The 287320-nt window shown below is 40.3% G+C and overlaps 4 protein-coding genes, 4 long non-coding RNA genes and 2 pseudogenes across 12 annotated transcripts in view; 6 read left to right on the forward strand and 4 right to left on the reverse strand.

Annotated features, from left to right (window-relative positions):
- LOC307176269 (UDP-N-acetylglucosamine--peptide N-acetylglucosaminyltransferase 110 kDa subunit-like) overlaps window positions 1–23749 on the reverse strand; it is a 30921-nt gene extending 7172 nt beyond the window's left edge. The window contains exons 1-2 of the mRNA XM_079902201.1: window positions 23728–23749; window positions 15383–15554 (exon numbers count right to left, since the gene is read on the reverse strand). Coding sequence (XP_079758327.1) covers window positions 15383–15490 — 108 coding nt within the window. The 5' untranslated portion in view covers window positions 15491–15554; window positions 23728–23749. The remainder of the gene's footprint in view (window positions 1–15382; window positions 15555–23727) is intronic.
- Window positions 23750–53760: 30011 nt separating this feature from the next.
- On the forward strand, window positions 53761–85611 carry LOC307175764 (UDP-N-acetylglucosamine--peptide N-acetylglucosaminyltransferase 110 kDa subunit-like). The gene is made up of 3 exons (XM_079901236.1): window positions 53761–53782; window positions 61957–62128; window positions 81130–85611. The coding sequence occupies exons 2-3, from the start codon at window positions 62021–62023 to the stop codon at window positions 84277–84279; spliced, it is 3258 nt and encodes a 1085-aa protein (XP_079757362.1). The 5' UTR covers window positions 53761–53782; window positions 61957–62020; the 3' UTR covers window positions 84280–85611.
- Window positions 85612–85986: 375 nt separating this feature from the next.
- On the forward strand, window positions 85987–93748 carry LOC307175913. Of its 2 annotated transcripts, none has more exons than XR_013824535.1 (3): window positions 85987–86185; window positions 90092–90698; window positions 91319–93748. It is a non-coding gene; the product is annotated as an uncharacterized lncRNA (long non-coding RNA). The 2 variants fall into 2 exon arrangements; XR_013824536.1 differs by having other exon boundaries at window positions 90092–90276; window positions 90375–93748.
- A 23-nt stretch (window positions 93749–93771) lies between these two features.
- On the forward strand, window positions 93772–101854 carry LOC307175914. 2 transcript variants are annotated; one of them, XR_013824537.1, is made up of 3 exons: window positions 93772–93978; window positions 97885–98069; window positions 98168–101854. It is a non-coding gene; the product is annotated as an uncharacterized lncRNA (long non-coding RNA). The 2 variants fall into 2 exon arrangements; XR_013824538.1 differs by having other exon boundaries at window positions 93773–93978; window positions 97885–98491; window positions 99112–101854.
- A 3487-nt stretch (window positions 101855–105341) lies between these two features.
- LOC307176364 (ferritin light chain-like) lies at window positions 105342–127368 on the reverse strand (annotated as a pseudogene). The gene is made up of 2 exons: window positions 127340–127368; window positions 105342–106036 (listed from the first exon to the last, which is right to left on the reverse strand). The product of its transcript is annotated as a ferritin light chain-like (transcript).
- Window positions 127059–218779, reverse strand: LOC307176365 (uncharacterized protein; the record flags this gene model as incomplete). The annotated part of the gene is made up of 7 exons (XM_079902404.1): window positions 127059–129604; window positions 130374–130518; window positions 150839–150950; window positions 206228–206318; window positions 208281–208362; window positions 217645–218563; window positions 218655–218779. 3 exons carry the CDS (start codon window positions 218777–218779, stop codon window positions 208327–208329), a joined length of 1080 nt encoding a protein of 359 aa, XP_079758530.1. The 3' UTR covers window positions 127059–129604; window positions 130374–130518; window positions 150839–150950; window positions 206228–206318; window positions 208281–208326.
- Window positions 218780–230740: 11961 nt separating this feature from the next.
- On the forward strand, window positions 230741–233294 carry LOC307175966. The gene is made up of 3 exons (XR_013824573.1): window positions 230741–230760; window positions 231425–231520; window positions 232694–233294. It is a non-coding gene; the product is annotated as an uncharacterized lncRNA (long non-coding RNA).
- Window positions 233295–245334: 12040 nt separating this feature from the next.
- Window positions 245335–263767, reverse strand: LOC307176366 (receptor-interacting serine/threonine-protein kinase 2-like; annotated as a pseudogene). The gene is made up of 6 exons: window positions 263248–263767; window positions 258376–258549; window positions 255581–255773; window positions 247574–247733; window positions 246452–246501; window positions 245335–245612 (listed from the first exon to the last, which is right to left on the reverse strand). The product of its transcript is annotated as a receptor-interacting serine/threonine-protein kinase 2-like (transcript).
- LOC307176367 (uncharacterized protein) lies at window positions 263419–272584 on the forward strand (the record flags this gene model as incomplete). Its single annotated transcript, XM_079902405.1, has 6 exons — window positions 263419–263807; window positions 263916–264086; window positions 264396–264442; window positions 270701–270988; window positions 271772–271942; window positions 272239–272584. The coding sequence occupies 5 exons, from the start codon at window positions 263419–263421 to the stop codon at window positions 271903–271905; spliced, it is 1029 nt and encodes a 342-aa protein (XP_079758531.1). The 3' UTR covers window positions 271906–271942; window positions 272239–272584.
- Window positions 272585–273083: 499 nt separating this feature from the next.
- Window positions 273084–277528, forward strand: LOC307175916. Its single transcript, XR_013824542.1, has 3 exons — window positions 273084–273541; window positions 274482–274577; window positions 275752–277528. It is a non-coding gene; the product is annotated as an uncharacterized lncRNA (long non-coding RNA).
- The last annotated feature ends 9792 nt before the right edge of the window (window positions 277529–287320 follow it).

The following is a 287320-nucleotide window of genomic DNA, read 5'->3' on the forward strand; positions in this document are numbered from 1 at the left end:
TGGGATTCTGTTTTTCATTTGCTTTTCTTCCTTGCTTAACTTTCCCTGGCCACTCTGACAAACAAACTTTCAGGCATTCCTGGGCCACTCACTAACTTTATTCCATTTAATCTCATCCAGATTCCCAAGAAAATTACTAACTATAAGGAGGGAAATGTGGAACATGGTGAGTTTTAGATGCCTGAAATATACAGGTCATTGAATCCAGTGAAGTAGCAAATTATCTGGATCTCAAATATGCCAGTAGAATAGCAGACTAAGCTCAATTTAATGTACTCTTACTGGAGACACACGTAAATTCTGGGTCAATTTTGAAAAAGTTAAAAGGACATAGCTGAGATTAAAAGAAAGAAAGGAACACCTGCATGTTTCAGAAAGTAACAGAGAAATTAAATCCAGAGAAAGAAGAGCGGACTGATGTCTGTGGGTTCCGTTCCTTAGTATAGGCCTTATGTAAATAGGGGCTGGAGCTAGAAATCTAACATTACCTTGAGGCCAGGAATTTATAGACTCAGGATGGAACAATATTGAGAAGTTGGTACAGATATCCTACAGAAATTTCATGAGGAACTGCTTAGTCCATTAAGAGGGCCAAGGGCGGTGGTGAGGAAGATTGATATCTCTTGAAAACCTTCAGGTACAGAAAACATCAACACCTCTGAAAAGTAGGCCTCTCCTTCCCAGCGTTGTGATGGCCAGGTTGTCACTAACCTGTAAGGCCCTGTATGAATCAGAAACTGCAAGGAGAGTAATTCAAAGAAAAACAGATGCAGGAAGGGTGTGGCAATAAATCCTAGGACCCTATCAGAAACAAAATTAAAACCACTCTAAAGGGAAATTTTAACAAACCAGAGCAGATAGTATCCTAACCAGAATAGAATAATAATTCTGAGGAAGTTACTTTAGTTATTTAAGTAATATTCAACATCCAGAGCAAAATTCACTTAAGTACTGTACTGGTGGAAACTAGGCAGCACTATGGAGACAATAAAAAGGTGTTTACCATCAAAAAACATCAAGGTAAGAAAGATAATGTCTAATTTTTAATTATCCTGTGGTTTATTGAAATCTTTTGGAAACCCAAAATAGAGAAAACCTAGCAGGCAATGAAGACTTAAATATTTAGAGATTTATCAACTCATCTATAAAAGCTTTATTAATCTCTTCTTTTAATACCACTCCTGAGAGGTATAAATGTGTCCAGTGATAGGGTTGAAGAAGCCTGAGAGAATTTCAATTGTTTACTATTCTTGGTCAGCTATTAAGACCTTTCAGGAGCATCTTGATTTTCATGGCATCATCCAACAAAAAGCAGGATATTTTACAGAAAGTCCTGGTCCACTTTTTGGCTTGCCTTTGTGTTTATGTTTTTGGTTTTCTCACATTGGGCGGTACATTAGGCTACCTATTGCACACTCCCTCATTCATGCATGCATTCATTCAAACAATATTTACTGAGTTGAGATATTTAATTAACACCCAATAAATGATGTTTAGATGAATGAATGCGCTTTTTATCAAAGTAAGTGTAAGTACTGAGAAAAATTACAGAATGTATGATCCCAGCCCCACAAAAGCGTATAATTGTGTTGAGGATATAACATATGCTGGTGAAATAACTAATATATCATATTGGACAGTTTCTAAGTTCAAAAATGAGTTTTTGTAAATAATCAGAGCCTAAGGAGGACAAAGAAGGGACAGTTCATTATGGGTTGAATCTATCAATAAATGTACATTTCAGATGAGATTTGAGATTGACCTTAAAGAAAGAAGAGGACTTAGATATATGAACAGAGAACAAAAAAGGCATGGTGATAGCATGTGCATAGATAGTGTGGCCAACATTTATGTTCTTCATTAAAGACAGTCAGAGATAACCCAAATGTAACTGTTTCCATGGGTCCATTCTCAGTATCCAAACAAAACAGCAAATCCTATCTTAGTAAAACTAATGAAAAACACAGTCTTTAACAAAGACATTGTGAAGGAAAGGGGGAGAGAAAGGCTTGCGTCCCACACCACACAACAAAACTTATTTAATTATTTGTTTCATTTTCTCCCTCTGAAAATTTCCTCTCCCTCTCTCTGTACGTCTCTCTTCTCCCACCACATCTGGCCACACTCTACCAGCCACCTTTCCAGATCTTTCCAGAACTCTCCATCCTAGTTTCATTATGCCACAAGTTAAACATCTCACAGGTCTCCAGGATGCATCCTCATCACTTATTCCACAAAGACAAACAAAGGACACTTCTCAGGATCAAGTTTCTTGGAAGGAAGAGTCACGAGGAGTGATTATAAATAATATAAGGTGGAGAGCAGTGACTTAAAATACCATTTTTCCTCTTAGAATGTGAATACAGGGAACTTTGGGAAACTAGAAAATCTAGAAAGGATTCATTGATAATTATTTATTTTCAATGAATAAAATAAAATGTAATAATACGGATAAACTCTGACAGATTAACTTTTTCAAAAGTTGCTTTCACGTACCTTCACTATTGGGATGTTTCATAAACACATCTTTCTTCTTTCTTTGCAGATACTGGCACCAAACTTTCAAACAATAAGAACCTTCCCATAAGTCCCTTGCCAGGCAAGATTAAGGTATAACAATCCAAACAGATTTTTGAAGAAGATAACTGGTTGAAAGCACAGGAAAAGAGCTAGGTTTCTCTTTTTCAACAGTCACATAATGAGTCATGTGGGAATTGGTTTACAAAGTCTCTCTCCATGAGGGGCTAAGGTTAAGATTAGAACTTCTGAGGCCAGAAGAGCAAAATAACTACAACAACACACATATTTTCAAGAGCCGCCCTTTGGTTGTGAGGGATTGATTTTTCCCACGCTTTTTTCAGCAACCCAACTGGTGTCTTTAGTAAATGACATAAGAGAATACAGTGTGGCCAAGAAGGCTTAGATTTCCTTAGCCCCAAGTCAGATATTCTCAAGTGACTGTCCACTCAAATTAAAAAGAGAGATTTACAAGAGGAAACTGGATACAACTGAGTGTACTTTTATTTCAACCCTTTACCTGAATGTTTTGTTTTGATTTCAGTTCTCCACTGAAGTTGCCTACATTAATATATTTTTAAGAACATTTCCTTAAGTTGAAGTATTCATTCAGTATATTCATTTACTATAATTGAGAAAAGCCAAATGACTTAGGCAAATTCATTTCTATATTGCCACAGCAGTGTATTGTGAACTAAATGACACCTGGCAGTTCTTTACTCAGATACTAACTCAATTAGAAGGCAGAACAAGGATACCTACCCATTCAGGGAAGGAAAGGTCACTTAGCCTCTGTAGCTGTCTTAGGTCTCTTATCATCACAGTAGCAAACTGAAGACTAAAAACCGTACAATCATCTCAATAGGTGCAGAAAAAGCTTTTGAAAAAATTCAATATCCATTCATGGTAAAAACTCTCCAGAAAGTGGGCATAGAGGGAACATACCTCAACATAATAAAGGCCATATATGACAAGCCCACAGCTAACATACTCAATGGTGAAAAGCTGAAAGCATTTCCCCTAAGATCAGGAACAAGACAAGGATGCCCACTCTCACCACTTTTATTGAACAGAGTTTTGGAAGTCCTAGCCACAGCAATCAGACAAGAAAAAATAAATAAATAAAAGGACTCCAAAATGAAAAGGAAAAAGTAAAACTGTCACTGTTTGCAGATGGCATGATACATAGAAAATCTGAAAGACACCATCAAAAAACTATTCGAGCTCAAACATGAACTTGGTAAATTTGCAGGATACAATAGATTTCTATATATAAATTTTGTATTTTTATACACTCACAGTGAACTATCAGAAAGAGAAATTAAGGAAACAATCCCATTTACAATCGCATAAAAAAGAATAAAATACATAAGAATAAACCTGCCTAAGGAGGTAAAAGACCTGTACCCAGGAAACTATATGACTCTCATAAAAGAAATGAAAGATGACACAAACAGCTGGAAAGATATACCATGGTCATGGATTGGAAGAATTAATATTGTTAAAATGACCATCATACCCAAGGAAATCTACGCATTCAATGCAGTCTGTATCAACATATCAAGGGCATTTTCCACAGACCTAGAACAAATAATTTTAAAATTTGTATGGAAACACAAAAGATCCTGAATAGCTAAAACAGTCTTGAGAAAGAAGAACACAACTGGAGGAATCATGCTCCCTGGCTTCAGACTGTGCTACAAACCTACAGTAATCAAAACAGTATGGTACCGGCACAAAAACATCCATCACTGGAACAGAATAGAGAGCCCAGAAAGAAACCCATGCACTTATGGTCAATGAATCTATGACAAAAGAGGCAAGAATATGCAATGGAGAAAAGTCTGGGCTTCCTTAGGGATGGTTTCATCAATTAATTTGTTTTCTTAAATGGACCATACTTTTCCATGTCTTTGTATACCTTGTGATTTTTTTGGTTGAACATTTGGCTTTCAAATATTGTAATGTGGTGTCTATGGAAATCAGATTCTCCCACTTTCCCAGGGTTTTCTGGGCTTTGGATTGTTGAAGGCTGTAGTAGTCTGTTTGTTTAGGGACCTTTCCAAACTAGTTTTGCAATGAGTGTACTCCTTATCGTATGTAGGCACTGAAGTCTCTGTTCCTTTAGTTCATGTTTAGCTACTGTTTTGACAGAGATGTCCTTGAATTCCTGCACCTAAGACAAACAAAAACAAATATACACAAGCACATCCACATGCACACTCAAAACCACACACCTCTCCCCATTGTGCAGATTGCTGGATCACTCCTTCAACATTTAGCTGACCTGCACTGAGTTCAGGGCTCAGCCCATGGTAAAAGCTTAGAGACTCCTCTGGTGTTTTCAGAGCATGCATCTTATCTTGAGTATGCATGTGGCTTTCTTAATTTCTCTGGACACATGTGTACTTTTTGTATGTTCTAAGTTCCCAAAGAATCTCCCCCAACTTTTGCTCCTGCATCTTATGTGGTCTATTGTATTTCAATGCACAGTCTTCTGCCCCAGCCATCTGTGCTTTGTCAGTTCACCTTGCACTTTTTTTGAGCAATGACCGCTGCTTTTCCAGACTGTGTTCCAGGTTAGCTAAGACAGAGATAAGCATCTTGTGTCAGTCCTTCAGGTAGCTCCCAGACAGGTTAGAACAGATACACATAATAATCCGAGAGTATGGGCTCTTCTGCTCCCTCCTGAAGCAGGATTGAGGGCCCCATACTACGAATGGTCTGCTGCTACTTTAAGACTATCACTGCATTAAGACCCCACCACTTTAAGACCATCACTACACTAAGTGTAGATGGGGCAAGGGCAAGTAAAAATGCCACAAAGCTTTCCTGCCATTTTCAAATTGCCTCTTCCCTGGTTCAGTATGTGTTTGCTTGCTGTAAATCTTTGCCTGATTTCAGGACTAAGAGAAACTCAAGGAACGCCACAACAAGAAACAGTATAATCAAACTCTCAGATGCCAAAAGACAGAGAAAGAATCTTTACTCCCAAAGGAGAAAGAAAAAACAAATTTGTTACAAAGCAGGGATCCTCAAAAAGATTCATAGCTAATTTCCTATCTGAAACCATGGAGGCAAGAGGCCAGACATATGTAAAGTGCTGAAAGAAAAAAACTGTCCACCAAGAATTCTATATTTGGCCAAACTGGTTTCAAAACTTAGGGAGAAATTAACACATTCCCAGATGAACAAAGGCTGAGGGCGTTTGTTTTACAACTTCCTAACACTGCCCTATGACAAATGCTAAATTGAACCTTCAGGTTGAAATGAAAGGACACTAGCCAGCAACTCGAAGCTGTATAAGGAAATAGAAATCTCCAGTAAAGATAAATACATGGGCAGATACTAAAGCCAGTATTGTGCTACTGGCTTGTAACTCTACTTTTTATTTCTTACATGATTGAAAAAACAAATGCATAAAATAATCATAAATCCATGTTATTGGGCTCACAAAGTATAAAGGTGTAATTTTGTGACAACAATAATGTAAGGAGGAGGAATGGAACTGTAGAGGAACAGAGTTTCTGTGTGCTATTGAAGTTGGTTTCAATTCAAATGATACTGGTTGAACTTTAGAAGGGTAAATGTAATCTTCTTGATAACCACAAAGAAAATATCAATAGACTATATGCAAAAAGAAATGAAAAAGGAATCAAGAGTTCACTACAAGAAAATCGGCTAAGCACAGAAGAAGTCAGTAATGGAGTAAATGAGGGGCAAAAAATGCATAAGACATACAGAAAACAACCAGGAAACAGACAGAATTAAGTTCTTCCTCATCAGTAATTTTTGAAAAAGTAAGTGGATTAAGCTCTCCAATAAAAAGATAAAAATTGGCGGGCTTCCCTGGTGGTGCAGTGGTTGAGAGTCCGCCTGCCGATGCAGGGGACACGGGTTCGTGGAGGATCCCACATGCCGCGGAGCGGCTGGGCCCGTGAGCCATGGCCGCTGAGCCTGCGATTCCGGAGCCTGTGCTCCGCAACGGGAGAGGCCACAACAGTGAGAGGCCCGCGTACCACAAAAAAAAAAAAAAAAAAAAAAAAAAAAAAGATAAATATTGGCAGAATGGACTTTAAAAACATCCATAATCCAAGTATATGCTGCCCGCAAAAAACTCACTTGATTTCAAGAGACACAAGTTAGTTGAAAGTTAAAGCACAGAATAAAATATCCCATGCAAATAGTAACAAAAAGAAAGAAAGAGAGAGAGAGAAAAAGGAAGGAAGGAAGGAAGGAAGATAGATCTGGGATGGCTACATTAATATCACACAAAATAAACTTTAAATCAAGAACTATCACAAGAGGAAAAGGAGGCCACTATATGTTGATAACAAGTTCAATCTATCAAGAAGATATAACAACTATAAACATATATGTACCAAACATCCCCCAAATATGTGAAGCAGACATTGACAGAATTGAAGGAAGAAATAGATAGTTCTAAAATAACAGTTGGAGATCAATACCTTGCTTTCAATAATGGATAACACATCTAGACAGAAGATCAGTAGAGAGGTAGGGGGACTGAATAACACATTTAACCAACTAAACCTAACAGCCATATATAGATCACTCCACTCAACAACAGCAGAATACACATTTTTCTCAAGTACACATGGAACATTCTCCAGGAAAGACCATATGTTACGCCACAATACAAGTACCAATACATTTTTAAGAAACTGAAATCATACAAAGTATCTTCTTTAGCCACAGTGAAAGGAAGGTAGAAATCAATAACAGAACCATTGGTAGCCATTTCCCATCATGCCTGCCACACATGATATAAAGCAATGAAGGGAAAAACGTAATTGACCATTTAGAAAAGTGGGAAAGAGGACATATCATTGACACAGAGTGTGTGCTGTTTCCCGTTGTCAGAGATAGAAATAAATTAGCATCATTTATTCATTAGTGTGTTAATTTCTTGGTCAATCATTGTGCAGCCAGTGTTTCTGCCTGATGGGAAGATTTCCTATACTCAGTGTTGAGTGGAGACAACCTTGAAAGGGACATTTAAAAGGATTATACTGTGATGGGCTTAGCAGTACCCTTCCTCCTATGCCAGTATTTAGGCTGGGGTATTTCCATGCAGTGTGTACAACCGTAGGCCCCAGGTCACCAGAATTTAGTTGGATTCGTTTTCTTAATACATTCCCTCAGTACTTTGTCTTTTATTTGACTGTTGCATTTACTTCATTCTTTATTATCACTGCGAAACAACTTTGTTCCCTGTTCAGATGCCAAAAAGTGGATATCAATACCTCCTGAGTTTTACACATCACAGATCTGTTTTACATATCAGAGACAGAGACAGCAACTATTTCCAATGACTTTGAGACATGCTTTGAACATGCGATTACATGTTGAGTGTTGAAATGTGTGTCGAGCTCATTATACTTGCTCTAAAAGGTTTCAAACTGCAAAGATTTAAAAATCTTTGTCTTTGAATAGTTTTCCTGTGCTGTCCCTTTGTGTCAGACTGTTAATGTGCAGTCTGGCACCTTCAAATAATGTGGCTTTGTAACCAATTATTTACATGTTGTTTTATCCACAGAGAATCTTTTCTTTTTTAAATAAATTTATTTATTTTTTGCTGTGTTGGGTCTTTGTTGCTGCACATGGGCTTTCTCTAGTTGGGGCGAGTGGGGGCTACTCTACATTGTGGTGTGCGGGCTCCTCATTGCTGTGGCTTCTCTCGTTGCAGAGCATGGGCTCTAGGAGCTGGGGTTTCAGTAGTTGTGGCACGTGGGCTTCAGTAGTTGTGGCTCATTGGCCCTAGAGCACAGGCTCAATAATTGTGGCGCACGGGCTTAGTTGCTCCGCGGCATGTGGGATCTTCCCAGACCAGGGCCCGAACCCATGTCCCCTGCACTGGCAGGAGGATTCCCAACCACTGTGCCACCAGGGAAGTCCCCACACAGAGAAGCTTAAGGTCAAAACATACAACTCGATTAACTACATGTCCTCCTGTTCACATTTCCCTCATCTTTTCTTCATCTTCTATGTTTCCTTGGCACTGTTTATATTAAGTGCTTTTGCCATTATATTTGATTGTCTGTATTCCAGTGAGTTACCACAATGCTTTATGAGACACGGTAGGATATAAATGCATTTAAGATATATATATTATATATATATATATATATATATATATTTTATATATATATATATAATTTGCTTTAGTGCAGTGTTTTTTGTTTTCTGTACTGAATTCATTAGCATGGGTCGGTATAAAATTTAGCATAGGTCAATATGTAATTTGTAAACTAATAAGGTCTTAAAAGTGAGGAATTAAGTCTTTTAAATTTAATTATTTATTGTAAAGAGCAGAATAGCATACATAAACAGGTGCCTAAGGAAAACTTGTATTCTAATATGGAACTCTCATGAACACCTTTTTTTTTTTTCTTCTAACGGTATGATAGTAGGCCATTTGCTTATTTTTATGGCTTTAACTTTACAACAATGAAATATTCGTAAATTTTAAAAAGTATTTTTCTTTATTTGATGCGGGTGGGATACTGGAGAAATGAAAGGTCAAACACCTATTGAGGAATCCATACTTGTCTATATATTGTGCACTTTTATTTCAAGAATTGATTTAAAATTCCTAAAAGGATGCTATAATAAGTTATTATGCCATTTTACAGACTGAATTAAGTGAATTTCAGGGAGGTATGAAACCTGCCTAAGGCTATCCAGCTACCAAGCGGTAGAAGTGAGAATTAAATCCAGGTAAATCTATCGCCCAAGTTTCTGCTCATCTCTTTACATCATCCACTTTTAATAGCCAATGCTTTCCTGCTTACAAATATGACTGAGGTTTCCAGACAGTCAACAGTCCTTTTTAATCAGATAGAAAACTTACTGTTGATTCTCTAAAGACATATTCCTTTTCCATTAAGTGACTTTAGTTGTTCAAATAATACTTCCAGACAGTAGTAATCATACAGCTGGAGACTAAGAACAGAACTCAGGGATGTGTCTAGCAGTCAGTAAAGACCAACTGGGCTCACTGATGATATTTACGGTCATTTCCTCTAGACTAACATAATCTTATTAATAAGACCCTAATAATTCACAGTACTGCCCTTGCCTGATTGTTTGTTCTTCTCCCTCTATCACTCTCTCTTTCCCCATATTATTATTATTTTTGGCAATTTTTGGTGAATTAAATTCAAGGATTAGTATTCAGGAGTACTCGTCACAAAAGCAGAGAATCTTAGCTCACACCAAAGGAAGAAAATAGAGAAAAAGTATAAATTATATGAATACACACACATACACACATGTGCCAACTATATGCTGCACTTCTCCAAAATCTATTCGGTATCTGCACATTTACTGTATATTAGCAGTAAGAGCAGAAATGAGCGTAACACTCTGTTTACAAGGCACAGAAAACAGACCCAAATATGGAAATTACTAGCAATGAGAATGGGGAAGAAAGACTACAACAAGGAATGTAGATGATATTTTTGTTTCCTAGCTATGATGCCAAATATTGAACTTTCAACTTGAGACAAGGAGGCCATAAAAAGTTGTATGAGTTTCCTAGAGCTGCCATGACAAAGTACCAGAGACTGAGGAGGTTAAACAACAGAAATTTACTCACTCACAGGTCTAGAGGCTAGAAAGCTGACATAAGGTGTCAGCAGGATTGATTTCTTCTCAAGTATCCCTTCTTGGTTTGTAGATGCCACGTTTTCCTTTTGTCTTCACGTGGTCTTCTCTCTGTGCATGTCTGTGTCCTAATATTTTCTTTTTATAAGGACACCAGTCATATTGGATTAGAGCCCACCCATTTGACCTCATTTGACTTCAGTTACCTACTTAAGGGCCTTATCTCCAAATACAGTCATATTACGAGGTATTGGGGGTTAAGACTTCCACATATTAACTTGAGCAGGACACAATTCAGCTGATAATAGAAGATAAGAGTAATTTAAGCAAGTAAGTAACTATTGTTTACAGTGAGTTGCTTAAGGATATGAATTTACTCAAGAAAAACAAGAAATTACATAACACTGTATGTTATACAAAGATATTAAATTAATCATCATAACATCCTGTGAGATGGGCATTAAATTAGACTAAGCAAGATGAAGCAACTTATCCAGAATTGTATAGTTGGTACTTTCCAGAATTTAAACCAGGTATTTTCCCAGTTCCATTCTACGTTATATATTCATTTCATTATTTGAAATGAATTTTGAGTCTTCATTTTGCTTCGTTTCTGAAGTTATATGGGGATAGAATGGAGTTGGATATTTTCAGTGACATTCACACATGGGGAAGGAAATTGAGTGCAGAAGCTTCAGCAATGTTTCCATGGAGAACACTAACAACAGAACCAGAAACACCGTTATCCTTTTGGTTCAGTGATCTTTCCTGAAGCACTACAAGAATCAATTTTAAGAAGCCCAGTGTTTTCCAAACTTTCACCAATGGGCTCTGTAGGGTCCTCTAACAGTATCTAAGAGACTAACTAGTTTCTCATCCCAAGCCACGTAAGACAAGGAGTTCTGATTGTTCTCTGTGAGGAAATCAAGTGACAATCATAGCTGGTGATTTAGGATAGTTTCTTCAGGGCCCAGGCAAAACCTAATACACAGTAATAATCATTGTGAACTGCATCTTTGACAAGGATTAATCAGGTATCAGAGAGGTCTATAAACTGGGAGAAATTATGATCAAAGAGAAACACAGACCACAGATATTTAATTAATGCTCAATTATTTATGAGTTTAACTTTGGCTAACCTAATTTTCCTTCTTCTAGACAATTTCCAATTCGTCTCCACAAAGAGACCAGAATAATCACCTTCCAATACACGATTTATTGTGTTGCTTTAATTTAAAGCATACAGTGACTTCTACATTCACTCCACCAAGTTTTGCCAGGAGAGAAAAGGAGACGTGATATTTTGTCTTGAATTAGATATGCCACCTTACTTGACTTAGCTCATCCTACTGGAAGCACTTTGAGGGCAGGTTCTACAGTCTTGTCTTACATCCTCTATGGAATCAAGCCAAGGGAATCACACACAGTTACAGCTGGAAAAACATTTGTTCTGGGTTAATACTTTTAGCCTTTACCACCAAGACTTTATCACCAAGACCTATCTTTACAGTCTCGAAACAGGAGACCTTCTTGCCTTCCCTTTTCATATTGACTAGGAAGGTAAAGGGAAGAACTGAGAAGTACCCAAAGTCAGCTAGCAGCCAGCACAGATAAATCATCTGTGGAGATAGTGTTTCTTTCAAAAGATATAAACATAAGAGGAAGTCCTAGTGTTTGAAACAACTGTGCATAATAAAATTGCATGAAAACCTAGAAATCCAGATGCAGATCAGTAACATATTGGTTAAATAAGCTGTTATGTTCATGCAATGGACAAGTGTACATACATTAAGAAGAACGAGATACTCTTTTCTATGAGATTCTCTTTTCACTGAACTCATCAGTGCTGCAAACACAATGTTACATAATACTTTTTCTTTAACATTATATCAGGCATCCTCATCTTGTCCTGCATTTATTGCCAGTGTTACTAAAGTCTATCACTTACCTCTTTCTCTTTTAGACATATAATTTCTTATTTTGGAAGCATTCATCAATCCCTATTTTACTCTTTCTTTTAAATTACAAATGAATATTGAATTTTATAAAATATCTTTTGGGGGATATTTCAAGTGATTGTATACTTTTGCTCTCCTTTGACCTTGTTATATGGTAAATTATATTTTGTTATTTTATATTATGCTATTTATTATATACTGTATTATGTTTACTAATGACATTTATTATATTATAATTACATTATTTTTAAGGTAGCATTTTGTTTTAGATAGACAAGACAACCAGTGGAATAGGAAGCATCTTAAAATTAGATGCAAGAGCATAAGGGAATTGAGATTAAAATAAAATTCACGTTTTGGATCAGCAGCAAAAATTATTCAACAAAAGTGGGAAAATATGGCTATCATAGAATTACTAAATTCTAGACACAGCAACTAGTTAAAAGTGAAAAAATAATGAAAGTGTAAAAGTATCAGAAACCTGGGAGACTTGAAATAAATTATTCATGAGGAATACCTTTCTAAGATACAAAGAAAAAAGGATACATTTAATTATATAAGAATTAAAATTTTCCTCATGGCAAAATGCACTACAAAGGTCAGAAAACAAGCAAAAGAAATTGGGAAATATATTTAGAAATGGATATGCCTCCTTTACAACTTTTGAGAGAAGCACATGTTTCTTTTTCCTTTAACCTGTTATGTGGGTATTAATCTATAATGTAAGTGCATGGTTCCTTTCCTTTCATCTGTAATGTGAGCGTCAACATGGGGCACTGTTTCCAAGCATAGACTTTGGATGTTCCTGTACTGGTCCCGTCACTGACCATCCACAAAAACTTACAAATGCTGCTTTACTTTCCTGGGGGTTAGAGTCTTAGCTAAGAAATGGAAGCAAAATAGAACTTTCCCCCAGGGATGATAGAAGGTTTAAAGGAGTAAATATGTAAGTGACTTAGCACAGTGCCTAGTACAAGAGAGATCAATATAAGTACATAGCAATTTTTTAAAGAGACACATGAAAGAAATAAAATGTGGTGATTTCAATCTATTGATATATATTCTTGACATTAAACTACATTGGATGACCTAACTTGCTCGTGCTTTTTCTTACTCTAGTGAACTTGGGTAGCTAATATCATAGTTTAAAATTTTTCCTTTTATATTTACAAGTAAATTTGACCTGTAAATTTCTTTTTCCTTACAGTCCTAATCTATTTTCAGTATTAGGATTATATAGACTTCGTAAGATGAATAAAGGAGCATTCTTCCTTTGCTACTCCCTAGAAGTTTTTCTTTGTTAATATTGATGTTATCTGTTTAACAGAAGTTGGATAGAATTCACCTCCCAAACGATCTGGCCGGGTCTGGTATTTTCTTGGTGAAAGCTTGTAAACTATTGACTTAATTCCTTTACTGGTGCAAGAACTCCAGCTACAAATTTCCTCTTGTGTCAGTTTTGGTAAACTTTAGGAGCTAGGAAATTGTCCACTTTACAGAAATGTTCAAATTTACTGGCATTTCATATATTCTCTGTTTGTACTCTCTGCTATAACACTGTCCTGATTCTTTCTGTATATTGTTTACTTACATTTTTGTTTTGCTTAATCAAAGTTTGTTTTTTTAAATCTTTTCAAAGAATATTCTTTTGACTTACTAAATCACCTCAATTTTATACTTCTTTCTGTTTTATTAAGTTCTGCTCATATCTTTATTGTCTATTTTTCTATGTTCTCAGGGTTTATTGTTTTACTCTTCTGATGTCAATTAAAACACTTGGTTATTAATTTTAATAAATCTTTTTACTTATAAATAGTTGAACTTTTTGAAGGTTCCAGCTTAGTTGTACGTATCTAAGGGTCAGCTCCTCCTCACAGTTGCTGGCCTAAGGCTTAGTTGACCCTATAGCAATGTATATACTGACATTTTTTCCCCTCGACTTTCTGTGTTTTGCTACTTCTCACTTCTCTTTGCAGAGAAGCCCTTTGAAATACCCTTAACTTATTTTACAGCCAATAAGTCTTTAAAATACTGTGTATTTTTTAAGATAAATCAACTTATATAATTAGGCAGGAAATCTGACCTGCCATATTTTTAAAAACAGCATAATTTCACTCTTCTCCACGATTAATCTGCTGTATTACACGACCTTCGAGTTTTTAGCTTTATCAATGACATGTACTTTAAAAATGTTTGAAAGATCCTACCCAGTCTTTTAAAACATCCTTGCTCCTTGTTTCAGTTCTAGTTTTATGTATATTTTCTGCCTGGCACCTGATAATTCCAACATCTGATGGATGGCCTTGGGAATTTAATTCTGGTATTGATTGTTTTTGCTGATTCTCTCCACTTGTAGCTGATTTCTTCATTATTGTGTAAATTTAGATCATGAGCTCACATTTAGCTAAACTTTATCTGTGGGAACGCTGTAGGCCTGTGTTGAAGGTCTACCTCTCCAGAAAGGGTTTAGTTTTGTGTTTGGAATACCACCGATTTGGGAGCATTTTAAGTTAATTTCTTAGCTTCTGTTTGCAAGACCGCAAATAAATTTGCAACCCAAACACTGTGAACACAGATCTTCGGTTCAGAATTCTCAAGATTTCCTACCTGTTTCCTACCCAGAGCAGAGGCCAAGAGAATTTGCTCTTAGTCTCCCTTTGCCAGCAGATATTTTTTTCTCCTGGCACACCCTTTCATTCAAGGTGAAGCCAGGGATAGGTAGGTTTAGTTCTAACTTCCCATCTAGTAGGGATGGAGTCTTACCTCCTGCCTCCCATGTGGTCATGGCCATTTAAAAACAAGTCTCTATACCAGGTGTGTCATTCAACTACGGCCTGTATTCCAAATCCAGACAGCTGCCTATTTTTTATGGCCTATGAGCTATGAATAATTTTCACGTTTTAACTGGTAACATTTTAAATTTTAAATGGTTACCTAAGTACCTAAATAATATCCTCAATTTTGCCTCTTTGGTCTACAAAGCCTAAAATATTTGCCATTTGGCTCCATAAAAACAGGATTTCCAGCTTCTGTTCTAAGCTGTCAAGATCTTCAATCCACTCTTAATAGAGCTATCACTCTCACACATGGACCACCCTTCCTTCATGGGTCCTGGAAATTTCGACTGCACACTTCCAAAATCAACCACGCACTTAAAAATAAGTTGTGTACATTTAACCTAGCATACCTAACCCATTTCTTTTAGGAGAGTTTTTCAAGTAATCTTGCCCACCGTATTCTTCAGAACTTCATTAATAATGGCAAAAAACTGGGCTTACCTGGTGGCACGGTGGTTGAGAGTCCGCCTGCCGATGCAGGGGACACGGGTTCGTGCCCCGGTCCGGGAAGGTCCCATATGCCGCAGAGCGGCTCGGCCTGTGAGCCATGGCCGCTGAGCCTGTGCGTCCGGAGCCTGTGCTCCGCAACGGGAGAGGCCGCAACAGCGAGAGGCTTACGTACCAAAAAAAAAACAAACAAAAAACAAAAAAAGGCAAAAAATTAAAACAACATTCAACAAAAATGCGAAATGTTCATAACAATTATAGAAGCACATACAGTAGAAAACTATAAACTGTTATTGAAACAGTGAGACATAACTTTTTATTCTTAAAGAACTATATTTAGGTCCCTTTTGTTTAAATAAGTATATTTCTGTGTATGTATGTATACAGTCATGTATTTATATACACATACATTATTTGTATATTTATAGAAACATATGAAATACATACCTATACACATACCTTTGATTTATATTTGTATACATACACAGGAATATAATTATATATTATATATTTATATACATTCAACTGAAAACTGGTAGTATACATATATATCGTGTATAAATGTGTGTCTACGTGCATGTGTAGAAAAGCGGGTTGAGAGATATGGAAGCATGAGTTAGACAGGGTTCAAGATTTTAAAAGTACTTATGTGTAGGTAGTGAGGTTAAGGCCCATTTGATTGAAAATATTGCATATTTTTACATCAATTGTTATGATGACCAGATTCCTATGTCAATAAAATTATAAATAGCTATACATGCTCGTATGTGTAATGTATAACTAGAAGATATATAGTTTTATATATGTATTATATTTATATTATATAATACAATTATACTAATACATTATATATTGTTATATAGAATATATTAACTATAGTGTATTATATCAGATAATAATATTATACATTTATATATTATGATATAATTGTTTTATAATCAATATTACAGGATATATCATATTAATATTATGAACATATTAACCACAGAAATACATTTCATTACTCATATATTTTGTATATAATATATGCTAGGCAAAAATATATATTAATATAATACATAATTGTTATACACTAATATAAATATTAGTATATTACACTTATACATCAATATAATATTTAATATTGGTATATTTATATTATTTTTAATATATACATAGCTAATACTCTTTAAAGCCATCTGCTACAAGTAGAATAAGACCAGGAGTATGGCCAAAGCAAATTGTAAAAATATTAGATTACTTATATTCATTTATATGTCATTTTCCTGGAATCTGCATCTGGCTACTAGAGAGGACACACAGCAAAATCAACAAAAAGTGCCCAGGACATAGGATCCTTTATTCATTGGAACCTCAAAGGAAACACAGTGCTATTCAGTCCCCCTTCAAAGAGCCAAGAGCAAACCTTGAAGCACCCAGTAAAAGCCAATTCAAACAAAAAAGCTTTTCCACTTAAACTGGAAAAAGTTAAGTTCCCAAGAGACCCCCTACATCAACCACTGAAGCTCATTTGGCAGTAAAAACAATAATGTTCACCGAACAACAAGAAACGCAAAACAATAGGTGTTTTACCAAAAACACAAAAAAGCAGCTAATTAGTGTCTTTCCTGTTTGAAAGAAGGGGGTGGGAAGTGGGCAGACGACCTGATAGGAAAGATAAAAAGAAAAGGAAAAGGAAAATAACAGTTTCCAGTTTGACACTCAAGCTGTCTTCTGCATCCATTTCGTCAAGACCACCAAGTCAATGTGGAGGCTTTTTCCTCCTTCCCTTTTCTTTTCATGAGACCCATCACAACCAGCACTGCAGATTCCATCCAATTAATGAATGCTGTTGCCTACATGTGTGAATGAGCTGTGAGTAAAGTACTGAAGTAGAGGACACCTAAAGTGAAACGTCTTCATGAATGTCCACGTGGCTGAGCAGCAAGTTAACCTTTCATAGATGTGCTAAAGAAGAACAGTTGGGTTTTATTTTATTTACTTTTCCCTGGACTGTGTTGAATGACTATCATCGACAAGTTCAGGCTACTTTTTGCTGAGGATTAATGCACTGGGAGAGCTGAGAGAACACTGAACAGTAGAGCTGTCTTTTTCTTGACCAGTTCACCTTAGTTTCCCAAACTCTAAGTCTTTCCCTAATTCTTTCTCCTTTTTATTGTAGTAAAATGAACATAACACAAAATTCACCATTTTGATCATTTTACAATTCACTGTACCATTCAGTGGAATTTACTACTGTCACAATGTTGTGCAACTATCACCACTGTCCAACTACAAAACATTTTCATCACCCCAAGAGGAAACATACACCCATTTTGAGGAGTCATTCCCTATTTCCCTCTCTTCCAAACCCCTGGAAACCACTAATGTATAGTATTTTCCGTGTGTATGGATTTGCCACTGCTGGACATTTCATATAAATGCAACCATACAATATAGAGCCTTTCGTGCCTGACTTCTTTCACTTAGTTGCATCCATGATGTAGCATGTATCAGTAATCCATTCACTTCTATGGCTAAATTCCCTGATCCTGTTTTCTTCATACTGTTTGAATACAAAATTTAAAATAAGTTGAGAGTGAAGCTCTGTTTTAAGGGCACATCTACGAGGCCAACTCTTTTAAAAAAGGTGAAAAGGGAGATATTGTTGTGAAATGATAATCGTTGAGAAGCCTCAGCCAATTTGATAATGAAAAGTTTGGGAAACGTTGCAAAAAATTATCTGCTTTATATTAAAAGCCTTTTAAGCAAGGATTCAGGAGATTGTCTTTTTCTTGCAGGTAACTTAAATGAGTCAGAAGGAAATAACTGCGCTTTAAAACAGATTTTGAAAGGATTCTATTTATTCTTAATAGACGAATGGGAGTACAAGTAGTTCACATCCAATATGGACTCCCTGTCCAAACACTGTTTATTGTTTTAGCCACCACTATCGAATTATATTTCTTGAGAGTAAGGCAGCTCAATTCCTGCATATTACTATTTTTTTCCTGCATATTACTTTTTAAAATTCATCTATCAAATCCATTAATACGGTATAAACAAGAGATGTTCATGTTTCAGTGCAGTTCAAATATCAGGTATAAAGAACCACCAGCAAGAAAAAGAATCCTATATCTCTTGCCAGAATGTGGTCAGCTCTGGGGTGCTTTGCTAGCTGAAACACACTTTCATTGTTAAGAGGATAGAGGCTGTTTAAGAGGGATGAGAGCCAAAAAATGTTAACTACGTGTATGTGTTAAGAACAGTGCTAGGTTATCTCATATTCTATATCAGCCAAGGCTCACCATTTTACATATGTGAAAAGTGAAGTTAAAAGTGTTTTAGTAGGGCTTCCCTGGTGGCGTAGTGGTTAAGAATCTGCCTGCCAGTGCAGGGGACGCGGGTTTGAGCCCTGGTCCGGGAAGCTCCCACATGCCATGGAGCAACTAAGAGCATGCGCCACAACTACTGAGCCTGCACTCTAGAGCCCGTGAACCACAACTGCTGAAGCCCACACACCTAGACCCCGCGCTCAGCAACAAAGAGAAGCCACCACAATGAGAAGCCCGCGCACCGTAACAGAGAGTAGCCCCCGCTCACCGCAACTAGAGAAAGCCCGCGCATAGCAAGGAAGAGCCAACGCAGCCAAAAATAAATAAATAAATCTTTTTTTAAAAAAATGTTTTAGTAACTTACTAAAAGGCATGCAATCAGTAAATCTGAGCAAGAATTCAATCCCAAATCTGTCACACTGAAGTTTAAGCTAATACATGAGATTAATAAAAACAGCACTAAATTAAAAGTTCAGAGATATTTTTAATTTCATACTCTTTCACTAACGCTCTTTGGAGATAAATCATTTCTTTTATATGGGCCTTAGTTTTCACAACTATAATAGTTGGAAGCTTGACTAGATGATCTGTATGTAGTCTTCCAATTCTAAAATGTTCCACTCATTTGGATTCCTACAATAATTGCCCTGGCAATACATGCATGCTGCCACCAAGCAGCCGCAGAGACTGTTAGTTCCTTTTATATCCCTAGTGGGGAGTGCATTTTGACATCAGACTTACCGGTCAATAGTACAAACTGTTAATATAACTATAAAATAACAAAATAATAAAAAGTATTATTTCCTGTAAAGCAGAAGCTTTACATTGTCTGTGAATCATATCAGAATCACCTGTAGGTTTGTTTGGTTGTGTTTTAACATATTTATTGGAGTATAATTGCTTTACAATGGTGTGTTAGTTTCTGCTTTATAACACCTGTAGGTTTTTAAACATAGAGGAAATCCATAACCCATCGAATGGGAATCTTCAGAGACAGGACATGGGCATCTGGATTTTTGGGCTCCCATCATCCGTATATTTTATTTTATTTTATTTTTTGCCTATGTACAATATTTGTCACATCCTCTTGAATCTTTAAATGTTTCTTTTTGTTTTAAAATTTTAGCATATTCCATAATCTTCACCTACTTTTCATAAGGTGTTATCTGTTATGTTTATTCGATCTTGTGCTTCTCCTGGTTGTCTTCTTTTTCTTCTTTTTTATTTGGGGGGGGGGGGGCGCTGCCTCATGGCTTGCAGGATCTTAGTTCCCTGACCAGAAATTAGACCCTAGGGCCCCAGCAGTGAAAGCGCCAAGTTCTAACCACTGGACCACCAGGGAAGTCCCAAGACTTCTGTTTTAAATGACTTTTTCCCCACTCTAATTCATTCCTGGGATCAGTTTCATGTTTGAACATTAAACCAACCTTGCACTACTAGAATAAAGCTACTTTGATTGTGATATATGATTGTTTTACATACCATGGATACAGTTTGTGCTTCTGTTTACACATTTTGCATGCATGTTCAAAAGGGAAACTGGCCTGTGATTCTATTCTTGTAATATTCTTTTTAGTTTTGATCTGAAGCTTATGTTGGCCTTATAAATATTTTGAGCAATATATACTTTTCTGTCTCCTGGAAGATTTTTATGTAAGATTACCAATATTTCTTCCCTAAATATTTGGAACAATTTACTTGAAAGCCATTTATCCCTGGAAATCATTTTCTGTAAAGGTACTTAATTATACAAACAACTTTTGCAGTAGATATAGGTTTTTGAGATATTTTTTCTTTCTTGGGTTAGTCTTGTTAGCTTGCATTTTTAAAGAACTTGTCATTTTCGATGAATTTTCAAATTTATAAATATAAAATTATCATAATTTTAACAGCTTTATTGGGATGGAATTTACATACCATAATTTCAACACTTTAATGTATACAATTCAGTGGTTCTCAGTGTAACCACTAAAAGACTTGTGTAAGCATCACAACAATCCAATTTTAGATTTCTGTCCCCCCACAAAAAACCCATTACACATGAACAAGCTTTTTTCAATCTCCTCAACCCTCTCAGCCCTAGGCAACCACTCATCTACTTCCTGTCTCTACAGATTTGCTATTCTGGGCATTTCATATAAATGGGACCGTACAATATGTGATGTTTTGTGAGTGGCTGCTTTTACTTTACATAATGCTTTCATGGTTCGTCCATGTTGTAACATGGATCAATAGATCATTCCTTTCTATAGCTGAATGCTATTCTATTGTATGGATATTCCACATTTTGTTTATTCATTTATCCAGTTGTCATTCGAATTATTTCCACCTTTTGTTTTTAGAAATACGCTTCTATGAACATGCACGTACAAGCTTTTGTGCAGACATAAGTTTTTATTTCTCTTAGGTATATATTTAGTAGTGGAACTGCTGGGTCATAGGGTAACTCTATGTTTAACACTTGCAGGAACTCTCAAGCTGTTTTGTAAAATGGCCGCACCATTTTACATTCCCACCAGCAATGTATGTGGGGTTCAATCTCTTCTCTTACAGCCTAGCATGTCATCTATGCTGGAAAACGTTTCACATGTAGTTGAGCAGGATGAGTATTTTACTGTTTGGTTGAGTGTTCTGTAAACATTTATTAGGTCTTGTTAATTCATAGTCTCGTCCAACTCTTCTATATCGTTGTTGATCTTCTGCCTAACTGTTCTATCCATTATTGACTGTGGAGTACTGAAGCCTCTACCTAATGTTGTGCAATTATCTATTTCTTCCTTCAATTCTTCATGGATTTTGGTATTTTCTTCTTCGTGTATTTTGGTTTTACCTTATTCAGGGCAAATATGTTAAAGATTTTTGTATCTTCCCTCTCTTTATCATAAAATGTCCCTTTTCATATCTAGTAACTTTTTTGTTTGTTTTAAAGTCTATTTTTTCTGGTATTAGTATAGCCACTTCAGCAATGCTTACGGTTGCTATTTGCATGATGTATATTTTTTCATCCTTTTACTTTGTACACATTAGACTTTTGAATCCAAGCAGTGTCTCCTATAGAAAACATTTTTTAATACCCAGTTCGACAATATCTGCCTTTTGATTGTACTGTTTAATTCATTTACATTTAGTTTTTATTATTGATATGGTAGGATTTATTTATGTCTATCATTTTACCTTTGGTTTTCTACATGTCTCATGTTTTTGCTTTTTTGTTATTGTTCCTCCGTTTTCCTTTTATAGTAAGTAGATATTTTCTACTGTAACATGTAATTCCTTTAATGATTTTTAACCACATTGTTTGAGTAATGGCTGCACTAGGGCTTATGGAATACATCTCAGAATCTCTTCAGATTTTTACTAGGTTCATTCCAGATAGAAACAGAAACTGTACTTTTATAGAGCTGTATGCCTTCCCCTCTTTTTTGTTTTTATTACATTTATATATTTTACATACTTAACAACATATTATTATAATAATTACTTCTCACAAGCTTATTTTTTCAAAGAGCTTAGAGAAGAAAGTTGAGCAAATAAATATTTTTGAGTTTGTCGGGTTAATCTATTTACCATTTCTGGTTCTCTTCCTTTCTTCCTGCGGATTCAGCTTATGATCTACTGTCATTTTTATTCTAACACAGCTTTGTTCTCACTGCCTTCGTTGTGCCATATCATCAAATATATGATATTTTTTTTATTTTACATAGAGAACAATCCAAATATAGTCATATTGTTTAGGCACTTACTTTTTAAATTAGTTAAGAGAAGAAAGGAGAAGAAATTTGAAATTACAGTATCTTTTATAATTCCCTACACAACTGCTCTAGTCAGCATTCTTTGTTTTGTTTGTATGGCTTGAGTTAACTGTCTGCTATCATTTGAAGAACTTCCACTAGTATTGCTTGTGAAGCCCGTCTGCTAACAATGAACTCACTCAGTTTCTGTTTCTGTTTCTGAGTTATGGTGAAGTATTGATGATAAGGTGTGGAGTGGTAGGAAAAACTAAAATGCGATGTGCTGTATGATGTATGTTTCACTGAAGTGTCTTGGTCAAATTCTAATGATTTATGATAGAAATCACATAAAGCAAGCATCACAATTCTCCAGGAATGTTCTGTAGAATGCTAATGTTAATGATGAAAATGTGATCCCAAATCTTTCACTTGTATTGACCTTATCTCAATAATTCTTCTCCCAACAATGCCATAACTAGAGTTGAGTTCTAAAGTGTACCTTCCTCTTTTCCAATAGAAATGGTCCCACAATTTCAGAAAGTTCTCAAAGGTGAAAAAGTGCACACGGCGTTTATCACGTTTGCAAATGCCAATGAAAATGCTAAGGTGACACTGTCCAAAAGGCAATATTCTTCTGTGAGGGCACCCAACTTTAAACAGATACACATATTCTAAATACAGCTTAGATCTGTGACATGTTTTGGCCAATGAAGTGTGAGCAGACATGATGGCCTTCAATGAGCAGCAGAGGCCTTAAATGGGCTTGTGCAGTTGGGCTCACCTCTTATGTATCAGTGAACTTTGTGAGAAGACAGGGCCTGGGAGCTGCGGCCTCACAGTTGGGCTCCAGAGGAAGATGTGTGTTACAGACCTCAAACTGACCCAAAACACGGAGCAAAACCAGCCATCTAGAGGTCTAAAAGAGAGCCACTGCAGCTAGCCAATAGGTCCAAGAAAAATAAATTCTTGTTTATGGAACTGAGTTTTGGGTCGATTTGTTCCAAAGCATTATCACAGCAAGAGCTGACTAACACAACATCCTCCAAATCATTGTTATGTAAATGGATGCCACCATGCCTACAAGTAAGGCAATTGTGTACTCAAATTGTGAGAGTCCTTGAACTCTTGGTGCCTCTCCAACACAATGTACATGGCTAAATTTCCACAAATAAGTTCACTAATATACCACAAAGATCTCCCTAAGCTTTTATTAAATGTAATGCAAAGTTCTTTCTTTTCATTTTCTGCTTCTACATAGTTAAAATGCTTTTTATCAATGTAAAATGGCTCTTACCTTTTGGCTTCTGTCGTGAGAGTCTTTTGAACTCTGAAACACTGTAGGATATCACCTATATATGGAATCTAAAACATACAACAATTGAATAAATATAACAAAAAAGAAGGAGAGTCACCGATATAGAGAACAAACTAATGGTTGCCAGTGCGGAGGGGGAGGAGGGGGCAATACAGGGGTGGGGAAGTGAGAGATGTAAACTACTGGGTGTACGACAGGCTCAAGGATGTATTGTACAACACAGGGAATATAGCCAATATTTTGTAATAACTGTAAATGTAAAGTAACCTTTAAAAAGGATATAAAATTTTTTTAAAAAGAAAGTCATACTTAAAATTCGAAACAATTTAAATGTCCATCAACAGGAAAATGCACATATAAATTATTGGATTTCCCTACATGGGAATCCTACGTAGCGAGGAAAGTACATGAACTAGACAGATCTTTACGTGTCAGCATGGATGAACCTAGCAAAGATAACACTAAATAAAGCAAGTAACAAGAGAAAACAAAATAGAATACGATATGCAGTTTAAGAATACTTAAACATGTAGCCTACATAGAAAGACATCCATGCCAGTGATGGAGACCAAGTTCAGAAGAGTGGTTACCCAGGGTCAGCTGGGGAGTGGCTGTGTTTGGGAAAGTGGTCACACCAGAGACTCTTCAACAGGAATGGTAATGTTTCACTTCACACGCTGGCTGGAGGACGGAGGAGTGTCTGCGATGTTATAATGTGAGCACGCTGCATGTAAAAGCCATTGCTGACCACATCTAGGGGAACTGATGCGTGGGAGCTGGTAGTGGGTGGAGCCATCCAGAAGGTGGTGGTAGAAGAGGAACGTTGTACACGTAACGCCTAAGGCCTGACCAGAGGACGACCACTGCTCTAGAAACTGGACACAAATCCAACTTCTACGGCCAATCTTACAAGACAAACTGAGGCATATTTAAAATTTTAACACTTTATGTGCGCAAAAACAGATTCAATTCAGGCAGCACAAAGCGGAAGAGGTGAGGAGCACTCCAGCCACAGGAGCTGCAGAGATGTTTATTTTAAAAGGGCAGAAGCAAAGCAAGGAAACGAGTGATTTGCTATGGCTTTAACGCCTAGTTGGTGGTTTGTGACTGGGTGTCCTCAGCGGTGTTCGTCACCCTGAGGCGCTGACAGGCTTAGATTTTGGTTGGTTTAAGTAGGCGGCCGCATCGCTAGAGCCACCGCAGGCTAACGGCCTCCTTGCAGGGTTAATTTACTAACACCAATTGAGTCCTTCCTCTTACTCAGTCACTTCACTTCCTACGCCTCAGTTTCTCTTCTCTAAAGTGGATATTCAGTAGTAAATTCTCTGTGGAGGTGTCAGTACAAAACAAAGTGATTATTAGGAACCACGATCATGTCCTGAATTCACGGAACACGTCACCGTTTGCCAACCACCGTGTCAAGTCAGCAGAAACGACAGAAATTAAGAGCTCTCCGCAGAAATTCACACACCCGTGCACCAGGTAAGGGACCACAGGCAGACGTTCACTCAGCCTTTCCTGCGTGCCTCAAGGAGTTCACGCTCTCTCCTGGGCGGGGCGAGCAGAGACACTTTGAGGGAGTTTAACTACTTTTAAAATGCGCTGATACAACCATGTCTCACTTTTGTTTGGATCAGTCAGCAAGCGCTTTTTGGAAACCCCAAATTCTCCACACCTCCTACGTTTTGCGCTGCCGTAGTCTCGAAGCTGCCGACACCGCTCCTCAGGCCGCGTCGTCAGGGGAGGCGGGTCTGCGTGCGGACGCACGGCTTAAGCCGCAACCCCGCGGCTCGGGAGGCAGTTGATGCCCGCGCCAACACCAGGCCGCGCGTGGGCTCCGGAGCGCGGCATGGAGGCCCCGGCCTAGCTGGGGCCCGTGGCCCTATGTCTTCTGGCTGCTATGCCGGTCCTGCCCACGATGCGGGGCCGCAGCCGCCGGGCGGTGGGCGCCCGAGGGGCCGGGAGGCGAGCCGGGACCCACAGGAGGGTGTGGGCATCCTGTCTGCAGCCAGCGTCCCCGAGGCCGCGCTCAGGCCATGAACACTCGGTGAAGCTGCGCCCGGACAGCACGGCCGACTCCTTCTCGCGCTCTGAGGACCTGTGCGCGCTGCAGGACTCGGTGCCTCTGCCCTCCGTGCGGGCTTCCCTGAGGGAGGGCCTGCTGGACTTAACGCCGACCGCCTCCGCGGGGTAGACTGGGCGCCGCTCCTGAGCACCCTCTGCCCGTGATCTGTATCCAGAGCTGCTTCCAGCCACGGCTTCTCAAGACAGTTTTGTACTTCCCGCTTCCAGGGGCCCTCGTGTGGGCGCTGAGAAGCGGGGTATTAAATGGTTAAAGGTGGAGGGTGGGCACTAGAACCGATGCCCAGTGCCCGGGTGTGCGTGCACTAGACGGGGCGTGCGGCCTAGGACTCCTGCCAGCTCGGTGACCCCGGCCGAGTGCCTTAAGGCTTCAAGGTCTCAGTGTTCTCATCTGTAGCATGGGCTTAACAGGACCCAGCCTCCGTGGCGGTTACAAGGATGCACTGTGTTAATGCTTCTAGACTCTACAAAGTAGAACACTTAGCACAGTTTGGAGTATCGTTAATTGTTGCACAGATGTTACCTGGTCTGTTGAATGACTTTGCCTGGTACACACCAAAGCGATTAGGAAATGGATATATCCCAGCTTCATTTCCTTTCCATTCAAACAGGGCTCGGGAAAAAAAAATTTTTTTCAATAGGTGTATCATATATAGTGGAAAGAGCACCGGTGTCAAGGCAGCTTAGGGTTTGAATTCCAGAGCTTATGCTCTCTGTGGCCTGGACAGGTTTCTTTTGCACTACAATCCACACACTTGTAAAATGACATTAAAAACCACTCTTTCTGTGGGTTCTTAGAATCAATTAAGCAGGTTATGTGTGTAAAGTATCCTGGCACTTGAATGAGTTGTCAGAACCAAGGGCTGCTGGAGACCATGCTTCTGCCCTAGGTAATCTTCCCTTCTACTGGGCAGCAAGTAAACACAAGCACAGGAGTCAGTGCTCTGGAAGAAGTGAGTTCTGCTGCTACAGAGCACAGAATCTCTTTTTTCTTTGATTTAATTTTTATTCTATATTGGAGGATAGTTGATTTACAATATTGTGTTAGTTTCAGGTGTACAGTAAAGTGATTCAGTTATACATATATCCATTCCTTTTCAGATTCTTTTCCCGTACACTTTGTTACAGGATATGGAGTAGAGGTCCCTGTGCTATGCAGTAGGTCCTTGTTGATTATTTTATATATAGTCGTGTGTATATGTTAATGCCAAACTCCTAATGTATCCCTCCCCGCCATCTTTCCCCTTTGCAGAGCACAGAAACTTGGAAGGGCAAGTTCAGGGTAGGATTCTTGGAGGAAGTGCCGTCCTTTCTAAGGGTATGTAGAAGCTCCTGGGGTGGCAGGAGAGAGCAGTGTGTGTTGAAGTTTGAGAAATGTAAGAAAATATGGCAAAACTAATGTACAGGACTGGAACTCAGGGTTTGGGAAAGAAATGAGAGTCGATACTGAAAACTTAGTGGGGCCCAACAGAAAGGCGCCTTGTTTGTCCTGTCAGAAGTTTGGATGTTTATCCTGAAGGCTGCGGGAAACACCAAAGAACAGTGAAATGGAATTCTGGTTTAGAGGCTCACTTGGACCTCCATGTGGAAGGCAGTTGATTGGGTGCAGGGTGAATTGTAATCTAAGGGTCCCACTTAAGTTATAAAAGGTGGGACCGGGTTTTGCAGATCTGAGAGAGAATGGGTGAGGCCTGGTGACCAGTTAGAAAAGGGAGGGCAGCAAGCGTGGGTGACAGTTTACAGCTGCATCTTTTTGAGAGATACAGAGCACAGTAGAAAGGGATTGGGGGTGGCGAGAGGATCTTACTTCATCTTCAGTGCTTTAGAGGGGCCTGGTAGATAGGTCTGGGCCCAAGGTACAGATGTGGGCTTTTGGGAGGACAGGTGTTTGAAGGCATGGTAGAGACTTAGGTTATCCACAAGAATATCCAAAGAATCATAGGTCTGAGAGTTTTTTTAAGTGTGTATATTTGAGGATGTTTATAAGCTGAGAGAAAGTAGCCAACAGAGGAAGGGTGTAAAGATCTAGGAGAGGAAGTGATTGTTCATTTGTTTTTGAAAAGCTGAACACTTATCGTGTGCCTGGCCCGTTTCTAGGATCTGGGGTTCACACCTTATGTTATCTCTTCTGCAAGGACAGTTCAATTCATCCCCTGGTGAAAAGAAGTCAGATGATTCTTTGCATCCCATTCAGGTGTAAGAACTGTTTTGTACCTCTGAAGGGAAGCAAGCTCTATCCTTTGGTCACCTGCTGATGATAATAGCATTGGCTGAGACCTGACCATTTACAGTGAAGGCACTTCTGTAGGTAATAAGTTCCAGGAGGGCCCGAACTGAGTATGTCTGTTTCAGCATTTAGCATGGTTTAGCATCTGAGAGGCCGGTACATTATTGGCATATAGTAGACTTAAAAATGAATATTTGTGGATTGTCTGAATGAGTGGATGTGTGTGATTCACATCCTATTTGCAGGTCGTATGCCCTGCAATGGATTTTCAGTGTCAGGTTGTGAAAGTATTTATGACGGGGATTGGCATTGTTCCCTATCTAATGGATAAAGATTACACATGAAAGGACTTTACACTGACATCCTAAAAGCCTCATAGGAATTACTTAACAAAAAAATAAAATTGGATTCTGTATAATTTCTAATTAAGCTGGCCAGAACACTGGTATTTCAGCCAGTCCTCTGGTAGTTCCGATGACGTCCCCATGATCACCCAGGCATAGTCAGAATGGCTTTAGGATTTGGGAGCCAAAATGTTCCTCAGTATTTACGGCTTTGCTCGTCCATTTAAGAAAATGGACTATTGAAAAAATAGCTTCAGACACAATATGGCATTATATGATTTAGCATGAAATCTGAGAAATATAGAGGTTATCGGAAGCCTGCAATGGTGACGTTCCCTCTGCTATTGAAGTTATTGTCTTTAAACAAAGATTCTACATCACTAATGCTATATAGATATATTTTATGATATTCAGGTTAATTTCCAATTCTAAGGAAGTAATTGGTTGGTGGGTATGAGAGATGGTGTGGCTTCCAAAGGTGAAAAGTATTATTTTGTTGTAATTTCCGGCTACCTAAGGATGGGAGAGGCCCAGGACACTGCAGTCAGTATATTATGTGGAGCAGGTTATATTGTGGTTTATTTATGAACTTTTACATGTTTATTTTCTTCTTTGCGGTATGCGGGCCTCTCACTGTTGCGGCCTCTCCCGTTGAGGAGCACAGGCTCCGGACGCGCAGGCTCAGCGGCCATGGCTCACGGGCCTAGCCGCTCCGCAGCATGTGGGATCTTCCCCGACTGGGGCACGAACCCGTGTCCCCTGCATCGGCAGGCAGACTCTCAACCACTGCGCCACAAGGGAAGCCCACATGTTTATTTTCTATGCAAGTTTGTGTGCTCCTTTTTGAGTTTTGGTAGATAAGTGTTTTGTAACTTTGGAATACTTGGAGTTATATATATATATATATTTTAATGTAGTAGTTAAAGCCGTGGAGAGTGTACTAGTCTACCTAGGTTCAAATTCTGGCTTTACCCTATGACTTCCCTGTGGCTTCCTCTGCTCACCTATTAAAAAGGAGGATAATAAGACTGCTGTGGCGAGTTACATACTAAGTGCTATTTAAGCATTTGCTATAATGATCATGTATACTCGAAGGCAAGGAACTTGCCCCTTGATCGTCTCTGTATTCCTAGTGCTTAAGAATTCCTAGTGCTTTCCTAGTGCATTGTCTTAGGATAGAGATAGCTCAGTATAGTTCTTCTCACTATAAAGTACTGTTACGTTGAAAGTCTTTGCTTGTGTACTAATAATCTATGACATATCTGCTGAGGACAAGGAAAGGAATAGTTTTAAAACTGCAATGGATAACAAAAGATTGTATGATGTAACGCCTTTATTATGTAATTATAAAACTAACAAATGATCATGGTAGAAAATTTGAAAAACTCCTAGACAAAAGAGAGATCAACAACATTTGGAGTAACTTTCAGAGTGTAGAGTTGTCCATGAATATTAGTGCTTTCATATTTTCCAGGACTTTCAGTAGACTCTGCTTCTTAAGAGTCTATTCATGATATTTTACTTTAATGATGTCTTCATCATGGGGACACACACACACACAGAAATCTGTTAAAAAAAAAAAAAAGAAAGGCATGTAAATCACTGATGTTGCAGATAGCCACATGAAATAAAGTGAGAAAGGTCAACAAGCTGAAAGGATGTGGAGTAGCATCTCCTTAATTGCTTACATAACTCTGATAATTACCTCTTTGTGGATAAAGTAATTAATGGGGAATCTAATTCAAGAAAAATGTATGAACTTCAAGCCTTCTCAAAGCCAAGTATTTCTTTCCACAAAAGGTTACTTTCTACAGCCATGCTTCCTTATTACCAGACAGGGAAAGAGTATTGTATGGCAAAGGATCTTCCTGAAGGAGGGTGCTTCCCACACTGATTGTCATAAGTGACTTCGGAATGACTGTTGCTGTATTACCAAAATCTTAAACTAGGATATTTTTGACAAATGCGGTCCTTAGTTAATTTTTAGAGCTACAAACTGTCAGATGGCTCTGAAATAACAATTGTCTGGCTATTCTTCAGGGTGATCACAATATGGTAATGACCTTGAGGTATGACTAAAAAGCAGGAAGGTGTGAGTCTTCCTTTGGTGCCAGAGTGAAATGCGAGTTGGAGTTGGAGTTGGAAAAGAGGCCCACAACCAAGTGATAGAGAAGGAAATGTGAGGTCATTGGTGAAAAACCAGGTTGAAGTTAAGGTGAAGAGGCATGAGGAAATGGGCAACTGTTCCAGTATTACAAAGATCATCAAGAAGCATATCCATGAATGTGGTTTGTATTGCAATCTGCTGAAAAAGAGACAAATATCCTGGCCTGGCCTTCATGGAGATTATATTTTATTGATTCTGATAATAGATTATTGTTGAAAAGGGCCTCCTCTAAATTATAACCATGCAAAGGCAGCAAGATAATTTATTTTTCTTTATGTATGTGTTTCTCATTCCTACTCACTTCTCTCTTAGGGGAACAGAAAATCACACACACAAAAAAATGTCAAGTCTCAGCTATTCCTTTTCAAAATAATTTTTTTCCAAATTCCAGTGGAGGCAATAGGTTAACTGTTAAGATTTGTAAGGCCCAAAAACTAGATTTTTACAAAGTGTAGCCAAATTCCATTCCATAAATAATAGCTTTGGAAAGAATATGTGGTGATACAAAGTTGGAAAAAGCTGGTTTTCCTTCCGTGAGTGGCTTCACTGTGTTGGGAGAAGAGGCACAGAAGAAATCAAAGTAATTAAACATGGGGTGAGTTTTCCTGATAGGGGACTCTAGTGCTTTAAAATAGACTAGATAATCCTAGGGATAATCTGAGGGTAGAACAGACCAATGCCTCATTTCCAGTCTGGTACCCTGGAAGAAAACAGTGTATTTCCTTTGAGGTCTTGAGAGGTTTTTCTTCTGCTTTGTTTTGGTTTTGGTTCATTTTGCAATCAACCTTATTAAGGTATCATTTACATACAATAAAATGCAGACATTTTTAGTCAACGTTCAGTGACTTTTAATTAATGTATACATTTGTTTAACTACCACCCCCATAAAGACAGATAACAATTCTAAAACCCTAGAAAGTTTCCTCCCAGGCTTTTGCAAAAGTATCCCCATCTCCCACCCCAAGGCAACCACGGATCTGTTTTTTATCTTTAGAGATGACTTTTGCCCAGTTTAGAATCTCATGTAAGTTGAATAATACAGTGGGTGCCCTTTTGATCTGGCTTCACTTGCTCAGCATATGGTTTTTGAGATGCATTCATGTTGGGATGTTTTAAACCAGGACTTTAGCCTGGGTGGCTGATGTTGTCTGAAGGCACCTATAGGTACATCTGAGTCTCTGGCATTGTCACTGTCTGTTCTTGGCTCAGTATTTTCAACTTTACTAAGAAGCACAAGGTTGAAGTAAGGAAGATCATTGTCAGTATAATGGAGGTGAAGTGGGTTCTGTTATATAATATTCTCAGCAAAAATAGACCTGCTTGGAATCATTGTGTTGATAATCGACAAGGATTCTCTTCCTCCAAAAGCCTTGATACTATATAAAACTTCTAAAGGACGCTGTCCTAGGACCCTTCTTTTAGTTTTCATATTTTGGGAAACATTTCTGGAAAATTCAAATGCTCGCAACCTGAAAGAAGCAATTATTCACCTGAGGCCTAACTCTGCTAAAGTTGAGTTGTCCGACCTTTACATACTGATAGAACCCAAATAGCCTTGCAAAACAATGCTCTCTTATTGGGTATAAGCATATAGATTGTTTAAGATGGACGTGTATATGCAGTAAAGTGAAAAAACAAAGAATCTTTGAGTTTCCCTTGCTTGGTTTTTTTTATTTTTTCATTTAAGTTTCTATAGCATATGCTAATAGTTCAGGGAAACCTCAGGTTAGTTTTAGGTCCACTCTTTACATAAATGTTGAAGTACTCCATACCCACCTTTTTTCTACCTTCCTTCTTTTCTTCCATCTTTCCTTTCTAACTTCTTATAATCCATTATACTTAATCCTGCATTTGCTGAGGTGGCAATTATTGTAGGAAAATACTGTGAAATTTTGCTGTTCAGAATGCATGTTGACCAAATTCTATATTGAGAAAAGGTCTGAATTTACCCAGAGTAACCCTTTCTCAGAGTCTTTGAATAAACGCCATAGAAAGTGGGCTATATATAATATCCTGACAGGTATGTAGAACTCATAGCAATTGCCCTAAAGAGCTTACCTAGCGTAGATGCATATGAATGCATTTAATGATTGTTTTATTGGCAGCAGTGCCAACATACGCAGTCTGTTTGGTTTTATATCATTCTCATTACCTGCTGTTTACCACTGTATACATTGCTAATGGCGTGGTTTCTATGGCTGGTGAATTTCACGGCCAAATAATATGTAATTTATTGCACAATTCAGTGTGGAAGATGGAGACTCCATAACTTTTCGTGTGCTCTTTGCCCCTTTGGAATGTATTACACTGAGATCAGGCAAAGTAATAAATTTATTTCAAATGTGCATGATAGCTTAACATCAATTAGGACTGATGGGCAATATTTCTTCTTCCAGCAACATAACAGTTTTTAAAGACTAAGCCATTGAACGTGGAGTCACTGAACATGGGACTCAGTTCACTGGGATCCTTCTTAGAAAAATAAAGGACAGCTTGGATTGGATTTGTGTGGCTTATTCAAGTAGTAACTAATCAGCTACATGTTGGTAAACTTAATTTGTCACAATCGTTTGGTATTTTATTAACTCTCTTCCCCTTCTTCCCCCGACTCTCACGAGAACGGATCATGAGTATCTTAAAACATATTAAGTCATCTTCCATCCCTGTTAATCTAACTACAAACGCACACTTTCCTTATCCAATGTAACTTACTGTCTTTTAGAGTGGCTGGGGTTTTAATTCTCTACAAAATTAAAACCAGCAAAGAGAAACATTTTCAAGGAGCCAGCACATTGTAGCGCTTTAGAAAGAAGACTTTAGAATTAAGGGCAACTATATCATTTTATAGCTAAAGCACCTGAGGCCTAAAGTAGGAAGGTAACCATCAAGGTCAGGGAAGGGGTGGAAGATCAGGTTTCAAGCTGAGGAAGAGTCTACAGGGACTCAATCTGAGCAGGTCGGAAACTGAAAGAGACCACAAATGTTCTAGGAAGGCTGGCATCTGGCCTCAAGTGTGGCATTCAGACAGGGAGTGGGCCCGGGGGAACTGCGCTTCTGCAGTAGGCAGAGAAGTCCACTTCCTCTCCGGAAAGTGCCACTGACATCAGGGAGTTGAGGGGAAAGAGCAATGAATTCCAGTCCACCTGAGAGAGAAGGCCAGTTTGATTAACTCTGAATTTAGGCTTATTTCAGATACTTCTTGAGAAAGAACTTGGACAAGAGCAAGTCCCATGCAGCCTCTTTTAAATCCATGCCCAGTATTTTCTGGTGGAGCTGCTTAAACCCTCCAAGTGACTCCAGTATTTTAATTTCACTCTATATTTAATTCCGACAGTTCTATGATTGACTATTTAATGGTCAAATGAGTAGGGTCACAAAAGAGCGTGAATGTATTTTACAGGATGAGGATGGGTGGAGTGGAGCAGTCTGGAATAGGACACCAATAAAAACAGATCTTGGTAAAGAAGAACGTCTATTAGAAATGGAGAGGAATTCGCAAGGAAATTAGTGCCTGACACCACGCCCTTCTCTCTGCATGTTTAGAAGCTAGTTTCTAATTTTATTTTCATAGGAGATGTGCCTGTGATGAATTGTCTTTTACCTCCACACAATGTATCACATGGACATATTGTGAAGTTTGTGTGAGAGAAAGCAAGTATTAGAATGTGTCTTGCAAGGAGCTATAAACACTTCCTGGAACAATCTAGGGTAGAAGGAAAAGGAAAGGAAGGTGGAAACAAAGGAGAAAGACAGCTAATGATGCTGGAGTCTCCCGCTGGGATTTGTGGTATCTCTTTTTGAAACTAAGTACAGAAAGTCAGACCTTGACTGATTGTTTCTTGATCACGGTTTGTTTTCATTTTTGTTTTTCTCTTGCTCTCTCATCAGTTATTCCAGCCAGTGCCAAGTCATTTTCAGTTTCAGTAAGCATGCCTGTCTTGTTTCCATTTGCATTATTCATGCAAACGTTGAACTGATGACCCCGAGTTATCACGGAAATAAGTGGATAAACCTAAATAAAATCTAACAGCACAAAAGAGTAATAATAAAATATATCAAAAATTAGAATGCATTAAAACAAATGGAAGAAGAAAAAGTAGTAAAAGAAATTTAAGATCTCAGCATTGCTTGAGAAGCAGTAAAAGAGCTAATAAGTCATGGTACATGTGTAACTGCTACTTGTGTAAAATTAACAAGCTAATATAAGGGAAAATGGAATTTGAAGAAATCTCAAAGGAAGAAATAAGAGCAAAAGGAACATAACAAGGTGGGACAAAGAGTAAACAAGGAGTAAACGGTCTGTAAGAAAATACATTAACTGTAAATACTCAAATTAAAGGACAAGGATTATTGAAACAAACAAAAAACATAATTCTATGCCACCTACAAAAGACAAGAGTCAGATTGAAAATGAAAGGATTCAAAAGTTATGTCATAACAACAATAAGTAAAATTGAAGAAGATTTTTTAATGTTAACATAGATTTGAAAGCAAAAAGTATCACTGGCGATAAGGCAGGGTAATAAAACCCACTGTTACTTTACAAGGAATATATTATAAATCTAAACTTCAATGCAATATATGAAGGGAAATTCCAAAAATCTAAGTAGAAATAGAAAAATCTAAATTACCTAGATCAGAAACATAGAACCACAACAACAAATCAGCAGATTATAGAAGATCTGAATACCATCATGAAAAACTTTGGCCTAAATTTACATAAAACACCGCACCAACAATGATGGAATATATATATTATGCAGAAATTTTTAGGTGCACATGGCACATTTATAAAATTGACTATATTCTGGTTATAACACAAGACTCTGAATAAGCAAGAAATTTAAACCTATATAACCAATATTTTACCAAATAGTTGGATATTAAAAACATACTTCTGATCATTATGTAGGTCAAAGATAAAGTTGCAATGGGAATTAGAATTTTATTAATTCAATGATAATGAAAATATGCCATAACAAAACCTGTGGGTTGCAAATAAAGCTGTGGTCATAGAGAAGTTTATGTATTCCAGTTATACTCTCTAAATATAAAAGGGAAAGGAATAAAGCAACTAGAAGATAACCTATCACCCTGAGGTAGGCAGCTAGCTCCTGAACTGTACCTGTTGGGGAAGGTAGGGCAGAACTTCAGGAGGCCAGCTGGGAGCACGGTGAACACCATGTCAGGAGCAGTCTCCAAGAAAGAGAATTTAATGTACAAAGGGATGCCTAAAATATATTTAAGAGCTAGCACCCTGACCCCTCTTAAGGATGACTTGTGTTGCTGGGGAAAAAATAAGAAGTGCTCGATGTAGAAGGTGAATAGCTTTATAATTCCCAGGAGAATCTTGGTACCAGGACCACACAAGAAAGAACTTGGAGTCCCCATGGCTAATCCAGCAGAGAGAAAAGGAGGAACAGAGATGCGAGAGAAAATAAAGGGAACTCTTGGTGCAATTCTGTGCTGCTGCAGGCCCAAGTCCAGGTATGTGCTCTCTATCTCCACATCTTAAATAAAAGCCACCATGTTCCTCAGTCTTTCAGGTACTTAGAATTTCTCTTTAGAACCTAAAAATGGGGTCACGTTTCCTGTCTGCATTGCTAGAGTACAAAATAGAGGCAGGATGTTTGAAATAGTTCTCCATCTGGCAGAGGAGGCCTTGAAGCTGTGAGCCACTCACTGCAAACCAGCAGGACATGAAGGATTCTTGAGCAGATCTGAAGCTACTGGGAGGCCTTTGAGGAGTTAAATCCCATAGTATATACTGTACCTTCAATGGCCCCTTCTCCCTCTCTGTCCAGTCTTCCTCCACTCCCGTGGGGGCCCAAAGGGGTTAAATGAGCACTCTTTGACTTGTACTTGGTGGTCCCAGAACTTGACGTGGGCTTGGAGACTTCCATGAAAAGTCTGCCTTCCATCTACTGGCTTGGGTTTCTTGGGCTCTCTGCTCCAGGCTAATCCCTTCAACCTGCTTTTTCCATTTCTGCCAATAATCCCCCTCTCCAGACCTTCCTAATGCTCTTCTGGGGCAGGGGGGAGACTTACTGAGGGCAATGTTTATTTCTAGAGGGAGAGGTGACCACATGACTTCACAGTGGTCGTCCCCTTGATTATTCAGTTTCTGTCTAGATTAGTCGTGGGTGTTTGTACACCCCAGCCTCACCCCCAGGAGGCTTTAGAACACTGTCCTTATCAGCACTGAGCCTCTCTCTAGCCTCCTTCCCTCTCTCTCCTTACCCATCTTTACCCACAGACTCGCAGGCTTTCTGGACCTCTGAGGAAGATAAGCACTTCACAGAACTTCTGCTACAGAACCAAACATACTGAAATGACTCTTTACGAAGATACTGAAACAACAGAAAAAGAATACATGACGATTGTTTCTCCTGAGGGTTCACTTACCTAGGGGGCCTTTAGCAAACTTTGACTGATAAATCTAACCTTTCCTTCCTTGGCAATAGTTGATCACACTGTGAGGAAAACAAGTTAGAGAATGGAAAAATAATATTTGGATTTCAACGAAATAATAAAGATGCAGGGGCTATCTTTGACTTTTGCAAGGTGAGAAGACAGTTTACATTTTGATTATTTGATGGCAGGAATCCCTTTTAAAACAGGGCCAGTCTACATGATGCCTTTAAAAATCAACCTTTTCAAATATAGCCATAACCCCCACAAGATTTCTTGATTTCTCTGGGGTCAGATAAACCGTCACATTTCACAGTGGTGCCCTGTACATGAAAGTGATAAACATAACCTGGAAGCACAGCAGTGGCTAAAAATATGGAGCTGGTAGCCATTCGTTGAAATTATTTTTTGCTTTTAATTCATTGCATAAAATGCTAATGTCCAAATTAAGGCAGGTACATCTTACCAACCGTCAAGAGCTTCAACCCTGCTAACAGCTAAGTATGTACTTTTAAACCCTGCTTTGACTGCTCCAGAAACTTACTGGGTTTCTTTAATGCCTCTTTTACTATTTCCTTTGTGTCATTTTGTTTTTCTTTAAAAACACAGCTGTGTGATCTTGGGGAAGTTATATTATTTCCTTGAGACTTGGTTGCCTTCTCTGTGCATATCTGGGTATAATTTTAGTATTGCTCAATAAAATTTTTGTTGATAATGAAAATATTCTATATCTGTACTATGTAAAGCAGTATTCAACAGCTACATGGAGCTAATAAACATCTTTGAAATATGGCAAATGCAAATGAGGAACTGAATTTTTAATCTTATTTTTAAATTTGTTTAAATATAAATAACGCCACGTGGCTAGCATCTGTTGACAGTACAGATCTACATAATATTTTAAGGACACTCTCCACTCAAAAACTCTACCATTCATTAACTCAACCTAAATATTTTTGCCCCCTGACAAACAGAAAATAAGTTATGCTTCCCTTGAAATTATCTGTCAAGTCCTTTATCAGTTTGGGGACATTATATTCTTAAAATTCACTTTGCTTTATGAAACTTTAATAATGTTGGAGTTCCCTGCCCTTGGTACCACCTTTGTGATGATGGGAAATACTGTGGATGATCAAGGACCATTTCAAGAGATCATGGAGAGAAATCTCCTTTTGGATTTAATTTCATTATGAGGATGTCAAAATGCTAAATTACTTAAAATAAAACACATACCGATTTTATGCTAAGTTATATTCTACATGTAGCTGGAAAAATGTTAAAAATATTTTTAAAGAACTGCACATCTATTTTTGAAGCTGATTTGGCTGTTCAAGGCTTGTTAGCACTTTATCCATCTCAGTGCTATTTCACTTAGTAAACAAATGCAGTTGCCATAATTGCTGCATATGTGTCTGTGTTCCCTTCTAGGCTATATGTTTTTGAAGTTAGAAACTATATTTATATCACAGCGCCTATGTATAGCACAATATCCATTGCTAATTCAGATTGTGTTTTAAGATAGGAGGCAAAATGTAAGACTTTTATTATAGTCATAAACATCTAGCAAACCAACCAGAAAATAAAAGCGAACTTTCAGTTGGTTGGCCGAGAACAAAAGAACGAAGAATACCTAGTGCAAAACCATATCTCTAATAACTACTGTTGAATTTAGAGCACACACATGCTAAAAAATATCTTATCAAAGATTTGAGGTTGGACCAGAAAAAATTATATCAGAAGTGAAAATAATCATGTGGTCTGACCAGCGTGTATCACACAAAGTAAGTGTAAACTATATATAAAGTAGATAGACTACGAGGTCCTACTGTATAGCACAGGCAACTATATTCAATACCTTGTAATAACCTATAATGGAAAAGGATCTGAAAAAGAAATACATATATCTGAATCACTTGGCTGTACACCTGAAACACAACATTGTCAATCAACTATACTTCAAGTAAAACAAAACAAAAGAAAAAACTAAGTGTAAAGGGAAGTATAGTTTTATAAATTCCCCTCTGATATCCAATGGACCAACTGAAAGACAACAGAAACTACAACTATCTAGGAGACAGGACATGGCCGGCAAACAAGGCCGTTACCCTCGGTAACGGTCATACCTGCCAAAAAATATACAGACTAGCCCGCATTCATGAATACATAGGAATTCTTCATTTATCTGGCATTGTTAGGCAATGAGGTATTGTATGTTAGGAGAAGTTTTTTTAAAATGACAAATTGAAGAGGAGTTATTTTAACCTTCACTCGGTAATTTTTTTCCAGCTACATGTAGCATATAACTTAGCATAAAATCGGTATGTGTTTTATTTTAAGTAATTTAGCATTTTGACATCCTCATAATGAAATTAAATCCAAAAGGAGATTTCTCTCCATGATCTCTTGAAATGGTCCTTGATCATCCACAGTATTTCCCATCATCACAAAGGTGGTACCAAGGGCAGGGAACTCCAACATTATTAAAGTTTCATAAAGCAAAGTGAATTTTAAGAATATAATGTCCCCAAACTGATAAAGGACTTGACAGATAATTTCAAGGGAAGCATAACTTATTTTCTGTTTGTCAGGGGGCAAAAATATTTAGGTTGAGTTAATGAATGGTAGAGTTTTTGAGTGGAGAGTGTCCTTAAAATATTATGTAGATCTGTACTGTCAACAGATGCTAGCCACGTGGCGTTATTTATATTTAAACAAATTTAAAAATAAGATTAAAAATTCAGTTCCTCATTTGCATTTGCCATATTTCAAAGATGTTTATTAGCTCCATGTAGCTGTTGAATACTGCTTTACATAGTACAGATATAGAATATTTTCATTATCAACAAAAATTTTATTGAGCAATACTAAAATTATACCCAGATATGCACAGAGAAGGCAACCAAGTCTCAAGGAAATAATATAACTTCCCCAAGATCACACAGCTGTGTTTTTAAAGAAAAACAAAATGACACAAAGGAAATAGTAAAAGAGGCATTAAAGAAACCCAGTAAGTTTCTGGAGCAGTCAAAGCAGGGTTTAAAAGTACATACTTAGCTGTTAGCAGGGTTGAAGCTCTTGACGGTTGGTAAGATGTACCTGCCTTAATTTGGACATTAGCATTTTATGCAATGAATTAAAAGCAAAAAATAATTTCAACGAATGGCTACCAGCTCCATATTTTTAGCCACTGCTGTGCTTCCAGGTTATGTTTATCACTTTCATGTACAGGGCACCACTGTGAAATGTGACGGTTTATCTGACCCCAGAGAAATCAAGAAATCTTGTGGGGGTTATGGCTATATTTGAAAAGGTTGATTTTTAAAGGCATCATGTAGACTGGCCCTGTTTTAAAAGGGATTCCTGCCATCAAATAATCAAAATGTAAACTGTCTTCTCACCTTGCAAAAGTCAAAGATAGCCCCTGCATCTTTATTATTTCGTTGAAATCCAAATATTATTTTTCCATTCTCTAACTTGTTTTCCTCACAGTGTGATCAACTATTGCCAAGGAAGGAAAGGTTAGATTTATCAGTCAAAGTTTGCTAAAGGCCCCCTAGGTAAGTGAACCCTCAGGAGAAACAATCGTCATGTATTCTTTTTCTGTTGTTTCAGTATCTTCGTAAAGAGTCATTTCAGTATGTTTGGTTCTGTAGCAGAGGTTCTGTGAAGTGCTTATCTTCCTCAGAGGTCCAGAAAGCCTGCGAGTCTGTGGGTAAAGATGGGTAAGGAGAGAGAGGGAAGGAGGCTAGAGAGAGGCTCAGTGCTGATAAGGACAGTGTTCTAAAGCCTCCTGGGGGTGAGGCTGGGGTGTACAAACACCCACGACTAATCTAGACAGAAACTGAATAATCAAGGGGACGACCACTGTGAAGTCATGTGGTCACCTCTCCCTCTAGAAATAAACATTGCCCTCAGTAAGTCTCCCCCCTGCCCCAGAAGAGCATTAGGAAGGTCTGGAGAGGGGGATTATTGGCAGAAATGGAAAAAGCAGGTTGAAGGGATTAGCCTGGAGCAGAGAGCCCAAGAAACCCAAGCCAGTAGATGGAAGGCAGACTTTTCATGGAAGTCTCCAAGCCCACGTCAAGTTCTGGGACCACCAAGTACAAGTCAAAGAGTGCTCATTTAACCCCTTTGGGCCCCCACGGGAGTGGAGGAAGACTGGACAGAGAGGGAGAAGGGGCCATTGAAGGTACAGTATATACTATGGGATTTAACTCCTCAAAGGCCTCCCAGTAGCTTCAGATCTGCTCAAGAATCCTTCATGTCCTGCTGGTTTGCAGTGAGTGGCTCACAGCTTCAAGGCCTCCTCTGCCAGATGGAGAACTATTTCAAACATCCTGCCTCTATTTTGTACTCTAGCAATGCAGACAGGAAACGTGACCCCATTTTTAGGTTCTAAAGAGAAATTCTAAGTACCTGAAAGACTGAGGAACATGGTGGCTTTTATTTAAGATGTGGAGATAGAGAGCACATACCTGGACTTGGGCCTGCAGCAGCACAGAATTGCACCAAGAGTTCCCTTTATTTTCTCTCGCATCTCTGTTCCTCCTTTTCTCTCTGCTGGATTAGCCATGGGGACTCCAAGTTCTTTCTTGTGTGGTCCTGGTACCAAGATTCTCCTGGGAATTATAAAGCTATTCACCTTCTACATCGAGCACTTCTTATTTTTTCCCCAGCAACACAAGTCATCCTTAAGAGGGGTCAGGGTGCTAGCTCTTAAATATATTTTAGGCATCCCTTTGTACATTAAATTCTCTTTCTTGGAGACTGCTCCTGACATGGTGTTCACCGTGCTCCCAGCTGGCCTCCTGAAGTTCTGCCCTACCTTCCCCAACAGGTACAGTTCAGGAGCTAGCTGCCTACCTCAGGGTGATAGGTTATCTTCTAGTTGCTTTATTCCTTTCCCTTTTATATTTAGAGAGTATAACTGGAATACATAAACTTCTCTATGACCACAGCTTTATTTGCAACCCACAGGTTTTGTTATGGCATATTTTCATTATCATTGAATTAATAAAATTCTAATTCCCATTGCAACTTTATCTTTGACCTACATAATGATCAGAAGTATGTTTTTAATATCCAACTATTTGGTAAAATATTGGTTATATAGGTTTAAATTTCTTGCTTATTCAGAGTCTTGTGTTATAACCAGAATATAGTCAATTTTATAAATGTGCCATGTGCACCTAAAAATTTCTGCATAATATATATATTCCATCATTGTTGGTGCGGTGTTTTATGTAAATTTAGGCCAAAGTTTTTCATGATGGTATTCAGATCTTCTATAATCTGCTGATTTGTTGTTGTGGTTCTATGTTTCTGATCTAGGTAATTTAGATTTTTCTATTTCTACTTAGATTTTTGGAATTTCCCTTCATATATTGCATTGAAGTTTAGATTTATAATATATTCCTTGTAAAGTAACAGTGGGTTTTATTACCCTGCCTTATCGCCAGTGATACTTTTTGCTTTCAAATCTATGTTAACATTAAAAAATCTTCTTCAATTTTACTTATTGTTGTTATGACATAACTTTTGAATCCTTTCATTTTCAATCTGACTCTTGTCTTTTGTAGGTGGCATAGAATTATGTTTTTTGTTTGTTTCAATAATCCTTGTCCTTTAATTTGAGTATTTACAGTTAATGTATTTTCTTACAGACCGTTTACTCCTTGTTTACTCTTTGTCCCACCTTGTTATGTTCCTTTTGCTCTTATTTCTTCCTTTGAGATTTCTTCAAATTCCATTTTCCCTTATATTAGCTTGTTAATTTTACACAAGTAGCAGTTACACATGTACCATGACTTATTAGCTCTTTTACTGCTTCTCAAGCAATGCTGAGATCTTAAATTTCTTTTACTACTTTTTCTTCTTCCATTTGTTTTAATGCATTCTAATTTTTGATATATTTTATTATTACTCTTTTGTGCTGTTAGATTTTATTTAGGTTTATCCACTTATTTCCGTGATAACTCGGGGTCATCAGTTCAACGTTTGCATGAATAATGCAAATGGAAACAAGACAGGCATGCTTACTGAAACTGAAAATGACTTGGCACTGGCTGGAATAACTGATGAGAGAGCAAGAGAAAAACAAAAATGAAAACAAACCGTGATCAAGAAACAATCAGTCAAGGTCTGACTTTCTGTACTTAGTTTCAAAAAGAGATACCACAAATCCCAGCGGGAGACTCCAGCATCATTAGCTGTCTTTCTCCTTTGTTTCCACCTTCCTTTCCTTTTCCTTCTACCCTAGATTGTTCCAGGAAGTGTTTATAGCTCCTTGCAAGACACATTCTAATACTTGCTTTCTCTCACACAAACTTCACAATATGTCCATGTGATACATTGTGTGGAGGTAAAAGACAATTCATCACAGGCACATCTCCTATGAAAATAAAATTAGAAACTAGCTTCTAAACATGCAGAGAGAAGGGCGTGGTGTCAGGCACTAATTTCCTTGCGAATTCCTCTCCATTTCTAATAGACGTTCTTCTTTACCAAGATCTGTTTTTATTGGTGTCCTATTCCAGACTGCTCCACTCCACCCATCCTCATCCTGTAAAATACATTCACGCTCTTTTGTGACCCTACTCATTTGACCATTAAATAGTCAATCATAGAACTGTCGGAATTAAATATAGAGTGAAATTAAAATACTGGAGTCACTTGGAGGGTTTAAGCAGCTCCACCAGAAAATACTGGGCATGGATTTAAAAGAGGCTGCATGGGACTTGCTCTTGTCCAAGTTCTTTCTCAAGAAGTATCTGAAATAAGCCTAAATTCAGAGTTAATCAAACTGGCCTTCTCTCTCAGGTGGACTGGAATTCATTGCTCTTTCCCCTCAACTCCCTGATGTCAGTGGCACTTTCCGGAGAGGAAGTGGACTTCTCTGCCTACTGCAGAAGCGCAGTTCCCCCGGGCCCACTCCCTGTCTGAATGCCACACTTGAGGCCAGATGCCAGCCTTCCTAGAACATTTGTGGTCTCTTTCAGTTTCCGACCTGCTCAGATTGAGTCCCTGTAGACTCTTCCTCAGCTTGAAACCTGATCTTCCACCCCTTCCCTGACCTTGATGGTTACCTTCCTACTTTAGGCCTCAGGTGCTTTAGCTATAAAATGATATAGTTGCCCTTAATTCTAAAGTCTTCTTTCTAAAGCGCTACAATGTGCTGGCTCCTTGAAAATGTTTCTCTTTGCTGGTTTTAATTTTGTAGAGAATTAAAACCCCAGCCACTCTAAAAGACAGTAAGTTACATTGGATAAGGAAAGTGTGCGTTTGTAGTTAGATTAACAGGGATGGAAGATGACTTAATATGTTTTAAGATACTCATGATCCGTTCTCGTGAGAGTCGGGGGAAGAAGGGGAAGAGAGTTAATAAAATACCAAACGATTGTGACAAATTAAGTTTACCAACATGTAGCTGATTAGTTACTACTTGAATAAGCCACACAAATCCAATCCAAGCTGTCCTTTATTTTTCTAAGAAGGATCCCAGTGAACTGAGTCCCATGTTCAGTGACTCCACGTTCAATGGCTTAGTCTTTAAAAACTGTTATGTTGCTGGAAGAAGAAATATTGCCCATCAGTCCTAATTGATGTTAAGCTATCATGCACATTTGAAATAAATTTATTACTTTGCCTGATCTCAGTGTAATACATTCCAAAGGGGCAAAGAGCACACGAAAAGTTATGGAGTCTCCATCTTCCACACTGAATTGTGCAATAAATTACATATTATTTGGCCGTGAAATTCACCAGCCATAGAAACCACGCCATTAGCAATGTATACAGTGGTAAACAGCAGGTAATGAGAATGATATAAAACCAAACAGACTGCGTATGTTGGCACTGCTGCCAATAAAACAATCATTAAATGCATTCATATGCATCTACGCTAGGTAAGCTCTTTAGGGCAATTGCTATGAGTTCTACATACCTGTCAGGATATTATATATAGCCCACTTTCTATGGCGTTTATTCAAAGACTCTGAGAAAGGGTTACTCTGGGTAAATTCAGACCTTTTCTCAATATAGAATTTGGTCAACATGCATTCTGAACAGCAAAATTTCACAGTATTTTCCTACAATAATTGCCACCTCAGCAAATGCAGGATTAAGTATAATGGATTATAAGAAGTTAGAAAGGAAAGATGGAAGAAAAGAAGGAAGGTAGAAAAAAGGTGGGTATGGAGTACTTCAACATTTATGTAAAGAGTGGACCTAAAACTAACCTGAGGTTTCCCTGAACTATTAGCATACGCTATAGAAACTTAAATGAAAAAATAAAAAAAACCAAGCAAGGGAAACTCAAAGATTCTTTGTTTTTTCACTTTACTGCATATACACGTCCATCTTAAACAATCTATATGCTTATACCCAATAAGAGAGCATTGTTTTGCAAGGCTATTTGGGTTCTATCAGTATGTAAAGGTCGGACAACTCAACTTTAGCAGAGTTAGGCCTCAGGTGAATAATTGCTTCTTTCAGGTTGCGAGCATTTGAATTTTCCAGAAATGTTTCCCAAAATATGAAAACTAAAAGAAGGGTCCTAGGACAGCGTCCTTTAGAAGTTTTATATAGTATCAAGGCTTTTGGAGGAAGAGAATCCTTGTCGATTATCAACACAATGATTCCAAGCAGGTCTATTTTTGCTGAGAATATTATATAACAGAACCCACTTCACCTCCATTATACTGACAATGATCTTCCTTACTTCAACCTTGTGCTTCTTAGTAAAGTTGAAAATACTGAGCCAAGAACAGACAGTGACAATGCCAGAGACTCAGATGTACCTATAGGTGCCTTCAGACAACATCAGCCACCCAGGCTAAAGTCCTGGTTTAAAACATCCCAACATGAATGCATCTCAAAAACCATATGCTGAGCAAGTGAAGCCAGATCAAAAGGGCACCCACTGTATTATTCAACTTACATGAGATTCTAAACTGGGCAAAAGTCATCTCTAAAGATAAAAAACAGATCCGTGGTTGCCTTGGGGTGGGAGATGGGGATACTTTTGCAAAAGCCTGGGAGGAAACTTTCTAGGGTTTTAGAATTGTTATCTGTCTTTATGGGGGTGGTAGTTAAACAAATGTATACATTAATTAAAAGTCACTGAACGTTGACTAAAAATGTCTGCATTTTATTGTATGTAAATGATACCTTAATAAGGTTGATTGCAAAATGAACCAAAACCAAAACAAAGCAGAAGAAAAACCTCTCAAGACCTCAAAGGAAATACACTGTTTTCTTCCAGGGTACCAGACTGGAAATGAGGCATTGGTCTGTTCTACCCTCAGATTATCCCTAGGATTATCTAGTCTATTTTAAAGCACTAGAGTCCCCTATCAGGAAAACTCACCCCATGTTTAATTACTTTGATTTCTTCTGTGCCTCTTCTCCCAACACAGTGAAGCCACTCACGGAAGGAAAACCAGCTTTTTCCAACTTTGTATCACCACATATTCTTTCCAAAGCTATTATTTATGGAATGGAATTTGGCTACACTTTGTAAAAATCTAGTTTTTGGGCCTTACAAATCTTAACAGTTAACCTATTGCCTCCACTGGAATTTGGAAAAAAATTATTTTGAAAAGGAATAGCTGAGACTTGACATTTTTTTGTGTGTGTGATTTTCTGTTCCCCTAAGAGAGAAGTGAGTAGGAATGAGAAACACATACATAAAGAAAAATAAATTATCTTGCTGCCTTTGCATGGTTATAATTTAGAGGAGGCCCTTTTCAACAATAATCTATTATCAGAATCAATAAAATATAATCTCCATGAAGGCCAGGCCAGGATATTTGTCTCTTTTTCAGCAGATTGCAATACAAACCACATTCATGGATATGCTTCTTGATGATCTTTGTAATACTGGAACAGTTGCCCATTTCCTCATGCCTCTTCACCTTAACTTCAACCTGGTTTTTCACCAATGACCTCACATTTCCTTCTCTATCACTTGGTTGTGGGCCTCTTTTCCAACTCCAACTCCAACTCGCATTTCACTCTGGCACCAAAGGAAGACTCACACCTTCCTGCTTTTTAGTCATACCTCAAGGTCATTACCATATTGTGATCACCCTGAAGAATAGCCAGACAATTGTTATTTCAGAGCCATCTGACAGTTTGTAGCTCTAAAAATTAACTAAGGACCGCATTTGTCAAAAATATCCTAGTTTAAGATTTTGGTAATACAGCAACAGTCATTCCGAAGTCACTTATGACAATCAGTGTGGGAAGCACCCTCCTTCAGGAAGATCCTTTGCCATACAATACTCTTTCCCTGTCTGGTAATAAGGAAGCATGGCTGTAGAAAGTAACCTTTTGTGGAAAGAAATACTTGGCTTTGAGAAGGCTTGAAGTTCATACATTTTTCTTGAATTAGATTCCCCATTAATTACTTTATCCACAAAGAGGTAATTATCAGAGTTATGTAAGCAATTAAGGAGATGCTACTCCACATCCTTTCAGCTTGTTGACCTTTCTCACTTTATTTCATGTGGCTATCTGCAACATCAGTGATTTACATGCCTTTCTTTTTTTTTTTTTTAACAGATTTCTGTGTGTGTGTGTGTCCCCATGATGAAGACATCATTAAAGTAAAATATCATGAATAGACTCTTAAGAAGCAGAGTCTACTGAAAGTCCTGGAAAATATGAAAGCACTAATATTCATGGACAACTCTACACTCTGAAAGTTACTCCAAATGTTGTTGATCTCTCTTTTGTCTAGGAGTTTTTCAAATTTTCTACCATGATCATTTGTTAGTTTTATAATTACATAATAAAGGCGTTACATCATACAATCTTTTGTTATCCATTGCAGTTTTAAAACTATTCCTTTCCTTGTCCTCAGCAGATATGTCATAGATTATTAGTACACAAGCAAAGACTTTCAACGTAACAGTACTTTATAGTGAGAAGAACTATACTGAGCTATCTCTATCCTAAGACAATGCACTAGGAAAGCACTAGGAATTCTTAAGCACTAGGAATACAGAGACGATCAAGGGGCAAGTTCCTTGCCTTCGAGTATACATGATCATTATAGCAAATGCTTAAATAGCACTTAGTATGTAACTCGCCACAGCAGTCTTATTATCCTCCTTTTTAATAGGTGAGCAGAGGAAGCCACAGGGAAGTCATAGGGTAAAGCCAGAATTTGAACCTAGGTAGACTAGTACACTCTCCACGGCTTTAACTACTACATTAAAATATATATATATATATAACTCCAAGTATTCCAAAGTTACAAAACACTTATCTACCAAAACTCAAAAAGGAGCACACAAACTTGCATAGAAAATAAACATGTGGGCTTCCCTTGTGGCGCAGTGGTTGAGAGTCTGCCTGCCGATGCAGGGGACACGGGTTCGTGCCCCAGTCGGGGAAGATCCCACATGCTGCGGAGCGGCTAGGCCCGTGAGCCATGGCCGCTGAGCCTGCGCGTCCGGAGCCTGTGCTCCTCAACGGGAGAGGCCGCAACAGTGAGAGGCCCGCATACCGCAAAGAAGAAAATAAACATGTAAAAGTTCATAAATAAACCACAATATAACCTGCTCCACATAATATACTGACTGCAGTGTCCTGGGCCTCTCCCATCCTTAGGTAGCCGGAAATTACAACAAAATAATACTTTTCACCTTTGGAAGCCACACCATCTCTCATACCCACCAACCAATTACTTCCTTAGAATTGGAAATTAACCTGAATATCATAAAATATATCTATATAGCATTAGTGATGTAGAATCTTTGTTTAAAGACAATAACTTCAATAGCAGAGGGAACGTCACCATTGCAGGCTTCCGATAACCTCTATATTTCTCAGATTTCATGCTAAATCATATAATGCCATATTGTGTCTGAAGCTATTTTTTCAATAGTCCATTTTCTTAAATGGACGAGCAAAGCCGTAAATACTGAGGAACATTTTGGCTCCCAAATCCTAAAGCCATTCTGACTATGCCTGGGTGATCATGGGGACGTCATCGGAACTACCAGAGGACTGGCTGAAATACCAGTGTTCTGGCCAGCTTAATTAGAAATTATACAGAATCCAATTTTATTTTTTTGTTAAGTAATTCCTATGAGGCTTTTAGGATGTCAGTGTAAAGTCCTTTCATGTGTAATCTTTATCCATTAGATAGGGAACAATGCCAATCCCCGTCATAAATACTTTCACAACCTGACACTGAAAATCCATTGCAGGGCATACGACCTGCAAATAGGATGTGAATCACACACATCCACTCATTCAGACAATCCACAAATATTCATTTTTAAGTCTACTATATGCCAATAATGTACCGGCCTCTCAGATGCTAAACCATGCTAAATGCTGAAACAGACATACTCAGTTCGGGCCCTCCTGGAACTTATTACCTACAGAAGTGCCTTCACTGTAAATGGTCAGGTCTCAGCCAATGCTATTATCATCAGCAGGTGACCAAAGGATAGAGCTTGCTTCCCTTCAGAGGTACAAAACAGTTCTTACACCTGAATGGGATGCAAAGAATCATCTGACTTCTTTTCACCAGGGGATGAATTGAACTGTCCTTGCAGAAGAGATAACATAAGGTGTGAACCCCAGATCCTAGAAACGGGCCAGGCACACGATAAGTGTTCAGCTTTTCAAAAACAAATGAACAATCACTTCCTCTCCTAGATCTTTACACCCTTCCTCTGTTGGCTACTTTCTCTCAGCTTATAAACATCCTCAAATATACACACTTAAAAAAACTCTCAGACCTATGATTCTTTGGATATTCTTGTGGATAACCTAAGTCTCTACCATGCCTTCAAACACCTGTCCTCCCAAAAGCCCACATCTGTACCTTGGGCCCAGACCTATCTACCAGGCCCCTCTAAAGCACTGAAGATGAAGTAAGATCCTCTCGCCACCCCCAATCCCTTTCTACTGTGCTCTGTATCTCTCAAAAAGATGCAGCTGTAAACTGTCACCCACGCTTGCTGCCCTCCCTTTTCTAACTGGTCACCAGGCCTCACCCATTCTCTCTCAGATCTGCAAAACCCGGTCCCACCTTTTATAACTTAAGTGGGACCCTTAGATTACAATTCACCCTGCACCCAATCAACTGCCTTCCACATGGAGGTCCAAGTGAGCCTCTAAACCAGAATTCCATTTCACTGTTCTTTGGTGTTTCCCGCAGCCTTCAGGATAAACATCCAAACTTCTGACAGGACAAACAAGGCGCCTTTCTGTTGGGCCCCACTAAGTTTTCAGTATCGACTCTCATTTCTTTCCCAAACCCTGAGTTCCAGTCCTGTACATTAGTTTTGCCATATTTTCTTACATTTCTCAAACTTCAACACACACTGCTCTCTCCTGCCACCCCAGGAGCTTCTACATACCCTTAGAAAGGACGGCACTTCCTCCAAGAATCCTACCCTGAACTTGCCCTTCCAAGTTTCTGTGCTCTGCAAAGGGGAAAGATGGCGGGGAGGGATACATTAGGAGTTTGGCATTAACATATACACACGACTATATATAAAATAATCAACAAGGACCTACTGCATAGCACAGGGACCTCTACTCCATATCCTGTAACAAAGTGTACGGGAAAAGAATCTGAAAAGGAATGGATATATGTATAACTGAATCACTTTACTGTACACCTGAAACTAACACAATATTGTAAATCAACTATCCTCCAATATAGAATAAAAATTAAATCAAAGAAAAAAGAGATTCTGTGCTCTGTAGCAGCAGAACTCACTTCTTCCAGAGCACTGACTCCTGTGCTTGTGTTTACTTGCTGCCCAGTAGAAGGGAAGATTACCTAGGGCAGAAGCATGGTCTCCAGCAGCCCTTGGTTCTGACAACTCATTCAAGTGCCAGGATACTTTACACACATAACCTGCTTAATTGATTCTAAGAACCCACAGAAAGAGTGGTTTTTAATGTCATTTTACAAGTGTGTGGATTGTAGTGCAAAAGAAACCTGTCCAGGCCACAGAGAGCATAAGCTCTGGAATTCAAACCCTAAGCTGCCTTGACACCGGTGCTCTTTCCACTATATATGATACACCTATTGAAAAAAATTTTTTTTTCCCGAGCCCTGTTTGAATGGAAAGGAAATGAAGCTGGGATATATCCATTTCCTAATCGCTTTGGTGTGTACCAGGCAAAGTCATTCAACAGACCAGGTAACATCTGTGCAACAATGAACGATACTCCAAACTGTGCTAAGTGTTCTACTTTGTAGAGTCTAGAAGCATTAACACAGTGCATCCTTGTAACCGCCACGGAGGCTGGGTCCTGTTAAGCCCATGCTACAGATGAGAACACTGAGACCTTGAAGCCTTAAGGCACTCGGCCGGGGTCACCGAGCTGGCAGGAGTCCTAGGCCGCACGCCCCGTCTAGTGCACGCACACCCGGGCACTGGGCATCGGTTCTAGTGCCCACCCTCCACCTTTAACCATTTAATACCCCGCTTCTCAGCGCCCACACGAGGGCCCCTGGAAGCGGGAAGTACAAAACTGTCTTGAGAAGCCGTGGCTGGAAGCAGCTCTGGATACAGATCACGGGCAGAGGGTGCTCAGGAGCGGCGCCCAGTCTACCCCGCGGAGGCGGTCGGCGTTAAGTCCAGCAGGCCCTCCCTCAGGGAAGCCCGCACGGAGGGCAGAGGCACCGAGTCCTGCAGCGCGCACAGGTCCTCAGAGCGCGAGAAGGAGTCGGCCGTGCTGTCCGGGCGCAGCTTCACCGAGTGTTCATGGCCTGAGCGCGGCCTCGGGGACGCTGGCTGCAGACAGGATGCCCACACCCTCCTGTGGGTCCCGGCTCGCCTCCCGGCCCCTCGGGCGCCCACCGCCCGGCGGCTGCGGCCCCGCATCGTGGGCAGGACCGGCATAGCAGCCAGAAGACATAGGGCCACGGGCCCCAGCTAGGCCGGGGCCTCCATGCCGCGCTCCGGAGCCCACGCGCGGCCTGGTGTTGGCGCGGGCATCAACTGCCTCCCGAGCCGCGGGGTTGCGGCTTAAGCCGTGCGTCCGCACGCAGACCCGCCTCCCCTGACGACGCGGCCTGAGGAGCGGTGTCGGCAGCTTCGAGACTACGGCAGCGCAAAACGTAGGAGGTGTGGAGAATTTGGGGTTTCCAAAAAGCGCTTGCTGACTGATCCAAACAAAAGTGAGACATGGTTGTATCAGCGCATTTTAAAAGTAGTTAAACTCCCTCAAAGTGTCTCTGCTCGCCCCGCCCAGGAGAGAGCGTGAACTCCTTGAGGCACGCAGGAAAGGCTGAGTGAACGTCTGCCTGTGGTCCCTTACCTGGTGCACGGGTGTGTGAATTTCTGCGGAGAGCTCTTAATTTCTGTCGTTTCTGCTGACTTGACACGGTGGTTGGCAAACGGTGACGTGTTCCGTGAATTCAGGACATGATCGTGGTTCCTAATAATCACTTTGTTTTGTACTGACACCTCCACAGAGAATTTACTACTGAATATCCACTTTAGAGAAGAGAAACTGAGGCGTAGGAAGTGAAGTGACTGAGTAAGAGGAAGGACTCAATTGGTGTTAGTAAATTAACCCTGCAAGGAGGCCGTTAGCCTGCGGTGGCTCTAGCGATGCGGCCGCCTACTTAAACCAACCAAAATCTAAGCCTGTCAGCGCCTCAGGGTGACGAACACCGCTGAGGACACCCAGTCACAAACCACCAACTAGGCGTTAAAGCCATAGCAAATCACTCGTTTCCTTGCTTTGCTTCTGCCCTTTTAAAATAAACATCTCTGCAGCTCCTGTGGCTGGAGTGCTCCTCACCTCTTCCGCTTTGTGCTGCCTGAATTGAATCTGTTTTTGCGCACATAAAGTGTTAAAATTTTAAATATGCCTCAGTTTGTCTTGTAAGATTGGCCGTAGAAGTTGGATTTGTGTCCAGTTTCTAGAGCAGTGGTCGTCCTCTGGTCAGGCCTTAGGCGTTACGTGTACAACGTTCCTCTTCTACCACCACCTTCTGGATGGCTCCACCCACTACCAGCTCCCACGCATCAGTTCCCCTAGATGTGGTCAGCAATGGCTTTTACATGCAGCGTGCTCACATTATAACATCGCAGACACTCCTCCGTCCTCCAGCCAGCGTGTGAAGTGAAACATTACCATTCCTGTTGAAGAGTCTCTGGTGTGACCACTTTCCCAAACACAGCCACTCCCCAGCTGACCCTGGGTAACCACTCTTCTGAACTTGGTCTCCATCACTGGCATGGATGTCTTTCTATGTAGGCTACATGTTTAAGTATTCTTAAACTGCATATCGTATTCTATTTTGTTTTCTCTTGTTACTTGCTTTATTTAGTGTTATCTTTGCTAGGTTCATCCATGCTGACACGTAAAGATCTGTCTAGTTCATGTACTTTCCTCGCTACATAGGATTCCCATGTAGGGAAATCCAATAATTTATATGTGCATTTTCCTGTTGATGGACATTTAAATTGTTTCGAATTTTAAGTATGACTTTCTTTTTAAAAAAATTTTATATCCTTTTTAAAGGTTACTTTACATTTACAGTTATTACAAAATATTGGCTATATTCCCTGTGTTGTACAATACATCCTTGAGCCTGTCGTACACCCAGTAGTTTACATCTCTCACTTCCCCACCCCTGTATTGCCCCCTCCTCCCCCTCCGCACTGGCAACCATTAGTTTGTTCTCTATATCGGTGACTCTCCTTCTTTTTTGTTATATTTATTCAATTGTTGTATGTTTTAGATTCCATATATAGGTGATATCCTACAGTGTTTCAGAGTTCAAAAGACTCTCACGACAGAAGCCAAAAGGTAAGAGCCATTTTACATTGATAAAAAGCATTTTAACTATGTAGAAGCAGAAAATGAAAAGAAAGAACTTTGCATTACATTTAATAAAAGCTTAGGGAGATCTTTGTGGTATATTAGTGAACTTATTTGTGGAAATTTAGCCATGTACATTGTGTTGGAGAGGCACCAAGAGTTCAAGGACTCTCACAATTTGAGTACACAATTGCCTTACTTGTAGGCATGGTGGCATCCATTTACATAACAATGATTTGGAGGATGTTGTGTTAGTCAGCTCTTGCTGTGATAATGCTTTGGAACAAATCGACCCAAAACTCAGTTCCATAAACAAGAATTTATTTTTCTTGGACCTATTGGCTAGCTGCAGTGGCTCTCTTTTAGACCTCTAGATGGCTGGTTTTGCTCCGTGTTTTGGGTCAGTTTGAGGTCTGTAACACACATCTTCCTCTGGAGCCCAACTGTGAGGCCGCAGCTCCCAGGCCCTGTCTTCTCACAAAGTTCACTGATACATAAGAGGTGAGCCCAACTGCACAAGCCCATTTAAGGCCTCTGCTGCTCATTGAAGGCCATCATGTCTGCTCACACTTCATTGGCCAAAACATGTCACAGATCTAAGCTGTATTTAGAATATGTGTATCTGTTTAAAGTTGGGTGCCCTCACAGAAGAATATTGCCTTTTGGACAGTGTCACCTTAGCATTTTCATTGGCATTTGCAAACGTGATAAACGCCGTGTGCACTTTTTCACCTTTGAGAACTTTCTGAAATTGTGGGACCATTTCTATTGGAAAAGAGGAAGGTACACTTTAGAACTCAACTCTAGTTATGGCATTGTTGGGAGAAGAATTATTGAGATAAGGTCAATACAAGTGAAAGATTTGGGATCACATTTTCATCATTAACATTAGCATTCTACAGAACATTCCTGGAGAATTGTGATGCTTGCTTTATGTGATTTCTATCATAAATCATTAGAATTTGACCAAGACACTTCAGTGAAACATACATCATACAGCACATCGCATTTTAGTTTTTCCTACCACTCCACACCTTATCATCAATACTTCACCATAACTCAGAAACAGAAACAGAAACTGAGTGAGTTCATTGTTAGCAGACGGGCTTCACAAGCATTACTAGTGGAAGTTCTTCAAATGATAGCAGACAGTTAACTCAAGCCATACAAACAAAACAAAGAATGCTGACTAGAGCAGTTGTGTAGGGAATTATAAAAGATACTGTAATTTCAAATTTCTTCTCCTTTCTTCTCTTAACTAATTTAAAAAGTAAGTGCCTAAACAATATGACTATATTTGGATTGTTCTCTATGTAAAATAAAAAATATATCATATATTTGATGATATGGCACAACGAAGGCAGTGAGAACAAAGCTGTGTTAGAATAAAAATGACAGTAGATCATAAGCTGAATCCGCAGGAAGAAAGGAAGAGAACCAGAAATGGTAAATAGATTAACCCGACAAACTCAAAAATATTTATTTGCTCAACTTTCTTCTCTAAGCTCTTTGAAAAAATAAGCTTGTGAGAAGTAATTATTATAATAATATGTTGTTAAGTATGTAAAATATATAAATGTAATAAAAACAAAAAAGAGGGGAAGGCATACAGCTCTATAAAAGTACAGTTTCTGTTTCTATCTGGAATGAACCTAGTAAAAATCTGAAGAGATTCTGAGATGTATTACATAAGCCCTAGTGCAGCCATTACTCAAACAATGTGGTTAAAAATCATTAAAGGAATTACATGTTACAGTAGAAAATATCTACTTACTATAAAAGGAAAACGGAGGAACAATAACAAAAAAGCAAAAACATGAGACATGTAGAAAACCAAAGGTAAAATGATAGACATAAATAAATCCTACCATATCAATAATAAAAACTAAATGTAAATGAATTAAACAGTACAATCAAAAGGCAGATATTGTCGAACTGGGTATTAAAAAATGTTTTCTATAGGAGACACTGCTTGGATTCAAAAGTCTAATGTGTACAAAGTAAAAGGATGAAAAAATATACATCATGCAAATAGCAACCGTAAGCATTGCTGAAGTGGCTATACTAATACCAGAAAAAATAGACTTTAAAACAAACAAAAAAGTTACTAGATATGAAAAGGGACATTTTATGATAAAGAGAGGGAAGATACAAAAATCTTTAACATATTTGCCCTGAATAAGGTAAAACCAAAATACACGAAGAAGAAAATACCAAAATCCATGAAGAATTGAAGGAAGAAATAGATAATTGCACAACATTAGGTAGAGGCTTCAGTACTCCACAGTCAATAATGGATAGAACAGTTAGGCAGAAGATCAACAACGATATAGAAGAGTTGGACGAGACTATGAATTAACAAGACCTAATAAATGTTTACAGAACACTCAACCAAACAGTAAAATACTCATCCTGCTCAACTACATGTGAAACGTTTTCCAGCATAGATGACATGCTAGGCTGTAAGAGAAGAGATTGAACCCCACATACATTGCTGGTGGGAATGTAAAATGGTGCGGCCATTTTACAAAACAGCTTGAGAGTTCCTGCAAGTGTTAAACATAGAGTTACCCTATGACCCAGCAGTTCCACTACTAAATATATACCTAAGAGAAATAAAAACTTATGTCTGCACAAAAGCTTGTACGTGCATGTTCATAGAAGCGTATTTCTAAAAACAAAAGGTGGAAATAATTCGAATGACAACTGGATAAATGAATAAACAAAATGTGGAATATCCATACAATAGAATAGCATTCAGCTATAGAAAGGAATGATCTATTGATCCATGTTACAACATGGACGAACCATGAAAGCATTATGTAAAGTAAAAGCAGCCACTCACAAAACATCACATATTGTACGGTCCCATTTATATGAAATGCCCAGAATAGCAAATCTGTAGAGACAGGAAGTAGATGAGTGGTTGCCTAGGGCTGAGAGGGTTGAGGAGATTGAAAAAAGCTTGTTCATGTGTAATGGGTTTTTTGTGGGGGGACAGAAATCTAAAATTGGATTGTTGTGATGCTTACACAAGTCTTTTAGTGGTTACACTGAGAACCACTGAATTGTATACATTAAAGTGTTGAAATTATGGTATGTAAATTCCATCCCAATAAAGCTGTTAAAATTATGATAATTTTATATTTATAAATTTGAAAATTCATCGAAAATGACAAGTTCTTTAAAAATGCAAGCTAACAAGACTAACCCAAGAAAGAAAAAATATCTCAAAAACCTATATCTACTGCAAAAGTTGTTTGTATAATTAAGTACCTTTACAGAAAATGATTTCCAGGGATAAATGGCTTTCAAGTAAATTGTTCCAAATATTTAGGGAAGAAATATTGGTAATCTTACATAAAAATCTTCCAGGAGACAGAAAAGTATATATTGCTCAAAATATTTATAAGGCCAACATAAGCTTCAGATCAAAACTAAAAAGAATATTACAAGAATAGAATCACAGGCCAGTTTCCCTTTTGAACATGCATGCAAAATGTGTAAACAGAAGCACAAACTGTATCCATGGTATGTAAAACAATCATATATCACAATCAAAGTAGCTTTATTCTAGTAGTGCAAGGTTGGTTTAATGTTCAAACATGAAACTGATCCCAGGAATGAATTAGAGTGGGGAAAAAGTCATTTAAAACAGAAGTCTTGGGACTTCCCTGGTGGTCCAGTGGTTAGAACTTGGCGCTTTCACTGCTGGGGCCCTAGGGTCTAATTTCTGGTCAGGGAACTAAGATCCTGCAAGCCATGAGGCAGCGCCCCCCCCCCCCAAATAAAAAAGAAGAAAAAGAAGACAACCAGGAGAAGCACAAGATCGAATAAACATAACAGATAACACCTTATGAAAAGTAGGTGAAGATTATGGAATATGCTAAAATTTTAAAACAAAAAGAAACATTTAAAGATTCAAGAGGATGTGACAAATATTGTACATAGGCAAAAAATAAAATAAAATAAAATATACGGATGATGGGAGCCCAAAAATCCAGATGCCCATGTCCTGTCTCTGAAGATTCCCATTCGATGGGTTATGGATTTCCTCTATGTTTAAAAACCTACAGGTGTTATAAAGCAGAAACTAACACACCATTGTAAAGCAATTATACTCCAATAAATATGTTAAAACACAACCAAACAAACCTACAGGTGATTCTGATATGATTCACAGACAATGTAAAGCTTCTGCTTTACAGGAAATAATACTTTTTATTATTTTGTTATTTTATAGTTATATTAACAGTTTGTACTATTGACCGGTAAGTCTGATGTCAAAATGCACTCCCCACTAGGGATATAAAAGGAACTAACAGTCTCTGCGGCTGCTTGGTGGCAGCATGCATGTATTGCCAGGGCAATTATTGTAGGAATCCAAATGAGTGGAACATTTTAGAATTGGAAGACTACATACAGATCATCTAGTCAAGCTTCCAACTATTATAGTTGTGAAAACTAAGGCCCATATAAAAGAAATGATTTATCTCCAAAGAGCGTTAGTGAAAGAGTATGAAATTAAAAATATCTCTGAACTTTTAATTTAGTGCTGTTTTTATTAATCTCATGTATTAGCTTAAACTTCAGTGTGACAGATTTGGGATTGAATTCTTGCTCAGATTTACTGATTGCATGCCTTTTAGTAAGTTACTAAAACATTTTTTTAAAAAAAGATTTATTTATTTATTTTTGGCTGCGTTGGCTCTTCCTTGCTATGCGCGGGCTTTCTCTAGTTGCGGTGAGCGGGGGCTACTCTCTGTTACGGTGCGCGGGCTTCTCATTGTGGTGGCTTCTCTTTGTTGCTGAGCGCGGGGTCTAGGTGTGTGGGCTTCAGCAGTTGTGGTTCACGGGCTCTAGAGTGCAGGCTCAGTAGTTGTGGCGCATGCTCTTAGTTGCTCCATGGCATGTGGGAGCTTCCCGGACCAGGGCTCAAACCCGCGTCCCCTGCACTGGCAGGCAGATTCTTAACCACTACGCCACCAGGGAAGCCCTACTAAAACACTTTTAACTTCACTTTTCACATATGTAAAATGGTGAGCCTTGGCTGATATAGAATATGAGATAACCTAGCACTGTTCTTAACACATACACGTAGTTAACATTTTTTGGCTCTCATCCCTCTTAAACAGCCTCTATCCTCTTAACAATGAAAGTGTGTTTCAGCTAGCAAAGCACCCCAGAGCTGACCACATTCTGGCAAGAGATATAGGATTCTTTTTCTTGCTGGTGGTTCTTTATACCTGATATTTGAACTGCACTGAAACATGAACATCTCTTGTTTATACCGTATTAATGGATTTGATAGATGAATTTTAAAAAGTAATATGCAGGAAAAAAAATAGTAATATGCAGGAATTGAGCTGCCTTACTCTCAAGAAATATAATTCGATAGTGGTGGCTAAAACAATAAACAGTGTTTGGACAGGGAGTCCATATTGGATGTGAACTACTTGTACTCCCATTCGTCTATTAAGAATAAATAGAATCCTTTCAAAATCTGTTTTAAAGCGCAGTTATTTCCTTCTGACTCATTTAAGTTACCTGCAAGAAAAAGACAATCTCCTGAATCCTTGCTTAAAAGGCTTTTAATATAAAGCAGATAATTTTTTGCAACGTTTCCCAAACTTTTCATTATCAAATTGGCTGAGGCTTCTCAACGATTATCATTTCACAACAATATCTCCCTTTTCACCTTTTTTAAAAGAGTTGGCCTCGTAGATGTGCCCTTAAAACAGAGCTTCACTCTCAACTTATTTTAAATTTTGTATTCAAACAGTATGAAGAAAACAGGATCAGGGAATTTAGCCATAGAAGTGAATGGATTACTGATACATGCTACATCATGGATGCAACTAAGTGAAAGAAGTCAGGCACGAAAGGCTCTATATTGTATGGTTGCATTTATATGAAATGTCCAGCAGTGGCAAATCCATACACACGGAAAATACTATACATTAGTGGTTTCCAGGGGTTTGGAAGAGAGGGAAATAGGGAATGACTCCTCAAAATGGGTGTATGTTTCCTCTTGGGGTGATGAAAATGTTTTGTAGTTGGACAGTGGTGATAGTTGCACAACATTGTGACAGTAGTAAATTCCACTGAATGGTACAGTGAATTGTAAAATGATCAAAATGGTGAATTTTGTGTTATGTTCATTTTACTACAATAAAAAGGAGAAAGAATTAGGGAAAGACTTAGAGTTTGGGAAACTAAGGTGAACTGGTCAAGAAAAAGACAGCTCTACTGTTCAGTGTTCTCTCAGCTCTCCCAGTGCATTAATCCTCAGCAAAAAGTAGCCTGAACTTGTCGATGATAGTCATTCAACACAGTCCAGGGAAAAGTAAATAAAATAAAACCCAACTGTTCTTCTTTAGCACATCTATGAAAGGTTAACTTGCTGCTCAGCCACGTGGACATTCATGAAGACGTTTCACTTTAGGTGTCCTCTACTTCAGTACTTTACTCACAGCTCATTCACACATGTAGGCAACAGCATTCATTAATTGGATGGAATCTGCAGTGCTGGTTGTGATGGGTCTCATGAAAAGAAAAGGGAAGGAGGAAAAAGCCTCCACATTGACTTGGTGGTCTTGACGAAATGGATGCAGAAGACAGCTTGAGTGTCAAACTGGAAACTGTTATTTTCCTTTTCCTTTTCTTTTTATCTTTCCTATCAGGTCGTCTGCCCACTTCCCACCCCCTTCTTTCAAACAGGAAAGACACTAATTAGCTGCTTTTTTGTGTTTTTGGTAAAACACCTATTGTTTTGCGTTTCTTGTTGTTCGGTGAACATTATTGTTTTTACTGCCAAATGAGCTTCAGTGGTTGATGTAGGGGGTCTCTTGGGAACTTAACTTTTTCCAGTTTAAGTGGAAAAGCTTTTTTGTTTGAATTGGCTTTTACTGGGTGCTTCAAGGTTTGCTCTTGGCTCTTTGAAGGGGGACTGAATAGCACTGTGTTTCCTTTGAGGTTCCAATGAATAAAGGATCCTATGTCCTGGGCACTTTTTGTTGATTTTGCTGTGTGTCCTCTCTAGTAGCCAGATGCAGATTCCAGGAAAATGACATATAAATGAATATAAGTAATCTAATATTTTTACAATTTGCTTTGGCCATACTCCTGGTCTTATTCTACTTGTAGCAGATGGCTTTAAAGAGTATTAGCTATGTATATATTAAAAATAATATAAATATACCAATATTAAATATTATATTGATGTATAAGTGTAATATACTAATATTTATATTAGTGTATAACAGTTATGTATTATATTAATATATATTTTTGCCTAGCATATATTATATACAAAATATATGAGTAATGAAATGTATTTCTGTGGTTAATATGTTCATAATATTAATATGATATATCCTGTAATATTGATTATAAAACAATTATATCATAATATATAAATGTATAATATTATTATCTGATATAATACACTATAGTTAATATATTCTATATAACAATATATAATGTATTAGTATAATTGTATTATATAATATAAATATAATACATATATAAAACTATATATCTTCTAGTTATACATTACACATACGAGCATGTATAGCTATTTATAATTTTATTGACATAGGAATCTGGTCATCATAACAATTGATGTAAAAATATGCAATATTTTCAATCAAATGGGCCTTAACCTCACTACCTACACATAAGTACTTTTAAAATCTTGAACCCTGTCTAACTCATGCTTCCATATCTCTCAACCCGCTTTTCTACACATGCACGTAGACACACATTTATACACGATATATATGTATACTACCAGTTTTCAGTTGAATGTATATAAATATATAATATATAATTATATTCCTGTGTATGTATACAAATATAAATCAAAGGTATGTGTATAGGTATGTATTTCATATGTTTCTATAAATATACAAATAATGTATGTGTATATAAATACATGACTGTATACATACATACACAGAAATATACTTATTTAAACAAAAGGGACCTAAATATAGTTCTTTAAGAATAAAAAGTTATGTCTCGCTGTTTCAATAACAGTTTATAGTTTTCTACTGTATGTGCTTCTATAATTGTTATGAACATTTCGCGTTTTTGTTGAATGTTGTTTTAATTTTTTGCCTTTTTTTGTTTTTTGTTTGTTTTTTTTTTTGGTACGTAAGCCTCTCGCTGTTGCGGCCTCTCCCGTTGCGGAGCACAGGCTCCGGACGCACAGGCTCAGCGGCCATGGCTCACAGGCCGAGCCGCTCTGCGGCATATGGGACCTTCCCGGACCGGGGCACGAACCCGTGTCCCCTGCATCGGCAGGCGGACTCTCAACCACCGTGCCACCAGGTAAGCCCAGTTTTTTGCCATTATTAATGAAGTTCTGAAGAATACGGTGGGCAAGATTACTTGAAAAACTCTCCTAAAAGAAATGGGTTAGGTATGCTAGGTTAAATGTACACAACTTATTTTTAAGTGCGTGGTTGATTTTGGAAGTGTGCAGTCGAAATTTCCAGGACCCATGAAGGAAGGGTGGTCCATGTGTGAGAGTGATAGCTCTATTAAGAGTGGATTGAAGATCTTGACAGCTTAGAACAGAAGCTGGAAATCCTGTTTTTATGGAGCCAAATGGCAAATATTTTAGGCTTTGTAGACCAAAGAGGCAAAATTGAGGATATTATTTAGGTACTTAGGTAACCATTTAAAATTTAAAATGTTACCAGTTAAAACGTGAAAATTATTCATAGCTCATAGGCCATAAAAAATAGGCAGCTGTCTGGATTTGGAATACAGGCCGTAGTTGAATGACACACCTGGTATAGAGACTTGTTTTTAAATGGCCATGACCACATGGGAGGCAGGAGGTAAGACTCCATCCCTACTAGATGGGAAGTTAGAACTAAACCTACCTATCCCTGGCTTCACCTTGAATGAAAGGGTGTGCCAGGAGAAAAAAATATCTGCTGGCAAAGGGAGACTAAGAGCAAATTCTCTTGGCCTCTGCTCTGGGTAGGAAACAGGTAGGAAATCTTGAGAATTCTGAACCGAAGATCTGTGTTCACAGTGTTTGGGTTGCAAATTTATTTGCGGTCTTGCAAACAGAAGCTAAGAAATTAACTTAAAATGCTCCCAAATCGGTGGTATTCCAAACACAAAACTAAACCCTTTCTGGAGAGGTAGACCTTCAACACAGGCCTACAGCGTTCCCACAGATAAAGTTTAGCTAAATGTGAGCTCATGATCTAAATTTACACAATAATGAAGAAATCAGCTACAAGTGGAGAGAATCAGCAAAAACAATCAATACCAGAATTAAATTCCCAAGGCCATCCATCAGATGTTGGAATTATCAGGTGCCAGGCAGAAAATATACATAAAACTAGAACTGAAACAAGGAGCAAGGATGTTTTAAAAGACTGGGTAGGATCTTTCAAACATTTTTAAAGTACATGTCATTGATAAAGCTAAAAACTCGAAGGTCGTGTAATACAGCAGATTAATCGTGGAGAAGAGTGAAATTATGCTGTTTTTAAAAATATGGCAGGTCAGATTTCCTGCCTAATTATATAAGTTGATTTATCTTAAAAAATACACAGTATTTTAAAGACTTATTGGCTGTAAAATAAGTTAAGGGTATTTCAAAGGGCTTCTCTGCAAAGAGAAGTGAGAAGTAGCAAAACACAGAAAGTCGAGGGGAAAAAATGTCAGTATATACATTGCTATAGGGTCAACTAAGCCTTAGGCCAGCAACTGTGAGGAGGAGCTGACCCTTAGATACGTACAACTAAGCTGGAACCTTCAAAAAGTTCAACTATTTATAAGTAAAAAGATTTATTAAAATTAATAACCAAGTGTTTTAATTGACATCAGAAGAGTAAAACAATAAACCCTGAGAACATAGAAAAATAGACAATAAAGATATGAGCAGAACTTAATAAAACAGAAAGAAGTATAAAATTGAGGTGATTTAGTAAGTCAAAAGAATATTCTTTGAAAAGATTTAAAAAAACAAACTTTGATTAAGCAAAACAAAAATGTAAGTAAACAATATACAGAAAGAATCAGGACAGTGTTATAGCAGAGAGTACAAACAGAGAATATATGAAATGCCAGTAAATTTGAACATTTCTGTAAAGTGGACAATTTCCTAGCTCCTAAAGTTTACCAAAACTGACACAAGAGGAAATTTGTAGCTGGAGTTCTTGCACCAGTAAAGGAATTAAGTCAATAGTTTACAAGCTTTCACCAAGAAAATACCAGACCCGGCCAGATCGTTTGGGAGGTGAATTCTATCCAACTTCTGTTAAACAGATAACATCAATATTAACAAAGAAAAACTTCTAGGGAGTAGCAAAGGAAGAATGCTCCTTTATTCATCTTACGAAGTCTATATAATCCTAATACTGAAAATAGATTAGGACTGTAAGGAAAAAGAAATTTACAGGTCAAATTTACTTGTAAATATAAAAGGAAAAATTTTAAACTATGATATTAGCTACCCAAGTTCACTAGAGTAAGAAAAAGCACGAGCAAGTTAGGTCATCCAATGTAGTTTAATGTCAAGAATATATATCAATAGATTGAAATCACCACATTTTATTTCTTTCATGTGTCTCTTTAAAAAATTGCTATGTACTTATATTGATCTCTCTTGTACTAGGCACTGTGCTAAGTCACTTACATATTTACTCCTTTAAACCTTCTATCATCCCTGGGGGAAAGTTCTATTTTGCTTCCATTTCTTAGCTAAGACTCTAACCCCCAGGAAAGTAAAGCAGCATTTGTAAGTTTTTGTGGATGGTCAGTGACGGGACCAGTACAGGAACATCCAAAGTCTATGCTTGGAAACAGTGCCCCATGTTGACGCTCACATTACAGATGAAAGGAAAGGAACCATGCACTTACCATATAGATTAAATCTCACATTACAGGTTAAAGGAAAGGAACCATGCACTTACATTATAGATTAATACCCACATAACAGGTTAAAGGAAAAAGAAACATGTGCTTCTCTCAAAAGTTGTAAAGGAGGCATATCCATTTCTAAATATATTTCCCAATTTCTTTTGCTTGTTTTCTGACCTTTGTAGTGCATTTTGCCATGAGGAAAATTTTAATTCTTATATAATTAAATGTATCCTTTTTTCTTTGTATCTTAGAAAGGTATTCCTCATGAATAATTTATTTCAAGTCTCCCAGGTTTCTGATACTTTTACACTTTCATTATTTTTTCACTTTTAACTAGTTGCTGTGTCTAGAATTTAGTAATTCTATGATAGCCATATTTTCCCACTTTTGTTGAATAATTTTTGCTGCTGATCCAAAACGTGAATTTTATTTTAATCTCAATTCCCTTATGCTCTTGCATCTAATTTTAAGATGCTTCCTATTCCACTGGTTGTCTTGTCTATCTAAAACAAAATGCTACCTTAAAAATAATGTAATTATAATATAATAAATGTCATTAGTAAACATAATACAGTATATAATAAATAGCATAATATAAAATAACAAAATATAATTTACCATATAACAAGGTCAAAGGAGAGCAAAAGTATACAATCACTTGAAATATCCCCCAAAAGATATTTTATAAAATTCAATATTCATTTGTAATTTAAAAGAAAGAGTAAAATAGGGATTGATGAATGCTTCCAAAATAAGAAATTATATGTCTAAAAGAGAAAGAGGTAAGTGATAGACTTTAGTAACACTGGCAATAAATGCAGGACAAGATGAGGATGCCTGATATAATGTTAAAGAAAAAGTATTATGTAACATTGTGTTTGCAGCACTGATGAGTTCAGTGAAAAGAGAATCTCATAGAAAAGAGTATCTCGTTCTTCTTAATGTATGTACACTTGTCCATTGCATGAACATAACAGCTTATTTAACCAATATGTTACTGATCTGCATCTGGATTTCTAGGTTTTCATGCAATTTTATTATGCACAGTTGTTTCAAACACTAGGACTTCCTCTTATGTTTATATCTTTTGAAAGAAACACTATCTCCACAGATGATTTATCTGTGCTGGCTGCTAGCTGACTTTGGGTACTTCTCAGTTCTTCCCTTTACCTTCCTAGTCAATATGAAAAGGGAAGGCAAGAAGGTCTCCTGTTTCGAGACTGTAAAGATAGGTCTTGGTGATAAAGTCTTGGTGGTAAAGGCTAAAAGTATTAACCCAGAACAAATGTTTTCCCAGCTGTAACTGTGTGTGATTCCCTTGGCTTGATTCCATAGAGGATGTAAGACAAGACTGTAGAACCTGCCCTCAAAGTGCTTCCAGTAGGATGAGCTAAGTCAAGTAAGGTGGCATATCTAATTCAAGACAAAATATCACGTCTCCTTTTCTCTCCTGGCAAAACTTGGTGGAGTGAATGTAGAAGTCACTGTATGCTTTAAATTAAAGCAACACAATAAATCGTGTATTGGAAGGTGATTATTCTGGTCTCTTTGTGGAGACGAATTGGAAATTGTCTAGAAGAAGGAAAATTAGGTTAGCCAAAGTTAAACTCATAAATAATTGAGCATTAATTAAATATCTGTGGTCTGTGTTTCTCTTTGATCATAATTTCTCCCAGTTTATAGACCTCTCTGATACCTGATTAATCCTTGTCAAAGATGCAGTTCACAATGATTATTACTGTGTATTAGGTTTTGCCTGGGCCCTGAAGAAACTATCCTAAATCACCAGCTATGATTGTCACTTGATTTCCTCACAGAGAACAATCAGAACTCCTTGTCTTACGTGGCTTGGGATGAGAAACTAGTTAGTCTCTTAGATACTGTTAGAGGACCCTACAGAGCCCATTGGTGAAAGTTTGGAAAACACTGGGCTTCTTAAAATTGATTCTTGTAGTGCTTCAGGAAAGATCACTGAACCAAAAGGATAACGGTGTTTCTGGTTCTGTTGTTAGTGTTCTCCATGGAAACATTGCTGAAGCTTCTGCACTCAATTTCCTTCCCCATGTGTGAATGTCACTGAAAATATCCAACTCCATTCTATCCCCATATAACTTCAGAAACGAAGCAAAATGAAGACTCAAAATTCATTTCAAATAATGAAATGAATATATAACGTAGAATGGAACTGGGAAAATACCTGGTTTAAATTCTGGAAAGTACCAACTATACAATTCTGGATAAGTTGCTTCATCTTGCTTAGTCTAATTTAATGCCCATCTCACAGGATGTTATGATGATTAATTTAATATCTTTGTATAACATACAGTGTTATGTAATTTCTTGTTTTTCTTGAGTAAATTCATATCCTTAAGCAACTCACTGTAAACAATAGTTACTTACTTGCTTAAATTACTCTTATCTTCTATTATCAGCTGAATTGTGTCCTGCTCAAGTTAATATGTGGAAGTCTTAACCCCCAATACCTCGTAATATGACTGTATTTGGAGATAAGGCCCTTAAGTAGGTAACTGAGGTCAAATGAGGTCAAATGGGTGGGCTCTAATCCAATATGACTGGTGTCCTTATAAAAAGAAAATATTAGGACACAGACATGCACAGAGAGAAGACCATGTGAAGACAAAAGGAAAACGTGGCATCTACAAACCAAGAAGGGATACTTGAGAAGAAATCAATCCTGCTGACACCTTATGTCAGCTTTCTAGCCTCTAGACCTGTGAGTGAGTAAATTTCTGTTGTTTAACCTCCTCAGTCTCTGGTACTTTGTCATGGCAGCTCTAGGAAACTCATACAACTTTTTATGGCCTCCTTGTCTCAAGTTGAAAGTTCAATATTTGGCATCATAGCTAGGAAACAAAAATATCATCTACATTCCTTGTTGTAGTCTTTCTTCCCCATTCTCATTGCTAGTAATTTCCATATTTGGGTCTGTTTTCTGTGCCTTGTAAACAGAGTGTTACGCTCATTTCTGCTCTTACTGCTAATATACAGTAAATGTGCAGATACCGAATAGATTTTGGAGAAGTGCAGCATATAGTTGGCACATGTGTGTATGTGTGTGTATTCATATAATTTATACTTTTTCTCTATTTTCTTCCTTTGGTGTGAGCTAAGATTCTCTGCTTTTGTGACGAGTACTCCTGAATACTAATCCCTGAATTTAATTCACCAAAAATTGCCAAAAATAATAATAATATGGGGAAAGAGAGAGTGATAGAGGGAGAAGAACAAACAATCAGGCAAGGGCAGTACTGTGAATTATTAGGGTCTTATTAATAAGATTATGTTAGTCTAGAGGAAATGACCGTAAATATCATCAGTGAGCCCAGTTGGTCTTTACTGACTGCTAGACACATCCCTGAGTTCTGTTCTTAGTCTCCAGCTGTATGATTACTACTGTCTGGAAGTATTATTTGAACAACTAAAGTCACTTAATGGAAAAGGAATATGTCTTTAGAGAATCAACAGTAAGTTTTCTATCTGATTAAAAAGGACTGTTGACTGTCTGGAAACCTCAGTCATATTTGTAAGCAGGAAAGCATTGGCTATTAAAAGTGGATGATGTAAAGAGATGAGCAGAAACTTGGGCGATAGGTTTACCTGGATTTAATTCTCACTTCTACCGCTTGGTAGCTGGATAGCCTTAGGCAGGTTTCATACCTCCCTGAAATTCACTTAATTCAGTCTGTAAAATGGCATAATAACTTATTATAGCATCCTTTTAGGAATTTTAAATCAATTCTTGAAATAAAAGTGCACAATATATAGACAAGTATGGATTCCTCAATAGGTGTTTGACCTTTCATTTCTCCAGTATCCCACCCGCATCAAATAAAGAAAAATACTTTTTAAAATTTACGAATATTTCATTGTTGTAAATTTAAAGCCATAAAAATAAGCAAATGGCCTACTATCATACCGTTAGAAGAAAAAAAAAAAAGGTGTTCATGAGAGTTCCATATTAGAATACAAGTTTTCCTTAGGCACCTGTTTATGTATGCTATTCTGCTCTTTACAATAAATAATTAAATTTAAAAGACTTAATTCCTCACTTTTAAGACCTTATTAGTTTACAAATTACATATTGACCTATGCTAAATTTTATACCGACCCATGCTAATGAATTCAGTACAGAAAACAAAAAACACTGCACTAAAGCAAATTATATATATATATATAAAATATATATATATATATATATATATATATAATATATATATCTTAAATGCATTTATATCCTACCGTGTCTCATAAAGCATTGTGGTAACTCACTGGAATACAGACAATCAAATATAATGGCAAAAGCACTTAATATAAACAGTGCCAAGGAAACATAGAAGATGAAGAAAAGATGAGGGAAATGTGAACAGGAGGACATGTAGTTAATCGAGTTGTATGTTTTGACCTTAAGCTTCTCTGTGTGGGGACTTCCCTGGTGGCACAGTGGTTGGGAATCCTCCTGCCAGTGCAGGGGACATGGGTTCGGGCCCTGGTCTGGGAAGATCCCACATGCCGCGGAGCAACTAAGCCCGTGCGCCACAATTATTGAGCCTGTGCTCTAGGGCCAATGAGCCACAACTACTGAAGCCCACGTGCCACAACTACTGAAACCCCAGCTCCTAGAGCCCATGCTCTGCAACGAGAGAAGCCACAGCAATGAGGAGCCCGCACACCACAATGTAGAGTAGCCCCCACTCGCCCCAACTAGAGAAAGCCCATGTGCAGCAACAAAGACCCAACACAGCCAAAAATAAATAAATTTATTTAAAAAAGAAAAGATTCTCTGTGGATAAAACAACATGTAAATAATTGGTTACAAAGCCACATTATTTGAAGGTGCCAGACTGCACATTAACAGTCTGACACAAAGGGACAGCACAGGAAAACTATTCAAAGACAAAGATTTTTAAATCTTTGCAGTTTGAAACCTTTTAGAGCAAGTATAATGAGCTCGACACACATTTCAACACTCAACATGTAATCGCATGTTCAAAGCATGTCTCAAAGTCATTGGAAATAGTTGCTGTCTCTGTCTCTGATATGTAAAACAGATCTGTGATGTGTAAAACTCAGGAGGTATTGATATCCACTTTTTGGCATCTGAACAGGGAACAAAGTTGTTTCGCAGTGATAATAAAGAATGAAGTAAATGCAACAGTCAAATAAAAGACAAAGTACTGAGGGAATGTATTAAGAAAACGAATCCAACTAAATTCTGGTGACCTGGGGCCTACGGTTGTACACACTGCATGGAAATACCCCAGCCTAAATACTGGCATAGGAGGAAGGGTACTGCTAAGCCCATCACAGTATAATCCTTTTAAATGTCCCTTTCAAGGTTGTCTCCACTCAACACTGAGTATAGGAAATCTTCCCATCAGGCAGAAACACTGGCTGCACAATGATTGACCAAGAAATTAACACACTAATGAATAAATGATGCTAATTTATTTCTATCTCTGACAACGGGAAACAGCACACACTCTGTGTCAATGATATGTCCTCTTTCCCACTTTTCTAAATGGTCAATTACGTTTTTCCCTTCATTGCTTTATATCATGTGTGGCAGGCATGATGGGAAATGGCTACCAATGGTTCTGTTATTGATTTCTACCTTCCTTTCACTGTGGCTAAAGAAGATACTTTGTATGATTTCAGTTTCTTAAAAATGTATTGGTACTTGTATTGTGGCGTAACATATGGTCTTTCCTGGAGAATGTTCCATGTGTACTTGAGAAAAATGTGTATTCTGCTGTTGTTGAGTGGAGTGATCTATATATGGCTGTTAGGTTTAGTTGGTTAAATGTGTTATTCAGTCCCCCTACCTCTCTACTGATCTTCTGTCTAGATGTGTTATCCATTATTGAAAGCAAGGTATTGATCTCCAACTGTTATTTTAGAACTATCTATTTCTTCCTTCAATTCTGTCAATGTCTGCTTCACATATTTGGGGGATGTTTGGTACATATATGTTTATAGTTGTTATATCTTCTTGATAGATTGAACTTGTTATCAACATATAGTGGCCTCCTTTTCCTCTTGTGATAGTTCTTGATTTAAAGTTTATTTTGTGTGATATTAATGTAGCCATCCCAGATCTATCTTCCTTCCTTCCTTCCTTCCTTTTTCTCTCTCTCTCTTTCTTTCTTTTTGTTACTATTTGCATGGGATATTTTATTCTGTGCTTTAACTTTCAACTAACTTGTGTCTCTTGAAATCAAGTGAGTTTTTTGCGGGCAGCATATACTTGGATTATGGATGTTTTTAAAGTCCATTCTGCCAATATTTATCTTTTTTTTTTTTTTTTTTTTTTTTTTTTTTTTGTGGTACGCGGGCCTCTCACTGTTGTGGCCTCTCCCGTTGCGGAGCACAGGCTCCGGAATCGCAGGCTCAGCGGCCATGGCTCACGGGCCCAGCCGCTCCGCGGCATGTGGGATCCTCCACGAACCCGTGTCCCCTGCATCGGCAGGCGGACTCTCAACCACTGCGCCACCAGGGAAGCCCGCCAATTTTTATCTTTTTATTGGAGAGCTTAATCCACTTACTTTTTCAAAAATTACTGATGAGGAAGAACTTAATTCTGTCTGTTTCCTGGTTGTTTTCTGTATGTCTTATGCATTTTTTGCCCCTCATTTACTCCATTACTGACTTCTTCTGTGCTTAGCCGATTTTCTTGTAGTGAACTCTTGATTCCTTTTTCATTTCTTTTTGCATATAGTCTATTGATATTTTCTTTGTGGTTATCAAGAAGATTACATTTACCCTTCTAAAGTTCAACCAGTATCATTTGAATTGAAACCAACTTCAATAGCACACAGAAACTCTGTTCCTCTACAGTTCCATTCCTCCTCCTTACATTATTGTTGTCACAAAATTACACCTTTATACTTTGTGAGCCCAATAACATGGATTTATGATTATTTTATGCATTTGTTTTTTCAATCATGTAAGAAATAAAAAGTAGAGTTACAAGCCAGTAGCACAATACTGGCTTTAGTATCTGCCCATGTATTTATCTTTACTGGAGATTTCTATTTCCTTATACAGCTTCGAGTTGCTGGCTAGTGTCCTTTCATTTCAACCTGAAGGTTCAATTTAGCATTTGTCATAGGGCAGTGTTAGGAAGTTGTAAAACAAACGCCCTCAGCCTTTGTTCATCTGGGAATGTGTTAATTTCTCCCTAAGTTTTGAAACCAGTTTGGCCAAATATAGAATTCTTGGTGGACAGTTTTTTTCTTTCAGCACTTTACATATGTCTGGCCTCTTGCCTCCATGGTTTCAGATAGGAAATTAGCTATGAATCTTTTTGAGGATCCCTGCTTTGTAACAAATTTGTTTTTTCTTTCTCCTTTGGGAGTAAAGATTCTTTCTCTGTCTTTTGGCATCTGAGAGTTTGATTATACTGTTTCTTGTTGTGGCGTTCCTTGAGTTTCTCTTAGTCCTGAAATCAGGCAAAGATTTACAGCAAGCAAACACATACTGAACCAGGGAAGAGGCAATTTGAAAATGGCAGGAAAGCTTTGTGGCATTTTTACTTGCCCTTGCCCCATCTACACTTAGTGTAGTGATGGTCTTAAAGTGGTGGGGTCTTAATGCAGTGATAGTCTTAAAGTAGCAGCAGACCATTCGTAGTATGGGGCCCTCAATCCTGCTTCAGGAGGGAGCAGAAGAGCCCATACTCTCGGATTATTATGTGTATCTGTTCTAACCTGTCTGGGAGCTACCTGAAGGACTGACACAAGATGCTTATCTCTGTCTTAGCTAACCTGGAACACAGTCTGGAAAAGCAGCGGTCATTGCTCAAAAAAAGTGCAAGGTGAACTGACAAAGCACAGATGGCTGGGGCAGAAGACTGTGCATTGAAATACAATAGACCACATAAGATGCAGGAGCAAAAGTTGGGGGAGATTCTTTGGGAACTTAGAACATACAAAAAGTACACATGTGTCCAGAGAAATTAAGAAAGCCACATGCATACTCAAGATAAGATGCATGCTCTGAAAACACCAGAGGAGTCTCTAAGCTTTTACCATGGGCTGAGCCCTGAACTCAGTGCAGGTCAGCTAAATGTTGAAGGAGTGATCCAGCAATCTGCACAATGGGGAGAGGTGTGTGGTTTTGAGTGTGCATGTGGATGTGCTTGTGTATATTTGTTTTTGTTTGTCTTAGGTGCAGGAATTCAAGGACATCTCTGTCAAAACAGTAGCTAAACATGAACTAAAGGAACAGAGACTTCAGTGCCTACATACGATAAGGAGTACACTCATTGCAAAACTAGTTTGGAAAGGTCCCTAAACAAACAGACTACTACAGCCTTCAACAATCCAAAGCCCAGAAAACCCTGGGAAAGTGGGAGAATCTGATTTCCATAGACACCACATTACAATATTTGAAAGCCAAATGTTCAACCAAAAAAATCACAAGGTATACAAAGACATGGAAAAGTATGGTCCATTTAAGAAAACAAATTAATTGATGAAACCATCCCTAAGGAAGCCCAGACTTTTCTCCATTGCATATTCTTGCCTCTTTTGTCATAGATTCATTGACCATAAGTGCATGGGTTTCTTTCTGGGCTCTCTATTCTGTTCCAGTGATGGATGTTTTTGTGCCGGTACCATACTGTTTTGATTACTGTAGGTTTGTAGCACAGTCTGAAGCCAGGGAGCATGATTCCTCCAGTTGTGTTCTTCTTTCTCAAGACTGTTTTAGCTATTCAGGATCTTTTGTGTTTCCATACAAATTTTAAAATTATTTGTTCTAGGTCTGTGGAAAATGCCCTTGATATGTTGATACAGACTGCATTGAATGCGTAGATTTCCTTGGGTATGATGGTCATTTTAACAATATTAATTCTTCCAATCCGTGACCATGGTATATCTTTCCAGCTGTTTGTGTCATCTTTCATTTCTTTTATGAGAGTCATATAGTTTCCTGGGTACAGGTCTTTTACCTCCTTAGGCAGGTTTATTCTTATGTATTTTATTCTTTTTTATGCGATTGTAAATGGGATTGTTTCCTTAATTTCTCTTTCTGATAGTTCACTGTGAGTGTATAAAAATACAAAATTTATATATAGAAATCTATTGTATCCTGCAAATTTACCAAGTTCATGTTTGAGCTCGAATAGTTTTTTGATGGTGTCTTTCAGATTTTCTATGTATCATGCCATCTGCAAACAGTGACAGTTTTACTTTTTCCTTTTCATTTTGGAGTCCTTTTATTTATTTATTTTTTCTTGTCTGATTGCTGTGGCTAGGACTTCCAAAACTCTGTTCAATAAAAGTGGTGAGAGTGGGCATCCTTGTCTTGTTCCTGATCTTAGGGGAAATGCTTTCAGCTTTTCACCATTGAGTATGTTAGCTGTGGGCTTGTCATATATGGCCTTTATTATGTTGAGGTATGTTCCCTCTATGCCCACTTTCTGGAGAGTTTTTACCATGAATGGATATTGAATTTTTTCAAAAGATTTTTCTGCACCTATTGAGATGATTGTATGGTTTTTAGTCTTCAGTTTGTTACTGTGATGATAAGAGACCTAAGACAGCTACAGAGGCTAAGTGACCTTTCCTTCCCTGAATGGGTAGGTATCCTTGTTCTGCCTTCTAATTGAGTTAGTATCTGAGTAAAGAACTGCCAGGTGTCATTTAGTTCACAATACACTGCTGTGGCAATATAGAAATGAATTTGCCTAAGTCATTTGGCTTTTCTCAATTATAGTAAATGAATATACTGAATGAATACTTCAACTTAAGGAAATGTTCTTAAAAATATATTAATGTAGGCAACTTCAGTGGAGAACTGAAATCAAAACAAAACATTCAGGTAAAGGGTTGAAATAAAAGTACACTCAGTTGTATCCAGTTTCCTCTTGTAAATCTCTCTTTTTAATTTGAGTGGACAGTCACTTGAGAATATCTGACTTGGGGCTAAGGAAATCTAAGCCTTCTTGGCCACACTGTATTCTCTTATGTCATTTACTAAAGACACCAGTTGGGTTGCTGAAAAAAGCGTGGGAAAAATCAATCCCTCACAACCAAAGGGCGGCTCTTGAAAATATGTGTGTTGTTGTAGTTATTTTGCTCTTCTGGCCTCAGAAGTTCTAATCTTAACCTTAGCCCCTCATGGAGAGAGACTTTGTAAACCAATTCCCACATGACTCATTATGTGACTGTTGAAAAAGAGAAACCTAGCTCTTTTCCTGTGCTTTCAACCAGTTATCTTCTTCAAAAATCTGTTTGGATTGTTATACCTTAATCTTGCCTGGCAAGGGACTTATGGGAAGGTTCTTATTGTTTGAAAGTTTGGTGCCAGTATCTGCAAAGAAAGAAGAAAGATGTGTTTATGAAACATCCCAATAGTGAAGGTACGTGAAAGCAACTTTTGAAAAAGTTAATCTGTCAGAGTTTATCCGTATTATTACATTTTATTTTATTCATTGAAAATAAATAATTATCAATGAATCCTTTCTAGATTTTCTAGTTTCCCAAAGTTCCCTGTATTCACATTCTAAGAGGAAAAATGGTATTTTAAGTCACTGCTCTCCACCTTATATTATTTATAATCACTCCTCGTGACTCTTCCTTCCAAGAAACTTGATCCTGAGAAGTGTCCTTTGTTTGTCTTTGTGGAATAAGTGATGAGGATGCATCCTGGAGACCTGTGAGATGTTTAACTTGTGGCATAATGAAACTAGGATGGAGAGTTCTGGAAAGATCTGGAAAGGTGGCTGGTAGAGTGTGGCCAGATGTGGTGGGAGAAGAGAGACGTACAGAGAGAGGGAGAGGAAATTTTCAGAGGGAGAAAATGAAACAAATAATTAAATAAGTTTTGTTGTGTGGTGTGGGACGCAAGCCTTTCTCTCCCCCTTTCCTTCACAATGTCTTTGTTAAAGACTGTGTTTTTCATTAGTTTTACTAAGATAGGATTTGCTGTTTTGTTTGGATACTGAGAATGGACCCATGGAAACAGTTACATTTGGGTTATCTCTGACTGTCTTTAATGAAGAACATAAATGTTGGCCACACTATCTATGCACATGCTATCACCATGCCTTTTTTGTTCTCTGTTCATATATCTAAGTCCTCTTCTTTCTTTAAGGTCAATCTCAAATCTCATCTGAAATGTACATTTATTGATAGATTCAACCCATAATGAACTGTCCCTTCTTTGTCCTCCTTAGGCTCTGATTATTTACAAAAACTCATTTTTGAACTTAGAAACTGTCCAATATGATATATTAGTTATTTCACCAGCATATGTTATATCCTCAACACAATTATACGCTTTTGTGGGGCTGGGATCATACATTCTGTAATTTTTCTCAGTACTTACACTTACTTTGATAAAAAGCGCATTCATTCATCTAAACATCATTTATTGGGTGTTAATTAAATATCTCAACTCAGTAAATATTGTTTGAATGAATGCATGCATGAATGAGGGAGTGTGCAATAGGTAGCCTAATGTACCGCCCAATGTGAGAAAACCAAAAACATAAACACAAAGGCAAGCCAAAAAGTGGACCAGGACTTTCTGTAAAATATCCTGCTTTTTGTTCGATGATGCCATGAAAATCAAGATGCTCCTGAAAGGTCTTAATAGCTGACCAAGAATAGTAAACAATTGAAATTCTCTCAGGCTTCTTCAACCCTATCACTGGACACATTTATACCTCTCAGGAGTGGTATTAAAAGAAGAGATTAATAAAGCTTTTATAGATGAGTTGATAAATCTCTAAATATTTAAGTCTTCATTGCCTGCTAGGTTTTCTCTATTTTGGGTTTCCAAAAGATTTCAATAAACCACAGGATAATTAAAAATTAGACATTATCTTTCTTACCTTGATGTTTTTTGATGGTAAACACCTTTTTATTGTCTCCATAGTGCTGCCTAGTTTCCACCAGTACAGTACTTAAGTGAATTTTGCTCTGGATGTTGAATATTACTTAAATAACTAAAGTAACTTCCTCAGAATTATTATTCTATTCTGGTTAGGATACTATCTGCTCTGGTTTGTTAAAATTTCCCTTTAGAGTGGTTTTAATTTTGTTTCTGATAGGGTCCTAGGATTTATTGCCACACCCATCCTGCATCTGTTTTTCTTTGAATTACTCTCCTTGCAGTTTCTGATTCATACAGGGCCTTACAGGTTAGTGACAACCTGGCCATCACAACGCTGGGAAGGAGAGGCCTACTTTTCAGAGGTGTTGATGTTTTCTGTACCTGAAGGTTTTCAAGAGATATCAATCTTCCTCACCACCGCCCTTGGCCCTCTTAATGGACTAAGCAGTTCCTCATGAAATTTCTGTAGGATATCTGTACCAACTTCTCAATATTGTTCCATCCTGAGTCTATAAATTCCTGGCCTCAAGGTAATGTTAGATTTCTAGCTCCAGCCCCTATTTACATAAGGCCTATACTAAGGAACGGAACCCACAGACATCAGTCCGCTCTTCTTTCTCTGGATTTAATTTCTCTGTTACTTTCTGAAACATGCAGGTGTTCCTTTCTTTCTTTTAATCTCAGCTATGTCCTTTTAACTTTTTCAAAATTGACCCAGAATTTACGTGTGTCTCCAGTAAGAGTACATTAAATTGAGCTTAGTCTGCTATTCTACTGGCATATTTGAGATCCAGATAATTTGCTACTTCACTGGATTCAATGACCTGTATATTTCAGGCATCTAAAACTCACCATGTTCCACATTTCCCTCCTTATAGTTAGTAATTTTCTTGGGAATCTGGATGAGATTAAATGGAATAAAGTTAGTGAGTGGCCCAGGAATGCCTGAAAGTTTGTTTGTCAGAGTGGCCAGGGAAAGTTAAGCAAGGAAGAAAAGCAAATGAAAAACAGAATCCCATTATTATGGCTGAGTTTACTCCCAGGATTCCATGCAGAGCTCTCTGTAGAGCTGGGTTGGGTTATAACTTATGCCAGAGCTCTACGTGGGGCTGACACCATCTCATGCCAAGCTCTCAGTTCTGGGCTCACGTCATCTCTGGTCCACTCTGTGGAGTGGAAACTTTGGAGGAATGGCCAATGTGTTCCGCGGCGTAGGAAGAGGGAAATTATGAATGTGACTTTCTAAATTGTGGAGGAACTAACCACTGTAAATGTGCCTTGAACTATGTTGTTTAATTTGACCAGTCAGATCAATGACTTTCCCCTTGAATGAAATGCTGCTACGTATATGAGCAGAAAAACAAAACTGGTATAAGGAATAGATAGCTAGTGGGAAGCTTCCGCATAGCACAGGGAGATGCGCTCGGTGCTTTGTGACCACCTAGAGGGGTGGGATAGGGAGGGTGGGAGGGAGGGAGATGCAAGAGGGAGGAGATATGGGGACATATGTATAACTGATTTACTTTGTTATAAAGCAGAAACTAACACACCATTGTAAAGCAATTATACTCCGATAAAGATGTTACAAAAAAAACTGGTATAAGGAGATGGAGAGACTGGGAGTCTTATTTTCCCACCAATTAACTTTGCCTCTGACCATGACCTTCCCTTTGAGTCTCCTAGACCTTGGGGATGATCGCAGCCCCTTGGGTTGGGTGACGGCAACCCCATCTTCACTAGAACCTCTATAGTTAACTTTGATTTTTCCCACTCCGTCTATCCATCCCGTGTATGCAGTCAGACATTTGATCATGGACTTTTCCTGACAAAATATGCTTAAATATAACCATTTCTTTTCACTCCCACTGCTACTGCTCTTGTCACTGCCTTAACTAGGGCTTTATCTTTAAGTTCTTTATATAAATATATAAATATCTCTATATAAATACAATATACAAATAAATAAAATATAATATTAATTCTGATGATTTTAAAGTCTTTTCTTGATAAAGACTTTTCCTGATAAAGACACACAATATCTTATATAAATATTTTTGTATTATCTGTTCTTTTCTTAGAATTTTAGCCATATGATTCTATCTCTTGGTTTGTCTAGAACTTTTTGATTGAATGCTGGCTATTTTATTTGGCTTTTTTTGTTTTTCTCAGTGCAAACGTTGTTTTGCTTCAAAATATTTTATTCTACCTGGAAGTAGCAAATCTTCAAATTACAATTTTTTAAATGCTTTCAAATATCAATACTATAGGTGTCACAAAATCTAGAAAAATGACATTTAAAAATGAACTACTGCCAGATGTGTCTCTATAAACCTTTTCCCCCACTCTTTTAGCTATATATTCTTTAACTGCCTCCTCATACGACAGTTTATGTATTTTCGAAATAAAATTTTAAGAAATAAACTTTGTAGTTTTTAGACATAGATTTCTTGTAGCATGGTTGATTAGAATTTCCTTCTAGTTATTAATAGTTTAGAAAAGTTTATTTCAGCTTCACAATTTATTATTGATAATGTCACATTAATTTTCATTGTTAACTTTGAGAAAACCTCTATGGATTACTTCCTCATAAGTATTTACTATTATAAATGCATTACTGATTTCAGTACTGCTATAGGTTTGTGCATTACAGGGATTCTGATAAAATACTCATTCATACCATTCCATTACACACATTGTTGATGGAGTATATTCATTCATTCATTCATTCATTTATTTATTTATTTTTGGCTGTGTTGGGTCTTCGTTGCTCTGCGCAGGCTTTCTCTACTTGCAGGGACTGGGGGCTACTCTTCGTTGCGGTGCACAGGCTTCTCATTGCGGTGGCTTCTCTTGTTGCAGAGCACGGGCGCTAGGCACGGAGGCTTTAGTAGTTGTGGCTCGCAGGCTCAATAGTCGTGGCTCACGGGCTCTAGAGTGCAGGTTCCGTAGTTGTGGCACACCGGCTTAGTTGCTCCGTGACATGTGGGATCTTCCCGGACCAGGATTCGAACCCTTGTCCCCTGCATTGGCAGGTGGCTTCTTAACCACTGCGCCATCAGGGAAGCCCCTGGAGTATATTCTTGACAGAAGAAAATTTCCGTTTTGACTAAGCATTGATGAGAACTGAATCTTTGACTTATCTTTCACATGCCTGATGATTGAAATAATTTTCCACAGATTAGCTTCTGGTTTTGTACTTTTCAGTTCTTTTTTTCTTCTTCAAACGCACATGCTTTGCGAGCTGTGAAGTGCAAGACATGGCTATATTGTAAGGTGGTGTTTGTCCTTATGCTTCTGTGTCTTGTGCTAGGTTAAGTCAGTAGAGTAGTCAGTATGAGTACTGGAAGTTATTCCTGTAATGCGATAGTATATAGTCAATTACATATGGCGGTGTCTGAAAATCACATAATAGCCTCACTTAAAACATCTCCTTAGGGCTTCCCTGGTGGCGCAGTGGTTGAGAGTCCACCTGCCGACACAGGGGACACAGGTTCGTGTCCCGGTCCGGGAAGATCCCACATGCCGCGGAGCGGCTAGGCCCGTGAGCCATGGCCGCTGAGCCTGTGCGTCCAGAGCCTGTGCTCCACAACGGGAGAGGCCACAACAGTGAGAGGCCCGCGTACCACAGAAAAAAGAAAATCTCCTTAGCCAGATTTCAAAAAAGCCTGTGGCCATTCCAATATGATCCAACATAGCGGAATATGATAGAAGGAAAATTGGCAAAGAAAGAGACGCTGGTCTTACCTGATGGAAGTTAAAATATCTCACTTTTGACAATTTTGCAAAAACTTATAATTCCATGAACTAATTTCTAGGGTTCTTCATAGGACCTAAAAAGGAACCCATAGAGTTGTGGAACAACAATAGAAGCTGCTGTGATGAGAAGCCCAGGCACCGCAACAAAGAGTAGCCCCCGCTCGCCACAACTAGAGAAAGTCTGCACGCAGCATTGAAGACCCAACGCAGCCAAAATAAAAATAAATAAATAAAGATAAATTTAATTTTAAAAAAGTAATACTCAGGTTTGAGGCATGAGAAGTATGATGAGGAGAAATTAGCTAATCCTTTCAGAACTTTTAAAATATCAAACTCAGTCTCTAAGATTTTAGCATTATATACAACATTGGTTACTTATTAGTGGTTTGGGAAGGCCAATTTAAAATTTTCTGATCTTACTGTATTGAAATTCACGGCCCTAATGTTTTCCACATTGACTATATGAATGATGAAGTAAAGTCAATCATGTATTTCCTTTCCAACTGGACAGAAAACAAAATTTTAAAAAGTGTTTGGACTACTGACTTTTGATTTCTTCTAAGGCAAGTGTATAGGTAATTTTTATTCCCTGGTTAGGAGAAAAATGGTGGAAGAGGGCAGGGTTAAGAATTAAGATTTCAAGAGCGTGAGAGGTAGATGGCCAACCAGAGTTCCTAAGGTTCGGTGCCTGGAACTGTTGCCGCCGCTTAAGCCTGCCAAAGCAGTGGTATGGGTGCTGCCCTCGTATTTGCTACCTCTAGAAACATTCTTGCCAGTAGTGGCAGCAGCGGGACTCAATTACCCCCTTTTCTCACTCTCTCCAGAAGCTCCAGATGGCGTCTTCTGTGGGCAACGTGGCCGACAGCACAGAACCAACGAAACGTATGCTTTCCTTCCAAGGGTTAGCTGAGTTGGTACATCGAGAGTATCAGGCAGGAGATTTTGAGGCAGCTGAGAGACACTGCATGCAGCTGTGGAGACAAGAGCCAGACAATACTGGAGTACTTTTATTACTTTCATCTCTACACTTCCAGTGTCGAAGGCTGGACAGATCTGCCCACTTTAGTACTCTGGCAATTAAACAGAACCCTCTTCTGGCAGAAGCCTATTCGAATTTGGGGAATGTGTACAAGGAAAGAGGGCAGTTGCAGGAGGCAATTGAGCATTACCGGCAGGCATTGCATCTCAAACCAGATTTCATCGATGGTTATATTAACCTGGCAGCCGCTTTGGTAGCAGCAGGCGACATGGAAGGGGCAGTACAAGCTTACGTCTCTGCTCTTCAGTGCAATCCTGATTTGTACTGTGTTCGCAGTGACCTGGGGAACCTGCTCAAAGCCCTGGGTCGCTTGGAAGGAGCCAAGGCATGTTATTTGAAAGCAATGGAGACGCAACCGAACTTTGCAGTAGCTTGGAGTAATCTTGGCTGTGTTTTCAATGCACAAGGGGAGATTTGGCTTGCAATTCATCACTTTGAAAAGGCTGTCACCCTTGACCCCAATTTTCTGGATGCTTATATCAATTTAGGAAATGTCTTGAAAGAGGCACGGATTTTTGACAGAGCTGTGGCAGCTTACCTTTGTGCCCTAAGCTTGAGCCCAAATCATGCAGTGGTACATGCCAACCTGGCTTGTGTATACTATGAGCAAGGCCTGATGGATCTGGCAGTAGACACCTACAGGCGAGCTATTGAATTGCAACCACATTTCCCTGATGCTTACTGCAACCTAGCCAACGCTCTGGAAGAGAAGGGCAGTGTTGCCGAAGCAGAAGAGTGTTATAATACAGCTCTGCGGCTGTGTCCCACCCATGCAGACTCTCTGAATAACCTAGCCAATATCAAAGGAGACCAGGGAAACTTTGAAGAGGCAGTTCGCTTGTATTGTAAAGCATTAGAAGTCTTCCCAGAGTTTGCTGTTGCCCATTCAAATTTAGCAAGTGTATTGCAGCAGCAGGGAAAACTGCAGGAAGCTCTGATGCATTATAAGGAGGCTGTTCGAATCAGTCCTACCTTTGCTGATGCCTACTGTAACATGGGAGACACTCTAAAGGAGATGCAGGATGTTCAGGGAGCCTTGCAGTGTTATACTCGTGCCATTCAGATTAACCCTGCACTTGCGGATGCCCACAGCAATCTGGCTTCCATTCACAAGTATTCAGGGAATATTCCAGAAGCAATTGCTTCTTATCGCACTGCTCTGAAGCTTGAACCTGATTTTCCTGACGCTTATTGTGATTTGGCTCATTGCCTGCAGATTGTCTGTGATTGGACAGACTATGATGAGCGAATGAAGAAGTTGGTCAGCATTGTGGCTGACCAGCTGGAGAAGAATAGGTTGCCTTCTGTGCAGCCTCATCATAGTATGCTCTATCCTCTTTCTCATGGCTTCAGGAAGGCTATTGCTGAGAGCCATGGGAACCTCTGCTTGGATGAGATCAGTGTCCTTCATAAACCACCGTACGAACATCCAAAAGACTTGAAGCTCAGTGATGGTCGACTGCGTGTAGGATACGTGAGTTCTGACTTTGGGAATCATCCTACTTCTCATCTTATGCAGTCTATTCCAGGCATGCACAATCCTGATAAATTTGAGGTATTCTGTTATGCCCTGAGCCCAGATGATGGCACAAACTTCCGAGCAAAGGTGATGGCAGAAGCCCATCATTTCATTGATCTTTCTCAGATTCCATGCAATGGGAAAGCAGCTGATCGCATCCATCAAGATGGTATACACATCCTTGTAAATATGAATGGTTATACCAGGGGTGCTCGAAATGAACTCTTTGCTCTCAGGCCAGCTCCTATTCAGGCAATGTGGCTGGGCTACCCTGGGACCAGTGGCATGCTTTTCATGGATTATATCATCACTGATCAGGAAACTTCACCTGCTGAAGTTGCTGAGCAGTACTCTGAGAAACTGGCTTATATGCCCCATACTTTCTTTATTGGTGATCATGCTAATATGTTCCCTCACCTGAAGAAGAAGGCAGTCATCGATTTTAAGTCCAATGGGCACATTTATGACAATCGGATTGTGCTGAATGGCATCGACCTCAAAGCATTTCTTGATAGTCTCCCAGATGTGCAGATTGTCAAGATGAAATGTCCTGATGGAGGAGACAACGCAGACAGCAGTAATACGGCTCTTAATATGCCTGTCATTCCTATGAATACTATTGCAGAGGCAGTTATTGAAATGATTAACAGAGGACAAATTCAGATAACAATTAATGGATTCAGTCTTAGCAATGGACTGGCAACTACCCAGATCAACATTAAGGCTGCCGCTGGAGAGGAGGTTCCCCGTACCATTATTGTAACCACACGTTCTCAGTACGGGTTACCGGAAGATGCCATTGTGTACTGTAACTTCAATCAGTTATATAAAATTGACCCATCTACTTTGCAGATGTGGGCAAATATTCTGAAGCGTGTTCCCAATAGCGTACTGTGGCTGTTGCGTTTTCCAGCAGTAGGAGAACCTAATATTCAACAGTATGCACAAAATATGGGCCTTCCCCAGAAGCGTATCATTTTTTCACCTGTTGCTCCTAAAGAGGAACATGTTCGGAGAGGCCAGCTGGCTGATGTCTGCTTGGACACTCCACTCTGTAATGGACACACCACAGGGATGGATGTCCTTTGGTCAGGGACACCCGTGGTGACTATGCCAGGAGAGACTCTTGCTTCCCGAGTTGCAGCTTCCCAGCTCACTTGTTTAGGCTGTCTTGAGCTTATTGCTCAAAATAGACAAGAATATGAAGACATAGCTGTGAAACTGGGAACTGATCTAGAATACCTGAAGAAAATTCGTGGCAAAGTCTGGAAGCAAAGAACATCTAGCCCTCTGTTCAACACCAAACAATACACAATGGACCTAGAGCGGCTCTATCTACAGATGTGGGAGCATTACGCAGCTGGCAACAAACCTGATCACATGATTAAGCCTGTTGAAGTCACTGAGTCGGCCTAAATAATGACAGTGTGCACAGGAGAATTACCCTGTACCTGAGCCTCAACCTTCTGGGGGAAAGGGAACTACTTTTTCCTTATCTGTACAATACCATGCTGCAGATGGGTGACAGACAATGACAAGAAATAGCACAGCCAGACTTGCTTCCTGCATGATCATGATCACGATAGGGAGAGACACAAGAGATGGGAAACTGCTGTTCCACAAGGAGTCTCCATAGAATTTTGCAGCAGCCAGGTGTCTGGAAGGTCTGGAAGGTAAGTCTGGAAGGTCTGATCTCCCTTGGTCTTCCATGGGATGGATGGTTAGTGTGGAAGGGAGATAGAGGTTGCCCAGCCGTTTTGTGATTATCATGGATTGATTGAGTCTTCTGAATTAATATTTTTCTTTATATTTTGGGTATTGGAGCTTTTAAAAATGTTTGGTTTCAGGTATTTTTATTCATGTGAAGTGTGTATGATTCTCTTGAGATAAGCTTTTAAGCTAAAATATTCCTTGTTTTAGTTTCTGAACTCTACAGATAAATGGGGACTTTGCTGGTGTAGTCTTTTTATAGGTTTTGTAAACCACTTGAGCCTATATCAGTCATTTTAGTGTCTGACATAATGTTCGGAACTATCAGTGCTTTGTTGGTTTATAGATGATGGCTTAAATTCTTTTCCTGGTCCGTTTCCTTCTTCCCTTCCCCCCACTTTAAAAATTCTCCTGTAACTTGGCTAACAAAAAACCAAGTCTGATTCAAAACCTCCCAGAGTGTTTCTCTTAACCGCATCATCTGGTGCCAAATGAAGATTCTTAGGAGTGATTATTAATTCTGAAGGGCACAGTTGTGGTACTGTCACTGATGATAATAATAATGGATTTTTGGCCTAGAGTTTTGACCTATTTCACCAGTGTTTTACCGTTGACTGCCCCTCTATGCTGCTTCCAAAAGTCATAGTGTGTGTTAAGATTTTTACTTTCATTTCTAATGTTTGTTTGTTTGTTTTAGTGAGTCCTGTTCTACCTTTTTCTTTCAGCAGAAATGAAATCCCAGGTAAGTATAAGTATTCAAATATTTGATCAGTAAGTCACAGTTATCTCCAGTACATTAAATAACTTTCATCAAAAAACATGTTATAGGTAAAAAGCTCTGAAGGACCAGCTATGTATATGATAATTATGTTTCAGACCTTCTAGGGTATTATATATAATAACTTGTCTTCTGGACGTGGTCTTGAAGTCTTTATGGATTCAGTCTCAGTAGTAGCGAACTGCACTGCTACTTGGTTTGGAGTACAAATTAGACTTTAGCCCTCCTGGAGGTTGAGTTTTTGGTATTGAAAACCATAGGAATGAAATTATTGTATTTCCACAAAGGATCGAGGGCTTGAGGCTTAAACAAGGCAACATACGTGTGGGAAGCAGTCAGCCTTGAGGGCAGGTAAGGACATGCCAGGCATGCGGCCGCTGCTCGAAGGGACTGTCCCTACTTGTTCCCCTCCTTGTTCCATTCCATGGGAGATAAATCACCAGAGCCCAGAGATCAGAAAGAATGTAAAATGAGACAAGCAAAGCTGTCTCCCCCCTGCACATGCAGGTTATTTTTGATGCTTCTGGGTTTATGGGTTTCCTCCCAGGGAAGTTAACCTTGAGCCGAGACAGTCTGTAGATAATGTAAACCACCATCTGGCAACCTTCCGATTTCTAGTCTAGATAATCTGCAACTGTAGCATAATAAAATTTGCCTTGCAACCATCAGTTGTCTTGGTCCTTCTGACCCCATCCGTCGGTGCTACTTCAGTTCCTTACCCCTTCCCTTCTGACCCTGGGCGGTGAGATCCTCTTTCTCCGGCTGGTCCGCGGCAAGTGGCACTCGAACAGGGACCTGAAGCGTGAAGGCAATTAAAAGAAAAAGAAAGTGCAGGTAAGAGAACCCTTATGCAAAATATGTGTGGCCACCAGTAAAAGTGAAACGAATAGAGGCATAAGGCAATAGTCAGAAGTAAAATAAGATGGGACAAAAGGGCTCAAAGATGTATGAATTATTTGCTCAGGTTTTACTTTTGATGCTTAGAGCTCGGGGTAATAAAGTTTCTGAACTTTATTGTTGACTGAATTTTTACAGCATATCCATGGTGTATCTCCCTGGTTTCCTGATGGCGGCTCTGTTGACATAGAAATCTGGCAGAAAGTTGGAGAAGATTTAAAAAATTATTACGAGTCTCGAGGGCCTACTCATACTCCTGTTGTTACATATAGTTTGTGGAATCTGATAAAAATATGTTTAGATTCTTCTCATGATAGTGTTGATTTGAATGTAAAGTCAGAAAAACATAAGCCTCTGACAGAAGGAAAGACTGTATTATCAACTACTGTGTCGCCACTTCCTAAACCGAAAGAGCTAATTAATTTAAATATTTTAGATGAAGAGGAACATTTTGACTTAACAGATGAGGCTTGTAAACATAAAAGAGAGAAATATCCTGAGGATGATTTTCTAATGGCTGTGATAGGTAAGTCAGTGAAAAAGCTGCAGGTTAATAAGGACTGTCTTCCTCAAAAATCTACGTCTGTAAAAATGCTCAGTCCCTTGCAGCGCGCTGTACAAGGAGCAATAAAACGAGGAGAAGATCCTATTTTCTGTTGTCCCGTCATAGAAAAACCTGATCCTAATAATCCCCAACAAGCTACTAGGGGGCATCAGGCTCTCCCTTTGAAAGTTTTGAAAGATTGAAAATCTGCCTGTGCTCAATACGGGCCCACTGCTCCTTTTACTACTGCTGTGGTTGACAGGAGAAGCTCTTCCCCCCGCTGATTGGAAGTCTATTGCACGAGCTTGTTTAAATGGTGGAGATTATTTAATATGGAAGTTTGATTTTTATGAACGGGCTGCTGAACAAGCAGAAAAGAATGCTGCCCATAATATTCCAGTTGATTATCATATGCTGATTGGGGAAGGACAATATCTTTCTTTACAAGATCAATTAACTTATCCCTTTGTTGCTTATCCTCAAATAAATCATTTGGCATTACAAGCCTGGAGGAAATGTCCTTCTACACACAAAACTGAAGATCTTTCAAAACTTAGACGGGGACCTGATGAACCATATGCTGATTTTGTAGATAGGTTGTCACAGGCGGTGGGGAGACTCATTGTGGACGGACTCACTGGTACAATTGTAGTTAAGCAACTTGCTTTTGAAAATGCTAATAATGAGTGTCAGGCTGCGATTCGACCTTGGAGAAAACGGGGAACATTGGAGGATTATATTCACCTTTGTGCAGACATTGGGCCTACTTATATACAGGGTGCTGCTGTGGCTGCAGCATTAACTAAAGTGGGGTTTAAAAACAATCAAAAGAAAACAAAGACTTGTTTTAAATGCGGAAAGGCAGGTCCTTTTGCTAGAGAATGTAGATCTTTTAATTCTAACCCTAGTCCTTCCTTCCCTACTCAGAAACCTCCAGATGGTCAGAAAATCCCTGGTTTATGCCCTAAATGCAATAGGGGAAAACATTGGGCACAAGATTGTTGCTCAGTGGCCCACAAGGATGGGCCACCACTGTCGGGAAACTCCTCCCGGGGCCTTCCCCGGCCCCAACAAATAATAAGGGCAATGTCTGTGTATCCTCCTCAAATTATCAATCAGACATTAACCAAAAACAAAAACATACAATATCCTCGCTCTCCAGAGCAACACCAGGAAGCGCAGGACTGGAGCTCAGTACCTCCGCCCGATATGTATTAACTCCTGAAATGGGTCCTCAGGCCCTCTCTACGGGCATCTGTGGACCTTTACCCAAGCGTTTGATGGGACTATTATTGGGAAGAAGTAGTGTCACCATGAAAGGTTTAACTGTTATGCCAGGAGTCACAGATTCTGACTACGAAGGAGAAATAAAAGTCATGGCACAAACTATTAAAAATATAATAACTATTTCTCCTGGTGATAAAATTGTGCAATTGCTACTTTTGCCCTTTGTACCTCATGGACAAATTTTACAACATCAAAAGAGAGAAACAAAGGCTTTTGGATCGTCTAATGCTGCCTACTGGATTCAGAAGATAGGGAAAGAACGTCCAGAAATGAAATGAACCATTAATGGAAAGGTTTTTTCAGGTTTGTTAGACACTGGAGCTGATGTCTCTGTTATGACGCAGATACACTGGCCTAAACGTTGGCCCATTAGTCCTACTATTACAGAACTTCACGGAATAGGACAAAGTTCTTCTCCTATGCAAAGTAGTCAGTTTTTTTTTATGGCAAGATAGTGAGGGCCATTCAGGATATTTCCAGCCTTATGTCTTGCCTGGGCTGCCTTTAAACCTCTGGGGCCGAGATATATTAAAAGAAATGGGAGTATTACTTTATAGTCCAAACTCTCAAGTCTCTAATATGATGTTGGATCAAGGATTTCTTCCCACAAAAGGGCTGGGAACAAATCAACAAGGAACTGTCTATCCTATTGATGTGAAAATAAAAAATGATAGACAAGGTTTGGGTTTTTCTTAGGGGCCTTGGATTCTCCACTCACTGCTGATCCAATTACTTGGCTGACTGATGACCCTGTATGGGTGGACCAATGGCCCCTCACAAAGGAGAAATGAGAAGCTGCAGAACAATTAGTGCTGGAACAATTAGGGCATTTAGAAATTTCCAGTAGTCCTTGGAATACTCCTATTTTTATTATCAAGAAAAAATCTGGAAAATACAGGTTATTACAGGATCTAAGAGCTGTTAATAAAACTATGCTAATAATGGGAGCTCTTCAACCAGGCCTACCCTCTCCAACAGCCATACCACACAATTATCATCTTTTAGTTGTAGATTTAAAAGATTGTTTTTTCACTATTCCTTTGTTTCCTGAAGATAGAAAACATTTTGCTTTTAGCTTGCCTGCCTTAATTTTTAAGGAACCCATGAGGAGATTTCAATGGAAAGTATTGCCTCAGGGCATGGCAAATAGTCCTACATTATGCCAAAAATATGTGGCTCAGGCCTTGACTCCTGTGAGAAAAAGGTTTCCATCGTTATATCGCATACATTATATGGATGATATACTTTTAGCCACTGATAATATTTCTTTATTAGAGACTGCTTTTCAATTTTTACAACAGTCCTTACAATCATTTGGCTTGGTCATTGCCTCAAAAAAACTTCAAAGACAATCTCCATTTTTGTATTTGGGAAAATATATCGATTACACTACTATTAGGCCTCAAAAACTGCAAATTCGAGTTGACAATTTAAAAACATTAAATGCTTTTCAAAAATTACTTGGAGATATTAATTGGCTAAGGCCTTCCTTAAAACTTACTACTGCTCAATTACAGCCTTTGTTTGATATTCTTAAAGGTGACTCAGATCCTTCTTCTTCACGCTCTATGACTCCAGAAGGATTTCAAGCTTTACAAATAGTCAATAGATCTATCAGTTCTACACAATTAACTAGAATTCATACTCACCTTCCAATTTTCTTAATAATTTGTCCAACTCCTCATGTGCCTACTGCCGTCTTATGGCAAACTGTTGGAATTATTGAATAGATTCATATGAAATCTACACCCTCTAAAGTTATTAACCCTTATTATGAACTTATTAGTAATTTAATAATGCAAGGTAGAACTAGATGCTTACAACCTATAAGTATAGAACCTTCTCAAATTATTATCCCTGATTCAGTTAGTCCACAAAATTGGCTTTTTCAACATAGTAATGAATGGGGTCTTGCTCTTGCAGGATTTTCAGGTACCTTGGAATGCCATTACCCTGCTGATAAATTGATCCAATTCGGCAAACTTAACTCATATCTTTCCTTCTATAATTAGGCAACAGCCTGTACCTTTGGTTTTTACGGACGGTTCTTCTTCAGGAGTGGCTACTGTAATCATTGACGACGGAACAAACCTCGTTAAAGAAAATTCCTTGACTTCAGCTCAACGTGTTGAACTGTGTGCTGTTATTATGTCTTCTAAACATTTGCCTTCTATATCTTTTAATTTGTTTTCTGATAGTAAGTATCTTATTAGCTTGTGATTTCTTCTGGAGACTGCGAGCATAGGACATACTAATGACCCTGAATTATCATCCTCTTTTCGTTTGCTTCAACAGCTTATTCGTTCCCATGATGGTCCTGTTGCAGGTCTGTATATCCGTGCTCATTCTAACTTGCCTGGTCCATTGACTAAACTTAATGCGACTGCAGATGTTTTAACTCGATCTAAACGTGATCTTTATCCTGTACATTTTCCTCCCAAGAATAGAGTTGAAGTTACTCCTCCTCCTCAATCTCTTTTCCCTAAAGCAGGACATGTCCCAATTTACCGTACTCCTCCTTTCCGTTCGTCATGCTGTCAAGAATGGCTAATGTACTGCATTCATTATCTCCATACTCTTGATACTCATGGTCCATGTCCTGGACACCCTCATATTATGGTAAGTTATGATCAAACTGCTTCACAAGCAGCACAGCAGTTGCACGCTTTACACCGTCAGTCAGCGGCTACATTACACACACAATTTTCCCTTACTGGTGAAGCCGCCCCACAAATTGTTAAGCAGTGCCCACAATGCTTACCTCACCTTCCTGTTCCACATTATGTTGTTAATCGTCGTGGATTATTACCTAGACATTTATGGCAAATGGATGTTACTCATATCCCGTCTTTTGGGAAATTACAGTTTGTTCATGTCACTATTGATACTTATTCTGGTTTCCTCTGTGCTACAGCACAGACCGGAGAAGCTACTAAACATGTTATCACTCATTTATTACACTGTTTTGCTTTCATGAACCTTCCCAAAATTATTAAAACAGATAATGGGCCCGCTGCTTTTGCAACATTTTGTAATTCATTACAAAATTACCCATATTACAGGCATTCCATATAACCCTCAAGGACAAGGTATTATAGAATGTGCAAATAGATCTTTAAAGCTAACTATTGAAAAAATAAAAAGGGGGGAATTGTATAGAACAACGCCACATAACCTTATAAATCATGCTCTGTTTATTTTAAATGTTCTCACTGTTGACAAATTTGGCTGCTCTGCAGGGGGAAGGTTGGTGGCTGAGCCAGGATTGGCCTCTCAATCTCCGGAGGTCCTCTGGAAAGATCCGTTAACCAGCACTTGGCGTGGTCCTGATCCTGTGTTGATTTGGGGACGTGGTCACGTGTGTATCTTTCCCAGATCAGCGCCTGGACCTTGCTGGCTTCCTGAGCGCTTAGTCAAGCAAATAGATGGCTCGCCACAGCTCACCTAGTTCAGAAGATGAAGAAGCTCTGCACCTCTCCGGAAAATTTGACAGTGTTGATTGAGAAAAAGAAGAAGAAGAGGAGACCACTTGCCAGGACGACTCAAAGGAGTGATGTTCCAACTTGGGGACAAATTAAACAACTGGTTTCATGAGCTCAAGAGTCAGTGAAACAACAGAATAATCCTGTTACACCTGTAACTTTATTTTTGGTTATGTTGGCAACCATTTCATGTGTTCCCTCTGTTAATGCAGCAACTTACTGGGCCTATGTACCTTATCCTCCACTATTACAACCCATATCTTGGTCTGAAGCAGAGTTTCCTGTATTTTACAATGATAAGTGTTTATGGGCCTCTTATTGGGAATATAAAACAAATCAATATGTCTGTAAATTATACTAACTGGTTTAGTACCCATCCTGTCTGTCTTAGCCCATTGAATCTGGAAACGGGGTGTGTAAAGGCTATTAGTTATGAGCATACAGATGTTTATGAGGGAACGGATCAATCAATTAGTTTGTCAGGCTCTCCAGGCATCCTTCGTTTTACAGGAACCAACATTACTCTTACATGCCCGGCTACCAGCCGACGAGAGGATCTTAAGGATACCATCATTTGGTATAAAATGGGCAAGCTATTAATATTAGAGGTCAAGTCTCATACGCCTCACCACTTAGGGATTCCGCTATTACTATAGCCAAGGTTACAGGTGAAGATTCAGGAAATTATTTCTGTATGAAGCATTTACCTGGAGGACAAGGGATATTTATAGCTGGACATAAGGTTACTATTCTTAACAGAAAATCAAAAAATCAATTTCCTCCCTTTATGACCGTTAACTTTCCTGGATCCACTTTTGAACGTTGCAATGCATCTTGGAATAATAACCAAATATGGTGTAGTATAGATTATACCAAGGTGTCAATTCTTATCTCTTCTTTTCCCATCATAGATAGGTTTATCACATTTCAAAAGAACTGGGATATATGGAAACTAGCTCTAACTTATTCCAATACACCTGTTATAACTTGTGTTGCTCCTCCATATACACGTTTGTGTGGTTCTATTAACATTGGTAATTCTTCCAAAGGAGGATAATATTAGCTGTGTTAATTGTATTTTTAGCAGTTGTATGTTCCCTTCTGCAGGAACGCAATCTGTGCTTATACTAAAGCAACCCATGTATGTTATGGTGCCTGTACATCTGAGAGAACCTTGGTATGAAGATACTGGAGTACAGGCATGGGTGGAAGTCTCTAAAGCCTTGCAGAGGAGACGCTTTCTTGGGTGGCTAATAGTAAGTTTACTTGCGTCGGCTGCTCTGTCTGCTACTGTGGCTACTGCCGGTCTTGCTCTTTCACAGAGTATTAATCATGCTCACTTTGCTAATCAGTTATCTCAACATACCAGTCTTGCTTTATCTTTACAAAGTCACATATATTTACGGATTAAAAACAAGTTAGATGAATTTAAAAACGCAATTTTGGGGATTGGAGATCAGATGGCAGCATTAAAATTGAGGATGCGTTTAGCTTGTCATGCAAAGTATACATGGATGTGTGTTACTCCTTAAAGGTACAGTGACTGTATTTGGGAATGGGAAAAAGTAAAAATGCATCTGCTGAATGTTTGGTCAGATAATAATATTAGTCTTGATCTTAAGAAATTAAATGCTGAAATTCAGGATATACAAAATACACATCTTGATGATGTTTCGCCAGAAGATGTAATTCAAACTTTACTGGATCATTTAAAGTGGTTAAACCCTCAGTCTTGGATTACTGGAAGGTTGTCAGGATTTATTACCCTGGCCATAATTTGCCTATTATTGATAATAATCTTCTCATGTCTGTTTCGTATCCTCATGCAGCAGTACACTACTCTCGGCACTAAACTTCATGGAATTATTTTGCAGCAAAAGTTAAAAAATAAAAAAGGGGGACCTGTGGGAAGCAGTCAGCCTTGAGAGCAGGTAAGGACATGCCAGGCATGCCACCGCTGCTCGAAGGGACTGTCCCTACTTGTTCCCCTCCTTGTTCCATTCCATGGGAGATAAATTATCACCAGGGCCCAGAGATCAGAAAGAATGTAAAATGAGACAAGCAAAGCTGTCTTCCCCCTGCACATGCAGGTTATTTTTGATGCTTCTGGGTTTATGGGTTTCCTCCCAGGGAAGTTAACCTTGAGCCGAGACAGTCTGTAGATAATGTAAACCACCATCTGGCAACCTTCCGATTTCTAGTCTAGATAATCTGCAACTGTAGCATAATAAAATTTGCCTTGCAACCATCAGTTGTCTTGGTCCTTCTGACCCCATCCGTCGGTGCTACTTCAGTTCCTTACCCCTTCCCTTCTGACCCTGGGCGGTGAGATCCTCTTTCTCCGGCTGGTCCGCGGCAAGTGGCACTCGAACAGGGACCTGAAGCGTGAAGGCAATTAAAAGAAAAAGAAAGTGCAGGTAAGAGAACCCTTATGCAAAATATGTGTGGCCACCAGTAAAAGTGAAACGAATAGAGGCATAAGGCAATAGTCAGAAGTAAAATAAGATGGGACAAAAGGGCTCAAAGATGTATGAATTATTTGCTCAGGTTTTACTTTTGATGCTTAGAGCTCGGGGTAATAAAGTTTCTGAACTTTATTGTTGACTGAATTTTTACAGCATATCCATGGTGTATCTCCCTGGTTTCCTGATGGCGGCTCTGTTGACATAGAAATCTGGCAGAAAGTTGGAGAAGATTTAAAAAATTATTACGAGTCTCGAGGGCCTACTCATACTCCTGTTGTTACATATAGTTTGTGGAATCTGATAAAAATATGTTTAGATTCTTCTCATGATAGTGTTGATTTGAATGTAAAGTCAGAAAAACATAAGCCTCTGACAGAAGGAAAGACTGTATTATCAACTACTGTGTCGCCACTTCCTAAACCGAAAGAGCTAATTAATTTAAATATTTTAGATGAAGAGGAACATTTTGACTTAACAGATGAGGCTTGTAAACATAAAAGAGAGAAATATCCTGAGGATGATTTTCTAATGGCTGTGATAGGTAAGTCAGTGAAAAAGCTGCAGGTTAATAAGGACTGTCTTCCTCAAAAATCTACGTCTGTAAAAATGCTCAGTCCCTTGCAGCGCGCTGTACAAGGAGCAATAAAACGAGGAGAAGATCCTATTTTCTGTTGTCCCGTCATAGAAAAACCTGATCCTAATAATCCCCAACAAGCTACTAGGGGGCATCAGGCTCTCCCTTTGAAAGTTTTGAAAGATTGAAAATCTGCCTGTGCTCAATACGGGCCCACTGCTCCTTTTACTACTGCTGTGGTTGACAGGAGAAGCTCTTCCCCCCGCTGATTGGAAGTCTATTGCACGAGCTTGTTTAAATGGTGGAGATTATTTAATATGGAAGTTTGATTTTTATGAACGGGCTGCTGAACAAGCAGAAAAGAATGCTGCCCATAATATTCCAGTTGATTATCATATGCTGATTGGGGAAGGACAATATCTTTCTTTACAAGATCAATTAACTTATCCCTTTGTTGCTTATCCTCAAATAAATCATTTGGCATTACAAGCCTGGAGGAAATGTCCTTCTACACACAAAACTGAAGATCTTTCAAAACTTAGACGGGGACCTGATGAACCATATGCTGATTTTGTAGATAGGTTGTCACAGGCGGTGGGGAGACTCATTGTGGACGGACTCACTGGTACAATTGTAGTTAAGCAACTTGCTTTTGAAAATGCTAATAATGAGTGTCAGGCTGCGATTCGACCTTGGAGAAAACGGGGAACATTGGAGGATTATATTCACCTTTGTGCAGACATTGGGCCTACTTATATACAGGGTGCTGCTGTGGCTGCAGCATTAACTAAAGTGGGGTTTAAAAACAATCAAAAGAAAACAAAGACTTGTTTTAAATGCGGAAAGGCAGGTCCTTTTGCTAGAGAATGTAGATCTTTTAATTCTAACCCTAGTCCTTCCTTCCCTACTCAGAAACCTCCAGATGGTCAGAAAATCCCTGGTTTATGCCCTAAATGCAATAGGGGAAAACATTGGGCACAAGATTGTTGCTCAGTGGCCCACAAGGATGGGCCACCACTGTCGGGAAACTCCTCCCGGGGCCTTCCCCGGCCCCAACAAATAATAAGGGCAATGTCTGTGTATCCTCCTCAAATTATCAATCAGACATTAACCAAAAACAAAAACATACAATATCCTCGCTCTCCAGAGCAACACCAGGAAGCGCAGGACTGGAGCTCAGTACCTCCGCCCGATATGTATTAACTCCTGAAATGGGTCCTCAGGCCCTCTCTACGGGCATCTGTGGACCTTTACCCAAGCGTTTGATGGGACTATTATTGGGAAGAAGTAGTGTCACCATGAAAGGTTTAACTGTTATGCCAGGAGTCACAGATTCTGACTACGAAGGAGAAATAAAAGTCATGGCACAAACTATTAAAAATATAATAACTATTTCTCCTGGTGATAAAATTGTGCAATTGCTACTTTTGCCCTTTGTACCTCATGGACAAATTTTACAACATCAAAAGAGAGAAACAAAGGCTTTTGGATCGTCTAATGCTGCCTACTGGATTCAGAAGATAGGGAAAGAACGTCCAGAAATGAAATGAACCATTAATGGAAAGGTTTTTTCAGGTTTGTTAGACACTGGAGCTGATGTCTCTGTTATGACGCAGATACACTGGCCTAAACGTTGGCCCATTAGTCCTACTATTACAGAACTTCACGGAATAGGACAAAGTTCTTCTCCTATGCAAAGTAGTCAGTTTTTTTTTATGGCAAGATAGTGAGGGCCATTCAGGATATTTCCAGCCTTATGTCTTGCCTGGGCTGCCTTTAAACCTCTGGGGCCGAGATATATTAAAAGAAATGGGAGTATTACTTTATAGTCCAAACTCTCAAGTCTCTAATATGATGTTGGATCAAGGATTTCTTCCCACAAAAGGGCTGGGAACAAATCAACAAGGAACTGTCTATCCTATTGATGTGAAAATAAAAAATGATAGACAAGGTTTGGGTTTTTCTTAGGGGCCTTGGATTCTCCACTCACTGCTGATCCAATTACTTGGCTGACTGATGACCCTGTATGGGTGGACCAATGGCCCCTCACAAAGGAGAAATGAGAAGCTGCAGAACAATTAGTGCTGGAACAATTAGGGCATTTAGAAATTTCCAGTAGTCCTTGGAATACTCCTATTTTTATTATCAAGAAAAAATCTGGAAAATACAGGTTATTACAGGATCTAAGAGCTGTTAATAAAACTATGCTAATAATGGGAGCTCTTCAACCAGGCCTACCCTCTCCAACAGCCATACCACACAATTATCATCTTTTAGTTGTAGATTTAAAAGATTGTTTTTTCACTATTCCTTTGTTTCCTGAAGATAGAAAACATTTTGCTTTTAGCTTGCCTGCCTTAATTTTTAAGGAACCCATGAGGAGATTTCAATGGAAAGTATTGCCTCAGGGCATGGCAAATAGTCCTACATTATGCCAAAAATATGTGGCTCAGGCCTTGACTCCTGTGAGAAAAAGGTTTCCATCGTTATATCGCATACATTATATGGATGATATACTTTTAGCCACTGATAATATTTCTTTATTAGAGACTGCTTTTCAATTTTTACAACAGTCCTTACAATCATTTGGCTTGGTCATTGCCTCAAAAAAACTTCAAAGACAATCTCCATTTTTGTATTTGGGAAAATATATCGATTACACTACTATTAGGCCTCAAAAACTGCAAATTCGAGTTGACAATTTAAAAACATTAAATGCTTTTCAAAAATTACTTGGAGATATTAATTGGCTAAGGCCTTCCTTAAAACTTACTACTGCTCAATTACAGCCTTTGTTTGATATTCTTAAAGGTGACTCAGATCCTTCTTCTTCACGCTCTATGACTCCAGAAGGATTTCAAGCTTTACAAATAGTCAATAGATCTATCAGTTCTACACAATTAACTAGAATTCATACTCACCTTCCAATTTTCTTAATAATTTGTCCAACTCCTCATGTGCCTACTGCCGTCTTATGGCAAACTGTTGGAATTATTGAATAGATTCATATGAAATCTACACCCTCTAAAGTTATTAACCCTTATTATGAACTTATTAGTAATTTAATAATGCAAGGTAGAACTAGATGCTTACAACCTATAAGTATAGAACCTTCTCAAATTATTATCCCTGATTCAGTTAGTCCACAAAATTGGCTTTTTCAACATAGTAATGAATGGGGTCTTGCTCTTGCAGGATTTTCAGGTACCTTGGAATGCCATTACCCTGCTGATAAATTGATCCAATTCGGCAAACTTAACTCATATCTTTCCTTCTATAATTAGGCAACAGCCTGTACCTTTGGTTTTTACGGACGGTTCTTCTTCAGGAGTGGCTACTGTAATCATTGACGACGGAACAAACCTCGTTAAAGAAAATTCCTTGACTTCAGCTCAACGTGTTGAACTGTGTGCTGTTATTATGTCTTCTAAACATTTGCCTTCTATATCTTTTAATTTGTTTTCTGATAGTAAGTATCTTATTAGCTTGTGATTTCTTCTGGAGACTGCGAGCATAGGACATACTAATGACCCTGAATTATCATCCTCTTTTCGTTTGCTTCAACAGCTTATTCGTTCCCATGATGGTCCTGTTGCAGGTCTGTATATCCGTGCTCATTCTAACTTGCCTGGTCCATTGACTAAACTTAATGCGACTGCAGATGTTTTAACTCGATCTAAACGTGATCTTTATCCTGTACATTTTCCTCCCAAGAATAGAGTTGAAGTTACTCCTCCTCCTCAATCTCTTTTCCCTAAAGCAGGACATGTCCCAATTTACCGTACTCCTCCTTTCCGTTCGTCATGCTGTCAAGAATGGCTAATGTACTGCATTCATTATCTCCATACTCTTGATACTCATGGTCCATGTCCTGGACACCCTCATATTATGGTAAGTTATGATCAAACTGCTTCACAAGCAGCACAGCAGTTGCACGCTTTACACCGTCAGTCAGCGGCTACATTACACACACAATTTTCCCTTACTGGTGAAGCCGCCCCACAAATTGTTAAGCAGTGCCCACAATGCTTACCTCACCTTCCTGTTCCACATTATGTTGTTAATCGTCGTGGATTATTACCTAGACATTTATGGCAAATGGATGTTACTCATATCCCGTCTTTTGGGAAATTACAGTTTGTTCATGTCACTATTGATACTTATTCTGGTTTCCTCTGTGCTACAGCACAGACCGGAGAAGCTACTAAACATGTTATCACTCATTTATTACACTGTTTTGCTTTCATGAACCTTCCCAAAATTATTAAAACAGATAATGGGCCCGCTGCTTTTGCAACATTTTGTAATTCATTACAAAATTACCCATATTACAGGCATTCCATATAACCCTCAAGGACAAGGTATTATAGAATGTGCAAATAGATCTTTAAAGCTAACTATTGAAAAAATAAAAAGGGGGGAATTGTATAGAACAACGCCACATAACCTTATAAATCATGCTCTGTTTATTTTAAATGTTCTCACTGTTGACAAATTTGGCTGCTCTGCAGGGGGAAGGTTGGTGGCTGAGCCAGGATTGGCCTCTCAATCTCCGGAGGTCCTCTGGAAAGATCCGTTAACCAGCACTTGGCGTGGTCCTGATCCTGTGTTGATTTGGGGACGTGGTCACGTGTGTATCTTTCCCAGATCAGCGCCTGGACCTTGCTGGCTTCCTGAGCGCTTAGTCAAGCAAATAGATGGCTCGCCACAGCTCACCTAGTTCAGAAGATGAAGAAGCTCTGCACCTCTCCGGAAAATTTGACAGTGTTGATTGAGAAAAAGAAGAAGAAGAGGAGACCACTTGCCAGGACGACTCAAAGGAGTGATGTTCCAACTTGGGGACAAATTAAACAACTGGTTTCATGAGCTCAAGAGTCAGTGAAACAACAGAATAATCCTGTTACACCTGTAACTTTATTTTTGGTTATGTTGGCAACCATTTCATGTGTTCCCTCTGTTAATGCAGCAACTTACTGGGCCTATGTACCTTATCCTCCACTATTACAACCCATATCTTGGTCTGAAGCAGAGTTTCCTGTATTTTACAATGATAAGTGTTTATGGGCCTCTTATTGGGAATATAAAACAAATCAATATGTCTGTAAATTATACTAACTGGTTTAGTACCCATCCTGTCTGTCTTAGCCCATTGAATCTGGAAACGGGGTGTGTAAAGGCTATTAGTTATGAGCATACAGATGTTTATGAGGGAACGGATCAATCAATTAGTTTGTCAGGCTCTCCAGGCATCCTTCGTTTTACAGGAACCAACATTACTCTTACATGCCCGGCTACCAGCCGACGAGAGGATCTTAAGGATACCATCATTTGGTATAAAATGGGCAAGCTATTAATATTAGAGGTCAAGTCTCATACGCCTCACCACTTAGGGATTCCGCTATTACTATAGCCAAGGTTACAGGTGAAGATTCAGGAAATTATTTCTGTATGAAGCATTTACCTGGAGGACAAGGGATATTTATAGCTGGACATAAGGTTACTATTCTTAACAGAAAATCAAAAAATCAATTTCCTCCCTTTATGACCGTTAACTTTCCTGGATCCACTTTTGAACGTTGCAATGCATCTTGGAATAATAACCAAATATGGTGTAGTATAGATTATACCAAGGTGTCAATTCTTATCTCTTCTTTTCCCATCATAGATAGGTTTATCACATTTCAAAAGAACTGGGATATATGGAAACTAGCTCTAACTTATTCCAATACACCTGTTATAACTTGTGTTGCTCCTCCATATACACGTTTGTGTGGTTCTATTAACATTGGTAATTCTTCCAAAGGAGGATAATATTAGCTGTGTTAATTGTATTTTTAGCAGTTGTATGTTCCCTTCTGCAGGAACGCAATCTGTGCTTATACTAAAGCAACCCATGTATGTTATGGTGCCTGTACATCTGAGAGAACCTTGGTATGAAGATACTGGAGTACAGGCATGGGTGGAAGTCTCTAAAGCCTTGCAGAGGAGACGCTTTCTTGGGTGGCTAATAGTAAGTTTACTTGCGTCGGCTGCTCTGTCTGCTACTGTGGCTACTGCCGGTCTTGCTCTTTCACAGAGTATTAATCATGCTCACTTTGCTAATCAGTTATCTCAACATACCAGTCTTGCTTTATCTTTACAAAGTCACATATATTTACGGATTAAAAACAAGTTAGATGAATTTAAAAACGCAATTTTGGGGATTGGAGATCAGATGGCAGCATTAAAATTGAGGATGCGTTTAGCTTGTCATGCAAAGTATACATGGATGTGTGTTACTCCTTAAAGGTACAGTGACTGTATTTGGGAATGGGAAAAAGTAAAAATGCATCTGCTGAGTGTTTGGTCAGATAATAATATTAGTCTTGATCTTAAGAAATTAAATGCTGAAATTCAGGGTATACAAAATACACATCTTGATGATGTTTCGCCAGAAGATGTAATTCAAACTTTACTGGATCATTTAAAGTGGTTAAACCCTCAGTCTTGGATTACTGGAAGGTTGTCAGGATTTATTACCCTGGCCATAATTTGCCTATTATTGATAATAATCTTCTCATGTCTGTTTCGTATCCTCATGCAACAGTACACTACTCTCGGCACTAAACTTCATGGAATTATTTTGCAGCAAAAGTTAAAAAATAAAAAAGGGGGACCTGTGGGAAGCAGTCAGCCTTGAGAGCAGGTAAGGACATGCTAGGCATGCCGCCACTGCTCGAAGGGACTGTCCCTACTTGTTCCCCTCCTTGTTCCATTCCATGGGAGATAAATCACCAGGGCCCAGAGATCAGAAAGAATGTAAAATGAGACAAGCAAAGCTGTCTTCCCCCTGCACATGCAGGTTATTTTTGATGCTTCTGGGTTTATGGGTTTTCTCCCAGGGAAGTTAACCTTGAGCCGAGACAGTCTGTAGATAATGTAAACCACCATCTGGCAACCTTCCTTTTTCTAGTCTAGATAATCTGCAACTGTAGAGCAATAAAATTTGCCTTGCAACCATCAGTTGTCTTGGTCCTTCTGACCCCATTCGTCGGTGCCACTTCAGTTCCTTACCCCTTCCCTTCTGACCCTGGGCGGTGAAATCCTCTTTCTCCGGCTGGTCCGCGGCACACGTGAATATATGTTTTTGTCTTGCTGTACTGCACCTGTGCTGTCTAGTAACAGATATTTTGTCTGCTAGTAGTGTTCTAGATTATGTCTTTCCAAAGCACTGAGGCAGTGCACCTATTCTGTAGTTGCAGCTGATGCCTGAATGTAGCCTAGCTGACAAATTATTGATTAATAAGAACTTGAATTTCTGAAAGATTTGTACTGCTAACCAAAATCTGAGCAAGGAGTCTCAAATGTAATTCTTAGCCAGAATTACATGTTAATGAACCATTTAACAGTGTGAATCAAGGAACATCAGTGTAAGGATTTCTTTTAATTTATTTTTTACCTGCTTGAGATATCAGTTAAAGTTTGCCAGCTTGGTTGCAGATGAATGGACGTTTGAAGTTCACCAAACTACTTAATGTGGGATAGGATAATAGACTTCCAGCGCCCTCAAGGCTGTGACCTTGCAGCCATTTTACATAGCACATCCTCCTCCTATAGGGATGAACCTTTCCCTGGCCCGAAAAGTAGCAGCTCTGTTGAAGCTTTGCTTATTGTAACAGGCTTTTGTTTCCAGGTTACATGTCTGTGGAAGACTTAATTCTGAATAGAGAGATAGATATTACTGGAAACTAATTGTTTTTTCTATTATACTCTGATTTATCAAAAAAGTAAAACATTTAAACTGTGCTACAGAAATTCAGAAGTTGTCTTGCAATCTTTAAACAATAAATGAATGAGTTGCCCTTAAAAAAAAAAAAAAAAGGATTAAGCAGTTAAGCTGTTGGTCCCACATCAGACAAATTATCCTTATACCTCCTGTCAATATTGTTAACAGAGACTGTTATTTTATTAATCCTTATGATCCCGTGATTCTTTCTTTCATGTTTCAGGGCACAGCAGGTGAGAGAGTGGATTTGTTAAGCTGGGTGGGTTTATCCTTCTTTTATGCGTTCATTCAATTTTATGTTCATTTACTTATTGTACACACATGGCAATAGAAGCTGCTAAAGCAATCATTGCTATTCTGCAAAACAACAAGGCACAGAAGCAGATGTCTTATTTCTGAGATTTCTCCCCCCAGGATTATTATGATTAAAGATCCTTTCCCCCCACTCCCTGGAGAGGACAAGGGGCTGCTCGCTGGAGGTTTTTTAATGACTTGGGGAAAGGCTCAAATATCCCCCCATTATGGTAATCCACCCCAGGGGCAAACCACACAAGAATATTATGAATTTATTTTAGTTTTCTATCCTTGCAAAGGTAATACTCGGCTCATTAGAATATGAAAACTATACTGTCAAATTTCAGAATTACATGGATGAAGAAAATCACCAAAGTGGCATCATATCACGTGTGTTATAGTTGTATTTACTATATTGACTATATTAACTATGCTGTGTTAACAATATATTGTATAACTATATATTGAAAAGGCAAAATGCTGTAACTTATTTCAGAAAAAATAATTACGTTGGCAAACCCCAAATTGTACACTGTAGACAGGTCCTAGGAAAAGAAGATTTAATTCATAGTGGACAAGAGGTTAGCTTCTGTTTTCAGCCATGTGCTATTTCAAGAATTAAACGTCATGAATAATACAGGATATAAGAGGAATAGTCTAAAGACCGAAAAGCACATTTTGATTAGGAAAGAGAATTTAAGGCTTAAGTCTTTTTTTTTTTAAGGAAAACTGCCTTATTACTATGAGATAAGAAAATTGTTTCCTTCTTTTCTTCCTTGCTTTCTTCTTTTTCTTTTTTTTAACCTTTTTAATTTTGGATATTTGACCTCTAAGCTGAGATGACTGAAAATGCCTCCTCTGGGCATCAACCTTTTTGAAAGACTTTTTCCCCGTCCCTAAGGGCTATTTGTCTCTTGGAGGCATTGCCTGCATTACTCACCAAGAGGCAAGCATTTGTCCTTGTACTAAATGCTGACATCTCCTGATAAGAGGGAAGCTGCAAAGTAGAAGAATTGAAGGTCAATATGTTGATAGTGGTCTCAAGAGCATTGATGTACATTTGTGTATTGGGGAAGGGGAGAGAAGCTTGAGAGTGGGCCAGTGGGGAGGGGTAAATATTTTGTGATGCTGTCTACCTATGGGCTTATAAAGTTTACAGCTGCATTAGGAGGACAAGCATTACCATTAGCATGAAAAGTAGGGCAGACCTCAGTTGCAAAAGCTTCTAGCCATACACATAGGGCAATACGTAAATGATACACCTTATTGCATTCACCCATTCACCCTCCCCTGTTCATGCTAATTGGAAATTTCAGTCCATTTCAGAGAAGTAACACAACTATCGATCATTTTCCCTGGCACGAATCTTCCTAGAGCTCACGCACTAGCCCATGTGTCTTAGATTTAATATCTGATCACTAGCTGGATTGAAGCCAAGAGGTGGTTCCCAAAGTTGCTGCACATGAGAATCACCTGGGGAACTCTGAGACCTCCCTGTGCCCAGGCTCCTCCCTAGACCTACTGAATCAAAATCTCTGGGGCTGGGACCCAGACACCAATGTTTTTCTTAAAAGCTCTTTAGGTAATTCAAATGAGCAGCAAAGCTTGAGAAGCAGCCCAATAACGGGAACAAACTTATTTCACACAGATAAAGTGGGGCAATTCATATGTTAAAAGAACATGAATATATGTCCATGCCTCTCTCACGCTTTGTCACAGTTTACCCTTCCCCCTCCCCATATCCTCAAGTCCGTTCTCTAGTAAGTCTGTGTCTTTATTCCTGTTTTACCCCTAGGTTCTTCATGACATTTTTTTTCTTAAATTCTATATATATGTGTTAGCATACGGTATTTGTCTCTCTCTTTCTGACTGACTTCTACACTGTTGGTGGGGATGTAAATTGGTGCAACCACTATGGAAAACACTATGGCAGTTCCTCAAAAAGCTAAAAATAGAGCTACCATATGATCCAGCAATCTTACTCCTGGGCATATATCTGGACAAAACTATAATTCGAAAACATACATGCACCCCTATGTTCACAGCAGCACTATTTATAATAGCCAAGACATGCAAACAACCTAAATGTCCACTCACAGATGAATGGATAAAGAAGATGTGATATATATAAAATGGAATACTACTCAGCTATGAAAAAGAATGAAATAATGCCATTTGCAGCAACATGGCTGGACCTAGAGACTATTATACTAAATGAAGTAAGTGAGAAGGAGAAAGACAAATACCATATGATATCACTTATATGTGGAATCTAGAATATGATACAAATGAACTTATCCATGAAACAGAAACAGACTCACAGACATAGCACACAAACTTGTGGTTCCCGAGGGGAAGGGGGAGGTGGGGGAGTGATGGATTGGGAGTTTGGGATTAGCAGAGGTAACCTATTATATATATGATGGATAAACAACAAGGTCCTACTGTATAGTACAGGGAACTATAGTCAATGTCCTGTAATTAACCATAATGGAAAAGAATATGAAAAATTGTATATATGTATAACTGAATCACTTAGTTGTACAGCATAAACTAACACAACATTGTATATCAACTATACTTCAGTAAAATAAATTTTTAAAAAAAGGAAAAGAAACATGAATATATATATATATACATATATATATATATATTTCTTTTTTTCCTCTTTATTCTGTTTGTGTTTCAAATAGGCTTTTTTTTTTCCTTCTGCAAAAAGCGTTATTGTTTCCATTTGGTCCAAGGCTTGGGAGAGGGCTCCAGGGCGGTTACAAAGCTGCCTAGTAGCTGCAGAGCAGGGCTTCAGGCAGAAGCTCTGATGCCAGAGGGGCTCCTCAGAGGCCGCTGGACTTCAGAGACTCCTGTTTGTGCTCGAGGGTGAGCCTTTCAAAGAGATACTCGCCCAGCACAGCCTGCGGACCAGCCAGCCTGCGGAGGTTGGTCAGGTGGTCGCCCATCTTCTTGATGAGTTTCACCTGCTCCTCCAGGAAGCGGCTCTCCAGGAAGTCACAGAGGTGGGAGCCTGCGCGGGCGGAACCCAGGGCGCGCAGATCTGACAGTGCCTGGTGCAGGCTCTTCTCCCTAAGAATGGCGGCTTCCACAGCGTCCTGGGTTTTACCCCACTCATCTTGAGAAGGCTTCCGCGCATCCTGGAAGAGGGCGCGGCCACAGCAGTGGTTTTGCATTTTCAAGAGATGCTGGGCGCCCTCACACTTCTCCTCAGCCAGTTGGCGAAAAATGTGGCCCACACTGTCCAGAGTCCCATTGTTGCTGTCGAAATAGAAGCTCAGAGAGAGGTAAGTGTCCCCAGATGCATGTTGAACAGGCGGTGGACGGCGGCCTCCACCTCGATGGAATAATTCTGACGAACCTGGGAACTCGTGGTTGATCAGTGAGAAGGAGCTAAGCTCAAAAAACGGTGTTGGCCTGTCCTGGAGGCTGAGGATAGCTGAGTGGCTGATTCCAAAGGTTGCGACAGGAAGAAAGGTTGGAGGGTGGTCGGGGGCTGGAGCAAGGAGCGTCCCTGGGTCTGTTCATTCCAAACACTGTTGAAGCAAAAGACAGAACTGCAGGACTGCCGAGCGCACTGCCTCAAATAGGCTTTGATATAAATGAACAAGAAGTCCAAGCAAGGACAAAACTTACCCTTCCCCCCACCAAAATAGCTGGCGATACTAGAATCTAGACCTGGGAAGGGATTCTTCCATTACCTTCTGAACATTCCAAGCCACTAGAGCAGTGGTTCTCAAAGTATGGTCACCTTGTAACCAAGCAGTACCCTATGGGGCCTTCCTAGGGCAGACCCATCCCCCATATCCTCTGCTGTAGTTCCTCTCTGAAGTACTCAGATAATAGTATCTCAGGCATATTTCTTGAGTTTTCAGATGCTAAAAACCACCACCCAATGGAAGAAATTAACTCCTTGATGATCATGAGCGCGTAGCCCCCAGACCTTCTGGCACCTAAGGATGGATAATGTTACCTGCCCTGTGGCCTCCACATCAACCAATCAGAGGATTGTGCACGAGCTGATCACATTCCCTGGGACGTCCCTCCCTCACCTGGCCTTTAAACATGCTTTGCTGAAATCCTTTGGAGATTTCAGGGTGTTTTGGAACTCGGGCCACCCCTCTCCTTGCTCGATCCTGCAATAAACCTTTCTCTGCTCCAGACTCCAACCTTTAGGTTTGTTTGGCCTCACTGTGCTTCAGACACACGAACCTGCATTCGGTAACAACCTGACCAGTTTTACCAGCGTCCCCTGATAATGTGTCAGATATTCAAGTTTTAGGGCCCTGTCCCAGCCCTATGGAATCAGCAGCTCTGGTGGGGCTCAGTGATCTCTGTTATAACAGGCCCTCCAGATGATTTTTATTCACCTTAAAGTTTGAAAATATCTGCATTGTCAGCTGGCCAAAGCGTCCACCAGCAGGTGAAGGGGAGTGGTGCCTGGAAAAGATAGGGACCAGCCAAGGCAAATACAGCAGCATTTGCCGTGGTAGTAATGGAGAATGCCTTTTCTCCACTGGTTGGCACAGACTAGGATCTGGGAGCAGTGGCAGGGTTATTTAGGATGCTTTACATTTCAATGTAGAGGGACCGCTGTCCTGGTTTGCCAGGGACTTCCCCTGTGTGAGCACTTAAAATCTCATCCTGGCAAACCCCTTAGCCCTGGGTTTGAAAAACGTAGGGAATAACATGAAATTTAGGGGAAACATGATCTAGGTTTTGGGCGAGTCACAAGTGCTAATTAAAGCTAAGCAAGTATGGACAACACTAGCGTTCTTTAGCCCTTTGCGGGGAGGTAAATCTGATTGGGTGAAAGGACTTATTGTTAAGAGATCTTTGTAGAAACATCCCCTTCTGCTTAGTCCGCTGGTTCTCAGTTCTGGCTAGACATTGGCATCGTCTGAGGAGATTTAAAATGATTTTATTGGTCTACGATGACCAACCGTCAGTGTGAGGGTTTTTAAAAAGTGCTTCAGATGATTCTAATGCACAACCAAATTTAGGTGCCACTGCTTAAGCTTTTGAACCGCTGCTGCATATTTTCACCTCATCTTCCTATGAGAATATCCAACTGTACCTGAGGTTTGTTTTTTTTTCTTTTTCTTTTAACTGTCTTATTATAAGATTTACTGTCTTAAATAAGGTTGAATGTACAGAAAATCTTGCTAGTCCATCTGGTATAGGTGGATACTTAGAATAATATAGTTAAGATATATACCATCTAAGTATTGTGACTGGCCTTTTTTTTTGAAATTAACATATGCATTGAATTAGTATGTTCTCTTTTGAAGTTGTTCTGTTGGGGAGCTATACCTCTAATCTGCCATTGCTAAATATCTGGACACCTCTTATTAGGAATTGCTTTTAGAAATCTTTAGGGATTAAAACCAAGATTGCTGTATTATTTGTACTGGAACCACAAAAACCTCACAGAGTTCCCCCGCTGTACCTTCTACCCCCATCTCTAACCCTTGGCAACTTCTAATCTGTTCTCCATCTCCACGGTTTTGTTATTTTAAGAATAATATGTAAACATAATCATGAATTACTTAATCTTCGGAGATCGGCTTTTCAAAATTTTTCCCTCGGCATCATTCCCTTGAAGTTCATTTCAATTTTTGCATATATTAATAATTTGTTCCTTTTTGTTGCTCGGTAGTATTCTATCATAAGATTTTATCACAATTTGTTTCAACATTCATCCACCGAAAGACATTTGGGTAGTTGCCAGTTTTTGGCTATTATAAATAAAACTGCTATGAACATTTATGTGTAAGTTTCTGTGGGAACTTAATTAAGTTTTTGTTTCTTTTGGATAAATGCTCAAGAGTACAATTACTGCGTTGTAGGGTGAATCTACTTTTAGGATTAAAAGAGACTGTCAAGCTGTTGATCAGAGTGGCTAAACCATTTTATTTTCCCACCAGTGATGTGATATAATTTTTCTATGTACTCGCCAGCATTTGATGTTGTCACTATACTTTAATTTTAGTTACTCTCTGACATCTCATTATGGTCTTAATTTGCATTTCCCTAATGGCTAATGATGCTGAGCATCTTTTCATGTGCTCCTTTGCCGTGTGTATATTCTCTTCCATGAAATGTCTGTTCCTGTCTTCTGCCTATTTTCTAGTTGGATTTTTTTAAGTTGTTTGGAGAGTTCTTTGTATATTATAGATACAAGTCATTTGTCTCATATGGGATTTTCAAATATGTTTTCCTACTGTGTAATTTGAGTTTTCATCCACTTAAAAGGATCTTCTATGAAGCATTTTTAACTCATTTTGATGAGATCCAATTTATCAGTTTTTGCCTTTATTGATCATACTTTTGGTGTCAAGTCTAAGAATTATTCCCCTAGTTCTAGATGCCAAACATTTTCTCCTATTTTTTTCCTAAAAATGCTCTGATTTTACATTTAAGATTATGATCCACTTTGATTTAATTTTTGTGTAAGGTGTGGAGGTTAAGGTTCATTTTTTGTTTGTTTTTGTCGAGGGATGTCCAACTGTTTCAGTACCATTTTTTGAAAAGTCTATTCTTCCTTGATAGCTTTTGCACTGCTGTCAAAAACAAGTTATATGTATTGATGTCAGTCTATTTCTGGGTTCTCTATTCCATTCCATTGATCTATGTATCTACCCTCCATCATTACTGCAAAATCTTGAAATTGGGTAGATTAATTCCTCCCATTTTCACCTTCCTTTACAAGTTGTTTTAGCTATTCTTCAGCCTCTTCTTACCATATAAATCTTAGAATAAGCTTGTCTATGTCCACAAAAACCTTGAGGGCATTTTAAGAGTAATTGTGTTAAGCCTCTTAACTTGGGGAGAATTGACATCTTTATCATGTTGTGTTTTCTAATCCATGAACAAGGTGTGTCTCCCTATTTGTTTGGGACTTAAAAATTTTTCTTCATCAGCATTTTGTAATTTTCAGTCTAGAGGTCCTATAAATGTCTTATTGGGCTTATATTTAAGTATTTATTTAGGTCAGTTGTAAATGGCATCACATAGTCTTATTTAAGCTTCTACACATTTGTTATTAATATATAATTTGATAAAATTGTGGTGATCTTGTACTCTAAATCATTTACAAACTAATATTATTTCTCAAGCTTTTTGTGGATTCCTTGGTATTTTCTCCATTTAGATTATCATCTCATCTTCAGATACAGACAGTTTTACTTTTCCTTATTCAGTATAATAGGATATATTACTATTCAACATTCAGTAGGATATGTTCCTTCCTATGCAACGTAGTAGGAATAGTCCTTTTATCTTTTAAATAAACTTTTAAAAAATTTAACTTTTAAATTTATGTATTTATTTATTTTTGCTTTATTTTCTTACTAGAACCTCCAGTGATATATTTAATAAAAGTGGTGAGAGCAGATATCGGTGCCTTGTTTCTGAGCTTACAGAGAAAGCATCCAGTCTTTCACAGTTAAATATAATGTCGGTATAGGTTGTTTGTAGATCATCTTTATGAGTTTCAGTATGCTCCTTTTCTATTCCTAGTTTGCTTGGAGTTTTTTTTCTTCTTTTTTTAAAATCATGAATGGGATTGGATTTTGTCAGATGCTTTCTCTGCATTAATGGATAGGATCACATGACTTTTCCCCCTTAATCTATTGGATATGGTGGATTACACTGTTTAATTTTCCAATATTTAACCAACTTTGCATAACTGGAATAAATCCCACTTGGTCATGGTATATTATTCTTTTCATATATTTCTGGATTTAATTTGCTAATATTTGGCTGAGGGTTTTTCAGCCAATTTCATAAAAAATATTGGTCTGTAGGTTTCTTCTTTCTATACTATCCCTGTCTGGTTTTGGTATCAAGGTAATACTGGCTTCATAAAATTAATTAGAAACTGTTCCCTCTACTTCTATTTCTTATCAAATCATGTAAAATTGGTGTTAATTCTTTAAGTCTTGGGTAAAAGTGAAACATCTAAGCCTGAACATTTCTTTTGGGAGTTTTTAAATGAAAAACCAGTATTTCTAATGGTTACAGGAAAGTTGAGATTATCTATTTCATCTTGGCTGAGTTTTGGTAGTTTTGGGTGTAGAAACATTGGCCCATTTCATCTACATTTTTGAATTTCTAGTGTAGACTTGTTCATAGTAACTTGTCCCTCATTAACCTGCAGGATATGTCATGGTATCCCTGGTTGCATTTCTGATATCTGTGATTTGTGCCATCTCTCTGTTTAATCTTTGTCAGTCTTTCTAGATCTTTATTGGTTAGATTGCTTATTTCAAAGAACCAGCCTTTTGTTTCATTGATTTCCCCCCCTATTTTCCTGTTTTCAGTTTCATGGATTTCTGTTTCATCTTTATTATTTCCTTCTTTCTGCTTGTTTAGTGTTTTTTCCTCTTCCTTTTTTACTATTTTAATATAGAAAATTAGATTATTGCTTTGAAATATTTTCTTTCCCAATTTAGTGCTATAAACTTCCCTTTCAGCGTTGCTTTCACTTCATTCCGCAAACTTTGATCTGTTATATCTCCATTTTCTTTTATTCTATACATTTAAAATTTTTTCCCTTGATGCTGTCTTTTTTACCCATGAGTTATTTGGAAGTGTGATGTTTAGTTTTCATGTGATTGAAGATTTTCCTGTTGTCTTTCTCTTATTGATTTCTAGTCTGATTCCATTATGGCTAGAGAACATACTCTCTATGATTTTAATTCTTTTAAATCTGCTAATGTTTTTTTATCGCCCAGTATATGGTATATGAGTGAATGTTCCATGGACACTTGAATATGTATTCTGCTCTTACTGAGTGTGTTCTTTAAATGTCAGTTATATCCTGTTGATTGATGATGTTTTCAGTTCTTCCATATCCTTGCTGATTTTTCTCTCTGGTAGTTGTATAAATTGCTGTGTTGAAGTCTCAAATAATAATTGTGGATTTAAAACTTTCTCCTTTTACCTTTTTCAGTGTTTGCTTCATGCATTTTGAAGTTCTGTTGTTTGGTGCACACACATTTAGTATCACTAGGTCATCTAGGTGGATTATTCCTGTTATCTTTATGTAATGACCCTCTTTGCCCCTAATAATTTCCTTTGCTCTGAAGTCTACTTTATCTGATATTAATATAGCCATTCCTGCTTTTTCTGATTAATGTTCACATGATATATCATTTTCATCCTTTTACTTTGAACTACCTATATCATGATGTTTAAAGTAAGCTTCTTATAGACAGTATATAGTTGGATCATGCTTGCGATTTTTTAATCTACTCTTCCAATCTCTGTCTTTGACTTGGTTATTTAGATCATTTACCGTTAATGTAATTATTGCCATGTCAAAGATTTGGTCTACCATGTTATTTTTTGTTTTGTCTTTTACCTTAGTTTCTCAATCCTGTGTTTCCCTTATTTTTCCTTCTTGTGGGTTACTTAAACATTTTTTAATAAGTCCATTTTAATTTAATTCATTTATAATCATTTGTGTATACTGTTTGTATAGTTTTCTTAGTGGTTGCTTTTGGCATTACAGTATACATATGTAACTTATCATAGCCTACTGGAATCAGTGTTTCATTACTTCAAGTGAAGTTTCAAAATTTTACTTCCATTTAGGTCTCTTAATATTCCCCAGTTTTAAAGTATGATTTTCTGTAGTATTTCCTTTCTCTACATTGAGAACCCCATCAGATGGTGTCATCATTTTTGCTTTGACCATCATATAGAATTTAAGAAACTCATGAGGCTAATGATAGTCTCTTATATTTACCCCATTTGTTTTCACCCATTCCATTGTTCCCCTTTTCTTTCTGAAGTTCCCAGTCTTCTGTTATTGTTTATGTTTTCATAACAGTAGGTGATATCTTGGATTTCCAGTGCAACTGGATATGAGTTTCAGGAAACACTGAGCCTGGCTCACTTAATGCTACTGAGTTGGGGGGTTTGTATATGTTGGGCCTGTTGGCACAGCAGATGCTAGCAGATTAGACTAATGTTGATGGGACTAGTGCCACAGGAGGATGGGTTCCCATTCAGGCTATGCTGCTGCTACAGTAGATCAAGTCCCCCTCTACCCCAAGTGTGGGGCAGTGACCTGCTGCTGTCACTGCTTTGTATTAGGCTCCTTTTGCCTCAGGTGTGTGGTGGGATCCCTTGGAAGCTGCTACTGCTGCTGCTGTCAATCACAAGGTTAAATTCATTTCAGAAATACTTAAGTATAAATATATAGCCTGGCTCTTGTAGGACCTCTGTATTTTTTTTTATTGCTTTCATACAAATTATCCCAAATTTAGTGACTCAAAGCAATGTAAATTTATTACCTTACAAGTCTGACATTGGTCTCAATTGAGTAAAGTAAAAGTGTTGGCAGGATCGATGGATGAATGGATAAAGATGTGGCACATATATACAATGGAATATTACTCAGCCATAAAAAGAAATGAAATTGAGTTATTTGTAGTGAGGTGGATTGACCTAGAGACTGTCATACAGAGTGAAGTAAGTCAGAAAGAGAAAAACAAATACCATATGCTAACACATATATATGGAATCTAAAAAAAAAAGAAAAAATGGTTATGAAGAACCTAGGGGCAGGGCAGGAATAAAGACGCAGCCATAGAGAGTGGACTTGAGGACACAGGGATGGGGAAGGGTAATCTGGGATGAAGTGAGAGAGTGGCATGGACATATATACACTACCAAATGTAAAAGAGCTAGCTAGTGGGAAGCAGCCACAAAGCACAGGGAGATCAGCTCTGTGCTTTGTGTCCACCTAGATGTGTGGGATAGGGAAGGGAGGGTGGGAGGGAGATGCAAGAGGGAGGAGATATGGGGATATATGTATATGTATAGCTGATTCACTTTGTTATGAAGCAGAAACTAACACGCCATTGTAAAGCAATTATACTCCAATAAAGATGGTTAAAAAAGAAAAAAAAGTGTTGGCAGAGCTACATTCTTTTCTGGAGGCTCTTAGGGGTGTTTCTGTTCCCTGGACTTTATCCGCTTCCAGCGATCACTTGTAGTCCTTGACTCAGAGTCCCCTTTCTCCACCTACAAAACCCCAAATGTTGCATCTCTCTGATTCTGCTTCTATTAGGACATCTCTCTCTTTCTCTTTCTACAGTTGGGAATGGTTTTCTGCTTTTAAGGACTCATGCAATTAGATTTGTTCCATGAGGTAATCCAGGATAATCTTTCTATCTCAAGGCCTATAACTTCAGTCATATCTGCAAAGTCCTCTTTACCATGTAAGGTAACATATTATTGGGTTCTAGGGATTAGGGTGAGGGCATTTTTAGGAGCCATTATGCTGCCTACCACACCCTTAACAAGTGACCTTGAGAAAATTACTGAGACTTTAAAGCCTTACTTTCCTCAAACATAAAATGGAAAGAAAGATAACTAGTTAATATCATGAAAGTGAAACAGTATATATGAAATCAACTAATTCAAAAAATAAGATTTCTTCTTTTTCTTTATGATTGGCATGATTCTCAGAGTTCAGTTACTTGAAGAGTTCCCTTTTTTTAAACAGAACTAAGGAATTTCAGGGTTCAGGTGCTGTAAGATTGTCTGAATTATCTGAGTAACAATTAGCTAAGCACAGGTGTAAAGCATTTGATTTACTCCCTGGTGTCCTTTATCTTCTCATCCCACTAAATCCATATCCCTTGTCTAGCTCCAGCCAGTAGAGTCAGAGCTTGTTTTACTGTTTAACTAAAGTTCAATTTAAGTTTGCTCTACATCTCCAGATTCTCAGCCCTGGTTGCATATTATAATCACCTAGGGAGACTTCAAGACCTACTTGATGCCAGAGATTTACCTATCATGGATATTTGAGGAGGGACCTGGAATGAAATGCTCTAGCTTATGGTTTGGGGAGCCAAATCATAGTCTACACTGAGCCAAATCATTTGCGAAATCACCTCTGAAAAGGAATTTATCTGTGGTGACTGATGCTCTTCCTTTGTCAGTATGCTTGTCCCTCTTTGGGGGAAAAGAAGAAGGGGAAAAAACCCCCAGCGGTTGGGCTGCCTGAATTATAACCTGATGCTGTGGAATTAGTGTTGGCTCAGAGCACACATCTTCGGATACCCATTCTCTCTCCTGCTTCCTTGCATGAGCTTATATCCTTGGGCAGTTTTTCATCCACCACCCTCTTTTGCTTCTAATCTTAGCAAGTAAAGTCTCTCCTTAATGAAACAGCATTTCATGAGACTTACTGGGAGCATAGGTCTGTTCCAGACCTATCCTATGTTAGCTAAAGCAGATATAAGTGATGTATTTTTGGCATTCATCCTTGTGGATTGGAGAGAGAAGACAGAATTTTATCCTTCAGGTGTCATATGACTGGGCAAATGGGCTCATTCCCTCTACTGCCTACCATGTAAAATACTGAGGGTGTTACCTCTAGAAGGTATCTTCTAGGTATCAAAATAGCTCAGAAAAGTCATATTTCTCAGTAAAAGGTGACAAAACTATGGCTTAGGTGGTGAATTTTCCATGTCAATTTGTCTGGGCCACCATGCCCAGTTATTTGGTCAAATATTATTCTGGATATTTCTGTGATGGTGTTTTTGTGTTTTTTAAAATTTTTATGTTTTATTTATTTATATTTTTGGCTGCATTGGGTCTTCGTTGCTGCACGTGGGCTTTCTCTATTTGCAGCAAGCGAGGGCTACTCTTTGTTGTGGTGTGCGGGCTTCTCATTGCGGTGGCTTCTCTTGTTGCAGAGCATGGGCGCTAGGTGCACGGGCTCAGTAGCTGTGGTGCATGGGCTTAGTTGCTCCACGGCATGTGAGATCTTCCCAGACCAGGGCTCAATCCCGTGTCCCCTGCATTGGCAGGCGGATTCTTAACCACTGTGCCACCAGGGTAGTCCCTATGATGGTGTTTTGGGATGAAATTCATAACTAAATTTGTGGTGGACTTTGAGTAAAGCAGATTATCCTCCATAATATGCATGGGCTTCATCCAATCAGGTGAAGCTCTTAATAAAGACTGACCTCCCTGTCGCAAAAAGGAATTCTGCCAGAAGACTTACAGAAATTGAACTGCAACTCTTCCTAGAGTTTCTAGACAGCCTAATCTGCAGCTTTTGAATTTACCAAGCCTCTATTATTGTGTGAACCAATTGTTTAAAATCTCTCTCTCTCTTTCTCTATCTTTATATAGATATGGATATAGATCTAGATATCAATATCGATATCTAGATCTATATCTGTCAGTATATATGGGCACATTGTATACACATGCTGTTGGTTCTGTTTTTCTGGAGAACCTTGACTAATACAGTGGCCCATATAAATAAAAGGATGAACCCAAGTTCACCCAGGTAGAAAGTAGTACAATGAGAACTGGAACTTAAGGCCTCATGACTCATTCAGCTGTGAACACTGACCCAGAACTGGCGTCCACACACTCTGGCCCACTGATCAGATCTTGCTTGACTCCTGGTTTTGTACATAACGTTTGGCTTGAACACACCGCATCCATTCATTAACGTATTGTGCATGGCTGTTTCTGTGCTACAGCAGCAGATGGGCAGTTGTAATGCAGACGTATGGTACAGAAAATCCAAAATATTTACTATCTGACCCTTTACAAAAAAGATCTGCTGACCCCTGCTCTAGGATGCCATCTGATTTCTGATAGCACCGAGGAGAATAATTCATGCACATTGGGATAGATTGTTAATCTCATGTCCTCCTTAGGTCAAAGATCTCTTAAATGCTCACCCTTGCAATAGCCAGCTTGGGGAGCATTGTCTGAGGATGCAGAAATTTTTCTTGCCAGGTCTTTCCAATCCACACTGCTCCCTGACTATGGTTCTTAAAACCTATTTTTTAAAAAAATTTTTATTGGAGTATAGTTGATGTACAGTGTTGTGTTAGTTTCAGGTGTACAGCAAAGTGAATCAGTTATACATGTATATATATCCACTTTTTTGTTTTCTTTTTTCAGTACGCGGGCCTCTCACTGTTGTGGCCTTTCCCGTTGTGGAGCACAGGCTCCAGACGCGCAGGCTCAGCGGCCATGGCTCACGGGCCCAGCCGCTCCACGGCATGTGGGATCTTCACGGACCGGGGCACGAACCCGTGTCCCCTGCATCAGCAGGCAGACTCTCAACCACTGTGCCACCAGGGAAGCCCCACTTTTATTTTTTTTTTGGAGTCTTTTCCAAATAGCCCATTACAGAGTACTGAATGGAGTTCCCTGGGCTAATAAGAAGAGCAGGTTCTTACTAGTTATCTATTTCATGTATAGTAGTGTGTATATTTCAGTCCCAATCTCCCAATTTAGCCTCCCTGCCACAATCCCCTGGTAACCCTAAGTTTGTTTTCTACATCCGTGCCTCTACTTCTAAAACCTGTCTATTTTAACCAACTACCACTCATTGCTTACTGTCTCTGGCTTCATGTACTTGATAATAAATCTACTTCTTGTTCTATCCTGCATGACATGTTCCAAGGACTGAGATAATATCTTATTCTACATAATTTGTCCTTGATATTGTCTATCTTGGGGTCTTCATCTATGTCCCAAAGAAGACAGTCACTCTGTCTTCTAGTACTACTACTAATACCACATTTTATGGCATGAATTTGACCCAATGCACTGAACTATCCCTTTAGAAGCTGTATGCAACCTGTCACTGGGTTTTAGCACAGGGGTAGAACTCAGATTAGTGATCATATATAAACAAATCTACTTGACCAGAAACTTTTTGTCTCACCATTTATTACACAAGTAACTTCTGTCTTTGCATCTATGATGTAAATATTTTTAATTTCCTAAATTATCTGAAAAATTATTTAGAGCTTCCATTTCAGTAGGCATTGGAATTGCTGTGTTATGACTATTTCATTATTTTATTTCCAAGTGTTAAATTAGGCTTCAAGCTTTGGCCAAGAGTAGACAGGAAAGGGTTTCAAAGAAATGAAGAGTGGGAAAAACTTCTGATGCAAGGGAGACTTAATAAAGATTTGATTTTGAATCAATAATTTATAATAAAGGTTTGAGTTTGAATCAATAATTTATGTCATTGCAAAATAGCTCCCTGGTAAAAGTCCATTCTTTGGTAATCATTAAGTACAGAAATTAACAATCAAAATATGCAGTGATCTTCTTCATTTTCTAAAAACAAACCTATATCTAGATGAGAGGAGAATTCATCTCATAACTCAGCCTCTGGACTTATGACTCCAAGTCCTGTCTTCTTTCAACCATACCTGCTAAGTTTCTGTCTAACTTCTTGAGCATGAGGTAATGGCGTCAGCTTTCATCCCCTTCCTCAGTATATAGCTTGGTGAGCATGAGTAAGGGATCTAAAACTTGAGAACCTGGGTTCAAATGTTGACTCTAAAATTTACTTGTTGAGTACTCTTGAGCATGTTATCTGTTTTTGCCTCAGTTTTCTCATCTATAAAATAGAGATACCATTACTTCTCTCAGGGAGTTGCTATGAGGGTGAAAGAGAAAATTCATACAATGCAAGAATTTATCAGTTCTTGGAACACAATAAATACCGAAAAATAATGTTAGCCATTATCAAGGCCCCCTCATTTTATGGATAATATAGATTAGTTTATATAGGTCTAATATTTACATATGCATAAACATTTTGTACCTATGTGTGTGTATACGTTCTTCTTAGAAATTGAGCAGTCAACATTCACATCTAAAAATCTGTGCTCTGTGAAATGTAGATATCCTGTGTACAGACACAGTGCTATAGTTATCTATTGCTACATAATAAAGAAGTCCAAACTTAGTGGTGAAATAAACAAAAATTTTAATATGTGCCCAGATTTTGTGGGTCAGCAGTTCAAACAGTACACAGAGGAGATGGCTTGTCTCTACTCCATGACTGATATCTGAAACCTCAGCTCATGAGGATTCGGATGGCTGGAGCTGGAATCATCTAGATAATTTTAATTCACATGTCTGGCCCTTGAAGACTGGGCCCAACAAGGACTGTTGACTGGAGTGCCTATAGATGGCTGCCCAGGTGGCTTGGACTTCTCATAACGTGGTAGTTAGGATTCAAGATAGAGTATTCCAAGAGAATGAGTGTCCAGGGTTGAAGCATTCCACGAGAATCATGCAAAAGCTGCATGACCTTTTATGACCTAGTCTTAGATGTTACATAGCATCAATTTCATTATATACTATTGCAGGCGTTGGAGACCTTTTTCCATAAAGTGTCAGACAGTCAATATTTTAGGCTTTACAAGCCATACAGTCTCTTTTGCAACTACTTAGCTCTGCTGCTGTGATGTGAAAACAGACACAAACAATACATATACTAAGGAACATGGCTGTGTTCCAATAAAGCTTCATTTATAAAAGCTGGTAGAGGCCTAGACTTGGCCCACCAGCCATAATTTACTGACCCCTGCTTTATTGTTTGAAGCCAATGGAAAGCCTGCCTAAATTCAAGGGAAAATGCCCACATCTGGATGCGAAGAATGGCAATGAATCTGAGACCCTGTATTAAAACCACTACATATGGGATATTTATAAGAGGATCTGTCTGCATACCTTGTTTCTCCCATGTATGGTGGATATGAGGTATTGGGACATCTTACATCTCTGTAAGCCTGGGTCAGGGTCAAAGTTGGAATCTGAACTCAATGACCTTGATTTCTGGAATAATCGGTAACTCTGATTATGATTTGCTTACACTCCTTACCCCAATAAATATACCACAAAAGATAGATTTCAAGTAAACAATTGCTTTATGGCAGATTTTTATTAAGTCTCCATTGACTGAATTATTCCATTTTGGTTGGAAAGCATGAGTTTTGCTTCTTTCCTAAAGAGATCTGCAACTTTTCAGATGTGGCATTTCATTCTACTGAGAGGATGATGTAGGTTTTTATAAACGGAAAAAGCAGGGCAGGCTGAGTTCACTCAGATCGTACTAATGCTTACAGGAATAACCGAAACTGGAACACAGGCTTCCAGGTTTTCCTGTCCTGTGCTCTTTCCGGTAGGTGCCATTGTCTGCTGGGTCTGGCAGTAATAATTTCTGACCTTTACCTCTCTACGCTAAGGTGAAGTGGTTTTGGGCTTTGTTAACTTTCTTATGAGTGTGTACTAAATTGTGTCCATAAAGTAAGCTGAATTCCTCAGGGAAGGATAGCTGTTACTGTGTTATTACTGCAAATGTTGTGTTGGTTACCTTTTTTTCTTTTGTCCAGTTGTATCCTGAACTTAAAAGTTATATTATCCGAAATGAAAGATGTGCATCTGGTAGAAAAGACTAATTTAAGGGATGAAAATTCCTGATGATTGCTTCAGTCAACCCTTAATACACACCGAGCTTCATTAGTAAATAGACAACTCTCAGACCATTCCCTTGGAAGAGGTCGCATAATCAGCCTTTGTGTTGATTTCGCATTCTGTTCGGTAGAGACAGAACAAATTAGAATAATTAGCTGGTACAGGAAAGCACAAAGAACTTTCTTCTGTTTTTGTGATGCATCCCGTAATAAGGGTTGAAAATGAGACTGGAGGTAAGAACGTGAAACTCAGAAGAGCAAAGGAGAGAGGATATTGTTTCTTTGAAAATATTCTTTCAGTGTTGGCCCAGAAGAAATATGAAGCTGAGGAAATTTTTTTTTTAATGATGATTTTTGTGTTAATGATGTGAGTGTAGAATTACTAAGAATCAGGAAGCAAACATCCTTTTCCACCACGGACTTGGGAGCAAATGAAACCATAAATACTCCCTGCTCTTGGAAACCCTTTTGGAGCAGTAATCAGAGAAGGGTAAAGGCAAAGCCTCAGGGCAGAGGTGTTCAGAGCAAAGGGATAGGAGGAGAACAAAAGGAGAGTGGATATGTTTAGAGCTGTCATTTTGAAATTTACCTGCTTCTGATTCAGTGCTGCTTTGCTGCTGTGTTGGTCCAGTGGAAATCCTCAAAGCAGGAGCAGCCGTATTTTAAAATAATAAGCTTAGAACAACTGACTTTAATCCAGGTCTCTTTAGCTCAAGAGCACAGAGGAGAGTATGAGGAAAGAGTGAGGCCACAAGGAATTGTTCACTGGGTACCTTTTCCCCAAACCTCACTAAGTGGGAGAAACTGACCACTGGATTATGTGCCTTGAAGGAAAGCAAAAATGTTGAAAGGAAGGAGTGTGGAGCTTGTTTAGAAAGCAAGCTGTATCATTTGGTCACCTGCTGATGATAATAGCATTGGCTGAGACCTGACCGTTTACAATGAAGTCACTTCTGTAGGTAGTAAGTTCCAGGAGGGCCCGAACTGAGTATGTCTGTTTCAGCATTTAGCATGGTCTAGCATCTGAGAGGCCGGTACATTATTGGCATATAGTAGACTTAAAAATGAATATTTGTGGATTATCTGAATGAGTGGATGTGTGTGATTCACATCCTATTTGCAGGTCGTATGCCCTGCAATGGATTTTCAGTGTCAGGTTGTGAAAGTATTTATGACGGGGATTGGCATTGTTCCCTATCTAATGGAAAAAGATTACACATGAAAGGACTTTACACTGACATCCCAAAAGCCTCATAGGAATTACTTAACAAAAAAATAAAATTGGATTCTGTATAATTTCTAATTTGTAAGCTGGCCAGAACACTGGTATTTCAGCCAGTCCTCTGGTAGTTCCGATGACGTCCCCATGATCACCCAGGCATAATCAGAATGGCTTTAGGTATTGGGAGCCAAAATGTTCACAGTATTTATGGCTTTGTTCGTCCATTTAAGAAAATGGACTATTGAAAAAATAGCTTCAGACACAATATGGCATTATATGATTTAGCATGAAATCTGAGAAATATAGAGGTTATCGGAAGCCTGCAGTGGTAACGTTCCCTCTGCTATTGAAGTTATTGTCTTTAAACAAAGATTCTACATCACTAATGCTATATATATATATATATATATTTATGATATTCAGGTTAATTTCCTATTCTCTCTAAGGAAGTAATTGGTTGGTGGGTATGAGAGATGGTGTGGCTTCCAAAGGTGAAAAGTATTATTTTGTTGTAATTTCCAGCTACCTAAGGATGGGAGAGGCCAAGGACACTGCAGTCAATATATTATGTGGAGCAGGTTATACTGTGGTTTCTTTATGAACTTTTACATGTTTATTTTCTATGCAAGTTTGTGTGCTCCTTTTTGAGTTTTGGTAGATAAGTGTTTTGTAACTTTGGAATACTTGGAGTTATATATATAACTTATACATATATATTTTTTTAATGTAGTAGTTAAAGCCGTGGAGTGTACTAGTCTACCTAGGTTCAAATTCTGGCTTTACCCTGTGACTTCCCTGTGGCTTCCTCTGCTCACCTATTAAAAAGGAGGATAATAAGACTGCTGTGGTGAGTTATATACTAAGCGCTATTTAAGCATTTGCTATAATGATCATGTATACTCGAAGGCAAGGAACTTGCCCCTTGATCATCTCTGTATTCCTAGTGCTTAAGAATTCCTAGTGCTTTCCTGGTGCATTGTCTTAGGATAGAGATAGCTCAGTATAGTTCTTCTCACTATAAAGTACTGTTACGTTGAAAGTCTTTGCTTGTGTACTAATAATCCATGACATATCTGCTGAGGACAAGGAAAGGAATGGTTTTAAAAGTGCAATGGATAACAAAAGATTGTATGATGTAATGCCTTTATTATGTAATTATAAAACTAACAAATGATCATGGTAGAAAATTTGAAAAACTCCTAGACAAAAGAGACATCAACAAAATTTGGAGTAACTTTCAGAGTGTAGAGTTGTCCATGAATATTAGTGCTTTCATATTTTCTAGGACTTTAAGTAGACTCTGCTTCTTAAGAGTCTATTCATGATATTTTACTTTAATGATGTTTTCATCATGGGGACACACACACACAGAAATCTGTTAAAAAAAAAAAGATATGTAAATCACTGATGTTTCAGATAGCCACATGAAATAAAGTGAGAAAGGTCAACAAGCTGAAAGAATGTGGAGTAGCATCTCCTTAATTGCTTACATAACTCTGATAATTACCTCTCTGTGGATAAAGTAATTAATGGGGAATCTAATTCAAGAAAAATGTATGAACTGCAAGCCTTCTCGAAGCCAAGTATTTCTTTCCACAAAAGGTTACTTTCCACGGCTGTGCTTCCTTATTACCAGACAGGGAAAGAGTATTGTATGGCAAAGGATCTTCCTGAAGGAGGGTGCTTCCCACACTGATTGTCATAAATGACTTCGGAATGACTGTTGCTGTATTACCAAAATCTTAAACTAGGATATTTTTGACAAATGCGGTCCTTAGTTAATTTTTAGAACTACAAACTGTCAGATGGCTCTGAAATAACAATTGTTTGGCTATTCTGCAGGGTGATCACAATATGGTAATGACCTGGAGGTATCACTAAAAAGCAGGAAGGTGTGAGTCTTCCTTTGGTGCCAGAGTGAAATGCGAGTTGGAGTCGGAAAAGAGGCCCACAACCAAGTGATAGAGAAGGAAATGTGAGGTCATTAGTGAGAAACCAGGTTGAAGTTAAGGTGAAGAGGCATGAGGAAATGGGCAACTGTTACAGTATTACAAAGATCATCAAGAAGCATATCCATGAATGTGGTTTGTATTGCAATCTGCTGAAAAAGAGACAAATATCCTGGCCTGGCCTTCATGGAGATTATATTTTATTGATTCTGATAATAGATTATTGTTGAAAAGGGCCTCCTATAAATTATAACCATGCAAAGGCAGCAAGATAATTTTTTTTCTTTATGTATGTGTTTCTCATTCCTACTCACTTCTCTCTTAGGGGAACAGAAAATCACAAAAAGCAAAAATGTGAATTCTCAGCTATTCGTTTTCAAAATAATTTTTTTTCCAAATTCCAGTGGAGGCAATAGGTTAACTGTTAAGATTTGTAAGGCTCAAAAAGCTAGATTTTTACAAAGTGTAGCCAAATTTTATTACATAAATAATAGCTTTAGAAAGAATATGTGGTGATGCAAAGTTGGAAAAAGGTGGTTTTTCTTCCGTGAATGGCTTCACTGTGTTGGGAGAAGAGGCACAGAAGAAATCAAAGTAATTAAACATGGGGTGAGTTTTCCTGATAGGGGACTCTAGTGCTTTAAAATAGACTAGATAATCCTAGGGATAATCTGAGGGTAGAACAGACCAATGCCTCATTTCCAATCTGGTACCCTGGAAGAAAACAGTGTATTTCCTTTGAGGTCTTGAGAGGTTTTTCTTCTGCTTTGTTTTGGTTTTGGTTTATTTTGTAATCAACCCTATTAAGGTATCATTTACATACAATAAAATGCAGACATTTTTAGTCAACGGTTCAGTGACTTTTAATTAATGTATACATTTGTATAACTACCACCCCCATAAAGACAGATAACAATTCTAAAACCCTAGAAAGTTTCCTCCCAGGCTTTTGCAAAAATATCCCCATCTCCCACCCCAAGGCAACCACGGATCTGTTTTTTATCTTTAGAGATGACTTTTGCCCAGTTTAGAATTTCATGTAAGTTGAATAATACAGTGGGTGCCCTTTTGATCTGGCTTCACTTGCTCAGCATATGGTTTTTGAGATTCATTCATGTTGGGATGTTTTAAACCAGGACTTTAGCCTGGGTGGCTGATGTTGTCTGAAGGCACCTATAGGTACATCTGAGTCTCTGGCATTGTCACTGTCTGTTCTTGGCTCAGTATTTTCAACTTTACTAAGAAGCACAAGGTTGAAGTAAGGAAGATCATTGTCAGTATAATGGAGGTGAAATGGGTTCTGTTATATAATATTCTCAGCAAAAATTGACCTGCTTGGAATCATTGTGTTGATAATCGAAAAGGATTCTCTTCCTCCAAAAGCCTTGATACTATATAAAACTTCTAAAGGACGCTGTCCTAGGACCCTTCTTTTAGTTTTCATATTTTGGGAAACATTTCTGGAAAATTCAAATGCTCGCAACCTGAAAGAAGCAATTATTCACCTGAGGCCTAACTCTGCTAAAGTTGAGTTGTCCGACCTTTACATGCTGATAGAACCCAAATAGCCTTGCAAAACAATGCTCTCTTGTTGGATATAAGCATATAGATTGTTTAAGATGGACGTGTATATGCAGTAAAGTGAAAAAACAGAGAATCTTTGAGTTTCCCTTGCTGGGTTTTTTTATTTTTTCATTTAAGTTTCTATAGCATATGCTAATAATTCACAGTAACCTCAGGGTAGTTTTAGGTCCACTCTTTACATAAATGTTGAAGTACTCCATACCCACCTTTTTTCTACCTTCCTTCTTTTCTTCCATCTTTCCTTTCTAACTTCTTATAATCCATTATACTTAATCCTGCATTTGCTGAGGTGACAATTAGTGTAGGAAAATACTGTGAAATTTTGCTGTTCAGAACGCATGTTGACCAAATTCTATATTGAGAAAAGGTCTGGATTTACCCAGAGTAACCCTTTCTCAGCGTCTTTGAATAAAGGGCATAGAAAGTGGGCTATATATAGTATCCTGACAGGTATGTAGAATTCATAGCAATTGCCCTCAAAGAGCTTACCTAGCGTAGATGCATATGAATGCATTTAATGATTGCTTTATTGGCAGCAGTGCCAACGTAAGCAGTCTGTTTGGTTTTATATCATTCTCATTACCTGCTCTTTACCACTGTATACACTGCTAATGGCGTGGTTTCTATGGCTTGTGAATTTCACGGCCAAATAATATGTAATTTATTGCACACTTTAGTGTAGAAGATGGAGACTCCATAACTTTTCGTGTGCTCTTTGCCCCTTTGGAATGTATTACACTGAGACCAGTCAAAGTAATAAATTTATTTCAAATGTGCGTGATAGCTAAACATCAATTAGGACTGATGGGCAATATTTCTGCTTCCAGCAACATAACAGTGTTTAAAGACTAAGTCATTGAACGTGGAGTTACTGAACATGGGACTCAGTTCATTGGGATCCTTCTTAGAAAAATAAAGGACAACTTGAATTGGATTTGTGTGGCTTATTCAAGTAGTAACTAATCAGCTACATCTTGGTGAACTTAATTTGTCACAATCGTTTGGTATTTTATTAACTCTCTTCCCCTTCTTCCCCCGACTCTCACGAGAACGTATCATGAGTACCTTAAAACATACTAAGTCGTCTTCCATCCCTGTTAATCTAACTACAAAAGCACATTTTCCTTATCCAATGCAACTTACTGTCTTTTAGAGTAGCTGTGCTTTTAATTCTCTACAAAATTAAAACCAGCAAAGAGAAACATTTTCAAGGAGCCACCACATTGTAGCGCTTTAGAAAGAAGACTTTAGAATTAAGGGCAACTGTATCATTTTATAGCTAAAGCACCTGAGGCCTAATGAGGGAAGGTAACCATCGAGGTTAGGGAAAGGGGTGGAAGATCAGGTTTCCAGCTGAGAAAGAGTCTAGAGGGACTCAATCTGAGCAGGTCAAAAACTGAAATGAGGCCACGAATGTTCTGGGAAGGCTGGCATCTGGCCTCAAGTGTGGGATTCAGACAGGGAGTGGACCCGGGGGGAACTGAGCTTCTGCAGTAGGCAGAGAAGTCCACCTCATCTCCGGAAAGTGCCACTGACATCGGAGTTGAGGGGAAAGAGCAATGAATTTCAGTCCACCAGAGAAAGCAGGCCAGTCTGATTAACTCTGAATTTAGGCTTATTTCAGATACTTCTTGAGAAAGAACTTGGACAAGAGCAAGTCCCACGCAGCCTCTTTTAAATCCATGCCCAGTATTTTCTGGTGGAGCTGCTAAACCCTCCAAGTGACTCCAGTATTTTAATTTCACTCTATATTTAATTCTGACAGTTCTATGATTGATTATTTAATGGGAAAATAAGTAGGGTTACAAAAGAGTGTGAATGTATTTTACAAGATGATGATGGGCGGAGTGGAGCAGTCTGGAATGGGACACAAATAAAAAGGGATGTTGGTAAAGAAAAACGTCTATTAGAAATGGAGAGGAATTCACAAGGAAATTAGTGCCTGACACCACGCCCTTCTCTCTTCATGTTTAGAAGCTAGTTTCTAATTTTATTTTCATAGGAGATGTGCCTGTGATGAATTCTCTTTTACCTCCACACCATTTATCACATGGACATATTGTGAAGTTTGTGTGAGAGAAAGCAAGTATTAGAATTTGTCTTGGAAGGAGCTATAAACACTTCCTGGAACAATCTAGGGTAGAAGGAAAAGGAAAGGAAGGTGGAAACAAAGGAGAAAGACAGCTGATGATGCTGGAGTCTCTCACTGGGATTTGTGGTATCTCTTTTTGAAACTAAGTACAGAAAGTCAGAACTTGACTGATTGTTTCTTGATCACGGTTTGTTTTCAGTTTTGCTTTTTTCTTGCTCTCTCATCAGTTATTCCAGCCATTGGTATGTCATTTTCAGTTTCAGTAAGCATGCCTGTCTTGTTTCCATTCGCATTATTCATGCAAACGTTGATTGAACTGATGACCCCGAGTTATCAAGGAAACATTAGATACACCAGTAGATACATTTCTTAATTTTAGAAAAAAATTACCGAGTGAAGGTTAAAATAACTCCTCTTAAATTTGTCATTTTAAAAAAACTTCTCCTAACATACAATACCTCATTGCCTAACAATGCCAGATAAATGAAGAATGCCTGTGTATTCATGAATGCAGGCTAGTCTGTATATTTTTTGGCAGGTATGACCGTTACCGAGGGTAACGGCCTTGTTTGCCGGCCATGTCCTGTCTCCTAGATAGTTGTAGTTTCTGTTGTCTTTCAGTTGGTCCATTGGATATCAGAGGGGAATTTATAAAACTATACTTCCCTTTACACTTAGTTTTTTCTTTTGTTTTGTTTTACTTGAAGTATAGTTGATTGACAATGTTGTGTTTCAGGTGTACAGCCAAGTGATTCAGATATATGTATTTCTTTTTCAGATCCTTTTCCATTATAGGTTATTACAAGGTATTGAATATAGTTGCCTGTGCTATACAGTAGGACCTCGTAGTCTATCTACTTTATATATAGTTTACACTTACTTTGTGTGATACACGCTGGTCAGACCACATGATTATTTTCACTTCTGATATAATTTTTTCTGGTCCAACCTCAAATCTTTGATAAGATATTTTTTAGCATGTGTGTGCTCTAAATTCAACAGTAGTTATTAGAGATATGGTTTTGCACTAGGTATTCTTCGTTCTTTTGTTCTCGGCCAACCAACTGAAAGTTCGCTTTTATTTTCTGGTTGGTTTGCTAGATGTTTATGACTATAATAAAAGTCTTACATTTTGCCTCCTATCTTAAAACACAATCTGAATTAGCAATGGATATTGTGCTATACATAGGCGCTGTGATATAAATATAGTTTCTAACTTCAAAAACATATAGCCTAGAAGGGAACACAGACACATATGCAGCAATTATGGCAACTGCATTTGTTTACTAAGTGAAATAGCACTGAGATGGATAAAGTGCTAACAAGCCTTGAACAGCCAAATCAGCTTCAAAAACAGATGTGCAGTTCTTTAAAAATCTTTTTAACATTTTTCCAGCTACATGTAGAATATAACTTAGCATAAAAACGGTATGGGTTTTATTTTAAGTAATTTAGCATTTTGACATCCTCATAATGAAATTAAATCCAGAAGGAGGTTTCTCTCCATGATCTCTTGAAATGGTCCTTGATCATCCACAATATTTCCCATCATCACAAAGGCGGTACCAAGGGCAGGAAACTCCAGCATTATTACAGTTTCATAAAGCAAAGTGAATTTTAAGAATATAATGTCCCCAAACTGATAAAGGTCTTGACAGATAATTTCAAGGGAAGCATACATTATTTTTTGTTTGTCAGAGGGCAAAAATATTTAGGTTGAGTTAATGAATGGTAGAGTTTTTGAGTGGAGAGTGTCCTTAAAATATTATGTAGATCTGTACTGTCAACAGATGCTAGCCACATGGCATTATTTATATTTAAACAAATTTAAAAATAAGGTTAAAAAATCAGTTCCTCAGTTGCATTTGCCATATTCCAAAGATGTTTATTAGCTCCATGTAGCTATTGAATACTGCACTGCACGGTACAGATATAGAATATTTTCATTATCACCAAAAATTCTATTGAGCAATACTAAAATTATACCCAGATATTCACAGAGAAGGCAACCAAGTCTCAAGGAAATAATATAACTTCCCCAGGATCACACAGCTATGTTTTTAAAGAAAAAGAAAACGACACAAAGGAAATAGTAACAGAGGCATTAATGAAACCCAGTAAGTTTCTGGAGCAGTCAAAGTAGGGTTTAAAAGTGCATACTTAGCTGTTAGCAGGGCTGAAGCTCTTGATGGTTGGTAAGATCTACCTGCCTGAATTTGGACATTAGCATTTTATGCAATGAATTAAAAGCAAAAGATCCTTTCAGCGAATGGCTACCAGCTCCATAGTTTTAGCCATTGCCTTGCTTCCAGGTTATGTTTATCACTTTCATATACAGGGCACCACTGTGAGAAGTGATGGTTTATTTGACCCCAGAGAAATCAAGAAATCTTATGGGGGTTATGGATATATTTGAAAAGGTTGGTTTTTAAATGCATCATGCAGACTGGCCCTGTTTTAAAAGGGATTCCTGCCATCAAATAATCAAAATGTAAACTGTCTTCTCACCTTGCAAAAGTCAAAGATAGTCCCTGCATCTTTATTATTTCGTTGAAATCCAAATATTATTTTTCCATTCTCTAACTTGTTTTCCTCACAGTGTGATCAACTATTGCCAAGGAAGGAAAGGTTAGATTTATCAGTCAAAGTTTGCTAAAGGCCCCCTAGGTAAGTGAACCCTCAGGAGAAACAATCGTCATGTATTCTTTTTCTGTTGTTTCAGTATCTTCGTAAAGAGTCATTTCAGTATGTTTGGTTCTGTAGCAGAGGTTCTGTGAAGTGCTTATCTTCCTCAGAGGTCCAGAAAGCCTGCGAGTCTGTGGGTAAAGATGGGTAAGGAGAGAGAGGGAAGGAGGCTAGAGAGAGGCTCAGTGCTGATAAGGACAGTGTTCTAAAGCCTCCTGGGGGTGAGGCTGGGGTGTACAAACACCCACGACTAATCTAGACAGAAACTGAATAATCAAGGGGACGACCACTGTGAAGTCATGTGGTCACCTCTCCCTCTAGAAATAAACATTGCCCTCAGTAAGTCTCCCCCCTGCCCCAGAAGAGCATTAGGAAGGTCTGGAGAGGGGGATTATTGGCAGAAATGGAAAAAGCAGGTTGAAGGGATTAGCCTGGAGCAGAGAGCCCAAGAAACCCAAGCCAGTAGATGGAAGGCAGACTTTTCATGGAAGTCTCCAAGCCCACGTCAAGTTCTGGGACCACCAAGTACAAGTCAAAGAGTGCTCATTTAACCCCTTTGGGCCCCCACGGGAGTGGAGGAAGGCTGGACAGAGAGGGAGAAGGGGCCATTGAAGGTACAGTATTTACTATGGGATTTAACTCCTCAAAGGCCTCCCAGTAGCTTCAGATCTGCTCAAGAATCCTTCATGTCCTGCTGGTTTGCAGTGAGTGGCTCACAGCTTCAAGGCCTCCTCTGCCAGATGGAGAACTATTTCAAACATCCTGCCTCTATTTTGTACTCTAGCAATGCAGACAGGAAACGTGACCCCATTTTCAGGTTCTAAAGAGAAATTCTAAGTACCTGAAAGACTGAGGAACATGGTGGCTTTTATTTAAGATGTGGAGATAGAGAGCACATACCTGGACTTGGGCCTGCAGCAGCACAGAATTGCACCAAGAGTTCCCTTTATTTTCTCTCGCATCTCTGTTCCTCCTTTTCTCTCTGCTGGATTAGCCATGGGGACTCCCAAGTTCTTCATTGTGTGGTCCTGGTACCAAGATTCTCCTGGGAATTATAAAGCTATTCACCTTCTACATCGAGCACTTCTTATTTTTTCCCCAGCAACATAAGTCATCCTTAAGAAGGGTCAGGTGCTAGCTCTTAAATATATATTAGTTATCCCTTTGTACATTAAATTCTCTTTCTTGGAGACTGCTCCTGAGATGGTGTTCACCGTGCTCCCAGCTGGCCTCCTGAAGTTCTGCCCTGCCTTCCCCAACAGGTACAGTTCAGGAGCTGCCTACCTCAGGGTGATAGGTTATCTTCTAGTTGCTTTATTCCTTTCCCTTTTATATTTAGAGAGTATAACTGGAATACATAAACTTCTCTGTGACCACAGCTTTATTTGCAACCCACAGGTTTTGTTATGGCATATTTTCATTATCATTGAATTAATAAAATTCTAATTCCCATTGCAACTTTATCTTTGACCTACATAATGATCAGAAGTATGTTTTTAATATCCAAGTATTCGGTAAAATATTGGTTATATAGTTTTAAATTTCTCGCTTATTCGGAAACTTGTTTTATAACCAGAATATAGTCAATTTTATAAATGTGCCACGTGCACCTAAAAATTTCTGCGTGATATATATATTCCATCATTGTTGGTGCGGTGTTTTATGTAAATTCAGGCCGAAGTTTTTAATGATGGTATTCAGATCTTCTATAATCTGCTGATTTATTGTTGTGGTTCTATGTTACTGATCTAGGTAATTTAGATTTTTCTATTTCTACTTAGATTTTTGGAATTTCCCTTCATATATTGCATTGAAGTTTAGATTTATAATATATTCCTTGTAAAGTAACAGTGGGTTTTATTATCCTGCCTTATCGCCAGTGATACTTTTTGCTTTCAAATCTATGTTAACATTAAAAAATCTTCTTCAATTTTGCTTATTGTTGTTATGCCATAATTGTTGAATCCTTTCATTTTCAATCTGACTCTTGTCTCTTGTAGGTGGCATAGAATTAGGTTTTTTGTTTGTTTCAATAATCCTTGTCCTTTAATTTATTTACAGTTAATGTATTTTCTTACAGACCGTATACTCCTTGTTTACTATTTGTCCCACCTTGTTATGTTCCTTTTGCTCTTATTTCTTCCTTTGAGATTTCTTCAAATTCCATTTTCCCTTGTATTAGCTTGTTACTTTTACATAAATAGCAGTTACACATGTACCATGACTTATTAGCTCTTTTACTGCTTCTCAAGCAATGCTGAGATCTTAAATTTCTTTTACTACTTTTTCCTCTTCCATTTGTTTTAATGCATTCTAATTTTTGATATATTTTATTATTACCCTTTTGTGTTGTTAGATTTTATTTAGGTTTATCCACTTATTTATCCTTTCTGTTATACATAATTCTTTATAAAGTCCTTATTTTCATCTGTGATAATCTTCCTTCTGCCTGCAGGTCTCCCTTTATAATTTAATTCAGTCAGTTCTGATGAGAAAATATTTTCTAAATTTTGTTTGTCTGCAAATTTCCTTATTGCATCTTTCCTTCCAAACAACATTTTCTCTGCCTCTACAATTCCCAATGGGCAGTTCTTTTCTTTAGCACTTAAAAATGTTATTCCATTATTTTCTAGTATCCATTCAGTTTCACTGAGAAGTAAGCTGTAATCTTAATCCTATTGTTCCTTTGAAAGTAATCTCTCTCTTTTTCATCGGGCTGCTTTTAAGATGTCATGCTTTTCTTTGCTGTTCTGAATTGTACTGTGGTGATCTTAGGTGTGGTTTTCTTTGTATTTGTTCTTGTTGCGCTTTTTTAGTGCTTATTGAATTTATGGCTCCATATATTCCTTTTAGTTTTAGAGAACTCTCAGCTGTTAATATTTCTGAAATATTGTTTTCATCCCAATCTCTGTCTCCTTTTTTCTTTGGACTCCAGTTTATACATATGATAAAAATGTTTACTGTGGCCCATATGTCTCAAATGAGCTTATGTGTACTTTTTATTCTTTTCGTTTCCCGTGCTTTAGTCTTAATATTGTTACTACTCTATCTTCCAGTTCACTTACCTCTCTTTACCTGTGTCCAATCCACTACCGAGTTTTAAATTTCATATAATTTTTAATTCTATCAGTTCAACTTCAATCAGTTTATAGTTTCTAGTTGTCAAGTTAAATTCTTCACCTTGTCATCTATTTTCTTGAACTTGATAATATTTACCAAAATATGTAAGATCTTTAATGTTTAGGTCATCTATGATTCTGATTCTGTTTTGTTTTTTATTCTAATTCTCCTTTTCTTGGTAGTCTTGGTGGTTCTTCAGTGAATACCAGACTTGGGATATGACAAGTTGTAGAGAATCTGAATGACATTACAGTTGCCCTTTGGACAACCTGGGTTTGAACTGCACAGATCCACTTATACATGGATTTTTTTTTCAATAAGTAATACAGTACTACATGAGCTGTGGTTGGTTGAATCCTCAGATTCAGAACCACAGATAAGAAGGGCCGACCATAAAGTTATATGTGGATTTTTGACTGCACAGGGAGTCAGCGTCTCTAACTCCAACATTGTTCCAGGGTCAACTGTATTTTCTTGAGGAGAGAATTTCCTATTCTTAGGTAAGGAGCAGAGGGGAAGATCACCTCAGTCACCTGGACCAACTTCATACTCATTTTCCTTCTTTATAAGGTTCAATGTAGATGTTGCATCAACCTTCCTAACACACACACACACACAGACACACAGACACACAGACACACAGACACACACATATGTAGAGACTTCCAATGTCCTAATTCATATCATTAGTTTTCCATTGGGCCACAAATCTTTCATAGGTTCTGATCCCCAATTTTGTCTCTTCAGCATTATGAGCCAACTAAGTCTTTGCTTTGACTTCAGTTAGCTTTTGTTTGACTTCTTAGCATCTTGTCTTGTCTACCTATTATACATGGAAAATACTGCAAGGGAACACTGCTGCTGAATGCAGCTCCGTTCTCTGAATCTTTACTCTCTCTGTGATTTTGGTCCTTAAAATTCTAGCTGCCTTGTTATTTCTCAATTCCAACTCTGGTTTCCTTAGTCCTATGACATTGTCCTAAGTCTACTGGCTTTTCTACCTCCTAGGAGCCACATTTGGTTTCTCAGACTTTTGCTCTTCATCAGTAGTTTCTAAATGACTGGGCTAGAAACGCATGTGCAGAATATTGTTCTCACTTCAGTGAGTTTCTTTCTCTATTTTACTTTTCTAGGTCATGGCTACCTCAGTAGCTTTCTAACGCTCACAGTCAAATGTTGCTTATGATTTATCTGGCCTTTCTAGTATGTTTTCCTAAGGTAAACTGATATAGTTGGAAACAGAAGTTCGTACCCACCATTTAAAAAATTCTGTTTTGTCTTTCTATGAATTCTCTTTTTGTCCCATCTTCTGTCACTTTTTCCTACCCAAAATTCCCATTCTCACAGATAGATTATTTTAAGATTAAAAATTATTATTAAGCTAATATGTTAATTTTGAAAGGAATTAATTTTGCTTTGAACAAGAACACAGATTGGTGAATGGAACATGGAAGAATCCTTAAGACCTTTTTCATCTCTAAGAGTAGTATCCAACCATCGGTACCATCATAAGTTTGTCAACTATGGAAGAAAGCAGTCTTTATAAAATCAGCATTTTTTTTCTTATTTTTTTGGGTGTCACCAGGACTTGCCTTAGACCACAACTCCTGGCAACACCAAATATAAATGAACCCTGTTACCCATGGGCGTTTACTTGGCTCTGCCACCCTAAGATTGGCCTCCTGGCTCCTTAACCCCAGGGGACTCTAAGCCCTGGGCCACATTCTTGAACCCAAGCCCTGCTCCTCTGTCAGTGGGCAGAATAGTCCTGATACCCCCTGGACCAGGGACTGGGCACATGGCCCACATCTGCCACCACACGGGTCAGGGCGAGAGGGAAGAGGGACCTTGACATTCTCTTCTGGTTTCCCTCTGGGGCTTGGAGTCAGATCCAGGCAAAGACCCCTCCCTTCCGTGTGGAGCTCCTGGCCCCTCATTTGCAGCACCCAAAACCTGCCTCTGGGGAACCCCTCATTTTGCTCCTTTCTTTGGCTGAGGGTGGCTCAGGAAGGAAGCACTGCTGAGACCCAGAATCCCAGGCCAGAAGATGCCCAACGAAGTAGGCTAGGCCAGCCCCAGGACATGATACTGGAACTCCCTCCTAAACAAGACTGAACTCATCACACAGATGGGGAAACTGAGGTCGAAGAGGGCAACGGCTTACTGGCGGAGCCTGGAGCAGAGTCTCTAATGGACACATTCCATGTTACCACCAAAACATGGGATTTCTAGAGTGCAGCTCACCCCGTGCTGACCCCCCCCCTTAGACTGACCACCAAGGTCTCGCCTCCATAATCCCATCCCACGACACCCCCTTCCTGTGTCCCACACAACAGCCAGATTAGACCCCTTGCCCTCAGGCTGTCGTTCACAGGGCTCCTTCTCCCACCTCTGCCTGCCCAAGTTCAACCAGCCTCTTTAGGGTCCGGCTCAATGCCAGCTCCTTCGTGAGCCACCCAGAGCCCTCCTGCTCCTCTAACCTTCCGAGGTGCTTTGCCTCCACCCTCACACCCCGCGCTCTGTTGTCCACGTGAGCTGTGGTTACGGAGTGTGAGCTTCCTGAAGCCGCAGACCACCTCCCCTCTGGGCCCCAGCACCTGGCGCAGTACCCAGCACTCAGTAGGTGCTCAGTAAAATCTCCTCCTCATCTGATGCCCTGCCATGTCCTACCGATAATTGACAATAATGCCTATTGTTTATCGAGCATATACCATAAGCCCGGCTCTGGTACTGTCTCCCATCCTCATGTGATGGACCCAGGTCACAGAGGTTGTGTGACTTTCCTGAGGTCACAGCTCTGGAACTGGAACCCCACGGGTTCTTGTGCCTATATGAGTCTCCTTTCCTTCCCACTCACCTCTTCTAGATCAGACCACCATCATTTCCTCACCCTGTCCTGTCACTAAAGACTTCCCATGACTCCTTGTGGCCCACTAGACAAAATCTAAACCCCTGAGCATGGCATCTAAACTCTGTGACATCTGGCTTCTTCCCTCTTTGCAGCTTCTCCTCTAGTCTCTGAGCATCATCTCAGTTTCCAGCCTACTGTACCTTGATTTACTTGTAGGCTCTGCACATGCTTTGCCCTCTGCCTAGAACACCCTTCCCCTACTTTTCCTCCTGTGAACTCCTACACATCTCTCAACATCCAAGATCAAGGGTTACCTTCCATTCTAGTCAGATGAGACAAGCAGCAAACGAATTGGACACAAAATTGAGAGTTCTACGAGGGAAGGACCTGTGTCATCGTAGTATCCCCAATGCTTAACCCATAATCAGTGCTCAGTCAACATTTGTTGAATGAATAAATGAATACTCTATATATTCTTGTTGACTAAACGGAGAAATGGCAAAAGAATACAAGGCCACAGTATGCAGGGCTGGAGGTGGAAGGGAAGAGACTGAGGCCAGGAAGGCCAAGGACGTGGTGGAGTACAGTAACAAGTACTTCAGGGGCTGCTCTGCAGCAGAGCCACGCTCTTGGCAGAGGGAGTGTTTGTGAGAGACAGAGGAAGGAAAGTGATGGTGTGAGGGAGGCTCTGAAAGTGTGTGTGTGCACGCACACGCGCATGTGAGAAGGCGGTGGGGATGTATGCGGGGGAGTGTGCGTGTGCTGCATTTGTGAATCAGTCTGTGAGAGCGGTGCTGAGGAAGTATGTGAAGGAGTGCGTGTACGTGGCTTGTGGGTCTGTGGCGGAGAGCCCGTGCGTTCTATTTGTGCATGGGGGTCTGTGTGAGAAGGCGAGGGTGTGGGCCACGAAGGCTGTGCCGGAGGTTGTGCATGTCTGCGGGGCGAGGGGGTGGGGACAGTGATTGAGAAAGACAACAAGGAGGGGACACCTAAGAGGGGTGTGAGGGAGAAACCGTAAGTGTGCGGGCGTGGAGGGTGTCGTGAGCACGTGCAGGAGGAGACGGTGTGACCGTGAGTGTGCACGACGCGGAGGGTAAGGTAGGATGTCAGGGCGCTGCTGAGGGTGTGGCTGCATGGCCTCGGCCACAGGCCGGGAGCCAGAGGTGGGGGCTGGCCCTGGGCCCAGGATGGGGGGCTCTGACCGAGCAGAAGGTTCCTCAGAGTTCTCCCTGGAGCCACGGGTGCCAGATCACCACATCCCCAGGTAGAGAGCAGGAGGCCCAGATGTGTGTGTGCGCCTCACATTTTGTCCACAGCAAAACCTCTGGGCATTTATTTGTCTTTGTCTGTGTCCGGGTGTGCACGCCTGTGCTTGTGTGCGTGCTGCCAGCTGTGTGTCTGTGCCTGTCTTTGTCTCTGTATGTATCTGGGCCTTTGTCTCAGTGTGTGTGGCGGTTGGTCTAGGCTTGCCCACAAGATTGTGTCTGGAGTTGTGTGTGTCTACGTGTATCTGTGCCTGTGGGGCACCGGGCGTCCTTGATCTGTGCATGTCTAAGTAGGGCTGCGAGCATCCCCCTGGACCGCCTGTTTGTATCTCTGTCTGTGTGGCTTTAGTGTGAGTGGGAGAACGTTGTGCTTTGGAGACTGTGGATCTAGATCTCGGTGTATCTTTAAGTGTGAGTGTGTGCTTGTGTATCTGCATGTGAGAGTCTGCCATGCGTTGTAGTATGGAAATGCTTATGTGTGTCTGTGGAAGGTGCGTTTGTGAGACCAACGATCTCCGTGTGTCTCTGTGCCTCTGTGTGTGTATGTGTGTGTTGGGTGTGAGGGGTTTGTCACAGACTGGTGAGCAAGTTAATCTCAGACTCCGTGACACGTGGAATAAAATCACGCTCCCATAATGGAAGAGAACCAACTCTTCACCCTCTGCCCTGGGGGGCCAGGCTTAGGCCCCTATGCAGGGCCCCCTGTGGCCTCAGCACCCTACCCCCGCCTCTCCTCTGCCACACCAGGCTCATTCTGCCTCCAGAGTGCCCCGGTGCCCACTGCTGGCTGGGCTAGGCTCCAGGACATGTGACGGAGCCTTAGAGGCCTGTCCTGGGCCCCCCAGCCCCACCCACTGCTGAGGAGGGCCCTGCCCCAGATGGGAGGGCGGGTGCAGGAAGGAATCTTTGGGCCCCTCCTCCTTCCGGAGGGGAGGGATGAGCTGCAGGCCCGACCTGGATCTTCCATCTCTCAGCAACAAGATTCCTGGTGAGCAGGCTGCGAGGCTTGGCAGGGCACCTGCCGGAGACCCGCCCTCACCCGCCAGGACGCCTGGGTCCCTAGGGCCGGGCAGCAGCGGGTTCCCTGGGGAGCTAGGAGGGCCCCAGAACTTCAGGCTACAGCTGCCCAGGACTATGGGAAAGCCAGACCCTTCCAGGCTCCCACCCCCAACCACACACGGCTCCTCAGCCCCCCAGGCAAACTGCCACCCTTCTTCTGGCCTCTCCCCAGACTCCGCCTTTGCTTCAGAAAGCAGACCAGCCACCCAGCACCACCCACTCCCTACCTGAGCCTCAGCGCACACCTAGCCTGAGTTCAAGACCTCACCTCTGGGTTTGAGGGCTCTCAAGGCCAGGACTGTGCTGCTTATCTCAGAATGGGGCTTCTGAGGACAGGGCCATGTGTCCCGCAGCTGTGAAATCCCTCTTGGTCTTAGCACTCCTTCCTGACTGAGCAGTCAGGCACCAGGAGAGGATTTCAAACCCAAGGCTGGGGAAACTGAGGCAGTGAAGCTCTCTGCCCTGCCTACTGTTATGAATCAGAGGCCAAATCCAGTAGTCTAGACACACAAGTTCTTAATTCTGTCCAGCGGCAGTGGCTGCAACTTGTTCTTCCCCATAGGGGGTGCAATTTCGGGGTGGGGGAGGCATCAGTTGGAGGGAGAGGGGAATGGGCAGGTGGACCCCCCTCAACCCTCAGACTTGGATGAGCAGCCGGAGAGGTTTGGTAAGAGATTAAGGTCGAGGAGAGGAGAACCCAGATGCTCCAAGATTTATGACCGTAATTCTTCTCCCTTAAATTCCCCTCCAAGCCCCCCAGCCCTAGCCTGGTCCCTCCAGGGTCATGCTGTGGCCCCAGGCCAATGTCAAGGCCTTAACGCATCCATCAGTTGTTGCCAGGGAGTTTCCACCCCAATGGGTCCCAAAGGGAGGAGATCAACTGACACTATGGGCCCAGACCGACGGGGAAGGGGCATGGCCCTAAAGAGGTGGCCAACAGCCCCCTGCCCCCTCCCAGGATGTAGGGGCTCACAACCTCCAGGGAAGAAGCTAGGCTGGTGGGTGGGGTCCAGGAGGAGGTGACCTCCCAGCTCTGGCACCACTCCCAGCCCCGCCCTTCCAACAGGCCAGGAGACCTGGGATCCCACGGGGCCCTACAGCTTACAGGGTGTGTGGCCTTAGGCCCTTGTTGCTCCTCTCCAAGCCTCAGCCTCCCCACCACACAATGCAGGAAGTGGTCTGGATACCCCAGGCATCCCCCTTCAGCTCCGCTCCCTCAGTGCTAAGCCCTGCCCTCTCTCCAGTCCAGGGGTGTCACCTAGAATCTGGGCCAGATGGGGTGAGGCTTTGACAGTTAACTGGAGGAGCCCCTGAAGCCACCCAAGTCAGAGCTGAAGAGCGTATGGTGCTCACTCCTCCACCGCACATCCATTTTCCAGAAGAGTGAACTGAGGCCCTGAGAGAAGGTCGGGGTCTGCGCCAAGACCTGAGTGTTACTGGTGGGATGGTTAAGAGCACGGGCTCTGGGGACAGAAAGACTTAAGATTAAAATGTCAGCTGCAACAGAAACTTGTTATGTGAAGTCCCTTGCCTTCTCAGCCTCAGATTCCTCATCCATAAAATGGGCAATAGTGCCTCCCTCCCACGACTGCTGAGTTGAAATAAGAAAACGCACGTAAAGGGCTCGGCCAGTGTAGCAAACGCTTGGACAGTGGTAACTATCATGACTGTGGGTAGTATTAACACAAAGCCAAGTGGCCGGGGGGAAGGGTAGGTGGGGTCCCGACCTGGCTCATCCTCCAGACCAGGAGGGCCAGCCAAATTCCTCAGAGCCCCCCAGCTGTCTCCCCTCTTCGTTAAAGGCCTCTCATTAGTGAGCCTGGGCACCTGCCCCCCCACACGTAATAAGCCTCATTAGTATCTTAGCCCCAAGCTCTGAGCCCAGAGTCTGTGCATGTGCACACGCGTGAGGGTGGGGGGCTGCGACAGGCCACCAGCCAGGAGACAGCATCCCCGCCAACCACAGCCCCTGCCTGTCATCAGTAGGGCCCGTCACCACCCAGCTTGTCACCTGCCTGCCTCACACCTGCACCACCTGTCACCCACCCAGCCCATCACCCACCCAGCCCATCACCTGCACCACCTGTCACCCACCCAGCTCGTCACCCACCCAGCCCATCACCTGCACCACCTGTCACCCACCCAGCCCATCACCTGCACCACCTGTCACCCACCCAGCCTGTCACCGGAGCTGCCTGACAGGCCTCTGGGTGGGGGACAGGAGATGGGGAGGAGAAGACCACAGGGGTGTGGAGCTGGGGGCCCCAGAGACCCTGTTAGACCCCCACTTCAGCTCGGCATCCTGCAGCATCGCCATGGCAACGTCTCAGCCGCAACCATTTTCCCAAACATCCCTCCCGCCCCCCAGGCCCTGCTCTTAGCTGAGCTGAGGCTGAGAAGAGCCTTGACTGACAGCAGAATGGGACAGGAAGGAGCTGCTCATCAGCTGGCTGGCCTTGGCCATCCCTGCCCTCTCTGGACTTGGTTACTCCATCTGCAAAATGGAGGGGCTGGAACTAGGGAGGCCCCTGAACAGTGGGTCATCCCTTCCCAGCCTGGATTTGCTGAGCCAGTGGCCAGTTAACCTGTGAAGGCTGGTGGGGGCGGGGTACAAAAGGACAGGGGGTTCTGGGTTCTTCCACACTCCTTTGCCCTGGCCCAGCTCACACAGGCTGGGCCTCTGGCCCAAACTCACATAGCAAAAGAGGAGGAGCAGGCTGGAAGGCAGAGGGGTTCTGCCACAGGACTGCCAGCTGGAGATGATGCCACAGTGGGTGACCCAAGGCTGAGTTGGCCCCCACCTCCAAGCTGCATTATTTATAAAACCCAGAGCTCCTAGCCGAGCAACAGCTGCGGTGCCGCCCCTCCAGGGGGCACAGGCAGCGGTGGAAGGGAGGTGTCTCCCCGGGGGAGCCCCCTGGGGTCCCGGGCTCCCTCTACAGCTGGCTGGGGCAGAGGCTGAGGTGGGAAAGGGGCGGCTGCGCCATCCTTCCCCTCCCAGCCCCCTCTCCTCTCCTCTCCTCCAGGCAGGCAGGCGGCGATAGGATTACTTCTGCATGACTGCCCGCTCCACAGGGTTCCAGAGACCCTCCTGCCTGCAACAATCTAAAATTCCTGTAGCCCGGCCTCTCTCCCTTTCTCCCCACAGTGAATGCTCCAGCTTCTAGCACAGTGTGCCCGCGGCCGCCACCACCACCAGCGAGCTGGCCGGGGCCCCAGGTCCCCGGAACCACGGGCAAAGGTAGACCCATCCTCGGGGTGTCCCTCGGAACCCTCTGAGGCCCAGGCCCTGGCCCATCCCCTCCGGCCCCTGGTGCCCGTCAGGCCCCACAGGGCAAGGCTCAAGCTGGGGTCGGGCCTGCCAGCTGCGCCAAGGAGGACCAGCACATACGTGCAAACACACCTGGTGGGTCCTGGCGTGCCTGGCCACATCCTCTGCTGCCAAAACCTGGATGTCCCCACCTCTGCTCTAACCGCCCCCTCCCTAACCTCACTAATCCTTGCTACCCTGGGGTGGGCAGACAGCTGGGCCAGGCCAGCGCCTGTGGCTCCCCAGGGCACAAGAAGCAGGCAAGAGATCGATCCACTGAATTTTTTAAGGCTCTAATGGAGCCTGCCTCCCCAGACTTGGGGCCTGGGACACAGGCGATCTCTCAGGGACCCCTCCCTCAGCATTGCAGTTGCTTCCTCTTTCAGGTCTAGGGGGTCGGGGCACCTTTCTAGGAGCCTTTCCCCCAACAAGAGAAGAGGCACGAGGGGCCCCTGGGAAAGAGATGGGATTGGGGGGCTGTGAGCAATACCCAGAGGCCCCCCCAGTCTCCCCAGCCCTAATGCAGGCAGAAGCAGCTCAGCCTCTAAATCACTCCCCTCATGCTGCCCTCTGAGGCGGATTCTGTGCATCTGTAATTAGGGGGTGGAACAGATGGTGGAGATTCTGTTTAAAATCATGCATCTAGTAAAGTAACCTTCACTGTTGGAACTGACTCCCAGGGAGACCAAGCCCCAAGCCTGGATCTGGGGGTGGGGTGGGAGGGGAAGCATGTCAAGCCAGCACCTTCTCCATCTTTTTTTCCTGAAGCTCCAGACCCAGTGTCCCCCTCAGGTGAGCCCAAGAAGAGGGGGATTTGGCAAGCACCTGAGAATGTGCAGGCTGGGGGTAAATCCCCCTGCCCAGACCCCCCCACCCCCACCCATACACGACAGAGTCAGGGCATGGCTGGGTACTCAGAGTTCTTGGCTGACACACCAGGATGACCAGGTGCCAAGAGCCCCCAAAGAGGCCCCAAACCCCCAAAGCCCAGGCCAGGGTGCCCAGAGCACAGGGTCTTGGGTGGGGCAGCTTTGAACCAGATGTACAGCCTCACTGTCCAGGAATGAAAGGCCTGGGGCAATGAGGGGGTTGGAGATGCCTCCCCAGGCAGAGGAGGCTCTGGGAAGTGGGGGAGGACCAGGCAGCCGAGAATGAGAGAGAGCACGGAAGAGTGGGCCAGTGTGTCTTCAAGGCTGAGGCTATCTGGGGGGAGGTTGGGGGAGGGAGGCTGGGGAGGACAAGGTGGGGTGGGGGAGCGGTGATGGAGAGCGCTGAGGAGGGAGGCTGTGCTGGAACGTGTGATGGTGGGAGTGCGGCTGCAGGGTGAGGTGTGGGCGCAGGGCGGAGCTGCTCTGAGGGGTGACTGGGCTGGGGCCCTGTGTGTTTGTGTATGAGTGCGGGACTGGTGTTTGGAGAGGGGTGGGGGCTGTCCCTGGGCCCTTGGATGGCTGAGGAAAGTACTGGAGCTGGAGCTTGCTGGGGAACACACAGAGGACTGCTTGTTTGCGGAGGTGCTGGGATCTGGGGGGGTGTGTGCGTGTGTGGGATGCGCATGCACGTGCACGGCCTGGAAGGTACGAGAAGCTGAGAGGACATTACTGTTCAAAGATGCACCGTGTCTGTGTGTTTGAGGTAAATGGTGTGGCTACAGGGGTGTCCTCCTCCGCGTGGGTGTTGAGGCGGTGTGTGTACGTGTATGTCGCGGGGAGAGTTTGGAAAGGTGTAGGGGGCTGTATCAATGTGTCTGGGGACGTGATGAGCTGCAGCGGAGGGAAACGCTGGGGCCATCGGGAGAGTCTGTGGGTGTCTGGTTAGGTGCTGGGACTCTGAGAACCTGAGTGTGTGGAAGGTATTAGGGCTACAGTAGGGTCCTGGGTGTATCTGGGGAGGTGCTGGGATTGGAGGAAGAGTTGATCTGTTTCAGGATGTGGTAGAAGCCTTGTGTGTGTGTTGGGGTGTCTGGGGGTATATTGGGGGTCATAAACATCTGGGTTTTGGATAAGTACTAGGGCTGTAATATGTGTTTGGGTGGGTAGGCATGTGGTGGTTGTGTGTTTGGGGGCGTGCTGGGGCTGTGTGTTTAGGGGTGCTGGAGCTGTGAGTGGTTGTGTATTTAGGAGGTACAAGGGGCTGGAGTTGGGCCCCTGTGCCCAGACAGGTGATGGGGCTGCGGGGTGAGGGCGGGTGCCCCTCTGAGGAGGTGAAGGGCAGAGTCCTGGCCTTTGCTCAGGGGCCCACCTGGGGGCTGCCCGCTAGAGCCCCTCTGCCGGTGGTGCCCGCCCACCCCCAGACCCCACGTCCGGGTGTCGAGACAGGCAGTCCATCTGTCTCTTCCTGTGCCCAGGCCGAAGGAGCAGTGCCGCCTCCTCGCTCCCTGGGGGGGCGGCAGCAGATCCCAGCCCACCCATCTGCCTTCAGATGGTCGAGGCAGGAGCCTCCACAAAGCTGCCTGGAGGGCATCCCTGTGTTTGAAGAGGCACGGGCTGGGGGGTGGGGGGAACTGCACAGCAAACAGTCCTCGTGGAGACTCCTTTGAAAACCACTGACGCCAGGAGAGACCAAGAGGGAGGACAGGGACGGGTATGTCTGTCCTTGTACGTCGTGCGGGTCAGCGCCCAACTGTGTGCCTTGGAGCCCCTTTGCATGTGTTCATGCCGGTGGCCTCTGTTCAAGCAGCATCCTTGCCTTGGAAAACAGCCCTCCAACCCAGGCTACGAGCTCACAGCCTCACACAGGCAGCTACCCCCTCATCCATGCACCCTGCCTACACTACACTCACACGCAAACATCCCCCACACCTTCACATCTGCAGAACACGGCACCCTGGTACACATGCCCCTCAGCCCCAGAGTCCCAGTCCTTCACATGTGTACGCCCATGACACACACCCGCACACTGCAAAGCCAGGTACAGCCACATGCACCTGTCACATATGCATGCCTCCACACAGACATACCCGACAAGTAGCTGTCACACCCACACCCACACACTCCACACAACTTGAGGAGTGGATCTCCCTGTCACACCCATATCCCACCTCATATGCACTCAGTCTCTCTCATACACATTGTAACAGATACTCACCATCCCTGATACCTGTACATACGCGCACATGTTTGTACACGTGCATACCCACTCTCACCAGCTCTCAGCTCTTTCGCACCAGCCAGTTTCTCTGTGTCCAGGCCAGGCCCTGCAGGAAGGCTGCCACCGGCTGAAAGTGTCTCCTGCCTCCCTGCCCTGCCAGCTAGGTCAGAGTGGGGGGCATACCCCCCACCATGGCTCCCTGGGAACCCTGATCTTCCCCTCCAGAGAGAAAGAGTCCTCTCTCTGCTCTGGGGTGTCTGCCACTGTTGTGTGAGAGTGTGACTGTGTATGTGTGTGTATCAACATGTTTTGAGAAGCCACGATGAGGCCTGTGTGTCACTGCCTGGATGGGTAAGAAAGCATAGGGACAGGTTCACCGGTTATGTTTGTGAGATTCAAGATGAGTGTGAGAGCAGAGACATGTATGCCACAAAATGTGTATTTGTGAGTGTGTGTGAGGCCAGGCCCCTGTGGACAGGTGTGAGTATGGGGGGGTGCACTTACACAAGGAGACACACGGTGAGTGTGAGTGGGGAGTGAGTGGGAAGTATTCTGGGATATTTTCTGAGAGAAGGGGTATGTACATTTGTGAGTAGGGGTCAGGGCTACGAGAGGCACCCTCCGCAACTCCCTCCCCCTACAAAGAGATCAGGGGAAAGGGGTCTCTGGGATCTGGGGGGAGAGTGTGTGTGTGTGTGTGTGTGTGTGTGTGTGTGTGTGTGTGTGTGTGTGTGTGTGTGTGTGTGTGTGTGTGTGTGTGTGTGTGTGTGTGTCTTCCTCTCTCTCTTTCTCCCTGACCTCTTTAGCACCTAGAAACTGAGACGGGGGTGGAAGGAATGGAGACTTGGCTGGCCTGGGGGTTTGGGGAGGGAAGCAGGAGAAAACACCTTCCAGATTCTCATCAAATCCTTGTTTGTGGTTTGTAGCCTTCAGTCTCTCCTCTCTCTTTCTCTCGGTCTGGGTTTCCCCCTTTCTTTATCTCTTTCTGCCCCTCCCTCTCTCCCCCATATCTCTCCTTCTCCCATCTCAGTCACCTTGTCTCCCCCCTTGGATCTCCCTGTCTCCAAGTCTCTGTCTCTGTCTGTCTGTTACTCTCTCCCCAGGCCCTTCCATTTTTCTGACTCCTGTCTCTGCCAGCACCTCTGTATGTCCGTCTCTCCCAGCCCTGGTCCATCTGTCTGTCTCTCTCCGTCTGCCTGTGCGTGGGTGTCTCTGTCCATCTGCTCCGCCACCCATCTGTCTGGTTGTCTGTGCTAGTCCTTCTAAGGGTGCCCACTCGCTCACCAAGACACCCTCCCCCAGGTCAGCAAAGGCCTCTCCTGGCTCAGGGGGCGGGGAGGGGGTGCAGAGCTGCAGCTTCTGGAAGCTTCAGTAGCAGCTGGCTGAGCTGGGAGTTCGGGGCCAGCCAGCTGCAGAAGTGGCCCCTCCCCTGGGCTCCCAAGCCAAGGACCCCAGAGCAGAGAGAGGAGAAAGCAGGGCCTCACTGCAGCTGAGTCTGTGTGTGCGCGCGTAGGGGGAGGCAGGGGGCCTCACTTTGCCTTCACTTCACCGTTCCCCCCAAAGCCAGGCCCTGTAGGAGAGGAAGCTTCAGTGCCCACCTCCCTCATCCCCTCACCAATGGAAGAGATGCTGGGGATCCAGGAGGGAAGGGCTGGGGGATGCCAGGCCTTGGACGAAGCCATAGCTTCCTGTCAGATGGGTGGGAGGGGGGCTCCTTCCCTCCTCCCTCCCAGGCAGTCCCTGGGGATCCCTCCAGTGCTGGTCCCAGCTCCGGACACGAGGGGCCCCATAGGCAGTTCTCACCAGCTCCCACAGGGACCATTCCTACCTCCCAGCTGCCCCAGAGCCTCTGAGCCACAGAGATAAGGCGGAGGGGGGTGGATCACAAGGGTGTCTCCTCCCTCCCCAAATGGAGGTTGGCTCTGGACATCTGGAGTTCGTGGCCCTGTCTACGCCCTGGCCATCCTGAGAGGCCCCAGGCAGTTCCACCTACCATTGCCAGCCCGGCACCACACACACACACACTGCACCCCAGCACTCGTGGCCCACCACCGCCACTCCCTGGCCCAGCAACTCTGAGGGCTCGAGAGGAGCCCTACCGCGGAGACCTGCACCCTACACTGACTGGTGGCAGCCTCCAGCAGGGCCCCCGGCACAAAGCCAGCAGCTGGAGGAAGTACCCCCCAACACTTCTCAGGAGGCTCTGTTCCTCCCTCTCTAAGAAGAGCTCACAGTCCAAATCCCACAATAGATGGGGAAACTGAGGAAGGGATGGGATGACACAGTCAGTCATTCTTCCTGAGACCCTGGGGTGGGATCATAAATGAGGAATAGGGAATGAAAAGGACGCCGCAGGGGCAGAATCTGGCTCCTTCCTGACCTGCCACGGGCAAAGTCCATGTTGGCTGCACAGCCCTGCACAGCCCTACCGCTGGGCCAGGGCCAGGGGCTGGCTCCCTCCCTCTAGAGCTCTCCTTGCCCCTGGCTGGGCCCCCTCCCTCTCCTCACTTCTGAGCAGCCCTCCCTGCCCTCTCCCTCCCAGCTCTGGCTCTCTCATCCTCAGCTCTTGGAAGCCTGACTCACTGTTTCCCCTCCTCTCTCCCCTCCCTCCCTCTCTCCTGGCAGCGGAGCCTCCCCCTCCCCTGGGGGGGCTCTGGCCACAAGGGTGCCCGCCTGCTCCTCTCCCCAGGCTCTGGCCCCCTCCGCACCCAGGAGGCCCCCTGCAGCTGTTCCAGCTCTCTAACTACAGAGGTGGACGGAAAGAGCCTAGGTCCCAGGCAAGCAAGGGGAGGGGACCCCTCTAGACTGGATTTCCTCCTGTCAAACAAGGTGGGGGGGATCCAACCGGATGACACCCCTGGTGTCTCTAACAGTCCTAATGTTCTCCGCTTTTAAAAGCCCGGTGCCTCCTGACAGAGCGCCCACAACCTGTGGGGTGCTGTACCTGCCTCAGGCTCCGCCCCCAGGTCCAAAGAAGAGGTCGGCTCTGTTCCCAGACATTTGGGGAGTGGGGAGACGCTGCCCTGGGGCAGGAGAATTAGTCAAGTGACCCCTGGAATCCTCCTGTCTCCCCGTTCTCCCTCCTCCTGTGGGAGAGCTTCCTTCTCTCTCTCTCCCACCTGTCCTCCCTTTTCCCAGAGACGTTTGCTTGTCTCTCCTTCAGATACTATCCTAGCAGCAATTGATCTTGGGTGAGAGGCTCTCAGTGCCCACTCATTTTGGGCTGTGGGGTGGGGAATGGCACATGCCTAGGCCTTCTTGGTCCCCTGGATGCCATCTCCAGGGGCTGTGATCCTGGCTCTTCTCCTTGACCGTTTTCTCTCTCACCCCCTCATCCCTGGCTTCTGTCACCATCTTTTCCTCTTTCTACCTCATGTCGGGCTCTCTGGGTCTCTTTCCTCCCCACCTCCCCCAGCTCTCTCCCTGGGGGGCCCATCTGCTGACATTAGCAACAATGTTACCGTTGCTCCCCCCCCTTCAGTTCCCAGCTCCACCCCATCCTGGCTTCCCCCTCCCCGGATCTGTCCCAAGAGACCCAGGGGACCCAGAGGCAGAGCTGGGCTCCATCCCATAAAGGTGAGTCTGCTTGACCTCACTAATCACACCAGAAGTGCCTGGGCATCTGGTATGAAGGCATGGCACCCTGTGGTCTTGGGTGGCTGGCCTGAGGCACAGAGCTCTGTATTCCACAAACCAAAAAAAAAGAAGTTGACTTGGGGTGGGGCAGAGCAGAGAAGAGGGGAAGTGAGGGGGATCAGGTTTGCCTGGAGGAAGCCCCTGTCCAATGGGGAACAGAGGCAAGAGGAGGTAGTGGCTCGAGCCAGCACTCCAGGCTGATTGAGAACAAGCAATGTCCCTCTGGGGCTCTGCCGGTCCAGATCAGCCCCCGCTAAAAAAAAAGGTCTTCTGCCAGGGACAGTTTGCCCTCCAAGCCTCCAGCACAGCCACACCAAGCAGGTAAAGATCCCGTCTCTGTCTCTTAATCTCCTGTAGAATCCAAATCCATCCTCCCTACAGTACACCTCCACTTAGCTCAGCAGGGGGTTCCATAAGCCTCCCTGCCCCAATCTAACCAGGTGGAATGGGAGGGGACAAAGCCCCCCAGCTCCCAAGCCCCCTCACCAAAGGCCCCATCAAGGGCTGGGGAGCAATGCAAAACAATCCTGGAACCCATACACCTTCAAACTGAGAAGCAACCCTGTCCATCCACAGCACCTGGGGGTGCTGGGGCTCCCTGCCCCCACGACCCTGTTCCAGACCCCCCCAGCCCAGCAACCATAATAAACAGCAAGCTCTTTTTCTTTATGACACCAAATTCCTCCAAGCCAAACAGCTCCTTCCATCACTACCTCAGCCATAGATCACATTAAAAACTCACAGAGGGCAACTTAAACACATCACATTTGTTTCTCTCTATATTATTTCAATAGTAACGGCATTAAAAATGGATTTTACTACAGAAAATAAATATCAACACGTGGGCCGGGAGCCCAGGCAGGGGGAGAGAGCCCACCAGGAGAAGGTCCCTGAGCGCTTGGGCACAGCTTAGGCACCGACCAAGGAGGTGGCTGAGAGGACAGACTACACCTGGGGTGGGGTGGGGTGTGGGGGGAATGCCTGGGGAGGGGGCAATGCCCGCCCACCTGGGCACCTGCCCCAATGCCAGACCAAGAGGGACAAAAGTCACTGGTTTGAACTGGTCCCCCAAAGCTCATGCCCTCACTGATCTTTGCAACCTCTGGAGGGTAGGAGCTCTGGGGCAAGAAGTTCACTAGTCTCTAGAGATAATTCCAACTATTGACACAGCAGAAGAAAAAAATGAATTCAACTTACTATCCAGTTTGATTTTCCATTACTATAAAAATATACATCTGCTCAAAGGAGGGAAATAGCAAGCTGCAGGCACATGCCACCTGGGGGGTCCCCCTGCAGCTCACCACCACAACCCAGCCTGCCCCTCCAGGCGGCAGGGGTGGGGGCTGTGTGTGGGTGGGGGACGACCAACTGGTAATCTGTCACCTACAGCCCCAGCTCACACAGCTACACACACCGGGCCACACGGAACAGGAACAAGCCAACAATAGAAACACCCCAAATGCTCCTGGCAGGACTCTGCCCAGGCCCGGGCGCATGCCCCCGCCCCGCCGGCAGCAGCAGTGGACGAAATATGGCCACCCTGACCCGAAGGCAAACTTGTCCTCACACCCTGAGCTCTGCCCAGGGAACTGGGGCCAAGTCCCGCCTGACACCAACTGGTCTGGCGGGAAACGCCTGCCCAGCCAGACAGGCACAGGCCCCCCAAGGGTCCCTCCTTGTGCTCAGGGGCCAGGCTGGTGCAGCCTGGCCCTACCTCCCAGGGTGACGCCTGGGCCCAAATTCAGCTGGCCCTGCCAGTCAGGCACTGGTGCAGAACGGAGGGCACCAGGCTCAGCCCCGCCCAGCCCCAGGGCCCCCAAGCTAGGAGGGAGGGGGGACTCCCCACCCCTCCACATCTGGCCCTGGCCCCCAGGGTCTGCGGTAGAGAATTCCCGCCCCCGCTTCTCTCTCTCTCTCTCCTCCCTCTCAGTGCCCGCTGCCCGTCTCAGGGACGGCCCCAGCTCCCGCCTCCAGCCAGCAAGGCCCACATCCTTCCTCCCTCAGCTGGCCCCTTCGCCTGGCAGGAGGCTGGGGGGGTCAGGCTGCTGGGGAACCCCTCCAGCTCCCATCAGTCTTCATCCCCAGCCCCCAAACTCTGGGTTGCTGTCCCTTTTCCTGTAGAACAGGAAACAAGGTTATTTCCTAGACTCAGAGCCAGCCCTCTGCCCCTCTGGCTCTGCCTGGGGACCAGGACCCAGCAGGGGAATGCGCCCTTAGCCAGAAAGCAGAGGGATTCTGCAATTCACCCCCAGCTACCGGCCCAGGGGGCTGACAGCTGTCACTCAGCACCCCACCCCCTGGGGAAGAGGGGGCCGATTCCATCAGAGCCTCAGAGGAAACGCATTGATAGGCGATTATTTATTTATTTATGCAAAAGTGAATCACCAAAACCGGGCACGCGGCCCAACCCTTACGGCCCTGGCCGCCCCCAAATCCCTCCTACGCCCCACACCCGCTCCGGGTCATTAGGTCCCCACCTCTCAACTCCCAGAGCACCAGCAGAACCTTGGGATTTGGGGGTTGAAGGGGAGGGGCTCCTCCCTCCGCAGTCTCCCCCTTTCCCAGGGCCGTTCCTAAAATCCAGCCTTGTTCTCCGGTCCCACGGTCCCCCCCTTCACCCACCCCCGCCACACACTAAGCAAGCTGGAGAGCAAATTGCAGTTTTAAATCCAAAGACGGAGGGAGGGGGAAGGAGGAGGGGGCGCGCGGCAGCGCTGGGCGCGCACCTCGCCCCCGAGCCGGGGTAGCCGCGGGGCGGCCAGGAAACCCGGGAACCCCCCCTCCCCGCGCCCCCTTCTCGTCCACCTCCCCCTCCCCCTTCCTGGCGCTGCCTGCCAGGCTTCGAGCCGAGCCCAGCCGAGCCGCGGGCCCCGGTGGAAACAAAGACCGATCGCACCGCGGACACCGCAGCCACGGGGTCCGGCGGACCGGACCCGGGCGCGCGGAGGGGGCGCAGAGCACCCCCGGTGCGCTGCACAAGAGCCCGGCCGGCCCGTCCCCAGCGGGGGTCTAGGGCTGGGGAGGAGGCGCCACTCACCGGAGTGCTGGGCTGCCGGCTCCGTTGGTCCGAGCCAGGCGAGGGGCTTTGGGGGGCGTCTGTCTTCCGGCCGCGGCAGCGACGCGGGCGCTCGGCAGCTTCGCCGCTCACCCTAAAATCGAGATCATATTTCCCTTTGAGTCCTAACACTATGATAATATAATCTCAGTTATGGTATAAAGCAGGTAACTGATTTGAGAAGGGTACTGAGTTTGAGGACATATTGACTGATTCATTCCACAAATACTTTACTAAGCGACTATGCTAAGGGCCTGGGATCCCATGAAACAAAATGCCAGCAGAAGTGAATCTCTTTAATGAAACAAAGTATGTGGAAGACAAATCATTAAATGCTTACTTACAGTAAAGCATGCAATGTATCCTGAAATAGGATATATAAATGACTATATGTCCAGGGCTTGCCCCAAGAGCAAGTCTTCTAAATGGATTATTTTCTTTTCTCTTTCTTTACCTTGTCTTCCCCACTTATACCTCTACTCTCTGCTTCAGTGAAAGATATTTCTCCTTTCCACTTCTAGCTGAAAAAAAAACAAGTCTCAGGTGTCAATTTACTATGTAACTGTGGGTCCCTCTCTGTATTACAAAACAAGACTCAGGAGACAGTGAGTCCTGATATCATGACCTCCAAAAGGGTCACAAGGGATCTCTGAAAATTTCAATAGTTTTAGTGTCTTTTCTACATCTTTTCCGATGATTCAGGTATGGAGGTTTCTATATCTTGGGCCTAGAATTCCTTCTACTGAGTGGTGAGTTGATGTGGTTTTAGTGCTTATATCCTATAAGTTCTTTTAATTAGTGTCTTATAGCCTCCCAAAGTGTTTATATATACATATATGACTGGCCACCATTTAAAATGAAAAAAATAATTTACATTGCTACTTATCCTCATTGAGTTGCCCATTTAAGAAGCAGAACTACACTGTCAGAGCATCCACTTTTGTAATACCTTAGCCATAGTATTTTAACATATATAGTAGTTCTCAATATTTACAGTGTATTGGAAGCACCATATTAGGGTACTCCAGAGAAACAGAACCAATAGGAGATATATAATAAATATAATGTAATATATGTAATTGCTTTAACATATGTAATTGCTATTAAACATATTAAATATTAAATATATTGTATATTAAATATAAGCTGGAAACTAGGAAATACAGGGGTGTAGTTTTCAGAACTGACGTAAGCCACAGTCAGAGGGCAGGGGATCAGATCAAACACTCAGGCAGAGAGAGCAAATTCTCCTTTCCTCTGACTTTTTATTCTTTTGGGGCCCTCAAGAGATTGGATGAGGCCCACCTACACTGGGGAGGGAAATCTGCTTTACTCCATCTACCAATTCAAATGCTAATCTCATCTGGGAACAGACCCACCCAGAAATAATGTTTAGCAAAATATCTGTGTATCTCAGGATATAGTTGAATTGACACTTAAAAATTAACCATTACATTCTGCAAACCTTAAAATATACCAATGCCTCAGTCCAACCCCCAGAAATTCATATTTAATTGGTATAAATTACAGGCTGGGCTTTAAGATTATCAAAAGCTCCCCAGGAGATTTTAATGAATCACCAAAAGTTAAGAACCATTAACATCATAGAACATTTCTTTCTTGATGAGAAATCAAAATGCTTCTCACTTTTAGCGTTGATGCCCTGGGAGAGATATTATCTACCTCTGTAAGGTGCCTTCAGAGTATCCCACTGTACCCCATGTAGTCAGTATTTTCAAACAGGCCACTGCAAACATGTGCCTCCAAGTCTGGTAAAAGTCAATCCAAATATTTTTCCCCAATATGGTAGTAGATGGGTGGAATTTCTTTTATGATCACCACATTGTATGGTAGGCATAATTATTCCCATGTAGAGGGTGAACTGAGATTCAGAGAAAAATAGGGGTGCATATTGCCACAAAGCTAGCAAATGTAAAAAATTAGGAAAAGGTCAAGTTTTCTGATCCGAGTTAAATAAGTAGTAGGTATCATTATTTTATTTATTCCACAGATACTACTGTCAGGGGTGAGTAGAAAAAAAGCAAATGAATAAAAATGTAGTCAGCCTATGAACGGGAAGATTAGCTAGCATCCTTCACACAAAAGACCTGATATGTATTCGGCCACTAGAGAGGTTTAGTCAGCTGTATTTACAGTCCCATAAATGGAAAGAAGCATCATGACAAAAGGAAATTCTATGAATCCAGGAAAAAACACATCAAATTAAATAAATAATTCACAGGCAGAGCGAAGATTACAGAGTTGGCTCTGATAACAAAGTATCTAAAATAAGTGGTGATGTGTTTCTCCAACCACACAGGCTGCCAGTCCAGGTGCAAAGGAAAATAAATAAAACTATTATAGATCTAGTAAGAGTTAAACAGACAATAAAAACCAACAATGGAGATGAATTTTAAGTTGGTGATTCTTTGAACAATCTTCAAAAGGTTTCATTTGCTCTGTTAACTCAATGTCAAGTCCATTTTAGAAATAAAAGAACATTTTTCTGCTTGCTAGAGTTTAGACATAAATCCTTAAACTGTATTAAATCAAGATGCTTCTAGAATCATAGCGCTAAAGATCATCAAGGATTATTAAAGAACTATAATCACTCCCTCATTTTACAGGTGAGAAAACCAAGGTGGTAAATGACTGTGTGATGGGATTAAAGTCCACATGATTCCCATCAGTGGCCAAAACAAGATTAGAATGCAGGTCTCCCATTTCCTCTTCACTTAATTTTTCATCATTCTTTAGTCATTTTGAGCACAACTAGTGCACTGCTGTTTGAAACCTGACCTTTCCAATGGCAGTCAAAATGCCATACTTTAATAGTGCTTCCATTGTCTTTGACCAGAATATTAAATAACTGGCAATCACATTCTGAGCTTCTTTCCAGATGAATTATACGTTAAGCTCTATTTCAATATTGATTTGTAATATACTTTAAAGCATGTTGATCTTCCTCTGGTCTCTTCTTACAGTTCTGAGCTACATGAATGCTAGAGTTCCTAAAATTTGTGATTTTCTGAATGGCCATCTCTACTATGTCCACCAACCCAACAACAGTCACTGCTTGTTGCTAGACAGAAAAAAAAAAGTTAATAAATTTACAAGTGAAATCCTGTGTTCGTTTTTTTTAATGAAAAACAGAAACCTATTTCATTTAGAATCTAAACCCTAGAAGCATACACAGGGCTTAAAGAAATGTATGATTCTTCTATGGAATATTGGAGAATTCTTGTTAATCAATGGAAGCACATCGTTAGTTTACTCAGGTCCCTAAAAAGGCGGAGGACCTCACTTAAAAGAAACAAGTGACTATCTTAGTTAATGTAAATAGAAATGCATTTCCAGCTTATTTATGGTTGTTCATTTCTATACCATACAGTGGTCTGTTTCTCAGGACATCAGTATAAAAGGCAAATTGATAGGTGAGAAGGGTAAGTGGTATAATAAAAAAGTTAAAAGCATGGGCTACATGACATGGACAAGTTACTCAGCCTTTCTAATCTTCCATATGCACATCTATAAAACAGGGAATAAAACATATTACAAAGAGATATGCTTCTCCTCCCACCATGCTTTGGCCTTCACATGTTTGGGAGGCATAGGAGATCCAGTGCCTTTCCCCTCCATCCTATTCTTGGAAGAGGAATTGTTAATGTTATTGGTCAGTAACCAGAACATCTATGGAGCAATGGGTAGAATTATTACATTTGAAAGTGACAAACGTGTCACATGGTTCTGTCTCAGTAGCTCAGCTTATGATTCACAGAATAAGGCATGTTAGCTTAAGCTTGTCCCATGACCTAGTCATCTGTGATTTGGGGGCAAGAGAGAGAGAGAAGGAAAGCCTCAATTAGAATTCCAAAATGAAGTAACAGCGGCTAGCTCACTAGTAATAAATAATACTTTGGTCTTTTCTGATTATCGTTTCTTGTGTATGGATCCGTGGCAGGAAACTTAACCACCCACTTCAGAGGTCTGTTATGAAGTCCGATATGGTATAAAAAGTGCACAGTGCAGTGTCTCATATGCAATAAGCTGTCAAAGAATATTATCTAGATGACCTTGGATTTGCACTTAAATGTTTGTTATTAAATCAGTTTGCATGGGACTAGTATCCAGAGCCTCAGGATAAAGTAGATTCATGTGAGTTAATAAATGAAAAGCTCTCTGAAATTCTAGACGGCAGGTCATGCTAACTCAGGTAAGTGGAAGCTGGTGGCTGGGCGTTCCCTCAGGACACGTGTTTTGATGGAATGAGGACTCAGGGTGTAGAAACCAGCTTGGCAGTGGATGGTAAACCATTGCCCAGCACATGCTGCCTCCTGTTAAGCAGAAGGCTCTCATGCAAATTGCTTTCTGAATCATTAGCTGTCGGCAAACCTCATCTCTCCTCCTGCAGCTGTTGTTTCTGATTTTGCCTGCAAACTTTTCATATTGGGCAGGCTCCCAAGCCAAACAAGTTGTCCCTCTGCAGGCTTTGTTCCTGGGGGCGAGAAGTGAACCTCACAGATAAGTCAAAGTAAGGATGCACCATGGACTAATACACACTGAAGGAACAGACTCCTGTAAGCTAAGGTGATGAATGCCTTTGAAAGTAATTTTCATGCGGCTTCCTATGGGAATGTCAGCCAGGCTCCAGAAGTTATATGCTGCAATTTTAAAATTATCTGCCTCTGTAGACTTCTAAAGCTTCTATCAGCTAAGAAGTATCTTTTTTAAAAAAGAAAATATTTTTATACAATTTTAAAGACTACTTTCCATTTATTACAAAATATTGGCTATATTCCCCCTGTTGTATAATACATCCTGGAGCCTACTTTACACCAAATAGTTTGTACTTCCCACTTCCCAATTCCAACTCTTAAATTGCCTTTCCCCCTCCCCCACTGGCAATTACTAGTTTGTTCTCTATATCTGTGAGTCTGCTTCTTTTATGTTATATTCACCAGTTTGTTTTATTTCTTAGATTCCACATATAAGCGCTATCATACAGTATTTATCTTTCTCTGTCTGACTTGTTTCTCTTAGAATAATGCCCTCCAAGTCCATCCATGTTGCTGCAAATGGCAAAATTAATTTCATTCTTTTTTATGCCTGAGTAGTATTTATATATATATGTATGCAAATATATAAATTTAAATTATATATATATATATAAAATCTTCTTTATCCATTGATCTGTTGATGGACACTCAGGTTGTTTCCACGTCTTGGCAATCGTAAATAACGCCGCTATGATGCTGCGAACATTGGGGTGCATGTATCTTTTTGAATTATAGTTTTGTCTGGATATATGCCCAGGAGTGGGATTGCTGGATCATATGGTAATTCTATTTTTAGCTTTTGAGGGACCTCCGTACTGTTTGCCACAGTGGCTGTACCAATTTATTACATTCCCACCAGAGGAATGTGTGGGAAATCTCTGTACCTTGTGCTCAATTTTACTGTAAACCTAAAACTTAATTAATTCCCAGCAGCATTAGCAAATAAGACCATGCATTTTTTTAAAAATTTTTTTTAAGGCATCGTAAATATTTGCTGAATAAAATGAGAAACTCTATCTCGATTGGGTGGATTAAATCAGCAGAAACTAAGCTTCACCTGTGATTTTAGCAGCTGAACTGGTTGAGAAATTCAAAGCAGAACAGGCACAAGTCCTCTCTGAACAAGGTAAGGTACAAGAAAAGGATGGATGTTGTAGGCAAATCATAACACTCTATCATGGCTAAATATAATATCAGGAATTAAATAACTTGAAATCATATAAAAATTTCCTTTACTCGTATGCCCCCTCCCACATAAAGTGGAAGGTGAGCACAAATGTAAATCAAGCAGGCAGCGGCTCCCACTATCTTATAAATGAAATCAAAATTTTAAAGTGTTTTCTTCAGAATCCCTTTTGCCTGGGTGCAGAAGAAAAAGTAGCTGATCAGTGCACCCAAAGGTAAAATGAAAAATAGTAAAAGAAAGTTTTTCTACATTTTTGAATTTAAAATCTGAAATACATTTCTTTAACACTCTTATTTATACCCATGTATGTACCTTAAAAACCAAAATTAAAATTAAATTGTAGTAGAGCAGAGGAGCAAAAATTTCCAGCCAATCCAAAGGTTAAGTGGTGCCTGATACACTGTTTGAATAAAGTTACGAATCCATATCCAGACTCAGCTAGAAAATTAAAGCGTGCTGTGATCACTTGGTACGAAGAGGGGTCATGGCAATTGATTTTATTTATACACACTTCCATACATAATAATTTATCAAATTTGTCCTATGCCACTTTCCATGCTTATTTAATCCTCATTTAATCTCTACCAAATGAATACTGTGAAACATGTTTAATCATTATTCCCATTTCCAAGATGTGGAAACTGAGGCAGGAAGTATGGTACATCAAAATTCAGAAAGTTTGTCACTCCAAATATCTCCAGGTCTAGCTCTTTAACCTGTATAATAGTCTTTTTCTCTTTTCCTTGCCGTGTGAACCTTTCATCTTCTCCCACTGTCAAATTCAAATGTTAACTCTAACCTCTCTTGACCTCCGCTATCCACTGAAGGATGCCTTCTGGCTTCCTAGAAAAGCTTCACCATTCTTAGCAGAGTACTTGAGATCTAGCAGGTGCTTTGTTAAGTGAATGAGTTAATAAACATATAAGACAGCATTCAAATTGCCATTTAAGGGATGGAGAAACAGGATCTGAAAGATTAAGTAACTTCCTTCATGTAAGGGGTCAAGCTGGAATTCAGATTCTGAAGCCCAAGTGATCATCCTCAGAAAAATCTAAGTTATCTTCATTGGGATAGAATATGCTCAGTCTATATCCCTCACTAGACGCTAAGGAACAAGAAGGCAGTACTAGGTACCTAATGCACTTCATTTTGGGTAAATTTTTCATTTATGCAAAAATACGTGTGTAAAGATAGACTAAAGCCTTAAGCTTTCCCTGCTGGATTCCCTGCTCAACTGTGAGTACTCCTGTGATGAAAACTCGCCTAACACACTGAATGACCTCGACCAAGCAGCTTTCCTTTACAGCCTCCATTTTCTTTTCTGTAAAATACTGTTGACAGGACATGTTCCACCTGCCTCATAGAAATGCGTTTATAAAGCACTTTGGAAAGCATGAAGCTTTCTTCAAAAGCAAGCAAGTATTTTAAATGTCATTATTATAGGACTCCTTAAAAGGAGCCTTTTTATGGTGGAAAGAAACCTTAGCTTATCAATTGTGCAACTCAACCACAGAAAATTTAAGGCAGAACATGCATGACACAATAATAATTCCAAATAAATCCTTCTAATAGTTAAGTAAAGAGAAGTCAAAATTCTTCTCTGGACTATTTTGATTTCATACAAAGGGCATCCCTTTAGAAGTTATGGAAGTTCAGATACAGAGCCTCAAACTCTAGATTGCAATGCGACATTTGTTTCTGAACTTCTGCTGCCAGTCTTGCTAACAGTTCACTTGCAATGTAATATATTACTGCATTTCATTTCTAGGCAAGAACATTATTTACTCACAGGAGAAATACTTTCCTGAGGAAAGACTGTCTTTGGAAACTTTCAAGGACATTTGAGAAATGCTTCAGCCCAAGCCACAAAATTATGAGCATGCTTTTGTGCCTCTCTGTTCCCAGGGCACCATTTTTAAAAACCTTTCATTTAAGTTTATTGCAAGCATCCATCTTCCCTTTCCAGAAAAACTAGCAATTAACACAACTTCATTGATTTCCAGTTTTCCTAGGTGTCATTTCATAATGCATATATTGTAAGCAGTTCACATCATCATTTTCATCGCTTTCAACATTTTCCATGTTGTCTCCCTACCTGAATTGTGACTTTTTGTATGGAAAGTTTTATTTATCACTTGCATCTTACTTTGAATAAATCTGAAATCAACATTCAGTACTATTTAAGTATTTTTATTTTCTTCAGTATGTTTCTAACTTAGCAAACTATGGGTAAAAATGCCATGTAACAACAATATGTAATATTTACATAGAGCCCATGTAGTGAACATAGTCCTAAACTCTTACCAAATCCTCACCAGACCCTATAAAGTAGGTACTATTAACCTTTTCATTTGATAGATGAGAAAACTGATGCATAAACTGGTTAAGTAACCTCTCTGAGGTCAGATAGCTAGTGATTACTTTCCCCATCACCGCCACTGTTTAGTTAATGCGTCCTTCCCATCTCAGTTCAAATGCCACTGACACAAAGAAGCCTTTCTTTGACCTCCTGAAAATACTGGGTCTCGTTGCTTTTACAGCATCATATGTTTATTATTCATTTCACATATTTGTGTGATTATCTAATTATATTTGAACGTATTTTTCCTAAGGGTAACTCTAGTCCAGCTGTGCTTTCCAAATTATGAAATCCGGGACTACGTGGGCTATGTCTGTTTTGCTTATTACTGTACTTTCAGTATTTGGTGCATGGTAAGTATTCAGGAAATGTGCTGGATGGATGAATACAGGACTTTGTAAGAACAAATAAATAAATGACTGGATCAATAAATTTGGTTGATCATAACATAAACAACAGTGCCATGTTAAAATTTTTCTCTGGGTCTATACACAAACTCTTCTCAGACAGGGTTCCTGTTTGCTGTCTACACCGCCAGTTGGAAGAGAAAAAAGCCAATCAAGGTCTGACTGTCATTATGTGTACAGGCTGAAGCTGATGCATTAGGTTGAGAGACAGGGTGATTTAGGAATAATTTTACTTCTGGCTGAACTATATACAGAACCAAGTCTTACGTAATAAAAAAAAATCTACTTTTAATATGTTTGTGTGAAGAATGAAATAGGAGCATCAAGCCCATTAATTGTGATATTTAATTATATCGTCCCATTTCCACATTCATTTCCATGAATTTGGATGCCTTTAGGTCAAGCTAACCCAAGCATTTACACCACCATGATAAATAGTGAAATATCAATGGACACACAGAAAGAAAATTTCCCAAATTTAGCAGAGAACACATTAGCATGAACTTGTAAATTTAACATTCAAGTTCATTGGTGCACAGAGAACCAAGTGACTTTTGTTAAAGTAGGAAACTTTATGACTATGTGAGGAGATGAACATTGACAAAATGCTCCCTATTTTAAAACCAGGACATTAGAAATATTTTAATGAATTTATTTTTTTGCATATCTGCCATCTAGGTGACAGTAAAACTCAATATTTATACATCAGATTTTTAAAACATTGTGCATATATACTGTATACTGCTACAGAATATAAGTTGCCCCAAAATCTCCAAGATACAATATGGAATCAAACAAACAGAATGACAAGAAAAACCAACTGTAATATTTTGACACCTCTTAATTATTAAATAATTATGTTTCGAGAAATAGAAGTTTAAAAATTGTGCTCTGAAGAGTATTTAAAATATGAATGAACCTTCAAGATGGCAGAGGAGTAAGACGTGGAGATCACCTTCCTCTCCACAAATACATCAGAAATACATCTACATGTGGAACAACTACAGAACACCTACTGAACACTGGCAGAAGACCTCAGACTTCCCAAAAGGCAAGAAACTCCCCACGTACTTGGGTAGGGCAAAAGAAAAAAGAAAAAACAGACAAAAGAATAGGGATGGGACCTGCACCTTTGGGAGGGAGCTGTGAAGGAGGAAAAGTTTACACACTATGAAGACCCTTCACTGGTAGAGACAGGGAGCAGTGGGTGGGGGGAAGCTTTGGAGACACGGAGGAGAGCACAGCAACAGGGGTGCGAAAGGCAAAGCGGAGAGCATCCCGCACAGATCGGTGCTGACCAGCACTCACCAGCCTCAGAGGCTTCTCTGCTCACCTGCCAGGGCAGGTGGGGGCTGGGAGCTAAGGCTCGGGCTTCAGAGGTGAGATCCCAGGTAGAGGACTGGGGTTGGCTGCGTGAACACAGCCTGAAGGGGGCTAGTGTGCCACAGCTATCTGGGAGGGAGTCCAGGAAAATGTCTGGATCTGCCTAAGAGGCAAGACACCACTGTTTCGGGGTGCACAAGAAGAGGGGATTAATAAAGCACTGCCGAAACGAGCTCCAGAGATGGGCGCGAGCCGCGGCTATCAGCGCGGACCCCAGAAACAGGCATAAGATGCTAAGGGTGCTGCTGCAGCCACCAAGAATCCTGTGTGAAAGCACAAGCCACTGTCCACACTTCCCCTCCCGGGAGCCTTTGCAGCCCGCCATTGCCAGGGTCCCGAATTCCAGGGACAACTTCCGCGGGAGAACGCACGGCGTGCCTCAGGCTGGTGCAACATCACGCTGGCCTCTGCTGCGGCAGGCTCGCCCCGCACTCCGTACCCCACCCTGCCCCCGGCCTGAGTGAGCCAGAGCCCCCGAAGCAGCTGCTCCTTTAACCCTGTACTGTCTGGGTGAAGAAAAGACGCCCTCAGGTGACCTACACGCAGAGGCGGGGCCAAATCCAAAGCTGAGCCCCAGGAGCTGTGCGAACAAAGAAGAAAAAGGGAAATCTATCCCAGCAGTGGAATACCTGAATAGACAATGAATCATCCCAAAATTGAGGCGGTGGACGTTCTGTGATTTTTGTCTGTATAGCTTTGCTTATACCATTTGTCCTATGGTTCTGTCTGTACGTCTTTTGTTTTTTTGCTTTTTAGTATAGTTTATAGGGCTTGTTATCATTGGTGGACTTCTTTTTTGGTTTGGTTGCTCTCTTCTTTCTTTTTTAAATTACTTTTTAATTTTTAAAAATTTTTAATATTTTTTATTTTTTATTTTAATAACTTTATTTTATTTATTTTTTACTTTCTTTCTTTTTTTCTCCCTTTTGTTCTGAGCCGTGTGGCTGACAGGGTCTGGGTGCTCTGAAGGGTGTCAGGCCTGTGCCTCTGAGGCAGGAGAGCCAAGTTCAGGACGTTGGTCCACGAGAGACCCCCCCGGCACCACGTAATATCAAAAGGCGAAAGCTCTCCCAGAGATCTCCATCTAAATGCTAACACCCAGCTCCACTCAACGACCAGCAAGCTACAGTGCTGGAAACCCTATGCCAAACAACTAGCAAGAGAGGAACATAACTCCATCCATTAGCACACAGGCTGCCTAAAATCATAATAAGGTCACAGACACCCCAAAACACACCACAGGATGCGGTCCTGCCCACCTGAAAGACAAGATGCAGCCTCATCCACCAGAACACAGGCACCACTCCCATCCACCAGGAAGCCTACACAACCCACTGAACCTATCTTAGCCATTGGGGGCAGACACCAAAAACAGCAGGAACTACGAACCTGCAGCCTGCAAAAAGGAGACCCCAAACACAGTAAGTTAAGTAAAATGAGAATACAGGGAAATACACAGCAGATGAAGGAACAAGGAAAAAACCCCCCAGACCAAACAAATGAGGAGGAAATAGGCAGTCCACCTGAAAAAGAACTCAGAGTAATCATAGTAAAGATGAGCCAAAAGCTTGGAAACAGAATGGAGAAAATACAATAAACGCTTAACAAGGACCTAGAAGAACTAAGGAGCAAACAAATAATGATGAAGAACACAATAAATGAAATTAAAAATTCTCTGTAAGGAATCAATAGCAGAATAACTGAGGCAGAAGAACAGAAAAGTGACCTGGAAGATAAAATAGTAGAAATAACTACTGCAGAGCAGAATAAAGAAAAAAGAATAAAAAGAATTGAGGACAGTCTCAGAGACCTCTGGGACAACACTAAACACACCAACAGTAGAATTATAGGGGTCGCAGAAGACGAAGAGAAAAAGAAAGGGACTGAGAAAATATTTGAGGAGAATACAGTTGGAAACTTCCCTTATATGGGAAAGGAAATAGGCAATCAAGTCCAGGAAGCACAGACAGTGCCATACAGGAAATATCCAAGGAGAAACATGCCAAGACACATATTAATCAAACTATCAAAAATTAAATACAAAGAACAAACATTAAAAGCAGCAAGGGAAAACAACAAATAACATACAAGGGAATCCCCATAAGGTTAACAACTGACCTTTCAGCAGAAACTCTGCAAGCCAGAAGGGAGTGGCAAGACATATTCAAAGTGATGAAAGGGAAAAACCTACAACCAAGATAATTCTACCCAGCAAGGATCTCATTCAGATTCGACGGAGAAATTAAAACCTTTACAGACAAGCCAAGGCTAAGAGAATTCAGCACCACAAAACCAGCTTTACTACAAATGCTAAAGGAAATTCTCTAGATAGGAAACACAAGAGAAGGAAAAAACCTCCAATAACAAACCCAAAAGAATTAAGAAAATGGGAATAGGAACATACATATCAATAACTACCTTAATGTAAATGAATTAAATGCTCCAACCAAAGGACATAGACTGGCTGAATGGACAGAAAAACAAGACCCCTATATATGCTGTCTACAAAGGAACCACTTCAGATACATACTAGGGACACATACAGACTGAAAGTGAGGGGATGGAAAAAGATATTCCATGCAAATGGATATCAAAAGAAAGCTGGAATAGCAATTCTCGTATCAGACAAAATAGACTTTAAAATAAAGACTATTACAAGAGACAAAGAAGGACACTACATAATGATCAAGGGATTGATCCAAGAAGAAGATATAACAATTGTAAATATTTACGCACCTAAAACAGGAGCACCTCAATACATAAGGCAAATGCTAACAGCCATAGAAGGGGAAATCAACAGTAACACAATCATAGGAGGGGATTTTAACACCCCACTTTCACCAAAGGACAGATCATCCAAAATGAAAATAAATAAGGAAACACAAGCTTTAAATGACACATTAAACAAGATGGACTTAATTGATATTTATAGAACATTCCATCCATAAAGAACAGAATACAGTTTCTTCTCAAGTGCTCATGGAACATTCTCCAGGATAGATCATATATTGACTTGTCACAAGTCAAGCCCTGGTAAATGTACGAAAATTAAAATCGTATCAAGTACCTATTCTGACCATAATGCTACAAGACTAGATATCAATTACAGGAAAAAAACTGTAAAAAATACAAAAACATGGAGGCTAAACAATATGTTACTAAATTACAAAGAGATCACTGAAGAAATCAAAAAATACCTAGAAACGAATGACAATGAAAACACGATGACGCAAAACCTACGTGATGCTGCAAAAGCAGTTGTAAGAGGGCAGTTTATAGCAATACAAGCCTACCTCAAGAAGGAAGAAACAACTCAAATAAACAATCTAACCTTACACTTAAAGCAAATAGGGAAAGAAGAACAAAAAAAACCCCAAAGTTAGCAGAAGGAAAGAAATCATAAAAATCATATCAGAAATAAATGAAAAACAAATGAAGGAAATGAGAGCAAAAAATCAATAAAACTAAAAGCTGGTTCTTTGAGAAGATAAACAAAATTGATAAACCATTAGCCAGACTCATTAAGAAAAAAAGGAAGACGACTCAAATCAATAGAATTAGAAATGAAAAAGGAGAAGTAACAACAGACACTGCAGAAATACAACGGATCATGAGAGATCACTACAAGCAACGCTATGCCAATAAAATGGACAACCTGGAAGAAACACACAAATTCTTAGAAATGCACAACCTTCTGAGACTGAACCAGGAAGAAATAGAAAATATAAAGACACCAATCAGAAGCACTGAAATAGAGACTGTGATTAAAAATCTTCCAACAAACAAAAGCCCAGGACCAGATGGTTTCACAGGCGAGTTCTAGCAAACATTTAGAGAAGAGCTAACACCTATCCTTCTCAAACTCTTCCAAAATATAGCAGAGGGAGAAACATTCCCAAACTCATTCTACAAGGCCACCATCACCCTGATACCAAAACCAGACAAAGATGTCACAAAGAAAGAAAACTACAGACCAATATCACTGATGAACATAGATGCAAAAATCCTCAACAAAATACCAGCAAACAGAATCCAACAGCACATTAAAAGGATCCTACACCATGATCAAGTGGGGTTTATCCCAGGAATGAAAGCATTCTTCAATATATGCAAATCAATCAATGTGATAAACCATATTAACAAATAGAAGGAGAAAAACCCTATGATCATCTGAATAGATGCAGGAAAAGCTTTCCACAAAATTCAACACCCATTTACGATAAAAACCCTCCAGAAAGTAGGCATAGAGGGAACTTGCCTCAACATAATAAAGGCCATATATGACAAACCCAGAGCCAACACCGTTTTCAATGGTGAAAAACTGAAACCATTTCCTCTAAGATGAGGAACAAGACAAGGTTGTTCACTCTCACCACTATTATTCAACATAGTTTTGGAAGTTCTAGCCACAGAAATCAGAGAAGAAAAAGAAATAAAAGGAATCCGAATTGGAAAAGAAGAAGTAAAGCTGTCACTGTTTGCAGATGACATGATACTATACATAGAGAATCCTAAAGATGCTACCAGAACACTACTAGAGCTAATCAATGAATTTGGTTATATAGCAGGATACAAAATAAATGAACAGAAATCTCTTGCATTCCTATACACTAATAATGAAAAATCTGAAACACAAATTAAGGAAACACTCCCACTTAACACTGCAACAAAAAGAATAAAATACCTAGGAATAAACCTACTAAGGAGACAAAAGACCTTTATGCAGAAAACGGTAAGACACTGAGGAAAGAAATTAAACATGATACAAACAGATGGAGAGATATACCATGTTCTTGGATTGGAAGAATCAACATTGTGAAAATGGCAATACTACCCACAGCAATCTACAGATTCAATGCAATACCTATCCAACTACCAACGGCATTTTTCACAGAATTAGAACAAAAAATTTCACAATTTGTATGGAAACACAAAAGACCCTGAATACCCAAAGCAATCTTGAGAAAGAAAAACAGAGCTAGAGGAATTACGCTCCCAGGCCTCAGACTATATTACAAAGGTACACTAACCAAGACAGTATGGTACTGGCACAAAGACAGAAATATACATCAATGGAACAGGATAGAAAGCCCAGAGAGAAACCCACGCACATATGGTCACCTTATTTTTCATAAAGGAGGCAAGAATATACAATGGAGAAAAGACAGCCTCTTCAATAATGGTGCTGGGAAAACTGGACAGCTACATTTAAAAGAATGAAATTAGAACACTCCCTAACACCATACACAAAAATAAACTCCAAATGGATTAAAGACCTAAATGTAAGACCAGATGCTATAAAACTCTTAGAGGAAAACATAGGCAGAATACTCTATGACATAAATCACAGCAAGATCCTTTTTGACCCACCTCCTAGAGAAATGGAAATAAAAACAAAAATAAACAAATGGGACCTAATGAAACTTCAAAGCTTTTGCACAGCAAAGGAAACCATAAACAAGATGAAAAGACAATCCTGAGAATGGGAGAAAATATTTGCAAATGAAGAAACTGACAAAGGATTAATCTCAAAATATACAAGCAGCTCATGCAGCTCAACATCAAAAAAACAAACAAGCCAATCCCAAAATGGGCAGAAGCCCTAAACAGACATTTCTCCAAAGAAAATATACAGATTGACAACAAACCCATGAAAGGATGTTCAACATCACTAATCATTAGAGAAATGCAAATCAAAAGTGCAATGAGGTATCACCTCACACCGGTCAGAATGGCCATCATCAAAAAAATCTACAAACAATAAATGCTGGAGAGGGTGTGGAGAAAAGGGAACACTCTTGTACTGTTGGTGGAAATGTAAATTGATACAGTCACTATGGAGAACCGTATGTCGGGTCCTTAAAAAACTAAAAATAGGACTACCATACGACCCAGCAATCCCACTGCTGGGCATATACCCTGAAAAATCATCATTCAAAAAGAGACATGTACCACAATGTTCTTTGAAGCTCTATTTACAATAGCCAGGACATGGAAGCATCCTAAGTGTCCAGCGACAGATGAATGGATAATGAAGATGTGGCACATATATACAATGGAATATTACTCAGCTGTAAAAAGAAACGAAATTGAGTTATTCATGGTGAGGTGGATGGACCTAGAGTCTGTCATACAAAGTGAAGTAAGTCAGAAAGAGAAAAACAAATCCCATATGCTAACACATATATATGGAATCTAAGAAAAAAAAAAAAGAAAGAAAAAATGGTTCTGAAGAACCTAGGGGCAGGACAGGAATAAATACGCAGACATAGAGAATGGACTTGAGGACACGCGGAGGGGGAAGGGTAAGCTGGGACAAAGAGAGAGTGGCATGGACATATATACACTACCAAATGTAAAATAGACAGCTAGTGGGAAGTAGCCACATAGCACAGGGAGATCAGCTCAGTGCTTTGTGACCACCTAGAGGGGTGGGATTGGGAGGGTGGGAGGGAGACGCAAGAGGGAGGAGATGTGGGGATATATGTATATGTATAGCTGATTCACTTTGTTATAAAGCAGAAACTAACACACCATTGTAAAGCAATTATACTCCAATAAAGATATTTAAAAATAATAAATAAATAAAATGTGAATGACTGTTTTACATGTGATTCATCCCAAAATCATAAAAGTGCAATTCTCCATTGTATATGTTTAAGAATATATTCATGATGCTAAGGTCCTCATATGACTGTGGCTTTGGTCTTGAAACATGTAGAAATTTTTTCTTGAATTTCTATCAAACACAACTACCCAGCTGCCATTAACAAGTGATGTGCAAAGTCAGAGAGGGTCAACGCTTGTAGGATTAGGTAGGATTAGGGAAAATTTTCTCCATTCTGTGAAGTGTCAACGTCATTTATTGAACACCCACTAAATGTAAAACAGGGCAGGATACTAAAATACTGAAAAAATGGACAACATATACTTTAAGTCTTCAAAGAGGTGATACTGACATTAAAACATGTGAAAATAACCAACAAAATGAAGAGTGCTATACTATCATTTTAGATAACAAATATGTGAGTTAAAATACATTTCTATGTGATCAAATATAAGCTGTTATTATTAAGGATTGACAACTATATTTGTATTGAGGAGAACTGTATTGAAGCAGCCTATGAACTTATTAATGGTTTACTGATTGATTGACTCATAGATCTTGGAAAGCAAAAATTTTCTTAAGGTCAAGTTGTAAAGGTAGGAAAGTAAAGACCATGTAGGATTTAGGATTGTGAAGAATTTGAAAGACTTCCTAGGCAGATGAAATAGGAATATACTGGAATATAAGGAAAAGAACTTGTACTCCAGATAAGTGAATGCAGTTGGGTGAATGGATATTTGCTGTATGAAAGAAGTGGGGAGAACTACTGGAACTGGATTTTGGTGGATTAGAGTATGAGTATCTTGAATGCCAAGCTAGGGGATTGAGATTCCATCTGGCAGGCTGTTTTTGAAGGATGGCATGCCCAGGAAGCCAGGGCTGAGTAGTTCATTGCTAGTCATAGTCAGGGACTCAATCATTCAGCCTGGTTGTCTGATTTTTCTACTGCAGGAAATTCATCTGAAGAAAGGTTGGGTGGAAGACTGTGACGGGCTGAAGACCACTTATCCTTACCCTTACTACTAAAATCACTAAAATGCTAAACCTTTAATGGAACAGCCTTCTGGCTTGACTAGGAACACTACTTCACAAAGAAAGGATGAAACCAAAAGGTTTATCCAACTCAGACCTAGAAGTGGGGAGAATGGTGGGAAGGCTGCAAATAGTCAATCATTTAATACTGAATGGAGAATTAAGTACTCTAGAACTAACCTTTGGAGAAAAGTAAGAACAGAAAAGATAAGATTTGAAACACTCATTATTATTCCTGTTTTCATATAACAGAGTTTCTTGTCATACAACTATTCGTTATCTACATCCTAATTTTAAGGTGTCTATAGATTCCAGCCCTTCTAAGTCAGCAAACTGCTCATCCTGTTTCAGAAAATTACTCACTGATGGATTCATAACATAAACATAATACCGTATAATAGAAATAAAATTCAAATCAACTTTAAAGTGAAATTCTGAATTTTAAAGATATAATATCATGAAGCCATTGTAAATAATACCAGAGATCTGCAGGGTTAAACATACAAAGCCACTGATAAATGAGGATGTGTAGTTAACAATTTAAAAAAGAGATACAACAGAAGTAAAAGAAAAAACAATTGAGTATCAAATAATTAAGAGAAGGCCTTGGAAAACTTAAATTTTTACCAGAGTTAGCCTGCTTGAGCTGCTAACATTGAACATGCAGGGAAGGACAGTTTACTGTCCCATAAACCAGTTTTGCTGAAATAATCACTCAAAACAAAATGTAATTCTTTTTTTTTAATTGTAGCACTTGTGCTTAATTAAAATTTAACCTAAATTTTACTGGCTATAAGAGAAAGTATACTGGATTCGTTTATATAATAACATATTTTGACATAAATTTCAAATGAAAATTATTTTCAAATGTATTTTCAATTACTCTTCAGTCACTATTTACAGATGATTTGAAGTATATGGATTTTTTTTTTTCATGTACAAATCATCCTTGAAAAATAAGGATTCTTTTACTTGAGTAGGACTTATCTTAATCCAGAGATCAGATCTAGGTCCAATAGACAATATTTTAAAACTTAAAATTTTCTGGGGCTTCCCTGGTGGCACAGTGGTTGAGAGTCCGCCTGCCGATGCTAGGCGACACGGGTTCGTGCCCCGGTCCGGGAAGATCCCACATGCCACAGAGCGGCTGGGGCCGTGAGCCATGGCCGCTGGGCTTGCGCGTCCGGAGCCTGTGCTCCGCAACGGGAGAGGCCACAACAGTGAGAGGCCCGCGTACCACAGAAAAAAAAAAAAAAACTTAAATTTTCTAAGAGTAAAAGGCACTTAAAAGGTTAAAACCTCCTAACAGACCAGCATTCCGACTATAGAATCAGCTGATTTATGGGTAGTGAGCATTTTGTTATCAAAATACTCATCCACAGCTGAGTGAGCCTATAGCATGGATACATGGTAGATTTCTGTACCAGAAATTGGATAAGCTTGTGTGTGGATCTCCTTCCAAATGCTAAGATTTCAAGGGCTTAACTGAGACCAGAACAGCATTTTCCAAAGTTGCTAGAAACAAAGAGTCCTTTAAAATGTTCCACTGACAAAGGGTTGTAGAGCCAAATAAAGTTTAAAAACACTTCAGACCAAACTCTACTTAACAGTGAAATTCACAGAGCACATTATAGCTCATTCCACATCTCAAAAGTCCTCCAGTCACGAAACATGTTTAAATTTCCTGAACCCAGGATTTCTCAAGTTTATTTTACTACAAAATCCTTTTTCTTACTTTTTTTTCTTTTTTGTTGACTTGACAGTCACTAATGTCCCAAGGGAGCATAGGTGCTATTCAAAAATATTTAACAAACTTCAAGTGAAGGCACTAAACAATCAGAAGGCTGTCTGACTAATTAGACTGACCATAAAACTAGTGTTCCTTGGATCACTATTTAGAGGAAAAATCTGGTTTAAAACTGAGATCTTAATTGATAATCTAATGCCATCAATCTGCAAAGTTGCCTTAATTAGTAGGGTTTTTTTTTTCTTTTTTTGGGTTACAGTTGCTGGACTTAAAATGTAGCTGATATAATGTAAATCATTTCAATAAGGTCAAATGTATGATGTCACATGTTCTCTAGCATCAAATCCATTTCACTAAGTCTAAAATAATCTCTTTCAAGTGACGCAATATTTTTTTAACCCTGGAAGGTTCGGTTCTAACCTTAAAATAACTTAAAGACACTTTTCAAAACTAAACTAAAAATTGAAAAAATAAATAATAAGTAGAAAAAGGTAAGAGCTAAAGTAAGAGACATTTTCACTGGCCATTCAAAAAATTCTCTTCTTAAATCTGATTTTTAAAAATTAATAGAAAAGACTGGCAATTAACTTATTTTCCCTGGTGACTACTGCCTGTTTGGGGTGATACAAACATTTACCTAGATAACTGTGCTTTAGGAGTAATAAGATTTATATTTTTGGTCTCTGTCCCAGTTTCTGCCACAGTTTCTAAAACCCTTGGGATTTCCTAAGTGATGAGATGATAATGGTGCCTTTTGTTATGTTAACAAGGTGATCTTTGGAAAGCACCTAAGGATGGGAGCAGGCAGCCTGTGGAGCCAAACTTGTGATTAGAGGTTGGAACTTTCAGTCCCACCCCCTTGCCCTCAGGGCAGGGAAGAGCCACTCAAGACTGAGCTCAATCGCCCAAGGCCAATGAGTTATTCAGACACGCCTGTGTACTGAAGCCTCCATAAACCCCCAACTACAAGGTTCAGGGAGCTTCCCAGTTGGTGAGCACATGGAGATTTGGGGAGAGTGGGCTCCATGCTTTCTCCCCAGACCTCGTCCTATACATGTTTTCTATCTGGCTGTTGCTGAGTTTTATCATTTTATAATACACCGGTTAATCTAGTTAATAGAATATTTCTGTGAGTTCTATGAGTCACTTGAGCAAATTAATTAAAGCTAAGAAGGGGGTCGTTGGAACCTCTGATCTGTGGTACAAGGGTCAGAAGCACAGGTGACAGCATATACTTGGTGACTGGCACCTGAAGTGTGTGTGTGCATTCCTGCTGGACTGAGCCCTTCACATGTGAGATCTGATGCTATCTACAGGTAGATAGTGCCAGAATTGAGTTGAATTATAGGACACCCAGCCGTTTGAGTACTGCTGCGCTCTCTCATTGGAAATGGGGTGCTCAGGACCACTTAATGCTTTCCAGGCTCTGGCTTCTGTGAATTCATGACAACAGTAACCTCTGAAACATACACGTGTACCTTTGCCACAAAAAACTTCTGATAGACACAAAAGAAATTAATAAAAGTTGCTAAGAAAGGGGGTAAGGGACCTAACGTTGGTTGGATGAGGGGGGAAAATATTCCAGAAGGAATTACTACTACTATTTATCTTTTGATAGTATGTGATTTTTAAATATGTGATCTCATTAGATTTTCCAAATACAAATAAACAAGATTATCATTTTTTTAAAAAAAGGCTGAAGAAAATGTAGTTTTACATACTTCAGAAAAAAGAAAATTGAGGGAGGATTTGATTATAGTGTTCAGTAGACCAGGAAATGTGAATAAAGAAAGAATTACTATAAAGGGGCCAGAAAAATGATTTAGGAGACAAGACTTTAGGAGACACTTTCTGATAAGCATAGCAGTAACTCTTCCCATTTCCTTTGTTTTTGGCCATGAATGGTTAAAGGCTCCTGTGAGAGGGCTACAAGGGGACTAGTGTCCACATCAAGTGGATAGCTTAGATCCCGATACCAACTACTGGAAATTATCCAGGGCCCAGGAAGGAAGTACTGGTAAGCTGCAGTTGCCAGCACGGTGCTTGGTAGATGTAAATATTTGTGGGTCTGCTAAATTAACGGTAAGACTATAATTCATAATATCTTGCACACAAACTAGATTGGTAAGTTTTCAGTGGATGACTTTATTACCATTCCGAACTCAGTTAGATGGAACAGTACTCCTCAATGATTGAGAAATCAATCTTCCTCAACATTCATGTATCACCATCTGCAAACACTGCTCTCTGTCACAGATTACCTGCCTTTAGCTATGGATGAGACAGTGAGATGCATTCCATTCTCCTCTTCCTGGACACACAGAACAATGACCTTTTCTAACCTCCCTTGGAGCCAGGCAGAGGTCAAGTTTTTGCATTCTTGTTGAAAGGGTATGGGTCTACCACTTTCAGGCCTGGCCAGGAGATATTATGCATGATTGCCCATGTTCCCTTCTGCTGTAGTTTAGGTAGTCATGTATTTAAAACAACACCTCAAGGTGGAGGGGGCATGGGTTCCTGATTCACTACTTGAAAGCAATCTGCTAAGAATGAACCACCTAATTCACACTGGTCTCTGACAAGAGAAATAAACATTTATTAAGTTAAGACACTTCGCTTTCAGGAGTGTTTGTTAGACTACCTAGCGTTCAATTACCTTGAGTAATTCATTGCTAAACTGGTACACTGGTAATAACCACGGACTAGTGATGAGTCTACTTAATTCCAATCCTCTCCATTTCTCATTGCTGATTTACTCTATACTCACCAGAAATTATTTTTCATAGGACTTCTTGATGACCATGTCAGTCTAGAATTACCCATAGTACCTCTATGTCTATCTCTTCCTCCAATTCAACTTCCCAGTAGGGGACCTGGCATTACCCCTCTGTGTAGATACAACCATGGAGGATCAGGTCCTAACGAGATCGTATCTAGAAGGGCCCTGTTCTGCAAGGTTTATGGTTTATTTTGCTATACCTTGGATTCATATGTTGGTTTAAAATAAAAAGTGACATGATTTTTGAAGGTTGAAGCTGAGTGGCTGAACCAAATTTCTATAATCAAGTTAACATATATTATCCCCCTGAGTCTGTACTAGGTCATTTCTTAAAAATTATTTTTTCTATCCTATGAATCTATATGTTTACATAAGCATTAGCTATTATTCCCAACGTCTATGTTATGGACGAAAACAGGATTCTTCTCGTGTCCCAACTCAAATCAAACAGTAAAGCATTGTTTACATTATACCAGGTTTACATTGCACAGGACTGTTTATATTCTACAAGCATCCTGAGGTCATGTCTAGACCCAATGGGAAAAAATGTCATAATAGATTAGTAAGGACTGTAATGAAGATGGAAGGGGAAAGTGGTGGCATATGTGCTAGGCATTTATTTCCCCAACTGAGGTCATTTCCCTGTCATGTACAGTAAAAAATCACAATGTTACTGTAGTTGCTCATGTGCTGCAATCCACTGCCCACCCATCCACCCATCTAACATTTCTGAGGACTTAATCTGTGCCAAGGACTCTACTCTCTGCCTGAAAGGCAAGTGAAAAATACAACCCAGGTCTTTCCTGAAGGAGCACATAAAGGAAGACTGATCTCTGAATAGTAAGTGACACAAGATAATGGCTGAATGGGTGGTTTCTTTTATCGTGCACTTGCAGGATAGAAAGCAGAGAGAAAAATAGCTCCAAAGAGTTGGACAGTTATATTATCATTGATTTTCGAGTGACCACCAATTAAAGGGCATGCTTAGCAGCTGGAAATGAGGACCTCATTAGATGACTACAAGAGCCAGACACTTTCAAAACGTTCCCCTAAACTCTCAGTTCCATTTTCATTTCATGAAGAGACAGCTTGGGAAGTCGGAGGTCACGCTCTTGTATGTCCACAACAGGGATGATTTAAGGCACCGGTAAGCTCCTGCTGAGCTGCCACCTAAGGTTATACGACTGTGAATCATGGCGGGATATAATGACTTGGGCAACATTCTTTCCTGCAAATACGTACAAGATGGATGATGAATAGTATTGAAGTATAATATATGGTGCCGATCATGAATTTAACTTCCCTCAGAAATGGAGGAGAAACAATTAGCAAAGGGCATTCTTGACTTCGTTGAGCAGCAATGCCTCTCTGACTCCTGAGACACTCATTTTCAGCAGTCAGGCCACAAGATGTGTCTTCAATTTCTGCAAAATCGAGTTCTAGCTAGATTTTGGGAACTAATGGGAACATGATCTTAATGGATGTCTCATGTTTCTCATGCAGTGTGGCTGTGGAAGTTTACGGGACGGAGTCAACAAAAAAGACAGGTCCTTTTTTACAGCATTCTTTATATCTGTTCAATCTTGTCACTACCATAGTGTCCTACTAAAAGGACGTTTCAGGGATTGTGTGAGGCCTGGTACAGTGTGTTTTTATAGTGAGAGTGGGTCAGCGGATGGAGAATCACATGAGAGAAAACAAGAGAATGAGGTGCTATTCCTGGCTCCGGCTTCACCTCAGAGAATGACCTTGGCAGAAGCACTTAACCTCACTTTTAATCTTTGAACCTCAGTTTTCTCATCTGTGAAATGAGGAAAGAACATCTGCCCCTTTGCTCCCTCTCAGGATTGTTGGGAGGATTAAACAGATCAGGGCTATAACCTGAACTACGGTGAACCCATGAGGAAAAAAGTTAGACATCACTTAACTATATAATATTCTTTTTAATCATTACTAATTTCCAAAGGTGAAGAAAACCTTGTTTAAAAAAAACATGTAAGCTGATTGTTTTTCTGGAAACAAAATAAAGGCTCACCTAGCAACCTTGCATTAAAAAAGAGAACCTGAAATTCACATTCCAAATCTACTTCGAGACAGAAAGACCCCCAAATTCCTTCCAGTTTCCTAAGATTTTTCCACTATAATTTTTTTTCGTTATTGTTTTCTTCATAAAATGTTAGTTATATTTTGGGGTTTTGCTATTGCATAGTTTAGCATATATAAGGAAATCGTCTTTCCAATTCACTAATAAAAAAGGGAGTACAGGAGAGAAGAAGGAAGAGAGGGAAGGAGGAAAGAATAAATAGAGAACAAACCCACGTGGCTAGAAGAAACTGACCAGAGAAGACAAAACAATTCATAATTTAAAATACTATATAATACAAATGAAGTTAAAGATGTGTTTGCCCAGAAGAGGACTGACTTGAAGTAAACTGATATGATTTTCTGGATAACACCCTGTATTTCCCTGCTTAGTGAAACAGCCAGTCATAAAAGAGCTCTATCTACAGGGAAATTATGAAAGAAATAATCTTCATTTCTCCATGATTCTTTAAAACCAAATTGGACTTTATTCCTTATTTCTCTCTCAAACTCCACTCCTCGACATAGAAAATAGCATTCTGGAATGACTTAGAATTAGAGATCAGTCAATATTTCATGATTTTAAGGTTCTTCATTAGGAACAATGTGAATTTGGGCCCAATAATCCTAATCCTAGCTTTTTCTTTAGTTCTATAGTTCTATTAGGCCATGTTGTTAGAGCACTGTTTACACTTATTGCCAAGAGTCTCTGGATTGGAGGTCAAACTGTTACCTTCTTCAGCATACCCTTCAATGATTAAATGCCCCCAGGGACTTTTAAGAATCATTTTCATCTTGTAAATATTTTTTAATTGACATCTTAACTTTATAGTTGCTTCCCCTGTGAGGGAAAGAGATTAGGGTGATGGAGGGTTTTTGCTTCTTACTTTGTAGTTTTCAAGGACTTATTACTTTTTAAATTAAAATCAAGGAACCAGCACAAGAATGCTAGTAAGGTATGAGTGAGATGTAATGCTTGGTGTGCATAAGGATTCAATAGTCCACTGTGAGAGTGCAGCCTGTTGAACAACCTCAGTGATAAGTGGGAACCACTTGTCCAAGACTATTTTATTTAAGATGCAATACTCATTTCTATCCCCTTCAATACATTTTAAGTACCCCAAGCTAGAATAATGGGGCTAGAGGTGCAAGAAGAATATTATACCAAACAGGGGCAATATAAAAAAAATTACAATCAAATTTTCCAATTAAAAATATAAGTCAAAAACCTAAATACAATATTATTCCACAGACTTTTAAGGTATATTAAAAAACATTGTGATAGGATGTTTCAAAAATTATGGTACAATCCCCTTCTGACACCCTCATTCCTAAGTCACCACTTCAGCAGGACTGGGCTTTGGCATACTCAACCCACATGATGAGACAATAGCAAAAGAGCTTGATGGCTCAGTTGCCGAGGACTAGCCCATTAGGTTCTGAAGACAAGTGGACCAGGTGCTCCCACTGTCCATGCCAACCACCAAACCTGTGAGTGAGGCTGTCTCAGACCAGCTCTCACTCAGCTGATCCATCAGTTGACTAAAACTGCATGAAGGAGCCCAGATAAAACCAAAAGTAAAACACTACCCAGATGAATCCAGTCCCAAATGGCCAAGTAATTGCTATTTTAAGCCACTAAGATTTTTGTTGGTTTTTTTTTTTTTTTTTTTTTTTTTTTTTTTTTTTTTTTTTGCGGTACGCGGGCCTCTCACTGTTATGGCCTCTCCCGTTGCGAAGCACAGGCTCCGGACGCGCAGGCCCAGCGGCCATGGCTCACGGGTCCAGCTGCTCCGCGGCATGTGGGATCTTCCCGGACCGGGGCATGAACCCGCGTCCCCTGCATTGGCAGGCAGATTCTTAACCACTGCGCCACCAGGGAAGCCCCTGTTGTTTTGTTTTTTATATCTTTATTGGAGTATAATTTCTTTACAATGGTGTGTTAGTTTCTGCTTTATAACAAAGTGAATCAGTTATACATATACATATGTTTCCATATCTCTTCCCTCTTGTGTCTCCCTCCCTCCCACCCTCCCTATCCCACCCCTCTAGGTGGTCACAAAGCACCAAGCTGATCTCCCTAAGCCACTCAGTTTTGAGGTGGTTTGTAATACAGTAAAAGCTAATCTATACTATAATACAATTTGGTCAAGTGGGTTTATCCTTGAGAATGCAAGGTTGGTTCAGTATCAGCCAGTCAAATCATGTGATTCACTGTATTAGTTAAATAAAAGGAGAAAATCATATCATCATTCTTTTTAGATAGAAGAGATAAAAAGCATCCCATGAGGTTCAAAATCTATTGGGTAGGGTAAATTTTATAAAACTAGATCCAAATAATAACTATCTTTCCTTGATAAAGGCTATATACCAAAAATACATGGCACATGTATACACTAACAAAAATTATTATACTACTAATTTTTTTAAAAAATTAGCATTTCCTTTAAGGAGAGAATTGAGATAAAGATTTCTAACATTACTGGTCTGTTGGAACTGACCTTTTTGGAGCTGTGTATTGAGAGAAATAGAAAGAGAGAGAAGGTTTAGAAGAATATAGATAAAAATGTCATATTTAGAGATTGTTTTGATTATGTATTTAATTGGAAACACAGGAAAATCAATAAGCTATTAAATCTAAGAAAAGAGCTCAACACAGGGACTGGAAAAAAATTAATGCACCAAAATCAATTGTGTTCCTCCATAGTATCAATATCTAGATACAATACAAGATGAATTTACCACAGTAACAAAACCTATAGAGAGTATGGGGTTTCACCTAATAAATTATGCAGAAAATCTTCATAATGAAAACTTTATTAGAGGACACATGAATAAAAGAAATTTATATCACAGGTATGGATGAGATGACTTACTATAATAATATAAATGTCCTTACATTAATCTATAAAATTAAATGCAACTGTAATAAAAGGCCAAGCTCTTTTTTTTTTTTTTTTTTTTGAGGGACAGCATAAAAAAGTGATTCTAAAATGGATCTGGGGGACTTCCCTGGTGGCGCAGTGGTTGAGAATCCGCCTGCCAATGGAGAGAACACGGGTTCAATCCCTGGTCCAGGAAGATCCCACATGCCACGGAGCAACTAAGCTGGTGCACCACAACTGCTGAGCCTGCACTCTAGAGCCCACGAGCCACAACTACTGAAGCCCACGAGCCTGGAGCCTGTGCTCCACAACAAGGGAAGCCACTGCAATGAGAAGCCTGTGCACCACACAAAGAGTAGCCTCCTGCCCCACCCCTCGCTGCAACTAGACAAAGCTCACACGCAGCAATGAAGACCCAATGCAGCCAAAAGAAAAAAAAAAAGAGCAGATTGCTCTATCTCCTATAAAAAAATTAAAATAAAATGTACCTGGAAGAATAAAGTTCTCCATACAGCTAAGGTAGTTTTGAAAAATAAGCTCAAAATGGAGAATGTGCCCTATACATTAAGATATATTGGGAAGTCATGATAGATAAGAACTGTGTGATGCCCTTGGAAGAAACGGCAAACAAGAAAACAAATCAAACAGGTGGCCTAGAAATAGAGCTATATACAGAGAGGAAGTTGGCACATGAAAGAGATGGAATCATAGTCCAATGGAGGAAGTTGAATTACAGCTTTTGGGGAAACAGTCTCATTTTCAAAAGAGAGATGAGACTGGATCTTAACCTAGTGATATCACTTATGTTGTACCCAGTCCTATATAGCTCACCTAATCTTCACAAAAAAATCCACAAGGCATAAACTATTATCCTCATTTTACAGGTGGAAAAACTGAGGTATGAGAGATAAAATGACTAGCCTAAGAAGTACATGGTGGAGCTGGAACTTAAACCCCACAGAAATCATTCTATTAACCATTATGTTATATAATTCCACCTAATGTACAAAACTAAAATACAATAGTTTTAATATCTAAATGTGAAAAATAAAATCTAGAGAGAATAAAAGAAATTACAAGGTAATATATTTGTGATTTCACGGTAAGAGATGAAATAGATCTTTGAAAAATAAAGCATACATTGTATGAAGCAAAAGTGATGAATTTAACTATATTAAAATTATAAATTTATTAATATAAAAAATCTGATTTAAAAAAATGGGCAGAAGAGCTGAATAGACATTTTTCCAAAGAAAACATACAGATGGCCAACAGGCACATGAAAAGATGCTCAACATCACTAGCCATCAGGGAAATGCAAATCAAAACCACAATGAGAGATCACCTCACACATGTCAGAATGGCTATCATAAAAAAGAACAAAACTAACAAGCCTTGGTGAGGATGTGGAGAAAAGGGAACCCTGGTACACTGTTGGTGGGAATGTTAACTGATGTAGCCACTAGAGGGGTGGGATAGGGAGGGTGGGAGGGAGACACAAGAGGAAGAAGATATGGGGACATATGTATATGTATAGCTGACTCACTTTGTTATAAAGCAGAAACTAACACACCATTGTAAAGCAACTATACTCCAATAAAGATGTTAATAAAAACAAAAACAAAACAGAACAACCATATAATCCAGTAATTCCACTCCTGGGTATATATCTGAAGAAAACAGAAACACTGATTTGAAAAGATGCATGCACCCACATCCAGTGTTTATAACAGCATTGTTTACAATAGCCAAGATATGGAAGCAACCTAAGTGTCCATCAACAGATGAATGAACAAAGAATACGTGCCATATATACACAATGGAACACTGCTCAGCCATAAAAAATGAGTAAACTGTGCCATTTGCAACAACATAGATGGACCTGGAGGGTATTATGCTTAGTGAAATAAGTCAGACAAAGACAAATACTGTAATGATATCACTTATAAGTAGAATCTAAAAAATAAGACGAATGAATACAACAAAACAGAAAGAGATTCACAGATATAGAAAACAATTTAGTGGTTACCACTGGGGAGAGGGAAGCGAGAGGGACAAGATACAGACTGGGAATTAGGAAGTGCAGACAACTTATGTATAAAATAAATGAGATACAAGGATATATTGTAGGGCATGGGGAATATAGCCAATATTTTATAGTAACTTTCAATGGAGCATAATCTATAAAAATATTGAATCACCATGTTGTACACCTGAAATTAACATAATATTGTAAATCAATTATACTTTAATAAAAAATTAGAATTTTATGTACAATAAAGGATACCAAAGTCAGACTGAAAAACAGTTGATGGGTAGAAGACATATACATATCTAAAACCCAATAAAGGACTCAACATCTGAATACATAAACTTCTACATCTCTAAAGACACAGAGTACTCAATAGAAAAATGAGCGAAGGTCATGATAGGCAATTCATAGAATGGAAAACATGAATAGCAAGAAAGTATATGAAGACCTAACTTTTCTAGAATCAGAGCAATGCAGAATTAAAACACCTTACTTCATATGAATCCACACATGCCAAATTTCCAGAAGTTAAAGTGCAAATTATGCTGTGGAGCAACTCCGCCTGCGCACCACAACTACTGAGCCTGCGCTCTAGAGCCTGGGAGCCACAACTACTGAGCCCGCGCGCCTAGAGCCTGTGCTCCGCAACAAGAGAAGCCACTGCAATGAGAAGCCTGCGCACCGCAACGAAGAGTAGACCCCGCTCGCTGCAACTAGAGAGAGCCTGAGTGTAGCAACGAAGACCCAATGCAGCCAAGAATAAATAAATTAATTTTTTATGCAGATTAACAGCATGTGGTGACAAAGGATATGGCAAGAGAGAAATTCCAAGTATTGCTGGTGAGGGGAAAATGGTACAGCTATTCCGGGGAGGAATCTGTGAAATAAGGCATATATATGACTTCTACCTCACCCATTCCACGGCTGCACTGTTACTCTGCACTGTTACTCAAGGGGACATGTAGAAAGAGTGTATTAATGCTTTATGGTGGACATAAAGTGTTGAAAATAGCCTAAGTATGTATCACCAGGGTAATGGATAAGCAAAACATGGTATTAACATATGGTGGAATATTAGACAGTGGCCAGAAGCAATAATTTCTATGGAGCAACACAGACAAATTTTAAAACAATAATTTTGTGTAGAAAAAAATAAAAGAATAGGATGTGATTTTTAGTCGATACTACTTTTGCAAAAATTAGAAAATACAAAACAATTCGGTATTTCAAATATATACACATGTTTAAAATAACTATGAAAGGTGAGTTGGGAAATTATTTATTAAATGGCCCAAATGGTGCTATATAGGGGAAAATAAAGGAAATAAATCTGGCAAAGGAATGTCGGGGCCAAAACCAATCTTAAAAGTATTAGAAAATAGAGTGACCGTACACACTGATGATAGAGAGACATGAACTGAGGCATATGGTCCCTTTTGAGTAAATGCCTTAAATACAAACTAAAAAAATAATGTCATAAGATTTACAAGCACTATAAAAATATTTAGCATTATTGTAGTAGATAGTAGAAATATATAACCTTTCAACTTAAATAAAAACAAGACTGATGAAATATCATCTTTGTTCCCATGTCATCCATGCTAAGGAAGAAATAATAAATCAGCTTTTAAGATAGAATTTTTTACAATGAGAGATAAAAAACAAACAAAAAGAAACCCTAACTGTTTATCCCATGAAGGGAGAAAAAAACAATTTGAAAAGTCAGAGTAGAACTCTCTGAGGACAATATTTAACATCAATTTTTGTAAAACAGAATTTTAAGAAGCTGGTTTTGAATTGTTTATAGAGTTTCTAATTAGCATGCTGAGGAAATACAGGGTCCATCTTAATCCAGAAGCAAATAAAAAGTTCTGACTCTTAAAATTCTAGGCTCTAGAGTAGGTGCGTGCTGGTGTGCTGGTGTGTATGTGTGTGTGTGTGCACATTTGCTGTGTGTTTTCAATAAACTCAAGAGTACATAAGGGTGTATGTTATTACATTGTAACAATTCTTGAGCAAGTCTAAATGAAGGTCAGTAGCAAACAAGTAGATGCCGCTTGGGTGGCCCCCCAAACTCTCAGGTAATACGCAGATCTGGCTTGGCAATCATGTTCTGCTTTTAGACATAATGCATTTTTATGTTCTTGTTAGCACTGAAAGACTAACTTGAATATTCTGCAACTGATGAAATGGACAACAGAGCAGTAACCTAGAGTTTACAAGTATTTGGGGCAGTAAAACTTTAGTTCTAGATTTAACTTGGATTTTAGTCCTAATTTAACTTGGATTTTCTACAACGCATTTTCTTCCTATAAACTGGAGGTATATACCACCATAATCCTAAAAAACCTGTGACTTTGGGCTTCAGGGGTCTAAGCCTTCTCTCTAAGTGACTGAAAGGTACAACTGGATATTAGACCTGTCTAAAAATTGTCCTTTTCTGTCCTCATATACAAGGGTTCAGCTTGATTTTTGGATAGCTGTCATTAAAAAAAAAAAATGTGCAAAGAGCTAATGCCTTTTGCTACAAGACAAAACCATTTCCCCTGGACATCCAGGAATAGGAGGCAATGCCATGTGTTGGAAGCATGCACATATTTTATGATAGATATTAATCTGGAGGTTAACAGCTAGATGCTCTGGTTGAAGTAGTTTATTTCAAACATACACATAATGCTAACACACTTTGTAACAAAGTCTTCAACATTTCATATGCAAATTCGTAGTTTAAGCCCAAGGAAATCCCTATAAATCTTGTCTCCAAAGAGAAAATATAAAGAATTCATAAGATTAAAGAGTTCTTATCAATTGTATAAAAAACTAGAAATGTACTAACTAGACAAAAATGTAGACGTCTAAGAGAATGTCCAACAAATAGAAAAGTAGAGGACTGTACTGAGATTGCAATCCTGAGAAAAATACATTATTTCTAAATGAAAAAGTAAAAGGAGATAGTATAAATTAAAGCCAGAAGAAAAATTTTAAACCTACAAAAATACGAGTCAATACAAAGTTAAAAACCATGAATTTTACTGTATACCCAAAAGATTCACAAAAGATCTCATGAATATCACAAATTAAAATAAAACAAAAGCCAGAAATATTGTTTTCCCCAAATTGTACTACTACCTGCTTATTGCTTCAGTGGTAAGAAGAAAAATTATCTTCAAATAGTTAAATTGTATACCTACTTATATTTTAACTCTTAGGTGGATCTTGTTATATAATATATATGATATTTAAAGAAAACTTGTTGATTGTTTATTTTGGCATCTCTTAGGAAATTCCTATTAGATAAATCTTAGATAACTCTTAAATAAAAATAGATGCAAATATACTATGTTTCATATCATTCATTTTAGACCTCTAAGAGTTGGAAAAGCTCAACCTGGAGAAGAAACTAGTTTTATTGAGGGAAGAAACTACTTTCCAGTTTAGAAGAGGAGGGATTATCCCATTTCTGTAGAGGAAGCAATCAGGAAGATACAAAAAGAATGATCCTTGCCTAGTGCTAAGGCCAGAACTACTGTGCATATTGTACCAGATCTTGTAAAAACAGCCACTGTGCTGGCACTCACAGGCCTGGGTCATGGTGTGTTCAATAAAACTTTGTTCCAAAGGATGGAACTCCTTCGGGCCAAAAAGCTTTCACCTGCGTTATTCCATTAACCTCACTGTTTTGTTATGGGAAATGCGTTTATTTTTTGAAATGACATTGAAATATATCCTTAAAAGAACACTTTAGGTCTCAACAAGATTCTCTTCTCTTTCAGCCAACACATTACCTTTTAGAAATCAACAGTCTACTTCTTTCTTTAAATCATCAAATTTCAAAGCTGTAGCAGCTAATAAATGTTAATATGATTTTTCCAAAACTGCAATCTCCCTAAATTTCTATGCTGTCTTCTTTATCCTGTCTTTTCAAGGTAAAGGTATCTTTCCAGTTTTCTTAGCATTATCAGGATTATGGATTTTGTTCATTGTTAAAGTTCGTTATTTATGGACATAAGTTAATGTAAATGCAAAAATATCTCGTATTCTTCACAAGCTGGCTGACTTAAATCACTCGCTCTTAAAACAACTTTACTGCTCTCCAATCTGTTCAAATGCACGGAAATATAAATTCAGGATGATGTGGCTTTTCTGCAATGCTTTCTTTTCAGGCTGCAGTCTACATGACAGCGTTATATTTTATCCTTGCTGCTGTTGTTGTTCAATCTATAAAATCTCTCTTGAAGACCCCCAAAACAGCTTGTAATTTAAACTTTTACTTTTGGTGACTCACTGTTTTCAAATTGCCATCCTGACCATATCCCCCTTCCAGGGGAATTTATGCAGACTCTTAACCCATAATTGCTTTACTCTTTACCTCTATTTCTGGGTTCTTAAATTAACTCTTACATCAGTGTTTTTCATTACTCAAATTATTTTTTCTTAGGAACTTTTCCTGGAAGTAAGTTCATGCTTACAAGCAAACATTTGACTTCTGAAAGAATTCTTACGGAAATGGGTTTATATCCCAAATGCACCACCAAAAATCTTTGTGACCTTGCATAAACGTCCCTTACCATTTCAGGTGCTATCTTTGCTTGACTCCAAAGGGAACTGATTAAAACTATGAGCATCTAGCTGTTTTGCACTTTTGTCTCAGTTTGGTCAATGAAACTCTCAAAAATCCATCAGATTTTCATTATTTTTATCATTAGCCTGTTTGTGTAAAATAAGTTACCATTTGTGGAGCCAGTGTTCTCCTTTATTCCGGCATCCAATCATTGTAAATATTTCTCATGGACACATTCTTAGAAGGCCTATGAATAACCTGGCCTCTTACTGATTCTCCCTTTTGGAGTCTTACTAGCCAGATTTCCCCAATAACTTTCAGAGAGTTTTCCCCCTTTCCGGGTCTTCTTTTTGACTTCTATACGCCATAGAACTTTCAAAAGTCATCACACCAATACTAATATTACCACATACCCTCCAAAAAGCTCCAAGCTGTTTATGCCTATTCATTAAGTTAATACTTTATCAAAACTTGTCCAATTGAGTAGTTTTAGCACAGATATTTTACACATTTTAGCACAGACATGCTCTGTTTAAGGCTGACAGATCCATTAGGAATTAACTTTCTGGTACATTTTCCCTCTGATATTTTCCTCACAACTGCGTTTCCTCATAACTGAGCCATCAGTTATCTCTTGCCTATAGAAAGGCAGATAAGAGAAAAGAAAGCTAAGTGAGAAAAGATATGTAAATAGACTAGCACAATATTGGACACATAATAAGTATTCAATAAATGATAGCAAGTATTCTTACCCTTATCCTCACATTAGTTTATATGTATTAAAAACTGATTACTGGACTCAACTCTTACTTCCATTGCTCATTAGATCCTCACAGAAACCTTGGAGGAAGCGAGGTTTTATCCCCATTTTACAGGTTGGGAGACTGCAGCCTAGAGGGCTTAAGTACCTTAACTGAAGTCATATAGTCAAGAAATAAGCCTATATTTGTCACAATCACTTGCCCATGCTTTGACGTGACACCACCACCCATCATTTACCCAGCTTCACCAAGGTACTACTAATTTTTTTACTCTTATTCTCCTCTCTTTGCCTCATACTGCCATTGCCACCAACCCAGTCAAATTCACTTTTAATTTTCCAATGTTAGTGAAGGGAGTAGAAGGTGGAAATTGAGGTTAAAGGAGGAAACTTTAATGTTATTCAAGGATGACTTCATCTTAACTTCCAGCCTTCGTCTACCCATTCTCTGCTCCAGTCACACGCAGAGTATTTGCTATCTCTTCCGTAAGTCTTGACTTTTCTTGTCTTTATGCCACTTTTCTTTTCTCCATTTGCAATGAATCTCCCTTTCCCTTGGTTCTTCACCATTTCTTACTCCATACTCTCCATTAAAATTCAAATCTACCTTTAAAGCCCAACTCATATACCAGTTCTGTCCTGCAGTCTCCTGGATCTGCCAAGTCAGAACTAACCACTTGCTCCTCCATGCTCCTGCAATGGCAATGTTGTTAGAAGGGCGAGTGATTTTACAGCTCGCTCACCACCTGCGGGAAATATGTCCTATTTGCCCTTCCACATCCTTTCTCCACCCAACTCTATATGGATGGCTTGCATGGCCTATCTTAGTAAGTGTCCTTGCTCTAGCTTCCGTTTGGCTCACCAATGAAGAGTACCAATAGAAGATTGTAGGGAATGAAGGAGGGGAGTGAAGTTAGGGTATTAATTCTTGCCAAATTGCTGGGAGTTGGCTGCATCCCCCAACTAACGTATAGTGCTTCTCTGTGGGGCATCACAGCATCTTTGAGGAGGACTCTCTCTCCAGCAAGGCTTCCTTTCTCTTTCATGTCCTATAAAGTAGCCACACTTTTACTGAACCCAGGGCACTACACTATCTCTTGATTCTCTACATTGGGCTCAATTTATCCTTATTGATGTACCCCTGATTTCCTGCTGAGACCCTGTCTGATGAACTTTGTAATATGCTCTTCTAAGCTGTTAATTTTACAAACCACATTATTACACTTATTAGAAGAATGTCTTCAGGATATGTCAGTAAGCTCTGATTGATGATAATGGTAAACAGCTAGAATTTATGGAACATAAAGTATGCTTTGGTTACTCTCTTGAGTACACCGTGTGCATTATTCTAGTTAATTTAAATCACTATTAGCTAAGCAAGGCACACAGATGCTAAGAGGTTCCCAGAAGTAACTTGCTCATGGTCACTCCAGTGTCTCAGTAGTGTTTAGGACTCAGATCTGTCCAAAGCCTAAACCTTAAGTTCTAGGTCTAAGCAGTGGCTCTCAAACTTTAGTATGCATCAGCATCACCAAGAGAGATTGCTGAAACAGGTAGTGGGCCCCACCCCCAGAGTGTCCGAGTCTGTAGGTCTGGAGCAGGGCCCAAGACTTTCACTTCTAAAAATTCCTACGTGCAGCTGATGTGCTGGTCTGGGTACCAGATTTTGAGAACCACTAGTCCAGGCATTTTAGGTCCAGAATTTCAGGTGTTAGAATAATTTTCTGGTGATAAATTGTCAAAAAAAAAACAGCACTGCATTTTCCTGTTTGTAAGGAGGTAATACATTCAATCTTAAAGAGTCAATAATGGGGCTAAGTATTTAAGAAAGAAGAGTTATTCTCCAGGAAGATGGGAGGAGATGGACATTCTAAGGACAGAAATGCCCTTTCAGGAAACTTGCAAAGGGAACAGAAAAATAACATAGTAAGATTCTGCTATCCAGTGTTCACAGAACATGAATGGGATACTCTTGACTGTAAAATGGGAAGCCAACTTTTGCTCACCATATACATACCTTATTCAGTACAAATGTTTATTAAGAATCTCCAAAAGCTACACACTAGGCATCAGGGCTACACTGATAGAGCAGATAAAGTGCCTGGCCTCAGGGAGCTTGTGCTTCAGAGGATGTACATCAGCTAGATAGACTGAATGATGGATACTATATTGGGTTCACACTTCGTCTCCAGAAAAAAAATTATCCATAGACGTGATCCAGGAGTCAAATGGCAAAAGACCTAGCCTCAAAGTGAGTGTTAATTTCATTAAATGGTAGGCAAAAATTATTTTATATGCCGAGATAGGCTCTGCTTAAAAGACACACTATTCCTCCAAACGTATTATACAAGCCAGCTTATGAACCTGTGACTTTTTCTAGGAGAAATGTTGCCTTCTTTCCCAAGAAGGGAGCGGTAGGGGTCGGGGTGGAAGTAGTTTCATCATCAGAGGCACAGTCTCACTACTACTGCTCAGCTCCAATTTGCAACCTTCTGAATGGTTTCCAGACTAAGTCATTTAGCAAAGTGATGAAGAAAAAATGGCCCATTAATCTTATTAATTATTAATATCTTAATAATCTTAATAATTAATCTTATGATGTGTGTTATAACTGAACTATGGGTTTAGCATAGGAAAAATATTATTTGCATTGATTAGAAATATGCTTTATGGCTGCATATATTATTCACTCTGAACATTCTAAAATTATTAGCTGGGTTGACATGATGAACTGCACAGGAGTACTTCTAGATGACATCTCAATGTCATCTGTTACTCACATCATATAGGTCTAGGAATCAATATGTATTTTACTCAATATGAGATCTTATTCCAAACACCAAAATATGCCTGTTTTTATTCGATGGTTATCATCTTGAAACTACCAGCTAAACATCATTTAGAAAATTCAAAGCAAGTAAATTACTGTATTAACTGTCCAACTATGATTATGACTTTCCTCCACTTACAGCTGAACCTAATATAATGATCTGGTCAGTCTGACTAGGAGGATTTATTCATTAATTTACTCAAATGTTCTGAGGTATATTTTGAAGGACTTAAATTATGGTCTGCTTTGTAGGATCCAACAGTAAGGCTGCAGGTTTATCTCCTACAAGCTCTGTGACCTTGCCCAAGTGACTTAGCATCTCTGAGCCTCACTTTCCTAATCTGTAAAATGGAAACAATAATAGAACCCAAGTTGTAAAGCTGAAGGGAAAAAAAGTAATATGGTAATGTATTTTGGCACAAAAGAGCAGTTACGCCGATGGTCATTATTTGTGAATACTGTTGCTAAGATTATTGAAAACCTGTTGTGTGTTAGGTGCTGTTCAAGGACTAGAATTTTAAGACTGTTCTTCACCTTTATCCCAGTTTTACCTGCAAAGTTCTGCCATGCACTGGAAAAACATACTGGTATTTCTAGGGAAGGGGACCACTCAGGTGACATTTTTGTTTCACCAGGTATATAAAGTATACAAAGGTTATAGTGTATCTTTTAAGTCCTTTGGACGTCTAGTTACCTTTCACTAGAATGATTCTAGTAGATCCTGATAGATACCTGAGACAAGGTCAGGTCAGTGATGTTGGTACCTTTTCTGGCTTAAGAGCATAGGGCAGAAACACAGGAAGAGAGGTCTTCCTTTTCCACTCCTGTTACTAAGAACCCTCTCGAATAATGACAATCTGAAACAGATCACTACATTGTTGCATGTTGTAGAATCAAAGCAGTGTACAAAGCAAAGAGCACTGGCCTCCATTATACTTGCATTTCACTCGAGATTCACTTTTCTAGACCGTGGAGAAAGCACGTGTTCCAACACTTTCCAGGTACTGGAATATTACAATCTGGCAATCTCCACCACTGCATGTTTGATCACACCATTCCCTGCAAATGGAATGCTGTTCCATCAAGGTCAGATTGACCAGTGCAAATACCTGATTTTATTGTACGGTCAGAACCAAATTAACTTACTGAAATTCTGCCCAGCTCAGGGTCTACCTTCTCTGTGAAACCTCCTGTGAGATCCCAAGTTACAAACAACTCTATCTTCTTCAGAAGACACTGTATACTATATAAATAGTAATTTACATATAAATATATATATATGTGTGTGTGTATTTCTTTGTTACATTAAGTTATAACTCCTGTGGTTTCTCTTCTTAACTAAACTGGACCCCCTTATCATCACAGTGGCCATGTACATCATTGTATCCTCCAAAAAATCCAGATAATAATATCATGGATTCAGTATATAGTTGTTTAATACAAAACAATTAACTAACCACTGCAGAATACTAGTGTCTCTCAAGGTGTGTTCAGTGGATCATAAATCCTATGAGACAGTCCATGAAGGAAAAGATTTCAAATAAATTTGGGATCTGTTGTCCACTACATCTCCTTATCAGAGACTCATAATTCACAAGACTCGTAAAAAGCTCTGTAGCAAAGAAACTGTTGACTTAGTTTGACCCAGTATTTCTCTTACAAGAGTATCAGTTCCGGAGGTCAAGGACATTTTCCACCTCTAATACAACATCTCTACTGCCTAGTAGAGTGCCTGGCACTTAGTAGACACCTAATAAATATTTGAATAAGTTTCAACATACATTCCCCTTTTAAGCTATAGAAGAAAAACACAGTATATAGTAGATTTTGATTTACTTGGGGAGAATAATAATATGAATAGATAAATTTACACAAATCATTTTGAAGTATATATATTTGATAATACTTTTTTCCACAAATACACAATTGCACATTTAGTGGTGATAGTAAACGAACTACATTTGCTTCGGAAAACTTGCTAAGAAGGATGGCTACTAAAAACTACAACTTGAACCCAAAACAATTGATTTAGTTCATTGGTCCCCACTCCTTAGCAGTTTTAATATAGAAGAAAATAGACGCATATATTTCTTTTCTGCCATAATATGACATCATATAAGCAATGCTATTTTATTAGCTAGAAATAAGATTTGCTTTTGTTATTTTAGTACATATGATCACATAAGAATAATTCTAGATTTTTTCCCCTCCTGTGACTCTCATAGCATCCCCATCTAAAATAGACTTTGGAGATTTAGATCAAATGTCATATCAATTGTCCTAGACTGCTTACTATGTGCTTTCACTATAGATTTTAATGTCAATAGAGAAAGGAGAAGGAAAAGTCAGAGGGAAATGAAACAGGTGTATGCAACACCCCTCTCTACTACCGACATTTCTCAGAATTCTGGGGGAAGTTGCATCTATAAGTGGAAAGTTTTTCACCATGGAACTCACGGTAGTTGAACTTCTCATGAAGAATTTTTTTTCACTACTGAATAAAAATATGTTTGATTTTACCATAACTGAAAAGTTCTCCTGTTTCTACTTCTGAAGTTTGCCCTCAAGACTACTGTTTACCTAATGGAAGGGACTCCTATGCATGGAGGAAAAAGTGCACCATTTGAAGGAAAAGGTAAAGGAGTGATATTCAGGTAGCTCTTCATTCCACCAATGAAAACATACACATAGATTTTCCACTTTACACCTCATTTTCCACCTTATTGTCATGATTTTGAAATGAATATGTAGGGTCTGATGAGTTTGTCAATAGTCTATAATTATTAGTGTTATTAAAATAGAATACAAATGATAAGCCATATGTAAAAATGCTGTGTAAGTAAACTGCTATACCCCAAATAATACAAATGAGTGAATGGCAGTAAATGCTAAGAGGGATTAACAACATAAAGGATATTAAAAAAATGATGACTGTATTTCATATTTATGTGTCTTTTTCTCTCTCACTCTGTTTTTTGTTTTTTTTTTTTGGCGGTACGCGGGCCTCTCACTGTTGTGGCCTCTCCCGTTGCGGAGCACAGGCTCCGGACAGGCAAGCTCAGTGGCCATGGCTCACGGGCCCAGCCGCTCCACGGCATGTGGGATCTTCCCGGACCGGGGCACGAACCCGTGTCCCCTGCATCGGCAGGCAGAACACTCAACCACTGCGCCACCAGGGAAGCCTTTCTCCCTCACTCTTACTCAACTCCTAAATAACTAAGAGAATATGCTCACAAATGGTAAGTATGTTTTGGATGTTCGATGTGTGTTTGTGGGAAAGAACAAAAAAAAACTGCCTCAGTTAGGTCAAATATCATACAAGAGATGAATGAGATTAGAGATGGGATTGGGATTTGTGTTAGTTACACAATAGCTAACCAATCACAGATATGACAGTGTAGTGCAATATGCAAATATACTTTTAAACAACTTCTCTTAAGTTATCTACTGTCTGTAAAGACAATCACACTCAACTCCTCTGCACTTAACCCCAGAGCTTCTGAGTTAGAATCTGTTAGAAATAGGTACACGTTTCATTGCTTTGGCAACATTTACATGGCTCTGCATCAGGCAATACAACTACTAAGATCACACTCTGGGAATTCAGGAAAGGCTAGTGTCCAGTTCTGGTCGTTCTACCACCCAACTGTGATCTAGGGTAAATTCCTGATGAAAAGAAAAAGAAAAACCCTGAAGATGCTGAAACAGTATTTCCTACTTCACAGGGTCGTCATGGGGTTAAAAGGTCATTAGGATAAAGTGCCTCTCACCCAGGAAACACTGATAAATGCTACTGATGCTACCATCATCATCATGACCGATCACGAACATATTGCCACATGGAAATTCAACATTCCCTGGGCCATTCACAACTTTCCTTTAAAGGACTCATATTCCATGTGGGGTCTTAACACCTTCAAATAACAGAAAATACAAGTCTTTACGCCTTCTTTTCTGTAGCTAATTTTGGCATCTTTCACCTCTGTCCACTTAAGTGTTGGTTTAGCATATTCTTGTCACACAAAGAAGCTACTTCCCAAAGAGAGGAACAATGTGTCAAGTGACAAAGACATTGAGTGAATTCTTTCACATCCTAGATTGTCCACGGTACAGCTCAGCTGGTCTCTGGGTTGGAAGGCCTGGGTCTACTTTGCTCCTCTGTTACAGGGGAAGGGACATGGTCCTTAGCATGTGCTCTGTGAAACAGAGGCAGCTGAGGGTAGAATTATAACACAAGCAGAACTGGCTTCAATTCTTCCTTCTTAGGTCTTTTTCTTCTTGTTCAGCTGTTCAAGGAACTTGCCTGCCCTCTGTCCCTGCCAGGACGATGTTACATCTGCCTGGATAAGTAGGTCACCATTGTATATCAGGAAAGGTCTTATTTGTAATTATCAGGAACCAGATACGGCTAATTTGAGCAGAAAAGGAAACTTTTGGAAGTTTACGGCTAGGTCTCAGTAACTAGAAGCAGACTAAACAACCGAAAGCCAAAGCTATGCTATTGCAATTATAGGATCAGGCCAAAGTGATGTTATAAGTCCTAGCTGGCCTTGCTACCAAGCAGGAACAGGAAACAGGAGGTTGACCCAGCACTGCTGGCCTTGCTTCTTTACATCATGTATTTGTAATTCAAAATCCAAGAGAGGGGTGCAGTTGGCCAACCCGAGGTCGCCCGACTGTTTTCCATCTGTAAGGGAGACTGAGCATGTGAGTAAACAGTGTATCTGACATGTTCAGCTTGTATAACGAGAGGAAGGCTCTGTTTCTCACCAAGACCCACAAAGTGGAAAATTCCCCAAAGAGAAAGGAATTTCAGATCAGATGCTTGGAAAGTTAAAAACAACAACAACAAACAAATGCAGATGTGGAATTAAAGACATGGAGTCATTCAGAACCTATATGTGGAGTGATTCAGACCTGAGTTCACATCTGGAGCAAGCTACTCAATCTTGCTGAGCTTCAATTTTCTTTAAAGGAAACAACGTGGAAGATGATGTCCACATGTAACTTGTGGTACACATGAAGGAGGGTAGTACAGTATATGATGCCTGGCACATCCTATGCATTTTCTAAAACTACTAGTAGTACTATTATTATTGTTACTTATTATACAATTTATTGTAGAAATTAACAGGGAGAGTATTAATAAATGTTAATACAGTGCTAAGTGTCACATTTATGATCTCAGCTAAATATTTGTTGATTCAACAAACATTCCACATATCAGAAAATAACCTGTTAGTATATATATATATATTTTTTTTTCAGAAGAAAAGAAACCCTGAGGCTTAGAAAGTGTAAACAATGTACCAAAAGTCACTCATTTAAGAGGTAATGGAATATAATTCAGCCTTAAAAAATGAAGGAGATCCTTTCATTTGTGACAATATAGATGAAACAGGAGTGCATTATGCTGATGAAATAAGCCAGACAGGATAAATACGAATGATATCATTTATATATGGAATCTAAAAAGAAAAAAAGCCACACTCATAGAAACAGAGTAGAAAACTGGTTGCCAGGGGCTGGGGTGTGGGTGGGGAAAAGAGGGGAAGACTGGTAAAAGGGTACAAACTTTCAGCTGCAGGATGAATAAGGTCTGAGGATCTACTGTATAACATAGTTACTACAGTCAATAATACTGTACTGTATAACTAACATTTTCTGAGAGAATAGAACTTAAGTGTTCTCACCAAAAAAAGAAAAAAAGGAAAAAGGTGTCATGAGCTGTTAGATGTATTAATTAACGTGATGGGAAGGATCCTTTTGCAACGCATATGTATATCAAATCATCATGATATACTCTTTGACTATCTTACAGTTTTGTCAATTATACCTCAATAAAACAGAAAAAAAAGAGGTAATAAAGATGAGACTCCAATCCAGGATTATCCAGCTCAAAAAACTACACTCTTAACCATTACAATATAGTATCCATCCATATGTTGTAACTGTAAAATGCTTAACACAAAGGAAACGGTATTTACTCTAACTCTAATGCTTACTAGATATTAGTTATGTGGTATGCTTTACTTCTAACTACAAGGGTATAAGGTGCAAAGTCTTGCTACAGAACATAAAAGCCCCTGTGGTACCCTGTACGATAAACACGGTACCTGTAAATCTCTCATCTCTCAACCCAGAGTCTCCTCAAGTTGGAGGTCTTTACCCCCTTTATAATGTGGGAATAATGCCTTTCTCACATTTGCACTGGGCATGAAAATCCATACTTCCAGGTGTACACTGAACCTCCACTTAGCTCCTCGTCACCTTGGAATCACCAGACCAAAGATCATTTATTCCATTAATATAAATGATGTAGGGATAGAAGTACAGAATATACAGAGAGTGTTGGAGGAATCCAAACAACAAGTCCTCCACTCTCAAAACAAATTTTAGAGTTCCAAAAGTAAACAGCAATGTTTGGAAATAAAACTAAAAATGAAACTAACATCTACAATTAGCCAAGTATTTATTATGGGCCAGGCTACTTACTAGGCACTTGATAAACATTACAGCTCATCTTCCTGCAGTCCTTCAAAGCATATAATATTGTTTCTATTTCATAGAGAAGAAAATTGTATCTAAGCAGGTTAGTGATTAGCCCAAGACCACAGGGCTAGGCTGTAAGAAAAGAAGGCCAAAATGGTGATGGATGTTATAACTAGAAGATTATGGCTAATCAAATAAAAATATTCAAAACGGTCGTAATGTATTATGAGGATTTCTTTAGAATAACTTGGGTGCCTTAGTGAATACAGTAGTGGTAGGCACTACAGTCTCTTTAATTTGCTAATCATACAAATCTACTTTAATATTCTTGGCGACAAGGAGCTAACTACTGATAAGACAGCTTCTTCAGTTTGGGGGCTACTCCAGGGTGAAATGCCGGAACGTCTTACTGCCTGCAACGTTACCTAGTTCTACCAGGGGGAATAAAGCAGAACAAGTAGCCACTGTTCTTGACAAATGGATACAGTTTCAGTTTTTCAAACTATGAGTGTCAGATTCATTCATTGTATCAGATAGATCTGTCAAATGGCTTTGCCCATTTACTAATGGATGGCACACTGCAGACACACGTTGGGTCAAAGGACTCAATGTCACCTCATTGATACTGTCATCAATATAATTTGTATTGGCATTTTGTCTCACCCTGACTTTACGGACTCTGTGAGGAGATCCAGGTCTCCAGACCATGGACTGATCACCTCTGCTTGACACAGTATTCTCTGCTCATTTCCAGAGGGGACCAAGGATGAGCTCTTGTACTTCTGAGTCTATTCACCCTACCTGGCAACACATACTAGCTGGGCTGATTGGATCAAGCAGGAGCCCCAGAGTTTAAATTTCCAGCTGCATTGGAGGAAACAGAGGCTATGCCCCAATCCCATAACCCCTCACTTCTTACTGCTAGCCTATCCTAGGCTGTTCTTGCTGATAGGAGTATTTCATGCTAAAAATTAATTTTGCTTACCTGATGGCAGTCACACAACCTCAAATGCCATTTTTATAAATAAGGCAACCACCAATGGAGTGTGATTTAGGGTTTTTTCTTCTGTAGACCCTGCCTACCCTATAAAATCTCCCATTACTGCATCATGGAGACTATAATCCCTTTCCGAGGGAATAGATTCTTTCCAACCATAAGATGAAATAAGAACTTACATTTCCACACTGCCCAAAAGGAAATAAATTGATTACAAAATGCAGGAGAATGACTGATTTTCCACATTTGTTGTGTTCATTAAAGGGTTTTTGAATAGACTTGACAGTATTAAAGAAGTTCAACACACACAAAATAAAAATTAATAAATGAAGAGAAAAAAATTGCATTTACAACAAATAACAAAATAAACACACTGATATATAAAAGGTTGTTATACATCGATGAAAAATGGATGCCATAAAGTCACAAAGTAAAAAGTATTAACAGCCAATAAAGATATGAAAATATGTTCAACTTGCTATTATTAATCAAAGAAATACAAATAAAATAATTCAGGTGTCATATTTTACTGACTAGAATGACAAAGTTTTAAAAAACTTGATAATACTGGTATTGATATTGATAATACTGGTACTGATGAGTGTGTGTAAGAAACCACATTGGATGTTAAATTCTTGGTAGAAATAAAAAGCACGGTAACCTTTCTGGAAGACAATATGTCAGTATGTACCAGAACTGACAACCAGCCATTCAAGTTCTAGAAGTCCATTCTAAGGAAATAAACAAATGCTCAAAGACATATGAACAAGGATGCTTGTCTCATTGTTTAGCAGAGCAAAACAGGAATAATCTAAATGTTGAACAGTAGGGACTGGTTAAATAAATAACAGAATGCTGTTCAACCATTAAAAATGATGCTGAAGATTTTTATTAGGTGATGAGTAATCATACTTATATTACTAAATAAAAATGTTATAGAACTGTTTTGTAGTTTGATATAATAATTAAAGGTATTTTATACTTGCATTGTATTTATATGCACCCCGTCACAAAAAAGTTTCAAAAGATACCCTCAAAAATGTTACAGAGATGATTTATCAGAAATGGGATTTTGAGTTATTTTTCCTTTTTTCTTTAAATCCTTTCAATTTTGGAGTTTCTGCAATGAGCCTGTATTATTTTTACAATTAAAAATATTTAAATTTACAACAAAAGGATCTAAATTCCTCCAGTTTTCCATGTATTTTCCACCGTGGCTCAGGGTATTTGTGTAAAAAAAAAATCAGCTTATTTTCTCTTTTGTATCAATCTAAATTTACTTTTCATAAGTTAACTATTTTAGTCTGGCAAAAGGTTCACACAGGAAAATTGTTAAGGTCTGAGTATTATATTACCTTTAAAAGCACTGGAAACTTCGAAATTATTTCTTTCAGAATTTTCATATAATACTGAAAGGCGGGGGGGGGGGGGAGGTAGCAAAATGAAGGGAAGTAGTAGTCAACTTCAATTAAGAAAAAGCAACAAGAGGCAGTTTGTACTCTTTTGATACGGCAGAAGGCCCATGTGTCAACTCATGCTAAAAAATGTATATCTACACACACATATATATGTTTGTGTGTATTATATGTATATGTGACACATACACATAATTAATCCACAGCCTTAGGCTAATCACTCATTGTGGCAGAAACAACGAGCTGTTGACTACACTTTAATTAGCTCCTCCAGCCTGTAGAGGCATCACTAGGACCAAGATAGGAACAACATTCTCCATCTCCGCTTGCATCTGGGTATGGTTCTATCCCAAAGAATGTGACCAGAGGTGACCTGAAGAGTTTATGTCTGAAGGATAACGAGTTGATAATTGTAGCTTGCAGCTTCCTCTCTCCTTTCCTTTTTAGGACAAACGTAGAGCCACTTGATGAAGGTGGTGGGTCCCTGAATAACTGAGCAGAAAACTGACCCTCAGACCACCAAAGTCCATACTACACTCCTGAGTGAGTGAGAAATGAACTGTCCATGTGTTGCTCCACTGAGGTTTAAGGTTTATTATTTAGTGTTTAACTAACGCATTTTTTCTTTAAACCTCAGTTGCCTTCTCTGTAAAATAAAGTCTTTGAAAAGGATCCACTGTAAGTTTTTTCCCTTGCTTATGTTTTTATCTTAGTTTTTAATTCTCAGAAACATTGCGCGCATTTTACCTTTTAAGTTAGTAAGTCTACTTTTTTTCCCACAAAGACGGGTTCTTCAAGTTATGGAGAAGTCATAGCAGACTGTTGCTTCAGTTTAAGATACGCATTCACATATGAGATGAGAAGGGTGAGGACCCAGAGAAACGCCTTTGACAGAGGGGAGTGAGAGCATACTGAAGAATGTTTAGTAATAAAGAATTCAGATGGGAGTAACGGATGGGTTACATCTAACAGATTTGCTCAAAGGAATTCTGGAAAGGCAAATATGTGAAAATGTATAGCACAGACATGAAATGCCTTTTGGTCCCTAAATGGATTTCATTTCAAAGACGTGCATATTGCAAATACATGTACCATAACACTTCTCTGTCCACTTCTAGAATTTTCTAAAGCCTGACAGAACAGCTGCAGAGAGAGGATGTCATTCCAAGATAATCGACTGCAAGTGACTAAATTAAGATAAAAATGTCCTTAACCTTGAACAGTTTTTAAAGAGATTTTAGAAGAAAGGAGCCCTCCAGGGGGTTGTATAACTATATAATTGTACCCTTTCTAAAAGGCTATTTACAGATACATAATGTTTCCCCTCCATTCTTTAAAGTAAAATATAGGATAAAAAAAAATAGTTTGGGGATAATATTTGTTTGGGACAGCAGGCACTGCTAATCAGTACCACTCTCTCCTTATTCCTTACTACCAGAGCCCTGGTTTAGGAGACCCCATTATCCTTAAGGCTAAGGTGGCCAGTTTAAAATCCGAGCTGATGAGATCTAAGTGCAAGTCTGCTGACCATCTGTGGTAAAAAATTTGCTCTCTGAGTTAGACACTGCCTTTTTTTTCTTACTTAATTTCTTTTTTTTTTTCCTTTTCTTTCTTCCTGCCCAAATTGTTGGAACACTATTGGAGATTCCGGGGTCACTTTGAAGCTATGTGGACGTGCTAGAGATGTGGAAGCTGGAAGAGCGAAGCAACCCAGTCCCCTGGTGATGCCCTTCAGCAGCTGGACTAACGCTAGAGGGACTATCTCCAAACTTCCTGCTACCCGTGGAAAGTAAGGTAAATCACTCAGTCACTTTCTGTTACCTACTAACTGATCCAGAACTCTAACCTCAGGGTTCTAGAACCCTTCTCAGTATCCCATAGTCATACTCATGTTCCAGACTCCTGATCATCAGACTTGCTTATAGCAGATGTATGGGGAGGGCAGGCTCTCCTGAAAGCCCTCATACTTCCTCCCCTACCCCCACCACACACAAATAATGATCTTTATGGCCCTCATCCCTCTATCTACACTCAGAGGCCAGGGCCCCCAGGAAGGCTTCACTGACAACCCTTTACTCCTCTCTACATGCAGAAAGGGTAGAGGTGTGGGCTCTGGAATCAGACTTCCTAGACTTGAATTCTTAATCTGTTACTTACCAGTTTAGGACGTGGGCAAAGTAGTTACCTTCTCTGGACACCCCTGTAAAAGAGGAACACTAAGTAGCACCTATGTACCTTACTGAAAGGATTAAATGAGCAAATGCAGGTAAAGTTCTTATAATTTTTTCTTGGGTCAATCAATTCTAGCCGCTATGGTTACCTTTGGCTAATTTAGGGCAGAGTCCCTTTGCCCTCCTTTGGTTCTCTGGGCCCGTCTCATTCACAACACACACAACCGCATACTGCATTCACAACACACAACCACATACTGCAGAGTTTTGAAAGGTGGTTCTCAAAATGTGGTCCCTGGGCCAGCAATATCAGCCACACCTGGGAACTGGTTAGAACTCTGGCACTGGAGCCCAGCAATCTGTGTTTTAACAATATTCTCAGGCAAATCTGATGCACACTAAAGGTTGACGACAACTGAGAACATCTGTCTCACACTCTCCTGGAGGCATTCACCAAAAATAGAGTTACAGGACCTTACACCTGACCAGCTGGAGAAGGGGTCTAGTAATTGCCCTGGTTATCATGCTTGTCATGATTTTTCAGCACCTAAATGTTTGAGAATCACTGCCATTTTGAATGTGTGTTTCACTTGTCTGTTTTTCCAGTGGACTTTACTTCCTTGCAAGGGAGGTTTGTGAAGATTTGTTGCTGTTGTTTGCATTATTAGTTTTATTATGCTAATTCTAGAATCTCTGGTGCATAGTGCAATCTCAGGCAGGAAGTAGTGGCTCATTAAAACAGGTATCCCAAAAGTCTTAGTAGAACTTCAAGATTAATTCCTTCAGGAAGAGGTAAAATTGTCATTAGATGCAGATGATATGATACTATATAGAGAAAACCCTAAAGACTCTACATGAAAACTACTACAACTGATAAACGAATTCAGCAAGGTAGCAGAATACAAGATTAACATACAGAAATTGGTTGCATTTCTTTATACCAACAATGAAATATCGGAAAGGGAATGTAAAAAACAATGCCTTTTAAAATTACAACCCCAAAAATGAAATACTTAGGAATAAACCTCACCAAGAAGGCAAAAGACTTATACGCGGAGAACTGTAAGACATTAATAAAGGAAAGTGAAGATGATTCAAAGAAATGGAAAGACATCTCATGTTCTTGGGTTGGAGGAATTAACATTGTTAAAATGCTCATACTACCCAAAGCAATCTACAGATTTAATGCGATCCCTATCAAATTACCCATGACATTTTTCACGCAATTAGAACAAATAATCCTAAAATTCATACAGAACCATAAAAGACCCAGAATCGCCAAAGCAATCCTGAAGAAAAAGAACAACGTTGGAGGCATAGCCACCCCAGACTCAGACAGTACTCCAAAGTCACAGTAATCAAAACAGCGTGGTATTGGCACAAAAACAGACATATGGATCAATGGAACAGAATACAGAGCCCAGAAATAAACACACACACCTCAGTTAATCTTTGACAATTAATCTTTGACAAAGGAGGCAAGAATATATAATGGGAAAGAGACAGGCTCTTCCGCAAGTGGTGTTGGTAAAGTTGGACAGCCTTATATAAACCAGTGAAGTTAGAACACATCCTTTCACCATACACGAAAATAAACTCAAAATGTCTTAAAGACTTAAACATAAGACATGACACCATAAAACTTCTAGAAGAGAACACAGGCAAAATAGTCTCTGACATATATCATACCAATGTTTTCTTAGGTCAGTCTCCCAAGACAATAGAAATAAAAATGAAAATAAACAAAGGGGACCGAATCAAACTTACAAGCTTTTGCACAGCAAAGGAAACCATAAACAAAATGAAAAGACAACCTACAGAATGGGAGAAAATATTTGCAAATGATGCGACCAGCAAGGGCTTAATTTCCAAAATATACAAACAGCTCATACAACTTGATGACAATAAAAGCAAACAACCCAATCAAAAAAATAGGCAGAAGACTTAAAGAGACATTTCTCCAAAGAAGAAATACAGATGGCCAATAGGCACATAAAAAGATGCTCAACACTGCCAATTATTAAAGAAATGCAAATCAAAACTACCATGAGGTACCACCTCACACCAGTCAGAATGGCCACCATTAAAAAGTCTACGAATAACATATGCTGGAGAAGGTGTGGAGAAAAGGGAACCCTCCTACAACACTGTTGGTGGGAATGTAAGTTGGTGCAGCCACTGTGGAAAACAGTATGGAGGTTCCTCAGAAAACTAAAAATAGACCTACCATATGATCCAGCAATCCCACTCCTGGGCGTATATCCAGACCAAACTATAATTCAAAAAGACACATTCACCCTGATCTTCACAGCAGCAATATTCACAATAGCCAAGACATGGAAACAACCTAAATGTCCATCAACAGATGAATGGATAAAGACGATGTGGTACATAGATACAATGAAATACTACTCAGCCATAAAAAAAAGAATGAAATAATGCCATTTGCAGCAGCAACACGGATGCAACAGGAGATTATCATACTAAGCAAAGTAAGTAAGAAAGAGAAAGACAAATACCATGATACCACTTATATGTGGAATCTAAAATATGACACAAATGAACCTATCTATGAAACAGAAACAGAATCAGAGACATAGAGAATAGACTGGTGGCTGCCAAGGGGGAAGCAGGTGGGAGAGGGATGAACTGGGAGTTTGGGATTAGCAGATGCAAACTGGTATATATAGATTGGCGAAACAACAAGGTCCTACTATATAGCACAGGGAACTATATTCAATATCCTGTGATAAACCATAATGGAAAAGAGTATGAAAAAGAATGTATATACATATGTATAACAGAGTCACTTTGCTGTACAGCAGTAATTAACACAACGCTGTAAACCAAGTATACTCCAATAAAAAATAAGTTAATTAAATTTTTAAAAAGATTAATTCCTTCAGAAGAACAAGTACTACACATTCACAAAAAAAGCACCCTTTGAAAGTTTAAATTTTTGAATTTCTTTGCCACTTCCTTAGTTTTGATCATCTTGGACAATATATTTTCAATACTGACTTTTAAAAAGAATTGTGTTTCAGTGTTTGCTATCCTTAGACAGAAACAGATAAGTACAACTAAATACTTGTTTTTCAAAAGTCTCAAAAGTATAAGGGAAATGAAAGTAATTATATCTTCAAATGATTTTGGGGTATGTTTCTAATTTCATACTTCTGATGCGATTCAAGATTAAAACTGTATTAAGACATTTGAGACATGCCGCATTGGTATTAAATGAATTTAATTTTGTGTAAAGTGGCTGAAATATTTTCTTCAGCAAACATACCTGCAGATATAAAATCACAACCATAAATCTACAAAAAAGCAAGCTATTGAATGAAATCTGATTGGTTATTTCCCTGCAGTATGGATCTGCTAATAATTTAATTTACTACTTGCTAACAGAAGCCAAAATTTAAATATACATATACACATGTCTGTGTGTATATATCTATCTCTTCAATTTTAAACCATTCATATATACGAACAAGTATACATACACATATATAACAATTGTTCATATATATGAACAATTTAAATTAAAGAAAGTACATCTGGTGGCCTATTTTTTCCCCCCGATTTCTAAAGAACACCATATTCTATTCTAGGCAGTGGAATGTCAATCCACCTTAAGGGTTGTTCAATGAGCATATCTGAGAAACCACTGGTTTAGCCAATGATGTACTTATTGAGGGAGGCCCTAGTGCCACTGTCAAGAGCTTATCCACAGGAGAGATAAGAAGGTACTTGTTTGGTTTGTGAAAAGAAGGAGTAGTGAGGAATGGCAGGTAGCTGCAGGCTGATGACACGTGATGTCCATATATATGTAGAACCAACACACCCATAATTGCACCCATTTTCCATACCCAAATCCAAAGCCTTTATATCATTAATCCCAGGCAAAAATGATAAGATTCATGTGTGTTACTATCCCACGGCTTCAAGATGCCTCTAAACTCATATGAGTATGTCTTAGTTTTATCAGTGGAGGACAAACCAGGCTTCTATCACCAAGCCCCATTCCATAACAGGCAAACCAGTCCAAGACTTCTCTGAGTGCTGCAGGAGAGTCTATGGAAGGGGCGCTCACTCCACTGTGATGCCTAAAATGCCTTTGCACAGAGCAAACATTCAATACATGCTGAGTGAATGAATGAGTGAACCGGCTCATTTCAGGGAAATTCCATTCAACAGGCTGGCATTCCTTCCTACCCATCTTAACCGTTAAGCTTGCCATCAGACAAAAATTTAATTATAAAACGTTAGAGCTGAGGAAATTTTAGAAACTATCTACTCTCCAGAGGTATACAACTTTAATTTCGTGGTAAAAAGCACTAGGAGTGATTTAGGAGTCTATCAGACCTGAGTCCAAATTCCACATCTACCATATTTTGGTGAGCAAATAACTACTTCTGAGGCTCTGTTCCATATATGCATTATGGGATATCATAATAATACATACATTAATTGTATGACTATCAGGGGATGAAATGACACAATCCATTTGCCATGGTCGGCTAAGTAATTTGCCCCAAGTAAGCACTCAAGACATTAGCCAATATTAATAGCGGAGAGATGAAAACAAAACTCTGGGACTGATGCCTACCCTAGTGGCCCCAGTGGTCATAATGACTTTCTTCCATTCAGCCTGCTCTCTTCTCACTAAGACTAAGGAAGAGAAGATGAACAAATTAGGAATAACAATTTGAAAATGGTTTTATACTCCCCGGATGAATGGAATTATAATAAAATGATTCATGAGTTCTGCAGAAATATGATGAGACTTTAGATCTTTATGTTAGTTCTCTACAAAACCAATTGATGGCGCTAAGATGTACCTTCCCACCCAGCCCCATCCTTACCAGGATCAAATATCATTGTAAATGGAAAAGTCAACCACACATAATCAACAAGCTAAGTTACAAGCCAGTGAAGTCTCAGAGCTTTGATAGAGAAAATTCAGATTTATCATTATATGTAAAAATAAGATGATATGAAGAACTCAATCTAAAAAATATTACCTGGAGATCTATAATCTCTACAATAGTGCTATAAAAAGTAAAGAGCTAGAAATCTATTTCGATGGTTTTCCTTGTAAGAAAGCACTTTCTGTATAACTTTTAATGTACTATTGATGAGAACAATTCAACAAAATTCAAATAAATATCTGCAGATGTCCTACGAGAAGAAAAGAACAGAGTTAGATGTGACAGGGGATAACTGGACTTCAGGATGAGTAAGACCCTATACTTGACCTCAATAAATTAACATGAAATACAGTGGATGAGTCATGTACAGAATGTCAGAATTCTAAAAGGCCAAGCTAAGTACCAAAAGGAACACGTGGGGACTCTTAAGAAGGAAATAAAATATTGGTTAGTTGATTACGAAAAGGCAGAAGGGAGTAGGTTCCCTTTGGCTGCTCTTTGAAGAGATTACTTCCTTTCCCCCCTAGTCCTGAGGCTAGGGTGGCATGGGCAATAGAGGAATGTGGGGACTGAGAATCATTTCTACTCTCACCAGAGTGGCTGGAAGCAGATTTTCTTACCCGGATGTAGTAGTATGCTAATATTTAAGGGTTCTTGTGGTCAGAGAGAAGGGTTTGAATACTCCGGCTCCATCTCTTGCTGTGGGTCAAGTTTCTTACGTTTCCAACACCTCGGCGTCTTTATCTGAAAATTGGGGATGATGATAATGTCTCCCACCTGAGTGTGAGAACTATATGATACAGTGCATACGCAGGGCTAAATTTGGTGCCTGGCACACAGAAAGTGCTCAGTACGGCAGGCGAGTGTAGTGACAATAAAGGCAAAGATGACAGGGGTAGTGCCGGTGTTGCTTCTGCCCCCAGAACAGGCTCTGACTGGGAGAGAGTTAAAGCACCTTTGGGTTCATGGGGGTTTATATATAAGCAACGGTTGATCAATGTGAGCTGGTTGTCCAAATGATTATGTGCAATCTAAGAAAAAAATGGGCCTCGGATCTGCTCAGCTACTTAATAATATTAGCAGCGGGAGTAGTCAAAGAAGCTAAATTTTATTACGTGTTTATATGCCAAACAACGTGCTGAACGTTTTAAAAGGATTTACTCACTTATTACAAGGAGGCTATACGCTAGGTCCTGATAATGTTATTCGTCTCTTTCAGATGTTGACTGAGCCTCAGACGGGTTACAAAAGCACCTAAGATCCCATTGTCAGTACATGACGGAAATGAGTTCAAATCCAGCCTGTCTGACTTGTTCTTAATCACTAAGGTATGAAATTAAGCATGTTGCCCTTTGCCTGATTCTCCTTCTGAGGCCTGAATATTTCACTTAGCTCTCTGAGTGCAGAAGAGAGAAAATTCTCTCTCCTTGACCCAACTTGGCATCAATATCCAACTCCCCTTCTCAAAATGGGTTGCTTCAACGAGCAGCAATGAATGTCGGGTCGTGGACCAGTCACCTTGATGACTAAGAGTCAGACACTAGGGAAAGAAAATGCTCTGTGACAAACCTACCCTTGTACAGAAACAAGACAGAAATGGGGGGACAGGGCAAAAGATAATGGAATAAGGCATAGGAAAAATAGCACATGGCATCGTGACAGTAATAATAATAATAGTAGTAGTAGTACTAGTAATAGTAATAATAGACTTCACTATGCTCTAGGCATTGTATTAAGTGCTTGGCGTAACTGACTTCATGTTAACATTGAAAACAAGTCTATGGGGATGAAATATTATTAACATCATTTTATAGGCAGGAGTATTGAGGTTCAGGTAATCAGGTAAATTGCCCAAGCTCATATGGTTAGCAAGTGGAAAGCAGAGATTTGAACCAGCATCTACACTCCTAACCATTATCCTATAACCATTATGCTGAAGACATAAGAATTCCAATGGTCTTTCCCCATAACCCACTCCTGCACTCCAGACTTAAATAGTCCACAAGAGAGAGCAAGCTTGGAGTTGCCACTCTTCAGTGAGTGTCAATCATTTCAAAACAGTGTATTTGCTAACAAGATGCACTTCCTGTGATAATCTTCTCAACCAGCTATCAAGAAACAGGAAGCAAAGATTCAAGTAACAGTATGTTCCTACTTACGAGGAAGGTGGGACAGCACAGTTGACACTGGGCTTAACTGTTCTGGAAAACGTGGTCCCAGTAGGCATACACGCTGGTACATTTTCCCCACCTACCAAATACAAAAGAAGTATTTCATTTCCATGTTGCTCTTCAAAGTTCCACCTCATTCGTGCCTGTCATTCATCCTCTGGCCTCTTCCTGTCTCCATTTCTGTACAGAAAGGTGCTGAGTCTCTGCTCTCGGATACAAAAAGGGTGTGTTAGGAGAGGGAGTCATGGTACCTCGATGTCTTTTTTTTTTCATCTTAATTCTATTATGCCAACTCCACTGAACTTAATTAGAGTGAATACAGAATTACACAATTACCCTCTGTTCTAGTCTTCAGATGTTATATTTTGATAAAATTTACGACATGCTGCTCTCCCCTTGAACACCAGATGAACACTAGAAATGGATGTGTGTTGACATAAAATCTGTTATAATTACAATTAAAGTACAGCTTACATAATGATAGTGTTAACATAAAATTATAGATGTGTAGAGACAACGTGGTCATGCATTTTTTAGTATAAGTACATGCTTAGACCAATATCTGTTAGCGGAATGAAGATGGAAGAGAATTTTGGTTAAGCCACAAAGGCTGTTTAAGGAGTTGCAGATAGCTAAGGGGAACTCAAAGACCAGTAAGATAATATTTCCCCTGCCATGTCTGCAATTGCAAAGTGAAGGGAAGATGTGAAAGTAAGTACCCCTATGGAAATTACAAGACAAGTACAATTTTTTCCTTGAGTACCTGGGTAAATGCTTAAATTCTAATGTATATCAGTGATGCAAATTTTCAACTGAGTTTGATAAATCATAAAATAATAATTATACATATATGTATATAAAACTGCATGGAACTAGGCAGTTCAGAATTACTTCTAATTAAAGAGGTACCCTATGACAACTAACTTAAACCTTACAAAATATGGTTCCAAGTACCCTATCAGAGTGAAAAGCAGGAGACTGAAAGGTTTAGTGTAAATGTTTGTAGTCATGGTGTCTTAACTAAAACTACTGTGTCACAAATACTATTAAAATAATTGTGACATTTCATTCACTTTTACTGCAAACAACAAAACAAACTATAGGTATTTTTTCATTTCAGGTAATTATTTTAGCTAACAGTTATTAAATGTTTTGAGAAGACAGAGTGCTAATTGCATTACTTCATTTTACCTTTAAAATAGCGCTTCCATGTAATTATTCTTAATATCTCCATTGTATTAAAGTGTATCTCTAGTTTAGACCTTTCTTCAGAACTGCAGACTTGTGTATCCAACTGTGTACTCAGCATCTCTACTTGGATGTCACGAAAACATCTCAAATCTTATACCTCCAAAACTGGTCTTTAATCCCCCAAACGTGCTCTACCCCAAACTTTTTCCATCTTAGGTGACAGTAACCACACCTTTCTAGTTCCCCAGGCCCTAAATCTCGAATTCACCCTTGACCCCCTCTTCCTTTCCATTCTTGCATTCAATCTACCACGAAATGCTGTCACAACCTTCCCAATGTGCCACTTCTGAGAATTACCAGCCGCTAGCAGCCTGGTGCAGGCCACCAACATAGACCTCGAGGATCCTGTAGTCGCCTCCCGAGATTCTCCCTGACTCCACTCTCTCCCCACATCCTCAAGACCACAGATAGAGTTATGCTTTTCAAACAAGAGACAGTTCATGCCACACCTCGGCTAAAATCCTGCCCCTGGCTGCCTACATTTAGAGTAAAAGACACAATGCATGTGATGGCCTCCCAGGACTTACCCAATCCATCCCATCACATATCCGACCTCCAGCCCTCCTGCTGTCTCTTCCTCCCCACTGACTAAGTCAGCCAGGGTGGCCTCCTTGATATTCCTCCAAGCTGCCCGGCATATTTCTGCCTTAGAGTTTTGGGACTGGTTATTCTTGCTCCCACGGAGTGGTCTCCCCATCATACATTCTGACAACTCCCTCACTTCAAGTCTTTGCTCAAATGTCAACTTATAAAATCCACCCTGACTACCCTATTTAAAATCAGAACCTACCTGTACACTCCTCCAGCACTCCCAACCCAAGCCTCTTCAGTGAGCTTCACATCCTTTTCCTTATCCCGTAGTGCCCATCAACCTGTGACAAAGCATAGAATTTATTTATAACATCCGTTTCCACACGAGAGTGTAAGGAGGGAGAAAGCATGCAAGAAGGAGCACGCAGGCAAAGGCTCTTGTCTAATTTATTCATTGATACGTCCAAGCATAGAGAACAGGAAGATGCTTGATAAATAGTCCTGAAAAAGATACAGATGAGGAAACTAGTAGTAAAGCTCAGAAAGTTTAAGTAACTTCCTCAAGGTTCTAGAGCTAGAAGAGGGTCACAGTAGAATTCACACTTGGGGATGTCGAACTTCAAATCTCTTAGCCTCTCTGCTATCTTTTTTTTTTTTTTCTCCTTCTTTGCGGTACGCGGGCTTCTTACTGTTGCAGCCTCTCCCGTTGCGGAGCACAGGCTCCGGACGCACAGGCTCAGCGGCCATGGCTCACAGGCCCAGCCGCTCCGCAGCATGTGGGATCTTCCCGGATCGGGTCACGAACTCTCAACCACTGCGCCACCAGGGAAGCCCCTCCCTGCTATCTTAAGTCCATGCAATTCAGGATTTGTTTTAATCAGTGCCATGGAAATTCTCACTCCACTGAATAGGATCACTAAAGTGTTCTCTGTCTAGATTTATATATATATTTTCCACTTAAACAAAGGATACAGAAGAGGGGAATTCATCATGGGTTATTGCGGTAGTTTTACAGCAATTTTAGCAATAATGACATTTAAGTAACAGTGATATTTAATGATAGCATAATAATAATAAAATAATAGCTCTTAAATGTATTGAAGACGAATCACATGCTAAACTCGGTGCTAAAATATTTCCATGTATATTTTGTGCAAAATCCTTATGAATATTCTATCAGATGAGCTTGATGTGTAACTCCACCAGGCATACTTCTCTTATTCCGCTTTCAAAGATAAGGAAATTGATGAGAAGTGTGGTAACCGTTTGATCAAGATGAGACTGGTAATAAGTTGCGAGTATGAATTTAAATTCGGGTCTAACTCCAGAATTTGATTTTCAATCCATACATGAAAATTCTCATAATTCCTTTGATAAGGGTATGTTCTCTCCTGGAAAACATCCCCCATTATGTCTGCCTGTGCTCATACCTTCAGGACACAGTCAAGTTTGAAACATGATAAAAATGTTTAAATAGTGTGCTTTAATAAATGGAAATATCTTCATCTAAACAATAACACAAAAAGGCAGGCTGAGCCCTTTGAAGTGGCTTCGTTGCTATCTTCCATCCAGAACAAGAGAAGGAATCAACAGCTGCAGAGTAAAGAAAGCATGAAACCCAGAGATGGAGGATTCTGTAAATGACCAATTACAAGACTATTAAGCCACACTTTCACAGCAAGAGGCAAAATATTCCATTAAACTGAAAATTCTTCTACCCCTCACTCCAAGGCCCACACAAACATTAATGTTGCATTTATTAGGATGTATTTCCTGTGCTCTATCAACTTGACTTTCAGCAACTGTATCAATACAGTCCTTTCGCTTTGCACATATATCTGAATGATGGATTCCATTACTGGAGTTTTGTAGAAAGAGTGGAGTGAATGAAGTAAAGTTTGGGAAGAGCCATCATAATCCATAATGATGGGCACTGAATCAGGACAAGAAGAAACCTCTCTTCTCATTTATTTGAATGAAAATTCTACTATATATTTATTGCCTCTGTACAGGGCCATCTGTTGAATAATGGAAAACAAGCATCGTTCATTTGGAGGTAGGATTTGTGTGCTCAAGTTTCGATGGGCCTGCAGAATTAATCTTGTTTTAGAAATGAAATAAAATGTAATTTCTTACTGTAAGTAGATGTGGTTAAGCAACTGGCAACTTTGATGTCTTTAAATCACTGCAGTTTCGGGGTAGGCAAATCTATAATTATTTCAAGCACTTCTTTATTGGTGCAACAATTGAGCAGTGTACATAGTGGTCAACAACCTGGGCATTGTCAGACGACTCTAAGTTTGAATCTAGACTTTGCCACTCACCAGCTATGTGACTTTCAGCTATGAGAATCACTTTCTTCAGCTTTACACTGTGGATTATTATATGCCCTTTGCAGAACTACTGTAAGAACTAAATGTATATGGGCACAGTGGCTCATAGTAAGGGCTCAAATTAGTACTGTGGTCACTACTAGTAGTACTGAATAGAACTTCTATTCTCATAAAGTGGGATATGTGTCCCTTTATCATTGTAATTTCATATCATTTTACTTGTGACCTTATAATTTAATAGCTTGATCCAAGAAACATTTAGCAGTAAATATAATTGAAAGAAGATTACCTGTCAAACATGAAATACTGTAGTATCAAGTGTGCTGGCACAATACTCTTCTCAGATAATTAACCTGTAAAAATATGTTATGGTCTTCTTTTTAATTGAGCACATTGAACATATATATTTACTGTGCCAATTGGCGAAAGGTCCATTAATTAATCAGTCTAACTATATGTTGCATAAACGTCTTCTAAACATAATCGTATATGTATTTTATTTGTTGGGAAAATGTGTTTGAGATTGTTCTTTTCTGCCTATTTAAAGTAAGAGGATGAGAAATAGAGTTAGGCTTAATGTACTTTGTACTCCATTATGCCATGAAAATGCTTCTGTGCCCTGGAGACAACAACAAAAGATTTGCTTTAATGACAAGAATCAAGTATGTTCTAAAGCTTCCAGGTAGGAGGCGTATAGGTTGCAGTTTATATCAGAAGTCTTTGCTCTCTCTCTCAACTGCGTCTAGATGGGAAAGATGTGGTCACAAGTTCTTCAAGGTGATATAGTAAATGTTGGAAAAGAGGGGGGTAGGAGGCAGAGTTTTGAATATCTCAAACCTGAGCTAGAAGGATCTTATTTAAAGAAAATAGCGGATATTATTTTTCACTTAAGGAAGCAAACCTGACATTAATGTAGGAAATTAGCTCTTTTAGCTATGATGCTTTCAAATGCACATGGCTGAAAACAAATTCAAAATAGTCAAAGGAAATTTAAAAACAAAAACCAAACAACAACAACAACCTCAACAAACAAGTACTAGAAATTCAGGGATGCAGCCATATTCAGATACAGTTGGATCTGGAAGTTCCAGAGTATCAGCAGGGTTCCAGCTCTCTCTACATCGCTCAGCCCTGCTTACCGCTGCAAGACTTTATTTTACAGAAAGTCTCTTCTTGTGCTGGATGGTCACTGGGAGTCCCAGAGTCATATCTCCCCAGCTTAGAAATTCCAGAGAGAAAAGACAATTCTTCCATTTTGCTCTGAGACAAAAGTCCTGGGGAGGAGTCTGATAGACTTAGCCGAGGTCAGATGCCTACCCATGAGCCAATCACCTGCTTTACTGGAGTTCAGTCCCTGGGCGACTCATCCCCAGGGCCCGTGAGGAGGCAGGATGGCATTATCTGGCAGTTCTCCAAGAAAAGCCTGCTGTTTTTGTAAGATGAAAGGGGAGAGGACATGGATAATGAAACCTGTATCTGCTTCTGTAAAATCCACAGAATCTTACTCCCTGCCCTGTGTCGATGACCATGCAGTAAGCTGACCCAGGAGGTCATTTTTCCCACAACAGTCTTTATATATATGACTAAGGAACACACTGGTAAAAGAATATGGGAGAAAGTCTAAGTATGACAAGTCAGCTAGACCGATATTAACTAAAAAAGCTGTGTGAAAATATCCTTAAAAAGTTGCCCCCAACTCACTCAAAGTCCAAAGTTGGAGCTGGAAATACAATGTCATGGAGTTTGGATAAGAACAGGTTTTCTCCAAGCTGAACTATGACACAGAGATTAGAGACTTCCAGAAACTATACTTTTTCAAAGAAAAAACATCACATGAGAAAAATGAGGCCTAGAAAAATTAAATGACTTAAGCTAATTAATGGCAGGACTGCGACTAGAGTATACTTTGTGTAATTGGCTATGGTCTTTTTTTTGTTTTGTGTGTTTTTTTGTTATCACTTCAGAACGAGACAAACTTAAAGAAAAGAAACACAACCAAAACTCAGTGGTTGGAAAAGAGATGGATGTGAACGCCCACTTGTTTCTTACGTATAAAGTTACCTCTCGCAGTGTTTTGGAGGAGAAAACGCTGGCTCTTCCCAACGTTGGTTACATACACAAAGATTCCAAAGACAAGACAAGTGCTTTGCAAACAAAGTAACTAGAACCAGCTCAGGCTTCCCCGCGCCGGGTCCTACGTTCCACGGTCAGAACCACCAACTGTATCCCCCCGGGTAACAAGGTGATTCAGGAAAGCTGGCGCCTTCAGAGAAAGGAGAAAACTTAGCCGGGAAGAGAGTCAGGAGGAAACTTGCTCAGCTTCTTGCTGGGGTCTGAAACGATCGCAATAGAGTCCTTAAACCCCTCAGGTTTCCCCAATCAAGCACCCTCGCCTCCAACCTGGGCCACCCCAGATCTGACTATAAGACGACAGAAGTCTGCGGACGCACGAAGAGCTGACCACCCCACGAGAGGGACCAACGCGCGGCCACGCCCACTCACCCACCGCTCCCCGGGAGACGGGAGACCAGCCCGGGGTCCAAGTCCTGGGAGTGGCCGACTCGCCCCTCTCCGGGCCCGGCTCCAGCTCACCTCGGCGCGGCCCGCCTGGGCGCCGCCATCTTGACCACGAAGGGGGCCTCGCGCCGGAGGCCCCTGAGCGGGCGCCCTGAGCGGAGCCGGAGCGCCGGGGAGGCCCAGGTCGGCGCCCTACGTCCTCCGCGCGCTCGCGCCCCGTCCACGAGCGACGAGAGTCCCGCACGCAGCGCCCGACCCAGGCTTCCGCGGAACCGGCGCCCCGCGCAGCCCGCACCGCGGCTCAGGCGGCGCCGAGGGCGGCCCGGGCGGAAGAGCGGGCGCGGGGCACGCGCTCGGTAACCTGGCAACGCGGAGCAACCCGGCGTCGCCGGCGAACCCCAGCCCTCTACCGCGAGGAAGCACGGACCCCCGCACCCGCCGCCCAGCCCGCGCCGCCCCTCGGTCGCTCCGCCCGCCGCTGCCCGCTTGCTATGGTCTTTTAAATCCATGATACAACGTCTATATGTAACAAATCTGTTAAACCCTAAATGTTTATGATATTCAAGTAATCCATTATCTGAATTATTCTTGAAGATAAAACATCCAAAGACTTCTTAATTGTATGGGTATACATACATAAAATACACGTGGAGGTAACTTCAAATATAGTATGTGCCTGTCTCTATTCCTTCCCTCTCCGCTCTTTTAAAAAATGCCCCTTTAAAAATTGCCCACTCACCATCTGTTAGGTAAATTTGCTGAAACACAGTTAATGTGGAGACAGAAATTGTTATAGAGACTATTCCAAATGGCACTGACACCTGTATTTATGAAATTTTTAAAAGGGTAACTTCGAGTTGTTTTTTTTTAAAAAAAAAAATCCCACTATAGTAACACCACATCATCCTAGGTGCCCAGTTCTATCCAATTACATAAGATGGAGAAAGAGAGAGAGAGAGAGAGAGGAGAAAGAGAAAGAAGAAAGGAAGAAAACCAAGTACTTATGTATAAAATGTTGCTGCCAGTTTGAGATTATACTCAAGCATCAATGAACAGAAGGAAAACACTTACAAATTTACAAATGTATTTCATTTATGGTATGAGGGACACAGGTTTAGATTTGCAACACGCTCCCACAAGGGTCAAATTGACCACTTTTTTCTATCTAGTTGCTCTTGAGAGAACAAAACAATTGAAACAGATGCCATTCAATTCCAAGTCTATAGCTTAGACCATGGCACTGCACATGAAATATTGTTCATTCAGAGTCAGCACATAGCAAGAGTAATTTATACTCTCAGAGTGTTTGCTCTCAAGTCAATAGCAGAGAAGCCTTGAATAAAAACGTTCCCATTACTTTCCATTGTAATAGATCTTACTTATAGCCCATGAAACAGTGGTCAGAAGAGATTTATTCTTTGCACACCATATTATATAATCTCTCCACTTTAAGCCATCCCCCACTCGGCGATTATTTTTTAAATATGTTACTCGTAGTCAATATTAATTTACATTTAATCTTTCTTAGCATTAGGAGAGTATTATTTTGTACAGGCTCAGAAACAAATCTCCCGAAATTCCTCCCTGATGCTCCCTTCAGGCTGAAAATGCATTGCAGGGTGGCTGCAGTGACTTAATTCTAGTTGGCAGAGCCCTGGCCACACACTAATTTCATTAGCCTCAAACTCCTGGATTTGAAAGATCCACTGAATATGATTCCTGTCCTCTGAAATGTCACTTACTAACCAATTCAGTGTGCATACAGAGGAGAGAAAGGACTTGCTCAGCTCTGGCCCACCGGCAGGCAGATGAGAATTCCCAGTCAGAGACACTGTTTACATCTGAGTGGTCATTCTTGCCCAGGTCCTCATTTTCAGGAAGGAACTTCAATCCAGGCTTTGCTGGCAGCTGCAGCATTTGTTACATCCATTACTAGCTCCTTGTTCCTTCCTGCCCCCCAGTGCTTAGCATCCCCCATTTCAGTCACTAAGTCTTCCTTCCTCCAGCCTAGAAGCTTACCTCACCATAAATTTTTATCTCAAATGATAGGTTTGGCACATTCCCCACAGCAACCCACAGGGACTGGGGAAAAGAAAACTCAAATCTCTGGAGAGCTAAGAATTCAACCATTTAGAGGAGTTTCTTTTATACAGGACAGTCTTCATTGAGCTGAACCCTGCAATCCCAGAGAAGATTCACCTACCCGTTCTTTTCCTCTTTCCCTAAAGTGACTGTGTCTTTGAACAAGGGGTCTGTGTTCCACTATTCTCTCTATTCATTTTGCAGGTTTACAGAGGCTGGGAAACTGGGGGCTGGACTTACATGCCAGGAGCTTCTAAGATCACACGCAAAAATAAGGCTACTGGAAGAGATTGTTGGAATCTATCTCTGTATATTTGAACATGGACAGTGGTTAACCAGGATGCTCACACCAAGCTTATATCCAGCTTGCAGCACAAGCTACAAGTTGGTGCATCCCTCCTACTACCAGCCTCTTCTCAATAAATGCAGGTGAAAACTGGGGGCTCTTTTCCCTCAGCTGTTCAATCCAACATGAATAGTTGCAATTTGCAAATTAGAGGAAAATGACAGTGTTTTCTCTGAATGGTTTTGGTCCCAACGCACACTGCTAATGCTGGCATTCAGTTCCTTTCCTTCCCAGCCCAGGGAATGGGGGAACTAAGCATAAGGCAAGCGTTCTCTTTTCTTGCAAGTGCCTCAGATCCACACACCAGAGAAGGAATCAGCTCCCCCTGGAATCTTTTTCAGCAAACACAATCCTTCACCTAGTCTGCAAGCTCTCTCTTGACTTTAAGATTTCACTCTTTTTTCGACAGGCAGGCCCATCTGCAAGCTCCCAAGCTCCAAGTGAAGGCGCCAAAATAATTTTTAAAATGTCAAACAGCAAATATGCCTTCAACCCCCAGAGCTCCAGTAAAAATACTGTGAGTTGCCCCTGTGGTTCTCAGGTGACCTCTGGCCTCATCCTCCCTGCAGCGCTGCCTCCTCAGGTTCTCTAGTTTAAGCTCAGAGGTAAAGGAAGTGCTTCTGGGTTTTGCTTCCGACAACCCAGGCTCTTCCTGAAAGCATTACCTCAAAGTGAAGGCTGCCCAGAAGCACTTTTGGCCTTGCAAACATCTAGAGGTGGCATACTCAACAGGTGCTAGGGATGCTCAGAGGCTCAGAGGGGCCATACCAGGCTGCAGCTTTAGACAGGCACCCCTCCTTCTAGCACAAACACAAACTTCATACCCCTGGGTGCTGATGTAGTGACAGCTTGAATCTCACAAGGAGTCCCCTCCAGAAACCCAACATGCTTCAGGAAAGGCACTTGAGAGGGAGCCGACTTTTTAGCTACGGGGAGCATAAGGGTCAGCCAGAACATCTGGAGAAGGGACTAACTGAGCTTGGGTCCTACCAGGCAGGGAGAGAGCTGTGCATTAGGAAAGGATCACTTCAAGACAGAGAGGAACAAAAAACCTGGAGATAGGGGTAGAGAAGGAAAAGAGAGGCAGAAATTGAAAGGGAGAACATAAAAACAGAGAGACAAAAAAAAAAAAAAAGCAGGGAGAAAGAGACACAAGGAGAGAGACACACAGGAAGAAAGACAGAGAAACAAGAGAACCCATAGTCACGCAGACCCTGAAACTCAATTTCTTCATCCAGAAGCCATCCATCTATACCCAGGGCGGCACAGGAGCCGTGGGGCCGAGGCTGCGGGAGCAGGCCGTGAGAGAGCACTGCAGCACCGCCCACCGCTCAGCGGGCCCGATCCGCCGTCCTCGCATCTTCCGCCGTTGCCCGCCTGCACCCGGAGCTAGAGGACCGCCCAGCCTTGCTCAGCGCACCCTACTGCCTCCCTCCAGGCGCCTTCTTGTCTGGCTCTGAGAATCGTCCTCAAAACCCAGGATTGGGGTTGGGGGCTGCGTTAGAGAGGTCGTGGGAAAGGAGGGGCACAGGGTGGGTGCAGAAAAAGCGACTGTGTTTCGCAGTTAGCATGAGCTCACCTCCGGGCTCTGAGCTGGCAGGAGTAGAAAGCTGATCGCCCGGCTCCTGCCAGTGGCCAGATCGCAAAGGCAGTTTAGACGGTGCAAACAACTGCCCAGAGCAAATCACCTGGGGGCATGTCTGCGGGTGGCTTCTCCCCGCTTGAGGACAGTCCCCACGCCTTCCGCCCCATGCCCTCGCAGAGATAGGTGACAGGTCGGGAAATCCAACCCGAGCGAAATGGGCAATTCACGTCCAAATGTAGGTGAAGACTTAGCCTTCGGTTTAAGAACTGCCTCCCTAAGCTCTTCTCGAAATTTTCCAAGGCAGCTGCAGCTTGTCGGGCGGCTTGGGGCAGGGAAGCTGGGGAGTTGAGAAATGCCTAGTTTCTAGGCGTCTTCTCATCTTTCATATTCCTTGCGCCTAAGTGGCTCTCACAGGAGCCCGGCACTTTTACAAGCCTGGTTTGGAACCATATTTCACTCGAATGCAAACCCATTTAAATCATCGCCTTGTTTTTCGGAGACTGTTTCTTGTCAATGGGGCCATAAATCCAGAATGTCAAGCCGGATGGAGTGGAGCGCGGACAGGGGAGAGATGGAAGGGAAAGGAATCAAGCAGGGCAAGTACCTCCTCGGGTGAGGTGGGAGGGATTCGGCAGGATCTCCAGGGTGGAAATGAGCGAAGGCTGACCAGACCCCGCACCCCTGGAGTCCAAGCCAGCCTTCAGGATAAAGAGCGCGGGGAGCTACGGCGCGCTCTGCCCCGGAGGGAGCGCCCCCCTACCTGGAAAAGCCTCAGGATGTTGGCTACCATGATGGAGACCGAACTCCCCGAAGCCCCAATCACTCCAACTACTTTCTCGGGCTTGACGAAAACCGGAGGCTCGCCGTTGGTGCAGCGCACTTCGGAGGTGTCCTTCTGGATGAGCGCCTGGACGAAAGTGAGCGACTGTTCGAGCGCATAAGTGTCCCTGGAACAAGTGTCCAGGATCCGCGCTCCCAGCGTCACGTTGGGCAGCAGGTTGGGATCGCTGTTGATCTGGTCCAGGGCGTAGAGCATCGCTTCCAGCCTGTGGATCCCGTTCTCCCTCTTGATGTCGCCGCAGGGCACTCCGCTGGGACCCTTCGCGTGCACCGGGAACAGCCCCCCGAGGGTGACTTCCCCCTCGATCCGAATGGAGTGCGGGGCGTACATCTCCTGGCCGCGCGCCGCCGCCGCCAGCGCGCACAGAAGCACCTCCAGCACGCAGCAGGGAAACTTCATCAAAGTCAGGGCGCGGAGCAGCTTCCCCAGGTGGACCATACTGCTCCCGCGGCTGCGGTGGTGGCGGCGGCACTCGAGGGGACGGTGGCGGGCTCGCCGGAGTCCTGGCCCCTTGGGGTGAGCTCCTCCGGGGAAGCCCAGGGTCTCCTGCGGGCGAGGAGGGTAGGGGCGCCCGGGGAAGGGCAGCCGGCGAGGGTGGGGGGTCCCGCGGCGCCTGCCAGCTTGGGGCGCCGTGCGCTCTTGGGTTCCCCGGCCAGCGCGCCGCGCTCGAGCTCGCGCTCGGTGGCTTGCAGCTCGAGCTCTCCAACAGCCCAGCACTGGGGAGAGAGCGAGGATGGCTATCGCTTTAAATGCGCCTTCGGCTCCCTCTCCTCCTCCGCCCACTCCCTCCCACCCTCGCTCGCTCTCAGGCTCTTCCCCACCCTTCCCAGCGCCCACCCTCCCCAGGGTTTTGCATCATCACGCAGGGAGGGGCTGCGTGCTGAGGTAAGGGGGGAGGGAATGGGTGGGCGGCTGTGGGGGGGGAGTACCTCCGATTGGGAGTTTCGAGGTCCCCAGGGAATCTGGGGATTGCAGGTCGCAGGCGAAGGCTGAGCTCCTGCTTCGGTCTCACTGTAGAAGCCGCTCGCTCGCCCGCCTGCACCCACACGCACATTCTAGGCACAGGGTGGCATCAGCCCCGGACAGGGCGGTTCTAGCTGGGGCTGACTGCTTCCAACCCTGAGGTCCGGAGCCGGGACTGTCAGCGCCGGGAGAATGCGAGGTAGTCGAAGGTGATGCCGCCAAGCATGAAGGGTAGTAGGGAGACCCCAGTCTGTACTGCTAATTCGTCTGTGCCAGTTTTTCCTAAGAAAAACACACATACACACAGGAGGCTGATTGATGACCTAAAGAACCTTTACGCAGAGACTTCTCCGGGGCCAGGCACTGGGCTAGCCTGTAGGGAAAGACGCCAACAAGAAATGCTGGGAATGGAAATGCATCTTTGGTCTTCAGGGGTTACTGTGGCCGGAGCCGGATGAAGTAACCCTGGTCTCCAGTAAATCTGTGGCGGATTCGCTCCTTTTCTTCCTTTCATCGCAAGAGATGGAACAACTGAGAACTCTGCAGAGCGCACTTTCTTCTCTGGCGCTGACAGGTGTAAGGCTCCCTCCTGCCCATTTCCAGAGATGCTTTTGGGCTGATGTCAGGTTTCCTCGGGCAGGAAATAGCAAGAAAGAGGTGGCAGTAGGAGGAGCAGACAGAAATCTCCCCATCCATCCAGTGATCCAGTGATCCATTCTTCTTTTTTTTTTTTCTGGCTGAAGATTTGGGGGGTTTGGGGAGTGGAATCAGGATGCCAGAGCAGGTTGTAGTGCAGTTAGGAAGCTGTTTTTCAAAGGTGTCCCCTCCTGCAGGTCCAGCCCAAACTTGGCCCATTAAAGCAACAAGTGGCCCTAGTTCCTACACAAGGAAGGGCAATGTATCTGCCCTTGGTGCCCACGTGTACTGCTTATGGTGGTCTCTACTCTTGCTGAGCCTTTCTGTTGGAGTGCAGCGAAACTCTCTTATACAGAATTGAGGGCGCAGAGAAAACCAAGACAAGACTATACTTTCTGTTGTAATGTTAGTGTACTAAAGAAAAATGTCCTTGCACACAAACAAAACAACACACACACACACCCCTAAAAAGTCAGAAGTTGGGAAGTTGGTTGTCTCTTCCACCAACCACCTGTCTGACCTTGGCACTTCTGTTCCTGTGTCTGAGTTTTACTTTGCCCATCTGTAAAATGATGACATTGAACTGAATATTTTACACGTTAACTTTTAGCTTTCAAATCCTCTGTTGAAATAGGTCATGCACCTTTGGCCATGGTGTTCTTTTTAGACCAATATCCTCTGTTGCTTTATGTGTAGGGCACCCGTTTTTTGATACCCAAACAACACTTCAAACATTTCCTGGTACAGAGGATTTTATTATTTTTCTTGTTGACCACCCATTTATCTTCCTTCTAGGGAGAGTCCAGTCCATTATTTTCTTTTCAGACATGCCCCTCCTCCAGGTTTCAATACTTAAGGTTTGAGGAGGAAAAAAACCTTCTGGCTACAGTGTTCAAGGAAGGGAATAGAGGCTAACAAGAGTTATGCAGGGCTAATCCCTGGACTTCTGCTGGAGTGACGAGGTTGATGACATAGGGTTACCACTGTCCAATAGACAATCCGTGCCGGAGTTAAAAGAAAAAGGAGCCTCCTTCCTCTAAATGCTTTATGTATATCTTTTGGACAATGTTACACTATTTGATTTTGTAAAAACATACCATTTTACTGCCATCTTCAAGAAAAGTGATGTAAAAACTATGCGAAGCTACCCCTGTATACAATGTGATCATCCGTCACTCATAAATGTGATGCCCTGCTATATAAGTGCACACCTTGTGCAACCTTATGCTGTGATGCGCCCGCCCCTTCCAGCCAGCCCTGGAGCTGCGAGCGTAGAAGCCCGCAGCTGTGCCAGAAGCTCCCACATAAACAGGGAAATATTTGGATCCCATAATGAGAAATACCAGAGAGGAGAAAAGGCAGAGAGAAGAAGGGGTGGGGAAGAGAGAAAGGGACCTGGTTAGAACATGTGAACTCCTGGATCCACATGTGCCTGAAAGATTGCCTCTTTTTTTTCAATTATATAGTATTTTATTTCTGTTGTTTGAAGTCAAAATATCCTCTTGTAACTCACCTATTCTGCTATTCAATACATTGGATCAAAAAGGCTGGAACAAGTGAAATAGATATCCTGGTAAGGCAGCATTAGCTAGTTTGGAAAGGGGGAAAGAAGCAAAGCAATAGAAAGGCATCCTTGGGAACACAAATACTGTGATCCTAGTATTTAGGCATCAGTACCTGAGGCTATATTTGATAGAGACTGTATCCTTATTTAGTTTTTAATTTAAGGCTATTTAGTAGGCATTTGGTGCCAAAAAATATATTTGAAGAGCTGTGTTACAACTAATAACACTTGATTTTTCACCTGCCCATGTGAAGATCTATGTTCTCCTCTTCCATTTCCAGGTCACAGCTTGCAATTGCTCAACAAATAGTTCTTGGCTGACTGTTGAATGTTGCCTTATTCTGTGTTCTCTCTTTGCTCTCCTCATTCTCCCCAAACATCTGGCAGCAATCATTATCTTCTTTTTGTTGCAGTCATCTGTGTGCATGTTTTATTTCCCTTGCTAAGCTGGAAGATCCTTGAGGGTAAGGGGCTAGGTATTATAAGGGGCTAGGTATTATTTATCTTTTTACCTCGGACAATGTTCAGAATGGTGTTTTGTACCTAAGAAGCACTCATGTGTTGAATGAATCAGAATTGGTTTGCCATTCCCCACTGCCTTTATCTCACAATAACAGAAACATAAAGTGGGCAGAGCAGAAACGACGGCAAATAAATTGTCCTCTTAGTCGCAGAATGCAGTTTCTAGAACTTAAAGAATAATTAGTCGATTTTGAAATAACTTTGTTTTACAAAAATTTCATAAGATTGAAATACTCTAACCTTAAAGCTCTCGATCAACTCTAAAGGAAGTCTTTAATTGGCTCTTCCTGAGTCAAGTGTTTATTCCTGGGCCGATAACTGGGGCCATTGTCATAATAGAAAGTGTGATTTGTTACCAGAGAAAGAGGAAAGTGACGCTGGGCTTGCAAGATATTTATATCTTCAGCCAGAGTGCATAGGATCTGGAACTTAATTGGTGACGCAGTATTTGTTTGAGATTATATGAATGAAAAATCTTTGTGTAAGAGTGATTAATCTAAAACTTGGCCAGTCATTGTCCTAGTGTCATATTAAATTGCAGGAGAATCTAGTTTTAGGCACAAAGATCATAAATATAAAATGTGTTTCCAGGCTTGGTTCTGTGTAGTCAGTAATCTATACTCACCCACTCATTAATAAAAATGAAAGTTAAGGACTCAGTCCTATCTTATATGTTTAGCATTGTATTTTGCTAACAATGTCAGTTTTCTTTTCTTTGTTCTCCCCTGTCCATCATCTTCTGCAGAAAATGTCTCCACTTTCAATTCCCTGTCTATTTAAATCCAATTTGTAATTTATAAAATTGTCCTCCTTAAGGGCTGCTGCTTCTGCCACAGTAATGTACTCTGGCCATTATTATACTCTTCCATCTTTCATGGAGGTCTCCATCCATAGGTTTTGTTTTCATAGCTTTTTTTGTTTTGGCGGTACGCGGGCCTCTCACTGTTGTGGCCTCGCCCAATGCGGAGCACAGGCTCCTTATGCGCAGGCTCAGCGTCCATGGCTCACGGGCCCAGCCGCTCCGCGGCATGTGGCATCTTCCCGGACTGGGGCACGAACCCATGTCCCCTGCATCGGCAGGGGGACTTTCAACCACTGCGCCACCAGGGGAGCCCTATACTTACGATTTTATATTTGCTTATTTACGTTTGTCTCCCCCCTCAGCTCAAGAGAGACTATATTCATCTGTGTTAATCACTGCTGTGTTTCCTGAACATGCCTCTAAATCATACTGAAGAATGGTGCCTGAAATTTGGTAAGAGATCAATCAATTTTCTTGGCTGGATGAAGAAATGTGTTCATAAATTAATGAACAGATCTTCGGGGCTTCTGACTTGAGGACTAAGGGGAAGAGGATGGCAAATGGTTGGGACAGGGTACTGCAAGAAGTAGTATTTGGAGTACTCTGATAGCTATCCTAAAAGATAAGATTGTGTTCATTTAAGTAGTTCTAATGAGAGAGCTGGGAACTAGGGACACACAGCATTAAGGTTTTTGTAATGCATTCTGTAGAGTTCTTTTTAAGTCTGTACAAATATCATTGAAAATATATGCATACAAATACACCTCTGTTACTTTACTCAGCGCTTTACGAGAGCCCCTCAAGGAAGGGGTAGTAGCAACTCTCAGTATCCTTCCTTTATGATGAGCTTAATTTATTCAAAGTTACATCATAATTTATTTGTAACTGTGAAACTAGACTTAGTTATTGAATAGACCCTCCCTAGAAACGTATGACATTAATAAAACCAACAAAACTTTGTTCAGTTTCCAATGATAGACACACTACAGACTCAATTATGGGCCATCCAGTTTAATGAAGGGAAGAAATGATTTAACAAATATAGAGCAAACAGAATATGAAGTTTTATCCACCATTAATATTAGTAACAGATAGTGTGGGCTCCAATGCCTTCAAGATAGCTTGAGACCATCATCTCTGTGTCATGGGCAGGGGGATGTTCAGCCAGGATATCTTTCACTGTCACTGAGAAAAATTTCCATAAGATATAATGATACCTACTGAAACTGATATGGGGCATTTGGGTAATAAGGAATCCATTAGCATATTTTTCCGGAAGCCTTGACTACAAAATGAAGACAGTAGATTTGGACACTTTCAGCCATGAAGAAGTTGTTTGGATATTCATCCTTATGCCTAATGAAATAAGCTTATTTCATCTCTGCAGCTTCCCATATACCATTTTCCCACCTCTGTTTTATGTTTGGAAAGACTTTTAGAAATTGAAAGTCAAGTTTAAAAGTGAGTGACAACTTAAATGATATATGGAATATTTTGCTGACTTACAAGAGCATGCAGAATTAAATATGACCCAGTTCAAATGTTTATTTTAACGTGTATGTTGAGGTGGCGTTTTCAAGGTGCCAGAAAATGAGAATTCACCTTCCAGTGTGTGTTACCAGTTCTGTTCATTGCACAAAATCATCTTCATAAAACATAGTGTTTTCTATGTACCTGGTATATATCTCAATTAGTTTGAAGAATTTCTCAGATACCTCTTAATATGTAGTGCTCCAATTCCAATCTTGCCGTGTCCTGTACCAGTGACACAGCACACAGGAGTTTTATTTCTCTTTATTTCTCTGGGTTGTTCAGAACCCAATGAAAGAACAATGGAATGGGATCCAAGAGATCAGGGTTCTTGTCCCAGATTTACCATAAAATAATTGTGTCCTCTTGGGAAAATTATAGTCATTCTAGGTCCCTTTTCTTTACTTTGACAGAGCTGCACTAGATGACCCCAAATAATATAGCACTCTTTCAGTAGTAGCTTAGATGTTATTGGTATTCTGAAACAAATGAAGACAATGACACATGGAGCTGTGCAACATCTCTGTAACTCTGTTGTCTTAGAGTTGCCTCCATTTTACAGATGATAAGGTGACTGTGCATAGAAGTAGATGTTTGGAACCAGCGGTTCCAAAGTAAGTGGAGGTAAACTGCAAATTTCCTTCCTTCCTGAAGCTCACTTAGCCAAAACATAGGCTTCTGAATATTAAGCTGTAAAGCATATTATCAGTACATTTTAAAAGAAGCTATTCTTCTAGGATTTTCAATTAATAGCAGGAGGTATTGAAATTCTTAAAAGATCATCTAATTTTGTGAGATTTACAGTTCTATTTTCCTGTCAGGCACGTTGTATTAGTGCCAGACAATCATCTGAGCTTCTGGATGCTTCTCTGAACCTCTTGAAGTTTTCTTCTTGCTATCTGAAATTCATGCCAGATAAGCCTTTTTCTAGAGTGTATGTACAGACTTGTGTATTTTTATATAGGAAAGCGAGGCAGTGAGTCAACTCGGGGGTTAAGCCCTCATTCTCAGAGTGGTATTGAGCTCCTGGTGAAATATAATCATCATTTCCTCAGAATCGAAAAGCAGTTATCTCAGGTGTATAATCCCATTAACTATTTATACATTTACGTATGATACATGGATTTATTGTACCTACGAGGTGTGTTCTCTTTGGGAAGTACAAAGCTCTTAGAGACATAGGTTGTTCATTTTTTGCTTTCCCACAAATACTGTGACCCTTTGAGCAGGAAGGTCTATATTTTACTAACATCTAGAACCAGCAGTTAACACGGTGTCTAAGATGTAGTCAATAAATGTGAAATAGATAAATGAACACATTTTTATGTAAGGGCCAGGACATGGACAAATAGAAATTTTTCATTTTCAGTCACAAAGCAACAACAGACATAAAAATGATACAGACAACAAGTGCTATGGTCATTCAAAGAAGGCATAGAATAGATAGAAGGATCTTCTCTATGGCACAGGGAACTATACTCAATATTTTATAATAACATCTGTATGGGGCACCTGCTCCACACCAGGCCCTATGACAGGTGCTTACATACTTTCCCTCTCCCCCGTCCTATGGGGAAAGTGCCTCTGCTATAGATTTAACATTTGCCTCCCCCAAAATTCATATGTTGAAATCCTAACCCCCAAAGTGATGGTATCAGGAGGTGTGGCATTTGGGAGGTGATAAGGTCATGAGGGTAGAGCCCTCATGAACAAAATTAGTGCCCTAATAAAAGAGACCCCGCAAAGGTCCCTCGACCTTTCTGCCATGGGAGGTTACAGAGAAAACACGCCAACTGTGACCCAGGAAGAGGATACTCACCGGACTGTGAATCTGCTCGCACCCTGATCTTAGACTTCCAACCTCCAGAACTATGAGAAATAAATTTCTGTTGTTCATAAGCTACCCAGCCTCTGGTATTTTGTTATAGCAGCCCAAATGGATTACGATCACCTCTGTCCTTAGGTTTCAGACCCAGAAACTCAACTTTGTAGAGGTTACGAGAACCCTAAAGCCACTCAACCAGGCAGAGGCAGATTTGAAATTGAAGTCTCCAATTCCACATGTAAGTCTATCAGACCCTGTCTCCAGACATGATGTCATGAACAAGAGCTAATGCAACAAAGAGTTTACATGCAGCAAAACAATTAGCAAACAAAGTAAGAATATAGTAGACCGACTGTTTTGGTCACCCAATAGCCATTCACCACTCTTCCAGTTGAACAGAAGCCATGCCCCGTGGGCACATTCAGCCCTGCTGTTTTCACTTCCCAGATTTGAGGGGTAGGAAATTATTATCCCTCCTGGCCATCGGCACCCTGACCTCTACCACCCACCTGGCCAGCTTCAAGAACAGCTGGATCCACCTGTTCAAATGAAACAGGTCTGCTCTCTGTGGTGGTGGCTTCTAGTTCAAGCAGCTCTCCCCACATGATAGCAAAGCTGGCTCCCAGCGGTTGCAAGCATGAATCCTACCAGCCTAGCAGTCCCAAAAGATACCTTTTAAGTATTTTTCCCCAAAGCTCCAGTTAAAAGTCCTAGGCTGATTCCAATTTGACCTGCTCTGGACAAACATTTTCTTTAGAACCAAGAAGGCTGCCAGACAAAATACAGGATGCCCGCCTCGTTAAAGCTGAACTTCAGATAAACAGTAATTTTTTTAGTAGAAGTATGTTGCATGCAATGTTGAAGACACCCTAAAAAGTCGTGGTTTTCATCTGCGGTTCAGCTTTAACTGGGCGCCCCGTGTGGGCTTTGCCGGCTGTGGTGGGCGCCGCGCTGGGTCGGCGGGGACGGTGGGGGACTGTGGCCCGAGCCGGGTTGCACACCCAGCCCACAGCGTGCAGGGAGAGAGGGGCAGCCTCGTCTCCGCTCCAGGATCTGAGACGGGGAGAAGGGGAGCGCCCCAAAAGGAAACCAGCTGCCCCTCCCAGGAGAGAGGAGATGGCTGTTCAGCAGCCAGAAACAGCAGAGGAGCCAGAGCACAGAACCGGCGGCCTCTGAGGACGCGGCGCACATATTTCTGGTGGGCGAGGGGCACGCCGGCCGGTCCGTGGGAAAGAGGGGAGCCCGCGCCGGGCCCTCCGCCTCCCGAGCCTGTGCGTTTCCCTAAAAGAGCAGCAGCTGTGCAGACTGACTGTTCACAGTTGTGATAAATCGCCCTAGGAAAGCACTTCGATTAAAGTCACATCTAACTAGAACGCAAGAAGTCATCCCTGAACAAATCAATTGCGAGAGGGGCAGCTCTGGGCGCGCACCCACCCCGCTGCTGTTTTGCTTTCCCCGCAGGACGAGGGCCGCTCACTGGGTCGCGGGGACAGCGCGCTGTCTCAGCTGGGGAAGAGGCGCTTGCTCAGGACACATGCAAAACCCAAAGTGTGAAAGGAGGCCTTTATTCCATTCCTTTGGGGGATTTCTTAATGTCGTAAAGCCCAACTTCGTTTCAGATCTGCCTGTCGTTTCCGTGACAGAACCTTCCTGGGGGGGGGGGGGCACCAGCAGCGGGGTTGCCAGGCGCCACAGGGCTGTGCTCTCCTTCCCAAGCCAGTTCATCTCCATCTGTAGCATTTTCAGAGAAACTCTCGGATAGGTTTTCTCCAACAGGTTCTTTTTCCTTCACTTTATAAAGTCATTCTCCTGCACAAAATGAACGGCCTGAAGACATCACTGAGCCTCTTTTTCTCCCAGGGTCAGGGCCAGCACGGCCCCCAGACCACAGGGGCGCAGGACCTCACAATGGGCTTCAGGCCTTCCCCTCCGCTCCCGCCCCTCCCACCCCGCCCTACCCCTCCCCTCTTCCCCTGCAGAAATCACATCCCTTTCTCCAGACTCCCCATTTCAGCTTGACTTCCAGCAGATCTTTACCCTGCCAGTTAGTAATTCAGGACTAATTAGGTGATTGCTTTCATTTATGGTAGCAGTTGTGTGGGGGGGTGGTGGTGGATGAAATGGCTTTGCCCCTATTCTTGTTGGAAAAATAAATTACACCCACTGTCACTTGAGATCTTATTTTCCCCCCAATCAAGCAAATTAGCAGCGTGGTTCATTTTCCCAGCATTCACTCCTGAACAGATGGCAGTGCCCTGGAACGTGGCTTAGAGCTGTGTGGTCAGTGCAATTGTTTGGGGCTGTTTGTGCCCACAATGAGAAGAGACGCCTGTCTCCGGAAAGAAAAGTGGCCCTTGTCTTGCTTAGGCCAACGAGCTGCCCAGAGCGCTGCCCGCCTGGCTTCTGAGGAAGATGTACACCGCCATCTAGTGGACATGGGGGCTCACTGCAGTGTGCTCGTTCTCCCGCCTTTCCTTCTGGCCGGTAAGAACAAGCAATAATGCTTCTTGTAAGTTCCTAAAAATAGGGGAGGTCTTATATCACCAGGAGTGAAATGTTTGCCTCAATGTCTGTAATGAAAGTGCAACACCATGCTTGCACAACGTCTGTCTTGTCAGTAGCCCTCTTTCATCCCGATGTTTAGGTCCAAGACAGGATCGTCATTGTCTGAGCAATGGGTATCTCTGTGAAACTGGATAGTTCTCCCCTGTCCCAAGTAGTGTGGGAGGAGACAGTCAGCACCTTCACAGACGCCTTCATCTCTGCAGCCTCGCCATCACTCCTCATCTCGCCCACAGCAAGCCCTATTCCAAAGTGCACAGGGTAGAGGCGTTCGAAAGTTGGCTTGTTCAACCAGGGGCATTGCCACTTCCCAGAGGGAGCCAGAAACACACCCACATCCTAAGACTCTTTTCAGTCTTGGCGTTGAGCGGGTTCCCACTCTGTCCCCTGACTACACACAAGTCAGTGTCTTTTTCCTTTCCACTCATTCTACCTACATGAAGAGCACGTTGATCTCCCCAGTTTTAACACAGGAACCATGATTTTCTTGGGTTTTGTGTATGGGGGGGGGGAGAGAATGGGAGAGAGAGCAAGTACATCCCAATATGGAAGGGCTTGGGGCCGTGGTTCTCAACCAGGGGCAATTTTGCACCCAGGAGACATTTGAAAGTGTCTTGGGACACTTTGGATGGTCACAGCTTACGCGAGGCTAAAAGTCCTTCCATCACAGGACAGGCCCACAGCAAAGAAGCATCCAACCCCACCCAGCAGTCGTGCTGAGGCTGAGAAAGCCTGGTTTAGGCTCGCAGATATCGCCCTCCAGCAAGCCGGTTGGAACACTGATTGTCCTCAAATGGCCCACACTGCAGAGGCTGTGGATAGATAATGCATCCTCTCCCAAGTCAGTACTGACCGCCGTTTTTCTTCTTTTAGACTCTTCCATTTTAAACATAATTTAGCTGTCTCTTTCTTTTCCCTCTGCTCGGCTGAGAAGAGAAAGGATTGGAAAGGGGGAGGGGAAGGTGACAGAAAAGGAGGATTAGAGGCCTGACCTGTTTCTCCTGGAGAAGCTGGGCACATTCCTCTCTCACACGTGCTTTGTGACCCAGCAGGGTACAATTAAAAGCACAACAATTTGCTTGTTATTCAAGTCAGGCATTAGTCCGGGTAATGGCTGCTTGGTGTAGACATGGATTTCCTTGTTTGGAGCTAAGCACAGGACTAGCTGAATTCTCCATGGAGAAATCTTGATTTGTTCAGGTCTTTCATGTTTTCTACAGAGAAGGGATTATGTCTTCCTAAAGAGGGGCGTTGCTTAAAAAGCTACAAAGTGTAAGAAAAGGATTTAGTGCAGAGGGGCCTGTGGTTACGTAGCTGAGGGGTACAGGGAATTTCAGAGCCAAGGATTATTTAAAGCCATAGAGTTAAAAAAATAATTGCTTTAGGGACTTCCCTGGTGGTGCAGTGGTTAAGAATCTTCCTGCCAGTGCAGGGAACACAGGTTCGAGCCCTGGTGGGAAGATCCCACATGCCATGGAGCAACTAAGCCCGTGAGGATAGGTTCCAACTGGCACTCACCAGCCCGAGAGGTTTGTCTGCTCAGCCGCGGGGGCGGGCGGGGCTGCAAGCTGAGGATCGGGCTTTAGTCGGAGCGCAGGGAGAGGACTAGGGTTGGTGGCGTGAACATAGCCTGAAGGGGTTAGTGCACCACGGCTGTGGGGGGGGGGGGAGTGGGAGTCCAGGAAATGATCTGGAGCTCCCGAAGAGGCAAGAGACTTTTACTTCCCTCTTTCTTTCCTGCTGCGCGAGGAGAGGGGATTAAGAGCGCTGCTTAAAGGAGCTCCAGAGACGGGCGCGAGTCGTGGCTAAAAGCGCGGACCCCAGAGACGGGCATGAGACGCTAAGGCTGCTGCTGCCGCCACCAAGAAGCCTGTGTGCGAGCACAGGTCACTATCCACACCCCGCCTACGGGGAGCCTGTGCAGCCCGCCACAGCCAGGTTCCCGGGATCCAGGAACAACTTCCCCGGGAGAACGCATGGTGAGCCTCAGGCTGGTGCAAAGTCACGCTGGCCTCTGGCGGCGCAGGCTCGCCCCGCACTCCGTGCCCCTCCCTCCCCCCCGGCCTGAGTGAACCAGAGCCCCCGAATCAGCGGCTTCTTTAACCCCATCTTGTCTGAGTGAAAAACAGACGCCCTCCAGCGACCTACACGCAGAGGCGGGGCCAAATCCAAACCTGAGCCCCTGGGAGCTGTGAAAACAAAGAAGAGAAAGGGAAATCTCGCCCAGCAGCCTCAGAAGCAGCATATTAAAGCTCCACAATCAACTTGATGTACTCTGCATCTGTGGAATACATGAATAGACAACGAATCATCCCAAATTGAGGAGGTGGACTTTGAGAGCAAGATTTATCATTTTTTCCCCTTTACCTCTTTTTCTGAGCGTGTATCTATATGCTTCTCTGTGAGATTTTGCCTGTATAACTTTGCTTCCACCATATGTCCTAGGGTTCTATCCGTCTGTTTTTTTAAAAAAATTTTTTCTTAATAATTATTTTTATTTTAATAACTTTATTTTATATTACTTTATCTTCTTTCTTTCTTTCTTTCTTTCTTTCTTTCTTTCTTTCTTTCCTTCCTTCCTTCCTTCTTTCCTTCCCTCATTTAGACAAAGAATCATCCCAAATTGAGGAGGTGGACTTTGAGAGCAAGATTTATGATTTTTCCCCCTCTTCCTCTTTTTGTGAGTTTGTAAGTGTATGCTTCTGTATGAGATTTTGTCTGTATAGCTTTGCTTCCACCATTTATCCAAAGGTTCTATCCGTTCGTTTTTTTTCTTAATTTTTTTTCTTAATAAGTATTTTTTAATTTAATAAATTTATTTTACTTTATCTTCTTTCTTTCTTTCCTTTTTCCTTACTTCCCTCCTCCCTTCCTTCCTTCCTTCCTTCCTCCCACCGTCCCTCCCTCCCTCCATTCTTTCTTTCTTTCTTTCCTTCTTTTTTTCTTTCTTTCTTCCTTCCTTAAATTAAATTCAATATAGATATTTAAATTTAAGGTAAAATTAAATTATAATTTGAAATTATATGTGGAGTTTTATTTCCTAAAGAATATTTTGGAAATTTCAACTCCTATTTTAACTTATATTTTCAGAGAAGGTATTTGGTCCAAATGAAGAATATCTTCAATTATAGTTCTTCTATTGCAAGCAAAAAAGGAGTTACACTTCTTTTCATGAAATACGGTTGTTTGACAACAGAAGGATAAATATTTTATATTTTTAGAAACAACAGTCAGGCTACTGATATTCTTAATGAGTTTTAATAAATCTGAATGCTTCTTATCATCTACTCTTTAGCTGGTACCTGAGGAGTTGTATACCTCCAGGAAGATATGTGCTCCAGACCCGTAAATATGCAGTTCACAGAGCCCACCACCAGAGGACAATAATGAAGTAAAATCTTGAAACCATGTAGTGAAAATAGTGGGAGTTTAAATAAAAGCAACATTTCACAGTATGCTTTTCTGACCAATGTTATATCTAATAACCTAATGGATTATATGTACACGGATTCTGAAAAGTCAGCAGCACACTTCACTGGTCAATTTCTATGATAAGGGGAACGGAATTTGAGTGTAGAAAAACAGTATACTTACATCTTAAAATTCCACCCCTACAAAATCTACTCACTATTGAAAACTGGTAAGAATAATAGCTTTCTGTGTCTCAGTGACCAGTTAACATTTTCAAGAGTAGAATTTATCTTCCTATGATGCTCAAATACACAGGAAAAATGCATATCTAGGACAATGGATAAACTCTATTTGACATGAGAAAATAGTTATTCAAATGGAAAAAGTATAAGATCTACAAGGCACAGTTTTATATGCATTAGTGTGGATATGTACATAAAGAAGCTCTAAGAAACATAAAAATCACTTCCAGGAAGCAATTTTAGGTAGAAGAGAATTAACATGGATGAGGAAGAAAAGAGAGTTGGTTTTAAAATAGTTTCATTGACTTGTTTTTTGTTTGTTTATTTATTTGTTTTATTTATTTGGTCTTTGGAATATAAGAAAACAGTGGCTTTCAGATCAGTATCCCAGTGGAACAAAGGGACCGAGGTCTATCCTGGAGCCCAGCCATTGTTTGACTATCTTGTAATAATACTGGTGAAATACAACCAAACCATTTGAAATATAAGCATCCTCTCTGACAATAAACTTAAGACACCAACATTATATATTAAAGAAAGTAAAGAGAGAATACTGTTTTCTTTAGAGAGAAAATACAGATCCTGGACCAAATCAATAATGTCAGCAAACCTCATGGGTATAAAATATTCTGCTGCCTATCATTTAGAACATGCCTCTAGAGGAGGGAAACTGGGCGATAATTTCCCCAGATTTTATATTTAATTCAAATATTTTAGATAAGAGGCATCTCTAGTAAAACATTGTATTATTGATTCTTTCCAATAGGATAGCTCAGAGGAGTTCCTCTTTCCTTCTCAAATACATATGGGGAAATGGAGGTGGGTGTGGGTTATAGGAAGTATCTAAATAGAGCATAATAATCAACAGTTTGTTTTTTAAAAATAGAAGTTTCTATTCAAATTGTTTCCAGAGACAGAAACACACAGAGACAATTCCATGTGACAACAGTGAAAGAGACCAGAGTGATGCAGCTGCAAATCAAACAACTGCCAACACCAGTGATTGATGGCCACCACCAGAATCTGGTTAAGACAAAGAAGGATCCTCCCCTTGAGGCGTCAGAAAGAACATGGCCCTCTCAACACTTTGAGTTTGAACTTCTGGCCTCTAGAGCTGTGATAAAATAAATTTCTGTTGTTTTAAGCTAACAAGTTTGTGGTATCTTGTTATGGTAGCCCTAGAGATGACAGTATTTGATTCCTGAGCTGGCAACTGTATTTTGACTATGTAATGACTATTCCAAGATAATCAACAGACACAAAGATAAAGGCAAAACTGAGACTAAGCCCAGTTCTTTTTATTCCCAGAATAATAAATGATTTTTTAATTAATTTAGATCTCTTTGTCTAACCCCTCTGCTTTTCAGAAGAGTATGTGGGACCAATCAAGTATTCATATGTTATACTTTCATTTTAATTCATCTCAAATTATTTCTAATTCCCCTTAAGAGTTCTTACTTGACCCATGAATTATTTAGGAATATATTCTTTAATTTCCATTTGTGATTTTCAACAAATTTCTTTCTGTTAACGATTTCTTATTGCATTCTGTTGTCATCTGAGAGCACTTTCTGTATTGTTTATGTCCTTTAAAATGTACTGAAATTTGTTTTATGGCCTAGCATATAGTATATCCATGTGCATTTGAAAAGAATGTATATTCTGATGCTGTTGGGTGGAATGTTTTATAGATGGCTGTTAGGTCTACTTGATTGATAATGCTGTTCAAGGTTTTTATTTTCTTGTTGATTTTCTGTTGTTCTGCTACTGAAAGAAGGGTATTAAAGTATCCAACTATTATTGTAGAACTGTCTGTTTCTCTTTTCTGTTGTGCCGATTTTCCTTCATTGTATTTTGAAGTCCTGTTGTTAGGTGCATATAAGTTTATAATTATTATGCATTCTAGATGGAATAATCATTTTAAAATGTCTTTGTCGCTAGTAAAAATTTTCGTCTTAAAATGTAATTTTTTTCTGATATTTTCTTAGCCACTCCAGTTTTGTTGTTGTTGTTTTGTTTTTACTGTTATGGTATATCTATTCCAACCCTTTTACACTTCACCTATATATTTTCTTGTTTTTTTTTTTTTTGTAACATCTTTATTGGGGTATAATTGCTTTACAAAGGTGTGTTAGTTTCCGCTTTATAACAAAGTGAATCAGTTACACACATACATATGTTCCCATATCTCTTCCCGCTTGCGTCTGCCTCCCTCCCACCCTCCCTATCCCACCCCTCCAGGCGGTCACAAAGCCCCGAGCTGATATCCCTGTGCTATGCGGCTGCTTCCCACTAGCTATCTACCTTACGTTTGTTAGTGTATATATGTCTATGCCTCTCTCCCGCTTTGCCACAAATCACCCTTCCCCCTCCCCATAACCTCAAGTCCGTTCTCTAGGAGGTCTGCGTCTTTATTCCTGCTTTACCCCTAAGTTCTTCATGACATTTTTTTCCTTAAATTCCATATATATGTGTTAGCATACGGTATTTGTCTTTTTCTTTCTGACTTACTTCACTCTGTATGACAGACTCTAGGTCTATCCACCTCATTACAAATAGCTCAATTTCGTTTCCTTTTATGGCTGAGTAATATTCCATTGTATATATGTGCCACATCTTCTTTATCCATTCATCCGGATAATGGGCACTTAGGTTGTTTCCATCTCCGGGCTATTGTAAATAGAGCTGCAATGAACATTTTGGTACATGACTCTTTTTGAATTTTGGTTTTCTCAGGGTATATGCCCAGTAGTGGGATTGCTGGGTCATATGGTAGTTCTATTTGTAGTTTTTTAAGGAACCTCCATACTGCTCTCCATAGTGGCTGAACCAATTCACATTCCCACCAGCAGTGCAAGAGTGTTCCCTTTTCTCCACACCCTCTCCAGCATTTATTTTATTTTTTTTAACATCTTTATTGGGGTATAATTGCTTTACAATGGTGTGTTAGTTTCTGTTTTATAACAAAGTGAATCAGTCATACATAAACATATGTTCCCATATGTCTTCCCTGTTGCGTCTCCCTCCCTCCCACCCTCCCTATCCCACCCCTCCAGGCTGTCACAAAGCACCGAGCCAATATCCCTGTGCCATGCGGCTGCTTCCCACTAGCTATCTACCTTACTACGTTTGTTAGTGTGTATATGCCCATGACTCTCTCTCGCCCTGTCACAGCTCACCCTTCCCCCTCCCCATAACCTCAAGTCCGTTCTCTAGGAGGTCTGCTTCTTTATTCCTGCTTTACCCCTAGGTTCTTCATGACATTTTTTTTTCTTAAACTCCATATATATGTGTTAGCATACGGTATTTGTCTTTTTCTTTCTGACTTACTTCACTCTGTATGACAGACTCTAGGTCTATCCACCTCATTACAAATAGCTCAATTTCGTTTCTTTTTATGGCTGAGTAATATTCCATTGTATATATGTGCCACATCTTCTTTATCCATTCATCTGGATGATGGGCACTTAGGTTGTTTCCATCTCCGGGCTATTGTAAATAGAGCTGCAATGAACATTTTGGTACATGACTCTTTTTGAATTTTGGTTTTCTCAGGGTATATGCCCAGTAGTGGGATTGCTGGGTCATATGCTAGTTCTATTTGTAGTTTTTTAAGGAACCTCCATACTGTTCTCCATAGTGGCTGAACCAATTCACACTCCCACCAGCAGTGCAAGAGTGTTCCGTTTTCTCCACACCCTCTCCAGCATTTATTGTTTCTAGATTTTTTGATGATGGCCATTCTGACTGGTGTGAGATGATATCTCATTGTAGTTTTGATTTGCATTTCTCTAATGATTAATGATGTTGAGCATTCTTTCATGTGTTTGTTGGCAGTCTGTATATTTTCTTTGGAGAAATGTCTATTTAGGTCTTCTGCCCATTTTTGGATTGGCTTGTTTTCTTTTTTTGTTATTGAGCTGCATGAGCTGCTTGTAAATTTTGGATATTAATCCTTTGTCAGTTGCTTCATTTGCAAGTATTTTCTCCCATTCTGAGGGTTGTCTTTTGGTCTTGTTTATGGTTTCCTTTGCTGTGCAAAAGCTTTGAAGTTTCATTAGGTCCCATTTGTTTATTTTTGTTTTTATTTCCATTTCTCTAGGAGGAGGGTCAAAAAGGATCTTGCTGTGATTTATGTCATAGAGTGTTCTGCCTATGTTTTCCTCTCTGAGTTTCATAGTTTCTGGGCTTACACGTAGGTCTTTAATCCATTTTGAGCTTATTTTTGTATATGGTGTTAGGGAGTGATCTAATCTCATACTTTTACATGTACCTGTCCAGTTTTCCCAGCACCACTTACTGAAGAGGCTGTCCTTTCTCCACTGTACATTCCTGCCTCCTTTATCAAAGATAAGGTGACCATATGTGCGTGGGTTTATCTCTGGGCTTTCTATCCTGTTCCATTCATCTATCTTTCTGTTTTTGTGCCAGTACCATACTGTCTTGATTACTGTAGCTGTGTAGTATAGTCTGAAGTCAGGGAGCCTGATTCCTCCAGCTCCGTGTTTCGTTCTCAAGATTGCTTTGGGTATTCAGGGTCTTTTGTGTTTCCATACAAATTGTGAAATGTTTTGTTCTAGTTCTGTGAAAAATGCCAGTGGTAGTTTGATAGGGATTGCATTGAATCAGTAGATTGCTTTGGGTAGTAGAGTCATTTTCACAATGTTGATTCTCCCAATCCAAGAACATGGTATATCTCTCCATCTATTTGTATCATCTCTAATTTCTTTCATTAGTGTCTTATAATGTTCTGCATACAGGTCTTTTTTCTCCTTAGGTAGGTTTCTTCCTAGATATTTTATTCTTTTTGTTGCAATGGTAAATGGGAGTGTTTTCTTGATTTCACTTTCAGATTTTTCATCATTAGTGTATAGGAATGCAAGAGATTTCTGTGCATTAATTTTGTATCCTGCAACTTTACCAAATTCATTGATTAGTTCTAGTAGTTTTCTGGTAGCATCTTTAGGATTCTCTATGTATAGTATCATGTCCTCTGCAAACAGTGACAGCTTTACTTCTTCTTTTCCAATTCGGATTCCTTTTATTTCCTTTTCTTCTCTGATTGCTGTGGTTAAAACTTCCAAAGCTATATTGAGTAAGAGTGGTGACAGTGCGCAACCTTGTCTTGTTCCTTATCTTAGTGGAAACGGTTTCAATTTTTCACCATTGAGGATGATGTTGGCTGTGGGTTTGTCATATATGGCCTTTATTATGTTGAGGAAAGTTCCCTCTATGCCTACTTTCTGCAGGGTTTTTATCATAAATGTGTGTTGAATTTTGTCAAAAGCTTTCTCTGCATGTATTGAAATGATCATATGGTTTTTCTCCTTCAATTTGTTATTATGGTTTATCACATTGATAGATTTGTGTATATTGAAGAATCCTTGCATTCCTGGAATAAACCCCACTTGATCATGGTGTATGATCCTTTGAATGTGCTGTCGGATTGTGTTTGCTAGTATTTTGTTGAGGATTTGTGCATCTATGATCATCAGTGATATTGGCCTGTAGTTTTCTTTCTTTGTGACATCCTTTTCTGGTATTGGAATCAAGGTGATGGTGGCCTTGTAGAATGAATTTGGGAGTGTTCCTCCCTCTGCTCTATTTTGGAAGAGTTTGAGAAGGATAGGTGTTAGCTCTTCTCTAAATGTTTGATAGAATTCGCCTGTGAAGCCATCTGGTCCTGGGCTTTGGTTTGTTGGAAGATTGTTAATCACAGTTTCAATTTCAGTGCTTGTGATTGGTCTGTTCATATTTTCTCTTTCTTCCTGATTCACTCTTGGCAGGTTGTGCATTTCTAAGAATTTGTCCATGTCTTCCAGGTTGTCCATTTTATTGGTATAGAGTTGCTTGTAGGAATCTCTCATGATGTTTTGTATTGCTGCAGTGTCAGTTGTTACTTCTCCTTTTTCATTTCTAATTCTATTGATTTGAGTCTTCTCCCTTTTTTTCTTGATGAGTCTGGCTAATGGTTTATCAATTTTGTTTATCGTCTCAAAGGACCAGCTTTTAGTTTTATTGATCTTTGCTATCATTTCCTTCATTTCTTTATCATTTATTTCTGATCTGATCTTTATGATTTCTGTCCTTCTGCTAACTTTGGGGTATTTTTTGTCCTTCTTTCTCTAATTGCATTAGGTGCAAAGTTAGGTTGTTTATTTGAGATGTTTCCTGTTTCTTAAGGTAGGATTGTATTGCTATAAACTTCCCTCTCCCTCTTAAAACTGCTTTTGCTGCAACCAATAGGTTTTAGATCACAGTGTCTCCATTGTCATTTGTTTCCGGTATTTTTTGATTTCCTCTTTGATTTCTTCAGTGATCACTTCGTTATTAATTAGTGTATTGTTTAGCCTCCATGTGCTTGTATTTTTTACAGATCTTTTCCTGTAATTGATATCTATTCTCGTAGCATTGTGGTCGGAAAAGATACTTGATACAATTTCAATTTCCTTAAATTTACCTAGGCTTGATTTGTGACCCAAGATATGATCTATCCTGGAGAATGTTCCATGAGCACTTGAGAAAAATGTGTATTCTGTTGTTTTGGATGGAATGTCCTATAAATATCAATTAAGTCCATCTTGTTTAATGTATCATTTAAAGCTTGTGTTTCCTTATTTATTTTCATTTTGGATGATCTGTCCATTAGTGAAACTGGGGTGTTGAAGTCCCCTACTATCAATGTGTTACTGTCGATTTCCCCTTTTATGGCTGTTAGTATTTGCCTTATGTATTGAGGTGCTCCTATGTTGGGTGCATAAATATATTTACAATTGTTGTATCTTCTTCTTGGATCGATCCCTTGATCATTATGTAGTGTCCTTCTTTGTCTCTTCTAATAGTCTTTATTTTAAAGTCTATTTTGTCTGATATGACAATTGCTACTCCAGCTTTTTTTGGATTTCCATTTGCATGGAATATCTTTTTTCATCCGTTCACTTTCAGTCTGTGTGAGTCTCTAGGTCTGAAGCGGGTCTCTTGTAGACAGCATATATATGGGTCTTATTTTTGTATCCATTCATCCAGTCGGTGTCTTTTGGTTGGAGGATTTAATCCATTTACATTTAAGGTAGTTATCGATATGTATGTTCCTATTCCCATTTACTTAATTGTTTTGCATTGGGTATTATAGGTCTTTTCCTTCTCTTGTGTTTCTTGCCTAGAGAAGTTCCTTTAGCATTTGTTGTAAAGCTGGTTTGGTAGTGCTGAACTCTCTCAGCTTTTGCTTGTCTGTAAATGTTTTCATTTCTCCATCAAACCTGAATGAGATCCTTGCAGGGTAGAGTAATCTTGGTTGCAGGTTTTTCTCCTTCATCACTTTAAATATGTCCTGCCAGTCCGTTCTGGCTTGCAGAGTTTCTGCTGAAAGATCAGCTGTTAACCTTATTGGGATTCCCTTGTATGTTATTTTTGCTTTTCCCTTGCTGCTTTCAATAATTTTTCTTTATATTTAATTTTTGGCAGTTTGATTAATACGTGTCTTGGCATATTTCTTCTTGGATTTATCCTGTATGAGACTCTCTGTGCTTCCTAGAGTTGATTAACTATTTCCTTTCCCACATTAGGGAAGTTTTCAACTATAATCTCTTCAAATACTTTCTCAGTCCCTTTCTTTTTCTCTTCTACTTCTGGAACCCCTATAATTCGAATGTTAGTGAATTTAATGTTGTCCCAGAGGTCTCTGAGACTGTCCTAAGTTATTTTCATTGTTTTTTCTTTATTCTGCTCTGTAGTAGTTATTTCCACTACTTTATCTTCCAGGTCACTTATCTATTCTTCTGCCTCAGTTATTCTGCTATTCATCCATTCTAGACTTTTTTGTTTTTGTTTTTTGCAGTACGTGGGCCTCTCACTGTTGTGACCTCTCCCATTGTGGAGCACAGGCACCGAATGCGCAGCCTCAGTGGCCAGGCCTCACAGGACCAGCCACTCCACGGCATGTGGGATCTACCCAGACCTGGGCATGAACCCGTGTCCCCTGCATCGGCAGGCGGACGCTCAACCACTGCGCCAACAGGGAAGTCCCATTTTTTCCTTTTGTGTTCAACCGCAGTTGTCTTTTTCACTTTTAAAAGTTGCCAAAGGGCTTCCGGGAATATGGTGGAATGGTAAGATGGGGAGATCACCTTCCTCCCCACAGATACACCAGAAATACATCTACATGTGGAACAACTCCTACAGAACACCTACTGAACGCTGGCAGAAGACCTCAGACCTCCCAAAAGGCAAGAAACCCCCCACGTACCTGGGTAGGGCAAAAGAAAAAAGAATAAACAGAGACAAAAGGATACGAACGGGACCTGCACCAGTGGGAGGGAGCTGTGAAGGAGGAAAGGTTTCCACACACTAGGAAGCCCCTTCGAGGGCAGAGACTGTGGGTGGTGGAGGGGGAAACCTTCGGAGCCACGGGGGAGAGCACAGCAACAGGGGTGCGGGGGGCAAAGTGGAGAGATTCCCAAACAGAAGATCGGTGCCGACTGGCACTAACCAGCCCGAGAGGTTTGTCTTCTCCCCCGCCGGGGTGGGTGGGGCTGGGAGCTGAGGCTCGGGCTTTGGTCGGAGCGCAGGGAGAGGACTGGGTTTGGCTGCGTGAACACAGCCTGCAGGGATTTAGTGCGCCACGGCTGGCCTGGAGGGAGTCTGGGGAAAAGTCTGGAGCTGCCGAAGAGGCAAGAGACTTTTTCTTCCCTCTTTGTTTCCTGCTGCGGGTATTAAGAGCACTGCTTAAAGGAGCTCCAGAGACAGGCGCGAGCCGCGGAACCCAGAGACGGGCATGAGACGCTAACGCTGTTGCTGCCGCCACCAAGAAGCCTGTGTGTGAGCACAGGTCACTATCCACACCCTGCTTCCGGGGAGCCTGTGCAGCCCGCCACAGCCAGGTTCCCGGGATCCAGGGACAACTTCCCGGGAGAACGCATGGCGCGCCTCAGGCTGGTGCAACGTCATGTCAGCCTGTGGCGCCACAGGCTCGCCCTGCCCTCGGTGCCCCTCCCTCCCCCCGGCCTGAGAGAGCCAGAGCCCCCGAATCAGCTCCTCCTTTAACCCCGTCCTGTCTGAGCGAAGAACAGACGCCGTCCGGTGACCTACATGTAGAGGCGGGGCCAAATCCAAACCTGAGCCCCTGGGAGCTGTGAGAACAAAGAAGAGAAAGGGATATCTCTCCCAGCAGCCTCAGAAGCAGCAGATTAAAGCTCCACAATCAACTTGATGTACCCTACATCTGTGGAATACATGAATAGAAAACAAATCATTCCAAATTGAGGAGGTAGACTTTGAGAGCAAGATTTATCATTTTTTCCCCTTTACCTCTTTTTGTGAGTGTGTATGTGTATGCTTCTCTTTGAGATTTTGCCTGTATAGCTTTGCTTCCACCATTTGTCCTAGGGTTCTATCCGTCTGTTTTTTTTTTTTAATTTTATTCTTAATAATTACTTTTTATTTTAATAACTTTATTTTATTTTACTCTATCTTCATTCTTTGTTTCCTTCCTTCCCTCCTTTAGACAACCAATCATCCCAAATTCAGGAGGTGGACTTTGAGAGCATGATTTATGATTTTTTCCACTTTTCCTCTTTTTGTGAGTGTGTATGTGTATGCTTCTGTGTGAGATTTTGTCTGTATAGCTTTGCTTCCACCATTTGTCCTAGGGTTCTATCCGTCCGTTTTTTTCTCTTAATAATTTTTTTATTTTAATAACTTTATTATATTTTATCTTATTTTATTTCATTTTACTTTATCTTCTTTCTTTTTTCTTCCTTTCTTCCTTCCTTCCTCCCTCCCTCCCTCCCTCCTTTCTTTGTACTGCTACTAATTCTTTCTTTCTAATTTTTCTCCCGTTTCTTGTGAGCCGTGTGGATGAAAGGCTCTTGGTGCTGCAGCCAGGAGTCAGTGCTGTGCCTCTGAGGTGGGAGAGCCAACTTCAGGACACTGGCCCACAAGAGACCTCCCAGCTCCACATAATATCAAATGGCAAAAATCTCCCCCAGATCTCCATCTGAACACCAGCACCCAGCTTCACTCAATGACTACCAAGCTACAGTGCTGGACATTCTATGCCAAACAACTAGCAAGACACGAACACAACCCCACCCATTAGCACAGAGGCTGCCTCAAATAATAATGAGTCCACAGACACCCCAAAACACACCACCAGACGTGGACCTGCCCACCAGAAAGACAAGATCCAGCCTCATCCACCAGAACACAGGCACTAGTCCCCATACAACCATACAACCAAGCAATTCCACTCAGGTAGTTACCTGAGAGAAATGAAAACATATATGTTCACACACAGACTTGCACATGAACAGTCATAGCAGCATGATTCATAATAGCCAATGAGTAGAAACAATCATAATTACCACTATCACTACAGTAATATATGGACCTGTTGCTTAAGGGAGAGGCCAGGGCTCTAGATATAAAACTGAGCATCACTAACATATAGATGGTATAAAAGCCATGATCTGGTCTGGATCATCTAGGGGGAAAGTACAGATGGCAAACAGTAAAGGACCCATATTAGAGCTCTGAGGCATTCCAACAGTTAGAAATTGAGCAGAGGAAGAAAAAAAGAGGTAGAGGAAGAGAGGATAATAGGGAGTATGGTCTCTTGTGTCTTGGAAGGTATCAGAGGGAACGTTTCAAGGAGGGAAGAGTCAGCCATATCTAATCTGCTGAGAGGCCAAGTAAGATAAGCAGTATTTTCCAAAATTGCCATCCTTGGTAACAAATGCAGCTTTAGTGGAGATATGAAAACAGAAGACTGATGGAAGTTTGTTAAAAATTGAATTAGAGGTGAAGAAGTAGAGACAATAAGTATGGACAATTCCTACAAGGTGTTTAGATCTAAATGGGAGTAGAAAAATGAGGTGGTAGCTGAAGGATGATATGGGGTCAAGAATTTTTTTCCTATATAAAGACAGGATATAATAATAGCATAGATCTGTATGACAGATGAACAATCCAGTAGACAGGCAGAGATTGGCAATGCAAGAGCAGAGAGAGAATATAAAGAACAGAATGCTGAAGAGAGTAAGGGAATGGCATCCAGAGCACAAGTAATACTGTTTACAATTGTGTAAGAACACTTTTTTCCCACTGTAAAAGAGATAAAGCAGGAAAGACAGGTCAAGTACAACTAAGTTTATAGATCTGGTAGTGGAACTACGAGGGAGTTCTCTCTCATGGTTTCTACATTCTCAATGCTCAAAAGAAATACAGAACATAGGGTGTAGGAGGTTTAAGAAGGGAAGATAAGGTACAATATGCATTACCCCTGTCTTGTCTTCCTAAGTTCAGAATCTATTAAGAAAAGCCACACAATAATGAGAGATGATGATCAAAACATCACCTTTATTACTGATAAAGCTAATTGGAATCTGTCCCTTTTTAGATCTGTAGCATATGGGCTTAGTAACACTTTGTCCCTTCAGTTGACAGTTTTACTCACTCAGCTACAGGCCTCACCTGCTTCCATATGGGGAAGCACAAAATGTGTGCATCCTTTAGACAAGCTTACTTCTAAAAGGAGGAGAAAACTGAGAAGGGACTAGATAAGTACGCTTGCTTTTTCTCTAAAACTAACAAATGAGGAGGAGGAGTGCTGAGGGGCAGATAGGACTAGAAATGTTCCTCCCATGCTTTCCTTCTTAGGGATTGAAATGGAATTTCATCTTCACTTTGGAAACATGAAGTATGGGACTTACGCATCTCCTACAGTAGTACAAGATGATCATCTAAGTCTGTAATTCGCAAACTTTTGGGTCTCAGAACTCTTCAAAATTATTAAGAGCTTTTGTATATGTTGGTCATATCTATTGATATTTACTACATTAGATTAAAACAGAAAATTTTAACACATCAGAGTATATGAAAACACATTCCATTATCCGTTGGAGCAATGATATCATCATACTTAATTTAGTCTCTGGAAAGATTTTTCCAGAGGTTGAGAGTAAAAAGGGAAAACAATACCTTAATATTTATTATTTTGAAAAGTTTTGATTTTGTGAACCACTTAGAAAAGACTCAGGAACCAACCCCACCTCCAGAGGTCCCTGCACCACAACTTAAGAACAGGTGATATATGAGAATGGAATAGTAGATGTATTTGAGAAACATAACAGAATTGCTAAGTAGAGTTTAGTGCCTAGTTTTAGCCATTAATTTAAAGAGAAGCCAATGAATTCCATTTCTGACCAAGATGAAGAAACAAGGACCAATTCACCCTCCTGCCTTAAGCAACCATTAGCCAGACAAAATGCATGAAACAGTGGTTTTCAAGACACTAGATATCAGGCAACAAAGGACAGTGATCTCTAAGTGATAGGAAACAACTGAGGTCAGCCTTATGACAGCCTGACTACCCAAGCTTACTGCCTTGGGAGAGTTTCCAGCTATACTACAGGGTAGAGAAGTAAGGTGGGGCCCAGAGGAAGCTCAGAGTTGAAGAGACAGGGCTGGGAGTTAGGGTAGACGGAGGCAGATAGAGTGTATAGGACAGAGCACCAAAGAGGAGAAGTACACAGACAGAGAACTCCAGAGATCCGCAGAGCGCTCCTCTCAAATATTCAGCAGCACTGATCAATGCAGGATGTAGAAGTAAGCCAAAAGCCATTGTTCTGCAATGAACAATAGGGAAAAACCAGGAAGTTTGTAGAGAAGTACTGCCTAATGGCATGATCTTCAGAAGAGCTAGAGTCTTTAGGGAATGGAGAAGAAATTATAGTTTGGAAGTGGCACTGGGGACAAAGGAGATATGTATTGAGATGGCCAAAAAGTTCGTACAGGTTTTTGTAAGATCTTATAGAAGAAGCCAAACAAACTTTTTGGCCAAGCCAATACATACACACATATATGTACATATATATACACATACATACACACACACACACACACACACACACACACACACACACACACACACACACACACCCTATTACATGGTTCTGGGAGATAAGAGATAAGATGTTAATCCATTATTATAGCAACTTTTGATTTTTTTAAAATACAATGCTGATGAGCACTAGACATAAGTTTTGAATGGAAAATATATTTGGTTTTCTTTTTTTAGTTGGAAAGATGATTCCCAGTCTACAGCTTGTCTTTTCATTTTCTATAGCATCTTCTGAAGTGTAAAATTTTTCAATTTTTTTGAAGTTCAATTATCAAAGAATTTTTTTAATAGGTCTTGTTTCTGATGTCATATGTAAGAGCTCTTTGCTTAACCCAAGATCATGAAGATTTTCTTCTATGTTTACATTTAGGTGATGATTCATTCTACTTCTGAAATAAATCTTAATTCTATCTGATTTTTTGATCTCCAGGATTGGTCTGGAAATTCTACTCTTGCCCTTCTCCAATCAATTTTATACATAGCAGTGAGTGATATCTCCTAAACTTAAATTTAATCATGTTATTTCCCTGAAAACTCACTTTAATGGCTTTCCATTGTACTTGGAATAAATTTCTAACCTTTTTATGATGATAGTCAACAGCCTCTCCTTACCACTTCAATCTCATCTCATAAAATAAAAACTTTGAATTAGAAAAAAAAAAACTTTGAGCTTGTCAGCTAACTTTCGTAGTTGTTCAAGGAATATTTTATTTACAGCGTATTTGTTATTTTTGTAATTCAAAAGGCCCAGATTAAAACTGTACACTAACTTAAGAAAGATGGTCTTTCATCTGGATTTTGTGCCCATCCACTTTCTATTAGAGAGATCATAAGTGCTCGATGAGGTATATCAAATGGCAAACTTTCTTCATTAGTGTCAGGTCGATGTCCTTGTGACACACTATACATAATCTGCAAAGGATTGGTGACTTCTGTCAAAACAAATATATTTCATTCATTAGAAATATATTATGATTTAATATATTAAATACATTCTAAAGCCAACCAAATGAACATGAGGGAATCTTAAAATCTTAGGAATAATTCATTACTTCCCTTTCTGTCAAAGGAATATTTAGATCCCAGCTATTGCCAGACTTGCTGCCTCTCGTGGGAGGAGTTTATATCTTCACCTCTTTAATTCTGGGCTTGGCCATGTGATTTGATTTGGCCAATGGAGTATGAAGAGAGCAGAGTAAAACAGAGCTCAGCAGAGCTGAGCAGAACCTAGCAGAGCCAAGAAGGGCCACAGCAACTAATAACCCAATGTGAATGAAAAATAAATGTTTAGTTTGTAAACTACTGAGATTCTGAGGTTGTTACACAGCAAACTGACCTAAATGAACCTCAAAATAAAGAAAGAGACAATATTATCAGAAAATTTTTAAAGTATTCTTCAGTATTTGCTGGTCTTTAGAAGAAGCACTAGTTAAATTTTCATACAAATGATTTTATAGCTGGAATGAATCTTAGAAATAAGAATTCAAAATTCTTATTTTGCAGATAAAAAAATGAGGACTTAAGAGATTTAGTGGCTTATAATAGAGTTAATTACTATCAGAACAAGAAGAATCTACACATTTTTCTGATCCTTAATCCAGTACTTTCCATCATACAGTGGATTCACAATGACAAATTGTTGTTTTTCTAGTGTGTTTTCCACAAAATGACTGTTAGGCAGATTTAAAATAAGTGATCTTTATTCAGATAGTTCTGAGTATGACTTACCAATATGATGTCACCTAGAATAAGGAAGTCAAAGTACACTTACCTTCAAAAGGCTGTTTTCTACATAAGACTTCCCATGTGATAACTGCATAGCTGTTTAAGATAAAAATATACATATAGTACTTTATAAACTATTTATAATAAACTAAAATGGTACTGATTTTAAAAGCTGACTGTGAGATACCATTTTTTAAAGTAATAATGTAGTGAAATGCTGCTTAAAGAATCACTATATAGAACCAAGATGATGAATATTCATATACAGTTTTGTTTTGAAAGGGAATTAATTCAATTTGAAAAATTAGGAAATTACTGTAATAAGAACTTGAAGTTATAGGCAAGGATAACTTGTGGATGATTCTTTAACACCTAGATAAGCTATGCCCTTTAATTACATGATTCTATTATTCACACAAAATAAAGAGCAATAAAAAAGGCTGTCTCATGTAGCCCTATTCTATTGACTCTTTTTCTGGTGTAAGTACTGTCTCTTTTGGTAGTGTTAAATGTTAACTGCACTGTTTCCCTCCACCTATCAAGGTCACATATGATAAAAACCCTTGAATATTATAAATTGATAGGACAACAAGATATGCTTTAATAATTTTTAAGGATGTCAAAGTAGCTTAAGGCGAGGCATCAGGACTTCCCTGGTGGCGCAGTGGTTAAGACTCCATGCTCCCAATGCAGGGGGTCCGAGTTTGATCCCTGGTCAGAGAACCAGATCCCACATGCATTCTGCAACTAAGGAGCCTGCATGCTGCAACCCAGGAGCCCATGTGCCGCAACTAAGGAGCCCACTGCTGCAACAAAATAAATAAGTAAATAAATATTTTAAAAAAAAGTAAGGCATCTTTATTTTCACATTTTTAATTTTTAATTTTTTTTTTTGGCTGCACCACACAGCTTGTGGGATCTCAGTTCCCTGACCAGGGACTGAACCTGGGCCACGGCAGTGAAAACCGGGATCCTAACCACTAGGCCACCAGGGAACTCCCAAAGCAAGGCATCTTTAATATGAAAAACATTAACCACTGTCTCTATTTTCACCACACTTATGAGAGAAGCATAAAAATCATACTTTTAAAATGTAGCTTCAAAATTCGGATTGATTAATCTTGTTTTTTAGACAAGGTTAACTCTGAGCAAAAGTAACATGCTGTACCTGTATATATCATGCTTGATATAGTAGCCCTTGATTTTTGTCCAGGTTCATAGTTTTCAGGTGGCATATAGATAATTGTCCCTCCTTCTGGTGCAGATTTACTACTTCGTGATTGTGAGAGGGACATCATGCGCCATTTTGATAAGCCAAGATCTGCAATCTGGAAGGGAAAAGAGTAATTGAATTTTTAAATTTTCTCTTTAAAAAAGTTCAAGAATTGTTTTTGTTTATATTTATTATATTTAGACATGAGACCAGAGTAAATGCTACATATATTAATATTTTATTTCTATAATAGTCTATTAGTTTCTTAACAAATTGGATTCCATAGTGCTGAACCCAACAACTCTAAAAGCAATATAAACTGACTTGAAGTTCAGCATAATATTACAAATTTTAAAAGAGACTAAGTTTTGAAAACTTAAACAGGAGTATTTTTGCCTTTTATTCTGAATGAGTATATACACTTCACTTTTTGTGACAAGTAGCTTTATATCATGTGCTTTCAAAATTTCCTATACCTCACAAAACTGCTAAACTAGTCATATCTAATACGATTGTCACTGGGTATTGTTTACAACTCAGGTTTCTATGTTCTTATTTATAATGTGCTAAAAATAGTATCCTTAAAGTTTGAAATAAGTAAAATTCCAATATAGTGTAACTCATTATTATATGATTTATGCCTACCACTAAAAGAATATCTGTTAACAATAGTATAATTAGCATATAAAACATATTTATGTCCATGACAAGGAGTGCCTAAAGCATTATCACTGACAAACATTCTGTACTTTTGATATGTCCTTTACAGTTTTACTTCACTTGTAAATTTTGTGCAGATACTATCAATACACAATATCTTATAACTAAGTATCTAAAACGTTCCAATGTTTTTTTTTAAAAGGGAGACAAAAATGTAAGAACAGAAACAATATTTAGTGAACAAAAGAGTATAGGAAAACTCTGAAGACATTTAATTTAAATCACTTAGACCTTCACACGGCACAATTTAGGAGTCAACAGAGTGGAATGAGCTCTATCCAGCACACCATTTGTGGTTCAAACATTTAACTCTTAAAATGTTCACTAGCTTTAAGAGAAGAAATAAGTTATTTAGTGTTTAGATGAATTTGAGATTAAAAAAAATTATGGCCCCACTCCAAAAAGGGAGGGGGTAGCCGATATGAATCCTTCATACAGTATCATAATAAAAGGGTAAGTCTAAGAAAAATAATTAGAAAAGACCAAGAGGAAACATGGTGCCACTACATGAAGATAAGCTGGATTGATTTCTAAAGGCAATATAATATGTGTTCTGGAACATGGGTTCTAGAGCCTTGATTACTTAGATTTACATTCCACTTCTACCCCTTAATTAGCTGTGCAACCTTGGACAAGTTTTCTAATTTCTCTGTGCCTCAGATTACCCATCTTTAAACTGGGGATAATAACATAACACAGGGTTGTACTGAGGATATTAAACTAGTTATTCTAAGTGAAGCACTCAGAACAGTATCTGACACATAGTAAATGACCCCTGTGTGTTAGTATTATTAATGTTTTGTACATGGGAATAAGCCTCTAAAGATTGCTCTCATTCATACAATACTAATAAGCACAGTACATAGTTTCAGGGCCTTTAATACACTTTGAGGTGGTATTAAGACTCTGGGGAACCGTATATCCTACTTACTTCTACTTGCCACTACAAACTCTTATTCCTCCCACTCATTCTCTAAAAGCAAAAAAAGTACTCCAGCTGCACATCTGCTAGGATAATAAGCATTACTATGAGAAGCAAAGTTTACTTCTGTGCCACAGTGGGAAATGTTAAAAAACAAAAACAAAAACTGGGATGTGGTCCATCTTATACCTGACCCACAAATTGCAAACTACTGGGCTAAATACTGGTTTGAATACAGTGCTGGAGAAAATGTATTCTGAGCTTGCTTCCTTATGTGCTCCTTTCACTTCACCTAAGGTCTTCATCTATGTTCTTAAATCTCACCTAGAAAACTTAATCAGAATTCCCTTTATCAGCTAATTTAGTTTGGCTTTCACATGGAACCATATTTGTCCCCCTTCTCTATTGCAAACACCATATACCAAAGACACGATTCATTAAATCTGGATCTTCCAGAGAAGAAAAAAAAGTGAAGAATATGATGAGAGGAATACAAGTTCCATGATTTCTTGAGGGTCCTGGTATCATTCAGCAATGAAGACAGAGGATAGGAACTTTTCTATTCTATACAAGATCTTAACATGCATTTCAAAGGTAAAGGTTCTTTTTAGCTAAAAAAGATGATGAAAGCAACAAGAATTTACTGTATTAGCACAGGAAACTATATTTAGTATCTCAAAATAACCTATAAAGGAAAATAATCTGAAAAATATATAAAACTGAATCACTTTGCTGTACACCTGAAACTAACATAATATTGTAAATCAACTATACTTCAATTTAAAAAAAGATTAAAATACTAGAGGAAATTAAAACACACTATTCATAAAAATCATCCATAGTCTTATTACCCTACCAGAATAGCTATTTTCATTTATATAGTACTATCCATGTCTGTAAATTTATAAAGTTATCAGTAAGAAGCTATGAGGAATAACTTTAAGTATTCTTAGAAGTTCCACACATGATGGACAGAATAGCTAAGAAATCAAACATGGTACATATAAACATTTATTTCAAATAAGCCTACCACAGGTTCATTTGTATTTAAGGTGCACTAATTGATACTGACCAGCAGATAAACAAATTGAATGTATTCTTTTTAAAGTAGAAAAGTCCTGGTTGATCTTAATTGGTAGTATATTTTTCTTTTAGATACTATGTTTCTGGTTAGCATTCCAGTATAAAAATTTACTTCAAAAAACTGTAGCAAGGTGTGTTTCCATTTAATTTCATTAAGTATTTTAAAAGATTTTTTGCACTTCATTTAAAGGCCCTTCCAAGAAGATAGGTAGATCAGGTAACTGTTACTTTTTCATGAGTCACTGGTAAACTTTGACTTTTAAGGGACATTTATAAAATAAAAAGTAGAGACACACAGGATGCATATAAAAGAGTATCATAATTTATAAGAATAGTATTAGAAAGGTCACAGTTTTGTATGTGTTAAAGCTAATAAAAGTTTAAAAAAAACACACAAAGCCAAACTATTTTAAATTCTATTTATTTCAAAGAAAGACCACGGCTACCCTACTGATCAATGAAAAAGAGAAAGTAGGGATCATCATCACCTATTACTTTGCTTCTGTTTTCTGTATCAAGAATAGTTTCTGGACTGACATGAAGAAAATAAAGTCCAAGGAGGTTGAAAAGTTTATAAAGGACAAATCTCAGGTCATTTTACATATATTTCAGGTTTAGTTAGAATACTCGCAAATACCTCCATGGTGATGGAGAGGTATTACAGGATACGAGAAAAGCAAATGTCATTCTGATTTTTAAAAAGGGAAAATAATATTGATTTTGCAAATCTATATATTGGCAGAGACTACCCTTAATCCCAGGTTTAAAAATTTAATGAAAGGGTTACTTTATGAGTAATTGATAAAAGAGCCAGAAAGAACTAATGAAAAATTATATTAGCCCAGTGATCAATTTCAGACCTCATGCGACATATCCCAAGTACTTGGGATGTCTAGCACAACACTGTTGCTCCACAAATACTTAATAAAGGAATGACAGACTTCATTTCCTTTTTTGTCAGTAGGACTACTGTCAAAGAGTAAACGTTAAAACAGTTTGTATATTATAAAACAGTCTGAGGTACTTTAATAATATCCTTGACTATTAAATTATCAGACCTATCGGGTATATATAGAAGATCTGGAATTCATTCATTTGTTCATTCAACAACTACTTATTGAATGCTTCTATACGGCATATGCTAAGCAGGTGGCAGTGAATAAAACAGACTACATTTTAGTCTTTGTGAAGCTTATTATATTATAATTGGGGAAGACGGTCAATAAACATATTAATAAAAAATGTTTTGTAAGATGGTGAAAAATACTATGGAGAAGCATTAATCAAGGTATGAGGATACAGAGGAACTAGGCGGGTTGTCAGGGAAAGCCACTCTGATAATGAGGAAGAAAAGGAAAGGGAGTAAGTCATGAGTATGTAACAAGGAAGAATAAATCTGACTCCATATTGGATCTGTTTCTTTTACTGTAACCTTCGTATTCTATTGCTTTTGCTACAAGTTAAGAATGTTGCCTATAGCCTGAAATATACAAGACAGCCCATTCTCAAGGCTCTGACCTTTAAGGGTATAACACTTTTCTAATCATACAGAGATAAAAAGTTACAGAACAGACAATTACATTTGCCTTGTTGGACGTTTACAGGAACATCAAGATCTGACCTACATGGACTGCTGCAAGAACAAAGGAGTCCAAGAAATTTGCAACAACCAACCACATCCTCTCCCCTTTTAGTCTGAATTCTAGCTGGGGTAAGGTGGTTCTTTGGGACACTAGTCCACCACCTTCTTGGTCTACCGGCTTTCTGAATAAAGTTGCTATTCCTTGCCCCAACACCTCGTCTGTTGATTTACTGGCCCTGTCCTGCAGTGAGCAGTATGAACTTGGACTTGGTAACAAGGACACCTGGGAAAGCAGTCAAGCAAGGACTTTTGTAATATTCTAATGGAAAAAAATGGAGAAATATGGGCTGTATAACAGCTCTTTTAGGAGTATTCCAAACAAAATGAATGCTTATTCTCCAAAAGCCCTAATTAATAAAAGGATTGATATTGACCTAAAAGGAGGTTTTCAGACCATGTTGTGTAGCTCCGATTTGAGCTCTGTACTGCTTAATAGTTAATCATGACTTGAAGATACAAAAAAGCAGCTAATTAAATTTGAAGATGACACAAAGCTGGAGGACAAAGTTAAAAATCCTTGGACTACAGAAAAAACATTCAAAAAGGTCTTAAGAGCTGAAGTTATCACCCAAATCTAACAAGATAAACTTTGATGAAAATATCCTGTGAAGTACATGACAAGGAGACATGACTTAAGTAACAATACATTAAAAAAAAAGAAAGAAAGAAAACCTCTCAGTGTTTTTTGTTGACACTGAGCCCAACTTGAATGTTGTTATAGGACTGCCCCCCAAAAGACGAATTAGTAAGGAACTATGAATACGAAGTAAAGTATTTAAGGACGATTCTACATTTATCACACCACATCAAGGGTGTAACTGACCAGGACCCTATGAGGCCTTCCTGGGACAGACCTCCCCCCACATATCTACTGCTTTAGCTCCTCTCTAAAGTACCTAGATAATAGTATCTGATGCATATTTCCTGAGTTTTTCAGATGCTAAAACCACCAACAAATGGAAGAAATTAACTACTTGATGATCATGGGCATGTAATCCCCAGACCTTCTAGCACCTAAGGATTGACCACCATCAACCAATCAGAGAATTTGTGCAAGAGCTGACCACATACCCAAGGTGTGTCCCTTCCTCACCTTGCCTTTAAAAATGCTTTGCTGAAACCCTTTGGGTAGTTAGGGTTTTTTCAGCATGAGCTACCTCTTCTCCTTGCTTGGCCCTGCAATAAACCTTTCTCTGCTCCAAACTCTGACATTTTGGTTTGTTTGACCTCACTAATGTGTTGGCCACACCTTGTGTTAGGTGTATATGGGTATTTGGATTAGTTTTGAGGATCAAAATTTAAGAGAGATTTAAACACAGATGCATCTAGATAGCACCTGGGATTAAAACCTATGTAATAAGGAAATTGGCTGAAGAAACTAAAGATGTGTATAAGGGAAAAGTGTATGTGAGAAGTAAGGGGATTATAGCTAACTTCAAATCTCAGAAGCACTGTCAGGTGGAAATAAAATTGGACTTTGAACTCACTTTATCACTAGGACCGATGAGTGGAAGCAACAGAGAAGGAGTTTTGACTGATCGTATAAAAAAAAGTCACAGTCATTCAGTTACGGAGCTTAAACACTCTCTTGTCACAGGGTAACTGCCTTGGGAGATGAGGGATTGTTGTAGTGAGGATTCAGAGGACCAGCTGATTAGGGGACTAGAATAGGTCACTTCTACCTGTATGGTTCTATAACTGATGAATAGATTTGTCTCTTTTTTTTAAGTAGTATTGAGGCAGCAGCTTGCTTCTCTCTTCCTTTTCCTTCCATTTTATTCTAGGCAGAGGGAGTGCCTTCAATAAAGGTTTATTTTTTCACTTAACTTTTCTCACACTTTTTATATTTATTTTTCTATTGTTCCAACTTCCTTATTACTTATTTGAACATTTTTGGATACTTATAATAATCTTCAATTATGTATATTATTTGAAGTGTAGCAAAATACTATGTAAAAATAAAGTGAGTTACATTTAGTATTAATTTCTCAGCAACTACCTTTTATTTGCTGTCATCAGTTACATATAGGGTAACTGAAATCACTACTGCTCTGGTGCCTTTAGGTATCTAAATCTTATGCTTTATGCAAAAAATTAATTCAAAACAGATCACAGATTTAAATGTAAAACATAAATCTATGGAACTTTTAGAAGATAACATAGAAGTAAATCTGCAATACCTGTGGCTTCGTGAAGAGTGCTTAGACATGACAGCAAAAGCATGATCATAAAAGAAATAGATTACAACTTTTGCTCTGTGAAAGACCCTGTTAAAAGGATGAAAAGAACAAACTTTGGATTGGCAGAAAATTTTTGCAAACTACATATCTGATTAAGGACTTATATCTAAAAAATATACAGAACTCTTAAAACCCAATAGTATAAAAGCAAAGAATCCAAGTAGAAAATGGTCTTAAGATATGAAGAGATGTTTCACTGAAAAGGATATAGAGATGGCAAATAAATAAATAACAATATTCAACATTATAGGAAAATGAAAATTAAGACCATGGTGCTATATCACTATACATCTATTAGAATGCTAGAATAAAAAACTATGATAATACCAAATGCTGGTGAGGGTGCAGAAAAGCTGGGTCTTTCATACATTGCTGGTGGAATATACGACGGTACAGCCACTGTGGAAAGGAGCTAGGTAGTTTCTTAAAAAGCTAAACATATGCTTACCATATGACCAAGCAGTTACACTCTTGGGCATTCACCTAGGAGGAATGAAAACTTACGTTTGTTCAAAAAGTTGCACAGGACTGTTCATAGGAGCTTTATTGTAATTGCCAAAGACTAAAAATAACCAAAATATCTCTCAACAGCTGAATGGTTAAACAACTTTTGTACACCCATACCATGGAATACTATTCACCAATGAAAAAGGAACCAACTGTTGACACAAGCAACAACTTAAATGGATCTCAAAGGTATTATGCTAAGTGAACAAAGCAGTCTCACAATATCACACACTGTATGATTCCATTCATATAGTATTCTCGAAATGACAAAATTATAGAGATGGAAGACAGGTTAGTGGTTGACAGTAGTTAGGTATGATGGAGGGGAGAAGGTATGACTATAAAGGGGTAGCATAAGTGATATCTTTCTTGTGACAGAGTAGTGCTATATCTTGATTGCTGTGGTGGTTACACAAATTTACACATGATAAAGTGATACAGAACTATATACATGCATTGTACCAATGCCAAATTCCTGGTCCTGAAATAGTACTATAATTATATGTGATGTAACCACTGGCAGAAATTGGGTGAAGGGTACATGGGACTCCTTTGTATTATCTTTGCAACCATCTATGAATCTACAATAATTTCAAAATGAAAAGTTAACAAAGGTATAATCGACAATTTAAATTAAGAACAGAATGACTGTATTTTGAACCATAATTTTACCAATGTCTGTAGTCTAGGAATAACTAACTCACTGCAGCAGGAAGAAGTGGCACTGAATTAGGGGCTATGGAAAAGGCAGATATTAAATTGGTAAGATAGAAGAAATAACTAAAAAGTCTTTAAAACTATTAAACACAAGGATGCAGATAAGCTTTTTTTTTAAAAAAAGTAACTACCTTAACGTGAAATTCATTATCCAATAAGATATTCTGAGTCTTCAGGTCATGATGAAGTAGAGGAGGATTCATATTGTGCAGGTAATTTACACCTAGTGCAATTTCATGCAGAATACGAAATCTTAATGGCCAAGGAACATCAGGATATTCATTTTTCCTCATATATGTGGAAAGAAACAAAACTAAAATCAGTGGCCAAATTTATTTCCACTTAGAAAATGAAATATTCCATGAGGAAATATAGTATTAAACTAAATATCTGGTATAACTAAATTCAGGGCAAAAAATACTCATTTTGTTATATTATCAATTTGACGTTATTTAACATCCTTGTATCTTACTTTCCTCAATTATTAGAGAAAATAATGACTTTACAGTACTGATATTTCCTTTTAGTTTATACTGGTAATGCAACTACATGGTATGGGGTCTTTCTTCAGTTGAGACAGTTTTAAATTATTTTTTATCTGTATAATACCCAGACATGTATTTATACTCACACCCATCTTCCCATTCTATGGCTTCTTATCAAATAACTTGTGCCCATGAATGTGTACACACACACACACACACACACACACACACACACACACACACACACACACACACAATTTGTTTCTATTCAAAATTTATATTTTAAATTTCCTATTAATATAAAACCATACTTGATTACGATGATAACCACTGCATCAATTAAAATTATGACCATAATACATTTACTTACTAAGCATTAATACTTCATATTTTTAAATCATATATTTACTTGCATTTCAGCTTGAAAAATTAGCATTTGGGAGTTTTGCTTTTGTGAAGGAGACAAAAATCATCTTCATTTCTAAGTATATATAACATAGAAACATTAAAAATGTAATGTTTTCTATTTCCTGGTACTTACAAGTGACAGTCATCTGAACTTTCTTAAATGTTTTCTGAACATAGAAGTTAATACAGCTTCCCAGGAGAATGAACATACTCAGAAAAATTAGATAATTTGGGAATATCCAACTATGAATCAACAGGGACCATGCCACTGGGTACATTTTACTAAATAATATGAAAAAGTATGCTTCCACTGAGCTCAAAACTGTTCTTAAGAATTTTTTTTCTGCAGATGGGTCAGCTTATAGTTCATTGATTAACTAACTTGGCAGGGGAGTGGCTCAAAATACTTGTCTTTACATAGTATTTTGATTTCTTTCATCAATCTTTTGTGAGGTTGGGGGAACGTGCTTCAAGATAAATCCTGACCTAATAATACAGGACACCAAAAGAAACACAAAACACAAATGTTCAACATTACTTCCTCTTGTATACACAGATTCCCATCCCCTTGAGTAACTGAATCTTTTAATCTTTAAAAAGGTAACTTTTTCTGAAAATTATATAGTTTAAAGAAGTAACAAGGCCTCTCTGCAGTATAGTGCTATATGGAAGCTTTTGATCATGGAGAGGAAGGTAGATGAGAGCTCACTATGTATTTTATGATTCCTTCCAGGAGTCAGCAATCCCCCTGTAGGAGGCTCTAGAATTTCTAATGGGCTCCAAATTTGGGTACCAGAGCATCTACTGTGGTGCTAGGGTATGGGAAGACAACAGTAGAATTTATGCTTATACTCATTTAACAAAAGGAAACTGTGTTTAATTAGTATTTGTATCTTACTTGCTGTGTTGGTTACACAAATCTTATACACTGACACTAGTTACTTTACTCTGCCTTTGTTTCAGATGGTCCTGTCACAAACAGAATGTGTTGTATCCCGAAATAAAGAGGAAGTCACTCCATGAGTGGTGACAGTGGCACCCATTCTCTCTTGTTTGCTTATAGATCACTGTGATGTATCAGAATTTAGGAGTGTTCAGTGACTAGATTTTACAGATTATGTTACTACTCAGTTTTAACTAAAGCACCCCTCACAAAAGAGACCGAGTTCTTTAAAAATATTTCTTGACAGAAACTGCAGGCTAGAGATAATCTTAGTAATATGAGAGCAAGCAAACAACAATAGATGGATACACATATTTTGAGAATGAGGACACCCCCCACAACCGGGCCATATTTGTTTACTGATGGGCTTCACAATTAAAGCCAGATAACTGATACCTTGGGAAAAAGGTACATGGCTCATGCCATTGTCTATTATTGGAAAAGCTCATGTATTTGATACTCAGATTTATTTGGTCTATTAATTCAGAACTTTATGAACTGGTATTATTAACATTTAATTTGAACCCTACATTGTCTTTAACATAAAATGAAATCTGGCTTAAACTAACAATAAATTGTATGGTGTGCAGAGTTTATCTTTTCTCTCTCCTGTTCCTCTCTTACATATACATACATGTGGATATTCGAATTCAATGTAAACCTCAGGAAGAGTAACCTAAGCAAAATAATCTAGGTCACTTAGAATGCAGGGTCTGACTCCACAGTTTTTTGGTTTTTTTGGTTTTTTTTTTTGCGGTACCCGGGCCTTTCACCGTTGCGGCCTCTCCCGTTGCGGAGCACAGGCTCCAGACGCGCAGGCTCAGCGGCCATGGCTCACGGGCTCAGCCGCTCCGCGGCATGTGGGATCCTCCCGGACCGGGGCACGAACCCATGTCCCCTGCATCCGCAGGCGGACTCTCAACCACTGTGCCACCAGGGAAGCCCCACAGTAGTTTTAACAACACAAAAGAAGCCATAAATGGTGAAGTTTTTCATTATTCTTATTTTGATTCATCTATATATCCCTAAATAATCTGATCATTTGTAAAACGAAAGTACTATATAGGTTGAATAACAGAATTATAATGACTGAAAATGTATAATACTTACCCTATGTAGGAGTTCATTTAATGACCCATTTGGCATGTATTCAGTAACTATTCCCCAAAATTCAGGCTCATTGCAAACTCCCAAAATTGGAAGACTGTAACTAAATCTAGCTTTGTGTAAAATTTCAGCTTCTCTTAAGACATCATTTCTTTCACTAAAGAAAGAAAACGTATAATTATTTCAAAGTAAGGAAAAATACACAATTATCAAGCCCATAAATATTAATTAATCCTGGATTTTTTCATTCATTAGCTTTTGACCTCATGTAAATTATGCAGCTTCTCTTAGTTTCTTCGTGTTTAAAGTTGGGATAATATCTACCCTATATATTCCATAGGTCTGTTTAGAGACCAAAATACCTGTATAAGCCACTGACAGAAAAAAGTGCTACATACAGATTATTATTGTACTCTTCTCAGGAAAGGGAAAGAATACCATGTTTAAGTTTATAAAGTCTATATTAGAATGATAGGTGCTTGAACTAATTACATTAAGTTTATGTTGTATTAAAATGATCAAATTTGATTAGACTATTATATTAAATTTTATGGTTGCATACCATGTAAAAATTTTCTAAATATCCTGAATATTAAAACACTTAAATGTTGTAGATTTTAATGACTAGATGATAATAGTTGCATAAGGGTCAATAATGCTTAGAAATTATATACTGGAACACAGGAAAAGGACACTGAGAACAGGTAAATGCTTAGAATGGATCCCTGGGCTAACTCTGGATCCCAGGTTCATTTGATTTTTCATTCATAAAACAAATAAATATTGAACATTTATTATGAATAAAGAACTGTGCTCAGCATTATGGAGACTAGTAAGTTTAAAAAAACCAAAAAACAAAACACATAGTCTGTGACCTCAAACTGTCCAGAAATCTTTTTAAGAAAAATAAGTACTCACTGTGGTCTTGATTTACACTTCTCCAATGATTAGTGATGTTGAGCACCTTTTCATATACCTATTGGTCACTTGTATGTCTTTGGATGTGTTAATTATATTGATATTGGTAATTATTCCATGATGATGTATATGTATAGCAAATAATCATGTTTTGCACTTTAAATATATATGATTATATTTGTCAATTATTCCTCAATAAAGTTAAAAAATAAGAAAAGCAAAAAAAGAAAACCAAATACTTAAAATATAAGGCAGAATATGATAAGCGCCATCAAAAACAAGTAAATAAGCACGCAAATAAATAAATAAATATAGGGAGCTCAGAGAACTAGTAAATCTGGGCTAAGGGAGTTGCTACAGCCTTTAGAGAGAGATGTCAACAGTACCTTAAGGATGGATAGAATTTCAACCACTGGAAAAAGGGCATCCAAGATATGTGGTCCCTCCCCAAGATGGGAGAGATTTTGCCTTTCTTTTTCATCTGTGTCTCCCCAGGATCTGGAACAGTACCTGGCACACAGAATTTGTCTAATAGATGTGTATCAAATGAACTCAAGGAAGTTAAAGTACAGGCTATATCTGGAAAATGACAAATTGTTTAATATGAATCAGGATGTGTAACAGCGTGTGTAAAGGGAGTGAAGGTGAATAGGGTAGGGTAGGGCCTCATCTCAGAGCCTTAAAGCCAGGTGAGAGCATTTACACTTGATTTGGTAGTCACTGAGTTGTGACTACAGGTTATTGAGCACAGGAGCGACAGGAGTGGAACAAACTTTTAGGATGATTAACTTGGCAGCAAGGTGTAGGATCAGCAGAAGGAGGTAGAGTTTGAAAGCCGGGTATTAGAAGATTATAATACTAGTTAAGATGTGAAGCAATGAGAGTCTGAAACTATAAAGGTTGCAGTGTAAATAGAAAGAAAAACACTAGCTGAATAGAATACCCAGGCTCTGGTGGCTGACTGATTGACCTGATTGACTAAGGGAGGTATATACATATATATATGTGTATATGTGTGTGTATGTATGTGTGTGTATACGTATGTGTGTGTGTACATATATATGAAGTGAACTGCATTTGTCACCAATTTTTTTCCATGGACGATTTGGTATTGGTAGCAGCAGTAATAGAAAGAGAACTGTCTCTAGGAGAAGCTTATTAGGTAAACAGTGATGATTAGTTGGTGCTTAAACCACCCAAACTCTTGATGAATGGCTGCCGAAATAAGAAAAGCAACAGACATTCCAGACCAGACTATGAAGCCTCCTTTAAAAACAAACAATAAGCAAAATAAAGCAAAAACATCTTAGTCATCTATGTTTTGAAGAGGTAATATACTTACATGTTTCAAAATTCAAGAATTACAAGAATGCATAAAAGAGTTTCTCTTCTTCTCCCTGCTCTTCAGCCACTTAATATCCCAACTGTGAGGCAACCCATTTTACCAGTTTGTGAGACCTGCTTTAATTAAATTTATATTTCCTAAGCTGAAACAGGTCTGTATTTGCCTCATGAAATGTAGGTCAACAAGACAGTTATTGAGTAGCACCTTTGCTGGGAAGGTTCCTGGATACTCTGAGAAAGAATTATAGAGAGGGCATGCTAGGGGATATCTTATTGATACTTAATGTACTAATTCCCCCTCCCATGAAGAGTATGATGCATTCTTCCTTCTCTTGTGATCCTATTATTTGTTGGCCACTTTACTACAGTTGGTTTCATTACCCCTACTTTATATATGAGAGCACGAAGGCTCACATAAATTAATAATTTCTATTGGTCATGCCAACAATAAGTGGCAGATTTGGAGTCAGATTTGAATTGCAATTGTGGGACGCTAAAGCCTTTGTTTTTTCCATTCACTGCTTAATCAGAGAAGGAAAATTCTTGAAGTCAGATTTCAGGAAGAATGAGTGGGAAAACAGAAAAAGCCAACACAGTTTAAAACTAGGTTTTTATATTAAAAAAATAAAAATGTAAAACAGCTTTTACAGACATATTACCAAAATTACCCATAACAAATTTCAGTTACAAAACAGTTACACTGTTTACACAAGGTATTTGAACAACCTATCAGACTCACCTATTCATAAGGCGTTGGGAGATTGCTGGGGAAGGTCCTCTCATGGGCAGAAGTCAGGTTACAGAGAATAATTCACCAATCACTAAAATAAGAACATGTTACAGCACATAAACTTAGTTTTCTTTTGTGATCTCAAAGAACAATGCAAACATTATCCACACCAGAGCCCAAGAAGTACATGTATCTGTTATTCCCACTTCATAAGTGAGGACATAAGACACCCTGTGAGTCAACTGCAGAGCCCAGTCCTATGCTCAGACTACATAAATACAGCTAATGTTAACATTCTAGGAAACAAGTGGAAGAAAAAATGTGATGCAGTAATGCCAGAGTGTTGCACTGGTCCTTATGGCGTCTTTGACGGCAGAATTAATTTCCCACCCGATTTAGTGAAGAATTTTAGATTATGAAATTGTTAATGAGCACGAGAGGGAACTCCCTTCATTTCTTGGCCCCAAATGGCACAAAACTTAGATGAATTAAAATCTTGAGAAGCAGCATCCAAAATGGGAGGATCAATCTCCTTTAAAATACCTAAGGAGTCCATCAGTGCTAGATTTCCACATATTTTAATAGTTGATTCTAAAATACATCTACCCTCTCTAATCAACCACCACCCTTCAAAGTTGACTACATACACATAATTTCCCAGTAATTGCTCCACAGAATTCAAGACCCAGGGTAAATATACCCTGTATATCACTAAATCAGGATTATGGTACACAAGAAGCGGGAACAATTTCTAGAGGTGTCTCAAACTTACTGTGAGATCTAGCCCATCCAAGCCTGATAGCAAGAGAGCAAGTAAAAGCCACAGGCAGATGAAAGTCAATACCATTAGCAGGGCTGAAGCTGAGGAATTTATCTGCTGTTGGATACTGACAGCCTCTAGCTAATCAGGCATCTAGCATGATGTATTTTCACTTTAGATATAGGGGGAGGAGAGGAGAATGTTGCAGTCATGGATGTTAACTCACTAAGAATTGAATGCAGGGCCTAGTTAAATTCCTATTGGAAGGAAAATACACAAGACTAGTGACTAGACTCACTGATTAATATATACGGTTGAAAGGTTTTTCTGGAAACAGGAACTAATCTAGCCTTCCCTTGAAATCTGGACATTGCACTAAACTTGGTCCAGGATGGGAGAGACATTCAAAAGTTTGGGTCATTTAACAGCTTTCTGATTTCAGTTTATTGTTAGCAAAAATAATACAAGTTTCCTCTAGAGACAGGCTTCCTTCCCTGTGACGGTAAGAGGAGAAACTAAATTGAGTTTGATATCTAAACTTTCATGCCTACATGTGTAAACCAAAAACAACAAAAAGCCCAAACCAAAACGTCCCAGACTCTACAGCAGTGCTGTTCAATAAAAATATAATGTGAACCACATATACAATTTGAAATTTTCTAATAGCCACTTTTTAAAAAAGTTAATAGCCACCTATGGCTAAGAGCTACCTATTGGGCAGTGCAGCCCTAGAATTCGACTTCAAAAAAGAAAAAAAAAAAAAGGGAAAAACAAAGCAAACAGAACCCAACTTCAATAAAGAGGACGTTTAGAGTTGGGCTGTGATTGCTGATTTTTGGTGTCTGGAGAAAGGAGGCCCAGGAGTAAGAAAAAAAGGAGAGGGCAGTGAAAAGAAACGTGATTGCTGCATCTCCAGAGAAGCCTGCTCTCCCCACCATGTTAGCCCAAGCGTTGAACGGCTGCCTAGAGGTGACGAGGTGTGCGGCCGATCCCAAGTGGTCACCGTCGCTTGGGCTTCAGAGCCCGCTTGCCGGGGGTTAGAGCCAGTGGGGTGGGGAACGCAGATTTCGGGGCTCCGCGGTGGAGCCGCCAGGGCGCCCTACCTGTCGAGCAGCGGGCTGTGAATGTGCAGGTGTTTCACGGCCACCCGAACGCGCCAGTCTGCGTGGCGGGCAGAAGACACGGTGCCGGACGCGCCGCGGCTCAGGTAGCGCAAGTCGGCGAGCTTGTGGTACGGGATGGTGGGCAGGACGCTGCAGATGGCCTCCTCGTTCATGGTAGCGGGTGGCGCGGGCACTCAAGCAGCCGATCGATTCCGGAAGTGCCCGCCGCTCCCGCGGCTCCACCCCCTGCGCGAGCCGGCTCGGCAGGCACTACAGCCTGCCGGACATGAGGTCACGAGGCCGTCCATTCTCCGCGCAGCGCACGCCAAGCCGCTGCTTATCCGGAGCCGGAGCGGACTCTTCTCTTCTAGAGACTGGTCAACTCTGCGGCGGCGGGGCGCACAGGGGAGGAGCTTCCTCTCTCCGACCTGGCCCTCCCAGGCGCTGCCAGCCACCCGAGCCCGCCTTTCGGAGCTCCTCCCTCCCCAGACTTCTCACGCGACGTCAGCGGCGGATGCCGAGGCGGGGATGAGCCACTGGCCCGCGATCCTCCCAGCAAGGCTCCGGCCTCGGCCTCAGGCCCGAGATCTCCGCCTTGTGGCGACCAGACGACGTGTGCCACACCGGCGGGGCTCGGGCGGGGGCTTGGGAGTGGGGAAGTGAGCCAGGGGCGCTCAATTTGTCTTCTCTCCCCGCAACCCACAAGGTTGGAAAGGTTTTCTTGTGGGGAAATTTCCTCTCCGCAGCTTCACACTCAGTCAGCGGACCCTCCCACCCAGGAGGAATCTCCCCTGGTCCCATCGGCGCGTCTTCCGGGAGTCGCCAAACACCAGACAGAGGTAGCGGGGTGGGTGTGGCAGCTGCCATTTCCTGCGCGGAAAGCCCTTTGAGGACGTGCGGTGGTGACTTACTAGGGCTCCGCGCTTCTCAGCCCGGTGAGTCAGGTAGGGGTGTAGATTCACTTGCTTACCTGGACTCCAGTCTAACCTCACTTCCAACTACTTCAGTCATGTGGGGGTGGCTGATAAGCCCTGTCAGAGTTTAATCCTGTCTAAACGTTCAGATGTTTAGTTCCTGTTGAGTGCTTCTCTACTAGGGACCTATTTTTCTGACTTTTTTTTTTTCTCTCCTGACGTCCATAATTACAGACAGAGATTGAAAAGTAACCGTGAGAGAGTCCCTCCCTTGATTCCAGGTAAGACTGCAAACATTTCTTTCTTGTAGATCTGGGAAGAATGCGGTGTTTAATGCCAACCAAAAAAGACTGCAAAGATCTTTTTACCTTAAACAAACACTTTTCTACACCTGAAATGGCTATTTTGCAAAGTGTGGTGCAAATACTATACACAATACCAAGTCCATGCTAGGCATTTAATGAATTCTAAAGCAAAAGTAATAGGGAATGCCTGACTTCAATCAGGGATTTCTGCCTACAGAAAATCAGTGCTTCCTGTATTTTTGTATTGCCTGAAATGAGAGTAGCAGTGTTACATTTTACAATAAATGGAAGCTGTAATGAAAGAGTGTGTTTTAAAATTTGATAATTTAAAATGAAATACTTAGCATTAAAGATATGGTCTGATAATCTGTGGTTCATTCCTTAATAAGCTTTTTGCTACAAAGAGTGCTCAGAAAACTTTTCCCATTCATTCATTCATTCATCCAGTCAGTTTACAAACAGAATTCTAGAGAAAGAGAACAAAAATTAAGAAGGGAGGAAATGATCAAAATAATAATTCAAGAATTTCTTCCAGGACCAAAAGACAAAGATGTTCATATTTAAAGGACCCACCAGCTACCCACAGTGACTGAAAAAGGACCTATGTTAAAGCACACCATTAAAAAGATCAGAACACTAAGAATAAAGAGAAGATTCTAAAAGTTTTCAGATGGAAGGAGCAGGAATAAACGGATGAGAATTAGAATGGCATTGGGTTTCTCAACAATAACACTTTTATGCTAAAACACTACAGTGAAATTTCAAGTTTTGTAAGACAATAACTTCCAACCTAGAATCCTATAGTCAAACTATCCATCAAGAGTAAGAGTAGAATAAAAACATTTTCACATATACAAGGATGAAAACATTTATTTTCCATCCATCCGTCCACCTTTTTTTTTTTTTTTAAGGGAAAGTTACTAGAGGATGTGCTCCAACGAAACATGAGAGCAAGACAAGAAAGAGAAAGATGTGGGATCCAGAAAAAAGGACCAGGAGAATGTGACGGGAAATTCCAGGGTGAAAGATATGTGGCAGAATTAGAGAGCAGTCGTTTTCACCAGAGAAGGAAGATGGCAGACTCCAAGCAGAAAGACTGGTTAGTGTAATTGAATTTATTTAGATTACTAATTTTGACTATTTGGGTAGTTATATTGATAGATGTTTGATAGATCTAATGAAATACGTGATAAAATTCGAGAGAGAACTTAAAAATATAAGCAAGTAGAAAAAGGAAGCAATTATTAATTCCATGAAAGCTAAAAATTAGACAAGAATGGAAACAGCGTTTCTCCGACTGTTCTGTGGTGAAAATTTTAAGACTTTTTAGAGCTTCTGAAATACTAGTATATTATAAATCTCGAAGGAGAGAACATGCAGCATAGAGCACTATAAAATTTATGTATATTTTAATTACATTACTTTAAAATTTTTAAAAATTAGTATTCACACGGTTCAAAATTTAAAAGTGTAACAGACAGATAATTCAATAGAAAATTAGGCAAAACACCTAGATACTTCACACAAGGGTATATCTAAATAGCAAATAGTAAATGCATGTGAAAAGGTGCTCGACCTCATCAGTCATTAGAGAACTGCAAGTTAAAACCACAGTGCAATATCACTACACAAATACAAGAATAATTAAAATTAAAAAGACAGAATATAGCAAGTGTGGGTGAGGTTTTGTAACAATTGGAGCTCTTGCACATTGCTGGTGGGAGTGTCAATTGGTACAATCAATTTTGCAAACTGTATGGCAGTACTATTAAAATTGCAGATATGCAGATCCTCAGCAATTCCTTGCCTAGGTATGTGGACATGCATATGCATATACTAGAAACTTCATAGTAGTGCTATTTATAATAGCTTCAAACTGGAAATTACCCAAATATCCATAAATAGTGGAATGGGTAAATGATTTGTGGCCCATTTTTTTACACAGTGGGATACTAAACAGCAATGATATTGAGCAGTGTGCAATATTGATGAATTGCACAAATACAATACTGAATGAAAAAGCTAGACACAGAAGAGTATACATTTTATGAGTCAATTCCTATTAAGTACAAAAACAAGCAAAACTAGCCTATGCTTTTAGAAATCAGGGTAATGTCTACTCTTGTAGAGTGGTCATAGTGACTAGAAGGGACAGGATGAGGCCTCTGGGGTGATAGAAATGTTCTGTTTCTTGATCTAGGACCTAGACTCTTGGTGCCAGTTGCATGGGTATGTTCAGTTATGAAAATTCTTTGAGGTTACACAATGTGCACTTTTCTGTATATATATATATGTTACACTTCAATAAAAGGTTAATAGGTTTAAATACAAAATAAATAATACATGTGGGTGTATATTATGTCTCTTACTTTTATTTAATTAGTATTACAGTATATACCTGTTCACCTTGCTTGTCTTTCACTTAGTAATCTATTTCAGATATCTTTCCATACAAATGCATAAAAAGCTTTCTCAACTTTTTTTTTTTAAATGATGGATATGCCATAATTTACCCCTCATTGGTGGACACTTAGCTGGTTTCCACATATTTACTGTTACAAATTATGCTGCAATAAGTAATCATTACATATGTCATTTCATACATGTGTAAGTGTATCCATATATATGCCCTAGAAGCTGAACTGCTGGACAAAAGAGTTATGTTCATTTGTAATTTTGGTTTGTATTGTTGAATTGACCTTCACTGAGGTTGTTCCAGCTTTCTTTTTCTGCAGACAAATGAGAGTGCTGTTTTTCCACACACCTTCTTTCATTTCTTTTCGAGATAGATAGTATAATATTGATCTGCTGATTCCTGTATTTCAGTGCTTCTAAACTCATTTAAATGCTAAGATTCTTTTTATTGCAGACCTTCTAAATATCTGGCTTCAATTTTTTATCACAACCTCAAACTTTAGCTTTCATGATAGTTTCACCATTATACAGCTTAAAAAATATGTATTCTTAGTGATATGTACAGTGTTTAATTAATGCCCATAATGAATGGCTGATGACAGGAAACCTAAAGAATACTGATGCTAAACTACATCAACTAAATGAGAAACAAAAAACATGAGAATAATTATGCAAATTAGGCTAAAAAACAAGGCTCACACCTATATGTTGAATTCATCTATTCAAAATTCTGTAGAATCATATTAAGTCATATTTTCCATTTACTGAGAATAAAGGTTATTTATATCTGCATGTGCTATTTTAGGGACATGGTAGCTTGAAATGGCATGCTTGAAATCTCTCATAGTCTGTTTTTTTGTTTTGCTTGTTTTTTTAACTTCAATGCCTTTTATTCCTGTAAGTTCTTTTTATTTATTTATTTTTCTAATTTTTTAAAAAATTAATTTTTATTGGAGTATAGTTGCTTTACAGTGTTGTGTTAATTTCTACTGTACAGCAAAGTGAATCAGCTATATGTATACATATAATGTCCATGGACAGAGGAATGGATAAAAAAGATGTGGTATATATATACAATGGAATGTTATTCAGCCATAAAAAGGAATGAAATTGGGTCATTTGTAGAGACGTGGATGGAGCCAGAGACTGTCATAAAGAGTGAAGTAAGTCAGAAAGAGAAAAACAGATATCATATATTAATGTTTATATGTGGAATCTAGAAAAATGGTATAGATGATCTTATTTGCAAAGCAGAAATAGAGACACAGATGTAGAGGACAAACGTATTGACACCAAGGGAGGAAGTGGGGGAGGTGGGATGAATTGGGAGATTGGGATCGACATATATACACTATTGCTACTAGGTATAAAATAGATAACTAATGAGAACCTACTGTATATAGCTCAAGGAACTCTACTCAATGCTCTGTGGTGACCTAAATGGGAAGGAAATCCAAAAAAAGAGGGGATATATCTCATAGTCTTTTAAATTAGAAACAAGACAGAAAAGTTGAAAAATAAACCACTTAAAAAAGTACAAATGCAAGAATTTAAAACATCTCATATTCTAATTTTTTCTATTCTTTGGTCTGAAAGCATCTGGTAACCATTGGGGGAAAATGGGTGAAGGATATGTGGGACCTCTCTGTATTATTTTTACAACTTCCTGTGAGTCTATTATTATCTCCAAATAAAAAGTTTTAAAAAGTTGTACCTGGGTGTATTAGTTTCCAGGGACTGCCATATCAAAGAACCGCAAGAATTATAAAAAGGTATGTAAATGAGAAGTAAGGCTTCCTGATTCTTCAGATCTCCAGTTCACCTTCCCTAAGACAACAAATAAATTTAACAAATATTATGTGCCATAATGCTAGGTGCTGGAAATAGAGGGATAACAAAAGACACATGGTCTCTGTCCTTAAAATGCTTTTAGTGTTCTAAGGGAGAGAGAACCTAAGCATACAATTACAGTACACACTACATGTGTAACACTGGGTAGGCCCCTTAACCTCTTGGTTTTTTTAAGTCCTCAGTTGTAAAAATGTGAGGGTGCTATGAATTTATATTTGGGGCACGACAAGGTCGAGAAGAGTGTGTCTTTTCCTTTATTCTTCCAAAGTGGAATGTCTTCCCTCTCTTGCGCATGGGTCCAAATCTCACTTGTCCTTCAGGCCGACTGCCAAGGAGCCTTCCCTGATTCCCCAGGCCACACAAATCTCTGCCTCTTAGGGTCAGTGCCATACAAACTAGCTGTCTCTTACGTTAATCTTGTCTCTCAAGCCAAACTCAGGATATGGGTCTCTCTTGCCCTCCTGTGGCCCCTGCGGCTGTGCCAGCCCACTGGCACACCCCACGTGGGGTGTCTACTACACTAGGGCATGGGTGGGGAGGCCCAGGGGTGAGGGGTGAGGCAGAGTACCTTTGCCTCTACCCTGTTCTCCTCCACAAAACTGCCCCTCCTCCTCAAGCCTGCCCCTCAGGTCAAAGGTTCCATATATGACCTCACTGGGTAGTGATGCCCTCACAGGCATTCTCAGAGTTTCCATGGCAGCATAACTGTGCAAACGGGCTGCACTCAGAGAAACTTCTCTACCAGTTCTCCACCAGATACCAATCTTTTTGGCTGTCTGTGTGAGAATGTGTGACCGGATAGTGTATGTGTACTCTAACCTGTGCTCTGTTCCCTGGGTGGGCAGTGCAGCAGGTACACCCAGACAGGGCAACTCTACAGGAGGTATGATACACACACAACCTCACCTGGCTGGCACATGTTCCTGTGGGGGTTGCCAACTACGTACAGCTGAGCACTTTCCCAGATGTAAGTAATACCGGTGACCTGGGACGCCTTCAGGGACGCACAGTTCTCACTGCTGAGGACAAGTGAAAGGTCATCCCTGGACAAGTGTGCAGGACGGTTCTGAGCTTTATAAATGTAGCCTTACCCTTTGGGCTACAGGATGCTTCCATTCAGACCCTTTCCTGATTGGCCTATTAACAAAAGACAAGTGCATTTTTGTTGGCAAATTGTAAATGGAGCGGTTTGAGGAACCGGACCACTCTTGAACCGCACCTCCAAACCCAGGCACCACTTTGCTATCATGGAGACATCTATATCGGTCCCCTCAGACACATCCCTTACTGAGTTGCTGAGTACTAGGGGAGAGGGTGTTGCCATATTGATGGGAAGACCGTAAGAACGAAGGGGGGGGGGTGATGAAGTGCTAATGAGAATGGAGGGCTGAGGAGATGGTGTCCCAGGAGGCTAGACTTGGTACCCAGAACCCGGTTCTGAGTCTCCTGATCACTCTGCCTCAGTATTTGTCCTTGTTCTAATCGACATAAAAGTATTAGACAGCTAGAATTCAGTGTGGTTGAAATAGGCAGTATAAATGGGGCCAAGAGGGGTTGCCAAGGTGGGCAGGGTTCTTAACAAATTTATATTAGATTATTTTTTTCCAAAACTTGAAAGACACTTCCATGAAAGCCTCAGAAGTGACAGACTGCAAGAAATGTTTTCTCTGTTGCGGAAGGGAGAGATGGAGAGGATCATGATTGCAATTACTTTCGGGTTCTACTGTTTTCCCTGGGAACGGTGAAGAGACTTCCTCATCTGCTGCAGCCCTAGGCTCTAGGGATTGCTTTTGCAGCCAGTGTCCCTTCTCTAGGGACTCATAGAGATGATGGGCCAAGGCTGTGTTTTGGACGTCAAGTAGATTAAAAGGTCTTCAGCCAGAAACTGGGAGAGACATGAGAGAGGGAAATTCTGGCAGGAGACTGTGCACAGCAGAAGTGACTGATCAGTTCTGATTTTCTTTGCAGCAGCAGTGCCTCCCGTTTCTCGTCCTACACCTGGTCACTACCATGTCCTGTACCGCGGGTGTGGAGAAACGCAGTTGGGCTGGCACGGGGAGACATACTGCCTGGTTGGTGGCTACCGGCTCTACGGGGATGTTCCTTTGGCCACGCCAGCTAAGGTAGACGCAGAGAAGCCAGTCCCCAGACGTGCTCCGAAGAGAAAGCACTCTCTGGAATGGTTGGACGAAGACCTGGGTTGCCCCAGACCCAAAATCCGGCGATTGGAGCTTTCAAGCAGCACAGGAATACAAGGTGCTTTGATTGTCAAGCAGGGTGGCCCAACCTCTGGGCACATCGCCTCTGCAAGAGCCACAGTAAACGAATGTCCCATATTTGCTCTTTCAAGGTCGGCAGCAGGGAGTCCCCTCCTAAAGAAGGTTCTCTCTCATTGCCACACTATCCAAGGTTGCCACAAATGTTCCTTCCTGTGGGCCTCATCAGGCTAAGGGCAGAGTTGTCTCTTTGCTTCTCTGAGTCGCACCATATGGTCTTAGTAACACCTCTTCACCCTGTTGACCATGTTTTTCACGGGGGCTGCTGCTGAGGCTTTATCTCATCCTTTCATGGTAGAGAGAGAGAGGATTCTAATGAATTTTACTTCCACGGGAGAGGGGAGTGTTATGATTATGTTGTCATTTTCTATGATGTCCTTTTGTCATGAATTTCTTTTCAATTTCATGTTAAAATGGGCCCACCATTCCCACTTTGTGAGGTCATTCAGCACCCTTGTTTTGCACCTTTAACATCTCTCTCAGTATCACTTGGAAATGTTTGAAATGGCATGAGCTTGTCCTCACATTCCTATCAGCTGTAAATCCGGAGCCCCAACATGAACCTAATCATTGAACAGAACACCTCTCCACTACCTGTGTAACACTGGGTAGGCCCCTTACCCTCTTGGTCTTTTTAAGTCCATAGTTGTAAAAATGTGAAGGTGCTATGAATTTATATTTGGGGCAGGACAAGGTAGCGAAGAGTGTGTCTTTGCTTTTATTCTTCCAAACTGGAATGTCTTCCCTCTCTTCCCCTTGGAAGATGCTCCTTTGGCCACGCCAGCCAAGGTGGAAGCAGAGAAGCCAGTCCCCAGACGTGCTCCGAAGAGAAAGCACTCTCCGGAAATGCCGGACGAAGACCTGGGTTGCTCCAGACCCAAAATCCGGCAATTGTAGCATGGTGCCAGGAGGCGGACCCCACAGAATCTTGCAGGTGAGCCATCCTGAAGAGAAGGCAATGGTTTAAATGCCTAAGGCAGGGAATGCCTCTTCCTGCACTGACACCACCAACCCCCCCCCCCCCCCCCCCCCCGCCCACTGCCCACTGCCACAGATTAGAACCTGCATCTTTTTGTCTGAGCCTTCCCCAGCCAGGAGCCTCCTTCTATACTAAATGGCCATAAGCCAGGAGCCTCAGAAACTGAGGTTTGTAATGAGAGTCTGCCCTGAACATCCCAGGGCTGAAGCTGGCCTGGAAGAAACCCTGACGTTCCTCTGCTTAATCCTCAGGGGCCCCTTTGTGAGCTGAAGAAAGAAAAGTCTAGAAAAAACGGATAGCTGGGAGGGGAAGATGGCAGAAGAGTAAGACACGGAGATCACCTTCCTCCCCACAGATACACCAGAAATACATCTACACGTGGAACAACTCCTACAGAACACCTACTGAATGCTGGCAGAAGACCTCAGACCTCCCAAAAGGCAAGAAACTCCCCACATACCTGGGTAGGGCAAAAGAAAAAAAGAAAAAACAGAGACAAAAGAATAGGGACGGGAACTGCACCAGTGGGAGGGAGCTGTGAAGGAGGAGAGGTTTCCACACACTAGGAAGCCCCTTCGCGGGAGGAGAGTGCGCGTGGCGGAGGGGGGAAGCTTTGGAGCCGTGGAGGAGAGCACAGCCACAGGGGTGCGGAGGGCAAAGCGGAGAGATTCCCGCGCAGAGGATAGGTGCCAACTGGCACTCACCAGCCCGAGAGGTTTGTCTACTCAGCTGCGGGGGTGGGCGGGGCTGCAAGCTGAGGATCGGGCTTTAGTCAGAGCGCAGGGAGAGGACTGGGGTTGGTGGAGTGAACATAGCCTGAAGGGGTTAGTGCACCACGGCTAGCCGGGAGGGAGTCCGGGAAAAGATCTGGAGCTGCCGAAGAGGCAAGAGAGTTTTTCTTCCCTCTTTGTTTCCTGCTGCGCGAGGAGAGGGGATTAAGAGCGCTGCTTAAAGGAGCTCCAGAGACGGGCGCGAGTCATGGCTAAAAGCGCGGACCCCAGAGACGGGCATGAGACGCTAAGGCTGCTGCTGCTGCCGCCACCAAGAAGCCTGTGTGCGAGCACAGGTCAGTATCCACACCCCGCCTCCGGGGAGCCTGTGCAGCCCGCCACAGCCAGGTTCCCGGGATCCAGGGACAACTTCCGCGGGAGAACGCACGGTGAGCCTCAGGCTGGTGCAAAGTCACGCCAGCCTCTGGCGGCGCAGGCTCGCCCCGCACTCCGTGCCCCTCCCTCCCCCCGGCCTGAGTGAGCCAGAGCCCGCGAATCAGCTCCTCCTTTAACCCCGTCCTGTCTGAGTGAAAAACAGACGCCCTCCAGCGACCTACACGCAGAGGCGGGGCCAAATCCAAACCTGAGCCCCTGGGAGCTGTGAGAACAAAGAAGAAAAAGGGATATCTCTCCCAGCAGCCTCAGAAGCAGCGGATTAAAGCTCCACAATCAACTTGATGTACCCTGCATCTGTGGAATACATGAATAGACAACGAATCATCCCAAATTGAGGAGGTGGACTTTGAGAGCAAGATTTATCATTTTTTCCCCTTTACCTCTTTTTGTGAGTGTGTATGTGTATACTTCTCTGTGAGATTTTGCCTGTATAGCTTTGCTTCCACCATTTGTCCTAGGGTTCTGTCTGTTTTTTTTAAAATTTTTTTCTTAATAATTATTTTTATTTTAATAACTTTATTTTATATTACTTTATCTTCTTTCTTTCTTTCTTTATTTTCTTTCTTTCTTTCTTTCCTTCCTTCCTTCCTTCCTTCCTTCCTTCCTTCCTTCCTTCCTTCCTTCCTTCCTTCCTTCTTTCCTTCCCTCATTTAGACAAAGAATCATCCCAAAATGAGGAGGTGGACTTTGAGAGCAAGATTTATCATTTTTTCCCCTCTTCCTCTTTTTGTGAGTTTGTAAGTGTATGCTTCTGTATGAGATTTTATCTGTATAGCTCTGCTTCCACCATTTATCCAAAGGTTCTATCCGTTCGTTTTTTTTCTTAATAAGTAGTTTTTAATTTAATAACCTTATTATATTTTACTTTATCTTCTTTCTTTCTTTCCTTCTTCCTTCCCTCCTCCCTTCCTTCCTTCCTCCCACCTTCCCTCCCTCCCTCCATTCTTTCTTTCTTTCTTTCTTTCCTTCTTTTCTTCTTTCTTTCTTCCTTCCTTAAATTAAATTCAATATAGATATTTAAATTTAAGGTAAAATTAAATTATAATTTGAAATTATATATGGAGTCTTATTTCCTAAAGAATATTTTGGAAATTTCAACTCCTATTTTAACTTATATTTTCAGAGAAGGTATTTGGTCCAAATGAAGAATATCTTCAATTATTGTTCTTCTATTGCAAGCAAAAAAGGATTTATACTTCTTTTCATGAAATATGGTTGTTTGACAACAGAAGGATAAATATTTTATATTTTTAGAAACAACAGTCAGGCTACTGATATTCTTAATGAGTTTTAATAAATCTGAATGCTTCTTATCATCTACTCTTTAGCTGGTACCTGAGGAGTTGTATACCTCCAGGAAGATATGTGCTCCAGACCCGTAAATATGCAGTTCACAGAGCCCACCACCAGAGGACAATAATGAAGTAAAATCTTGAAACCATGTAGTGAAAATAGTGGGAGTTTAAATAAAAGCAACATTTCACAGTATGCTTTTCTGACCAATGTTATATCTAACACCCTAATGGATTATATGTACACGGATTCTGAAAAGTCAGCAGCACACTTCACTGGTCAATTTCTATGATAAGGGGAACGGAATTTGAGTGTAGAAAAACAGTATACTTACATCTTAAAATTCCACCCCTACAAAATCTACTCACTATTGAAAACTGGTAAGAATAATAGCTTTCTGTGTCTCAGTGACCAGTTAACATTTTCAAGAGTAGAATTTATCTTCCTATGATGCTCAAATACACAGGAAAAATGCATATCTAGGACAATGGATAAACTCTATATGACATGAGAAAATAGTTATTCAAATGGAAAAAGTATAAGATCTACAAGGCACAGTTTTTGTTGCATTAGTGTGGATATATACATAAAGAAGCTCTAAGAAACATAAAAATCACTTCCAGGAAGCAATTTTAGGTAGAAGAGAATTAACATGGATGAGGAAGAAAAGAGAGTTTGTTTTAAAATAGTTTCATTGACTTTTTTGTTTGTTTGTTTGTTTATTTGTTTTATTTATTTGGTCTTTGGAATATAAGAAAACAGTGGCTTTCAGATCAGTATCCCAGTGGAACAAAGGGACTGAGGTCTATCCTGGAGCCCAGCCATTGTTTGACTATCTTGTAATAATACTGGTGAAATACAACCAAACCATTTGAAATATAAGCATCCTCTCTGACAATAAACTTAAGACACCAACATTATATATTAAAGAAAGTAAAGAGAGAATACTGTTTTCTTTAGAGAGAAAATACAGATCCTGGACCAAATCAATAATGTCAGCAAACCTCATGGGTATAAAATATTCTGCTGCCTATCATTTAGAACATGCCTCTAGAAGAGGGAAACTGGGCGATAATTTCCCCAGATTTTATATTTAATTCAAATATTTTAGATAAGAGGCATCTCTAGTAAAACATTGTATTATTGATTCTTTCCAATAGGATAGCTCAGAGGAGTTCCTCTTTCCTTCTCAAATACATATGGGGAAATGGAGGTGGGTGTGGGTTATAGGAAGTATCTAAATAGAGCATAATAATCAACAGTTTGTTTTTTAAAAATAGAAATTTCTATTCAAATTGTTTCCAGAGACAGAAACACACAGAGACAATTCCATGTGACAACAGTGAAAGAGACCAGAGTGATGCAGCTGCAAATCAAACAACTGCCAACACCAGTGATTGATGGCCACCACCAGAATCTGGTTAAGACAAAGAAGGATCCTCCCCTTGAGGCGTCAGAAAGAACATGGCCCTCTCAACACTTTGAGTTTGAACTTCTGGCCTCTAGAGCTGTGATAAAATAAACTTCTGTTCTTTTAAGCTAACAAGTTTGTGGTATCTTGTTATGGTAGCCCTAGAGATGACAGTATTTGATTCCTGAGCTGGCAACTGTATTTTGACTATGTAATGACTATTCCAAGATAATCAACAGACACAAAGATAAAGGCAAAACTGAGACTAAGCCCAGTTCTTTTTATTCCCAGAATAATAAATGATTTTTTAATTAATTTAGATCTCTTTGTCTAACCCCTCTGCTTTTCAGAAGAGTATGTGGGACCAATCAAGTATTCATATGTTATACTTTCATTTTAATTCATCTCAAATTATTTCTAATTCCCCTTATGAGTTCTTACTTGACCCATGAATTATTTAGGAATATATTCTTTAATTTCCATTTGTGATTTTCAACAAATTTCTTTCTGTTAACGATTTCTTATTGCATTCTGTTGTCATCTGAGAGCACTCTCTGTATTGTTTATGTCCTTTAAAATGTACTGAAATTTGTTTTATGGCCTAGCATATAGTATATCCGTGTGCATTTGAAAAGAATGTATATTCTGATGCTGTTGGGTGGAATGTTTTATAGATGGCTGTTACGTCTACTTGATTGATAATGCTGTTCAAGGTTTTTATTTTCTTGTTGATTTTCTGTTGTTCTGCTACTGAAAGAAGGGTATTAAAGTATCCAACTATTATTGTAGAACTGTCTGTTTCTCTTTTCTGTTGTGCCGATTTTCCTTCATTGTATTTTGAAGTCCTGTTGTTAGGTGCATATAAGTTTATAATTATTATGCATTCTAGATGGAATAATCATTTTAAAATGTCTTTGTCGCTAGTAAAAATTTTCGTCTTAAAATGTAATTTTTTTCTGATATTTTCTTAGCCACTCCAGTTCTGTTGTTGTTGTTTTGTTTTGTTTTTACTGTTATGGTATATCTATTCCAACCCTTTTACACTTCACCTATATATTTTCTTGTGTTTTTTTTTTTTGTAACATCTTTATTGGGGTATAATTGCTTTACAAAGGTGTGTTAGTTTCCGCTTTATAACAAAGTGAATCAGTTACACACACACACATATGTTCCCATATCTCTTCCCGCTTGCATCTCCCTCCCTCCCACCCTCCCTATCCCACCCCTCCAGGCGGTCACAAAGCACCGAGCTGATATCCCTGTGCTACGCGGCTGCTTCCCAATAGTTATCTACCTTACGTTTGTTAGTGTATATATGTCTATGCCTCTCCCCCACTTTGTCACAGATGACCCTTCCCCCTCCCCATATCCTCAAGTCCGTTTTTGATTGAATGCTGGCTATTTTATTTGGCTTTTTTTGTTTTTCTCAGTGGAAACGTTGTTTTGCTTCAAAATATTTTATTCTACCTGGAAGTAGCAAATCTTCAAATTACAATTTTTTAAATGCTTTCAAATATCAATACTATAGGTGTCACAAAATCTAGAAAAATGACATTTAAAAATTAACTACTGCCAGATGTGTCTCTATAAAACTTTTCCCCCACTCTTTTAGCTATATATTCTTTAACTGCCTCCTCATACGACAGTTTATGTATTTTCGAAATAAAATTTTAAGAAATAAACTTTGTAGTTTTTACACATAGATTTCTTGTAACATGGTTGATTAGAATTTGCTTCTAGTTATTAATAGTTTAGAAAAGTTTATTTCAGCTTCACAATTTATTATTGATAATGTCACATTAATTTTCATTGTTAACTTTGAGAAAACCTCTATGCATTACTTCCTCATAAGTATTTACTATTATAAATGCATTACTGATTTCAGTACTGCTATAGGTTTGTGCATTACAGGGATTCTGATAAAATACTCATTCACACCATTCCATTACACACATTGTTGACGGAGTATATTCATTCATTCATTCATTTATTTATTTATTTATTTATTTATTTATTTTTGGCTGTGTTGGGTCTTCGTTGCTGTGCGCAGGCTTTCTCTACTTGCAGGGACTGGGGGCTACTCTTCGTTGCGGTGCACAGGCTTCTCATTGCGGTGGCTTCTCTTGTTGCAGAGCACGGGCGCTAGGCACGGAGGCTTCAGTAGGTGTGGCTCGCAGGCTCAATAGTCGTGGCTCACGGGCTCTAGAGCGCAGGTTCCGTAGTTGTGGCACACTGGCTTAGTTGCTCCGTGACATGTGGGATCTTCCCGGACCAGGACTCGAACCCTTGTCCCCTGCATTGGCAGGTGGCTTCTTAACCACTGCGCCATCAGGGAAGCCCCTGGAGTATATTCTTGACAGAAGAAAATTTCCGTTTTGACTAAGCATTGATGAGAACTGAATCTTTGACTTATCTTTCACATGCCTGATGATTGAAATAATTTTCCACAGATTAGCTTCTGGTTTTGTACTTTTCAGTTCTTTTTTTCTTCTTCAAACGCACATGCTTTGAGAGCTGTGAAGTGCAAGACATGGCTATATTGTAAGGTGGTGTTTGTCCTTATGCTTCTGTGTCTCGTGCTAGTTAAGTCAGTAGAGTAGTCAGTATGAGTACTGGAAGTTATTCCTGTAATGGGATGGTATATAGTCAATTACATATGGCGGTGTCTGAAAATCACATAATAGCCTCACTTAAAACATCTCCCTAGGGCTTCCCTGGTGGCGCAGTGGTTGAGAGTCCACCTGCCAACGCAGGGGACACGGGTTCGTGTCCCGGTCCGGGAAGATCCCACATGCCGTGGAGCGGCTAGGCCCGTGAGCCATGGCCGCTGAGCCTGTGCGTCCAGAGCCTGTGCTCCACAACGGGAGAGGCCACAACAGTGAGAGGCCCGCGTACCACAGAAAAAATAAAATCTCCTTAGCAAGATTTCAAAAAAGCCTGTGGCCATTCCAATATGATCCAACATAGCGGAGTATGATAGAAGGAAAATTGGCAAAGAAAGAGACGCTGGTCTTAACTGATGGAAGTTAAAATATCTCACTTTTGACAATTTTTGCAAAAACCTATAATTCCACAAACTAATTTCTAGGGTTCTTCATAGGACCTAAAAAGGAACCCATAGAGTTGTGGAACAACAATAGAAGCTGCTGTGATGGAAGCCCAGGCACCCCAACAAAGAGTAGCCCCCGCTCGCCACAACTAGAGAAAGTCTGCACGCAGCATTGAAGACCCAACGCAGCCAAAATAAAAATAAATAAATAAAGATAAATAAATTTATTTTTAAAAAAGTAATACTCAGGTTTGAGGCATGAGAAGTATGATGAAGAGAAATTAGCTAATCCTTTCAGAACTTTTAAAATATCAAACTCAGTCTCTAAGATTTTAGCATTATATGCAACATCGGTTACTTATTAGTGGTTTGGGAAGGCCAATTTAAAACTTTCTGATCTTACTGTATTGAAATTCACGGCCCTAATGTTTTCCACATTGACTACATGAATGATGAAGTAAAGTCAATCATGTATTTCCTTCCCAACTGGGCAGAAAACAAAATTTTAAACAGTGTTTGGACTACTGACTTTTGATTTCTTCTAAGGCAAGTGTATAGGTAATTTTTATTCCCTGATTAGGAGAAAAATGGTGGAAGAGGGCAGGGTTAAGAATTAAGATTTCAAGAGCATGAGAGGTTAGATGGCCAACCAGAGTTCCTAAGGTTCGGTGCCTGTAACTGTTGCCGCCGCTTAAGCCTACCAAAGCAGTGGTATGGCTGCTGCCCTCGTATTTGCTACCTCTAGAAACATTCTTGCCAGTAGTGACGGCAGCGGGACTCAATTACCCCCTTTTCTCACTCTCTCCAGAAGCTCCAGATGACGTCTTCTGTGGGCAACGTGGCCGACAGCACAGAACCAACGAAACGTATGCTTTCCTTCCAAGGGTTAGCTGAGTTGGCACATGAGAATATCAGGCAGGAGATTTTGAGGCAGCTGAGAGACACTGCATGCAGCTGTGGAGACAAGAGCCAGACAATACTGGAGTACTTTTATTACTTTCATCTCTACACTTCCAGTGTCAAAGGCTGGACAGATCTGCCCACTTTAGTACTCTGGCAATTAAACAGAACCCTCTTCTGGCAGAAGCCTATTCGAATTTGGGGAATGTGTACAAGGAAAGAGGGCAGTTGCAGGAAGCGATTGAGCATTACCGGCATGCATTGCATCTCAAACCAGATTTCATCGATGGTTATATTAACCTGGCAGCCGCTTTGGTAGCAGCAGGCGACATGGAAGGGGCAGTACAAGCTTACGTCTCTGCTCTTCAGTGCAATCCTGATTTGTACTGTGTTTGCAGTGACCTGGGGAACCTGCTCAAAGCCCTGGGTCGCTTGGAAGGAGCCAAGGCATGTTATTTGAAAGCAATGGAGACGCAACCGAACTTTGCAGTAGCTTGGAGTAATCTTGGCTGTGTTTTCAATGCACAAGGGGAGATTTGGCTTGCAATTCATCACTTTGAAAAGGCTGTCACCCTTGACCCCAATTTTCTGGATGCTTATATCAATTTAGGAAATGTCTTGAAAGAGGCACGGATTTTTGACAGAGCTGTGGCAGCTTACCTTTGTGCCCTAAGCTTGAGCCCAAATCATGCAGTGGTACATGCCAACCTGGCTTGTGTATACTATGAGCAAGGCCTGATGGATCTGGCAGTAGACACCTACAGGCGAGCTATTGAATTGCAACCACATTTCCCTGATGCTTACTGCAACCTAGCCAACCAACGCTCTGGAAGAGAAGGGCAGTGTTGCCGAAGCAGAAGAGTGTTATAATACAGCTCTGCGGCTGTGTCCCACCCATGCAGACTCTCTGAATAACCTAGCCAATATCAAAGGAGACCAGGGAAACTTTGAAGAGGCAGTTCGCTTGTATTGTAAAGCATTAGAAGTCTTCCCAGAGTTTGCTGTTGCCCATTCAAATTTAGCAAGTGTATTGCAGCAGCAGGGAAAACTGCAGGAAGCTCTGATGCATTATAAGGAGGCTGTTCGAATCAGTCCTACCTTTGCTGATGCCTACTGTAACATGGGAAACACTCTAAAGGAGATGCAGGATGTTCAGGGAGCCTTGCAGTGTTATACTCGTGCCATTCAGATTAACCCTGCACTTGCGGATGCCCACAGCAATCTGGCTTCCATTCACAAGTATTCAGGGAATATTCCAGAAGCAATTGCTTCTTATCGCACTGCTCTGAAGCTTGAACCTGATTTTCCTGACGCTTATTGTGATTTGGCTCATTGCCTGCAGATTGTCTGTGATTGGACAGACTATGATGAGCAAATGAAGAAGTTGGTCAGCATTGTGGCTGACCAGCTGGAGAAGAATAGGTTGCCTTCTGTGCAGCCTCATCATAGTATGCTCTATCCTCTTTCTCATGGCTTCAGGAAGGTTCTCATGGCTGAGAGCCATGGAAACCTCTGCTTGGATGAGATCAGTGCCCTTCATAAACCACCGTACGAACATCCAAAAGACTTGAAGCTCAGTGATGGTCGACTGCGTGTAGGATACGTGAGTTCTGACTTTGGGAATCATCCTACTTCTCATCTTATGCAGTCTATTCCAGGCATGCACAATCCTGATAAATTTGAGGTATTCTGTTATGCCCTGAGCCCAGATGATGGCACAAACTTCCGAGCGAAGGTGACGGCAGAAGCCCATCATTTCATTGATCTTTCTCAGATTCCATGCAATGGGAAAGCAGCTGATCGCATCCATCAAGATGGTATACACATCCTTGTAAATATGAATGGTTATACCAGGGGTGCTCGAAATGAACTCTTTGCTCTCAGGCCAGCTCCTATTCAGGCAATGTGGCTGGGCTACCCTGGGACCAGTGGCGTGCTTTTCATGGATTATATCATCACTGATCAGGAAACTTCACCTGCTGAAGTTGCTGAGCAGTATTCTGAGAAACTGGCTTATATGCCCCATACTTTCTTTATTGGTGATCATGCTAATATGTTCCCTCACCTGAAGAAGAAGGCAGTCATCGATTTTAAGTCCAATGGGCACATTTATGACAATCGGATTGTGCTGAATGGCATCGACCTCAAAGCATTTCTTGATAGTCTCCCAGATGTGCAGATTGTCAAGATGAAATGTCCTGATGGAGGAGACAACGCAGACAGCAGTAATACGGCTCTTAATATGCCTGTCATTCCTATGAATACTATTGCAGAGGCAGTTATTGAAATGATTAACAGAGGACAAATTCAGATAACAATTAATGGATTCAGTCTTAGCAATGGACTGGCAACTACCCAGATCAACATTAAGGCTGCCGCTGGAGAGGAGGTTCCCCGTACCATTATTGTAACCACACGTTCTCAGTACGGGTTACCGGAAGATGCCATTGTGTACTGTAACTTCAATCAGTTATATAAAATTGACCCATCTACTTTGCAGATGTGGGCAAATATTCTGAAGCGTGTTCCCAATAGCGTACTGTGGCTGTTGCGTTTTCCAGCAGTAGGAGAACCTAATATTCAACAGTATGCACAAAATATGGGCCTCCCCCAGAAGCGTATCATTTTTTCACCTGTTGCTCCTAAAGAGGAACATGTTCGGAGAGGCCAGCTGGCTGATATCTGCTTGGACACTCTACTCTGTAATGGACACACCACAGAGATGGATGTCCTTTGGTCAGGGACACCCGTGGTGACTATGCCAGGAGAGACTCTTGCTTCCCGAATTGCAGCTTCCCAGCTCACTTGTTTAGGCTGTCTTGAGCTTACTGCTCAAAATAGACAAGAATATGAAGACACAGCTGTGAAACTGGGAACTGATCTAGAATACCTGAAGAAAATTCGTGGCAAAGTCTGGAAGCAGAGAACATCTAGCCCTCTGTTCAACACCAAACAATACACAATGGACCTAGAGCGGCTCTGTCTACAGATGTGGGAGCATTACGCAGCTGGCAACAAACCTGATCACATGATTAAGCCTGTTGAAGTCACTGAGTCGGCCTAAATAATGACTGTGTGCACAGGAGAATTACCCTGTACCTGAGCCTCAACCTTCTGGGGGAAAGGGAACTACTTTTTCCTTATCTGTACAATACCATGCTGCAGATGGGTGACAGACAATGATAAGAAATAGCACAGCCAGACTTGCTTCCTGCATGATCATGATCATGATAGGGAGAGACACAAGAGATGGGAAACTGCTGTTGCACAAGGAGTCTCCATAGAATTTTGCAGCAGCCAGGTGTCTGGAAGGTCTGGAAGGTAAGTCTGGAAGGTCTGACCTCCCTTGGTCTTCCATGGGATGGATGGTTAGTGTGGAAGGGAGATAGAGATTGCCCAGCCGTTTTGTGATTATCATGGATTGATTGAGTCTTCTGAATTAATATTTTTCTTTATATTTTGGGTATTGGAGCTTTTAAAAATGTTTGGTTTCAGGTATTTTTATTCATGTGAAGTGTATATGATTCTCTTGAGATAAGCTTTTAAGCTAAAATATTCCTTGTTTTATTTTCTGAATTCTACAGATAAATGGGGACTTTGCTGGTATAGTCTTTTTATAGGTTTTATAAACCACTTGAGCCTATATCAGTCATTTTAGTTTCTGACATAATGTTTGGAACTATCAGTGCTTTGTTGGTTTATAGATGATGGCTTCAATTCTTCTCCTGGTCCGTTTCCTTCTTCCCTTCCCCCCACTTTAAAAATTCTCCTGTAACTTGGCTAACAAAAAACCAAGTCTGATTCAAAACCTCCCAGAGTGTTTCTCTTAACCGCATCGTCTGGTGCCAAATGAAGATTCTTAGGAGCGATTATTAATTCTGAAGGGCACAGTTGTGGTACTGTCACTGATGATAATAATAATGGATTTTTGGCCTAGAGTTTTGACCTATTTCACCAGTGTTTTACCGTTGGCTGCCCCTCTATGCTGCTTCCAAAAGTGATAGTGTGTGTTAAGATTTTTACTTTCATTTCTAATGTTTGTTTGTTTTTTTTAGTGAGTCCTGTTCTTCCTTTTTCTTTCAGCAGAAATGAAATCCCAGGTAAGTATAAGTATTCAAATATTTGATCAGTAAGTCACAGTTATCTCCAGTACATTAAATGGCTTTCATCAAAAAACATGTTATAGGTAAAAAGCTCTGAAGGACCAGCTATGTATATGATAATTATGTTTCAGACCTTCTAGGGTATTATATATAATAACTTGTCTTCTGGACGTGGTCTTGAAGTCTTTATGGATTCAGTCTCAGTAGTAGCGAACTGCACTGCTACTTGGTTTGGAGTACAAATTAGACTTTAGCCCTCCTGGAGGTTGAGTTTTTGGTATTGAAAACCATAGGAATGAAATTATTGTATTTCAACAAAGGATCGAGGGCTTGAGGCTTAAACAAGGCAACATACGTGTGGGAAGCAGTCAGCCTTGAGGGCAGGTAAGGACATGCCAGGCATGCGGCCGCTGCTCGAAGGGACTGTCCCTACTTGTTCCCCTCCTTGTTCCATTCCATGGGAGATAAATCACCAGGGCCCAGAGGTCAGAAAGAATGTAAAATGAGACAAGCAAAGCTGTCTCCCCCCTGCACATGCAGGTTATTTTTGATGCTTCTGGGTTTATGGGTTTCCTCCCAGGGAAGTTAACCTTGAGCCGAGACAGTCTGTAGATAATGTAAACCACCATCTGGCAACCTTCCGATTTCTAGTCTAGATAATCTGCAACTGTAGCATAATAAAATTTGCCTTGCAACCATCAGTTGTCTTGGTCCTTCTGACCCCATCCGTCGGTGCTACTTCAGTTCCTTACCCCTTCCCTTCTGACCCTGGGCGGTGAGATCCTCTTTCTCCGGCTGGTCCGCGGCAAGTGGCACTCGAACAGGGACCTGAAGCGTGAAGGCAATTAAAAGAAAAAGAAAGTGCAGGTAAGAGAACCCTTATGCAAAATATGTGTGGCCACCAGTAAAAGTGGAACTAATAGAGGCATAAGGCAATAGTCAGAAGTAAAATAAGATGGGGCAAAAGGGCTCAAAGATGTATGAATTATTTGCTCAGGTTTTACTTTCGATGCTTAAAGCTCGGGGTAATAAAGTTTCTACCTCACAGTTGACTGAATTTTTACAGCATATCCATGGTGTATCTCCCTGGTTTCCTGATGGCGGCTCTGTTGACATAGAAATCTGGCAGAAAGTTGGAGAAGATTAAAAAATTATTACAAGTCTCGAGGGCCTACTCATACTCCTGTTGTTACATATAGTTTGTGGAACCTGATAAAAAATATGTTTAGATTCTTCTCATGATAGTGTTGATTTGAATGTAAAGTCAGAAAAACATAAGCCTCTGACAGAAGGAGAGACTGTATTATCAGCTACTGTGTCGCCACTTCCTAAACCGAAAGAGCTAATTAATTTAAATATTTTAGATGAAGAGGAACATTTTGACTTAACAGATGAGGCTTGTAAACATAAAAGAGAGAAATATCCTGAGGATGATTTTCTAATGGCTGTGATAGATAAGTCAGTGAAAAAGCTGCAGGTTAATAAGGACTGTCTTCCTCAAAAATCCACATCTGTAAAAATGCTCAGTCCCTTGCAGCGCGCTGTACAAGGAGCAATAAAACGAGGAGAAGATCCTATTTTCTGTTGTCCCGTCATAGAAAGACCTGATCCTAATAATCCTCAACAAGCTACTAGGGGACATCAGGCTCTCCCTTTGAAAGTTTTGAAAGATTGAAAATCTGCCTGTGCTCAATATGGGCCCACTGCTCCTTTTACTACTGCTATGGTTGACAGGAGAAGCTCTTCCCCCCGCTGATTGGAAGTCTATTGCACGAGCTTGTTTAAATGGTGGAGATTATTTAATATGGAAGTTTGATTTTTATGAACGGGCTGCTGAACAAGCAGAAAAGAATGCTGCCCATAATATTCCAGTTGATTATCATATGCCGATTGGGGAAGGACAATATCTTTCTTTACAAGATCAGTTAACTTATCCCTTTGTTGCTTATCCTCAAATAAATCATTTGGCATTACAAGCCTGGAGGAAATGACCTTCTACACACAAAACTGAGGATCTTTCAACAATTAGACGGGGACCTGATGAACCATATGCTGATTTTGTAGATAGGTTGTCACAGGCGGTGGGGAGACTCATTGTGGACGGACTCACTGGTATGATTGTAGTTAAGCAACTTGCTTTTGAAAATGCTAATAATGCGTGTCAGGCTGCGATTCGACCTTGGAGAAAACGGGGAACATTGGAGGATTATATTCACCTTTGTGCAGACATTGGGCCCACTTATATACAGGGTGCTGCTGTGGCTGCAGCATTAACTAAAGTGGGGTTTAAAAACAATCAAAAGAAAACAAAGACTTGTTTTAAATGCGGAAAGGCAGGTCATTTTGCTAGAGAATGTAGATCTTTTAATTCTAACCCTAGTCCTTCCTTCCCTACTCAGAAACCTCCAGATGGTCAGAAAATCCCTGGTTTATGCCCTAAATGGAATAGGGGAAAACATTGGGCACAGATTGTTGCTCAGTGGCCCACAAGGATGGGCCACCACTGTCGGGAAACTCCTCCCGGGGCCTTCCCCGGCCCCAACAAATAATAAGGGTAATGTCTGTGTATCCTCCTCAAATTATCAATCAGACATTAACCAAAAACAAAAACATACAATATGCTCGCTCTCCAGAGCAACACCAGGAAGCGCAGGACTGGAGCTCAGTACCTCCGCCCGATATGTATTAACTCCTGAAATGGGTCCTCAGGCCCTCTCTGCAGGCATCTGTGGACCTTTACCCAAGGGTTTGATGGGACTATTATTGGGAAGAAGTAGTGTCACCATGAAAGGTTTAACTGTTATGCCAGGAGTCATGGTTTCTGACTACGAAGGAGAAATAAAAGTCATGGCACAAACTATTAAAAATATAATAACTATTTCTCCTGGTGATAAAATTGGACAATTGCTACTTTTGCCCTTTGTACCTCATGGACAAAGTTTACAACATCAAAAGAGAGAAACAAAGGCTTTTGGATCGTCTAATGCTGCCTACTGGATTCAGAAGATAGGGAAAGAACGTCCAGAAATGAAATGAACCATTAATGGAAAGGTTTTTTCAGGTTTGTTAGACACTGGAGCTGATGTCTCTGTTATGACGCAGATACACTGGCCTAAACGTTAGCCCATTAGTCCTACTATTACAGAACTTCACGGAATAGGACAAAGTTCTTCTCCTATGCAAAGTAGTCAGTTTTTTTTATGGCAAGATAGTGAGGGCCATTCAGGATATTTCCAGCCTTATGTTTTGCCTGGGCTGCCTTTAAACCTCTGGGGCCGAGATATATTAAAAGAAATGGGAGTATTACTTTATAGTCCAAACTCTCAAGTCTCTAATATGATGTTGGATCAAGGATTTCTTCCCACAAAAGGGCTGGGAACAAATCAACAAGGAACTGTCTATCCTATTGAT

The sequence above is a fragment of the Stenella coeruleoalba genome, assembly GCF_951394435.1.
Source record: "Stenella coeruleoalba genome assembly, chromosome: 17".
NCBI classification, from domain to species: domain Eukaryota; kingdom Metazoa; phylum Chordata; class Mammalia; order Artiodactyla; family Delphinidae; genus Stenella; species Stenella coeruleoalba.

Excerpts from the sequence above, each read along its gene's own strand:
- LOC307175764 (XM_079901236.1), top strand. The coding sequence starts at position 62,021 with ATGGCTCACAGGCCGAGCCGCTCTGCGGCATATGGGACCTTCCCGGAC. Across the intron at positions 62,129-81,129 it reads CTCAACCACCGTGCCACCAG|AAGCTCCAGATGGCGTCTTC; the intron begins GTAAGCCCAGTT and ends CACTCTCTCCAG.